The 245,000-nt window shown below is 41.5% G+C and overlaps 4 protein-coding genes, 1 long non-coding RNA gene and 1 other non-coding gene across 18 annotated transcripts in view; 5 read left to right on the top strand and 1 right to left on the bottom strand.

The window, feature by feature from the left end:
- LOC106877387 (tetraspanin-33) overlaps positions 1–29,580 on the top strand; it is a 73,415-nt gene extending 43,835 nt beyond the window's left edge. For 5 of the 11 annotated variants that reach the window (XM_014926281.3, XM_014926279.3, XM_089358622.1 and 2 more), the window contains 5 exons: positions 4,311–4,496; positions 6,843–7,013; positions 14,884–15,048; positions 18,312–18,422; positions 20,774–21,098. In XM_014926281.3, the coding sequence (XP_014781767.1) occupies positions 4,311–4,496; positions 6,843–7,013; positions 14,884–15,048; positions 18,312–18,422; positions 20,774–20,857 (717 nt within the window). In that variant the 3' untranslated portion in view covers positions 20,858–21,098. Of the gene's footprint in view, positions 1–4,310; positions 4,497–6,842; positions 7,014–14,883; positions 15,049–18,311; positions 18,423–20,773; positions 21,099–27,339 lie in introns of those variants that run through there. The other 6 variants (XM_089358625.1, XM_089358623.1, XM_014926283.3 and 3 more) reach the window with 3 other exon arrangements.
- Positions 29,581–116,705: 87,125 nt separating this feature from the next.
- LOC149133710 (uncharacterized) lies at positions 116,706–117,471 on the top strand. The gene is made up of 2 exons (XR_016243409.1): positions 116,706–116,846; positions 117,289–117,471. It is a non-coding gene; the product is annotated as an uncharacterized LOC149133710 (long non-coding RNA).
- Positions 117,472–117,961: 490 nt separating this feature from the next.
- LOC106880147 (uncharacterized) lies at positions 117,962–218,655 on the top strand. Of its 3 annotated transcripts, none has more exons than XM_089358619.1 (9): positions 117,968–118,181; positions 143,429–143,548; positions 147,443–147,592; positions 176,151–176,294; positions 177,752–177,906; positions 181,665–181,818; positions 183,257–183,415; positions 184,336–184,466; positions 217,522–218,655. In XM_089358619.1, exons 1-9 carry the CDS (start codon positions 118,074–118,076, stop codon positions 217,526–217,528), a joined length of 1,128 nt encoding a protein of 375 aa, XP_089214745.1. In that variant the 5' UTR covers positions 117,968–118,073; the 3' UTR covers positions 217,529–218,655. The 3 variants fall into 3 exon arrangements, with proteins under 3 accessions (XP_089214746.1, XP_089214745.1, XP_089214744.1); XM_089358618.1 differs by lacking the exon at positions 217,522–218,655 and adding an exon at positions 199,010–199,445 and having other exon boundaries at positions 117,970–118,181; XM_089358620.1 differs by lacking the exons at positions 147,443–147,592; positions 217,522–218,655 and adding an exon at positions 199,010–199,215 and having other exon boundaries at positions 117,962–118,181.
- LOC149133709 (uncharacterized) lies at positions 217,530–218,048 on the top strand. The gene has a single exon (XM_089358235.1). It carries the CDS (start codon positions 217,530–217,532, stop codon positions 218,046–218,048), a length of 519 nt encoding a protein of 172 aa, XP_089214361.1.
- An 11,370-nt stretch (positions 218,656–230,025) lies between the features above and the next one.
- Positions 230,026–230,132, top strand: LOC128248963 (U6 spliceosomal RNA). The gene has a single exon (XR_008265109.1). It is a non-coding gene; the product is annotated as a U6 spliceosomal RNA (small nuclear RNA).
- A 14,803-nt stretch (positions 230,133–244,935) lies between these two features.
- LOC106880428 (organic cation transporter protein) overlaps positions 244,936–245,000 on the bottom strand; it is an 86,445-nt gene continuing 86,380 nt past the window's right edge. The window contains exon 9 of the mRNA XM_089358617.1: positions 244,936–245,000. This exon is cut by the window's right edge and continues 1,298 nt beyond it. The gene's annotated coding sequence lies outside the window, so the exon portion shown is untranslated.

Raw genomic sequence — 245,000 nt, 5'->3', positions numbered from 1 at the left:
TAACTTGTGTGTAATATGTATTGTTTGAATTTCTTTAAAATAGAAAATATATGTATGTTCACTGGGTTTGTAAAAGAGAGCAAAGCTACAGGAAAGCAAAAGACGAATGATCACGATAATCAGTCAGCTACCGTAGCCTAGTCGTTACTACTCCCCAATGTAGGATTCCTCACCATACAGTTGACAGGTACAGCTTTAAGATGCATTATGGATGTATAGCAATTGGAAGGGCATGACTCAATAGAAACAACAATGTGTGACGTTTGGAGTAAAGGGAAATGAAAGTGTCGCCTCTGGAGTTTGCAAATGACCACTCTACCGATAGGTAACTGGGCAGAAAATATTTACAATCAATAAATGTCTTCGAACAACCAGTCACTCATCTGGGAAGGCCTTGAAATCAATGTTACCAACTGGGGACTATATGTGTCACAGCGGTAATAAAAAGACTCAAAGGAGGTCTGCAACGAAATAATTTTACTCATCACTTTGCAAGTGAATCAGTGGAGGCAAAGATGCATCTCATTTACTTGACAATTTATGCACCACATTGCAAAAATCACAATGTAAGTATATCTGAAAGGATAGTCTTACACTGTTGTACTGTTGAATTACAAATAATGCTCATCTGTTATGTTCGGGTGACCCTATAGTTACCAATGGTACAACTGTATTCGTCTTTGCTTAGGAAAAATGACTAAATTGTGGGTGTGAAGTCCCCATGAAGGGGTCTTTGTAACTTCTAAGAAGAAAATTTTTTAGAAATATTACTTTATTTATGTGTAATCTGTATGGTTAAAATTTCATCAACATCAAAAATATATGAATTTTCATGGGGGTTATGGCCATTATGCATAGAATATAATTTCCAAATTTCTTAAAGATCCATTCAATACTTTTGACGTAGTTTTGGATAAGAAAACAAATGACTAATGTGTGTGTTTGTGTGCATATATATGTGTGTGTGTATGGGTGTATATATGTATAGATATCTGTATGCATTTATATATGTGTACATATTAGATGTACACCTATATATATACATCTACACACATGTATACATATACATGTATGCATATAGATGTATATCTATATATATATATCTATACATATACGTGTACATATACATGTATATGTATACATATACATCTCTCTCTCTTTTTTTTTCTCTCTCTCTCTCTCTCTCTCTCTCTCTCTCTCTATATATATATATATATATATATATACCATTAAAGTGAAAGTATCTGTCATTACAGTATCGAAATGTGATTGTTTCAGTTAGTGGAATAGTTTCATTTTTAAAGTGAAAGTATTTGACATGAGTGTTTTTGTTTCACTTTTGACACGTAATACTTAAATAGTGGAGGAGATATTATGTTGCCGTGGGCTCGAACTCTGCAAGAAGTTAAAAATTTTTTTTGACTAAAACACAACCGGAACCCTAAGTAAGACATGTGTAAAATTTGAATGAAATTGGTTGTGTAGTTCTCAAGTTTTAGGGAAACACACACACACACACACACACACACACACACACAGACAGACAGACAGACACACATTCTCATTTTTATATATATATAGATACATACATATCATCATCATCATCATTGTTTAACGTCTGCTTTCCATGCTGGCATGGGTTGGATGGTTTGACTGAGGACTGGTGAGCCAGATGCCTGCACCAGGCTCCAATCTGATCTGGCAGAGTTTCTACAGCTGGATGCTCTTCCTAATACCAACCACTCCGAGAATGTAGTGGGTGTTTTTACATGCCACCTGCACAGGAGCCAGTCCATCGGCACTGGCAACGACCTCGCTCGAATGTTGTTTTTCACATGCCACCGGCACAAGTGCCAGTAAGGTGACGCTGGTAACAATCACGCTCAAATGGTGCATTTTATGTGCCACCAGCATGGGAGCTAGTCAGTGCCCCTGGCAACGATCACGCTCGGACAGTGCTCTTAGCACTCCACTAGCATGGATGCCAGTCATGCTGTGCTGTCATCGAATTTGATTTCGATTTCACTTGCCTCAATAGGACTTTGCAAGCAGAGTTTAGTGTCCGATGAAGGAAAGGTACGCATAAATGGGCTGGTTACACCACTGGCATAGGCCAGAGGTTATGGTCTCACTTGCCTTGCTGGATCTTCTCAAGCACAGCATATCTCCAAAGGTCTCGGTCACTGGTCATTGCTTCGGTGAAGCCTAATGTTCGAAGGTCGTGCTTCACCACCTCATTCCAGGCCTTCATGAGTCTACCTCTTCCACAAGTTTCCTCAACCACTAGGGTGTGACACTTTTTCACACAGCTATCCTCATCCATTCTCACCACATGACCATACCGGTGCAGTCGTCTCTCTTGTACACCACATCTGATGCTTCTTAGGTCCAACTTTTCTCTCAAGGTACTTACACTCTGTCGAGTATGCACACTGACATTACACATCCATCGGAGCATACTGGCTTCGTTCCTTGCAAGCTTACGCATGTCCTCAGCAGTTTCACTGCCATGTAGCATGGCTGTTTGTACACATGTTTCATACAGTCTACCTTTTACTCTGAGCGAGAGGCCCTTTGTCACCAGCAGAGGTAGGAGCTCTCAGAACTTTGCCTAGGCTATTCTTATTCTAGCAGCTACACTTTCAGAGCACCCATATATATACATATATACATACACATTTAAATATATACATAATATGTGCATGTATATAGATGCATACCATCTTCATCATCATCATTTAACGTCCGTTTTCCATGGTAGCATGGGTTGGATGGTTTACAAGGGCCAACAAGCCAGGGGCTACGTCTGGCACCCGTCTGGTTTGGCATTATTTTTGTGGGTGGATGTCCTTCCTAACGCCACCACTTTACAGCGTGGAGTGAGTGCGTTTACGTGGCACCACACGGAAGCATTGTTTCAACAGCTGAATACCCTTCCTAATGTCACCACTTTACAGCATGGACAGGATGCTTTTATGTGACACCAACTCGGTGCCATATATATATATATATATATATATATATATATATATATATATATACATACACACACATATATATATAAGTGCATATATATATGTATTATATATATATATATATATATATATATATATATATATATATGACCGAGACCTTTGGAAATGTGCTGTGCGTGAGAAGACCCGGCAAGCCAAGTAAGATCGTTGCCAGTGCCCCTGGACTGGTTCTTGTGCGGGTGGCACATGAGATGCACCATTTTGAGCGTGGCCGTTGCCAGTACCGCCTGACTGGCTCCCGTAGGATTTTCGAGCGAGATCGTTGCCAGTGCCCCTGGACTGGCTTGTGCGGGTGGCACATAAAAGACACCATTTCGTGCGTGGCCGTTTTCGTGCGGGTGACACGTAAAAGCACCCACTACACTCTCTGAGTGGTTGGCGTTAGGAAGGGCATCCAGCTGTAGAAACTCTGCCAAATTAGACTGGAGCCTGGTGTTGCCATCCGGTTTCACCAGTCCTCAGTCAAATCGTCCAACCCATGCGAGCATGGAAAGCGGACGTTAAACGATGATGATGATGATATATATACACACACACACATACACATACATACACACATATATACATCATATACACAATCATACAGATACATACATATATATATATACACATACACACACACACCTATACATATATATGCATACATATATATATGCACACACACCCACATACACATTATACTCTGATTTAAATAAACTGAAAGGCAGCCCATCCTTAACATGGCTGTTTAGTTTATTAGAAATTGCAGTTATTAAACATACAAAACAGCCTATATTCTGATCTCCTAATATGCCGCAAAGGGAAAAAAAGTCTTTTGCAATATATTAAGTGGTGAGATTAGTTGATAGCACCTGAAAACAAAACGTGCAAAAAAAAATAACTCCGATGTGGTGGGGAGGAATTTCCGAGGTGCAGATTGACTGGGAACCTGGGGCCCACCAAAACTGTTCCCAGTTGGGCTCTGCACCTCCTAAGGCCGGCCCTGTATTGTGGAATGGAACCTGGAACTACATGGTTGCTTCTTAAACCAACCTGTCATGCCTTTCAGATATTTTTGTTCTTAAACTCTCCTGCACCAATTCATTCAAATTGCCTTTTTTCCCCATTTTTTTGACTGAGAAAGTTGTGCTTGCAAGTCAGGATCTAGAGTGTGTCTGTAAGTGCCTTTATGAGAACAATTTTGTAAAAACATAGAAGGGAAAACAAACAAGTAAAGAAAACTATATTCAGTTATTATCAATCATTTTCATAACTTTTCAAACTGTCTGTTTTTAGGTTCTGGGTTGTGTCATGGTGGCCATGAGTATGGTAACACGTTTGCAGCGTGAAGAAATCAGTCTGTTTGAGTCTATCGATATGGATCCTGTATACTTTGTATTAGGAATGGGTGCTTTTGTTGTATTTATTAGTCTTCTTGGCTGCCTTGGAGCTTTAAGGGAAAGTGTTTGGACTCTTCATTTTGTAAGTATTTAGTTCTACATTATACATTTTATTTTCCTTTTTATGCTTTTCAACTAAGTATTACTCCTGAATTTCACCCTTCAATCATCTGGCATCTTAAATGACCTGATTACAACAGTCAAGGTACCTTGGCTCTGGGGTATCTTAACCATCTAGGAGAGTTGCAATGCAAACAGTAACACAGAATGTAGCAGTAGAGAGATATCCAGGAATCATGACCTGAAAGTGACTCAGGCCGTTAGAGTGTAATTGCTAAAACATTTGCCTAAGTTTGGGGGCTTCTTCTTTGAAGACCTTCAGCTCTTCAGCTCTCCTTAGTGTTTCTTATTACCTACATTTCATTTTAATTCTTTTGCTTTACAACTGAATGCTACCCCTAAACCTCAGAAAATAAAGTCTTATTTTTGCACGATATTTCTCTGTTTCAGTTTATTTAGAAAATAATCAAGAATTTGGACAGATTTAGTGAAATAACTAATCATGACATAATTTAGCTAATGTTTTGAAGATAACAAAAAGTTTCTTTTTTTCTTTTCATTTTCTTTGCTGGATCTAGAGAAAGAGACAATACCCATGGTCTTGTCTGGTTCTTTAGGATTGGTGTGATTAATGCCATCAATGTTTCTCTTGAACCTTTCTTACAAAGGTTCAAAAGAAAAAACATTGACTTGCTCAACACCAGTGGGAAAGATATAAGCTGAGAGGAAGTTCCAGATGGCTGATTTCCTGGGAAGGATAGAATGGACATAGAGATTTGTGTGGAGCTATGGGGTGGACACAACAAGGGTGATGAGAGGAGAAGAGAAAAGTGGGTTGGTATTGTCTGAATAAAGATGGCATGAACCCAACGAGGTCTGGGAAGCAGAGACCATTATAATAGTGATAGGGAAAACAGAGAAATAGGGAGACAGTGTACTTGTGAGTCAGAGCTGGAGCATGTCAACGAGAGACTTCAGGCCAAACAGACAAGTGATCCTTTTCTTATTGCAGTCAAGGATATATTGTGTGTAGCAGCAGTACTGGCTAAGATTTTCTTCATACACCATCAGACAGTGACAAAGTGAAATAAATTGTTGAAGCATACATGAATAGCATTTAAGGCTCTTAGATTCAATGTCCCAAAATATAAGATATTAGGTTTCAGGGTAATTGTTTATCAGTTTGTATTCCATTCCAAAATCAACAAAGAAAACCTTAGTAACATGGATATTTAACTGTTCTCTTTCATAATTGCTAGTGGCAGTAGGGTAAGATTCTGCTCATAGTTGCACTCTAATAGTGCGCACCATTTCATATTTAAAATTATCCCTGTATCTGTGTGCATATGTGTACACATAACACAGACAGACAGAGGCAGTGAATTAGCAGACTTGTTTAAGCGTTGGCTAAAATGACTGATGGTATTTATTTTAGCTTCTTGCATTATGGATTCAAATCCCTCTGAGTCAACTTTACCTTTTATCATTCTGGGAAAAATAAAGCGCCAATCTCAGGTGGCAGATTGATAGATTTGTTTGACTGGATGCTTTGTAATGTTTGTTCCAGTTTTTTGCTTTCTGAGTTCAAGTCATGCCATAGCCTACTTGGGTGGTAAACTTAATCTGTCACCCAGTTTATCACCACCAATTGGCCCTCAGGTGTCTTTAGTAGAATTCATTCTGTTGCAAGCATTTGAGCTAGGTCTCAGATTTGAGGACACTTCTCTCTCTCTTTCTTTCTCCCACCCCATACCCTACCCTCCTACCAACTCCCTACCCCACTTTCCCATCTGTCTCAGATGCTCTGAGAAGGGTCATGGGCACTGCTCTTCCCTCTTGACTAAATGGTAAAAAAAAAAGAAAAGGTATCTAGCATATCTCTCTTTTCCAATTTGAATTCAGTTTCTTTTTCACCATTGGCCTGCATATTTTATACTTTACTTATATAAATATATATATAAAGCATAGTAACAAGTACATTTTCCTAGCTAATTCTTTATAAATTGTTTCAGTTATATTGCTTTTTCCCCATATGTATCTTGTTGTTTTGAAGTTCTACTCAGTTGTTTGTGTAGATCTAGAGAAAAATGTCTTATTGACTATCTGGCAATATCATATCAGTACAATTGACAATATATACTATGATTATCACTGCATGTTCCATATAATTGCAGTATAAAGCTCTAATACTGAGTTTGTATTCAAGAAATTAAAATTTCTAAGTATTCACCTTCTTATATGTATTTTTTTCAATTTTTTTATATGGATTCTCTGGTCATGATTAAAAGTAGTTTTCTCTCTTCATTTGAGTATCTATGTGAATAATCTTTTTTGCTATGATTTCAGTTGTAATATTTATTCTTTACAGTTCTGTATTTGTGTGATGATGATATTCTTGCTAGAAATTGTCACATTTGTCTTTGCCCTCACACTAATGTCAAACATCCAAGGAAATATAACTCACAGTATCAGCAAAGGTATCAAACAATATGGATTGAATCAGAAAAAAGATGCTGTACTTGATGACCTTCAACAAAAGGTAAGCTTAATATTGATTTCTTACAAATATCACAAGGACATGTATAGGGGGAAGGTATAATTGGCAGTTTATTGTAACTGTTGTTGTTGCAGTCCCAAGTTACCGGTTGTTGAACATATCTATGACATACAATACTACAGATAACATCTTCCTCTGATGAACAGATCTGCTTGAAATTGTAGAATTTTCTTCTTCCTCATCGAAAACCAATTTCTTTCACATTTAAATTGATTATACTCACTAACTGGCAATGCAAACCAGAGCTAGTTACCCCTAGATCCTACTGTTTCTCTCATTGCTCTGTTACAGGTGTTTGGGTTGATTGGGTTTGATAGTAGTAACATGCTACTTACTATAGATTACTGGGTAGCGGTTCCTAGTAGGAGAAATGATATTTGGATTAATGAAAGCAACAAATAGGTTAAGTAAGATGGAGATGAAATCAGAGGATTCCTGTGAGCAAAATATTGTAGAGCAATAGTCTGTAAATAAAGTAGATTTTTTTTGTATTTAATGTCATCAAGGTTATTGAAGGGCAGGTATATGACTATACCGGTGGATGACTAATATATTCATATCCATTCTTTGTTTTTGAAGCTGATCAAGACTCACTGCTTAGATACTGAAAGCATTTCTTAAAGAATATTGTCAATAAAGTAAGCAACCATGTAGGTAATCTGAGATTAAGGATGGCTCCTGTCTATATACCTTCCATGTGCTCCCATGAGTTATGTAACTATGGAAATGTTAATATTTCATTGTTGCACATGTCTGTGATACCCCAACAACCACAATGAAAGATCCACTATTTATTTGTGGTTTGAAGAAATTTGATATTTTATTTATGCTGGAAAAGTTTTAACAGGCATTTGATTTGAATTTTAGTGACGGAGGGTTGCACTTAATTAGCCTCCCTTTCTCATCTCTGTCTTCTCAATGCAATGCCAAGGAATGTCAGAGACAACACTGGATATATCAGGGATCTAGTGAGATGGCTAATGTGTCTCACTGTGCTCTGAATTATGTGTGCTACAGTGACATTGCTGGATATTACCTTTCTGACCACTGAATCTTGGCCTGCAATGGTTGAGTCTTTTCGCACAGCACAGTCCATTGGAAAGCCAGTCTTAGTATGCATCTTAAACATGTATTCATACACAGTATTGACTGGCCACTACACTTCTGAATTTATCTGCCCTTTGAAAGGTTTTCATCATCATCATCATCATCATCATTTAACGTCCGCTTTCCATGCTGACATGGGTTGGACAGTTTGACTGAGGACTGGCGAGCCAGATGGCTGCACCAGACTTCAATCTGATCTGGCAGAGTTTCTACAGCTGGATGCCCTTCCTAATGCCAACCACTCCAAGAGTGTTGTGGGTGCTTTTACATGCCACTGGCACGAGGGCCAATCAGGCAGTACTGGCAACGGCCACGCTCAACTGGTGTATTTTACGTGCCACCTGCACAGGTGCCAGTCCAGCAGCACTGGCAATGACCTCGCTCATATTTTTTCACGTGCCACCAGCACAATTGCCAGTAAGGCGATGCTGGTAATGATCAGACTCAAATGGTGCTTTTTATGTGCCATCGGCACGGAAGCCAGTCAGTTGTTCTGGCAACGATCACGCTTGGATGGTGCTCTTAGCGCTCCACTAGCACGGATGCCAGTCATCAAATTTGATTTTAATTTCACTTGCCTCAACAGGTCTTTGCAAGCAGAGTTTAGTGTCCAATGAAGGAAAGGTACGCATAAGTGGGCTGGTTACACCCCTGGCATAGGCCACGGGTTATGGTCTCACTTGGCTTGCCGGGTCTTCTCAAGCACAGCATATTTCCAAAGGTCTTGGTCACAAGTCATTGCCTCGGTGAAGCCTAATGTTCGAAGGTCGTGCTTCACCACCTCATCCCAGGCCTTCCTGGGTCTACCTCTTCCACAGGTTCCCTCAACTGCTAGGGTGTGGCACTTTTTCACACAGCTATCCTCATCCATTCTCGCCACATGACCATACCAGTGCAGTCGTCTCTCTTGCACACCACATCTGATGCTTCTTAGGTCCAACTTTTCTCTCAAGGTACTTACACTCTATTGAGTATGCACACTGACATTACACATCCATCGGAGCATACTGGTTTCATTCCTTGAAAACTTATGCATGTTTCACTGCATTCGTACACATGCATCATACAGTCTACATTTTACTCTGAGCGAGAGGCCCTTTTTCACCAGCAGAGGTAAGAGCTCTCTGAACTTTGCCCAGGCTATTCTTATTCTAGCAGCTACACTTTCAGTACACCCACTCCCGCTACTGACTTGGCACCAAGGTAATGGAAGCTATCAACTACTTCTAGTTTTTCTTCCTGGAATGTGGCAGAAGTTGTTCTCTGGACATTTTCAATGTTTTATTTTTCATATTGCAGTGTATCGAAAACCTTTCTCATGAAGCAGGTTTAAGGGGGTTGCCAGTTCAGTTGCTAATGACCCCAGTCGTGCAAGAGGTTGTACTGGGTATTTATTTGCCTATAACATTCTATTGTTGTGACAACTATTCAGGAAGCAGGGAGGAAACTGTCAACATTGAGCTATTCTTAGTTGTATCAAATTTGTCTCATAAGTAATGAACCAATGGGAAAGCTTGAATATATTATTTTAATGTTATGAAACTTCAATAACATACCATTAATGTAACTCTGGTAGCTATCAGAAAACGAAAAGTCACAAGCTGAGGGAAAAGAATCTCCAAACTGGGATGTGTTTGATAACGTACCTTGAAAGGGAAAATTTCTTTTCAATTTATGTCATAAGTTAATTCATGTTTTATTTGATTTGCTTTTCAAGCTTACGTTTCATGTTTTTAAGTTTAACAGATTTAAAACAAAGTATAATGCTCTGTATAAGCGATATACTTTTCTTTTATCATTATGCAATATATTAACTATTTAAGTGATTATCTGGTTGTTGTGATCAGTAAACTTTGTTATACATCAGTTTTACAATGTGATAAGTCCAATGTTTTATTAGTTAGTTATGAAGAGAGAAGTAAAAAGAGGTTGGTATACTCAATGTTCAATTTAGATTGTTAGGAATTTCTTATTGAAGAGTTTACATGGGGAAAGAGAAATTCTGTGAAAGATTTAGTACCCTGTTTATTATAAGATCCACTGGGAGATACTAATTTTAGACCAATAGCTCATAACTTGAGTGATTGTACACCCTTATGGGTGTTGTGAGCTTACAAATATCAAAGAAATGTAAACAAGGCACTGAGTACTTGGAAGAGCTGTAATGTTTCTTAGAAATAAAATTTTAAAATTAGATATGATACTGATATTTTTAACACAGTTTCAAACATAAACTTTCGGCACAATTAGAATATACTCTTTTACTCTTTTACTTGTTTCAGTCATTTGACTGTGGCTATGCTGGAGCACCGCCTTTAGTCGAGCAAATTGACCCCAGAACTTATTCTTTGCAAGCCTAGTACTTATTCTATCGGTCTCTTTTGCCGAACTGCTAAGTTACGGGGACCTAAGCACACCAGCATCTGTTGTCAAGTGATGTTGGGGGTGGGGGGCACAAACACAGTCACAAAAAACATACACACACACATACATATATATATATATATATATACATATATACGACGGGCTTCTTTCAGTTTCCATCTACCAAATCCACTCACAAGGTTTTGGTCGGCCCAAGACTATAGAAGAAGACACTTGCCCAATGTGCCACGCAGTGGGACTGAACCCAGAACCATGTGGTTGGTAAGCAAGCTACTTACAACACAGCCACTCCTACGCCTGAGAAGGACATTTTGTTATCAGCAAACAGAAATATGACAAATGATATAAGCCCTTGCCATTAGTAATTTTCATAAAAATTTAACATAGCAGGGCATTAGTTCAACCAAATATTTAAACAAATACACATACTGGAGGGTATAGAATATGAAAATATAGATAATAAACCACTAGCTTCTGTTCAAATTAAAATAATTTGGGAAGTGAAATGGTGTTTTATAAATGTGCTGAGCTACACTGGTTTAACCAACAGGAAAATGGGAGGTAAGAGCACTGACTGGGTTTATGGAGAAAATATATAATCAATAACTTTAGAAGAAATGGAACTCCTCAGATCTCATTGACTGTATGAAATCTAAGTAGTGGAGAGAGCAGGTACAAGAAGGTGCTAAAATTACTTGGCTTTGGGTAAGAGAAAATACATGAGGGTCAGTTAATTATGATTTTATTGAACATATTCCCCTTTCAGATTCACACACTTATTGCAGTGGTCCTTCAGTTTTTCTGAGCCTTATAAAAGAACTCAGAAAATTGGGTCTCCAACCAGGCCTTTTGCAATACCAGGAACTTTTCAGCACCCCCTTTTAGTTGCTCTGAAATCCTTGTGTTGATGAATGAGGATTTCTTATCAAGTGTGCAGCCTTTTTTATGCGGACAATATTCTGGAGTATGTATCTGCATAAATGGTTCACTGAACTAGACATATGATCAGTATTGTGTATAATCAGTTTTGTATAGCATATCTGTGCCTCATATAGAGACAGAAACTATTTAGAAGTGAAATATTTCAAGATTCTTGAAAGGAACCTAATCTTTTGTTAAATGATGTGTGATCACTGTGAAAGGTTATCAGATATTCTTTTCTACTCTAGGCACAAGGCCTGAAATTTTTGGGGAGTGGGGGCCAGTTGATTAGATCAACCCCAGTATGCAACTGGTACTTAATCTATTGACACTGAAAGGACGAAAGGCAAAATCGACCTTGGCGGAATTGAAAGGTTATCAGATATTATAATGCAGTGGTTCTTAATTTGGGTGACAGTATTCTCTTGGAGGCATTTTGAGCTCATAAGGAGGCTCTTTTATTGGAGGGGCTGGGTGTTTAGAAGGATCATATTTTTTCTTAGAAATAAAATATTTAGACTAGGTACAATATTTATATTTCAAACACATTAAGAAAATATTTGTTGGGACTGAAATATAAATAGAATATTGTGTTGCCTGTGATCAGAAATGAGATGTTGTACTGAAGTCCAATGTAATTTCATTGTATAAGATGTCACCTTGTTTTAATAATTTCCATGAAAATTTAATATTGGGGGTACTAATCTGTGCAAATATCTAAAAAGTGACATACAGAATGGTATAGTATACAAAAATATGGATAATAAGATCATTGAGTAAAATTAATTTCTGTCTCTCTGTTTGAATAAATCAATTTGCTATTGCTTCTATTATTTTTTATTAACATGGGAAAGTGGTATTTGTAAAACACTATTTGTGAAAGTTGGTGCTGAGTTACAAATGGTTGAGAATCACTGTTTTAAAGTATTATATTTGTGATAATTTTAACTGTATGTCGATTATGATTTTAAAAAGGCGTACATATTGTGGATTTGATTTTCACATTTCAATACTTGCCAGTACCTGCAATAAGGTTTATTTTGTTGAAATTAAAAGCATTAGTATCCGTTAAAAACAAACTATGAGTTAATTACAGTTGTGTGACTTCCTTAGGTTTGCAAATATATATCATAGTTATCATTAATAGTTTTATACCAACAAAAGTAGTAATGGTTAAGTAGATATATTGTTGTAGGTTGCTGCCTTCAGGTTGTAAGTTTGAAACATTTAGAGGGATGCTAACAGTGAAGTTCTTGTCATCTTTGGTGGCTCACCTTACGAAGGTGTCAGGTGAAGCCCATGAGGGTGCTTGGCAGTTCCAATGCCATAGCCTCATCATCACCCCTGGTAATGCTGTGAGCATGTTGGCATGCTTCAATAGGTTCTGTTGAACCTTGTGGTGTGCAACCAATTGAAGCATGTAGTGTTGAATTGATATTTTTTCTTTCTTTTTCAATCTTTTTTCCTCTTTTTCCTTTTTTATTCTTTTTTTTCTTTCTTCATTTATGTTTGTGTTTTCTTCTGTTTTGTATTTGTATTTTAATGTGAGTTTTATATTATATATGTATCATATACATGTATGTTGCATATGTAATTATTAAATTATCTCAATTTTCAACAAAGTGGTCTGAAAATAGAAAAAAGTTCAAAACTTCCAGTCATAAGTTGTATTTTGGGGCATGATATTTAATCCTTATTTATTTAAATTTTGACGCATATTTAAGGGTAATTAAGAAATTGATATATTTATTTTAATTATTTTACATATGTGTAATTTACTTTTACAAAAACATTGTGCAATATTTTTACCTATGTTATTACATCTTGTATTATTACTTCACTATTCTTCGCTATTAATCTATACTTTTACTTAGCTTATGGATTACTACAGATCATCATCATCATCATCATCGTTTAATGTCTGCTTTCTATGCTGGCATGGGTTGGACGATTTGACTGAGGACTGGTGAACCAGATGGTTACACCAGGCTCCAATCTGATCTGGCAGAGTTTCTACAGCTGGATGCCCTTCCTAACACCAACCACTCCGAGAGTGTAGTGGGTGCTTTTACGTGCCACCGGCACGAAGGCCAGTCAGGCAGTACTGGCAACGGCCATGCTCAAAATGGTGTATTTTACGTGCCACCTGCACAGGAGCCAGTCCAGTGGCACTGGCAATGATCTCGCTCGAATGTCTTTACACGTGCCACCAGCACAAGTGCCAAGAAGTCGACACTGGGCACAGGTGCCGTCACGATTTCGTTTTCGCTTGCCCCAACAGGTCTTCACAAGCCGAGTTTCGTGTCCTGCATAGGAGCCAGTCCAGCGGCACTGGCAACGATCTCACTTGAATGTCTTTACACATGCCACTGGAACAAGTGCCAGGAAGGCGACGCTGGGAACAGATGCCATCACGATTTCGCTTTCGCTTGTTCCAACAGGTTTTCACAAGCCAAGTTTCATGTCCAATGGAGGAGACGACGTTGGCATGGGTGCCAGTCCTCGAATTTAGTTCGATTTCAATTCCGATAACTGTCAGTAATTCATATATTGTCACAGGCACAGCATATTATTTATAGCCAAGATCATGTGATTCTTATTGCCTCAGTTTATGTAACTGTAAAGAGATACTATAATGAGTAGGTATATCTCACTTCTCTAAACACTGAAAGCATTTTTAATTAACAAGTGCTTCATCAGCTTGCTGTGCTGAGTTCCAAATGCTCTTATGGACTAGGTTAAGTTGGTTAGAAATCACTCAGGTACTCAGTGTCAAATCAGAATCTACAGCCACTACATTCAGCTTTACTATTGAATCTGAATCCTGGTTTTGGTTATAACTTGCAAATGATGACTGAGGTATAAACGTTTCACTCTACTTTGAACTCACCATGAACAGATTAAGAACAATCATTATGGATTCCTGGAAGATTACAAAGAAGAGATACATTTTACATTATTTATATAACCAAGTGGTTGGAGTGTAGGGCTCATGATCATAAGTTTGTGTGTTCAATTCCTAGACCAAGCAGTGCATTATCTCTTTAAGCAAGCACACTATATCATGTTGTGCTAATTAACATGGTTAAAAATGAGTACCAGCCCAGTGCTTGCACTGCCTTCTCTCTTTCCAGCTTTCACATCCTGAATCTTCTTTTGAGCGAAAGATGGGAGAACAGAGGGTGTACTTATATTTGCTTAAGACTACATAGGTATTTAAAACAGTTGTAAAAAATGTAGAACAAATACTAAGTGTTATTGGTTGTAAGAGATGGCTATGCTTCCATGCTATTTTTTCACTGAAGTGACTATTGTAGTTGCATATTTTTATACTGTTAAAATCATCATATATATATATATATATATATATATATATATATATATATATATATATATATATATATATATATATATATATATATATATTCCTTTAATTCAGTATAGTTGTTGTGGTACTAAGACATATGAAGATTGGAATTTTAATCCATTCTTCAACTGCAGTGCTCATGGACATCTTACATGTAAGGTACCAGATTCTTGCTGCCACCCACCAGTCATTACTCGATGTGGATTACTATGGAATTTGCCACGAACAAGTCACAGTGTAAGTTATATCAGTACCTTAATTTCTTTCATAAAAATTTCTTTTAATTAAATCTGCCTGTAATGAGCTGTTTTTGTTTTCAAGTGTGTATTTACAATATTTAAAAATATCTGTTTTGCTGAGTTTAATCACTAATTGTCTTTTCCTTGATATGTGCATGTTCCCAGACTGGATTCAAACTAGGGACCATTATTTGTAAACTAAATAGTGTCTTTATCTGCTAAGTCAACAACACATGTAAATGTGCCAATAGCTGCATTCAATTCCAAATTGAGACTAGGTATATATCCAGGAATAAGACACTAGATAACAAAGGGAAATCAAACTGATTAACATACAGTGTAGATATAAATATTGTAAATATTCACCCTAAAGATAAGCTTAGCCTGGAAAATTATAATTTTAACTTGGTCTTTATTCAATGTCAATCCTATGTTAGGAACAATTATTTTGTAGTAGTATATCCTTTATTTCATGCTAAAATGAGTGGAATGGTCTTTGCATGCTTGCATATTTTTTACTAAAGTGTTTTATGGTTGGATGTCTCAAGAACTGCTGAGAGTGGAGCCTATTTACAACTAAGTATACTGAGACAAGTAAGCATGCTATATTTTCTCTTTCTCTGAGAACTGCTGAGAGTGGAGCCTATTTACAGTTAAGTATACAGAGGCAAGTAGGCATGCTATCTTTTCTCTTTGTCTTTTCTGTTGTTGCTGTAATGGCCTCTGTTCCTTAAAGTTACCATTCTCATAGCTCCTCCACTCAAGCACCTCCAACCCACTCATCTCTTTACCCCTCATTACCCTTGTTGCATCTACCTCCTGATCCTACACAAACAACCATTACCAGTCTTTATTCCTCAGAACATCTTCTGTGGGAATGATATGAGCAGGAAAGAAATTCCAGAAGTTCAACATTCTGAGAAAGAAAGATTGTGTATAGTGATTTGTGTGAGGCCAGAAACTGAAGAGTGAAACAGAAACATAAGGCGGCGAGCTGGTAGAAACGTTAGCACGCAGGGCGAAATGCTTAGTGGTATTTCGTCTGCTGTTACGTTCTGAGTTCAAATTCCGCCAAGGTCGACTTTGCCTTTCATCCTTTCGGGGTCGATAAATTAAGTACCAGTTATGCACTGGGGTCGATGTAATCGACTTAATACCTTTGTCTGTCCTTGTTTGTCCCCTCAATGTTTAGCCCCTTGTGGGTAATAAAGAAATAAGAAACTGAAGAGTGGATACAAGGGAGAATGGAGGAGGAGAGATGAGTGAGGTGGCATGAACACAGCTAGTTCCATAGAATGGAGGCCAACATAGTTGTGGTGGAAAAGGCATATAAAGAGGAGATGGTATGTCTGTGGGCCAGAGGCTGGTGTGTATCTGTGAGTGACTTTATGTCAATTTGTTTGGTAATATCTTTCTGTTACAATATCATTGTTATTTTAGTTAATAGATTCTAGTCTTTGTGAGGTAATGAATATATAAATACAATTGTCACAGCTTGTTACTATTAGTTGCCACACAGGTGTAAACATCCTAGTATGATATTAATTTCTCAGTTGATAGATACTGTAGCATAAAAAATAAGATTCTATGGAAGTAAATCTCAACTCAAGTTCAGTACCTGGTTTTGCTATTTTCTCTTTACTAATATATTTGGAAAAGGTATATGTGCCACAACATTACCCCAACTACTGTAACTACTCAAGCTAATCAACCCATCATTCGTCATCATTTAACATTCACTTTTCCATGCTAGCATGGGTAAGATGGAATTTGTAGAAGTGGAGTTTTTTTTATATCTGGATGCCCTTCCTGTCACCAACCCTCATCTGTTTCCAAGCAAGGTAATATTTCCCCATGAGCAGACATACTTTCACAGAGTACTGGAAATGAAAGAAACTGCTTGCATGATAGTGATATTGGTTTACAGCTATTACATAAAGTCCAAGCTAGGAGATAGTAACTCACCCACACACATACATATACTTATGTACACACGCATACATATACTTATGTACACACACACACGATGTGCTTCTTTCAATTTCTGTGTACCAAATCCACTCACAGCGCTTTAGTTGGCCTGGAGCTAAGGCACTTATCTGATGTGCCATGCAAATGAACTGAACCTGAGATTATATCGGTGGGAGATTACAAAAGGCTAAAGTTTAAACTTTGTCTCCTTAGAGGATAGGGTAACTAAGCATATATCCTTATGTAAGGAGTCACATAATTAAACACTAGTTGATTCCAGGTCCCAGCTTCAGACTAGAAATTATTTTGCTTTAGAATTCATAGTTTGTGAATTAAATTATTTCCATATGATTCTTTAACTCTTTTGTTAACATATACAAATTAAAAGATATTGCCTTTGTTTCAATTAATTTTGAAGTAATGAAGGATTTAGTGAAATAACTATCATTATTAAGCTGGTGTTTGGAATATATGTGAAAGTGCTGGGAGCAATCTCAGGCAAATTGGTATCAAAAAGGCTAAACTTTGTATTTGATAAGAATAAAGACAATCAAGATTTAAGTTTGCTTTCTGACTTCCACATGGTTCTATAAATAGTACAACAGTTTTTTAATGAATAGATTGGCACATTTTTATCCTATATTGTGTTAAATTTTATTTTCACGGGGATAAGAAGCTTATCTCTGTTTTTGTACATAATTTATATATTTTCATACATTCATAGCTTTATATCAATATATATTTTAGTCAGAAGTGCAATAGTATTAAATATGTTTTCAGATTTTAATGCAAAATAATGAATTCCAAAGTTCAGATTTTAATTACTGATGAATATTAAATGAAGAACATTTGAAAAGACAAAAAGAAAGATTATCTTTCTGATATCTTGTAAATCATTCTAAATATATTAATATTCAGTTTTAATGCTTTATAATTCAATATGCTTTTAATATGTCCTTAATTTAATATGTAAAGGCATGTGGCCCAATGTTTATGGTGTTGGCCTGATGACTATTAGGTTGTGGCTTCAATTCTTGAACTGAGTGGATCATTGTATCCTTGAGTAAGATTTCAATTCACATATGTTCTGTACTCAGCTGAAAATGAGTTCCATTGGCATCTGGAGGTTTGACTCTGTAATGGACTTGTGTCCTCTTTGGGGAGTGTTCTTGTATACTCAGTTTAAACACCTTGAAAATCTGTTTAAGCTCTGGTTTCATGTACCTGTAGGCTGGAGGTAGGCCTTTTTTTAAAATTGAATATTTTTCTTTTTTTTTTTATTCTTGACAGAATCCAAACAAACGCATTTTCATACAAGGTTGTGTTCCCGTTTTGATGAATATCTTCAAAATGAATGCAGTCATAATTGGTTTGTCCATGTTAGTAATAGCACTATTGGAGGTGAGCTTCAATATTTTTGTTGTTCTCTACACGTCAGGAGTCCCCAACCACAGGGCCACAGAGTGGTGAATCATTTTGTACTGGGTCACAGAGAAAGAATAAATTTTAAAATTTCATTTCCATTTTATTTACTATCATAGTCTGCAGGGTATTTTACTTTGAAAAATTACTACATCCATTTGTGTCTCTTTCTCCCATGTTTGTCTTAGTTTTTTTTTTGTGCACTGACAAACTAAGCCCAGAAACTAACTGTAACAATAATAAGAATGCATGATCCTATAATCTGTAGAAAAATTGACTTGCATGAAACCAGTCTGTGGTGCAAAAAAAGATTGGGAACTACTGCTCTGTACCATCCAATATATATTTAAATTGTATATGTTCAGCATTAGAGTCAATGCCAGCAGCAATGTTTTTTTTTTGTTCTGATCAGAAAGTCACCTTGGAGTCATCATAAATGCTTTAAAAAAATAGGTTTACTAGCTGTGATTATATATAGGAAACAAGTTTCACTATTTCCTAGAATGGTTGTTTTGAAAGTCAGAAAACCTGGGTATGGTATTGGTTTTGTAATCAGATGGATTATTCAGCACTAGCACTGATCCAATCTGAATCTCACAACTTTTGGTGTAGCTATTTGGCTCAGACTTCATCACCATTTTATCTGGTGATATCCAATGGTGCCCTCCATTATATGGGGGAAGTAAAAAATTATCTGCACTTTCATTAAAACTTTCTTCAGGCTGGGTGCACTGCCTTCAGTGTTCATGTGTTTGAAGGTGTTTGACCTTGACTCTTTCTGTTTTTTTCTTGTGTTACAGAGTAAACATGGCCACTCCACTGGAAGTGTGCACCAAGGAAGAACAGAGATCATTGATTTAATTTCTGTAGTCTGAAGGTGTGTCAGGGGCTGAAATTCATTGCAAGCTTGCAGTACAATACAGGGACAGTGCTCTACTGCATAGAAATGTGTATGAGTAGATTGAGATGTATGAAGAAGGAGCAGGACACCCACCAACCCCCCACCACGGATATGAAGATTCAAAATGCTTGTGAGATGGTTTTGGTTAACTGACAAGTGATCATTGATGAGGTGGGATGTTCTCTGCAAATTAGTTGTGGTCCCACATACAAAATCATTCACAACAATATTCACTTCTGTAAAGTCTATGTGTGATGGGTGCCAAGAGAGCTTACCGAAGTGCGTAAGCAAAATTGTGTGGAGATCTGTCAGTGCTTACTTGACCACTACAATGATGAAGTTGAAGCCTTTTTGGAGTGAATAGCCATGGGAGATCAGAGCTGGGTCCATCACTTTGAGACAGAATCCAAAAGGCAGAGTATGGAGAAGAAACAGTATTGCTAGGACAAAAGAAATTCAAGCCTCAACCTTCCACAGAAAAAGTGATACTAACCATTTAGGATGCAAAAGGGCCTACGCCTTTAGAAAAAGGGTCACCAGTGTAGGCTACAGTGAAATACTGGCCAACAAACTGAAACCAACAATTCACACCAAATGACGAGGCCTATTGTTAAAGCAAGTGTTATTGTTGCAGGACAATCCATGCTCACATACAGCCACTGACACCATTGAATCCACTGAAAAATTGTATTTTTAGTTGCTGGAACACTTTGCATACAGTCCAGATCTCACCCCTTCCAAATATCACCTCTTTGGACTGCTCAAACATCCTTTATGAGGTTGTCAATTTGCTACAGATGAAGAAGCACAGGAAGTGGTGCATAAATGACTGCATGACTAGTAAAAATACTTCTTCTCTGATGGAATAAGCAAATTTCTGGACCACTGGAAAAAGTGCATTGTAAAATAAGGAGTTTATGCCAACCCCTGCTTTTGTTTTAATAAATTACAAAAGGGTGAAGGTTATCAATTTGTTATGGCCAAAGTGCAGGAAAAGGTGCATAAATAGCAGTGTGACCAGCTGAAAGCCTTCTCCAATAATAATGTAATTGTTAAATTCCTTTTGTTTTAATATATTACAGAAACAAGAGTGGATATACAAGGGATTGCTGAAAAGTTCCTGGCTTTGGGTAAAAGAAAATACAGGAGGATCAGTTAATTATGATTTTATTGAACATATACCCCTCTCAGATTCACACAATTATTGCAGTGGTCCTTCAGTTTTTCTAAGCCCTATAAAAGAACTTGGAAGATTGAGCCTCCAAACAGGCCTGTCATAATACCCTTAAAGCCAGAAACTTTCTAGCACCCTCTTGTAAATTTTGACTTACCTTTGTAAATATGTGTGTGTGTGTGTGTGTGTGTGTGTACTGATTTTCATGTTAATTGTTTAGATCTTCTGACTAAATATTTTGATCTTTATTTACAGATTGTATCAGTTGTACTAGCCTATCTGACCATCAAAGGTATCTACGAGAAGAACTCAGAACAACCATTTCCTTCTTCAATTTGAATTACTGTATTACCTAAATGAAAAGGCCAGATATTAAAGAAAATCTATATTTCCTACATAACACTTCATTTAGAAAATAGACTTCTCATTGAAAACAAAAATTCTTTTGCTATTTTCTTCTTAGATGCATTAAACTATAAATTTCCTTCATTTTCAAGTAGATTTGTTTGGAACTTAATGTGTGTGTGTGTGTGTGTGTGTGAGAGAGAGAGAGAGAGAGAGAGAAAGAGAGAGAGAGAAAGAGAGAGAGAGAAAGAGAGAGAGAGAGAGTGTGTGTATGTGTGTGCGTACATGCACATATTTGAATTTTTATACATATGTATGTATGTGTATATATAAAGGTATATATATGTATACATACATATATACATACATATATGTATATATATATATATATAAACATATATATGTATATATATATGTATACATACATATATATATACATACATACATGTATGTATATACATGTATGTATATCTGTCTATACATACAAACACACACACACACATATATATGATGATGATATATATATATATATTTATATATGTAATATACATCTGTAATATATATATCTGTAATATAATACTTTGATTGCCTCGATAACTGATGAGATGCTGGGGTAGGTTTCTGCCCTGACATCTGAAACTCTTATTATGGCAACCGAATAATTGTTACATATATTACAGATAAATTCTTCTATTTACATAATATTGAGGTCTCTTTCATTCTTTTGTTGTCTTACCATTACTATTAATATATATATATATATATATATATATATATATATATCTGTAGTATAATATGTGACAATTATTTGGTTGCCATAATAAAACTCCGGGTCTCGGATGTCAGGATGGAAAACTTCTCCGGCATCTTGTCAGTTATTAGGACAATCAAAAAATGCTTTTGATTGTTTTAATAACTGACAAGATGCTGGAACAGTTTTCCACCCTAACATCCGAAACTCGGAGTTTTATTATGGCAACCACATAATTATCACATATTATACTACAGATAAATTCCTCTATGTACATAATATCGAGGAGGTCTCATTCATTCTTTTGTTGTCATACCATTACTATTAATATATACACACACACATATATAAGGTGCTGGTGTGGCTGTGTGGTAAGAAGCTTGCTTTCCAACCACATGGTTCCAGGTTCAGTCCCACTGCATGGCACCTTGGGCAAGTGTCTTCTGCTATAGCCTTGGGCCGACCAAAGCCTTGTGAGTGGATCTGGTAGACAGAAATTGAAAGAAGCTTGTCGTGTATATATATATATATATATATATATATATATATATATATATATACACACATATATATATACACCCATATGTATATATTTATGTAGGTGTGTGTTTGTCACCCCCACACACATACCATCGCTTGACAACTGTTGTTGGTGTGTTTGCATCCACATAACTTAGTAGTTCAGAAATAGAGGCCGATAGAATAAGCACTAGGCTTACAAAGAATAAGTCCTGAGATCGAATTGTTCAACTAAAACCCGTTGAGGCAATGCTCCAGCTTGGCCACAGTCAAATGACTGAAATAAGTAAAATAATAAAAGAAAAGAATATATATATGTATGTATATATGTATGTATGTATGTATAAGATGAAGATGATTTATATAAGATGTATTAGTATAAGGAAAGTCTATGAAAGTTACTTTCTTTGTTTATGAAAAAAAATAAGGTTAAAATATGAAGTAATAAGAGAGGTATACAGATAAAGGTTCCAGATTTGTCTCAGTGGTTAAAGAATATTTAAATATTGGGTTGTAAGAAAGATGTATTTTGATAACTTAAAAAATTATTTGACAGATTTGTATAGAAGTGTATATCAAAATAAATTAGCTTACTAAATGCTCCTTTTATGCTTTTAGTGATATTCTTTTGAAAAATATTTTTAAAGGTAATGCAAAAAACAAATGGTATAGGATTTATTTTTGTGGGGCAATGACTTAAAATAATCTGATATATTTCCTTCTAACTATATGTTAAAACAGGATTATGTTAAATATTCCTTTTGTGTTTATAGTGATACTTAAAAAACATATTTTAGTACAATTATAGGAAAAAAAACAAGAACGAATAAGTAGTGTAAGATTTATCTTGATGGGATGTAATGTTATGTAAGATATATTTTTGTACTATATAAATATGTATGTATATGAGTGTATATGTATATGAGTGTATATGTACATGTATGAATGTACTTATGTATGCATGTATATATATGAGTGTGTGTATGAATGAATCTATGTGTGTATATTCTCTTATATATGTTTAAATACATTTACCAAGGTTATTGTAAAATATATTCATTTTTGTGGAATAATAATAATAATAATAATAATAATAATAATAATAATAATAATAATAATAATAATAATAATAATAATAATATGATACAAATTGTTATGGTAAAAATATATAGAGATCATTTTCAAAGATTTAATAGTTATTAATAGCATGAAATAGTTTTCAAGTTTCTCTATACTTGACCTTTTTGTTCCTCTACTTGATAACAAATTCTAAAGTTTCAGAGTTACACTTGTCTAGGAAGTGGCTTGACTTGAGACCTTGTGTTGAAACTGAACCAACTATATCACGGAAGAGCCATCTAAAAACACACACACAAAAATTTTTTTAATTCAATTTAAACTTGTCGTGGGGTGTCAAAATTGCATGAGTGTCCTGGTAACTGAAGCAATTCCAGTGCAATTACACACACACACTCACATATGTGCATACACATGCACACACATGCACACACACACATGTATATACACACACATGCACACCCACATACACACATGCACACACACACACACATGGTGGACTCCTGTCATATATGACTGATAAGAGTTCTGCAATTTCTTGCTGAACAACCAGCATGGATGTTATGTTCAGAGTGATAAAATGTTTGTGCCACACATGAGCTCTCTGGCTCCATGAAATCAATATTGCCTGCACAGTTGCTTGGTGTGCCACATGTCAGGTGTCTAAGTGACTGCAGAGCAACATGAAAGGAAGTGTTTTGCTCAAGAACACTATGTACTGTCCGGTTTGGGAAATGAAATCATGATTACACAATTGTGTATGTGATGCCTTAAGAACCAGACCACACACGTCCACACACACACACACACACACACACACACACACACACACACACACGTATGTGCATGTGTGTGTGTGTGAGTGTGTCTGTGTATATAAATAAGAGATAGCTCTTTTCAAGGTTGTCTTATATCCAAGCATCCCCCAGTTTATCTATATATTGGTGAATTTACTGGAATTTGTTTCTCTGAGTTAGTATTAGTGTTTATTAGATACTAGTACTATACACATTATAGAGTTCTAGTAGTTCATATAGATGTTTTCATCTGATTTGATATATGTGAACATAATTTCAGTAGTATAATGTAAAGAAAATGGAGAGTTTGCATACAGTAAAATCAATTTATTTACATAACTGTTGATCACATAAGGCCTATGATTGTTTCAATATAGACCTTCATTCATTTTACAATTAATAATTGCATTATGAATTTAAAAGGTAGAGATCTTTTCAGGGCTAAAATCAACATGTTTCTTTACACCTTAATAGACTGAGTGTTCATTATAAACTGAGATAGCAGCATGCATTTTTTTGGTGTGTATGAGTGTATGTTAGCAATTTTTCCTTAAAGCTGAATTGCTCTATGTGTCTTTTTTTATGTATGTGTGTGCGTCAGATTGTCTTGGGAATTCTGTCCGAAAAATAGCCAAAATTTAAAGTGGCAGGACAGTGGCTAGTTGTCATCCTGGAGAATTTAGGTCATACTACCATTCCCCCTAAAGGAATTTATATTGGTTTTTAGAATTTGGATGTCGTTTTACTCCCTACCAACTCACCAATGGATTTGAAGACCATACAATATATATATTTTTATATATGTAGTTATTTTTATTAATATAATTTTAATGAGATTATCATTTCAAAATCAAACAGTCTAGATATTAATTTATTCACATCATGTCTCTTAAATTATACCATTATTATTATTAGATGTATATTTGAATAGTGTCTATTTACTTTACAATCATTTTATTTAAAATATACCTATTGAATGTGTATTTAATTCTGTGTGGGCAACAAAATCCTTTTTCTCTCTTTTTGTCGATCAATTTATGCTTGGATGTGATGATCTGGAAAATTTCCTCCTTGCATGTCACACCTCTTGTCCCCAAGTACTAAAATATTTTGTTCTGCTAATACTTTGCACTTCAGTGTATAGTTCTTATTTTTTCTTTTATCTTCCAAATTAATCTACTTAGGTTAATGCTAGCTATTTTCCTCTTGACTTTGAAGGTGTTTTCATGGTTGACTATCCTTCTTTTTATGTAGTTTTCAGCAGCACTTATATAGTAGTAATTTACCCATATATTAGACCTTTTCCTTTACAAAACTTTCTTAATGGATATTGGCTTTTAATTTTGCAACGACAATTTTTATTTCCATTATCTTCTGTTGTTTCCTTATTAATGATGTCATGTCTGTTTTTCCTATTTTCTGGGTTATTTTTGTTACGTTTATTTTTGTATTTTGGGTCTTAAGTAGTGGTTTATCTCCTTGCTCATTCCATTTCTTATTTGTCTTAATGTGTATATTGTTACCTATTTTATGTTCGTTGCTACCATTATACGTATCAACATTATTTCTAATATTATCATTTATATTATTATTGTTACGTTTATTCTTTCTCTTTTTCATAGGTTGTAAGTTTATATTATTTGCTCCTAGATTTTAGCTCTGAAGAGATCTCTACTTTTAAATTCATAATGCAATTATTGATCATAAAATGAATGAAGGTAGATATTGAAACGATCATAGGCCTTATGTAATTGACAGTTATGTAAATATATTGATTTTACTGCATTCCAACTCCCAACTTTCTTTATATTGTGTGCACATTAGTGGTCAACGTTATATATATATATATATATATATATATATATATATATATATATATATGTAGGCACAGGATATGACTATGTAGTAAGAAGTTTGCTTCTCAACTACATGGTTCTGTGTTCAGCCCTACTGTATAACACTCTGGGCAAGTGTCATCTAATATGCTGACCAAAAACCTTACAAGTGGATTTGGTAGATGGAAGCTGAAAGAAACATATTATATATATATATATATATATATATATATGCAATGTTTGTGTGTGTGTGCATGAGACTTTCTGTTTGTCTGCCTTCACTGCTGCTTGACAACTAGCATTGGTTTGTTTATATCTCTGTAACTTAGTGGTTTAGCAAAAAGTAACTGATATAAAATGTACCAGGCATAAAAGAAAACAAAAAAAAAAAGTACTGGGGTCAGTTTGTCTAAACCCTTCAAGGTGATGCCCTACCTTGGTTGCAGTCAAATAAATGAAACAAGTAAAAGATAAAAAGTAATATCAATCTGTCTGTCTGTCTGTCCATATGCATATATGCATGTGTGTTTGTATGTGTGTATGTATATATATATATATATGTGTGTGTGTGTGTGTGTGTGTGTATATATTTATGTATATAAATATGTATGTATATCTATGTATATCTATGTGTGTGTATATATATATATATATATATATATATATATATATATATATATATATATATATATATATATATATACATATATATATGTATGTGTGTATGTATATATATAATGTTAGTATGAAAGACGATTATTTAAATAATGATAATGATATATTTTGTTGGTGTGAAACTGTGTCAATGACCAGGTTACAGTTGTACAACAAAAATTTTAAATATGTTATGAAATATTTATATACATACATAGGCGCATGAGTGGCTGTGTGGTAAGAAGCTTGCTTTCCAACCACATAGTGCTGGGTTTAGTCCCACTGTGTGGCACCTTGGTCAAGTGTCTTCTACTATAGCCTCAGACCAACCAAAGCCTTGTGAGTGGATTTGGTAAATGGAAATTGAAAGAAGCCCGTCATGTATATATATATATATAAGTATGTATGTATTTGTGTATCTGTTTTCCCCCACCATCGCTTGACAACCAATAGTGGTGTTTTTACATCCCTTTAACTTACATGTATATATACATGTATGTATATATATATATATATATATATATATATATATATATATATATATATATATATATATATATATATATATATATATATGCATATATTATATATACACACGCTCACACACAGATATACACATACTACATACATACACATACATACGTATTGATAATTAGTTTGAGAGCTGTTTGACCTGTTATCTAATTGATTTTTTTTCACATAGTTTATGAAAAGAAATTTTCATTTCATATTGATGGGAATATGTATTTCCAAATAACTAAGTTAACCTGCTCTGTCATTTAATATTTATTTGTTGCCTTTTATCCTTGTTATTAAATTTTGGACTCTATGTTTTTGTTGTAGATGTTGAGTCAATATTTCCTCCACAAAATGCGAAATGAATTTGAATCAAATGGAACATTCATTGTTTTGTTATATTTTCGATTTAATCAGCTCTATGATGAATTTCTTTTAAATCTTTGAAATTTTCCTCTTCAAGTCTTTCTTTTTTCTTAAAATTCATTTTTTGACCACATATTTATCAGTTCATAGATATTTAATAAATCCTCTTGCGATGATCCTTAAAAGTATGTCTTTTGTGTGCAATGGGATAAAATTGCCAATGAACAATCATTTTAGCTGGGAATTAGGGCTAATAATAATTTTTGTTATGGCAATAATTCATTTTCTTTACTTCAATTCTCTGCTCATACCACCACTGTTGATAAAACAAAGGGCATTTTTTTTAATTAATTGGTCTTTAATTATGAATTGCTCTCTTTTAATCTACATCTGAAATTTATAAAAAAAGACAGAACAACAACAAATATTTGCAGTGAAACTAATTAGAATTTAGCATAGCTGAGAAGTCTTCACAGAGTTTTAGTAAGCATGTCTATGAAAGGGAATCTTGTGTGTAGTTCCTTTTAATGTAGACAAACTGCTGTCCTGGCAATAATTTTGCAGTTTCTTTTTTGTTTGTAGAGCTGGATAAATCCTCTAGTTTAACTTTATTCTTCATGACTGGTAAAATATAGAGTCCAGAAAACATGAACCCAGCAATCTCAGCTATTGACTATAGCACTCTACCACTCTTCATAAACAGGATCCAGTAAGGATATAAGTCAAAGGTTATGATGCCATTAAATGTTCATATAAAATAATATGTTCATGTGAATGATATAGCTATTTAAATATGAGTTGATGTGGCCTGTAGAAAAGAGTAGGTGAATAGCTATTGCAGTATTAAATAAATGAATAGAAAGCGGCATATGCTTTTGTGTTTGTATATAAGTGTATGCAGACTCTTACTGTTAAGTAGAAACATTCAGTGTGTGTGTGTGTGTGTGTGTGTGTAGGGCAAATATTTTATAAGATATGACAAGAGTTAGCCCCGTTTTAAATGGTGCCTTAAATATAGTGAAAGAAACTGAAGATCTCATGGATTTATTTTTAAATGCTTTTGCTATTTGAATTTGGCAAACTTTAATTAAATAGTATGTACATGTCACTGCAAATATTTGTATGTACTGAACTCCTGGGTTATGAATCAGGAATCCCTGTCTCACTGTCGACATTGTGTAATGTTGCTGGATCAGGTATGATGAGTTCTATTTGCTCTGTAGCCAAGATATTCTCAGATATATTCATGTGTTGTCTTTTGAATAATTGATACCAGCAATAATAAATGGAGAATTATTTACAAAACATACCAAGCTTATGTAATAGAAGTGTATACAATGATTTAAAATGCAAATGAAAGGTATTGTCATTTAAATGAAATATCTCATCTAATGTAACAAAGACAAAATGTCTAGCTATTACTTGTGAACAGTTGTATGTATTACATTAATTCATAACCAAACCAAATCTAGCAACTGTTTTAATGAAAAAACTAGCAATTTAATTGAAGTATAATTGAGTCTTTACTGAACAATGCTTTTGTATTTCTCAGTACTTTCCAAAGTAGTTCTAAATGAAAATTTTCTTTGTCACATGCTGTTCATTGATTAATAAAATAGATCAAATCACATATTTATCCTCTTATGTGCAATGAATTTTGAGGCAATAATGCAGTTCCTTTAAAATCATTTGAAATCGCAGCTAAAATATTTATAGAGAAACACTCCTTAAATACATTGTTTAGAAAATTGGTATGTGGAGAGTTAATTATTTATAATGTAAACATGATGACTTTACTTTTGATCTGAGTTAGTAAACTATTTGGTAAGTTTTATAAAATGATAAAAAGTTTCCCTAAGGTGACTAATCTTTTTTCTTGTGAAATGTGCTTTTTTTTAAGATTTATAAATCTCTTTTCTTTTGTTGGTCTGGGTTGAATAGTTCTGAAAATGCAAAGATTCATATGATTTGTTGTGAATCTGGGTGTTTTATAACAGGATGACTATCCCAATGCAATTCAATAAGCCTTCAAAACAAGGAAAAAAAAAAAGAGAGTGATATCTCTTTCCTTGTGTTCCCATTAAGTAAACTGAAAGTTATCAGTTTGAAGCTGAAAAACGTCCAGATTATTTTTATTCATTTTGAAATATAGTAAAAGTTGATGTAAAAAACACTTCTATAAAAAATAAAATGTAGCATAAACTTTAGGCTTTGTGTCCATCATTGTACTACTATGAGGTCTGTTCAAAAAGAAACCAAACTTTTAAAACAACATTCTAATCAACCAGCTGAGGGTGCTTTTGACTGTACAGCTGTTTATGAGTGCCCTTGTTCTTCAGTCTAATAATAACTGAATGATATCATGTCATTTGGTCAGTGATCTGCATTTGCTAGAGTGAATGTATATTTAGTCTACTTGGTAATTTGTCACAAGTTGAACAATGAAGGAATTGAAAGATAATGTGTTTACCTGAAATTCTATTTCAGATTGAGAAAAGCTTTAATGCAAATTCTTTTAATGTTAGACCAGGCTTACAAGAAAGATTATTTGAGCTGTATGCAATGTCATGAGTGGCACCAATGTTTCAAATTGAAAAGAAGATTTACTGAAGGTGATCCCAAGTCTGGATGATCCCTTCTGTGATGATGACTAATGATCACATTGTGAAAATGTGAGTGGTCATCTATGAAAATCATTGCTTGATTGTTTGTAAAGTTTTCAAAGAAGTAAGCATCTGCAAAATTTTGAGCCACGTGGATTTTTTATCCTTTAGCATTTAAACTGGCCATATCCAGCCAAAATATTCTCAAAATATCTTCAAACCAGCCAAATTTAGCTTCTCACACTTACACTACAATGTCGTTCTAAAAATAAACAATCACATCATCATAATCTTGAAGCTACAAGACAATGCATAATTAATTTAAAACAATGTGAATGAATAAGTCTTACATCTGACAGAAAAATCTGAATACAAAAGGGTTAAAGAAAATTTGAGGATGTATTTAAGCTGCCTCAAAATTTCAGCTGCATCTACTGACAGATGAACAAAATGAGAACTAATTTGCAGTCTGTCAAGAGCTGTTTGGTTATTCAAATGCTGATGAGAACTTTCTGAAAGCTGTCATAACAGGGGATGAAATGTGAGTCTTTGGCTATGATGTTGAAACAAAACGGCAGTCATTGCAGTGATTTGGGTCATCATTACTGGAGCTCCCCAAAAGTAAGTCAGTGTTTTCTATTCGGAGGGTATTATTTGTGATGAGTTTGCTCCGTGTCATCCTACAATCAACAAAACATTCTACTTGGATGAGCTGAGGAAGTTTGAAGGAAGAAATCTCAGGTATGAATGAACAAAACCTTGATACTGCCCCACAAGAACAAACTTGCTCGTGTGTCTCTTTTTAACAGTGACTTTTTCGAAAAGTTTGAGATGACTTTCATTTCACAGCCACTCATTAGATTTTGCCTCAATGGACATTTTTGTTCTCAGAGTTAAAACCCACTCTAAAAGGTCACCAATTCCAAATGCTAAGAGAAATCGAAGAAAATTAACTCTGAGATTGTGTGTTACTCTGAAAAATGCATTTCAGACCTAACCCAAACTGTGTATCAACAATGAGGAAGAACTATTTTGATGGTGACAAATTTGATTAAATTGTTTGTAAAGCAGTAAATTTGTTTTTCAGAAGAAAGTTTGGTTTGGTTTGTTTTTGGACAGAGCATGTAGATTTAAGAATTGATTTAACATTCACCACTCAAAATAAATAAATGAAAAGTATAACATAGAACTAATACGAAAATTTACTTTGATAGTGTATTTGAAAGTATTTCAGTATTTGAAAGTATTTCAAAGACTATTAACAGATTTTTTGCCCCCACCATCTTCTGGTCTTCTGACTGGGAAATTGATCAAGGGAAGAAAGAAAAAACACTTGGTATATTTATAACATTCTCTGACACATATACATACGTGTGTGTGTGAGATTGTGTGCGTGTGCGTGCATGCATGCATGTGTATTTTGTGTCTGCATATGTAGCTAGATAGATGCACATGGTGTATACTGACATCATGCTCCCACAGACTCAATTTTGCCATGATGGGCAGGTCTTCTCGAACACTGCATATTGTCAATGACCCCCTTTGTCACCTCTTCCATGAGATTCAAACTCTTGAGATAATTCTTCACCACTTCATTTCATATCTTCACAACTTACATCCACCTTAAATGATTAGCACTTCTTTATACAGCTGTCCTCATCTAGACACATCACTAGATCATACCTGTGAAATCTCTCTTGTAGACTACATTTAATTCCTCCTATAGGGAGGGTGGTGAACCAGTTCAAAGCCACAGTCATGTACTGCAATCACTGAAAACAAAGATTTGCATGCTGCAGCACTGCCCAGATGAAACAAGACTCCTTTTGTCGGTTTTCCTGGGCATTTGGTCCTGATAGCCTTTCATAACTGCCCCAACAATTTGGCATAGTACTCTCCATTGATGGTGTGGTCCTTTTGAAGATAGTCAATGAATATAATACCTCTTACATCCCAGAAAACTGAGGCCATCACTTTCCCTGCAGACGAAATGACCTTGGCCTTATTTGGAGCAGGTCAGGAGGGGTGTTTCCACTGCATGAATTGTCTCTTTGTCTCTGGCTCAAAGTGATGAAGCCAACACTCATCCTGGGTTTGGAAATGTTTAAGGAAATCAGCTGGATCTGTCAAAGAAATGTTCAAGGAAACCTCAGACAATGTCAGATTTTCCAGTGATGCAATCAGCCTAGTGTACCTTTGATCAGGTGTCAGAATATGTGGCACCTACCAAACAGAAACTTTCATTGTGCAGAATATTCTCAACTCTCTAACATGATACCATGTAGTGAACATGATCAATGTTTTCCTCAGAGGTTGCAGTTGCCAGATGTCCAGCTGTTGGATCACCCTCAAGATTCTTCCTTCCCTTTCTAAATTCAGTTGCTCACTTTTGCATTGTTGATTAAACTGAAGCATCATCCCCTAATTTAACTACCATATCAGCATGAATATTCTTGGGGCTAAAGCTATTTTCTGCAAGTACTTGCTAACACCATGATGCTAAGTTTTGTCCATTTTCAAGAGAAGTCACTACTAGTTAATTCTGAAAACTTCTTTGAACAGTCACATGTCAGTTTACCTGCAAAGAAACAATGCAATTATTAATAAGATTTGAAATTAACATATGCAAGATCTTACAGCTCTAATGTCACTCCTTCATAGTCAGCTTATGAACTTTTCAGCCTATCCTCTTGTGTATGTGTAAGCAGGAGTGGCTGTGTGGTAAGGAATTTGCTTCCCAACCACATGGTCCTGGGTTCAGTCCCACTGCATGTCAACTTGGGCAAGCATCTTCTACTATAACCGTCAGCCACCTAAAGCCTTGTGAGTCGATTTGGTAGGCAGAAACCGAGAGAAGCCCATCATATATATATATATACATGAATAAATGGAGCTTGTACGAAACGTACGTACTACTATAACCTATTGAATTTTTGTTGCTTATCTTCAAATTTTATTCACCAAATCTCTTGATTTTGTTTTTGGTTTTTACCCTACCAAATTCTGGTGCCTCAAACATTTTAAGTACCACATTTAATCTTTTGATTAAATCTCTCTCTCTCTCTCTCTATATATATATATATGTCTGTGTATGTATGTATTTGTGTGTCTGTGTTTGTCCCCCCACCATCACTCGACAACTGATGTTGGTGTGTTTACCTCCCCGTAAGCTAGCGGTTCAGCAAAAGAGATCAATACAATAAGTACTAGGCTTACAAAGAATGTCCTGGGGTCGATTTGCTTGACTAAAGGCAGATTAACAGTAAGGCTACATTCATACATTCAAATGACTGAAACAAGTAAAAGAATACAAGAATATATATATATGTATATATACAGATATTTATATACACATATATAGATGTATATATGTATATATATATATATATATATATATATTTATATACATGTACCTTTTTACACACACACACACATATATGTACATGTATATATGTGTATATGTATGAGTCTTCAGAAATGAATTAATAAGTACACATATAATACCCCAAGGTACATTTTTTTTTCTCTGAAGAAATTATGCTCATGTCACATAAATGCAAATTTTATTTACAAATTTACAATTAAATTATTGAGTATTAATTGAAATGGCTGTAACAAGTGAAGATGAACAATTTGTTAATAATAAATAATTGTTAACTTCTATATCTCAAGAGCAAGCACATAAATGTGAAACAAGGTAGAAAATATAGTACTGGGGGTAGAGTAATATGTTTTCTTAATAAAGCTGCAAAGACATCACAAAAACTGTTACTCAGAGTTTCATGTTCCTGTTCATTGGACAGTTTTGGTTCAGAATAGAACAAAAGTAAGGTTATATTTATAAGTATACAATTACGTTGATAGATACTCATTTGAAATTAGTTTTGTTTCATTGCTCCTTTTTAACTAACGGTCTTTTCAATAGCTAGTCATATGAAATTAAAATCACAATTCAAAATCATATTATTTAACATTAAAGAAAACCTTAATAAAAAATTAGCTTCAGTAGAAGGAAAAATCCTGTATATTCAGGGTAAATTAATTAATGGTAAAGTAAATTTAGATTAAAAAGACATGTCCGTTTAAAGTAAAAATGTTTACAAAGAACTAATATCATAAAAATATATATACATTTAGTAATACATACACATACCAAAAAACCTATATATACATATATACACTAAATATACAAACGTTGGTACATGACTGTAGGCATATACAAACAAATACAGGCAAGACATATATCTACACTATAATGGAGAAAGCTGCTTATTAAGTAGGTATGTAACAATTACTAAAAGTAATAAAAGAAAGCAATTATTAAAGAGTTGACCATCTGGAAATGTTTTTATAAATTCATGTTCTAAGAAATTTCCTATAATTTTGATTTCTCAAGTTTATTGAATTTTTTAACTCTAATATCTCGCAAATTTAAATATTCATTGCATTCACTGCGGAGTATTCCATTTTCATTTGCAAGTCTCTCACTTTCTGTTTCAGTGTTTTTATTTCAAGTTTTAATTTGCTATTTAGAAAATTTTTTTAAATACCCATATAATTTCTGTAAAAAAAATTTAATGCTATAAGCCTTACGATAATAACTATCTGGACCGATTTTGGCCATTTTCTTTTTTAACTTAAAATCCATGGGAGGAGCCTTTACTGTAAATAAATAAATAAATATTATCAGAGGAAAAGGTGAACAATTCAAGGGAGGTTTCCATGTTTCTAGCACAACCCAAACCACCCTCCTTTTTCACTCTGACATGTATTGATGTTTTTTCAATATTTTTCTCTCATTAAACACATTTTATGGAATAATGATGCTGCAGTAACACATGTGTGTTCCATTGGTGGAATATAAGCAACAAAATAAATTGTAATCTAAATTTTTACCCCCACCTCAATCAAACAAAGCTGTGTCTGTGTAAGAAAAAACATTTTCTAACTGAAAAGTATGGTATTAAAATGAATTATCATTTACATAACTCTTTTTTAAAATCACTGTGGATAAATGCCAGCAACGACTTTCTCAGGCTCTCCAATATTGTAATTTCTAAACTGAAACAATCGTGGGCAAGGAGTGGGGTTACAAAAAATTCATAATTTCTCAAATTCTTTTCTTTATAGCATATAAAAATGTATTTTATGGGGGGGGAAATATTACAAAACATGAATACATGTAAGAGTGATAAAGAAACAAAGAGAGTTGTCTTTGGATTGCTAGAAACAACAGCCAAATTGCCCTTAAACCACTTACTTTTCCATCTGAAAATATTAACTTTTTTTTTTCCTTTTACCGAAAATGCTCTTCCTATGATTTTAAAGTGCAAATAAAAAATGGCCAAAATAGGTCCGGAGTGAGATGATGAGGGAGGAAGGGTGTCAAAAAAAAAAAGAGTTTTCAAGACTTTTCATACAAAGATGCATCCCCCGCCCCACAATTTCATCGTTTTGAAGGCTGTGGTTTAAATAAAATGGGAAAAATTCCCGAAAACATTTTCCCCAGAAATTTCTTTATAATTGTAATCTATGCCATTTGAAAGAGATTTGTATAAATTTTCATTAGAAGATACCCATTTTCCTGAAAGTTATGAGGGTAAAAAGTCAGATTGTATGAATTTTCCAAAACTCCTCTCTCTGCTCCCTCAAACAATTCTTACCCATAAATCTCTATATACTCTGAAGCCACTCCTACGTGGTATTTGTAGAAAATTTTTCTGGATGTTATGAGGCAACAAAGTCAAGGCCATATACATCTGTAGTAATGTCCTGTTATTTATAGTTTTTTTTAATTTCAAGTTTATTTCTTTTATTGTTTGCAATGTTCCCCCTCTCCACCCCCTCTCTCCACCCCCTCTCTCCACCCCTCTCTCCACCCCTCTCTCCACCCCTCTCTCCACCCCTGGACTGGCTCATGTGCGGCGACACATGAAATCTTTCGAGCGAGATCGTGGCCAGTGGCCCTAGACTGGCTCATGTGCGGGCGACACATGAAATCTTTCGAGCGAGATCGTTGCCGGTTCCCCTGGGCTAGCTCTTTTGCGGGTGACACATGAAATCTTTCGAACGGGATCGTTGCCGGTGCCCCTGGACTGGCTCATGTGCGGGCGACACATGAAATCTTTCGAGCGGGATCGTTGCCAGTGCCCCTTGACTGGCGCATGTGCGGGCGACACATGATATCCTTCGAGCAAGATCGTTGCCAGTGCCCCTGGACCGGCTCTTGTGCGGGTGACACATGAAATGTTTCGAGCAGGATCGTTGCCGGTGCCCCTGGACTGGCTCATGTGCGGGCGACTCATGAAATCTTTCGAGCGGGATCGTTGCCAGTGCCCCTGGACTGGCTCATGTGCGGGCGACACATGAATCCTTTCGAGCGAGATCGTTGCCGGTGCCCCTGGGCTAACTCTTGTGCGGGTGACACATGAGGTTTTCGTGCGAGATCGTTGCCGGTGCCCCTGGACTGGCTCATGTGCGGGCGACACATGAAATATTTCAAGCGGGATCGTTGCCAGTGCCCCTGGACAGGCTCATGTGCGGGCGACACATGAAATCTTTCGAGCGGGATCGTTGCCAGTGCACCTGGACTGGCTCTTGTGCGGGTGACACATGAAATTATTCGAGTGAGTTCATTGCCAGTGCCCCTGAACTGGCTCTTGTGTGGGACCGACGTACGATTTTCGAGCGAGATCGTTGCCAGTGCCCCTGGACTGGCTCATGTGCGGGCGACACATGAAATCTTTCAAACGGGATCGTTGCCGGTGCCCCTGGACTGGCTCATGTGCGGGCGACACATGAAATCTTTCGAGCGGGATCGTTGCCGATGCCCCTGGATTCGTTCATGTGCGGGCGACACATGAAATCTTCCGAGCGGGATCGTTGCCGGTGCCCCTGGATTGGCTCATGTGCGGGCGACACATGAAATCTTTCGAGCGGGATCGTGGCTAGTGCCCCTGGACTGGCTCATGTGCGGGTGACACATGAAATCTTTCGAGCGGATCGTTGCCAGTGCCCCTGGACTGGCTCATGTGTGGGCGACACATGAAATCTTTCGAGCGGGATCGTTGCCAGTGACCCTGGACTGGCTCATGTGCGGGCGACACATGATATCTTTCGAGCGGGATCGTTGCCGGTGCCCCTGGGACGGCATTTGTGCGGGTGACACATGAAATCTTTCGAGTGAGATCGTTGCCAGTGCCGCTGGACTGGCTCACGTGCGGGCGACACATGATATATTGCGTGCGAGATCGTTGCCAGAGCCCCTGGACTGGCTCTTGTGCAAGTGACACATGAAATTATTCGAGTGAGTTCGTTGCCAGTGCCCCTGAACTGACTCTTGTGTGGGACCGTCGTAGGATTTTCGAGCGAGATCGTTGCCAGTGCGGGCGACACATCAAATCTTTCGAGCGGGATCGTTGCCGGTGCCCCTGGACTGGCTTATGTGCGGGCGACACATGATATCTTTTGAACGAGATCGTTGCCAGTGCCCCTGGACTGGCTCTTGTGCGTGTGACACATGAAATGTTCTGTGCGGGATCGTTGCCAGTGCCACTGGGCTGGCTCATGTGCGGGTGACACATGAAATCTTTCGAGCGAGATCGTTGCCAGTGCCCCTGGACTGGCTCATGTGCGGCGACACATGAAATCTTTCGAGCGGGATCGTTGCCGGTGCCCCTCGACTGGCTCATGTGCGAGCGACACACGATATATTTCGAACGAGATCATTGCCAGTGCCCATGGACTGGCTCTTGTGCGTGTGACACATGAAATGCTCTGTGCGGGATCGTTGCCAGTGCCACTGGGCTGGCTCATGTGCGGGTGACACATGAAATCTTTCGAGCGGGATCGTTGCCAGTGCCCCTGGGCTGGCTCATGTGCAGGCGACACATGAAATCTTTCGAGCGAGATCGTTGCCAGTGCCCCTGGACTGGCTCATGTGCGGGCGACACATGAAATCTTTCAAGCGAGATCGTTGCCAGTGCCCCTGGACTAGCTCACGTACGGGCGACACATGAAATCTTTCGAGCGGGATCGTTGCCGGTGCCCCTGGACTGGCTCATGTGCGGGCGACACATGAAATCTTTCAAGCGAGATCGTAGCCAGTGCCCCTGGACTGGCTCATGTGCGGGCGACACATGAAATCTTTCGAGCGGGATCGTTGCCAGTGCCCCTTGACTGGCTCATGTGCGGGTGACACATGAAATTTCTCGAGTGAGATCGTTGCCGGTGCCCCTGGGTCGGCTCTTGCGCGGGTGACAGATGAGGTTTTTCAAGTGAGATCGTTCCCGGTGCCCCTGGACTGGCTCATGTGCGGGCGACACATGAAATCTTTCGAGCGAGATCGTTGCCAGTGCCCCTCGACTGGCTCATGTGCGGGGGACACATGATATCTTTCGAACAAGATCGTTGCCAGTGCCCCTGGACTGGCTCATGTGCGGGCGACACGTGAAATCTTTCGAGCGGGATCGTTGCCAGTGCCCCTGGACTGGCTCATGTGCGGGCGACACATGAAATCTTTCGGGCGGGATCGTTGCCAGTGGCCCTGGACTGGCTCATGTGCGGGCGACACATGAAATCATTCGGGCGGGATCGTTGCCAGTGGACCTGGACTGGCTCATGTGCGGGTGACACATGAAATCTTTCGAGCGAGATCGTTGCCAGTGGCCCTGGACTGGCTCATGTGCAGGTGACATATGAAATCTTTCGGGCGGAATCTTTGCTAGTGGCCCTGGACTGGCTCATGTGCGGGTGACACATGAAATCTTTCGAGCGGGATCGTTGCCAGTGCCCTTGGACTGGCTCATGTGTGGGCGACACATGAAATCTTTCGAGCGGGAACGTTTTCAGTGGCCCTGGACTGGCTCAGGTGCGGGCGACACATGATATCTTTCGAGCGGGATCGTTGCCGGTGCCCCTGGACTGGCTCATGTGCGGGCGACACATGAATTCTTTCAAGCTGGATCGTTGCTAGTGCCCCTGGACTGGCTCATGTGCAGGCGACACATGAAATCTTTCGAGCGGGATCGTTGCCAGTGCCCCTGGACTGGCTCATGTGCGGTCGACACATGAAATCTTTCGAGCGAGATCGTTGCCGGTGCCTCTGGGACGGCTTTTGTTCGGGTGACACATGAGGTTTTTCGAGCGGGATCGTTGCCAGTGCCCCTGGTCTGGCTCATGCGCAGGCGACACATGAAATCTTTCGAGCGAGATCGTTGCCAGTGCCCCTGGACTGGTTCTTGTGCGGGTGACACATGAAATGTTTTGAGAGGGATCGTTGCCAGTGCCCCTAGACTGGTTCATGTGCGGGCGACTCATGAAATTTTTCGAGCGAGATCGTTGCCGGTGCCCCTGGGCCGGCTCTTGTGCGGGTGACACATGATATCTTTCGAACAAGATCGTTGCCAGTGCCCCTGGACTGGCTCATGTGCGGCGACACATGAAATCTATCGAGCGGGATCGTTGCCGGTGCCCCTCGACTGGCTCATGTGCGAGCGACACACGATATCTTTCGAACGAGATCATTGCCAGTGCCCATGGACTGGCTCTTGTGCGTGTGACACATGAAATGCTCTGTGCGGGATCGTTGCCAGTGCCACTGGGCTGGCTCATGTGCGGGTGACACATGAAATCTTTCGAGCGGGATCGTTGCCAGTGCCCCTGGGCTGGCTCATGTGCAGGCGACACATGAAATCTTTCGAGCGAGATCGTTGCCAGTGCCCCTGGACTGGCTCATGTGCGGGCGACACATGAAATCTTTCAAGCGAGATCGTTGCCAGTGCCCCTGGACTAGCTCACGTGCGAGCGACACATGAAATCTTTCGAGCGGGATCGTTGCCGGTGCCCCTTGACTGGCTCATGTGCGGGTGACACATGAAATTTCTCGAGTGAGATCGTTGCCGGTGCCCCAGGGTCGGCTCTTACGCGGGTGACAGATGAGGTTTTTCAAGTGAGATCGTTCCCGGTGCCCCTGGACTGGCTCATGTGCGAGCGACACATGAAATCTTTCGAGCGGGATCGTTGCCAGTGCCCCTGGACTGGCTCATGTGCGGGCGACACGTGAAATCTTTCGAGCGGGATCGTTGCCAGTGCCCCTGGACTGGCTCATGTGCGGGCGACACATGAAATCTTTCGGGCGGGATCGTTGCCAGTGGCCCTGGACTGGCTCATGTGCGGGCGACACATGAAATCATTCGGGCGAGATCGTTGCCAGTGGACCTGGACTGGCTCATGTGCGGGTGACACATGAAATCTTTCGAGCGAGATCGTTGCCAGTGGCCCTGGACTGGCTCATGTGCAGGTGACATATGAAATCTTTCGGGCGGAATCTTTGCTAGTGGCCCTGGACTGGCTCATGTGCGGGTGACACATGAAATCTTTCGAGCGGGATCGTTGCCAGTGCCCTTGGACTGGCTCATGTGTGGGCGACACATGAAATCTTTCGAGCGGGATCGTTTTCAGTGGCCCTGGACTGGCTCAGGTGCGGGCGACACATGATATCTTTCGAGCGGGATCGTTGCCGGTGCCCCTGGACTGGCTCATGTGCGGGCGACACATGAATTCTTTCAAGCTGGATCGTTGCTAGTGCCCCTGGACTGGCTCATGTGCAGGCGACACATGAAATCTTTCGAGCGGGATCGTTGCCAGTGCCCCTGGACTGGCTCATGTGCGGTCGACACATGAAATCTTTCGAGCGAGATCGTTGCCGGTGCCCCTGGGACGGCTTTTGTTCGGGTGACACATGAGGTTTTTCGAGCGGGATCGTTGCCGGTGCCCCTGGTCTGGCTCATGCGCAGGCGACACATGAAATCTTTCGAGCGAGATCGTTGCCAGTGCCCCTGGACTGGTTCTTGTGCGGGTGACACATGAAATGTTTTGAGAGGGATCGTTGCCAGTGCCCCTAGACTGGTTCATGTGCGGGCGACTCATGAAATTTTTCGAGCGAGATCGTTGCCGGTGCCCCTGGGCCGGCTCTTGTGCGGGTGACACATGATATCTTTCGAACAAGATCGTTGCCAGTGCCCCTGGACTGGCTCATGTGCGGGCGACACATGAAATCTTTCGAGCGGGATCGTTGCCAGTGCCCCTGGACTGGCTCATGTGCGGGCGACACATGATATCTTTTGAACGAGATCGTTGCCAGTGCCCCTGGACTGGCTCTTGTGCGTGTGACACATGAAATGTTCTGTGCGGGATCGTTGCCAGTGCCACTGGGCTGGCTCATGTGCGGGTGACACATGAAATCTTTCGAGCGAGATCGTTGCCAGTGCCCCTGGACTGGCTCATGTGCGGCGACACATGAAATCTTTCGAGCGGGATCGTTGCCGGTGCATCTCGACTGGCTCATGTGCGAGCGACACACGATATCTTTCGAACGAGATCATTGCCAGTGCCCATGGACTGGCTCTTGTGCGGGTGACACATGAAATCTTTCGAGCGGGATCGTTGCCAGTGCCCTTGGGCTGGCTCATGTGCAGGCGACACATGAAATCTTTCGAGCGGGATCTTTGCCAGTGCCCCTGGACTAGCTCATGTGCGGGCGACACATGAAATCTTTCGACCGAGATCGTTGCCGGTGCCCCTGGGCTGGCTCTTGTGCGTGTGACACATGAAATGCACTGTGCGGGATCGTTGCCAGTGCCACTGGGCTGGCTCATGTGCGGGTGACACATGAAATCTGTCGAGCGAGATCGTTGCCAGTGCCCCTGGACTGGCGCATGTGCGGGCGACACATGAAATCTTTCGAGCGGGATCGTGGCCATTGCCCCTGGACTGGCTCATGTGCGGGCGACACATGAAATCTTTCGAGCAGGATCGTGGCCAGTGTCCCTAGACTGGCTCATGTGCGGGCGACACATGAAATCTTTCGAGCGAGATCGTTGCCAGTGCCGCTGGACTGGCTCTTGTGCGGGTGACACATGAAATTATTTGAGTGAGTTCGTTGCCAGTGCCCCTGAACTGGCTCTTGTGTGGGACCGTCGTAGGATTTTCGAGCGAGATCGTTGTCAGTGCCCCTGGACTGGCTCATGTGCGGGCGACACATGAAATCTTTCAAGCGAGATCGTTGCCAGTGCCCCTGGACTGGCTCATGTGCGGGCGACACATGAAATCTTTCGAGCGGAATCGTTGCCAGTGCCCCTTGACTGGCTCATGTGCGGGCGACACATGAAATTTCTCGAGTGAGATCGTTGCCGGTGCCCCTGGGTCGGCTCTTGCGCGGGTGACAGATGAGGTTTTTCAAGTGAGATCGTTCCCGGTGCCCCTGGACTGGCTCATGTGCGGGCGACACATGAAATCTTTCGAGCGGGATCGTTGCCAGTGCCCCTCGACTGGCTCATGTGCGGGGGACACATGATATCTTTGGAACAAGATCGTTGCCAGTGCACCTGGACTGGCTCAAGTGCGGGCGACACATGAAATCTTTCGAGCGGGATCGTTGCCAGTGCCCCTGGACTGGCTCATGTGCGGGCGACACATGATATCTTTTGAACGAGATCGTTGCCAGTGCCCCTGGACTGGCTCTTGTGCGTGTGACACATGAAATGTTCTGTGCGGGATCGTTGCCAGTGCCACTGGGCTGGCTCATGTGCGGGTGACACATGAAATCTTTCGAGCGAGATCGTTGCCAGTGCCCCTGGACTGGCTCATGTGCGGCGACACATGAAATCTTTCGAGCGGGATCGTTGCCGGTGCATCTCGACTGGCTCATGTGCGAGCGACACACGATATCTTTCGAACGAGATCATTGCCAGTGCCCATGGACTGGCTCTTGTGCGGGTGACACATGAAATCTTTCGAGCGGGATCGTTGCCAGTGCCCTTGGGCTGGCTCATGTGCAGGCGACACATGAAATCTTTCGAGCGGGATCTTTGCCAGTGCCCCTGGACTAGCTCATGTGCGGGCGACACATGAAATCTTTCGACCGAGATCGTTGCCGGTGCCCCTGGGCTGGCTCTTGTGCGTGTGACACATGAAATGCACTGTGCGGGATCGTTGCCAGTGCCACTGGGCTGGCTCATGTGCGGGTGACACATGAAATCTGTCGAGCGAGATCGTTGCCAGTGCCCCTGGACTGGCGCATGTGCGGGCGACACATGAAATCTTTCGAGCGGGATCGTGGCCATTGCCCTTGGACTGGCTCATGTGCGGGCGACACATGAAATCTTTCGAGCAGGATCGTGGCCAGTGTCCCTAGACTGGCTCATGTGCGGGCGACACATGAAATCTTTCGAGCGAGATCGTTGCCAGTGCCGCTGGACTGGCTCTTGTGCGGGTGACACATGAAATTATTTGAGTGAGTTCGTTGCCAGTGCCCCTGAACTGGCTCTTGTGTGGGACCGTCGTAGGATTTTCGAGCGAGATCGTTGTCAGTGCCCCTGGACTGGCTCATGTGCGGGCGACACATGAAATCTTTCAAGCGAGATCGTTGCCAGTGCCCCTGGACTGGCTCATGTGCGGGCGACACATGAAATCTTTCGAGCGGAATCGTTGCCAGTGCCCCTTGACTGGCTCATGTGCGGGCGACACATGAAATTTCTCGAGTGAGATCGTTGCCGGTGCCCCTGGGTCGGCTCTTGCGCGGGTGACAGATGAGGTTTTTCAAGTGAGATCGTTCCCGGTGCCCCTGGACTGGCTCATGTGCGGGCGACACATGAAATCTTTCGAGCGGGATCGTTGCCAGTGCCCCTCGACTGGCTCATGTGCGGGGGACACATGATATCTTTGGAACAAGATCGTTGCCAGTGCACCTGGACTGGCTCAAGTGCGGGCGACACATGAAATCTTTCGAGCGGGATCGTTGCCAGTGCCCCTGGACTGGCTCATGTGCGGGCGACACATGAAATCTTTCGGGCGGGATCGTTGCCAGTGGCCCTGGACTGGCTCATGTGCGGGCGACACATGAAATCATTCGGGCGGGATCGTTGCCAGTGGACCTGGACTGGCTCATGTGCGGGTGACACATGAAATCTTTCGAGCGAGATCGTTGCCAGTGGCCCTGGACTGGCTCATGTGCGGGTGACATATGAAATCTTCGGGCGGAATCTTTGCCAGTGGCCCTGGACTGGCTCATGTGCGGGTGACACATGAAATCATTCGGGCGGGATCGTTGCCAGTGGACCTAGACCGGCTCATGTGCGGGTGACACATGAAATCTTTCGAGCGAGATCGTTGCCAGTGGCCCTGGACTGGCTCATGTGCGGGCGACACATGAATTCTTTCAAGCTGGATCGTTGCTAGTGCCCCTGGACTGGTTCATGTGCAGGCGACACATGAAATCTTTCGAGCGGGATCGTTGCCAGTGCCCCTGGACTGGCTCATGTGCGGTCGACACATGAAATCTTTCGAGCGAGATCGTTGCCGGTGCCCCTTGGACGGCTTTTGTTCGAGTGACTCATGAGGTTTTTCGAGCGGGATCGTTGCCAGTGACCCTGGTCTGGATCATGTGCAGGCGACACATGAAATCTTTCGAGCGAGATCGTTGCCAGTGCCTCTGGACTGGTTCTTGTGCGGGTGACACATAAAATGTTTTGAGAGGGATCGTTGCCAGTGGCCCTAGACTGGTTCATGTGCGGGCGACACATGAAATTTTTCAAGCGAGATCGTTGCCGGTGCCCCTGGGCCGGCTCTTGTGCGGGTGACACATGAGGTTTCTCGAGCGAGATCGTTCCCTGTGCCCCCGGACTGGCTCATGTGCGGGCGACACATGAAATCTTTCGAGCGGGATCGTTGCCTGTGCCCCTGGGCTGGCTCTTGTGCGGGCGACACATGAAATCTTTCGAGCGGGATCGTTGCCAGTGCCACTGGACTGGCTCATGTGCGGGCGACACATGAAATTATTTGAGTGAGTTCGTTGCCAGTGCCCCTGAACTGGCTCTTGTGTGGGACCGTCGTAGGATTTTCGAGCGAGATCGTTGCCAGTGCCCCTGGACTGGCTCATGTGCGGGCGACACATGAAATCTTTCAAACGGGATCGTTGCCGGTGCCCCTGGACTGGCTCATGTGCTGGCGACACATGAAATCTTCCGAGCGGGATCGTTGCCGGTGCCCCTGGATTGGCTCATGTGCGGGCGACACATGAAATCTTTCGAGCGGGATCGTTGCCAGTGCCCCTCAACTGGCTGATGTGCGGGCGACACATGATATCTTTCGAACGAGATTGTTGCCAGTGCCCCTGGACTGGCTCTTGTGCGGGCGACACATGAAATCTTTCGAGCGAGATCGTTGCCGGTGCCCCAGGGCTTGCTCTTGTGCGGGTGACACATGAGGTTTTTCGAGCGAGATCGTTGCCAGTGCCCCTGGACTGCTTCAAGTGCGAGCGACACATGATATCCTTCGAGCGGGATCGTTGCCAGTGCCCCTGGACTGGCTCATGTTCGGGCGACACATGAAATATTTCGAGCGGGATCGTTGCCAGTGCCCATGGACCGGCTCATGTGCGGGCGACACATGAAATCTCTCGAGTAAGATCGTTGCCGGTGCCCCTGGGTCGGCTCTTGTGCGGGTTACACATGAGGTTTTTCAAGTGAGATCGTTGCCGGTGCCCCTGGACTGGCTCATGTGCGGGCGACACATGATATTCTTTCGAGCGGGATCATTGCCAATGCCCCTTGACTGGCTGATGTGCGGGCGACACGTGATATCATTCGAGCGGGATCGTTGCCAGTGACCCTGGACTGGCTCATGTGTTGGCGACACATGAAATCTTTCGAGCGGGATCGTTTTCAGTGGCCCTGGACTGGCTCAGGTGCGGGCGACACATGATATCTTTCGAGCGGGATCGTTGTCGGTGCCCCTGGACTGGCTCATGTGCGGGCGACACATGAATTCTTTTAAGCTGGATCGTTGCTAGTGCCCCTGGACGGGCTCATGTGCAGGCGACACATGAAATCTTTCGAGCGGGATCGTTGCCAGTGCGCCTGGACTGGCTCATGTGCGGTCGACACATGAAATCTTTCGAGCGAGATCGTTGCCGGTGCCCCTGGGACGGCTTTTGTTCGGGTGACACATGAGGTTTTTCGAGCGGGTTCGTTGCCAGTGCCCCTGGTCTGGCTCATGTGCAGGCGACACATGAAATCTTTCGAGCGAGATCGTTGCCAGTGCCCCTGGACTGGTTCTTGTGCGGGTGACACATGAAATGTTTTGAGAGGGATCGTTGCCAGTGCCCCTAGACTGGTTCATGTGCGGGCGACTCATGAAATTTTTCGAGCGAGATCGTTGCCGGTGCCCCTGGGCCGGCTCTTGTGTGGGTGACACATGATATCTTTCGAACAAGATCGTTGCCAGTGCCCCTGGACTGGCTCATGTGCGGGCGACACATGAAATCTTTCGAGCGGGATCGTTGCCAGTGCCCCTGGACTGGCTCATGTGCGGCCGACACATGATATCTTTTGAACGAGATCGTTGCCAGTGCCCCTGGACTGGCTCTTGTGCGTGTGACACATGAAATGTTCTGTGCGGGATCGTTGCCAGTGCCACTGGGCTGGCTCATGTGCGGGTGACACATGAAATCTTTCGAGCGAGATCGTTGCCAGTGCCCCTGGACTGGCTCATGTGCGGCGACACATGAAATCTTTCGAGCGGGATCGTTGCCGGTGCCCCTCGACTGGCTCATGTGCGAGCGACACACGATATCTTTCGAACGAGATCATTGCCAGTGCCCATGGACTGGCTCTTGTGCGGGTGACACATGAAATCTTTCGAGCGGGATCGTTGCCAGTGCCCCTGGGCTGGCTCATGTGCAGGCGACACATAAAATATTTCGAGCGCGATCTTTGCCAGTGCCCCTGGACTAGCTCATGTGCGGGCGACACATGAAATCTTTCGACCGAGATCGTTGCCGGTGCCCCTGGGCAGGCTCTTGTGCGTGTGACACATGAAATGCTCTGTGCGGGATCGTTGCCAGTGCCACTGGGCTGGCTCATGTGCGGGTGAGACATGAAATCTGTCGAGCGAGATCGTTGCCAGTGCCCCTGGACTGGCGCATGTGCGGGCGACACATGAAATCTTTCGAGCGGGATCGTGGCCATTGCCCCTGGACTGGCTCATGTGCGGGCGACACATGAAATCTTTCGAGCAGGATCGTGGCCAGTGTCCCTAGACTGGCTCATGTGCGGGCGACACATGAAATCTTTCGAGCGAGATCGTTGCCAGTGCCGCTGGACTGGCTCTTGTGCGGGTGACACATGAAATTATTTGAGTGAGTTCGTTGCCAGTGCCCCTGAACTGGCTCTTGTGTGGGACCGTCGTAGGATTTTCGAGCGAGATCGTTGCCAGTGCCCCTGGACTGGCTCATGTGCGGGCGACACATGAAATCTTTCAAGCGAGATCGTTGCCAGTGCCCCTGGACTGGCTCATGTGCGGGCGACACATGAAATCTTTCGAGCGGGATCGTTGCCAGTGCCCCTTGACTGGCTCATGTGCGGGCGACACATGAAATTTCTCGAGTGAGATCGTTGCCGGTGCCCCTGGGTCGGCTCTTGCGCGGGTGACAGATGAGGTTTTTCAAGTGAGATCGTTCCCGGTGCCCCTGGACTGGCTCATGTGCGGGCGACACATGAAATCTTTCGAGCGGGATCGTTGCCAGTGCCCCTCGACTGGCTCATGTGCGGGGGACACATGATATCTTTCGAACAAGATCGTTGCCAGTGCCCCTGGACTGGCTCATGTGCGGGCGACACATGAAATCTTTCGGGCGGGATCGTTGCCAGTGGCCCTGGACTGGCTCATGTGCGGGCGACACATGAAATCATTCGGGCGGGATCGTTGCCAGTGGACCTGGACTGGCTCATGTGCGGGTGACACATGAAATCTTTCGAGCGAGATCGTTGCCAGTGGCCCTGGACTGGCTCATGTGCGGGTGACATATGAAATCTTCGGGCGGAATCTTTGCCAGTGGCCCTGGACTGGCTCATGTGCGAGTGACACATGAAATCTTTCGAGCGGGATCGTTGCCAGTGCCCCTGGACTGGCTCATGTGTGGGCGACACATGAAATCTTTCGAGCGGGATCGTTTTCAGTGGCCCTGGACTGGCTCAGGTGCGGGCGACACATGATATCTTTCGAGCGGGATCGTTGCCGGTGCCCCTGGACTGGCTCATGTGCGGGCGACACATGAATTCTTTCAAGCTGGATCGTTGCTAGTGCCCCTGGACTGGCTCATGTGCAGGCGACACATGAAATCTTTCGAGCGGGATCGTTGCCAGTGCCCCTGGACTGGTTCTTGTGCGGGTGACACATGAAATGTTTTGAGAGGGATCGTTGCCAGTGCCCCTAGACAAGTTCATGTGCGGGCGACTCATGAAATTTTTCGAGCGAGATCGTTGCCGGTGCCCCTGGGACGGCTTTTGTTCGGGTGACACATGAGGTTTTTCGAGCGGGATCGTTGCCAGTGCCCCTGGTCTGGCTCATGTGCAGGCGACACATGAAATCTTTCGAGCGAGATCGTTGCCAGTGCCCCTGGACTGGTTCTTGTGCGGGTGACACATGAAATGTTTTGAGAGGGATCGTTGCCAGTGCCCCTAGACAAGTTCATGTGCGGGCGACTCATGAAATTTTTCGAGCGAGATCGTTGCCGGTGCCCCTGGGCCGGCTCTTGTGCGGGTGACACATGAGGTTTTTCGAGCGAGATCGTTGCCAGTGCCCCCGGACTGGCTCATGTGCGGGCGACACATGAAATCTTTCGAGCGGGATCGTTGCCTGTGCCCCTGGGCTGGCTCTTGTGCGGGCGACACATGAAATCTTTCGAGCGGGATCGTTGCCAGTGCCCCTGGACTGGCTCATGTGCGGGCGACACATGAAATTATTTGAGTGAGTTCGTTGCCAGTGCCCCTGAACTGGCTCTTGTGTGGGACCGTCGTAGGATTTTCGAGCGAGATCGTTGCCAGTGCCCCTGGACTGGCTCATGTGCGGGCGACACATGAAATCTTTCAAACGGGATCGTTGCCGGTGCCCCTGGACTGGCTCATGTGCGGGCGACACATGAAATCTTTCGAGCGGGATCGTTGCCGATGCCGCTGGATTGGCTCATGTGCGGGCGACACATGAAATCTTCCGAGCGGGATCGTTGCCGGTGCCCCTGGATTGGCTCATGTGTGGGCGACACATGAAATCTTTCGAGCGGGATCGTTGCCAGTGCCCCTCGACTGGCTCATGTGCGGGCGACACATGATATCTTTCGAACGAGATTGTTGCCAGTGCCCCTGGACTGGCTCTTGTGCGGGCGACACATGAAATCTTTCGAGCGAGATCGTTGCCGGTGCCCCAGGGCTTGCTCTTGTGCGGGTGACACATGAGGTTTTTCGAGCGAGATCGTTGCCAGTGCCCCTGGACTGCTTCAAGTGCGAGCGACACATGATATCCTTCGAGCGGGATCGTTGCCAGTGCCCCTGGACTGGCTCATGTTCGGGCGACACATGAAATCTTTCGAGCGGGATCGTTGCCAGTGCCCATGGACCGGCTCATGTGCGGGCGACACATGAAATCTCTCGAGTAAGATCGTTGCCGGTGCCCCTGGGTCGGCTCTTGCGCGGGTTACACATGAGGTTTTCCAAGTGAGATCGTTGCCGGTGCCCCTGGACTGGCTCATGTGCGGGCGACACATGATATTCTTTCGAGCGGGATCATTGCCAATGCCCCTTGACTGGCTGATGTGCGGGCGACACGTGATATCATTCGAGCGGGATCGTTGCCAGTGCCCCTGGACTGGCTCATGTGCGGGCGACACATGAAATGTTTCGAGCGGGATCGTTGCCAGTGCCCATGGACTGGCTCATGTGCGGGCGACACATGAAATCTCTGGAGCGAGATCGTTGCAGGTGGACCTGGGACGGCTCTTGCGCGGGTGACACATGAAATCTTTCGAGCGAGATCGTTGCCAGTGCCCCTGGACTGGCTCATGTGCGGGCGACACATGATATTCTTTCGAGCGGGATCATTGCCAATGCCCCTTGACTGGCTGATGTGCGGGCGACACGTGATATCATTCGAGCGGGATCGTTGCCAGTGCCCCTGGACTGGCTCATGTGCGGGCGACACATGAAATGTTTCGAGCGGGATCGTTGCCAGTGCCCATGGACTGGCTCATGTGCGGGCGACACATGAAATCTCTGGAGCGAGATCGTTGCCGGTGGACCTGGGTCGGCTCTTGCGCGGGTGACACATGAAATCTTTCGAGCGAGATCGTTGCCAGTGGCCCTGGACTGGCTCATGTGCGGGTGACACATGAAATCTTTCGGGCGGAATCTTTGTCAGTGGCCCTGGACTGGCTCATGTGCGGGTGACACATGAAATCTTTCGAGCGGGATCGTTGCCAGTGCCCCTGGACTGGCTCATGTGTGGACGACACATGAAATCTTTCGAGCGGGATCGTTTTCAGTGGCCCTGGACTGGCTCATGTGCGGGCGACACATGATATCTTTCGAGCGGGATCGTTGCCGGTGCCCCTGGACTGGCTCATGTGCGGGCGACACATGAATTCTTTCAAGCTGGATCGTTGCTAGTGCCCCTGGACTGGCTCATGTACAGGCGACACATGAAATCTTTCGAGCGGGATCGTTGCCAGTGCCCATGGACTGGCTCATGTGCGGTCGACACATGAAATCTTTCGAGCGAGATCTTTGCCGGTGCCCCTGGGACGGCTTTTGTTCGGGTGACACATGAGGTTTTTCGAGCGGGACCGTTGCCAGTGCCCCTGGTCTGGCTCATGTGCAGGCGACACATGAAATCTTTCGAGCGGGATCGTTGCCAGTGCCCCTGGACTGGCTCATGTGTGGGCGACACATGAAATCTTTCGAGCGGGATCGTTGCCTGTGCCCCTGGGCTGGCTCTTGTGCGGGCGACACATGAAATCTTTCGAGCGGGATCGTTGCCAGTGCCCCTGAACTGGCTCTTGTGTGGGACCGTCGTAGGATTTTCGAGCGAGATCGTTGCCAGTGCCCCTGGACTGGCTCATGTGCGGGCGACACATGAAATCTTTCGAGCGGGATCGTTGCCGATGCCCCTGGATTGGCTCATGTGCGGGCGACACATGAAATCTTCCGAGCGGGATCGTTGCCGGTGCCCCTGAATTGGCTCATGTGCGTGCGACACATGATATCTTTCGAGCGAGATTGTTGTCAGTGCCCCTGGACTGGCTCTTGTGCGGGCGATACATGAAATCTTACGAGCGAGATCGTTGCCGGTGCCCCAGGGCTTGCTCTTGTGCGGGTGACACATGAGGTTTTTCGAGCGAGATCGTTGCCAGTGCCCCTGGACTGCTTCAAGTGCGAGCGACACATGATATCCTTCGAGCGGGATCGTTGCCAGTGCCCCTGGACTGGCTCATGTTCGGGCGACACATGAGAGCTTTCGAGCGGGATCGTTGCCAGTGCCCATGGACCGGCTCATGTGCGGGCGACACATGAAATCTTTCGAGCGGGATCGTTGCCAGTGCCCCTTGACTGGCTCATGTGCGGGCGACACATGAAATCTCTCGAGTAAGATCGTTGCCGGTGCCCCTGGGTCGGCTCTTGCGCGGGTGACACAAGAGGTTTTTCAAGTGAGATCGTTCCCGGTGCCCCTGGACTGGCTCATGTGCGGGCGACACATGATATTCTTTCGAGCGGGATCATTGCCAATGCCCCTTGACTGGCTGATGTGCGGGCAACACGTGATATCATTCGAGCGGGATCGTTGCCAGTGCCACTGGACTGGCTCATGTGCGGGCGACACATGAAATGTTTCGAGCGGGATCGTTGCCAGTGCCCATGGACTGGCTCATGTGCGGGCGACACATGAAATCTCTCGAGTAAGATCGTTGCCGGTGGACCTGGGTCGGCTCTTGCGCGGGTGGCACATGAGGTTTTTCGAGTGAGATCGTTGCCGGTGCCCCTGGACTGGCTCATGTGCGGGCGACACGTGAAATCTTTCGAACGAGATCGTTGCCGGTGTCCCTGGACCGGCTCTTGTGCGGGTGACACATGAAATCTTTCGAGCGGGATCGTTGCCAGTGCCCCTGGACTGGCTCTTGTGCGAGCGGCACATGAAATTTTGTTAGCGGGATCGTTGCCAGTGCACCTGGACTGGCTCATGTGCGGGCGACACATGAAATCTCTGGAGCGAGATCGTTGCCGGTGCCCCTGAGTCGGCTCTTGCGCGGGTGACACATGAGGTTTGTCGAGTGAGATCGTTGCCGGTGCCCCTGAACTGGCTCCTGTGCGGGTGACACATGAAATCTTTCGAGCGGGATCGTTGCCAGTGCCCCTGGACTGGCTCATGTGCGGGCGACACATGAAATCTGTGGAGCGAGATCGTTGCCGGTGCCCCTGGGTCGGCTCTTGCGCGGGTGACACATGCGGTTTTTCGAGTGAGATCGTTGCCGGTGCCCCTTGACTGGCTCATGTGCGGGCGACACATGAAATCTTTCGAGCGGGATCGTTGCCAGTGCCCCTCGACTGGCTCATGTGCGGGCGACACATGATATCTTTCGAGCGGGATCGTTGCCAGTGCCCCTGGTCTGGCTCTTGTGCGGGCGACACATGAAATCTTTCGAGCGAGATCGTTGCCGGTGCCCCAGGGCTTGCTCTTGTGCGGGTGACACATGAGGTTTTTCGAGCGGGATCGTTGCCAGTGCCCCTGGTCTGGCTCATGTGCAGGCGACACATGAAATCTTTCGAGCGGGATCGTTGCCAGTGCCCCTGGACTGGCTCATGTGTGGGCGACACATGAAATCTTTCGAGCGGGATCGTTGCCTGTGCCCCTGGGCTGGCTCTTGTGCGGGCGACACATGAAATCTTTCGAGCGGGATCGTTGCCAGTGCCCCTGGACTGGCTCATGTGCGGGCGACACATGAAATTATTTGAGTGAGTTCGTTGCCAGTGCCCCTGAACTGGCTCTTGTGTGGGACCGTCGTAGGATTTTCGAGCGAGATCGTTGCCAGTGCCCCTGGACTGGCTCATGTGCGGGCGACACATGAAATCTTTCAAACGGGATCGTTGCCGGTGCCCCTGGACTGGCTCATGTGCGGGCGACACATGAAATCTTTCGAGCGGGATCGTTGCCGATGCCGCTGGATTGGCTCATGTGCGGGCGACACATGAAATCTTCCGAGCGGGATCATTGCCGGTGCCCCTGAATTGGCTCATGTGCGGGCGACACATGAAATCTTTCGAGCGGGATCGTTGCCAGTGCCCCTCGACTGGCTCATGTGCGGGCGACACATGATATCTTTCGAGCGAGATTGTTGTCAGTGCCCCTGGACTGGCTCTTGTGCGGGCGACACATGAAATCTTACGAGCGAGATCGTTGCCGGTGCCCCAGGGCTTGCCCTTGTGCGGGTGACACATGAGGTTTTTCGAGCGAGATCGTTGCCAGTGCCCCTGGACTGCTTCAAGTGCGAGCGACACATGATATCCTTCGAGCGGGATCGTTGCCAGTGCCCCTGGACTGGCTCATGTTCGGGCGACACATGAGATCTTTCGAGCGGGATCGTTGCCAGTGCCCATGGACCGGCTCATGTGCGGGCGACACATGAAATCTTTCGAGCGGGATCGTTGCCAGTGCCTCTTGACTGGCTCATGTGCGGGCGACACATGAAATCTCTCGAGTAAGATCGTTGCCGGTGCCCCTGGGTCGGCTCTTGCGCGGGTGACACAAGAGGTTTTTCAAGTGAGATCGTTCCCGGTGCCCCTGGACTGGCTCATGTGCGGGCGACACATGATATTCTTTCGAGCGGGATCATTGCCAATGCCCCTTGACTGGCTGATGTGCGGGCGACACGTGATATCATTCGAGCGGGATCGTTGCCAGTGCCACTGGACTGGCTCATGTGCGGGCGACACATGAAATGTTTCGAGCGGGATCGTTGCCAGTGCCCATGGACTGGCTCATGTGCGGGCGACACATGAAATCTCTCGAGTCAGATCGTTGCCGGTGGACCTGGGTCGGCTCTTGCGCGGGTGACACATGAGGTTTTTCGAGTGAGATCGTTGCCGGTGCCCCTGGACTGGCTCATGTGCGGGCGACACGTGAAATCTTTCGAGCGAGATCGTTGCCGGTGTCCCTGGACCGGCTCTTGTGCGGGTGACACATGAAATCTTTCGAGCGGGATCGTTGCCAGTGCCCCTCGACTGGCTCTTGTGCGAGCGGCACATGAAATTTTGTTAGCGGGATCGTTGCCAGTTCACCTGGACTGGCTCATGTGCGGGCGACACATGAAATCTCTGGAGCGAGATCGTTGCCGGTGCCCCTGAGTCGGCTCTTGCGCGGGTGACACATGAGGTTTGTCGAGTGAGATCGTTGCCGGTGCCCCTGAACTGGCTCCTGTGCGGGCGACACATGAAATCTTTCGAGCGGGATCGTTGCCAGTGCCCCTGGACTGGCTCATGTGCGGGCGACACATGAAATCTGTGGAGCGAGATCGTTGCCGGTGCCCCTGGGTCGGCTCTTGCGCGGGTGACACATGCGGTTTTTCGAGTGAGATCGTTGCCGGTGCCCCTGGACTGGCTCATGTGCGGGCGACACATGAAATCTTTCGAGCGGGATCGTTGCCAGTGCCCCTCGACTGGCTCATGTGCGGGCGACACATGATATCTTTCGAGCGGGATCGTTGCCAGTGCCCCTGGTCTGGCTCTTGTGCGGGCGACACATGAAATCTTTCGAGCGAGATCGTTGCCGGTGCCCCAGGGCTTGCTCTTGTGCGGGTGACACATGAGGTTTTTCGAGCGGGATCGTTGCCAGTGCCCCTGGTCTGGCTCATGTGCAGGCGACACATGAAATCTTTCGAGCGGGATCGTTGCCAGTGCCCCTGGACTGGCTCATGTGTGGGCGACACATGAAATCTTTCGAGCGGGATCGTTGCCTGTGCCCCTGGGCTGGCTCTTGTGCGGGCGACACATGAAATCTTTCGAGCGGGATCGTTGCCAGTGCCCCTGGACTGGCTCATGTGCGGGCGACACATGAAATTATTTGAGTGAGTTCGTTGCCAGTGCCCCTGAACTGGCTCTTGTGTGGGACCGTCGTAGGATTTTCGAGCGAGATCGTTGCCAGTGCCCCTGGACTGGCTCATGTGCGGGCGACACATGAAATCTTTCAAACGGGATCGTTGCCGGTGCCCCTGGACTGGCTCATGTGCGGGCGACACATGAAATCTTTCGAGCGGGATCGTTGCCGATGCCCCTGGATTGGCTCATGTGCGGGCGACACATGAAATCTTCCGAGCGGGATCGTTGCCGGTGCCCCTGAATTGGTTCATGTGCGGGCGACACATGAAATCTTTCGAGCGGGATCGTTGCCAGTGCCCCTCGACTGGCTCATGTGCGGGCGACACATGATATCTTTCGAGCGAGATTGTTGTCAGTGCCCCTGGACTGGCTCTTGTGCGGGCGACACATGAAATCTTACGAGCGAGATCGTTGCCGGTGCCCCAGGGCTTGCTCTTGTGCGGTTGACACATGAGGTTTTTCGAGCGAGATCGTTGCCAGTGCCCCTGGACTGCTTCAAGTGCGAGCGACACATGATATCCTTCGAGCGGGATCGTTGCCAGTGCTCCTGGACTGGCTCATGTTCGGGCGACACATGAGATCTTTCGAGCGGGATCGTTGCCAGTGCCCATGGACCGGCTCATGTGCGGGCGACACATGAAATCTTTCGAGCGGGATCGTTGCCAGTGCCCCTTGACTGGCTCATGTGCGGGCGACACATGAAATCTCTCGAGTAAGATCGTTGCCGGTGCCCCTGGGTCGGCTCTTGCGCGGGTGACACAAGAGGTTTTTCAAGTGAGATCGTTCCCGGTGCCCCTGGACTGGCTCATGTGCGGGCGACACATGATATTCTTTCGAGCGGGATCATTGCCAATGCCCCTTGACTGACTGATGTGCGGGCGACACGTGATATCATTCGAGCGGGATCGTTGCCAGTGCCACTGGACTGGCTCATGTGCGGGCGTCACATGAAATGTTTCGAGCGGGATCGTTGCCAGTGCCCATGGACTGGCTCATGTGCGGGCGACACATGAAATCTCTCGAGTAAGATCGTTGCCGGTGGACCTGGGTCGGCTCTTGCGCGGGTGACACATGAGGTTTTTCGAGTGAGATCGTTGCCGGTGCCCCTGGACTGGCGACACATGAAATCTTTCGAGCGGGATCATTGCCAATGCCCCTTGAATAGCTGATGTGCGGGCGACACGTGATATCATTCGAGCGGGATCGTTGCCAGTGCCCCTGGACTGGCTCATGTGCGGGCGACACATGAAATATTTCGAGCGGGATCGTTGCCTGTGCCCCTGGACTGGCTCATGTGTGGGCGACACATGAAATCTTTCGAGCGGGATCGTTGCCTGTGCCCTTGGGCTGGCTCATGTGCGGGCGACACATGAAATCTCTGGAGCGAGATCGTTGCCGGCGGACCTGGGTCGGCTCTTGCGCGGGTGACACATGAGGTTTTTCGAGTGAGATCGTTGCCGGTGCCCCTGGACTGGCTCATGTGCGGGCGACACGTGAAATCTTTCGAGCGAGATCGTTGCCGGTGTCCCTGGGCCGGCTCTTGTGCGGGTGACACATGAAATCTTTCGAGCGGGATCGTTGCCAGTGCCCCTGGACTGGCTCTTGTGCGAGCGGCACATGAAATTTTGTTAGCGGGATCGTTGCCAGTGCACCTGGACTGGCTCATGTGCGGGCGACACATGAAATCTCTGGAGCGAGATCGTTGCCGGTGCCCCTGAGTCGGCTCTTGCGCGGGTGACACATGAGGTTTGTCGAGTGAGATCGTTGCCGGTGCCCCTGAACTGGCTCCTGTGCGGGCGACACATGAAATCTTTCGAGCGGGATCGTTGCCAGTGCCCCTGGACTGGCTCATGTGCGGGCGACACATGAAATCTCTGGAGCGAGATCGTTGCCGGTGCCCCTGGGTCGGCTCTTGCGCGGGTGACACATGCGGTTTTTCGAGTGAGATCGTTGCCGGTGCCCCTGGACTGGCTCATGTGCGGGCGACACATGAAATCTTTCGAGCGGAATCGTTGCCGGTGCCCCTCGACTGGCTCATGTGCGGGCGACACATGATATCTTTCGAGCGGGATCGTTGCCAGTGCCCCTGGACTGGCTCTTGTACGGGCGACACATGAAATCTTTCGAGCGGGATCGTTGCCAGTGCCCCTTGACTGGCTCATGTTCGGGCGACACATGATATCTTTCGAGCGAGATCGTTTCCGGTGTCCCTGGGCCGGCTCTTGTGCGGGTGACACACGAAATCTTTCGAGCGGGATCGTTGCCAGTGCCCCTGGACTGGCTCTTGTGCGAGCGACACATGAAATTTTGTTAGCGGGATTGTTGCCAGTGCCCCTGGACAGGCTCATGTGCGGGCGACACATGAAATCTTCCGAGCGGGATCGTTGCCGGTGCCCCTGGACTGGCTCTTGTGCGGGCGACACATGAAATCTTCCGAGCGGGATCGTTGCCGGTGCCCCTGGACTGACTCTTGTGCGGGTGACAGATGAGGTCTTTCGAGCGAGATCGTTGCCAGTGCCCCTTGACTGGCTCATGTGCGGGTGACACATGAAATCTTTCGAGCGAGATCGTTGCCGGTGTCCCTGGGCCGGCTATTGTGCCGGTGACACATGAGGTTTTTCGAGCGAGATCGTTGCCGGTGCCCCTGGACTGTCTCATGTGCGGGCGACACATGAAATCTTTCGAGCGGGATCGTTGCCAGTGCCCCTCGACTGGCTCATGTGCGGGCGAGACATGATATCTTTCGAGCGAGATCGTTGCCAGTGCCCCTGGACTGGCTCTTGTGCGGGCGACACATGAAATCTTTCGAGCGGGATCGTTGCCAGTGCCCCTCGACTGGCTCATGTGCGGGCGACAGATGAGGTCTTTCGAGCGAGATCGTTGCCAGTGCCCCTGGACTGGCTCATGTGCGGGTGACACATGAAATCTTTCGAGCGAGATCGTTGCCGGTGTCCCTGGGCCGGCTCTTGTGCGGGTGACACATGAGGTTTTTCGAGCGAGATCGTTGCCAGTGCCCTGGACTGCTTCAAGTGCGAGCGACACATGATATCCTTCGAGCGGGATCGTTGCCAGTGCCCCTGGACTGGCTCATGTTCGGGCGACACATGAAATCTTTCGAGCGGGATCGTTGCCAGTGCCCCTTGACTGGCTCATGTGCGGGCGACACATGAAATCTCTCGAGTAAGATTGTTGCCGGTGCCCCTCGGTCGGCTCTTGCGCGGGTGACACATGAGGTTTTTCGAGTGAGATCGTTGCCAGTGCCCCTGGACTGGCTCATGTGCGGGCGACACATGAAATCTTTCGAGCGGGATCATTGCCAATGCCCCTTGACTGGCTGATGTGCGGGCGACACGTGATATCATTCGAGCGGGATCGTTGCCAGTGCCCCTGGACTGGCTCATGTGCGGGCGACACATGAAATGTTTCGAGCGGGATCGTTGCCAGTGCCCATGGACTGGCTCATGTGCGGGTGACACATGAAATCTCTGGAGCGAGATCGTTGCCGGTGGACCTGTGTCGGCTCTTGCGCGGGTTACACATGAGGTTTTTCGAGTGAGATCGTTGCCGGTGCCCCTGGACTGGCTCATGTGCGGGCGACACGTGAAATCTTTCGAGCGAGATCGTTGCCGGTGTCCCTGGGCCGGCTCTTGTGCGGGTGACACATGAAATCTTTCGAGCGGGATCGTAGCCAGTGCCCCCGGACTGGCTCTTGTGCGAGCGGCACATGAAATTTTGTTAGCGGGATCGTTGCCGGTGCACCTAGACTGGCTCATGTGCGGGCGACACATGAAATCTCTGGAGCGAGATCGTTGCCGGTGCCCCTGAGTCGGCTCTTGCGCGGGTGACACATGAGGTTTGTCGAGTGAGATCGTGGCCGGTGCCCCTGAACTGGCTCCTGTGCGGGCGACACATGAAATCTTTCGAGCGGGATCGTTGCCAGTGCCCCTGGACTGGCTCATGTGCGGGCGACACATGAAATCTCTGGAGCGAGATCGTTGCCGGTGCCCCTGGGTCGGCTCTTGCGCGGATGACACATGCGGTTTTTCGAGTGAGATCGTTGCCGGTGCCCCTGGACTGTCTCATGTGCGGGCGACACATGAAATGTTTCGAGCGGGATCGTTGCCAGTGCCCCTCGACTGGCTCATGTGCGGGCGAGACATGATATCTTTCGAGCGAGATCGTTGCCAGTGCCCCTGGACTGGCTCTTGTGCGGGCGACACATGAAATCTTTCGAGCGGGATCGTTGCCAGTGCCCCTCGACTGGCTCATGTGCGGGCGACAGATGAGGTCTTTCGAGCGAGATCGTTGCCAGTGCCCCAGGACTAGCTCATGTGCGGGTGACACATGAAATCTTTCGAGCGAGATCGTTGCCGGTGTCCCTGGGCCGGCTCTTGTGCGGGTGACACATGAGGTTTTTCGAGCGAGATCGTTGCCAGTGCCCCTGGACTGCTTCAAGTGCGAGCGACACATGATATCCTTCGAGCGGGATCGTTGCCAGTGCCCCTGGACTGGCTCATGTTCGGGCGACACATGAAATCTTTCGAGCGGGATCGTTGCCAGTGCCCCTTGACTGGCTCATGTGCGGGCGACACATGAAATCTCTCGAGTAAGATCGTCGCCGGTGCCCCTGGGTCGGCTCTTGCGCGGGTGACACATGAGGTTTTTCGAGTGAGATCGTTGCCAGTGCCCCTGGACTGGCTCATGTGCGGGCGACACTTGAAATCTTTCGAGCGGGATCGTTGCCAGTGCCCATGGACCGGCTCATGTGCGGGCGACACATGAAATCTTTCGAGCGGGATCGTTGCCAGTGCCCCTTGACTGGCTCATGTGCGGGCGACACATGAAATCTCTCGAGTAAGATCGTTGCCGGTGCCCCTGGGTCGGCTCTTGCGCGGGTGACACATGAGGTTTTTCAAGTGAGATCGTTCCCGGTGCCCCTGGACTGGCTCATGTGCGGGCGACACATGAAATCTTTCGAGCGGGATCATTGCCAATGCCCCTTGACTGGCTGATGTGCGGGCGACACGTGATATCATTCGAGCGGGATCGTTGCCAGTGCCCCTGGACTGGCTCATGTGCGGGCGACACATGAAATGTTTCGAGCGGGATCGTTGCCAGTGCCCATGGACTGGCTCATGTGCGGGTGACACATGAAATCTCTGGAGCGAGATCGTTGCCGGTGGACCTGTGTCGGCTCTTGCGCGGGTTACACATGAGGTTTTTCGAGTGAGATCGTTGCCGGTGCCCCTGGACTGGCTCATGTGCGGGCGACACGTGAAATCTTTCGAGCGAGATCGTTGCCGGTGTCCCTGGGCCGGCTCTTGTGCGAGCGGCACATGAAATTTTGTTAGCGGGATCGTTGCCAGTGCACCTGGACTGGCTCATGTGCGGGCGACACATGAAATCTCTGGAGCGAGATCGTTGCCGGTGCCCCTGAGTCGGCTCTTGCGCGGGCGACACATGAGGTTTGTCGAGTGAGATCGTGGCCGGTGCCCCTGAACTGGCTCCTGTGCGGGCGACACATGAAATCTTTCGAGCGGGATCGTTGCCAGTGCCCCTGGACTGGCTCATGTGCGGGCGACACATGAAATCTCTGGAGCGAGATCGTTGCCGGTGCCCCTGGGTCGGCTCTTGCGCGGATGACACATGCGGTTTTTCGAGTGAGATCGTTGCCGGTGCCCCTGGACTGGCTCATGTGCGGGCGACACATAAAATCTTTCGAGCGGGATCGTTGCCAGTGCCCCTTGACTGGCTCATGTGCGGGCGACACATGAAATCTTTCGAGCGGGATCGTTGCCTGTGCCCCTTGACTGGCTCATGTGCGGGCGACACATGAAATCTCTCGACTAAGATCGTTGCCGGTGCCCCTGGGTCGGCTCTTGCGCGGGTGACACATGAGGTTTTTCAAGTGAGATCGTTCCCGGTGCCCCTGGACTGGCTCATGTGCGGGCGACACATGAAATCTTTCGAGCGGGATCATTGCCAATGCCCCTTGACTAGCTGATGTGCGGGCGACACGTGATATCATTCGAGCGGGATCGTTGCCAGTGCCCCTGGACTGGCTCATGTGCGGGCGACACATGAAATATTTCGAGCGGGATCGTTGCCTGTGCCCCTGGACTGGCTCATGTGTGGGCGACACATGAAATCTTTCGAGCGGGATCGTTGCCGGTGCCCCTGAGTCGGCTCTTGCGCGGGCGACACATGAGGTTTGTCGAGTGAGATCGTGGCCGGTGCCCCTGAACTGGCTCCTGTGCGGGCGACACATGAAATCTTTCGAGCGGGATCGTTGCCAGTGCCCCTGGACTGGCTCATGTGCGGGCGACACATGAAATCTCTGGAGCGAGATCGTTGCCGGTGCCCCTGGGTCGGCTCTTGCGCGGATGACACATGCGGTTTTTCGAGTGAGATCGTTGCCGGTGCCCCTGGACTGGCTCATGTGCGGGCGACACATAAAATCTTTCGAGCGGGATCGTTGCCAGTGCCCCTTGACTGGCTCATGTGCGGGCGACACATGAAATCTTTCGAGCGGGATCGTTGCCTGTGCCCCTTGACTGGCTCATGTGCGGGCGACACATGAAATCTCTCGACTAAGATCGTTGCCGGTGCCCCTGGGTCGGCTCTTGCGCGGGTGACACATGAGGTTTTTCAAGTGAGATCGTTCCCGGTGCCCCTGGACTGGCTCATGTGCGGGCGACACATGAAATCTTTCGAGCGGGATCATTGCCAATGCCCCTTGACTAGCTGATGTGCGGGCGACACGTGATATCATTCGAGCGGGATCGTTGCCAGTGCCCCTGGACTGGCTCATGTGCGGGCGACACATGAAATCTTTCGAGCGGGATCGTTGCCTGTGCCCCTGGACTGGCTCATGTGTGGGCGACACATGAAATCTTTCGAGCGGGATCGTTGCCTGTGCCCTTGGGCTGGCTCATGTGCGGGCGACACATGAAATCTCTGGAGCGAGATCGTTGCCGGCGGACCTGGGTCGGCTCTTGCGCGGGTGACACATGAGGTTTTTCGAGTGAGATCGTTGCCGGTGCCCCTGGACTGGCTCATGTGCGGGCGACGCGTGAAATCTTTCGAGCGAGATCGTTGCCGGTGTCCCTGGGCCGGCTCTTGTGCGGGTGACACATGAAATCTTTCGAGCGGGATCGTTGCCAGTGCCCCTGGACTGGCTCTTGTGCGAGCGGCACATGAAATTTTGTTAGCGGGATCGTTGCCAGTGCACCTGGACTGGCTCATGTGCGGGCGACACATGAAATCTCTGGAGCGAGATCGTTGCCGGTGCCCCTGGGTCGGCTCTTGCGCGGGTGACACATGCGGTTTTTCGAGTGAGATCGTTGCCGGTGCCCCTGGACTGGCTCATGTGCGGGCGACACATGAAATCTTTCGAGCGGAATCGTTGCTGGTGCCCCTCGACTGGCTCATGTGCGGGCGACACATGATATCTTTCGAGCGGGATCGTTGCCAGTGCCCCTGGACTGGCTCTTGTACGGGCGACACATGAAATCTTTCGAGCGGGATCGTTGCCAGTGCCCCTTGACTGGCTCATGTTCGGGCGACACATGATATCTTTCGAGCGAGATCGTTTCCGGTGTCCCTGGGCCGGCTCTTGTGCGGGTGACACACGAAATCTTTCGAGCGGGATCGTTGCCAGTGCCCCTGGACTGGCTCTTGTGCGAGCGACACATGAAATTTTGTTAGCGGGATTGTTGCCAGTGCCCCTGGACAGGCTCATGTGCGGGCGACACATGAAATCTTCCGAGCGGGATCGTTGCCGGTGCCCCTGGACTGGCTCTTGTGCGGGCGACACATGAAATCTTCCGAGCGGGATCGTTGCCGGTGCCCCTGGACTGACTCTTGTGCGGGTGACAGATGAGGTCTTTCGAGCGAGATCGTTGCCGGTGCCCCTTGACTGGCTCATGTGCGGGTGACACATGAAATCTTTCGAGCGAGATCGTTGCCGGTGTCCCTGGGCCGGCTCTTGTGCCGGTGACACATGATGTTTTTCGAGCGAGATCGTTGCCGGTGCCCCTGGACTGTCTCATGTGCGGGCGACACATGAAATCTTTCGAGCGGGATCGTTGCCAGTGCCCCTCGACTGGCTCATGTGCGGGCGAGACATGATATCTTTCGAGCGAGATCGTTGCCAGTGCCCCTGGACTGGCTCTTGTGCGGGCGACATATGAAATCTTTCGAGCGGGATCGTTGCCAGTGCCCCTCGACTGGCTCATGTGCGGGCGACAGATGAGGTCTTTCGAGCGAGATCGTTGCCAGTGCCCCTGGACTGGCTCATGTGCGGGTGACACATGAAATCTTTCGAGCGAGATCGTTGCCGGTGTCCCTGGGCCGGCTCTTGTGCGGGTGACACATGAGGTTTTTCGAGCGAGATCGTTGCCAGTGCCCTGGACTGCTTCAAGTGCGAGCGACACATGATATCCTTCGAGCGGGATCGTTGCCAGTGCCCCTGGACTGGCTCATGTTCGGGCGACACATGAAATCTTTCGAGCGGGATCGTTGCCAGTGCCCCTTGACTGGCTCATGTGCGGGCGACACATGAAATCTCTCGAGTAAGATTGTTGCCGGTGCCCCTCGGTCGGCTCTTGCGCGGGTGACACATGAGGTTTTTCGAGTGAGATCGTTGCCAGTGCCCCTGGACTGGCTCATGTGCGGGCGACACATGAAATCTTTCGAGCGGGATCGTTGCCAGTGCCCCTTGACTGGCTCATGTGCGGGCGACACATGAAATCTCTCGAGTAAGATCGTTGCCGGTGCCCCTGGGTCGGCTCTTGCGCGGGTGACACATGAGGTTTTTCAAGTGAGATCGTTCCCGGTGCCCCTGGACTGGCTCATGTGCGGGCGACACATGAAATCTTTCGAGCGGGATCATTGCCAATGCCCCTTGACTGGCTGATGTGCGGGCGACACGTGATATCATTCGAGCGGGATCGTTGGCAGTGCCCCTGGACTGGCTCATGTGCGGGCGACACATGAAATGTTTCGAGCGGGATCGTTGCCAGTGCCCATGGACTGGCTCATGTGCGGGTGACACATGAAATCTCTGGAGCGAGATCGTTGCCGGTGGACCTGTGTCGGCTCTTGCGCGGGTTACACATGAGGTTTTTCGAGTGAGATCGTTGCCGGTGCCCCTGGACTGGCTCATGTGCGGGCGACACGTGAAATCTTTCGAGCGAGATCGTTGCCGGTGTCCCTGGGCCGGCTCTTGTGCGGGTGACACATGAAATCTTTCGAGCGGGATCGTAGCCAGTGCCCCTGGACTGGCTCTTGTGCGAGCGGCACATGAAATTTTGTTAGCGGGATCGTTGCCAGTGCACCTAGACTGGCTCATGTGCGGGCGACACATGAAATCTCTGGAGCGAGATCGTTGCCGGTGCCCCTGAGTCGGCTCTTGCGCGGGTGACACATGAGGTTTGTCGAGTGAGATCGTGGCCGGTGCCCCTGAACTGGCTCCTGTGCGGGCGACACATGAAATCTTTCGAGCGGGATCGTTGCCAGTGCCCCTGGACTGGCTCATGTGCGGGCGACACATGAAATCTCTGGAGCGAGATCGTTGCCGGTGCCCCTGGGTCGGCTCTTGCGCGGATGACACATGCGGTTTTTCGAGTGAGATCGTTGCCGGTGCCCCTGGACTGTCTCATGTGCGGGCGACACATGAAGTCTTTCGAGCGGGATCGTTGCCAGTGCCCCTCGACTGGCTCATGTGCGGGCGAGACATGATATCTTTCGAGCGAGATCGTTGCCAGTGCCCCTGGACTGGCTCTTGTGCGGGCGACACATGAAATCTTTCGAGCGGGATCGTTGCCAGTGCCCCTCGACTGGCTCATGTGCGGGCGACAGATGAGGTCTTTCGAGCGAGATCGTTGCCAGTGCCCCTGGACTAGCTCATGTGCGGGTGACACATGAAATCTTTCGAGCGAGATCGTTGCCGGTGTCCCTGGGCCGGCTCTTGTGCGGGTGACACATGAGGTTTTTCGAGCGAGATCGTTGCCAGTGCCCCTGGACTGCTTCAAGTGCGAGCGACACATGATATCCTTCGAGCGGGATCGTTGCCAGTGCCCCTGGACTGGCTCATGTGCGGGCGACACATGAAATCTTTCGAGCGGGATCGTTGCCAGTGCCCATGGACCGGCTCATGTGCGGGCGACACATGAAATATTTCGAGCGGGATCGTTGCCAGTGCCCCTTGACTGGCTCATGTGCGGGCGACACATGAAATCTCTCGAGTAAGATCGTTGCCGGTGCCCCTGGGTCGGCTCTTGCGCGGGTGACACATGAGGTTTTTCAAGTGAGATCGTTCCCGGTGCCCCTGGACTGGCTCATGTGCGGGCGACACATGAAATCTTTCGAGCGGGATCATTGCCAATGCCCCTTGACTGGCTGATGTGCGGGCGACACGTGATATCATTCGAGCGGGATCGTTGCCAGTGCCGCTGGACTGGCTCATGTGCGGGCGACACATGAAATGTTTCGAGCGGGATCGTTGCCAGTGCCCATGGACTGGCTCATGTGCGGGTGACACATGAAATCTCTGGAGCGAGATCGTTGCCGGTGGACCTGTGTCGGCTCTTGCGCGGGTTACACATGAGGTTTTTCGAGTGAGATCGTTGCCGGTGCCCCTGGACTGGCTCATGTGCGGGCGACACGTGAAATCTTTCGAGCGAGATCGTTGCCGGTGTCCCTGGGCCGGCTCTTGTGCGAGCGGCACATGAAATTTTGTTAGCGGGATCGTTGCCAGTGCACCTGGACTGGCTCATGTGCGGGCGACACATGAAATCTCTGGAGCGAGATCGTTGCCGGTGCCCCTGAGTCGGCTCTTGCGCGGGCGACACATGAGGTTTGTCGAGTGAGATCGTGGCCGGTGCCCCTGAACTGGCTCCTGTGCGGGCGACACATGAAATCTTTCGAGCGGGATCGTTGCCAGTGCCCCTGGACTGGCTCATGTGCGGGCGACACATGAAATCTCTGGAGCGAGATCGTTGCCGGTGCCCCTGGGTCGGCTCTTGCGCGGATGACACATGCGATTTTTCGAGTGAGATCGTTGCCGGTGCCCCTGGACTGGCTCATGTGCGGGCGACACATGAAATCTTTCGAGCGAGATCGTTGCCAGTGCCCCTTGACTGGCTCATGTGCGGGCGACACATGAAATCTTTCGAGCGGGATCGTTGCCTGTGCCCCTTGACTGGCTCATGTGCGGGCGACACATGAAATCTCTCGACTAAGATCGTTGCCGGTGCCCCTGGGTCGGCTCTTGCGCGGGTGACACATGAGGTTTTTCAAGTGAGATCGTTCCCGGTGCCCCTGGACTGGCTCATGTGCGGGCGACACATGAAATCTTTCGAGCGGGATCATTGCCAATGCCCCTAGACTAGCTGATGTGCGGGCGACACGTGATATCATTCGAGCGGGATCGTTGCCAGTGCCCCTGGACTGGCTCATGTGCGGGCGACACATGAAATATTTCGAGCGGAATCGTTGCCTGTGCCCCTGGACTGGCTCTTGTGCGGGTGACACATGAAATCTTTCGAGCGGGATCGTTGCCAGTGTCCCTGGACTGGCTCTTGTGCGAGCGGCACATGAAATTTTGTTAGCGGGATCGTTGCCAGTGCACCTGGACTGGCTCATGTGCGGGCGACACATGAAATCTCTGGAGCGAGATCGTTGCCGGTGCCCCTGAGTCGGCTCTTGCGCGGGTGACACATGAGGTTTGTCGAGTGAGATCGTTGCCGGTTCCCCTGAACTGGCTCCTGTGCGGGCGACACATGAAATCTTTCGAGCGGGATCGTTGCCAGTGCCCCTGGACTGGCTCATGTGCGGGCGACACATGAAATCTCTGGAGCGAGATCGTTGCCGGTGCCCCTGGGTCGGCTCTTGCGCGGGTGACACATGCGGTTTTTCGAGTGAGATCGTTGCCGGTGCCCCTGGACTGGCTCATGTGCGGGCGACACATGAAATCTTTCGAGCGGAATCGTTGCCGGTGCTCCTCGACTGGCTCATGTGCGGGCGACACATGATATCTTTCGAGCGGGATCGTTGCCAGTGCCCCTGGACTGGCTCTTGTACGGGCGACACATGAAATCTTTCGAGCGGGATCGTTGCCAGTGCCCCTTGACTGGCTGATGTTCGGGCGACACATGATATCTTTCTAGCGAGATCGTTTCCGGTGTCCCTGGGCCGGCTCTTGTGCGGGTGACACACGAAATCTTTCGAGCGGGATCGTTGCCAGTGCCCCTGGACTGGCTCTTGTGCGAGCGACACATGAAATTTTGTTAGCGGGATTGTTGCCAATGCCCCTGGACAGGCTCATGTGCGGGCGACACATGATAACTTTCGAGCGGGATCGTTGCCGGTGACCCTGGATTGACTCATGTCCGGGCGACACATGAAATCTTCCGAGCGGGATCGTTGCCGGTGCCCCTGGACTGGCTCTTGTGCGGGCGACACATGAAATCTTCCGAGCGGGATCGTTGCCGGTGCCCCTGGACTGACTCTTGTGCGGGTGACAGATGAGGTCTTTCGAGCGAGATCGTTGCCAGTGCCCCTGAACTGGCTCATGTGCGGGTGACACATGAAATCTTTCGAGCGAGATCGTTGCCGGTGTCCCTGGGCCGGCTCTTGTGCGGGTGACACATGAAATCTTTCGAGCGAGATCGTTGCCGGTGTCCCTGGGCCGGCTCTTGTGCGGGTGACACATGAGGTTTTTCGAGCGAGATCGTTGCCGGTGCCCCTGGACTGTCTCATGTGCGGGCGACACATGAAATCTTTCGAGCGGGATCGTTGCCAGTGCCCCTCGACTGGCTCATGTGCGGGCGAGACATGATATCTTTCGAGCGAGATCGTTGCCAGTGCCCCTGGACTGGCTCTTGTGCGGGCGACACATGAAATCTTTCGAGCGGGATCGTTGCCAGTGCCCCTCGACTGGCTCATGTGCGGGCGACAGATGAGGTCTTTCGAGCGAGATCTTTGCCAGTGCCCCTGGACTGGCTCATGTGCGGGCGACACATGAAATCTTTCGAGCGGGATCGTTGCCAGTGCCCATGGACCGGCTCATGTGCGGGCGACACATGAAATCTTTCGAGCGAGATCGTTGCCAGTGCCCCTGAACTGGCTCATGTGCGGGTGACACATGAAATCTTTCGAGCGAGATCGTTGCCGGTGTCCCTGGGCCGGCTCTTGTGCGGGTGACACATGAGGTTTTTCGAGCGAGATCGTTGCCAGTGCCCCTGGACTGCTTCAAGTGCGAGCGACACATGATATCCTTCGAGCGGGATCGTTGCCAGTGCCCCTGGACTGGCTCATGTTCGGGCGACACATGAAATCTTTCGAGCGGGATCGTTGCCAGTGCCCCTTGACTGGCTCATGTGCGGGCGACACATGAAATCTCTCGAGTAAGATCGTTGCCGGTGCCCCTGGGTCGGCTCTTGCGCGGGTGACACATGAGGTTTTTCGAGTGAGATCGTTGCCAGTGCCCCTGGACTGGCTCATGTGCGGGCGACACATGAAGTCTTTCGAGCGGGATCATTGCCAATGCCCCTTGACTGGCTGATGTGCGGGCGACACGTGATATCATTCGAGCGGGATCGTTGCCAGTGCCCCTGGACTGGCTCATGTGCGGGCGACACATGAAATGTTTCGAGCGGGATCGTTGCCAGTGCCCATGGACTGGCTCATGTGCGGGTGACACATGAAATCTCTGGAGCGAGATCGTTGCCGGTGGACCTGTGTCGGCTCTTGCGCGGGTTACACATGAGGTTTTTCGAGTGAGATCGTTGCCGGTGCCCCTGGCCTGGCTCATGTGCGGGCGACACGTGAAATCTTTCGAGCGAGATCGTTGCCGGTGTCCCTGGGCCGGCTCTTGTGCGGGTGACACATGAAATCTTTCGAGCGGGATCGTAGCCAGTGCCCCTGGACTGGCTCTTGTGCGAGCGGCACATGAAATTTTGTTAGCGGGATAGTTGCCAGTACATCTGGACTGGCTCATGTGCGGGCGACACATGAAATCTCTGGAGCGAGATCGTTGCCGGTGCCCCTGAGTCGGCTCTTGCGCGGGTGACACATGAGGTTTGTCGAGTGAGATCGTGGCCGGTGCCCCTGAACTGGCTCCTGTGCGGGCGACACATGAAATCTTTCGAGCGGGATCGTTGCCAGTGCCCCTGGACTGGCTCATGTGCGGGCGACACATGAAATCTCTGGAGCGAGATCGTTGCCGGTGCCCCTGGGTCGGCTCTTGCGCGGATGACACATGCGGTTTTTCGAGTGAGATCGTTGCCGGTGCCCCTGGACTGGCTCATGTGCGGGCGACACATGAAATCTTTCGAGCGGGATCGTTGCCAGTGCCCCTTGACTGGCTCATGTGCGGGCGACACATGAAATCTTTCGAGCGGGATCGTTGCCTGTGCCCCTTGACTGGCTCATGTGCGGGCGACACATGAAATCTCTCGACTAAGATCGTTGCCGGTGCCCCTGGGTCGGCTCTTGCGCGGGTGACACATGAGGTTTTTCAAGTGAGATCGTTCCCGGTGCCCCTGGACTGGCTCATGTGCGGGCGACACATGAAATCTTTCGAGCGGGATCATTGCCAATGCCCCTTGACTAGCTGATGTGCGGGCGACACGTGATATCATTCGAGCGGGATCGTTGCCAGTGCCCCTGGACTGGCTCATGTGCGGGCGACACATGAAATCTTTCGAGCGGGATCGTTGCCAGTGCCCCTCGACTGGCTCATGTGCGGGCGACACATGATATCTTTCGAACAAGATCGTTGCCAGTGCCCCTGGACTGGCTCATGTGCGGGCGACACATGAAATCTTTCGAGCGGGATCGTTGCCGGTGCCCCTGGCCTGGCTCATGTGCGGGCGACACATGAAATCTTTCGGGCGGGATCGTTGCCAGTGGCCCTGGACTGGCTCATGTGCGGGTGACACATGAAATCTTTCGAGCGAGATCGTTGCCAGTGGCCCTGGACTGGCTCATGTGCGGGCAACACATGAAATCTACCGAGCGGGGTCGTTGCCGGTGCCCCTGGACTGGCTCTTGTGCGGGTGACAGAAGAGGTTTTTCTAGCGAGATTGTTGCCAGTGCCGCTGGACTGGCTCTTGTGCGGGTGACACATGAAATTCCTTCGAGCGAGATCGTTGCCGGTGCCCCTAAACTGGCTCTTTTGCGGGTGACACATGAGGTCTCTCGAGCGAGATAAGCGTGGCCGTTGCCAGTACCGCCTGACTGGCCGTTGCCACTACCGCCTGACTGGCCTTCGTGCTGGTGACACGTAAAAACACCCACTACACTCTCTCAGTTGTTGGCGTTAGGAAGGACATCCAGCTGTAGAAACTCTGCCAAATCAGATTGGAGCCTGGTGTAGCCATCTGGTTTCACCAGTCCTCAGTCAAATCGTCCAACCCATGCTAGCATGGAAAGCGGACGTTAAACGACGACGATTTCAAAACAGGAGATTGGAAAACTTTTTGGTATTATTTATTTGCTGTTACATGTGTTTCATTTGGTATTAGGGGTTACAAATATATACATGTAGCAGAAAACATGTAAGATATCTCCTATTAGAAATTCTTGAGATAGAAAATCAAAATGTACATTTGGATGAAGTGTTTATATATAGTTAGTAATCAGGAGTCCTTTAGATAGTTAGAGGGAAGAAAAACATATCTAGTCATAGAGAAAAGAGAGAGAGGGTAATAGAATGAAGTATTAAGTAAACACATATAGACAATTATGCATATGTACACACACACATATATACACACATACATGCACATATATATATTTATATATTCATATATACACATTATATATATATAAGGTGGTACTCCAGCATGGCTGCAGTGAAATGGCAGAAACAAGTAAAAAAAGAAAGAAAGAATATATATATATATATATATATATATATATATATATATATATATATATATATTCTTTCTTTCTTTAGTCGAGCAAATCGACCCCAGGACTTATTCTTTGTAAGCCTAGTACTTATTCTATCACCCTTTTCACTGAACCGCTAAGTTATGGGGACACACACACACACACCAGCATCGGTTGTCCAGTGATGTTGGAGGGATAAGCACAGACAGACAAACATATACACACACATACATATACATATACACATATACAACAGGCTTCTTTCAGTTTCTGTCTACCAAATCCACTTACAAGGCTTTGGTCGGCCTGAGGCTATAGTAGAAGACACTACTTGCCCAAGGTACCGCACATATATACATAGCCACATAGACATGTATACACACATTTACATATTAAATTATATATATGAGAAAGCAGATATATCTATATGTGTATAAATATATATCATATATACATATATCATCATCATTTAACATCTGCTTTCCATGTTGGCATGGGTTGGATGGTTTGACTGAAAACTGGTAAGCCAGTGGGCTGCACCAGGTTCTGATCTGATTTGGCAAGGTTTCTACGGCTGGATGCCCTTCCTAACACCAACAACTCCGAGAGTATAATGGTTGTTTTTCACATGCCACTGGCATGGGTGCCAATGACCTGAAACCGGCATCAACCACAACTACAGTCTCACTTGGCTTGACAGGTCTACACAAGCATGGTATATCGCCAAAGGTCTTGGTCACCTGTCACTGCCTCCATTTGGCCCAACACTTGAATGGTGCTTTTTACATGCCACCAGCACAGGTACCAGTTAGACAGCATTGGCATCAGCCACAACTATGATTTCACTGTTTGACAGGTCATCACAAGCACAGCATATCACTCAACGATTGAAGGATGCTTTTAATGGGCCAGTTATGCAACACTGGCAACTATGATCTCACTTGGCTTGATGTCACTGCCTCCATGAGGCCCAATGCTCGAATGGTGCTTTTTACATACCACCAGATTGGGTGCCAGTCAGATGGCACTGACATGGTTTGATAGGTCTCCACAAGCACACTATATCACCCAACAATTGAAGGGTACTTTTAAAGGGCCAGTTATGCAACACTGACATCAGCCATGAGTATGATCTCACTTGGTTTGTGGTATCAGCTACGACTATGCTTTCACTTGGCTTTGATGGGTCTTCTCAAGCATAATGTCTCGGTCGCTTGTCATTGCCCCTGTGAGGCCCAACATTAAAAGGTCGTGCTTCATCAACTTGTCCTATGTCTTCCTGGTTCTACCTCTTCCACAAGTTCTCTCCACCATTAGAGTGCGATACTTCTTCACACAGCTGTGCATATGCATCACATGACCATACCAGTGTGGTTGTCTCTGTTGCACACCAAATTTGATGCTTCTTATGTTCAACTTTTCTCACAGGATGCTTACACTCTGTCATGCATGCACACTGACATTACACATCCTGTGGAGCACACTAGCTTCATTTCTTACAAGCCTACACATGTCCTCGGCAGTCACAGCTCATGTTTCACTGCTGTGTAGCGTGGCTGTTTGCACACAAGCATCACACAGTCTGCCTTTCACTCTGAGCGAGAGGCCCTTTGTTACCAGCAGAGGTGGGAGCTTTCTGAACTTTGTCCAGTCTATTCTTATTCTAGCAGCTATGCTCTCAGAGCATCCATTCCTGCTACTGACTTGGTTGCCTAATTAACAAAAGCTATCAACTACTTCTAGTTTTTCCTCTTGGCAGTGACGGAATCTATTTGCTGTACATTTTTGGTGTTTATTGTACCCGTGCACCTTCCACACACAAAAAATATCTGACCTGTTAACCTTCCTTTGATATTGTTCTACCTTCTATGTGTCCATAGCTTACACTAGATACATCCTATGGAGTTTCTACCTATGCCTTTTCTACGGATTGAGCAGGGCCATCTACCTGAAGGTACTATCTGCCTTCCTACTTACTAAGACTTTGGTTTTTGCTAGGTTAATTCTGAGGCCATTTGATTCTAGACTTTGTTTCCACTCCTGAAACTTCTCTAGTTCTGGTAGTGATTCAGCTATTAGAACAAGGTCATCAGTACAGAGGAGCACCCAGGGGCAGCTTGTCTTGAATTCCTCTCTTATTGCCTGGAAGACTATGATGAACAAGAGGGGGCTAAAGACTGATCCTTGGTGAAGCCTTACTTGTATCCTAAATTATTCACTATACTTCTTGCCAATCTTCATCTTACTGACAGCATCTCTGTACAAGGCTTCTACAGCTCTCACCAATCACTCATCTATCCGCAGTTTCTGCATTGACCACCAAATAAAGAATTAGGGGACCCTGTCAAAGGCTTTGTCCATGTCAATGAAAGCCAAGTACAGAGGTTTATCTTTGGCTAGGAATTTCTCCTGCAGCTGTCTTACCAGAAATATAGCATCAGTGGTGCTTCTCTCTGGTATGAAACCAAACTGTATCTAAACTAACTCCCTCCCTAATTAGTTGGGCTGTGACCCTCTCTGTGACTTCCATCACCTGATCCAACAATTTGATACCTGTGTAATTATTCCTATCTTGTGCGTTACTTTCACCTTTGTAGCAGCTGATTATGGTGCTGCTACACCAGTCATTAGGTATGACTCCATCATGTATCACCTGGTTAACTATATGGGTGACTAGACTTTAACCTACACCACCAGATATTTTAAGCATGTCAGTAGTGATTCCTGATGGGCCAGGGACTTTTCCTGTCTTCATATCCTTAATTGCATTATTTACCAAGCTACTGTTAATTTGGAGAGCTGGTCCCTCTATTGGGTTGACATTCGGTAGGCTCTCTTTCTCCCATTCAATCTCTTTCTTTGCAGCATCATTAAATGCAAGTGAGCTGTCATCCATGTGGACACATTTCTCTCCTATGACATCGCAATTTTCTCTCACACACTATCTTGCAGTTCAAAACACTTCAAGTCTCTAGTCCTCATGATGCAGAATATTGGCAAATGCCTTCTTTTCTACTTCCCCTCTGGCCAAGTAAACCTATCTCCTTGCTTCCCTTCAGGCAATCTGATACAGTTCCCTGCTACCACTACACTTCAAGTCCTTCCATGCCTGCTTCTTTACCCTAATGGCCGTCAACTACATTGTTCCACCACCATGTTACCTTAGGTTGAGAGGGACTTTGCTCCAGCCACATATTTGGTAAGTGACCCTCAAATGGTTGTCCTGTAGGGACCTCCAGTTGTCTTCCACATTATGCAATGCTATATCCTCTTTTTCATCAAAATCTTCAAGTAATACATCTCTAAATCTCTGTCCATTTGGAGGATTCTTAAGCTTCCGACCCTTCTTTTCTACACTGGTCGTCTTCTGGGCAGCCATTTAGTCTTGAAGTAGCTAACAACTAACCTATGTAGTTGGGTGTATTCTTCACCTGGCAAAGTTGTAGCATTTATAAACAGCCATCTTTCTTGTTTCCTGGCAAGAATGTAGTCAATCTGACTAATGTTGCCCACTGGACTGGTAGGTGAACAGGTGACTGGCAGGTTTCCTGAAGTTAGTATTACAGATCATAAGATCATTTGCATCACAGAACTCCAGCAGCCTGGTTCCCTCCTCATTGCAGGAACCAAATCCATAACCACCATGCACACTATGGAAGCTCCCCAGATGTTGTTTAACATGCCCATTGAAATTGCCTGCTCAAAGAGAAGGTTCCTGTCATTTGTCGACGAGGTAGTCAGCAAGAGGATGTTATAAAATCTTTCTGTTCATCAGGTAGCCCTAGCGGAGGGTCAGAGGCCAAGATAATGGTTGCTATTCCATGTTGCGGCACTAATCTAAACTTAAGTATTCTATCACAGACTCTGACTACCTCAATTACCTTATCAACCCATTTCTCAGCAAGGAGTATACCCATATCCCCAACTCCATCAGTGTTCCCTACCTAGGAAATCTTATACCTATGTTCTTTGCCTGTGAGGTACCTAGCAGAACCTCCTCTCCTCCTTACCTCTTGGATGCAACACAACTCAACATGCCTCCGTTCAAGCATCTCACATACATACATACTTGGTCATATACTTAGATTGACATAAGCCTTTTGTATAGATAGAAAGTGCTACTATGATGAATGCTGAAAAAATGCACTTAAAAAAAGGCAAATTTACTTTCATGCAAAATCAATACATAAACAAGCAGCATTTTTAGTGTCTGTATAGACAGACACACATATATACATATGTGCACATACATATACTGCCTCTTACAACATTGATGCAGACATCCAGGTAGAATTTCTAAAGCCAGATGCTCTTTCTACTAGCAATCGTCACCTTTTTCCAAGCAAGGCAACATTTCACCTTGGAAGACATAAAAACAAACAACATCACTTGTATGACAATTATGCTTATTTACAATCATCATGTGAGGTCAAGACAAAGGGGTTCATGCATGCGCACGCACGCACGCACACACACACACACACACACACACACACACACACACACACACACACACACACACACACATTCAGATGTAACAAGACTATACACATGCATAACATGCTACACATATGAGTAGATGAAACACAACCTGAAATCTAATGAAGTCATAATAGCTATATTAACCATTTAATTAACAGCTGACGTCTGTTTTATACAACTGTATGTAAAAGATGTTGCTCAAGTGACTGTATTACTTTCATTGTATATTGTCACATTTAAAGAATAATTTTACAGGGAGGAGGCAAGTTGATCACGTTGACACCAATACTTGACTGGTACTTTATTTTATTGGCCCTGGACGAATGAAAGGTAAAGTCGACTTTAATAGGATCTGAACTTATGACTTAACAAATTGGAAAAAATACCACCAGACATTTTGTCCAACACTCTAATAATGTTACCACCTTGCTGCTTTTGTGGCATCTTAAAAGCAACAACATTACCCGTTATTAATAGGTAATGGCCAGTTCAACAAGTCAGCATGACACTGATGATGTTGATGATGGTGATGGTGATATACATAAACTCATCAATAGTGTAGCTACTGGGGGATGATTGGGTAGTCTACCTTGGGGCAGCACTTTTGGGTCTTTAGTATAAGCCTGTATAGGGGGTAAGGGTAATGAGTGGTGGAAAACACAAGGGCTGCCCCAGGCAGCACACATGCTAGCTATGCTACTGACACACATACATACATACATACATACATACACACGTACGTATGTATGTGTGTATGTATGTATGTGTGTATGTATGTGTGTATGTATGTACTATGTATGTATGTACTATGTATGTATGTGTGTGTGTGTGTGTGTGTGTGTGTATAGATATATATCATCATCATTGTTTAATGTCTGCTTTCCATGCTGGCATGGATTACAGGGTTTGACTGAAGACTGGTAAGCCAGGAGGCTGCACCAGGCTCCAATCTGATCTGGCAAGGTTTCTGTAGCTGGATGCCCTTCCTAATGCCAACCACTCCGAGTGTGTAGTGGGTGCTTTTTACATGCCACCAGCACAGGGGCCAGTCAGGCAGTATTGGCATCAACCACACTCAAATGGTACTTTTTACATACCACTGGCATGGAAGCCAGTCAGGTGATAGTGTCATCGGCCATGACAATGATTTCACTTGATTCAACAGGTCTTCTCAAGCACAGCATATTGCCTAATGATTAAAGGGACTCTTAATGGGCCTGTTATGCAATGCTGGTATAGGCCACACCATTGATCTCACTTGGCTTGCAAGGTCTTCTCAAGCACAGCATATCTCCAAAGGTCTCAGTCGCTTGTTATTGCCTCTGTGAGGCCCAATGTTTGAAGGTCATGCTTCACCACCTCATCCCAGGTCTTCCTGGGTCTACCTCTTCCATAGATTCCCTCCACCGTTAGGGTATGACACTTCTTCACACAGCTGTCCACATTCATATGTAACACATGACCATACACATGACCATACCAGTGTTTCTCTTACACACCACATCTGATGCTTCTTATGTCCAACTTTTCTCTCAGGGTGCTTACACTCTCTTGTGTATGCACACTGACATTACACATCCAGCCTATGCATTTCCACAGCAGTCACAGCCCATGTTTCACTGCCATGTAGCATGGCTATTCATACAAATGCGTCATACAGTCTACCTTTTACTCTGAGTGAGAGGCCCTTTGTTACCAGCAGAGGTAGGAGCTCTCTGAATTTTGCCCAGGCAATTCTTATTCTAGCAGCTATGCTCTTAGAGTATCCACCCCTGTACTAACTTGGTCACCTCATCAATGGAAGCTATCAACTACTTCTAGTTTTTTCCTCCTGGAATGTGATGGAAGCTGTGCATTTGCCACACAAAAAAACTATCTTCCCTGTTAACCATCCTTTGATATTGCTACACCTCTTATGTGTCCATAGCTTACACTGGGTATATCTTACGAAGTTTCTACCTTCACCTTTTCTACAAATTGAGCAGGGCCATCTACCTGAAGGAATTTGTGATTTGTCTGCCTTCCTACTGTAGCAGCACAAGCAGTCAGCGCAATATTGGATGAGATCTTGTCGGCAGCCATTGGCATCTCCGAGACTGGAACGTCAAATTTTGTGCATGCTAATTTATATTTCTTGCAATTATTTTTCTATTTGACTTGTCGCATTTTTGTACCATGTCATGTTGGCTGCAATCAGTTACCTTCTTTGCTTTTCTTGTGCCTACTCCAATTATTCTGTTTTCGCACTGGCATTCTCAGGGGGGAGACCTTGTAGTGGCACAAGCAGTCAGTGCCATATTGGATGAGATCTCGCCGGCAGCCATTGCCATCTCCGAGACTGGAGCGAGATCTCACCTGCATCCACTCGCCATGCGCAAGATCTCACCTGCATCCACTTGCCATGCGCAAGATCACAACGAGGCTCACAATGGCAAACTGGATATAAGGGCCCAACAAACAGATTCTCTCTCTTTTTCACCGCAAGTGCTTGCTGAACACACATTCACTGGCTGGGTCTCCAGGCTAGTCCTGTCTGCACGTATCTCCAGAGGTAATGGGCCCACGCTAATGGAGATACAATGAAACATACACTGCTTGAGATGGTCTACTGAGAGCGACACACATCATTTATTCTGTGTAACTATGTAAATAAAACTCGTGAATTGCATTTCCACTTGAGACTTCTTTCCTCGCTTGCTGGAGCCTGAAACAACACAACAAACAATTATAATGGGATAAGGCAATATTTATCCAATATCGTTAACCTTTCTTCCCATTATACTACTTACTAAGACTTTGGTTTTTGCTAGATTGATTCTGAGGCCATTTGTTTCTAGAACTTGCTTCCATACCTGAAACTTCTCCTCTAGTTCTGGTAGTGACTCAGCAATTAGAGCAAGGTTATCAGCATAGAGGAGCACCCAGGGGTATACTGGGTGCTTGAATTCCTCTATTATTGCCTGGAGGTCTATAATGAATAAGAGGGGGCTGAGAACTGTACAGGGCTTCTACAGCTCTCACTAACCACTCATCTGCCCCTTGTTTCTGCATTGACCACCAGATAAGGGACTGGGGGACCTCGACAAAGGCTTTGTCCATCTCAACAAATGCCAAATACAGAGGTTTATCTTTGGCTAGGAATTTCTCCTACAGCTGTCTTACCAGAAATATAGCATCAGTGGTGCTTCTCCCTGGTATGAAACCAAACTGCATCTAAACTAACTCCCTCCCTAATTAGTTGGGCTATGACCCTCTCCATGACTTCCATCACCTGATCAACAATTTTATACTTATGTAATTATTCCTATCTTGTGCGTTACTTTCACCTTTGTAGCAGCTGATTATGGTGCTGCTACACCAGTCATTAGGTATGACTCCATCATGTATCACCTGGTTAACTATATGGGTGACTAGATTATAGCCTTCTCCACCAGATATTTTAAACATCTCTGCAGTGCTTCCTGATTGGCTGGGGGCTTTCCCTGTCTTCATATCCTTAATTGCTTTATCTATCAAGGTACTGTCAATTTGGAGAGCTGGTCCCTCTATTGGGTCGACATTCAGCAGACTCTCTTCCTCCCATTCATTCTCTTTATTAAGCAACCTTTCATAGTGGCGTCTCCAAGTCACTCTCATTGCAGCCTCATTAAATGCAAGTGAACCATCATCCATGCAGATACATTTCTCTCCTATGACATCATGATTCTTTCTCACACACTGTCTTGTAATTCAAAACACTTCAAGTCTTTGGTCTTCACAATGCAGAACATCGACAAATTTTTTCTTATCTGCTTCCCCTCTGGCTAAGTAAACCTGTCTCCTAGCTTCTCTTCTGGTGATGTGATATAGTTCCCTGCTACCACCACACTTCCAGTCCGTCCATGCCTGTTTCTTTTTCCCTATTGGCCCTGTCAACTACATTGTTCCACCACCACATTACCTTTAGTTGAGAGGGGACTTTGCACCATCCACAGATCTGGTAGAAGACACTTGCCCAAGGTACCATGCAGTGGGACTGAACCCGGAACCATGTGGTTGGTAAGCAAGCTACTTACCACACAGCCACTCCTGCACCTATTCGTTATTTATCTATGTACACACTCAGTGATGAGTAAGTTATGAGACTCTCTTGCAGACTACTTCATGGTGTACATGGTGACTATGGATTTGGTTCCCGCAATGAGGAGAGAACCAGACTGCCCTCAACAGGTTGTCCTGTAGGAACCTTGAGTTACCTCCCACATTATGCAATGTTATATCCTCCTCTTTTTCATCAAAAGCTTCAAGTAATACGTCTCTAAATCTTTGTCCATTCAGAGGATCCTTAAACTTCCAGATCCTCCTTTTCTATGCTGGCTGTCTTCTGAGGAGCTATTTAGCCCTGATCTTGAAGTCAGTAACTACTAGCCTATGTTGTGGGGTGCATTCTTCACCTGGGAAGTTTTTGGCATTTATAAGTAGCCATCTTCCCCGTTTCCTGGCAAGAATGTAGTCAATCTGACTAGTGTGTCCATCAGACTGGTTGGTGAACAGGTGACTAGCAGGTTTCCTGAAGTTAGTCTTACAGATCATAAGATCATTTGCATCACAGAACTTCAGCAGCCTAATTCCCTCCTCATTGTGGGAACCAAGTCCATAGTCACCATGTACACCATGGAAGTTCTCTGGGTGTTGTCCAACATGCCCATTGAAGTCGCCAGTCACAAAAAGAAGGTTCCTGTCATTTGTTGACGAAGTAGTCTGCAAGAGAGTCTCATAACTTACTCATCCCTGAGTGTGTACATAGATAAATAACGAATAGGTGCAGGAGTGGCTGTGTGGTAAGTAGCTTGCTTACCAACCACATGGTTCCGGGTTCAGTCCCACTGCACGGCACCTTGGGCAAGTGTCTTCTACTATAGCCTCGGGCTGACCAAAGCCTTGTGAATAGATTTGGTAGACGGAAACTGAAAGAAGCCCGTTGTATATATGTACATATATATGTATGTGTATGTATATGTTTGTGTGTCTGTGTTTGTTCCCCCAACATCGCTTGTCGACTGATGCTGGTGTGTTTTCATCCCCGTAACCTAGTGGTTCAGCAAAAGAGATCGATAGAATAAGTACTAGGCTTACAAAGAATAAGTCCCAGGGTCGATTTGCTTGACTAAAGGTGGTGCTCCAGCATAGCTGCAGTCAAATGACTGAAACAAGTAAAAAAGTAAAAGAGTAAGAAAGTAATTATAATTTGCACTGTAAAATGAGGTTTTAAGATGTGTACTAGTTTGGAAACAAAAGGTTGCTTTTTTGAACATCTTTGATATCCATTTCATGAGGCAATATAGTAAGATAACTGAAGTATTTTGGATTGCAAGACAGTGTATGAGAGAAAATCATGATGTCATAGGAGAGAAATGTGTCTTCATGGATGATAGTGCACTTGCATTTAATGATTCTGCTAAAAAAGAGGCTTAGAGATGCCATCATGAAAGACTGCTGAATGTGGAGAAAGAATGGAAGGAGAGTCTGCCAAAGGTTGACCCAGTTGAGGAATCAGCTACCCGAATTTACAGTACCCTGGTAGATAAAGCATTTAAGGATATGAAAACAGGGAAAGCACCTGACCAGTCAGGAATCACTGCTAAGTTGCTTAAAATATCGGGCGGTGTGAGTTATAGTCTAGTCACCCACTTCATAAATTGGGTAGTTCATGACTGATGTAGCAGCACCATAGTCAACTGCTACAAAGGTAAAGGTGATGCTTTAGACAGAAATAACTACAGGGGTATCAAATTATTGGATCAGGTGATGGAAATTATGGAGAGAGTCATAGCCCAACTAATTAGGGAGATGCAGTTTGGTTTTGTGCCAAGTAGAAGCACCACTGATGCTATATTTCTGGTAAGGTAACTGCAGGAGAATTACCTAGCCAAAGATAAACCTCTGTACTTAGCTTTTGTTGACTTGGAGAAAGCCTTTAACAGGGTCCCCTGATCCCTTATCTGGTGGTCGATGTGGAAACTAGGGATTGATGAGTGTTTGGTAAGAGCTGTAGAAGCCCTGTACAGGGGTGCTGGCAGTAAGGTGTGAACACATAAAAGCTATGAACACACAAAAAGTGCAGCAATATCAAAGGGACAATAAATGCTGAAGATGTACAGAAAACAGATTCCATCACATGCTAGGGGGAAAAACCAGAAGTAGTTGATAGCTTCCACTACCTAGGTGACCAAGTTAGTACAGGGGTGAATGCTTTGAGAGTGTAGCTGCTAGAATATGAATAGCCTGGGCAAAGTCCAGAGAGCTCCTACCTCTGTTGGTAACAAAGGACCTCTTGCTCAAGGTGAAAGGTAGACTGTATGTGTGTGAACAGCTATGTGTGCGAACAGCCATGCTACACAGCAGTAAAACATGGGCCGTGACTGCTGACGGCATGCATAGGCTTGAAAGAAATTAAACTAGCATGATCCGCTAAATGTGTAATGTCAGTATGCATATACAACAGTGTAAGCGCCCAGAGAGAAAAGTTGGACATAAGAAGCCTCAAATGTGGTGTGCAAGAGACTATGCTGGTATGGTCATGTATTGCATATGGATGAGGACAGCTGTGTGAAGAAGTGTCCTACCCTAACAGTGGAGGGAACCTGTGAAAGAGGTAGACCTAGGAAGACATGAGATGAGGTGGTGAAGCACAACCTTCAAATGTTGGGTCTCACAGAGGCAATGACAAGAGACCAAGACCTTTGGAGATATGCTGTGGTTGAGAAGACCTTGCAAGTAAAGTGAGATCGCAGCTATGGCTAAAGCCAGTGTTGGATGATCAGCCCATTTAAAAGTACCCTTGATGTGTCAGGTGATATGATATGCTTGAGAAGACCTGTTGAGTCAAGCAAAATTGAAATCTTAGCCATGGCTAGTGCTACCTGACAGGCATCCATGCTGATGGCATGTAAAATGCACCATCCAAATGTGGTTGATGCCAGTGCCCCCTGACTTCTGTGCAGGTGGCACATAAAATGCACCATCCGAATGTGGTCAATGCCAGTGCTCTCTGACTGGCACCTGTGCTGGTGGCACATAAAAAGCACCATTCAAACATGATTGATGCCAATGCCTCTGACTGGCTCCCATGCCAGTTGCACGTAAAAAGTACCCACTATACTCTTGGAGTGGTTGGCATTAGGAAAGGCATCCAGCTGTAGAAACACTGTCAAATCAGATTGGAGCCTGGTGCAGCTCAATGGCTTGCCAGATCTCAGTCAAACCATCCAACCCATGCCAGCATGAAAAGTGAATGTTAAACAATAATGGTGATGATGATGATGATGATGATGTTGATATATATATATATATATATATATATATATATATATATATATATATATATATATATATATTTATATATACGTATAATAAAAGAAAGAAAATGCACACAGTTTACATAATTTTAATATATTTTAAATGCTAGAGTATTGTGGTAGTTGACCGGTTTTGAGTTTTACTATGCATGTCATTGAAATTAATACAATTTCGTATTTTCTTAACGAAGTTTTTAGTCCATGTTTTTGTATGAGAGTTTGTAAATGAATCAGCATGTAAAAAATATAAGGAGAGGTAATTGGTGATTGTTATTCAAGACAGGGTAGGTAATTGTACATTTTTTAGTTGGTTACACTTTATGGGTAGAATGAATTTACAAAAACTCATCAGTTAAAGTAGTGAGATGAAATATCTACAGTTTTGGATACGCAATCATGAATTTAAATAGTTACTGAAACCAAAATTGGTTGTGCATTCATATTCAGGTGTGTTTTGTATTTATTGATAAATATATTTTCTTTATTTAATCGTTCTTGTACAGAAATTGTTACTTTGTACTGACAGATGGAGAAAACCATGAAGTTTGGTTGGAGATTCCCTGCACATTGTGTTCACTCAAAGGTATTTGTCTATACCTTGGGAAACAGATCTGTTCCTCATGTAGTGTAGTTCTCCATTTAAGTGGCATACTTGTCTGGCCTATATAGTTGTGACCACAACCTGAACAAGTTATAACATAAATTAAGTTCTCAGATGCACAAGTGAAAGTGGTCTTTATTGTAAATCTCTCTCCTTGTTTGAAGTTGAATTCTGAAACTTCCAGTAATTTGGGGCATGTTCCACAATTTGGACATCAACATTTTTTAACTATTAGTTTCATTGTTGTTGTATATAGCTTTGCATTTATCAGTAGTCTTTTCATTGATTTGGGTTGTTTCTTTACATTTGATGAATTTGTGTGTTTGTAGAACGAGGTTCATCTTTGGATCCCTAATGAGCATTGGTAGATTTTGAATAATGGTGTTGTATGTCTCATTGTTTCTAGGGTTGTGAGTCAATATATAGTGTTATATTTTTAGATGAGGTGAGGGGTTTTGTTTTGTTTCCCCTTAGTGTTTTAATGCCAATTTTCTTGACATTACAACTCACCATGTGGGGATAATCACCTCAACAAAATTCTTTTTTACTCTGTGTATATATATATATATTATTATTTTATTCTTTTACTTGCTTTAGTCATTTAACTGCGGCCATGCTGGAGCACTGTCTTTAGTCAAACAAATCAACCCCCAGGACTTATTCCTTGTAGGCCTAGTACTAATTCTGTCGGTCTCTTTCTATAGAAACGTAAACACACCAGATGGTAGGAGGACAAACATAGGCACACAAATACATACATACATATACATATACATACATATATATATATATATAGGATGGGCTTCTTTCAGTTTCTATCTACCATATCCACTCACAAGGCTTTGGTTGCCCCAAGGCTATAGTAGAAGACACTTGCCTAAGGTGCCATGTAGTGAGACTGAACCTGGAACCATGTGGCTGGGAAGCAAGCTTCTTACCACATATCCACTCCTATATATATATATATATATATATATATATATATATATATATATATATATATATATATATATATATATATATATATATATATATATATATACCATCACCATCTTCATCGTTATCATTGTCATTTAACGTCCACTTTCTATGTTGGCATGGGTTGGACGGTTTGACTGAGGACTGATAAGCCAGGAGGCTGCACCAGGCTCCAATCTGATTTGGCAAAATTTCTACAGCTGGATTTCCTTCCTAACGCCAACCACTCCGAGAGTGTAGTGGGTGCTTTTTATGTGCCACCAGCACAAGAGCCAGTCATGCAGCATTGGCATTGGTCACACTCAAATGGTGCTTTTTATGTGTCAGTCAGGTGGCACTGGCATCGGTCTCACTCGAATTGTGCTTTTTATGTGCCATCAGCATAGGTGCCAGTCAGGTGACACTGGCATCAGCCATGATTACAATTTCACTTGGTTCAACAGGTATTCATAAGCTTGGCATATTGCCTGATAACTGAAGGGTACTTTTAAATGGGCCAGTTATGTGACTCTGGCACCGGCCACGGCTACGATTTCACTTGGCTTGCCAGGTCTTCTTAAGCACAGCATATCTCCAAAGGTCTCGGTCACTTGTCATTGCTTCTGTGAGGCCCAACATTTGAAGGTTGTGCTTCACCACCTTATCTCATGTCTTCCTGGATCTACCTCTTTCACAGGTTCCCTCCACTGTTAGGGTAGGACACTTCTTCACACAGCTGTCCTCATCCATATGCAATACATGACCATACCAGCATAGTCATCTCTCTTGCACACCACATCTGATGCTTATTATGTCCAATTTTTCTCTCAGGGTGCTTACAATCTGTCGTGTATGCACACTGTCATTACACATCCAGCGGAGAATACTAACTTCATTTCTTTCAAGCTTACACATGTCCTCAGAAGTCACAGCCCATGTTTTACTGCCATGTAGCATGGGTGTTCCCACACAGGCATCATACAGTCTATCTTTCACTCTGAGCAAGAGGCCCTTTGTTACCAGCAGAGGTAACTTTGCCCAGACTATTTTTATTCTCACAGCTATGCTCTCAGAGCATCCACCCTGCTACTGACTTGGTCACCTAGGTAACGGAAGCTATCAATTACTTCTAGTTTTCCCCCCTGGCCATGTGATGGAATCTGTTTTCTGTTCATGTATGTGTATATATATATATATCATTATCATTATCATTTGATATCTGATTTAATATCTGGGTTGAATAGTCTGACATGAGGTGGTAAGCCAGAGGAATGCACCAAGTTCTGCTGTCTGCTTTGACATGGTTTCTAAGGCTGGGTACACTTCCTAATGCCAACCACATTACAAAGTGTACTGGGTGTGTTTGATGTGGCACCAGCATTGGTAGGGTCACCAAGTAACTTGCAAAACAAATACCCCTTTACTGGAGGGTTTGCAGTATTGAGGGAGGTGACTTTGTGCCAGTTGATGAGAAGTTAAAGTATAACAGAGTGATAGAGATAGGTGTCTTGCTGTATTTCAGCCTGTGAATGTGGTCATGCTGAGGCACTCCCTGTAATTGAAAATATTCAAAGAAAACAAAGCAATAGTGTTGTGGTAGGATTCCAACCACCCCCATGTGACTAAAAGTGGACTGATACATTGCTATAAGATAAAGAACTGAGAACAATTGATGGAAGCAGTTTACTGTGAGCCATTGATTGAGAGCATTGAGTCTTGTGTAATAGCAACCATATTGTGTTGTGTAAATACTTTTTTTCCCCCTACCACTTCCTTAAATTACATATCCAACACCGGGATATAAAAGTGGTGATGAGTTGTTCGAAGCTTGTGTTGGATGTTTATAATTTCTTTTTGATGTGACACCAAAGAAAAAATTGTTTTAACATAGAAAACTTATTGGCCTCTTTGGTGCAGATGTAACAGCAACAGCAGCAACAACAGCAACTATAAGAGCAACAACAGCAACTATAAGAGCAACAACAGCAACTACAACAGCAGCAACAGCAACAACAACAAAACCAATAGTTGCTGGAATCAGTGTTGAAGAAGTCTGAAAATACTTCAGGTTCGTACTTGCCAGACAGCCTAGCAAACTCAATTGAAAAATTCAGTTATAATCCAGAAGGGATTACCTTCTCTGCATATTTTGAAAGATATGAAGAAATCTTTAAAGAAGAATGTAAAACTTAGTGAGATGAGAAAAAAGTACAAGTACTTTTAAGAAAGTTATCCCCTGCTGAACAAGAAATATATAGTAATTATATTCTGCTGAAGAAACAAGGTGAGATTTGTTTTGATGAAACAATTTTTCATCAAACATTTTCAGTGAAAGAAGTTCCGTGTTCAATACTCACTGGCAATGTTTAAATTTGGTAAAAAGAAGATGATGAAGATTTCATCACCTATGCCATAGTTGTTAACAGAGAGTGCGAAAAATTCAAATTAAATGAATTAACCCTGGACATGTTCAAATGTCTGATTTTTGTTCAAGGACTTACTGCAAGCAAAGATGCAGATATACACTCCCGGATATTAACAAAATTAGAACAGGACCAAAAATTAACTCTACAGGCAGTAAGCAGAAGACTACCAGAGGATTATAAATCTAAGACATAATGCAGATAAAAATTGAAGAAAAAGATTGTGTATTGACCGGTAGTAGATAAGAAAAAAGAGAAGAAAATGTCAAGACTGAATCTATGTTGTGGGTGTGGTGGTCAACATTTTAACTGGCTGTTTAAAAATATAAAATGTTTCAAGTGTGGTAAGATAGGTCATAAAAAATCACACTGTAAAACAAAACCTAAAAAACGATTCAACATAAAAAAATCATGTAAACAGGTTATTGGTAACAAGAAATACAAACAAGCCTCAAAGGAAATTTGTTTATGTAAAAATTGATAACACAAACATAAAGTTACAATTGGATATGGGCTGTGATATCTCAGTAATTAACACAGATACATGGAAAAAATTAGGAGGCCTAGATTAAAAGTAACTTTGAAAATGGCACATGGTGTTTCAGGGAAATATTTATATTTTAAGAGAAAAATAAATGACATTACATTTCGTGGAAAAACCTTAAAAGCCAAAGTATTTTTTAAAAGCCTATAGACATAGTAAAGCAAGCTGAGAGGATGGTGTAATTATTATATTATATTGGAAGAATGTTATTCCTGATAAAAGAGAAAAATGTCATATCAACCAACTTAAAAAAAAGATTCACAGAAAAAATAGTCACAAGAAATGAATCTCCATGGAAGTATTGTATGACACATTTTAGGTACCAACACCCAAACAATTTGAAACTACATGTTCTAGCACAAGAAAATGGGAAACAATGGAAACACTGGAATTGAACCCTAAGTGTAAGAGATATTAACATTCTGAGTGGAGTTTAATTCTCAAAAGGGGAGATTAATTCTAAAAGGGGAAGTGTTGTGATAGGATTACGACCACCCTCAAGTGGCTAAAAGTGAACAGACACATTGCTATAAGCTAAAGAACTGTGAGAAATTAGGGCAAGCAGTTCACTGTGAGCCATTGATTGAGAGCGTTGAGTCTCATGTAATAGTAATCGTATTGCATCATGTAAATACTTTCTTTTCCCCTGGCTTTGTTAAATTATATATCCAACATCAGGATATAAAATATAGACTTGCTCAACTTTAATTATTAGAAGTTCTGACTTAATTTATTTTCTCTTTGGATATAAAATGACATACTTGCCGGCAGAATTTCTACTGCATCAGACAAAATACTTAATGGCATTTCTTCCAGCCCTTAATATTCTGGATACCTTTTTCTAACAACCATCTCTTTATAGAGTATACTAGGTACATTTTATTGTACCACCAGCAATAGAATATTCTGTACTTTGACAAGACTAAAGATCCCCTTGACTCCTTCTTTGCCTACTTGTCAATTACTTTACTGTGTCCTGAGCGGATTTAGAGTGGCACCAACACCAGTTGAGTTGTTTTGTACCCATAAAAAGAACAAAAGTCGACTTTGCTTTCATCCATTCAAGGCTGATAACCTAAAGTACCAGCCAAGTAGTGGGGTTGATGAAATTGACTAACACCTCCCCTCAAAATTGCAAGCCTTGTGTCTATAGCAGAAAGATATAAAATGACATAAGAAATAATAAAAAGAACTCAAGATATTTTAAAATTTAAGGTAGTGCATGAAGAACAAAAAGCCAATGAGATCATGTGAGTTATTCTTTATCTTTATACTAGCAGAAGTACCTGACGTTGCTCAGGATTCAAATACTACAATATTTTTGATACTTAGTAAATTTCCTATGTCATAAATAATGTTAACACCAAATTGTAACAAAATTGGTCACTTATTGTAACAAAGTTATAACAAGATTGTCGCAAATTGTAACAAAATTGGTTGCCTGATACTGCTGAAGCCAAGTGGTAACAGTTTGATAAGAAGTCCTGAGAAGGGCTTTAATGCATTCTCAGATGGTGTAACAATCACAGGTGAAGTAGCCCTGTAAAGAGCTTTTTTGTCGTTCTCACTACAGTAACAATTCGATAAGAAACCCTGAAAAGGGCTGTATTGCATTCTCAGGTGGTGTAACAATTGTATGTAAAGTGGCCCTGAAAAGGGCATTTTTTTGTTCACACTGAAAGCAACGGAACTGTTGCTGTGAAATGTGAAACTCTGTGAAAACAGATGACAAACCTAGGTTGGACAAAGAAAAAGAAGCATGGTTGAGGAAAGTTAGTAACTTTGAAAGCATAACTACTGTAGCACTCACCACATATCAGGCCTGCAAGATTGCATTGGTGTAGTGGAGGCACCGAGGTTCACAAATTTGAAAGCAGTTGGCGCATGAAGTGCATACAACACCTCTCTGCAGATCACATTTTTTGTTTTGCCATTAGGGGCAAGTATGAATAGATTTTATTTGCTTCCAACTTTGGAGCATCTGACATACAATTAGCCAAGAGAGAAATGTGGCTTGCCCTCCTTCTTTTGGCAGCAGAAGCAGACTCTGTTTTATGACCGAGGTGCATTCTTTTCTTAGGTGGCATGGCGCTAGTATTGGACTATGTTTAAATTGTGAGTTTTAAAAAATGGGCAAAAGGGGACACTGAAAAACAAATTTGGTAGGATGTATAAAAAGTGAGCCTACTAAAAATTTTATTCAAAAAATGTGGAAGCAGGGACAGACAGTTAGCTATGTGGACACAAAGACACTGAATACAATAATTTTTAATGACACATATGCTAAAAACTGGTATGCAGCAACAGTATGAAGGAGTTAGCTTAATTGAGTATGGGGACAACAAAAAATTTCAACAGGAAGTATGAAGTTAAAGCAATAATGTATGTCAAATGGTAGGCCTAACCTGAAAACTGAAGCACATCAAATATGCACAAAAGCGCCTCAATAATTACAATTTGACACTGGCATGATCAGGTGAACAGTGTTCCACCAATGAAATTCAGTCAAAGAATTAAATGGACAGGCTCATTACAGTGGACAATCAATAGTATTAATGCGCATAGGTTAAAGGTCATGTTCACAGTTCACCCCTTATTGGTAGAGCATTGACATAATGTTATTAAGGAAAATGGTGGTGAAAAGAGGGTATTAGGATCATAGGCAATAATGGGGTGAAGGGAAGTGAGTAAACACTGAGGACATGGTAAAAGCAATCATTCATGCCAAATAAGAGGCTGAAGTGGGTGGGAGGCATCATGACCATAGGCAATAATGAGGGTGGTTGAGTAAACACTAATGTACACAGATCAAATCAGCAAGGTAAAACTGCCCCACAGTCCTTGGCTTGTGAGTAAATGGCAGAAGTTGTAAGCAGAAGACTAAGTTTAATACAGTAAATTGCAAATTTGATGTGAATAATCTTGACAAAACTGTAGTTTAAAACAGTCAATTAAGCATGGGTAATATTCTTGCCAAATTTGGAGTGAATCAGTTTTGGAACTGCGGAAGTTAATCGCAAAAAACCGAATTTTACGCAGTTATTTGCAGACTGTTCTCATTCAACATGGATTAACTTGACAGAAACATAAGTTTAAAACAATTTTTAAGGCATGAGTAATGTTTGTGCCAAATTTGGGGTGAATCGGTTGGAAAAAAACTGATTTTTTTTTGCCATTATTTGCGAATTTTTCACAATTAACACAGATGACCTTAACAAAAATTTTAAGCAAAACAATTCATATGTCATAAGTAATGTTTGTGTCAAATTTAGAGGAAATCACTTGAAAAACCAGAGAGTTATGGGCAAAAAACTGGTTTTCTGAACAGTTATTTGTGGTTTTTGGGGCGGGGGTGTGGGTCTTGAAAATATAAAGTAGGTCATGACCACCCTTAGAGCATATGCTATCAGGATGTCAAGTTTGAGCGAAACTGGTTGAAAAATGTGGAAATGCATAACGTACACACACACACACACACACACACACACACACACACACACACACACACACACATCTGTTTTATATATATATATAGATTAGTGAGGAATATTTTATATTAGTATCCTTACAGATATGAAAATGATGTAATTATAAAGACTTTATTTGGGGAGGTGGATGACTGATAATGATTAAATAACCCTCAAACATACAAAAAACTTTGTTTTATTTTTTGTTTGTAGCGAAGCGTCTCTCTCTCAGTTATGTATATGTGAATGCGGATGTAGCAGATAACATCTAGCTCCCACACTGGTTCTCTCAATACTGTTTGTGTGAATTGCCTCACCATGAAGAACAGCGAATTCAACCTGCAAGAACTCCTGTACCAAGTAACCGGCCACAGCATTGAAGCCTCAACTTCTTACATGACATGTATCTTACTACAGCTCTGCCTTCAATGCCACAACCTCTTGGTACAGCATTTCAACCTACTGTGTACCTTAGCTACGAACTGGTATTTCTTATCCTTGTGTCTGGACGTTTAACATCCTTATTATAGACTGTTTTCTATGCTCTGTATCTCTTGCATTCATATACATATTTGTATACACATACTCTTTGTTTACATGACGGCCTGTCTTATATTGTGTTTTATTATGTCAAATTCACACACACACAGACATTCTAGTTGACTACCAATAAAACCTTATTTTTATACATTTGTACCCGGTTGAGTCTCTCTCTTTTCTTGTTGGCACTTAATTCATTTTACCTTGTTCCATCTTTTGTTATATTTGTGCTGACCGTGCGATGCGCTAAAGGAGCCGTTCCTTCGTTACCATCTCCTGGTCGCACGGTCGCTACAAGTTCACAATGCATCAACTTGAGCAAATGTCTTCTACTACAGTCTTGGGACAGCCAAATCCTTGTAAGTGAATTCAGCAGATGGAAAATGAAAGAAGCTTGTCATGTGTATGTGTGTGCATATGCATGCATGTGTGTGTGCATGCTTGTGTGCATGTTTATATGTTTGTGTGTATGTACCCTTGTCTTGACATCATGTCACATGATTGTAAATGAGCTTCACTGTCATACAAGTAGTTTCCAGTCCCTTATGGAAAAACATGTCCGGCCACGGGAAATATTACCTTGCTTGGAAACAAGAGAGGGTTGGTGACAGGAAGGACTTCAGGCTGTAGAATATCTGTGTCATCAAATTCTGTCTGAACAATGCAAGCATGGAAAAGTGAATGTTAAACGATGATGATGATGAATGTATTTAATCAAATTCAATTTCTGATTGTGGCTTTTCTTTAACACTATACAGGGTGGCTACAAAGTCATGCACCACGGGAGCTATCAAGTATACTTTATTAGCAATGAAGTAGGTAATCCATTACAAATGTTCAAAGTGTTGGCCATGTAGCTCTAAACAAGTGTTCATACGGAATTTGAAATTGCAATGAACCCTCTCAAATAGCTCTTCATTGCTATTGACTTGTTCACACACTTCAACAATTTTTTGAAGAAGATGTCCCTAGTTATGAATCTTTTCAGAATACACGAGGGATTTAAAGTAGCCTCAGAATAAAAAGTCCATGGGAGTTAAATCTGGTGACCGTGGTTCCCATTCAATTGGCCCGTGATGCCTGAGCCATCTCCCTGGAAAATGTTCATTCAGAAAATCATGACCCTGTAATGCATTATGGTGTGGAACTCCATCCTGCTGAAACCAGACAGGATTTCCCCTTCCAAGTGAATGCATGTGAGGCATCATCTTGTTGCCAAGCATATGCAGATACAAATCACCTGTCATAGAGCCTTCAAAATAAAATGGTCCAATTACTTGATTGTGCCAAATCTTGCACCACACCATTACCTTGCCCCTGCCTTGTTGATTATCTGCCTCCATCCAGTGACCAGGCTGCAGATAGTGTGATGAAAATTTTGACACTAAATAATAAATAATTAAGTAAAATTAAAAGTTTTGTGCATTTTTGAATGTTTAATATGTGTCTTCTATGTAGTTGCACAGCTTGGGGTGGGGATCCACCCTGGACAAAGCTTTTATGGGAGAAATACTTTTGGATCTGCTATGCAAGCCTGTATAGTCTTGGGAGCCCAGAGAAGTGGGGGTAAACCCAAGGGCTGACCTGGACATGGCACTCACTCTAGTTACATTACTCTTTCCATGCTATAATTGCTTTAGTTTCAGCACACAATCTCAGATGAAATCACTTGTCAGTCAAGTATAATTCCAAAACTTCTTCGAAAACAACTCAGTTCATAACTTTTAAGACAGTAGCCCTTAACTTTAATCTGACATTACTTGTTACTTAGTAACCTCCTTAATCCATCATGTTGGGGATTATCTCTGGTTTTCTTGATATTAAGCATATTAGAGACAAATTTCCTTTGGGTAGAACAATATATTGTATCCATCTCTTCATATCTAAGCACTACACTAACCACTATTCTCAGTTTTACCTCCTCAGAATGCTGGCCTTCAGGAATTCTCTCTCTGCACATGTTTTTTCTACAACTGGTAACTTGCAACTTTACAAAAAGAATGTTAACTGCTGTCCTTATACTGAACATGGGCTTGCAAAGGCCACGAGCATAGCCTTTTCCTCTTGACCAACACAATAAAAAGAAAAATATAATATCGAAATTGAACTCTACACTGCAAACTAAGGTTCATATACACAGCCAGATGGACCTTTTTACCATTTAGTTAGAGAGGGAAAGACAGCATCCATGATCTTTTACTTTTTTTTCAGGGTGTGACTATCTAATAAGATGTTTGCTTCCTAACTAGATGACTCTGAATTCAATCCCACTGTGTAGCACCTTGAGTGAGAAGTATCTTTTATTATAGCCCTGAGCCTACCAAAGCCTTGTGAGTGAAATTGGTAGATGGAAACTGAAGGAAGCCTGTTGTATATAAGTGTGTGTGTGTCTGTATGTGTGTTACTGTCACTGTCAGGCAAGTGGTGTCCTTTGTTCCCAACCTTCCAATGAAAACAAGTTTGGTTATGGGAAAATATTACTTTACTTGGAAACAGGTGAGGGTTGGTGACAGATATGGTATCTGACAGTAGAAAATCTGCCTCATCAAAATTCCATCCACCCTATGTAAACAAGGCAAAGTGGACATGAAAATGACAATGACAATGATGACGACAGTGACTACAGTGATGGTGGTGGTTTCTAAGACTGGTGAGAGAAAGGGAGAAAGTTACCCTCAGAATTGGAGAAATGACCTGATCTGAATGTTTGCAACTGAGTGAAATCTGTTAACAGCTCTCAAGAACCTGGTAGTGGTGTTAAACAAAGCAATGACTACCATTTGAGAATTCAGAATGTAAAATGCAAAATAAAAGATACCACAAGGCATCTCATCCAATGCTTTAGCAATTCCACCAATTCATTAAACTGGACTGAAAGGGTGAAAGTCAAAGTTGACCTCATATGAATTCGAAGTATTGAGGGCTAGAACAAATACTGCAGGTCATTTTGACTATGTCCATTGGTAGAATCATTAGAACATAGACTGTTATGAGAGAATCCTGTACACTGCCACATGACTGAAAGTAGACTAAATGGATTTGAATAAATAAAGAGCTTCGTGAACTGTCAGTTGCAGTTGATAGTGTCAATCAACCATACTGGTTACTGTGTTAGTGCAACATCTGTTGCTTTAATATCATATCTACATTCGAGTAGTATGGAGTGTGTTCTGTATGAACTTAATAATTTTGTGTTAGGTTATTCTAGATAACCACATTCCAAATGTTTATTTGGGTAATACTTTTTTTACACCCAACATTGTACATCCATGTCATAACATTGACCAAAATGAACCCTGATTTAATTTAGAGTAGTGGCTCTGAACCATTTTTTGCCTATGGACCCCTTTGACTCCTATTTTACTAAGGGGGAGGGACCCTCATAGTGGTTTGTTGTCGAAAACCTCCTATTATATTTTTATAGTTAAATATCATTAGGAATTTTATAGAAAAAATGTTTAAATATTTTCTGTATTGTAGAAATATAACCAGTTTATTGCACATAAATTTTAGCAACAAAATCTTATATGGACCCCCAAGGGCTGTGTAGACCCCGGTTGAGAACCACAGATTTAGGGTTTAGTGTTTTTGTCATAGGTATAGCATAGTTCTACTGATAAGATATGAAGCATGACTTGATCACTTAGCCACATTGGTCAGGGCTCCATCTGAAAGAAATTTGGCATGGCAGAACAAAATTATTTCCCAGCTCTGGGAAGGTAGAATCTCTCAAAATTCAATAGGCTATAAAGTTTTAGGGAGGTCTTCAGCTAATAGTTACAGGCCTTTCGTTTGCTCTTTAATGAATAAATAGAATGGACCAATGAACTGTCTGAATCTCAATTTAATAGGCCCTGAATTAGGTCTAATTTAGAGTTTAGTGTTTTCACCAGATGCATAATATAGTACTACTGGTAAGAGATGAACCACTCATCACTTGTCTGATAACACATTAACCCAGAAAGTAACACTTTCAAATGACTGAATGAATAATGAGTTACCTGCTACATAGTTTCATCAACCTGCTAAAAATAACAGCCAAACCTTCTCAAATTATAAACATTCCCGAGAGAGCATTCCTCTTTGAAATTCTCTGTTATCTTGTAATCTTCTGTAGCATTGTGTGACCTACTCTCCAAGATAGCGCTTTCTAGCAGGAGATTACTGTGGATAAGGTATAGGACATGTAAATAGAGATAAGAGGACATTTAACTAAAAATACCTGTATCATTGATCTAAAGGTTAAAATATATGTTTGTGGACCATGATTGCTTTCATAATTTAGATCACATGTTTCCTTTGATCACTGGTAGGCCTATTCTTGATTGCAATGGAAATTAATTAGACAACCCTTGTTTATTGGATATCTTTTATCCTAGTGCTGTATCTTTTCTGTTTATAACGCAAAGTCATGAGAGCATTAAATCTGCAGAGTCATTAGAGCATTACATAGGATGTTTTGAGGTATTTGTTTCAGTTCTCTGTGCCCTGAGTTCAAATCCTACTTAGATCAACTTTGCCTTTCACTTCTTTGAAGTTGATAAATTAAGCACCACTCCATTACTGGGGGAGGGGAGTTATTTCTTCTCTTTACCTCTCTCTGTCTGGAAGAAATTAGGTGTGATTAGACCCAGGGAGGGAGAGGTCCATTGGGAGAGGTCCAATGTACAAAACATACCACATGTCATGACAGTATCCCTATGACTCCACAAGGAGTTGAGGATCCAAAGCAAGGCAAGACTAGATAATGCATCTCACAGTCTCTTCTATTTCTGCTGCTCTTCCAAATCCCTCTGTCTCTTTTGTTTTTTGTAATTCATATGTCTTTATTCTTCCTAACTCTTACAGTCCTTTATTCTGAGGACTATCACAAAAGAGAATTCTCTTTCCTATTAACAATGTAGAATTATACTTCTAATATAATAAATGCGAATGTCAGTGTGTCACACTTTTTCAACTTTATTACTAGATGCCATAGTCCAACATATCACACCATTTGGGAATCAGGCTGATTCTGTGAGTGAATTAAAAACATTCTGAAATTTTAGGTTCCCAAGTTTTCATTACTGCGGTTGTTTTTGGTGATATTTTATGTGATTTTTTGCAACAAATTTTTTTGTACAATAACAATTTTTACTAGCTGGACCCATGAAGACTTCACGGAAAACATAAAAAATATAAGCATCTGTAAATAGTGACTTCATTTAATAACTATCAAATAATTATGGGCATAACTACAGATGTATACTCGCACTGAGTTTATTGCTTCATAAATTCCATAAATAATCACTCAGATCCTGTTGATTGAGTGTATGTTAAGATTTGTTGGAAAAAATTTTTCTGAGAGGCTAGGGAGAGGAGTTTCAGAAAATTCACATGAACTGATATTTTCTGCCTCATAACTTTCAGGAAAATTGGTATTTTTTAATGAAATTTTATACAGATATCTTTCAAACGGCATAGAATAACTGTCACAATGGCTTTATTGTATATTGTCCAAAATGAAAAGTTTTCCAGCTGTTTCTCTCTGAGAATAGCTTCATTCTCTTTCACTATCATTCTCTATCCACTCCTTTTGTTCACTCAATCTCTCTCTCTAAATGTCTTTCTCTCTTCCACCTCCTCCTCTATGTCTCCTTGTCTCTAACCTTTCTCCTGCGTTTAACGCAGTATATTTCTCTTATCTCTCAGCATTATCAATGTCCTCTCTCTCTCTCACTCCATCTTACTCCCTATTCTTTGACACTTTGCCTCTTACTTCAACTATACTTTTTCTGTTTAAGAAGTTGCATTTCTCTCTTTTTAGCTCTTCCTTTCCACTAAGTGTGACACACACCACAGGTACATATGTTCATAACTGCGAAGGTATTAGCATATTAACGTAACAAGTTTTATAACTTGGAAATAAATTTGGGAATAATTTAAATAAATTGTGAAATCTAGCAAAAGTCACCCATGAAATAGAAATAATTATTTGTATGGAAAGTAAGGGCCTACATACATCAAATTGTCTTTAGATTAAGTGGTGGCAGACAAATTATCGTTGAACTTTTAAAAGGTAGGCTTAAATATTAATGTAATACTTAAATGCAGTGATCAGTTCTTCTGTAGTTTATTGTTGCCTATCACATACAGCAGTAGTATGCCTCATAAAAATAAATATCTGCCAACAGAAGACCAGATTGCAATCAAAAGAGCCAAGGCTGCAGCGAGGAAAAGAAAGTCTAGTGCAAATGAAAACCCAGATCAAACGGCAGCCAGGAGAGCTTCCAATGCTGAGAATGTGGGATGACATCAGCAGCTGGGGAGCTGACCGGAAGAGGAAGGGCGCACAGGTGATGTGTGCACAGGTGGGGACAATTGCGCCCTTTATGATTGGGGAAACCGCGAGTGCTTGACGTGTGAGCACTTCGACAAGGTGAGGGATAGCAGCTGCTATTTTTAGTGTTTCAGGATGGGCCACGTGGAAGGGTACGTTATCACCGGAGAGGTCTGCATCAACAAAGAGAAGGTAGGTGTCTTACTTCTAATCTCCCACATTCACCACAAGCTATTTCGGCACTCCACATAAGACATCACCATGGTGGCAGCTAAAATTAGGATCGCCAGCAACATTAGCAGGCCCTTTAATGGTGAGGGCGATGTAGTGGCCTGGATGCGTAAAATTAGGCTTGCGGTGTGATTGTAAGGCAATGGCGATGTGGCGAGCTTTATGGCACTATATTTGGAAGGAAGCGCATTGACTCTCAGCAAGGAGAAGATTGAGTGACGTTTGAGAGAGGCTTACACTAGCGTAGCGTGAGTATACAACCTTTGTTAAGCTGGGAACGATTAGATGGACAGGAGAGCAGGTACATGAATACGCAGCGGAGGTGCGTAGGCTGGCCATGCTGGCTGGGTTTACGGGAGAAGGCCTGGACAGAGCAGTGCGACTGGCGTTCGTAAGTGGGTTCCTTGACGATGTAGGGATTCGACTGCAGCAATTGCCTGGGGGCAAAAAGATGGCACTGAGTGAACTTGTGACTCATGCTCGCATGTTGATGCGAAACGCTGGATGGAAAGAGATAGCGATGGCAGTAACGGAGGTGCATAAAGAGGGACGACAGCTGGAGAAAGACGCGAAGAAGCCTACCATGCAACGATAGCAGCCGTTCTCAGACCAATGTTTTAAATATCAGGGATCGCACATGGCGAGGGAGTGTACGCAATTGGGGCCCATCTGCTATCGATGCAGGCAGACAGGGCACATCACCCATGATTGCGATCTGGGAAACGACTGTGTGGAAGTTGTTGCCTCTCGAACTTTCCCAGCAAATGAGTAGAGGCGCTTTTGGAGACACTGCCTGTAATTGATGTCGAGGCCGAGGGGAAGACGTTCAAGGCCCTCGTGGATACAGGTTGCACAACCACCCCTGTGACTCCAAGGGTGACAAAGAAATGGAATGGGGCAAGTAGCGTCCAGGCGGTCGACGGCAGTGAAATCCGAGGCAAAGGCAGCAGCAATGTAGAGATAGTGGTGTGAGGCGCGACGCTAAGAATGCAGGTAATTGTGATTGAACACATGATAGACGGGGTTGATGTGGTGATAGGGATGGATGCAATCAACCGCCTTGGTGGTGTTAGTATTGGAGGGGATGAGGTCACGTTCAGAAGCGTGGGGGTGTTGTGCGCTGTGAGTCAGGATTGCCAGAGAGAGCAGAGCTCCGCGAAGAACTGCGCCGCTTACACCATTGAGTACAAGGATTTTCAGGCGGTGTTCGATGGTCAGCGGTGGCCGATAGAGTGGCAATGGAAAGACGAGCCCCGATGCTGAAGAACAAGGTGAGCTACTACTAATGTACCCTGAAAGGTCACAAGGGTCGAGTTCAAAGACGAGGTAGAGGGATGGATCAAGGAAGGAGTCCTTGTCCCATGGAAGGAGGAGGTGGTAAGCAGAGTTTTACCTCTGACGGTGGTGGTGCAGCTGACGAAGGGAAAAGTCAGACCGGTGCTGGATTTTAGAGAACTGAACGAGCATATATCATGCCACACGGGAGGCGAGGCAACAGACGTTTGCGGCGAGACATTACATGTGTGTAGACACTCGGCCAAGGCAGCAATGATTGTCGATTTGAAGTCAGCATATTTACAGCTCCATGTGAGTGACAAACTGTGGTGATATCAGCTGGTGCAGTAAGGGCCAGACGTACTGTTTAACCAGGCTAGGTTTTGGACTGAATTCTGCTCCGAAGATCATGGTGATGGTGCTTAAGTTCGTCCTAGGGAAAGCGGACAAGATAAGAAAGGCCACCAGTTCCTACATAGACGACATTTTGGTGGACAAGACTGTAGTACCAGCCAACAAGGTAGTGAGACATCTGGAAAAGTTCGGGCTGATTGTGAAGCTACCGGAGTCGATGGCAATGGGAGCTGCACTGGGGCTGAAGCTATGGAGAGATAGATCGGGTGAGTTGGTGTTCTGGAGAGGAAATGAAATCCCAGAGCTGAGTTCCAGTGTCAGCAGGAGAGAGCTGTTCTCAGTGTGTGGGAAGTTGGTCGGTCACTATCCGATTGCTTGATAGCTGCGCACAGCATGCAGTTACACCAAGAGACAAGTGGAGGAGGAGAGTTGGGGTCACGAGCTGAGAGAGAGGATGGTAGCGATGATGTGGGAAATCCTAGAGAGGACGAGAGCGGAAGACTCAGTCGGGGGGAAGACCCAGTCGGGGGGAACTGGTATGTGCCCAAGACGGAATGCGGGACCGTTTGGTGTGATGCTAGTAGTATAGCGATAGGGGTTGTGTTGGAGATCAAAGGCGCTGAAGTGGAGGACGCAACCTGGCTTCAGAAAGCAAACAACTTTAACCACATCAATGTCTCTGAATTAGATGTGGTGCTGAAGGGGGTGAACTTGGCCCTGAAATGGGGGCTGCACTCAATCAAAATCCAGATGGATTCGGCCACTGTGCTCGGCTGGGTAGGATCGGTGATCACCGGTGAGAGGAGAGTTCGAACGAAAGGTGCCACAGAGATGTTGGTGAAGTGCTGCCTAGGAGTTCTAGGAGAGCTGATTGCAGAGTTCGGACTGAAGTTGAACGTGGTTTTCATGCCTCTGGAGAGAAACAGGGCAGATGCACTGACCAGGGTGAACAGGGCGTGGTTGGAGGAGCCAGAGGAAGCAAAGAAAGGGATAGCTGCGGTGTGTCGGCTGGATGACTCTGAACTGAAGAGACTACATGCTATGCATCACTTGGGGGTGGATAGGACCATGTATCTCGCGAAGGTGATTGATGTTGATGTCACTAGGAGAAGCATCTAGAAAGTGGTCAGGAGCTGTGACAGGTGCCAGTCCATTGACCCTGCTCCATGTGGGCATGAGCAAGGACACCTTTTGGTGGAGAACAACTGAAAGAGACTAGCTGTGGATGTGATGCACTACCATCAGGGAATGTATCTCTCCATGGTCGATCGTAGGCTGGGCTGGATGCCATTTGGAGGGAGTTGAGGATGGGCATTGCTGATGAAATTGCGCAGATTTTGAACCGGATATTTTTAGAGAGAGATCCCGTGGAAGAACTGCTAATGGACAAGGGGGCGGCGTTTCATTCGGAAGCGTTGAGGGATATGCTCGACCGGTGGAAGGTGCGTTGCTTGTTCAGAGCAGCGTATAGACCAAGCGGTAATGGAATAGTAGAGAGGCACCATCGGACAATCAAGGCCATAGCGGAAAGAGGGAACATTTCACTGCTGGAGGCAGTTTTCTAGTACAACATGTCTCCCCGATCCAGACAAGCTGAAGAATCTGTGCCACACAGCAGTATTTAAATACAGTAAAATACCGGAGTGCTATGAGGAAGAGAAGGAACTCGCCTGCATGAAAATAGGGAGGAAGTCTGGGTTAAACCACCGAAGGTACACTGTACATCTCAATGGAGCAGAGGAACAGTGATGGTGATCAATTTCAGAAACGTCTCCGTGGATGGAATGCTGCAACACGTTTTGGACCTTCGCAAGATTGTTACTTCGTCAGATGACGATTGTGGAGAGGAGAACGAGGTGCCTAGCTTGAGGAGATATCGATGCGCAAGGCGCCTGCTTGGTTGGATGGTGGACTTCGACATGGAGTAGTGGGGGGTGGGATCTTTAAGATCAGGGTGGCATGTAGGATGACGTCAGTGGCTGGGGAGCTGACCGGAAAAGAAAGGGCGTGCAGGTGACGCACGCACAGGCGGAGGACAATTGAGCCCTTTTCAATCAAGGAAGCCATGAGTGCGGGATATGTGCTATTTTTAGTGTTTTGGGACGGGCTACGTGGAAGGGTATGTTACCACCGGAAAGGTCTGCGTCAACGAAGAGAAGGTAGGTGTCTTACTTCTAATCTCTCGCATTCACCACAGAGAATATACAAATACTTAGAGACTCTCAAACTCCGGAACAAACTGCATCTAGGAGAGTATCAAATACTCTCACCAAGAGGAGAGAAAAGACATTAGAAACACCTGAACAACCTGAATCTAGGAGAGCTTCCAATGTAGCCAACATGAGAAGAGTAAGGGATTCAGAATCACTAGAGCAATCAGAAACTAGGAGAGCTTCTAATGTTAGCTTAAAAGCTGCCCAATAGGGTGGCTTTTAAGCTAGTAGAGTATATATGTCAACAAATATTTCTTTTTAATTTTCGCACAAGGCCAGCAATTTTGATGGGAGGGTAAGTTGATTATACCAACTCCAGTGCGCAGCTGGTACATATTTGATCAACCTCAAAAGGACGAAAGGTAAAGTTGACCTTGGTGGAATTTTAACTTAGAAAGTATAGACTTGAAAGAAATGCTGTTAGGCATTTTATCTGACACACTAATGAAATTGCCAATTTGCTGCCTTATTTATGCCAACAAATATTGAAATCACAAGAAGATATATATCAGGTCATCCCATAAGTTCTGTCTGAATTTTGAATAAAGAAAACAAGTGATCAAATGTTATATTTAATTGAAATTTAATCATCAATGTACTTTCCCTGATTATCTATGACTTGCTTCCATCTATTTACAAGCTTTTTAATCCCATCAATGTAAAATACTTTGGGTTTCAAAGCAAAGAACTCTGAAATGTCAGTTTCGACCTCCTCCTGAATTGCGAAAGTTATGTCCCCCAAATGATTCTGTAAACTACGAAACAAATGGTAATCTGAAGGAGCAAGGTCGGGAGAATAAGGTGGATGAGGAATACACCATTTCGAGCGCGGCCGTTGCCAGTACCACCTGACTGGCCTTCGTACCGGTGGAACGTAAAAGCACCCACTACACTCTCAGAGTGGTTGGTGTTAGGAAGGGCATCCAGCTGTAGAAACTCTGCCAAATCAGATTGGAGCCTGGCGTAGCCATCTGGTTTGCCAGTCCTCAGTCAAATCGTCCAACCCATGCCAGTATGGAAAGCAGACGTTAAACGATGATGATGATGTATATATATATGTATGTATATATATATATATCAAAAATTTAAATGAGAGTTTTGACGCTAATATCCATTATTATTGAAGTTTATTACCTATGTCAACATTTCTGTATAAGGTTATATTTAACTGTCAATTCAAGTTAAATAAGTAAATTACCTTACACATCCTCAGGGTCAAAAGTAAAAAGGAAACACCAAAAACATAATCTCTAAGTCTGATTCATATTCAAATTCCTCCTTAAATAAAAGTCCGTCTAAAGGAGAAAACCCTCATAATATTATTAATTACTAGCAGTATAACCCGACCTTGTCCGGGTGTGACTTATTATGCCATCTACGATAAGTCTTGTTAGCTGAAAATCAACTAAAAAAGAAAGCCTTACAACGAAAAAACCCTTATGATGTAAATATGTTCATAATTCAAAAGACGATGAAATTAATAGGGAAAGTCTGAAAGCTGTTTTGCGTAAAATTATTACGCATACGTAAATTTCATCCGTGTAATTGGCTATAGAAATGCTTGTGCAAAACAACTTTTTGCGCTGCCCTGATTATACATAGCAGGGTAATCCCTTTTCACAGGAGCTAGGATGGCAATTTGTGATGAAGCAATTGCTGGCGATCTGTTGCTAAACAGTTTTGCCAGAATTCTATCAGATTGGGCAGAAGGTGTTGATGCACCATTTTGCATTATGTTCAAAGTAGCTTCTGGAATGTGGTGAATTGCTGCAATCTGTGGCTGTCATTTTAAACCGGTTGCTGTCTTTCCCCAGCAAACTCTCTTCTTTGGAGGCATAATCTATGTATATATTAAACAGAACAACAAAAGTTATAATAGATGGCAGGGTCGGTACTTTTCACATATCTGTAATTTTTCAGATTAACACCCGCACGATTACCCAACCCTAATCCTAAACCTAATCCTAACACTAACCCTAACACTAACCCTAAACCCTAACCCTAACCCTGACCCTAAAACCCTAACCCTAACACCCTAGTGAAAATCGTGGTAAATTTACAAAACATTGACGAACATGAGTTATATTTTACTGAATGTATGCTTTTGAGAGAGCGAAAGAGGAAGAGGTAGAGAGGGGGAGAGAAAGGAATAGGTGTAGTTAAAAGTTTTCTTATGACTGCTTCGCTTCACTGCCTATTACTTCATTAGAAATCTAAGGATGCACATAAGCACATAATAGAGAAAAATGAAACAAATATGGACGACTTGCTCCGAAACACCACCGAGTGGGGAACACTTCTCAAAAATAACCTGCAGTTGTTTCCTTCTAAATTCCTACATGCTTGAAATGTACATACATCAAGGTATATTTGTACAAAATTTCATGAAAAAATATTCATTTTCTTGGAAGTTAAGAATTTAAGTGGAATTTCCGAATATTGTACCCCACCCCCTTCCAAAACACTTTCACCGAAAATTTTTGTATATTTGGAATCTACATAATAAATAATATATGCATAGAAAATTTCATTAAAAAATATTCATTTTTATGAAAGTTATGACCTTCCAAAGTTGGGGGATACAACTCTGTAGTTATGCCATCAATGTTTTGTAAATATACCACGATGTGAATGATTGTGTTTACTTGCACAGAGAGCGAGAGAGGAAGAGGGGGAGAAATGAATAGAGATTGAGAGCAATGTGTATGTTGTTGTCACGGGTCAAGTATGTGTGGTTGTGTGTGTTTTTACGTATCTATGTTATGAAAAATAGGTAAAGAACACTGAGATGAAAGTTTAATCTATGACGTTGTATGTATCACTTTCTCTCTCTCTCCCTCTTTAACTCTTACTCTCTATATTTTTATGTTGAGCGCGTGTGTAAGAATGGCGTTCCAGGTAGAAGGGATGAAATATAAAAGTTGCTAGAAACAATAGCCAAATCTCCCTTAAATCACACAAAGTAAACGGAATTTTAAAAATCTAATTACTGCACTGGAAAGTTCACATCGAGAAAATTCCATCGATGTAAAAATTTTTACGAAAAAGTGGAAAATGTGGATTTCTATAAACATTCAAAAAGGCTTCACACAAGCACACAACTTCAGATTTATATATTAAGATAAACAATCAAGTATTACAAATTATTGATTCCTGGTAATAAATTCTAAACCAATGGAAATCTATATTATATTATCTCTAGAAATTTTAGTAAATAAAATTTTATTATTATTGGTAAATTACACATTAATACACCCTGCCTTTAAACCTAATATTATACTATAATACCCGATCATACTGAAATTTATAATTTATTTAAACCAGAAAAATGTATGTCTAAGATAATGGCTACATCTGAAAGCATTGTATGTTAGTTTATTTATTAACTTACCCTTAGAGAATAATATAAAATATAATTCTAGATTACACAGTACATGTTTATCTCACCAATACATTGTGGAGATATCATTATATGAACACATGTATATATATATATATAGATATATATATATGTATGTGTGTGTGTGTGTGTGTGTGTGTGTATGTATATATGGATGTATGTGTATGTGTGTATATATATATTTGTATATATATATTTATGAAGACTTATTGGGGCAAGCGAAAGTGAAATCAGGATGGCACCTGTGCCCAGCATGGCCTTTCTGACACTTGTGCCCATGACATGTGTAAGGATTTTTGAGCGAGATCGTTGCCAGTGCCCCTGGACTGGTTCTTGTGCGGGTGGCACATAAAATACACCATTTTGAGCGTGGCCATTGCCAGTACCGCCTGACTGGCCTTCGTGTGGGTGACACGTAAAATCACCCACTACACTCTCTGAGTGGTTGGCGTTAGGAAGGGCATCCAGCTGTAGAAACTCTGCCAAATCAGATTGGAGCCTGGTGTAGCCATCTGGTTTCACCAGTCTTCAGTCAAATTCATGGAAAGCAGACGTTAAACGATGATGATGATGATGATGATTATTATTCTGTAAAATAATCTTTAATTAGTTTAAATGTACACAAATGCATAAAAATAATTTTTAATTCCATTAGACATTCTAAAATACTATCAAATTTCATTCAATTTTAGAAAAGGTAAAATTGGACTGAACTTATAGGATGACCTAATGGAATATAGAAGGATGACAGGCAAATTCATGAAAAATTCAATATTTTTTTATCCAATGAGCAAACTTTGCCCCTGCATTGTTACTCAACCAGCTAGATGTAACCACTAAATCTCTTTCAAATAAAATTTAACTGTCCTTTTCTTTTTCTCTTTTAAATGGATAATGTAGTCTGATGCACTATGCCCCAAAATAAGATGGACTGATCATGGCTGGAGTGCTTTGGTCTACTTGATTAGGATTAAACTAGAGATTAACAAGAACAAGATATATGACGAAAGTATTTAAAATCTTTATCCATTTTTGGTGTAAGAAACTTTTGCCCAATATGATGTTAATTAATTTTAAGCAACTCAGTTTCTTGATTTATCTAATAAAAATATGGTACAGTAGAGTCTCTCTTTCTCTCTCTCACACGCACACACATAGATAACACTAGGCAACAAAATATTTGCTACTATTAGATGAAATGGCGCTCATAGGTAATTTGGGAGCACTGATTCTGAATCTGCAATCATTTTTGCTCTAGCACGTCATGTTTTTGGGCTATCATTATTATACTGCTATCAAAATTATAATACTCTTTTACTTGTTTCAGTCATTTGACTGCGGCCATGCTGGAGCACCACCTTTAGTCGAAGAAATCAACCCCAGGACATTCTTTGTAAGCCTAGTACTTATTCTATCAGTTTCTTATGCCGAACTGCTAAGTTACAGGGGTGTAAACACACCAGCATTGGTTGTCAAGCGATGTTGGGGGACAAACACAGACATACAAACATACACACACACACACACACACACACATATATATATATATATATATATATACACGACGAGCTTCTATCAGTTTCCATCTACCAAATCCACTCACAAGGCGTTGGTTGGCCCAAAACTATAGTAGAAGACACTTGCCCAAGGTGCCATGCAGTAGGACTGAACCCAGAACCATGTGGTTGATAAGTAAGCTACTTACCACACAGCCACTCCTGCGCCTATGTGAAAATTCATGACAAATAAAATGAATGTTATGTTAAGTGTAAATTACCGTTATTTGGTTTAAGAACAATAGCAACCAGGTGAACAAGTAGCTCTAAAACCAATAAAACACAAAGCAATAGTGTTAAGTGAATATTATTAATTTTATGTTTTTCAAAAATACCTTTGGCATCTTCTTTTATGCTTATGTTGCATGTTTGTTTCTCATTTTAAAAACCAGCAGTAGTCCATCAGCATTTTTGGTGTAAGTCTGCCACTGTAGCAGCTTTCTAGCTCTTTGATTTCTTGATGGAATCGTTCACTATGTTCATCGCTTACATCACCCATATTGTGTGGAAAAAAGTCAAGTTGAGAATGGAGAAAATGAATTTTTAGAGACATTCTTGCTTCAAATTGCTTATAAGCTTTCAAAAAATCATTCACAATTGCAACATAGATGATTTTTCATTTTCCCCAAATTTTTTACAAGTGAAACAAACTTTTTCCAAGCAGTTTACTCCATTGGGCTTAATTTTTCTTGAAAAAGCTCATCACAAATTAGTGTGGGAATTTCTGAACCATTAAAAACACTATGCCATATGCCTGTGGGCATATGGCGTAGTGGTTAAGAGCGCGGGCTACTAACCCTAAGATTCCGAGTTCAATTCCAGGCAGTGACCTGCATAATAATAATAACATCAAAATATACCTTAGGAATGAGAACCCAGGTTCGAAATTTCCCCAAGACACCTGATGAAGGCTGGAGGGTATATCAACCGAAACATTGGGTTAAAGCAAGATGAGGATAAATATCCGTCAAATGTAAATAATATAAATAATGTACAAATTTCTTTAGTGTTAACAACTTTATTTCTCTCCCTTTTAAGATTCGATAAAATGAGTACCAGTAAATTAAGAAAAAAATGTCTTCAGTAGGTGCAGGTATGTACTTTTGGCAAGTGTCTGCCATCTTACCTCCATACTGACCAAAGTCTAATGACTAGATTTGGTAGATGGAAACTGAAAAAAGTTTGAGAAGTTTGCCAATATTTGTTCTTATGCAACATGGTGCAGCCTGGTGATATGAGAGGTTCTTTGTTGTGTTTTTTTAGTACCTTATGGGTGTTGCACTTCATGTATGTACCAGCCTGTCCGATCTTACGATGCAATAAAATCTCTTAAAGAAATTATTATAGTGATTTGGTATAATCTATTCATTTGTTTTTTTGTTATCTTACACTATGCTGAAGTTCTCTTCAACTTTGAATACTTTCTGGAGTTGTAGATTACCACTAGACCTCCCTATATCAATACCTCCTTCATAAACTGGACTGTTTACCCTTAATGTTGTGTGTTTCACTTTAATATGCCCTGATCTTAATTGATTATCTTTCAACAGTGTGTGTAACAAAAATAAAACAAAGCAGAAAATACTAAAATAATCTTATCATGAAATACGTTTTGTAATGGTTGGTACTGGTTTCAGTTATTTTGTCACTTGACCATTAAAGTAGATTCTCAGGGACAGCCTCTACCACTCCTCTTCTTCTTCTTCTCCTTCTTCTTCTCCTTCTTCTTCTTCTTCTTCTTCCTACTCCCCTCCTTCTTTTTCAACTTTGCCTTTCTCTGCACCCACAAACACAATTTTTTTTTAGATCTGCTACTTCCTATTAAGCCTTCACAAATGAAAAGAGAGAGAGAGAGAGAGACAGACAGAAAAAAGGAAAATATCCTACCTATTTGAAGACAATGGAAATATCTTTTCTTCAATTTAATTGTTTTTCTTCTTAATTAATATCTACCTTTGTTTTACTCTTAGTTGAAAAGGTCGAAAAGACTGAAACTGGTTCTAACTGTAACAAAATGTATTTCATGATAAAACTATTTTGGCATTTTCCACCTAGTCTTATTTTCCTTATACGCATCGATTCATGTGTTACTTTTCAGCCTTTTAAACACACATACACACATATATATACATCATCATTATCATTTAACGTCCTTTGTCCATGCTGGCATGGGTTGGGTGGTTTAACTGGGCTGGCACACAGGAAGGCTGCAGCAGACTCCAATCTGATTTGGCATGGTTTTCTACGGCTAGATGCCTTTCTTAACATCAACCACTCCGAGAATGTAATGGGTGCTTTTACGTTCCACTGGCACGGGTGCCATTTGCATGACACCGGGCTGCATTTACATGCCACCAGCATGGGTGTCAATTTGCATGACCCTGGTATCTGCCACGACTGTGATTTTGCTCAGCTTGATGGGTTTTCTTCTCAAGCATGACATTATGTCAAAAGCCTCAGTCATTGCCTCTGTGAGACCCAACACTCAAAAAGAACTCAGCCACTTTGCCTCCATGAGGCCCAACACTCAAAAGGAACTCAGCCACTTTGCCTCTGTGAGGCCTAACAGAAGGTAAGATCCAAGGATCAAGGAGTAGGAAGACAGTAAGCTCCAAGCAGTCCACAGAAGGTATAAAAAACAATTTTCAGGAACAATAGTGGATTATTGACAGAAGGTTGTAGGTTTTTCCTGTATTGAAGTTCAATAAGCTGAAAAAATTGTTTTATAGCTTACAGTTAGCAGCAGGGGTTGCTGTGTATGTGAGTATAAATCCAAAGTTAGGGTCTGAAGTAGATAAAATCCAGGTTTCATATGTTTCATAGCTAGTAGAACCTCAGAAGTAGTAATTATCTAAATGAGGTGTAATCCACTAGCTACTCATCAGAGCAAAGATACCTTAATCAAAAGAAGTTAACATTGTCACCAACAGATCCCATGTTGATTCACAGGAGATTCAATTGAAAAACAAATCTCCTGCGAGTCAACATGGGATCCATTAATGACAATGTTAACTTCTTTTGATTAAGGTATCTTTGGCCCAATGAATAGCTAGCAAATTACCCCTTGTTTAGATAATTACTACTCCTGAGGTTCTGCTAGCTATGAAACATGTGTAGCCTTGATTTTATATACTCCATTCCCTAACATTGGATATATATATATATATATATATATATATATATATATATATATATATGCATACATACATATATATCGCTTGGCTGTCTGGGTATTTTGTGTCCTTATCCCATTCTGTATTATTTATATATATATATATATATATATATATATATATATATATATATATGTATATGCTAATAAGCCTCCCAGCCCTCGGCCCACTTGTACAGTGCTCAGATGTATTCATAAGGCACATATTGGCTTGTATCATAATGCCCATTTTCCTTACAATAAAAATTGTTAAATGGTATTTCAATATTGTATAACATCATTTTTTAACATTTATTTACAATATATCAACAAATTTCATTCCACCAATTGAAAATACAATTACTTGTAATCATAATATATGTAAGAGAAGGGATGTTTCAATAGTTGACCAATGTGAAAGTGTTTTACGGATAAGATGAATTTGTAGCAACTGGAAAATGTGTCTTGGTGTAAACTGAATGGGGCATTTGACATAACATTAGAAATTATGGTTGTGTTGTGGAGACCTTTTGGCCTCATAGACATTTGTTTTCTGTGTTTGGGACTATTGTCCATTGGTTTATGTGGATGGAAATTCTTTTAGAGGCTATCAGCAGATGAGGTAATTGTCATAAATACACTGCTATTGGCTGTCCAATGAATTCAACACATGGAAATACAGGAAGAAATGTATGAAAAGAAGAATTTCTTCATGACACCTGGTAGGAGCTTTTCTATAAATTAAAATGGTTGAGATGTGCTTATCTGTAACTGCAAAGGGCCCCTCCCTCCCGGTTTTCTGAAAAAGGAGTATTGTTAGTATTGGTGGTGGTTGCTGTGATGATTGTAATGGAGATAGAAAAGGAAAGATTTGGCTGCTATTTCTAGCATAACCTGATACTGTTTATTTGCACTCACACCGAAATATTTACATCTATTTTTTCCACTTTATGGAAATCAATATTTTCTCTGTTGAGATCCACCTCAGCAAAGTCATGGATCAAGTGGAAACCCATAAAATACTGTTGCCTTTTGACAGGACAAAGAAATTTCCTGCTGACTTTGCAAGCAACAAGCAGGTAGATTTGTTTTCAAATCCAGGCAGGACCAAATGAGGTCCTACAAGTTATTTATAATAATAAGTGATGTTGTATTGGGGTTGAAAGAATGACACATACAATATTAAATATGCCAAGACTATTGAAAACAATAGAAACTTTTAAACGTTTACCAGTTTTTATTAAATTTTTGGGTTAATGGACTTGAGTTAACGGAAGCTAAATGTAATGGAAGTTAATTAGTACAATAATGATTTTCAAAGTTAACTTAAAAGTTAAATCATTAACAAGAATGTTAACTTTGTTAATTAACAATTAATGGACTTAGGCCCAGCTCTGTATATATGTATATAAATAAACAAGTAACAACAGATGGAAATTGGTTCATTCACTACTGCTGCTTCAAATGAGTTTTTTTTATTGATAAATAGAGTTATTACATCATGTGAAAAAACCAATTACATTAGATGAATATACACAAATTAAACATTTTAAAAAGCATTCCAAGAGTTGTCATGTGCCACTTCATGATTCCTGGCTAGCATCAGCCAAAAAATGATTCACTTACCCTAGTTAGTAGTTTATACAGGAAAACCATTAGGGTGACAGGAGCAGGGAGGGAGGTAGGGAAGAAATTGTAGTGGGAGTAAGAATACAAAATAGGGAACAAGAATCAGACATTCTGCTCTAACTTCTAGCATTCAGTTTCATTGACATGGAACCTCATATTGTCAGACATCTCAGTCCATTGTCATTTCATCCTGAGATTGGTCCTCACCACTTCATCCGATGTCTTCCTGGATCTCCCTCTTCCACAGGTCCATCCACATTCAGTGACCAACTCTTCTTTATACAACTGTCTTCACTCACATACATTACATGTCCAAACCAATGCAGTCCCCTCTCCTGCATACCATATTTAATTCCTCTTATACCCAACTTTTCTTTCAACACAGTTGTACTTTGTCATTCATGCACACTGATGTTGCACTTCCAAATACTTTTCTTGTCTCACTAGGAAGAGGACAACTGTGGTACTCCTCCCAGGAACAAAATCAAACTGTATTTCATCTAGTTTAATTCTATTCTCTGTAACTTCCATTACCTGGTCCAGCAGCTTGATATCTCTGTAGTTGTTTCTATCTTAGGCATCACCTTTACTCTTGTAGCAGCTAACTAAAGTACTACTATGCCAGTTATTGGGGATGACACGTTCTTGAATAACGTGATTAATTATGCAAGTGTGTGTGTGTGTGTGTGCATATGCATACATATGTGTGTGTGTCTTAGAGTTTGTCCCACACCACCATTTGGCAACTGGTGTTGGTTTGCTTACATCCCCATAACTTTGCAGTTTGGCATAAAAAATCGATAGAGTAAGTATCAGGTTTTAAAAATAAGTATGGGGGGTGGGGTGGAAATCTATTTGACTAAACCCTTCAAGGCAGTGCCCCAGCATGGCTGCAGTCCAATAACTGAAACAAGAAATAGGTAAAAGATAAAACAAATTAAAATTTATTTAGTATTTTTTATTTTCTTTTACAGAGTAAATGTTGGTTGATAACAAAGTCACAAAGTACAAAAAAACAAAAAACAAAAGTAAAAGAAAAGAAAAATGTTTTTTTATTTAAAAAAAATCAATATTTAGCAATGGTTTTCATCTGCAATGGAATCAGGGATGGCAACAAAGCAAAGTGACAATGTTTAGACCGCATTTAGTAAACCTATAACTAAAAGCATTCAAACAATGACCATGTTGTCTTATTTTTTTTTTTAGTAATAATGTACTCTGGACTACTTGACCCAATGTGTCTTTTTGGTTTCTTTTTGGATGGTAGGGTGTATCTTTTATGTGGCACCAGCACCCATGCTTTTTATGTGGCAGCAGCATCCACACCAATTCTTTTTACATGCCACATTAGTATTAGGATCTCAATTCACTTTGATTTTAGGATCTCTAGATTACAATTGGGCCCCTAGACCTGTGTGGCCCTTAGGCAAGTGCTTAGTGTTCCCATGCCTTAAGACAGCGCTACTGACACTTCCAGAAGGAGACCTTTGGCTACTAATTACAGGAATAATCTTTGTTTTTAAATTCACTATATCAAATATGTGAGATCCACCTCAGTGGGTCTCAAATGGTGCACCATGAATTTTTAAGAATATAATTTAATGCTTCAGAGAATCTATGCCAATGCATAAGCATCTTCAAAAGTGATTAATAAACAATTAATAAAATGAGACATACAATAATTTTCTGTATCAATGCTGATATGTTTAAATTCTAAATATCATGCAAAATGTGCCTGTTATTTATATTTGATCTCCACTGAGTTACAGAATAAAAAATTCTGAAAACCACTGTTCTATTGTATTATCAGTTATTTGTTCAGATAGCCTTATGGTGGGATCAATGTTGTCAAGCAGCAGGCAAATTTTATAGGCCATTGATACTTACTTACAATATACACAAAGAACATAATTGTTTGGCAACTCATGAAAAGGAGAAAAAGTTAAAAGGAATAAATGAAATATTGGTTTCAAATTTTGGCACAAGGCCAGCAATTTTGAGGGAGTGGATAAGTTGATTACATCATCCCCAGTGTTCAACTGGTACTTATTTTATCAACCCTGAAAGGGATGAAAAGCAAAGTTGATCTTGGTGGAATTTGAACTCAGAACATAAGGGAGGATGAAATGCCTTGAAACATTTTGCCCAGCATGTTAACTGCTCTGTCAGCTTACCATCTTGAAGAATAAATGAAATATTGGTTTCAAATTTTGGCACTGGGCCAGCAATTCTGGGGGAGAGGCTAAGTTGATTACATTGACCCCAGCATTCAGTTGGTGCTTATTTTACCAACCCCAAAACAGATGAAGGGCAAAGTTGGCACTAGCAGAATTTGTACTCAGATGATAAAGACAGACAAAATGCCCTGTCAAAGGCTTTCTCCATGTCAATGAATGCCAAGTACAGAGCAGAGGTTTATCTTTGGCTAGGTATTTCTCCTGAAGCTGTCTTACCAGAAATATAGCATCAGTAGTGCTTCTCCCTGGTACAAACCCAAACTGCATCTCATCTAAACTGACTCTCTCCCTAATTAGTTGGGCTATGACCGTCTCTGTGACTTTCACTACCTGATCCAACAACTTGATACCTCTGTAATTATTCGTATCTAATGTGTCACCTTTACCTTTGTAGCAGTTGACTATGGTGCTGCTATACCAGTCATTGGGTATGACTCCTTTGTGTATCACTTGATTGACTATACTAGTGACTAGACTATAGCCTACACCGCCAGATATTTTAAGCATCTCTGTGGTGATTCCTGATGGGTTGGGGGCTTTTCCTGTCTTCATACCCTTAATTGCTTTATCTACCAAGGCATTGTTAATTCAGATAGCTGGTCCCTTTATTGGGTCAACATTTGGAAGACTCTCTTTTTCCCATTCACTCTCTATATTTAATGGCATCTTCAAGTCTTTTTCTTTGCATCTATATTAAATGCAAGTGAGCCATCATCCATGCAGACACATTTCTCTCCTATGACATCACGATTTTCTCACACACACTGTCTTGCAACACGAAACAAGAATAAATGAAATATTGAAACATTTCTTTGTTAGTTACCTAAGGGGATGTGAAGTAAGACAGCATAATGATACCTTATGTAGATGGAAATACTTTCGAGAAAATTTCAATAATTTGAGAAGAATATAATGTAATAAAATAATGATTGAAAAATGAATTTTTTCCCTTTTCTTAACTAGATTTTGAGGCATTTGTTCACTTATTTTAATTAGTCATCTTGGATCTAGTTGAATTTGTTGTGAAAATTTGAAATACTTCAAGTGGTAGGATGAAATTTGGATCTTTTCTGGTTGGTTGCCAGCATCAATTTTCTGTTCGAACTGATTTCATATTCAGTGTAATGAGACACTTTTATAGGCTAATTCACATCATTACGTGAAAGTAATTTTTGCTATAAATCAATAAAGAGTTATTGGTAATTTAAGTTTGAAAATTTTGGTAATTTTAACCAATCGTAAGCTACAGATGCATTTATAGCTGTTTCGATAGTAAGAAGCAGAACATAAGAACTTTTTTGCCTGTTGTAACAGTCTTTGAAAAGTCTTTTATCTGCAAGGAAGCATGTGTTGACAAATTTGACACTAAGTTCTGTGTGATTATGGCAGCAAGCTCCAGTAACTTCGCTTCTATTATGGTTTCTTTTGGTCATTGAGCATTGAGGGGGTTGTGAGATGTGCTAAAAATAACAGCTAAATAAGATTTTTTGGATAAATCTTTTAAATTACTGGAGACATAACACGTGTTGTTTACAAATATTGACAATACGTGCTATTTTCAGCATGTTGACGACAAAAATGTGCAGTCACGCACAAAATGACAGCTTCCAAATTCTGATTCCTGACTGGGTGAAAATGATCAAACTTTAAACCTCTATAACTTTTTAAAAACATTTTTCTGGAAAAATGAAATAACTCTAGCAAGTGTATTATTCTGCTAAATTTTAAAATTTTCGGTAAACTTTAATTTTTGGAGCTGCTGACAACCAAACCAAAAAGATCCAGAAATTTAATAAAATCCATGGTAATTTGTTCAGTTTGGTTAGATTAAAAAAGTAAATAAACATGAAGGGGGAGATTAGTGAAAGAAACAAAGGGACAAATCAGTCTTTGAGGAATCGTGGACTATCATTTAATTAGGAAAGCTGGAGACAACATTCTTCTGTGGTTGGCACAGCGTCAACTAATTATGAACATGGACACCTGTAAAAATTGTAATTCACCATGTGGTCTTGTGGTATGACGTCAGCAACTGGGGAGCTGACCGTTGACCGGAACTGGGAGCTGACCAGAAGAGAAAGAGGGGCAGGGGAAGCCTCGATGGGGATTTTGTGCCCTTTTTGAGCGGGGTTGTTGTGACGAGAGGACGTGCAAAGCGATCGTCCAGGTGTTGGGAGAAGCAGCTGCTATTTGTAGCGTTTTTCGGGTTGGGCCAGGTGCGAGGATAGGATACCGCAGGACAGACTCATGCGACCACAGGAGAGACTTGTGCAAGGGAAGGAAAATGAGGTAAGCCAATTACTTCTACTCACACGCATACACCACAGGCCTTACTACACGTGGTGACGTTACTAATGGAAAATTATGTCACTGTAAGCAAATCTGTTCGTTACTGTTCATTTTTTGAGAGAAGTCATATTTCGGATCTTTTCCCTTTGAACAGCACATCAAGAAATTAATTTTTTGTAACTAAACACTTTCAAACTTCGAACACTGGTAGAATGTGTCATATAAAACATCTTTTACTCTTAGCGTTGTTGAGAAAAGTTTATATTTTTAAAGTTATTTTGTGTTAAAGTTATCGTATTTCGGTAAGTTCAACCAATCAATGACGTGTATTCAGCTGAATAAAATTACTGTCGTTGTTTGTCAACAATAACTATCGGCGGTGTATATTTCGTTTGTCACTGTTATTTATGACATCATTTGTGCGTTTGTACTGGTTTTAGGGTTAGGGTTAGAGTTAGGGTTTTAGGATCAGGGTTTGGGATAGTGTTAGGGTTTTAGGGTTAGGGTTAGGGTTTTAGGATTAGGGTTAGGTGGGGTTTTAGGGTTAGGGTTAAGGTTTTAGGGTAATGGTTACGGTTAGGGTTGGGGGTTAGGGTTAGGGTTGTGATTTTAGGGTTAGAGTTACGGAAAAATGAAGAAATTGGGGGCCGGGGACAAAAATGTCTTTCCGAAAATAGTAGCTGAAAAACAGGGAAAAAAAAACAAACTAAAAGCAGTAGAAATGCAGGAACGATTGATGTGGTGCCATGAAGTAAACATGCTTCAGATACACTCGTTTATTCATACAAATGTAACTGAGATGAAATATGTCATAAATAACTGTGACAAACGAAATATACACTGCCGGAAGTTGTTGTTGACAAACAACAGCAGTAATTTTATTCAGCTGAATACACGTCATTGATTGGTTGAAATTACGGAAATACGACAACTTTAAAACGAAATAACTACGAAAATACGCAATTTTCTCAAAAACGCCAAGAGTAAATGATGTTTTATGTGACACATTCTACCAGTATACGAATTTTTAAAGTGTTTAGTTACAAAAAATTATTTTTTAAATGTGCCGGCCAAAGGGAAAAGATCCCATATTTCTTTGCTCAATATCATTTTAATTGTTTTTTGTTGGTCAACGTCGGTATCCTGAATGATGGTGCCTACACACGCGAGATAATTATACATCAACAAAATTTTGTTGATCCTCATAAAAAATACGTCCACTCATAAGATGTGGAAAACATGTGAATGCGAGTAAAACGGAAGTTACGACGCCGGTTTGGGACATCAGATGAATTATTTGTGTCATATTTACATGAATTTATATAGGGTACTTCCGCGATCGCCAGTGTTAATGTTGTGTAAAAAGTAGTGGGAAAAGTAAGTTGACTTATCTCCCCCTTAATTTTTGTTTACTTTTTTAATCAGCGTGAACTGAACTGAACAATTACCAAATCCATTATCTCTCTTAAAGTATAACCAGCCAGCAAGAAAAGAGATAAAAGGAAAACAGGGAAATGTAAAATGATGTTGGCAAACAGTAAAAAGAAAATGAAAGCATGTACTTGTCTTTTAATTTAGGATATATAAAACCTGTCGCTGACCACAACATTCAAATTCTTTTTCTCCTTATTCTTTCTGTTGAAGAGCGTAGCTCGAAACGTTAAAGACTTTCTCTATTCCCGAACGTTAAACTAATACATCCTTTTGTTGTTTACACCATCTGTCCTCGTCTGTTGTTTTTTTCGTAAATTCTCCCATATATATATATATATATAGTATAGGTTTTACATGAGCCCTTGTTACATAAGATAAAAATATTGAGTCATATGATTACATCAACCTAGAAATTCATTCTGACGAATTAAGTTATTCGTTTTCATAACGCAAGATTACTTTTCCAGTGTTAGGAAGAACATTCGTTTATCTTGGTTAAGTTAAAGTTAAAATAAATTAAAATGTATCATAATTAAATTGAAATAAAATTTAACATTGAGGTTTAATTGTTTTTCTTCCATTAACCAGCCGTTAGTGCTGTTCGTAAACACATCTAAGACGGGAAATACATCATTGATGTGTACATATGTATATTTTTTCTCCAATGCAGGAGTAACAGGTAATTATTAGTACGGAATTAATTTTAAGTTCATCTTCCGTAAAATTGAGGTCATTGAACGCATTCCTGTAGTATAATATAATCTACCTGACGAATCATGGCGTCGGGCGGTAACTTAAAAAGGAAATTAAACATACAGGAACCACTCAGAACCATCAGTCGACAGTCATATATAGCGAAAAGAAGGAAAAATATCAACAATAAGGTCAGGTCTATCTTTAAATTTAATCAATATCTTTTGTAAGGTATTTTGTTTTCGTCTGTGTATATACAGATCTCTAGTTGCTGCTTTATCTCATTTACTTCTTAACATATCATAGGACACGTTGGCGATTTTATTTTGATAATTTTCTCTACTGCTTTATCTATAATTTTCTTTGTTGCTTTTTTTTTATTAAAAAAAAATAACTACAAACGAGCAAAGAAGCTAGTTGTAAAATCTCTCAACGAGATATAAATCGTAACAATACTAGACGGTAACAATTTTTTTGCCACTATAACATGGCTGGCTAAAGTTTTACCAACCCACCCCAACAATATATGTATATATATATATATATAGAGAGAGAAAGTAATAAAGATGTCAATGACAATAACGACTGAGAGTTACAAAAGCGTAAAAATAATTGAAAATGAAACAAAATTGAAGCCAAAACACTAAAAATTTGAAAGTAGGTAGAAATATACACTACGTAGTGTAGTAGTGCTACGCTAGGGTATCTGTAGAAAGTTGAATGTCATTTGAGCATTTAACGAAGGAAAATTCGGATCTTGGGAATTTTCCGAAAGTCCTCTCCCCACCTCAAGATTTTCCCCACAAATTTTTTTTAGAGTCATAATGTATGCCGTTTCAAAAGAATTTATGTAAAATTTCATTGAAAATAACCCCATTTTCCTAAAAGTTACGTGGGAAGAGCTCTGATCTTGTGAATTTTCCGAAGTCCTCTCCACACCCTTCCGTTGCTTTGCGCGCAGTTTTTTTTTTTTCATATTCGTTTCCTATACATTGTTTTACACCAATTCCAGTTTATTTTCCGGATTTTCATTTCCTGGTCAAGATGTAAACATTAACCCGGTGAGCTATGCCACAAAACCCTTTTTTTTTGTCCGGAAAACGGGAGGGATGGGGTGAAACCCTCGGAAATTCTCTTCCCCCACCCAATTTCACAGGGAAAATTTTTTGGCAAATCTTTATTCGAGAGTCAATACTTGTTGGCAAGGGAAACCTTTCCAGTAGCACTTGTCCTTTTAGAAATAACAGCCAAATCTCCTTTGCCACATTGCACTATCTTTGTTGAGCGAAATGTACCCATACGATATTTTTTCGTTATCTTTTTGTGTGTATATGTGCGTGCCTGTGTATATATATGTGTGTGTGTATGTGGCAATAGCAATGCCCTATTTCCGAATCAAAGGAACTACCTTTTGGTTAGATCTTTAATTTTTACAAGTGTACTTTTACCATTTTTTTTTTGCATATTCGTAATCTCCGCTATCTAAATAAAACCTAGGAATCCGAAGAAATTTCAAAAAATGCATTTTTTAAAGGTAAAGTGCGAAACTGCATTAGCCCCATTTCTTTACCCATATTTTTAGATAAAATTTTGCAAAAATATGTTTTCGAGCGTGTGGATTACATAAGTGTTATGCGTGGAAAATGAAAAGAGGTTCATCTACCTTTCTCTCTTGTCTGCACCCGTCTAGTAGTAGTCGCTCCAGCGATCCTGCCCTGCCCTGTCCTGTCACCCAGTATAAGCAGCTGCTATCTCCAACCCGAGAGTGAATTTCCTCATGTCCGTTTGCAATGCCTCAGTTGGCCAAAAGAAGGGACGACCATGTCCTGTCCTCACCGCACTTCCCTTCTCACGCTTCTTCTTCTAGTCAGTCCCTTGACCATTGACGTCATGGCCCCCTTCTTCCAGCTCATCCCCACACGCCCCCCCCCTGATCTCAAAGATCACCTCCTCACTTCACTCCATGTCGAAATCTACCACTCACCTGGGTGGGCACCTTGCACGTTGTGATCTTAAACTGGGAACCTCATTCTCTTCCTCTTCTCCACAATCATCATCCGATGAAGCGACATTCCTACAAACATCCAAGACATGACACAGCATTCCATCCACAGAGATGTTGGTTTTGGAATTGACAACCGTCACTATTCCTCTGTTCCACTGAGTTGTGCAGCGTGACCCAGACTTATCTCCCACCTCCATGAAGTTAGGCCCTCTCTCTTCTACAGAGCATCTCAGTGGTTTACTCAGATGCTGCCATTCATATTTGAATATTGCTCTATGTGGCACGGACTCTTCGGCCTGTTCTGATCGGGGCGATATGTACTAGAACACTGCTTCCGGCGGCGAGATATGTTCCCTCTCCACCATAGCGTTGATCGTTCAATGATGTCTCTTCATGATCCCATTTCCACTTGGTTTGTATGCTGCTATGAAAAAGTGGTGCTCTTTCCTCCTTCAGTACCTCTGAATGAAATGCTGTGCTGTTGTCTATCAGCAATTCGTCCACAGGGCCCTGCTCTAAAAATACCTCATTTAGAATATGTGCCATCTTGTCTGTAGTGCCTGTCCTCAATTCCCTCCAAATGGCCATCTGGCCCAGCCCACAATTGACCAACAAAAGATACGTCCCCTGCTGGTAGTGTGTTACATCCACTGCTAATTGTGTCCAGTTGTGCTCTACCGAAACGATTTCCCTGCTCATGCACACCTGGAGCAGGCTCCATCTGGTAACGTCAGCGTCAATCCTCCCGGTGAGATACAGGGTCCTATCCATACCCATATGATGCAAGGCATGCAGTCTCCTTAGTTCAGAGTCATTTGACTGATGCACCATGGCTACCCCTTGCTTCAATTCTTCTGGCTCCCCTAACCAGGCCTTTTTTTATCCTGGTTAGAGCGTCTGCCTTGTTTCTCTCTGAAGGCACAAAGACCACACTTAACTTCAGGCCAAACTTGTCAATCAGCTCCCCGAGAATCCCTAGGTAGCTTTTCACTAGCATTTCAGTAGCCCCTTTGGTTTGCACCCTCTTCTCATTGGTGATCAATGATCCTACCCAGCCAAGCACAGTAGTTAAATCCGTCCTGATTTCGATGGATCACAGCCCCCATTTCAGGGCCAAATTCACTCCCTTCAGCACTGCATCCAACTCAGCGACGTTGATGTGGTTGTAGTCATCTGCTTTTTGAAGCCAGGTGGCATCCTCCACTTCAGTACCTCCGATTTCCAACACGATGCCTATCGCAATGCTGCTAGCATCACACCATACGATCCCGCTTTCCAATTTGGGCACATGCCAGTTCCCTCTGACTGGGTCTTCCGCTCTTGTCCTCTCCAAGATTTCTCACATCATTGTCACTATCCCCTCTCCCACCTTGTCACTCCAGTTCGCTCCTTCTGTTCATCTCTTGGTGTAACTGCATGCCGTATGCGCCCACCCAGCGATCAGGTAGTGACCTACTAACTTCCCACACATTGAGAACAGTTCTCTTCTGCTGACATTGCTACCCAGCTCCGAGATCTTGTTCCTCCTACAAAACACCAACTTGCCTGTTCTGTCTTTCTGAAGATTAAGCCCCAGTGCAGCTCCTCCAGTCATTGGCTCCGGTGGCTTCGCAATCAACCCGAATTTCTTCAAATGTCTCACAACCTCTGTACTAGGATGTCAACTATGTAGGAATTGATGGCCCTTCTTCTCCTATCCACCTTTCCCAGAATGGATTTGAGCACTGTCGCCATGATCTTTAGTGCAGAATTCAGCCTCAAAACCAGCCTTGTCAGATAATATTTCTTCTCCTTGTTGGTACTGGCACAGTTTGTCACTCACATAGAGCTGCAAATATGCTGACTTCAAGTCGATGATTGTCATCGCCTTAGTTGACTGCCTCCATACATGCAGCGTCTCATCGCAGATGTCGGTCACCTCGCCACCTGTGTGGCACGATACATGGCCGTTCATCACTCAAAAGTCCAGTACTAGTCTAACTTTGCCCTTTGTTAGCTGCACCACTGCCATTAGAGGTAGAACTCCACTCACCACCTCCTCTTTCTATGGGATAAGGACACCTTCCTCATTCCACTTCTCTATCTCTTCTTCAAACTCACCCCAGGCGTACCCTTTCGGGGTATGCTGGTAGCAGCTTACCTTGTTCTTCAGCATCAAGGGTCCCTCTTTCCAAAGCCACTCTATCGTCCATCGCTGACCACCTGAAAATCCTTGTCCTCACTGCAGTGCAGCTCCTTGTGAGGCTCTTCTCCTGCTCACATTCCTGACTCATGGTGCACAACGCCTCCACGACACCAGACGAAACCACATCTTCTCTAACACTGACACCTCCAAGGTGATTGATTGCGCCCATCCCCATTATCATGTCGATCCCATCTACCATGTGGCTGATCACAATTGCCCGAAGCCTTAGCGTTGTGCCTCGCACCGCTATATCCACATCGCTGCTACCCTTGCATTTAATTACGCTGCCGTCCACTGCCTGAATGCTACTCGTTCCCTTCCATTTCTTTGTTACCCTTGGGGTCACAAGAGTCGTTGTGCAGCTCGTACCCATGAGGGCCTTGAACATGTTTCCCCTGACCACAACCTCAGCTATGGGCAATGACTTCACCAACACCTCTACTTGTTCGTGGGGGAAGTTTGAGAAGCAACAACTTCCCCGTGGCCTTTTCCTAGGCAACAATTTCAGGCGATATACCCAGTTTGTTTGCACCGGTAGCAAACCGGTCAAGGCTCGGCACAGTCTCTCGCCATGTGCGGTCTTTGGCAATTAAAACACCTGCCTGTGAATGGCTGCTGTCATTCCACAGCAGGTCTCTTTTCATCTTTCACCGGCCATCGTGCAGGTTCGTGGGTTTCTGCAGCTGCCATCCCTACTGCCTTCTGCCCGGTGTTTTGTGTCAATACATGGGCTTGAATGATGAGCTTGCTCATCACCATTTTCTTGCTGCGTGGCAACTGTTGTAGTCGTACCAACATGTCATTGGGAAAGCCATTCACAAAAGCCAGTCGCGCTACTTTCTCAAGTCCCTCACCAGTAAGACCAGACAACACAACCAGCCTCTATACCTCTGCATCGTATTCGTCGACCTGTTCCCCTCTCCCTCTGATCGTTCCCAGCTTAGCAAAAGTGGTGTACTCTCCATCTGTGTAAGCCTCTTTCAAATGCTGCTCGATCTTCGCTGCGCTCAGCTGTTCTTCATCCATTTTGAGGTATAGAGCCAGTGCACTCCCCTCCAAATACAGGGCCATGAAGCTCACCACATCTTTGATGCCTTGTAGCCTGCCCACAACTTTGACCTTTCGAATCCATAAAAAGGTCTAATAACATCACTGCTAATCCTTATCTTCGCTGCCATCATATATCAAGGGGACAACGTCTGTATAGAATTGCCGAAATAGCTTGTGCATAAGAAATGAAAAGAGTTTCAACTACTTTCCTCTCTCGTCTGTGCCTGTCTAGTAGTAGTCGCTCCGGTGATCCTGCCCTACCCTGTCACCCAGTATAAACAGCTGCTATCTCCAACCCAAGAGCCAATTCCCTCATGTCTGTTTGCAATGCCTCGGCTGGCCAAAAAAAGGATGATCCTTTCCTGTCCCCCCACTTCCCTTCACACTTCCTCTTCTGGTCAGTCTCTTGACCATTGACGTCATGTCCCTCTTCTTCTGGTTCATCCCCACAATTAGATTGAAAATTCAAACAAGTTTGAAAAGAGTAAGTGAAATTGCTAAAGTTTAGTGGTAATGAAGTCTTGGCAGGAAAGATGTGTGTGTGTGAAACAAGTAGAAGTATAATATTAAAGGAAAATATTTTTTACATACCTCTTAAAATCACTGGATATATTAACCCCAGATTGCAGAATAGATTTGATGTGGTATGGTGTCAATTAGAAAAAAAAAAACTTCACTTTCCTGTTGCAAGTTTTTGCACCAGTCAGGTAACTAATGCATTTCATTTTTGTGTGGAGAGCGAAAGAGAGGGTGATGAGAGACTATGGATAAAGCAAGAAAGAAAGAGCATTCTACGAAAGAGAAATTTGAAATATTTTTTACTTGTTTCATTCATTTGACTGTAGCCATGTTGGAGCACTGCCTTTAGTCAAATCAACCCCAGGACTTATTCTTTGTAAGCCTTGGAATTATTCTATCGGTCCTTTGTGCTGAACTGCTAGGTTACTGGGACATAAAAGCACGAACATTGATTGCCAAGTGATGGTGGGAGGACAAACACAGACACACAAATACATACTTTCAATTTCCATCTACTAAATCCACTCCCAAGGATAATCTATATATATAAAAATGAGAATGTGTGTCTGTCTGTCTGTCTGTCTGTCTGTGTGAATCCCTAAAACTCGAGAACTACGCAACCAATTTCATTCAAATTTTACAGATGCCTTACTTAGAGTTCCAGTTGTGTTTTAGTCAAAAATAATTTTTAACTTCTTGCAGAGTTCGAGCCCACGGCAACATAATATCTCCTCCACTATTTAAGTATTACGTGTCAAAAGTGAAACAAAAACACTCATGTCAAATACTTTCACTTTAAAAATGAAACTATTCCACTAACTGAAACAATCACATTTCGATACTGTAATGACAGATACTTTCAGAGAAAGAGAGAGAGAGATGTATATGTATACATATAGATGTATATGTATACATATAGATGTATATGTACACGTTATTCCACTAATTGAAACAATCACATTTCGATACCGTAATGACAGATACTTTTAGAGAGAGAGAGAAAGAGAGAGAGAGAGATGTATATGTATACATATACATGTATATGTACACGTATATGTATAGATATATATATATAGATATTGATCTATATGCATACATGTATGTGTATACATATGTGTAGATGTATATATATAGATGTACATGTAATATGTACACATATATATACATGCATACAGATATCTATACATATATACACCCATCACACACATACACATGCACACAAACACACACATTAGTCATTTGTTTTCTTATCCAAAACTACTGAACGGATCTTTATGAAATTTGGAAATTATATTCTATGCATAACGGCCATAACTCACATGAAAATTCATATATTTTTGATGTTGATGAAATTTTAACCCGAACATAACAGATGAGCATTATTTGTAATTCAACAGTACAACAGTGTAAGACTATCCTTTCAGATATACTTACATTGTGATTTCTGCAATGTGGTGCATAAATTGTCAAGTAAATGAGACGCAACTTTGCCTCCACTGATTCACTTGCAAAGTGATGAGTAAAATTATTTTGTTGCAGACCTCCTTTGAGTCTTTTTATTATCACTGTGACACATATAGTCCCCAGTTGGTAACATTGATTTCAAGGCCTTCCCAGATGAGAGACTGGCATTCCACTTAATGTCTATGTTCCATGCTGGCATGGATTGGAGAGTTATTAATGTAGAAATATGGTATCGTAGCTACTAACAGTTGAGGGTTGCGTAGTCTAGACGGCGTTTTTAGATTTCATTATTCTCTTTAACCCGGGCAACGCCGGGTATTTCTGCTAGTATATATATATATTTATATATAATATATACATAGGCGCAGGAGTGGCTGTGTGGTAAGTAGCTTGCTTACCAACAACATGGTTCCATATTCAGTCCCATTGCGTGGCACCTTGGGCAAGTGACTTCTACTGTATCCTCGGGCTGACCTAAGCCTTGTGAGTAGATTTGGTAGATGGAAACTGAAAGAAGCCCATCATATGTATATATGTATATAGATAAAACTTACTTGGAAAAGGATGTGTGGCGTTCAATCATATAATAATATAAATAATATATAGATATAGGCATATATCTATACATATATGTACATACCTACATCTATATGTATACATACATGCATATATGGGTACAGGACATAAAAAAAAACGTTAAACACAGTGAGAAACGAAAACATAAAAACGAAAACAGAAAACGAACTTTTTTCGCGCAACGAAAAAACAGAGAAACGAGACATGCATCGTTTTTATGTTTTCGTTTCTCATTGTGTTTAAGGTTTTTTTTTTATGTCCTGTACCCATATATGCATGTATGTATACATATAGATGTAGGTATGTACATATATGTATATGCCTATATCTATATATTTATATTATTATATGATTGAACACCACGCATCCTTTTCCAAGTAAGTTTTATCTATATACATATATAACGGTCATTTAACTTAGCTATATTGAGGCAAGTGAAATTGAAATCGAGTTAAATTGGACACTAAACTCCACTTGCGAAGACCTGTTGAGTCAAGTGAAATCGAAATCGAGTTAAATTCGACGACTGGCACCCATGCCAACATCGTCTCCTTCATTGGACACGAAACTCAGCTTGCGAAGACTTATTGGGGCAAGCGAAAGTGAAATTGTGATGGCACCTGTGCCCAGCATCGCCTTTCTGGCACTTGTGCCGCGGCATGTCTAAGGACTTTCGAGCGAGATCATTGCCAGTGCCCCTGGACTGGCTCTTGTGTGGGTGGCACATAAAATACACCATTTTGAGCGTGGCCGTTGCCAGTACTTCCTGACTGGCCTTCGTAGGATTTTCGAGCGAGATTGTTGCCAATGCCCCTGGACTGGCTCTTGCACTGGTGGCACATAAAATACACCATCTTGAGCGTGGCCGTTGCCAGTACTGCCTGACTGGCCTTCATGCGGGTGACACGTAAAAGCACCCACTACACTCTCTGAGTGGTTGGTGTTAGGAAGGGCATCCAGCTGTAGAAACTCTGTCAAATCGGATTGGAGCCTGGTGTAGCCATCTGGTTTCACCAGTCCTCAGTCAAATCGTCCAACCCATGCTAGCATGGAAAGCGGACGTTAAACGACGATGATGATGATGATGATATAGTGTTATTCCTCGTACGTAATCTTAGCATTCAGCACAAGACTTGCATTTTTAAAATGGTTCCCTGATGATAAAATTATATGTATAAACCAGCATCTCTTATTCCTTTGGAGTAGAGTGCATATAATTTTTGAAACGTGTAGGAATTAAAGGAACTTATTGATTACATGTGTTTTGCTCCATTTATTATTATTCTTTATAATATAATATATATATGTGTATATATATATATATATATATATATATATATATATATATTATGATATATATATATGATATATAATATATATATATATATATATATATATATATATATATATATATATATATATCAATATATATATAGTATATAATATGTATATATATTATAATATATATATATTATGATATATATATATTATAGTATATATATATGATATATATATTATAATATATATATATATATATATATATATATATATATATATATATATATATATATATATATATTATAATATATATATCCTCCCTCTCTCTCTCTTTCGGAGAGGCACAAGCACATACACAGACATATACACACACGGCAGTAACTTCCTCCTACCAAATTCAATCACAAAGCTTTGATAATATATGATATATATATATATTATATATGATATATATATATATTATAATATATATATATATATATATATATATATATATATATATATATATATATATAATATATATATTATTATATATATATATATATATATATAATATATATATTATTATATATATATATATATATATAATATATATTATATATATATATAATATATAATATATATATATCTTAATATATAAAGCTGAAGTTGTGTATCTGTGTGAAGCCTTTTTAAAACTTTATAGAAATCCACATTTTCCACTTTTTCGTAAAAAGTTTTACATCAATGGAATTTTCTCGATGTGTACTTTCCAGTGCAGTACTTAGAGTTTTTAAATTCCGTTTACTTTGTGTGATTTAAGGGAGATTTGGCTGTTGTTTCTAGCAACTTTTATATTTCTTCCCTTCTATCTGTACCGGCGTTCTTACACATCGATCACGCTCTCAACATATAATATAGAGAGTAAGAGTAAAAGAGGGAGGGAGAGAGAGAGAGTGATACATACAAAGTCATAGATTAAGACTATTCTTTCCTTCTATCTACCTTTTCATTCTTACTTTGTTCTTCTTCCTCTCTCCCATTTAATAGCTTTCTTCTATCCCTCTACCTCTAACATATTTTTCATAACACGCACAATCTATGACTTTGTATGTATCTCTCTCTCTGTCTCTCTCTGTCTCTCTCTGTCTCTCTCTGTCTGTCTCTCTCTCTGTCTCTCTCTCTGTCTCTCTGTCTCTCTGTCTCTGTCTGTCTCTCTCTCTCGCTCTCTCTCTCTCTCTCTCTCTCTCTCTCTCTCTCTCTCTCTCTCTCTCTCTCTCTTTCTCTCCCTCTTTTTCACGCAGCTATCCTCATCCAAACAGGAAGACAAATCAAACAGGTGATGTTTACATTGGTAAAGAAATAGATAGATAATAAAGAACGGAAGGGAGGTGGGGTAAGGCTTATGATCTATGCAGAGAACGGGAGTATATGAAAGGTTCAAAGAAAAGTTCTTACCTATTTATCTTCTGGACTTCGTATTCTGTCAGCAGAGGAATTTTAACTCGATTAGAAGAAAGTAGAATATTGAACTGGTTTATATAGAGTTAGGGTTAGGTGGTGGTGGTGGTGGGAAAAGATGGCGGACTGGGTGGAAATTGAAGAGAGAGAAGGGAGAGAAAGCAAGAGGCAGAGCGAGAGAGAGAGAAAGAGGGGGTCATGCAGTAAATACATCACGAGGAGAATATTGTTTGGGATTTCGGTAACAAAATTGAATGAGACATATATATATATATATATATATATTATATATATACATATTTATCATCATCATCATCATCATCGTTTAACGTCCGCTTTCCATGCTAGCATGGGTTGGACGATTTGACTGAGGACTGGTGAAACCAGATGGCAACACCAGGCTCCAATCTAATTTGGCAGAGTTTCTACAGCTGGATGCCCTTCCTAACGCCAACCACAGAGAGTGTAGTGGGTGCTTTTACGTGTCACCCGCACGAAGGCCAGTAAGGCGGTACTGGCAACGACCACGCTCGAAATGGTGTCTTTTATGTGCCACACGCACAAAAGCCAGTCCAGGGGCACTGGCAACGATCTCGCTCGAAAACCCTACGAAGGCCAGTCAGGAGGCACTGGCAACGGTCACGCTCAAAATGGTGCATCTTATGTGCCACCCACACAAGAGCCAGTCCATGGGCACTGGCAACGATCTCACTTGGCTTGCCGGGTCTTCTCACGCACAGCACATATATATCGTCGTCGTCGTTTAACGTCCGCTTTCCATGCTAGCATGGGTTGGATGATTTGGCTGAGGACTGGTGAAACCAGATGGCTACACCAGGCTCCAATCTGATTTGGCAGTGTTTCCACAGCTGCATGCCCTTCCTAACGCCAACCACTGAGAGAGTGTAGTGGGTGCTTTTACGTGTCACCTGCACGAAGGCCAGTCAGGCGGTACTGGCAATGGCCACGCTCATCTCGCTCGAGAAACTTCATGTGTCACCCGCACAAGAGCCAGCCCAGGGGCACCAGCAACGATCTCGCTCGAAAATCCTACAACAACCCCACACAAGAGCCAGTTCAGGGGCACCGGCAACGATCTCGCTCATGAAATTTTTCGAGCGAGATCGTTGCCGGTGCCCCTGGGCCGGCTCTTGTGCGGGTGACACATGAGGTTTTTCGAGCGAGATCGTTGCCTGTGCCCCCGGACTGGCTCATGTGCGGGCGACACATGAAATCTTTCGAGCGGGATCGTTGCCAGTGCCCCTTGACTGGCTCATGTGCGGGCAACACATGATATCTTTCGTGCGAGATCGTTGCCGGTGCCCCTGGACTGGCTCATGTGCGGGTGACACATGAGGTTTTTCGAGCGAGATCGTTGCCGGTGCCCCTGGACTGGCTCATGTGCGGGTGACACGTGAAATATTTCGAGCGGGATCGTTGCAGGTGCCCCTGGACTGGCTCATGTGGGGGCGACTCATGAAATCTTTCGAGCGAGATCGTTGCCGGTGCCCCTGGACTGGCTCACGTGCGGGTGACATGTGAAATATTTCGAGCGGGATCGTTGCCAGTGCCCCTGGACTGGCTCTTGTGCGGGTGACACATGAGGTTTTTTTTTTTTTTTTTTTTTTCAAGCGAGATCGTTGCCGGTGCCCCTGGACTGGCTCATGTGCGGGTGACACGTGAAATATTTCGAGCGGGATTGATGCCAGTGCCCCTGGACTGGCTCATGTGTAGGCGACACATGAAATCTTTCCAGCGAGATCGTTGCCAGTGCCCCTGGACTGGCTCTTGTGTGGGTGACACATAAAATGTTTTGAGCGGGATCGTTGCCAGTGCCCCTGGACTGGCTCATGTGCGGGCGACACATGAAATCTTTCGAGCGAGATCGTTGCCGGTGCCCCTGGGCCGGCTCCTGTGCGGGTGACACATGAGGTTTTTCGAGCGAGATCGTTGCCGGTGCCCCTGGACTGGCTCATGTGCGGGCAACACATGAAGTATTTCGAGCGAGGTTGTTGCCGGTGCCCCTGGACTGGCTCTTTTGCGGGTGACACATGAAATGTTTTGAGCGGGACGGGATCGTTGCCAGTGCTCCTGGACTGGCTCATGTGCGGGAGACACATGAAATCTTTCGAGCGGGATTGATGCCAGTGCCCCTGGACTGGCCCATGTGTGGGCGACACATGAAATCTTTCGAGCGAGATCGTTGCCAGTGCCCCTGGACTGGCTCTTGTGCGGGTGACACATGAAATGTTTTGAGCGGGATCGTTGCCGGTGCCCCTGGGCCGGCTCATGTGCGGGCGACACATGAAGTCTTTCGAGCGAGCTTGTTGCCGGTGCCCCTGGACTGGCTCTTGTGCGGGTGACACATGAAATGTTTTGAGCGGGACGCGATCGTTGCCAGTGCTCCTGGACTGGCTCATGTGCGGGCGACACATAAAATCTCTCCGAGCGGGATCGTTGCCGGTGCCCCTGGGCCGGCTCCTGTGCGGGTGACACATGAGGTTTTTCGAGCGAGATCGTTGCCGGTGCCCCTGGACTGGCTCATGTGCGGGCGACACATGAAGTCTTTCGAGCGAGCTTGTTGCCGGTGCCCCTGGACTGGCTCTTGCGCGGGTGGCACATGAAATGTTTTGAGCGGGACGGGATCGTTGCCAGTGCTACTGGACTGGCTCATGTGCGGGCGACACATGATATCTTTCGTGCGAGATCGTTGCCGGTGCCCCTGGACTGGCTCATGTGTGGGGGACACATGAAATCTTTCGAGCGAGATCGTTGCCAGTGCCCCTGGACTGGTTCTTGTGCGGGTGACACATGAAATGTTTTGAGAGGGATCGTTTCCAGTGCCCCTGGACTGGTTCATGTGCAGGCGACTCATGAAATTTTTCGAGCGAGATCGTTGCCGGTGCCCCTGGGCCGGCTCTTGTGCGGGTGACACATGAGGTTTTTCGAGCGAGATCGTTGCCTGTGCCCCCGGACTGGCTCATGTGTGGGCGACACATGAAATCTTTCGAGCGGGATCGTTGCCAGTGCCCTTTGACTGGCTCATGTGCGAGCAACACATGATATCTTTCGTGCGAGATCGTTGCCGGTGCCCCTGGACTGGCTCATGTGCGGGTGACACGTGAAATATTTCGAGCGGGATCGTTGCCAGTGCTCCTGGACTGGCTCATGCGCGGCCCACACATGATATCTTTCAAGCGGGATCGTTGCCAGTGCCCCTGGACTGGCTCATGTGGGGGCGATCTCACTCAAAAAACCTCATGTGTCACCCGCACATGAGCCAGTCCAGGGGCACCGGCAACGATCTCGCACGAAAGATATCATGTGTCGCCCGCACATGAGCCAGTCCAGGAGCACTGGCAACGATCCTGTCCCGCTCAAAACATTTCATGTCTCACCCGCGCAAGAGCCAGTCCAGGGGCACCGGCAACGATCTCGCTCGAAAAACCTCATGTGTCACCCGCACATGATCCAGTCCAGCGGCACCGGCAACGATCTCGCACGAAAGATATCATGTGTCGCCCGCACATGAGCCAGTCATGCGGCACTGGCAACGCTCCCACTCGAAAGATTTCATGTGTCGCCCGCACATGAGCCAGTCCGGGGGCACCGGCAACGATCTCGCTCGAAAAACCTCATGTGTCACCCGCACAAGAGCCGGCCCAGGGGCACCGGCAACGATCTCACTCGAAAAATTTCATCAGTCGCCCGCACATGAGGCAGTCCAGGGGCACTGGCAACGATCTCGCTCGAAAGATTTCATGTGTCGCCCACACATGAGCCAGTCCAGAGGCACTGGCATCAATCCCGCTCGAAAGATTTCATGTGTCTCCCGCACATGAGCCAGTCCAGGGGCACCTTCAACGATCTCGCTCGAAAAAAAAACAAAAACAAAAAAAAACCTCATGTGTCACCCGCACAACAGCCAGTCCAGGGGCACTGGCAACGATCTCGCACGAAAGATATCATGTGTCGCCCGCACATGAGCCAGTCAAGGGGCACTGGCATCGATCCCGCTCGAAAGATTTCATGTGTCGCCCGCGCATGAGCCAGTCCAGGGGCACCGGCAACGATCCCGCCCGAAATATTTCACGTGTCACCCGCACATGAGCCAGTCCAGGGGCACCGGCAACGATCTCGCTCGAAAAACCTCATGTGTCACCCGCACATGAGCCAGTCCAGGGGCACCGGCAACGATCTTGCACGAAAGATATCATGTGTTGCCCGCACATGAGCCAGTCAAGGGGCACTGGCAACGATCCCGCTCGAAAGATTTCATGTGTCACCCGCACAAGAGCCTGCCCAGGGGCACTGGCATCGATCCCGCTCGAAAGATTTCATGTGTCGCCCGCGCATGAGCCAGTCCAGGGGCACCGGCAACGATCTCGCTCGAAAAACCTCATGTGTCACCCGCACAAGAGCCGGCCCAGGGGCACCAGCAACGATCTCGCTCGAAAAACCTCATGTGTCACCCGCACATGAGCCAGTCCAGGGGCACCGGCAACGATCTCGCTTGAAAAAAAAAAAAACAAAAAAAAACCTCATGTGTCACCCGCACAAGAGCCAGTCCAGGGGCACTTGCAACGATCTCGCACGAAAGATATCATGTGTCGTCCGCACATGAGCCAGTCAAGGGGCACCGGCAACGATCTCGCTCGAAAAACCTCATGTGTCACCCGCACATGATCCAGTCCAGCGGCACCGGCAACGATCTCGCACGAAAGATATCATGTGTCGCCCGCACATGAGCCAGTCATGCGGCACTGGCAACGCTCCCGCTCGAAAGATTTCATGTGTCGCCCGCACATGAGCCAGTCCGGGGGCACCGGCAACGATCTCGCTCGAAAAACCTCATGTGTCACCCGCACAAGAGCCGGCCCAGGGGCACCGGCAACGATCTCACTCGAAAAATTTCATGAGTCGCCCGCACATGAGGCAGTCCAGGGGCACTGGCAACGATCTCGCTCGAAAGATTTCATGTGTCGCCCACACATGAGCCAGTCCAGAGGCACTGGCATCAATCCCGCTCGAAAGATTTCATGTGTCTCCCGCACATGAGCCAGTCCAGGGGCACCGGCAACGATCTCGCTCGAAAAACCTCATGTGTCACCCGCGCATGAGCCAGTCCAGGGGCACCGGCAACGATCCCGCTCGAAATATTTCACGTGTCACCCGCACATGAGCCAGTCCAGGGGCACCGGCAACGATCTCGCTCGAAAAACCTCATGTGTCACCAGCACATGAGCCAGTCCAGGGGCACCGGCAACGATCTTGCACGAAAGATATCATGTGTTGCCCGCACATGAGCCAGTCAAGGGGCACTGGCAACGATCCCGCTCGAAAGATTTCATGTGTTGCCCGCACATGAGCCAGTCCGGGGGCACCGGCAACGACCTCGCTCGAAAAACCTCATGTGTCACCCGCACAAGAGCCGGCCCAGGGGCACCGGCAACGATCTCGCTCGAAAGATTTCATGAGTCGCCCGCACATGAGCCAGTCCAGGGGCACTGGCATCGATCCCGCTCGAAAGATTTCATGTGTCGCCCGCACATGAGCCAGTCCAGGGGCACTGGCAATGATCCCGCTTGAAAGATATCATGTGTCGCCCGCGCATGAGCCAGTCCAGGGGCACTGGCAACGATCCCGCTCGAAATATTTCACGTGTCACCCGCACATGAGCCAGTCCAAGGGCACCGGCAATGATCTCGCTCGAAAAACCTCATGTGTCACTCGCACATGAGCCAGTCCAGGGGCACCGGCAACGATCTCTCTTGAAAAAAAGAAAAAAAAAAAAAACCTCATGTGTCACCCGCACAAGAGCCAGTCAAGGGGCACTGGCAACGATCCCGCTCGAAAGATTTCATGTGTCGCCCGCACATGAGCCAGTCCTGGGGCACTGGCAACGATCCCGCTCGAAAGATTTCATGTGTCGCCCGCACATGAGCCAGTCCTGGGGCACCGGCAACGATCTCGCTCGAAAAACCTCATGTGTCACCCGCACAAGAGCCGGCCCAGGGGCACCGGCAACGATCTCGCTCGAAAGATTTCATGAGTCGCCCGCACATGAGCCAGTCCAGGGGCACTGGCATCGATCCTGCTCGAAAGATTTCATGTGTCGCCCGCACATGAGCCAGTCCAGGGGCACCGGCAACGATCTCGCTCGAAAAACCTCATGTGTCACCCGCACAAGAGCCGGCCCAGTGGCACCGGCAACGATCTCGCTCGAAAGATTTCATGAGTCGCCCGCGCATGAGCCAGTCCAGGGGCACTGGCAACGATCCCGCTCGAAATATTTCACGTGTCACCCGCACATGAGCCAGTCCAGTGAAATTGAATGAGAAAGATTAAAAGAGAGAGAGAGAGGGTTATTCAAAGCACGAGGAGTTTTAGGGATTTCTATCGAGGATGTATTCAATTTGTGTCACCCGCACAAGAGCCAGTCCAGGGGCACTGGCAACGATCTCGCACGTAAGATATCATGTGTCGCCCGCACATGAGCCAGTCAAGGGGCACTGGCAACGATCCCGCTCGAAAGATTTCATGTGTCGCCCGCACATGAGCCAGTCCTGGGGCACCGGCAACGATCTCGCTCGAAAAACCTCATGTGTCGCCCGCACATGTATTCAATTTGGCTTGTGTGCCTATGTAAGGTAGAGGTCATATGGTGCATAATACGATAGTATAGTGGATGCTGGCTGAAGAGAATGCTACTGATTGTTATGTTCTCTGCAAAATGCGAGCTTTCTTTTCAGGTACATGACGCCGTTCTCCGTCCCAAGGTTTTACGAGTCCATACCCCCCACACCCTCAGGTCTGGTGAGATTGTTGAGATGCTTGAACAGAGACGTGTTGATATTTGCTGCCTCCAAGAAGTAAGGTGGAGAGGTTATTCCGCTAGGCTCCTCACAGGCAAAGAACACAGGTACAAGATTTTCTGGGCAGGAAACACAGATGGGGGCGGGGGCGTGGGTATACTTCTTGCAGAGAAATGGGTGGATAAGGTAATCGAGGTGGTTAGAGTATGCGATAGAATACTTAAGATTAGATTAGTCCTACACCATGGTTTAGCAACCATTATCTCGGCCTATGCCCCTCAGCCCGGGCTACCCGACGGACAGAAAGACCAATTTTATAACACCCTTCTGCAGACTACCTCATCGACGAATGACAGGGACCTTCTTTTTGTGGCTGGTGACTTCAATGGACATGTTGGACAACATTCAGGGGGCTTCTATGGCGTACATGGAGGCTATGGTTTTGGTTCCCACAATGAGGAGGGAACCAGGCTGCTGGAGTTCTGTGATGCAAATGACCTTATGATCTGCAATACTAACTTCAGGAAACCTGCCAGTCACCTAGTCACCTACCGTTCTGGCAGGCACACAAGCCAAGTTGACTACATCCTCGCCAGGAAAAGGGAATGACGGCTGCTCAGAAATGCCAAAACATTCCCAGGCGAAGAATGTACCCCACAACATAGACTAGTAGTAAGTGACTTTAGGATCAGAGCTAAGTGGCTGCCCAGAAGACGACCAGCTTGGAGGAGAAGGGTATGGAAGCTCAAAGATCCTGCAAATGGACAGAGATTTAGAGACCTATTACTCGAAGCCTTTGACGAAATAGAGGGGGATGTAGCTTCACACAATGTAGAGGACAACTGGACGTTTCTACGGGACAACCTGCTGAGGGCCACCGACAAGATCTGTGGTTGGTGCAAGGTCCCTTCTCGACCCAAAATAACATGGTGGTGGAACAAGGAGGTAGACAGGGCTATTAGACAAAAGAAACAGGCTTGGAAGGACTGGAAGAACGGTGGTAGCAGGGAATTATACCAATCTGCCAGAAGGGAAGCTAGGCGACAGGTTTATTTAGCCAGAGGGGAGGCAGATAAGAAAAGATTTGCCAATGTTCTGCGCTGTGAGGACCAATGACTCGAGGTATTTCGTGTCGCAAGACAGTGTAGAAGAGAGAATAGTGATGTAGTAGGAGAGAAATGTGTTCGCATGGATGATGGTACGCTTGCTCTAAATGAGGCTGCAAAAAAAGAGGTCTGGAGAAGCCACTACGATAGATTGCTTAATAAAGAGAATGAATGGGAGAAAGAGAGTCTGCCGTATGTTGACCCAACAGAGGGACCAGCTATCCAAGTTGACAGTACCATGGTAGATAAAGCAATTAAGAGTATGAAGACAGGGAAAGCCCCTGGCCCATCAGGAATCACTGCAGAGATGCTCAAAATATCTGGCAGTGTAGGCTATAGCCTAGTCACCCGTATTACGAACCAGGTGATACACGAAGGAGTCATACCTAATGACTGGTGTAGCAGCACCATAATCAACTGCTACAAAGGTAAAGGTGACGCTTTAGATACAAATAATTACAGAGGTATCAAGCTTTTAGATCAGGTAATGAAAGTCACGGAGAGGGTCATAGCTCAACTGCTTAGGGAGCGAGTCAGCTTAGATGAGATGAAGTTTGGGTTTGTGCCTGGGAAAAGCACCACTGATGCTATATTTCTGGTAAGATAGCTTCAGGAGAAATACCTAGCCAAGGATAAACCTCTGTTCCTGGCTTTCGTTGATATAGAGAAAGCCTTTGACAGGGTCCCCCGATCTCTCATCTGGTGGTCAATAAGGAAACTAGGGATAGAAGAATGGTTAGTGAGAGCTGTGCGAGCCATGTACAGAAACTCTGTCAGTAAGGTGAGGATTGGCAGAGAGTACAGTGAAGAATTCCGGGTGGAGGTTGCGGTCCACCAAGGTTCTGTCCTCAGCCCCCTTCTATTTATCATAGTTCTCCAGGCTATAACAGAGGAATACAAGACAGGATGCCCCTGGGAGCTCCTCTATGCTGATGACCTTGCACTAATTGCGCAGTCACTATCACAATTAGAGGAGAAGTTTCAGGTATGGAGGCAAGGACTAGAATTGAAGGGCCTTAGAGTCAACCTAGCTAAAACCAAAGTCCTCATAAGTAGGAAGGCAGACAAAACACAAACCCCTTCAGGTAGATGGTCCTGCTCGATCTGTAGAAAAGGAGTGGGAAGTAACTCTATAAGATGCACCCAGTGCAAGCTATGGACACATAAGAGGTGCAGCAATATCAAAGGAAGGTTAACTAGGAAGTTAGTTTTTGTTTGCAGCAGATGTTCTGGAGCTATAAATACTGGAAATGTGCAGAAAACAACTTCTGCCACACTCCAGGGGGAAAAACTAGAAGTGGTTGATAGCTTCCGCTATCTTGGTGACCAAATTAGCAGTGGAGGTGGGTGCGCTGAAAGCGTAGCTGCTTGAATTAGAATAGCCTGGGCAAAGTTTAGAGAGCTCTTACCTCTGCTGGCGACAAAGGGTCTCTCTCTCTCAGAGTAAAAGGCAGATTGTATGACGCATGTGTACGAACAGCCATGCTTCATGGCAGTGAAACATGGGCCGTGACTGCTGAGGACATGCGTAGGCTCGCAAGGAATGAAGCCAGTATGCTCCGATGGATGTGTAATGTCAGTGTGCATACTAGACAGAGTGTCAGTACCTTGAGAGAAAAGTTGAACTTACGAAGCATCAGTTGTAGTGTGCAAGAGAGACGACTGCGCTGGTATGGTCATGTAGCGAGAATGGATGAGGATAGCTGTGTGAAAAAGTGCCACACCTGGAACCTGTGGAAGAGGTAGGCCCAGGAAGACCTGGGATGAGGTGGTAAGGCACGACCTTCAAACATTGGGCCTCACCGAGGCGATGACTTCTGACTGAGACCTTTGGAAATATGCTGTGCGCGAGAAGACCCGGCAAGCCAAGTGAGACCTAAATCTAAGGCCCAGCCACTCCACTTATACGTACCTTCCTTCCTTCATTGGACACTAAATTCCACTTGTGAAGACCTGTTGAGGCAAGTGAAATCGAAATCGAGTTAAATTAAAATTGGACACTAAACCCCACTTGCGAAGACCTGTTGAGGCAAGTGAAATAGAAATAGATTGTTGCTGTGCCCCTGAACTGGCTTTGTACGGGGCCGTCATGGGATTTTCGAGCGAGATCGTTGCCAGTGCTCCTGGACTGGCCCATGTGCAGGCAACACATGAAATATTTCGAGTGGGATCGTTTGCCAGTGCCCCCGGACTGGCTCATATGCGGGCGACACATGAAATCTTTCGAGCGGGATCGTTGCCAGTGCCCTGTGCTGGTGACACATGAGGTTTTTTCAAGCGAGATCGTTGCCGGTGTCCCTGGACTGGCTCATGTGTGGGTGACACATGAAATCTTTCGAGCGGGATCGTTGCCAGTCCCCCTGGACTGGCTCATGTGCGGGCGACACATGATAACTTTCGAGCGAGATCGTTGCCAGTGCCCCTGGACTGGCTCTTGTGCGGGTGACACATGAAATGTTTCGAGCGGGATCGTTGCCAGTGCCCCTGGACTGGCTCATGTGCGGGCGACACATGAAATCTTTCGAGCGGGATCGATGCCAGTGCCCCTCGACTGGCTCGTGCGGGCGACACATGAAATCTTTCGAGCGAGATCGTTGCCAGTGCCCCTGGACTGGCTCTTGTGCGGGTGACACATGAAATGTATCGAGCGGGATCGTTGCCAGTCCGATATATATATATATATAATATATATATATATATATATATATATATATATATATATATATATATAAAACAACGCACAAACCACCACCAATTTCAACCACTTAATCAACAACAACCTCCTCATTACCCTCCATACACCATAAATAGAAATCACTTACAACCACCACTTTTGAACCACCCAAAACTAAACAGGGAACAAGCTTACAGACAACGCATTTATGAAATAGATTGCACCAAACCTAAAGATCACTCATACACCAGGAACAGAACACACCAACAACGTCCCAATACCAGGCATAACCACCTCATAACAACCCAAAACAACACTAGGATAAGAAACACACCACATGCTAGTCACTACTACCCTATGACCCAAAATTACTGGCCCCCACCGAACTCAAGAACAACACAACATAACACCAGATCAAGAAACATCCCACATACTAGAGTTACACACATCACTAACCAAAACACCCATAGACACCCACACACATATAACAATCTAAGGCAACAATACTACCATTCCCCCGGACCAATCCCATATAACCTCACAGACAGCTCATGCAAACAAAATTACAAACAACATTTTTTAGCCCCAGACCAGAGACACCAGGACACAGGCTGGAATCTAGTAATCAGGAAAAACCGAAGATAATCAATCTCTCAACCAAACCTCTTTCAAGCATAAAAATAGACATCCTCTCAAAAGGGCTAAAATTCACCCCAACTTCACGCAGAGCCAACCAAAATGAAGTGAAGGACAGTATAACAGAATTCTGTAGAAAATTAAGACTCACAGAAGCATTTACCAATCACAACACTGAAGATGACTCACTAGTCAAAAACAAAAGTGAGCACATCCCACACAAAGGTAGAAATAAAAATCTAGATGAATTCTGCAACCACATCGAGAACTTCCCTTACCACACCATGCATAAACAGACAGTTAACTCAAACTTTAACACTACACAATGGAAGGAACTAATAGAACTCCAAAATGATGAAGATATTACGATTAAGGAAGCAGATAAAGGAAGTGCAGTTGTAATAATGGACACATTATACTACAGAAACATAGTAATCTCAATGCTTGATGACAATCAACACTATGAAAAAGTCACAAACTACACCCCACAAAAAATAATGAAAACCCTGTCCTCACTAATTAAAACACATGGAAATGAACTGACAACCAAGGAGATTGATTTTCTAACAAACTTCAAATGCAAGCCCAGCCTTTTCTATGGTCTGCCAAAAATACACAAAAGCCAGATCATAAATGAGACCATCAAAAAATCACCAAAGACATACATACATACACCAAGCCCGGGGGATCTAAAACTGCGACCCATCATAGCTGGCCCAGCCTGTGAAACACACAGACTAAGTCTATTTATGGACATCCTCCTAAAACCCTTCCTTAAACACATAAATAGCTATATCAGAGATGACTTGGATATGCTAAATCACCTCCCAAAGAAAGTCAAGGAAGAAACAATCATGGTCTCATTTGACGTGATTAATTTATACACCAGTATACCTCATAATTATGGACTTGAGGCAATTCAATTCTGGCTGGATCAATTTCCGAAAGAAATCCCAAACAGGATCAGTAAAGAATTCATAACTAAATCGGTTGAATTCATCTTACGAAACAACCACTTCATGTTTGACAATACTTTCTACCGACAAAAATCCGGAATTGCTATGGGCACTAGGGCAGCTCCAAGTCATTGCGAACCTAACAATGGGTTACTTGGAAATAATAATATACCAGGAATCTTTATCCACCTTTGGAAACACCCTTTCCCAATACATAAAAGAAAATTGGAAAAGGTTCCTGGACGACTGTTTCATACTCTGGAATGAAAACACAGATGAACTCTTGAAATTCAAAAGTCTATTGAACAGTGTCAACCCAAACATACAGTTCACAATGGAGTACAACCAAAAGGAGCTCCCATTCTTGGATATACTAATTAAAAAAGTAAACCTAAAAATAGAAACGGACATATTTTACAAAACCACTGATGCCAAACAGTATCTACTATTTGATTCATGCCACCCAAGACACACCAAGACAAACATCCCCTTCAACCTTGCAAGAAGGATATGCACAATAGTGTCAGAACAAAATACTAGAGACTACAGACTACAAGAACTTAAAAACACACTAATTGACAGACACTACCCAGTTCAACTCATAGAGGATGGAATCAGACGTGCATCACAAATTAACATAGAAAACTTAAGAAAAGTTAAACACAGCAACACACATTCTCCGAAAATACTGCCGCACATATCCACATACAACCCCAGAAACAAAGAAGCCTTCACCATCATCACCTAAAACATACCAATGCTACATAAGGACCCCAAATTAAAGGAAATTTTACACACACACAAAATCATCAAAAGCCACAAACAACCAAAATCACTGAAAAAGATCCTCACAAAGGCAAAATTATTTTCCGAAACAACAGATGCGAAAGTAAAAAAATGTGGTCGACCAAATTGTGCAACATGCCCAAACATTCTAGAAGGTTCAGAATTCCTCTTCAAAGAGGGACACAAATTCAAAGTTAAATCTAACTTTACTTGTGCCTCAGAAAATCTTATTTATGTAATAAGATGCTCGGGCTGCCACGAGAACTACATAGGATCCACAGGATTATTGCTCAGACGTCGATGCACTCTGCACCGCCAGCAGATTGCATGCCCAGAATACCGAATGATACCTTTTAGTGATCATATTGAGAAATGCGCAAAACAAATGCTACCACAATTTATAATCTTTCCTTTCTATCAATGTGCCATTAGAACACCAACACAGATTAGATTAAATAAGGAAACCTTTTTCATTCAAAAATACAAACCCAAACTTAACCATTGCTAACACATTTAAATAAGGAAATTCATCACCCCACTGAGAAAAAAGGGAAAAAAATATAGAACAAAACCATGGTAAATTAATCAAATTCTACCACCTCCTAGATTTCGATTATCTCCCCTATACCGGAAGAAATCCCTAATTACCTCCCCCTATCTAGAACTCTTCTTTTTCAGACTGGAGCGAACACGTTACAATGAAGTAGAGAAATTTGAAAAGACAACACGAAGCCGGTTATTTCTCAAAATACAATGTTTATATACCAAAAAGATTTTATAACATTTTTCTAACATTTTTCTGACATAATTTAAATATATACTTTAACCATGTAACACAAGACTTCTGTAGTTTTTTCACTCTTATTATCTTTTATACATCCAACCACGTGCTTTCACATACCAACTTTCTCACCTATATATATATATATATATATATATATATATATAGATATAGATATATATGTATTCTTTTATTGTTACATTCTTTTACTTGCTTCAGTCATTTGACTATGGCCATTCTGGAGATGAGCAAGTCAGCCCCAGGATTTATTCTTTGTAAGCTTAATACTTATTCTATCAGTCACTTTCGCTGAACATCTACGTTACGAAGATGTAAATGCACCAGCATTGGTTGTCATGCAATGTTGTGGGGACAAACATATACACACATACGAATACACACACATACACACACATACATACACACACACACACACACACACACACACACACACACACACACACACACATATACATACAGTTGAAATTTATAGAAAAACAGAAGCCGAAGACAGGCGTATAAACAACAAGCTGGTGTATTAGTTTGACAGTTGGGAAGGTGAGAAAGTCTTTTACGTTTCGAACCTATGCTCTTCAACAGAAAGGAACACAAGGAAATAAACAGAGAGAGAATAAAACAAAACTTGTGGAGTTAGCCATCAATATATATATATATATATATATATATATATATATACACACACACACACACACACACACACACACACACACAACAGGCTTCTTTCAGATTCTGTCTACCAAATCCACTTACATGGCTGTGGTTGGCCGGAGGCTATAGTAGAAGACACTTGCTCAAGATGCCATGCCATCGTACCTAGAGATAATTATCTCTGCTGTTAAAACTGTACCTATGTATTGAGCTTATATATTAATTTTAAATTTTGATTTGAAATCTGAATCTGGGTTTTCAGTTTTTGTACACAGCAACTAATTAAAGAAGTGACTAACTAACTAACAAACAATTTATGTATTAATTAATTAAATTACAAACAAGACCAAAATGCATCAGTTTTAGATCACATCTCCCAAAAATATACAAAGGAAAATTAATAGAAATTTAATGAAAGCAAAATATATTCATGTATGGTACTGAAGTTGAAAAAAAAAACTTTTCTCTAATTTAAACTTTCTTATAAAATTATTCCAGCTTCCTCAGAAAGAGATTAACCGAGTGTACAAATGCATTTATGCAACTATTTATGGACATGCTGTTGGTGATGCATTAGGTCTTCTTACTGAATCACTTACCAAAGAAGATGCTAAAAAGGTACATTTGCTTATTATAATGTTTTCTTGTTTTAGACTTTTGAGATATAATTTCCTAATATTTGTTGCTGTGTTTTTCTGAAGGCTATTTAATAGAAAATAGAAACCTTCTTTAGGAATATAATTTTCATCATATTATCTTTACTGACAATGATAATAATGATATTCCAAAGAAAGTTAATATTTTCCTTTCAAAAGGTTTTATATTCAGTGTATTATCTAAACAATACGGTATAAAAGAGTATGTAAAAATTGACACTTCTTAGGAATTTCATCACCACTATCATCATCATCATCATTATGATATTTTTTTAGAAATATTGTTTTTATACCTGTATATTTTTATTACTGTAATGTTTCAACAAGTAGGCAGTATCTTTTGAGTGTGTGTGTATATTCTGTGATATTTGGTTTATTCATGTCTTTAGAAAACTTCTGCATTGATGAACTTCTAGAAATAGCAACCAAATCTACTGTAGCTGTTAACCTATGTGCCATGGGTTTGCTTTATCAGGGCTCACTTAAGGCTATACAATAATAATAACTTCTGCATTGGCTACCATCAGCAAATATCTTTTGACTCCATCATATTACATGCCTAAACTAGAGGTTCTGAATCTTTTTGGATTTCATAGAACCCTTAAGACCAAATAAAAAATTACTGGCACACTGCATGGGAAACAAATTGTTGCGTAAAGAACAAGCTGGATTTAGGAAGAACCGTTCATGTGTAGATCAAATTGCCACTCTTCGCATCATCTTGGAGCAAAGCGCAGAGTGGAATGCACCGCTTTATATTAATTTTATTGATTTCGTAAAAAGCATTCGATAGTGAGATAGGGAAGGCTTATGGAGAATTATGCAGCACTACGGCATACCAGACAAGTATATATCTATAATAAGAGCAACTTACCAAGGAATGTCATGCCGAGTCTTGCATGGAAATGGAGCTACGGATAAATTCGAAGTAAAAACAGGAGTTCGACAGGGCTGTATGCTTTCTCCCTTTTTATTTCTACTAGTTATAGATTGGATTGTGAAGGAAACTACGATTGAAAGCCAAACAGGCATTGAATGGACGGATGCAGAAGCTCTAGAAGATCTCGACTTTGCAGATGATAGAGCGCTACTTTCACAAACATATAGCCAAATTCAAAATAAAACATCAAAATTAGAAGCAATAGCTGCCAAACTAGGCTTGAAAGTCAACTGCGACAAATCAAAAATTATGCGCGTTAATGAAGAAAACAGCGAATGTATTAAACTAGAAACTGGTCAACTAGAGGATGTAGCCGAGTTTACATATTTAGGTAGTAAGATAACGTTCTCAAGCAGCACCAACGAAGATATTAAGACGAGAATAAGTAAGGCAAGGACCGCTTTCCACCTGTTAAAAAACAGTTTGGAGCGCAAGTGTGATTTCAATAAAGAACAAAATAAGAATTTTTAACACTAACGTAAAAGTGGTGTTATTGTATGGGGCTGAGACATGGCGAACAACAGTTAAGTCAAATAAGCAAATACAATCATTCATCAACAGAAGATCAGATGGCCCAAACACATAAGCAATATGGAGCTATGGCAAAGAACAAATCAAGTTTCAATTAGGGAGCAAATATTAAAGAAAAAGTGGAAGTGGATTGGTAGCACAATTAGAAAAGACACACCAAATGTAGCAAAGTGCTTTACAGTGGAATTTGGATGGATATAGAAAGAGGGGTAGGCCTAAGAACTCGTGGCATAGATCAACACAAAAGGAACTAGAGAAAGGAGGACATTCATGGCAGAGTATAAGTACAGAAGTGAAAAATTATGCGACATGGAATTCAATTATAAGTGGCCTATACTCCGCGTTGGAGGGTTAAAGGCAAGAAAGAAAGAAAGACACTGCATGGGAAGTTAAAATGCATTGGTACTTTCAAATTGAAAGTTAAAAGAAAACATATTTTAGAGTTAAAAATCCTCCTTCCCCACTCCGAAAAATAGAAAACTGTTGATCATCTCATTTTATTAACCATCTTTCACAGAGGCTGTAAATGATATCATTTATTCCCCTACATTTCATATTGTATTCCTACTACTACTGTCCCTTATCACTGACTTCCCCTGCCTGACCCATTCCTATTTCCTTCCTTTCTCTCCCCCCCAACTTATATACTTATATTCACAGTATTCACCTCTGTCCATCTCTAATCATGTGTCACACTCTTTTTACACTCCAGCACACTTACACTCTAGCATACTTACACTGTAGCACCCATGCACTTTTTCTGTTCCTCTGTCCCTATTCTCTTTCGCATATTCACCTTGTACCTTGAAGGTATGTCCTCACCATCTCTTTTTCCCCTTCTAGATAGGGAAACCATACATCTCCTCAACAGCAAGATGTCTGTTACTGTCCCTCTAACATACTTTCACCTTCTTCAATACTATACCCTTACTCAGTTGAGGTATTTTGTCTTGCAAGAGTATTTGGCATGTGTATGTGTGCATGCATGCACATGTGTGTGCATGTGTGTGTGTGCATGTGTGTGTGCATGTGTGTGCATGTTACTGTGTTCTTGCATTGAGTTCCTGATAGTTGTAAATGAATGTCACCATCATGCAAATAGCATCCTTTCTTTCCAATCTTCCATGAAAACATGCCTGACCATGGGGAATATTATCTTACTTGGAAACTGGTTAGGATTGGTGATATGAAGCGCATCCAGCTGGTAGCATAAAAAAAAAAAGCATCCTGTAACTATGTAAAGTATTTGGCATTAGGAAGGGTATCCAGCTGTAGAAACCATGCCAAAGCAGACATTGGGGCATGGCTCAGTCCTCTGGTTTTTTGGTTCCTCCTGAAGTGGTCAACTCATACCAATGTGATAAAAAGGGACATTGGATAACACAAGTGGTTGTGTGGTTAAAATGTTTGCTTTTGAACCACAAGGTTTCAGGTTTATTCCCAATGCATGGCACCTTGAGTAAATGCCTTCACTATAGCTCCAAGTCAACCTAAAACTCGTGAAACTGAAAGAAGCTCATCATAATCATCATCGCCCACTTTTCCATGCTTGCATGGGTTGCACAGAACTTGTTGGTGCAGATTTTCTACAACTGGATGCTTTTCATATCACCAACCCTAATCAGTTTCCAAGTAAAGTAATATTCCCCATGATGCAGCATGCTTTCATGGAAGATTGGAAAGAAAGGATGCCATTTGCATGATGGTGACATTCATTTACAACTATCACAGGAAGTTAAGGCTATGACACAGTAACACACACACATGCACACATCCGTACATATGCACACATCCGTACATATGCACACACATACACACAACTATCTTCTTTTAGTTTTCATCTGCCAAATCTACTCACAAAGCTTTCGTTAGCCCAAGGCTTTAGTAGAAAACACTTGCTCAAGGTGCCATGTAAGGAGACTGGAAGCTAACTTTACCACACAGGTACACCTAGCATCCATTTTTCAAGTTGGCATATGGGCAGGATGGTTTGACAGGGAATTGGTGAGCTGCAAGACCATGTGCATATGTGTGTCTGTTTTGTTTACATTCATGCTTCTCTGAAAATTGCAGCCTACAAATGGTGACTTTGTTGTCATTTTTCTTCTCTGTTAATGATTCATCTGCTAGCTTTGTGCTTTCAAAAATATGTGGAATTGTTTATATGAAAAGCATGTGATTGTTTACATGAACAACAACTAAGGGTTAGTGTAAGGAAAGGCATCTGACTATGAAATAATGCTTTAATAATTATATTCATCTCAACCATGCTAAAATGTAAAAATGAAACAGCTAAACAAATGTAGATTTTTACATTATAGATATTTTCATGGTATTTTAAGTTCTAAATTGTACTTTTTTGTGTTTTTATTTTTTATATCCCAGAATTATGGCTGTGTATCAGATGAATTAGAATTGGTGTGCAAACGAATGGTAGTGGACCGGCATCGTGAACAATGGGAAGTTGGTGACTGGACAGATGATACAGACATGCTTATTGTTCTCATTAAATGTTTGGTGGAAAATATGGGTCAGGTAAATTATCATATTAAGTGCTTAATTAACAAGTAATTGTTTGCATGAATTCCATTCTATATAAAAACTAATGTCATACACACACACATAGGCAGAGGAGTGGCTGTGTGGTTAGAAACTTGCTTCCCAACCATATGGTTCCCGGTTCAGTCCCACTGTGTGGCACCTTGGACAAGTGTCTACTACTATAGCCTTGGGCCGACCAAAGCCTTGTGAGTGGATTTGGTAGACGGAAACTGAAAGGAGCCCGTCGTATATATATATATATATATATATATATATATATATAGTAGACTTACTTGCAAAAAAGGACGTGTGCGTTCAATAATGTAATAATACAAAGAATATATATACATGTATACACACATATATGTACATACTTACATCTACATGTGTATATACATGCATATCAGGGTACAGGACGTTAGAACAATAAACTACAGACAACGGAACGAACACATAGGAAAACGGAAAGCCACTTGGAATAGATAACGTGACTATCTTTCTATCTATCTATCTATCTATCTGTCTATCTATCTATCTATCTATCTTTCTATCTATTTATCTATCTGTCTTCCTCCATCTTTCTATCTATACCTCTGTCCTGGCCTCTACTTCACTGCTATACCCTTCTGTCCCTTCCTCCTTGTTCCACTTCCTCCCTCCACCATCCTCTCTATCTATTTATCTATCTGTCTTCCTCTATCTTCCTATCTACCCCTCTGTCCTGGCCTCTACTTCACTGCTTCTGTCCCTTCCTCCTTGTTCCACTTCCTCCCTCCACCATCCTCTCTGCTCTCGTGTGACCTGTGGTCAACTTTCTTTTCACTCCAGCCGCTGTGAAGGCAAGACGAACTACTAGCGTTCTACCTCAGATTTGCGTTTGGCCGTACGGCTTTTGAATGTTGTTTTCACTGTCCATTTTTTCCTGTCTTGGTTTGTGTTTGCCACCTTGGAATCCTCTGTGTAGTGGGTTGATCCACTACTCAGGAAGAGACTATTCTAGAGTACGTTCTGTCTTGTCTTCGAAACGTCTAGATAGAATAGAGACAGCTGATGAAGGGATATTCCAAGTGGCTTTCCGTTTTCCTATGTGTTTGTTCCGTTGTCTGTAGTTTATTGTTCTAACGTCCTGTACCCTGATATGCATGTATATACACATGTAGATGTAAGTATGTACATATATGTGTGTATACATGTATATATATTCTTTGTATTATTATATATATATATATATATATATATATATATATATATATATATATATGTATATATTTGTGTGTTTGTGTTTGTAGCCCCATCGTCATTTGACAACTGATGTTGGTGTGTTTACATCCCTGTAACTGAGCAGTCTGGTAAAAGAGACTGATAGAATAAGTACTAGGCTTACAAAAAATAAGTCTTGGAGTCGATTTGTTCGACTAAAGGTGATGCTCCAGCATGGCCATAGTCAAATGACTGAAACAAGTAAAAGAATAAAAGAATACATGCATGTATTTATCTATATCTATCTATCTATACACACACACACATCGACATGAGGTGGTGTTGCAAAGTTCCTGGCTTTGGGTAAGACAAAATACTGGAGGATCAGTTATGATTTTATTCAATGTATTCCCCTCTCTGATTCACACATTTATTGCAGCAGTCCTTCATTTTCTCACACCCCCTCATATATATATATATATATACATATATATATATTTATGCATGTGTGTGTGTGTGTGTGTGTGTGAGTGTGTGAGTGTGTGTATATATATATATATATATATATATATATATGTGATGGCACTTGTGCCCAGCGACGCCTTTCTGGCACTTGTGTGCGCGGCATGTGTAAGGACTTTCGAGCGAGATCGTTGCCAGTGCCCCTGGACTGGCTCTTGTGCGGGTGGCACATAAAATACACCATTTTGAGTGTGGCCGTTGCCTGTACTGACTGACTGGCCTTCGTGCCAGTGGCACGTAAAAGCACCCACTACACTCTCTCAGTGGTTGGCGTTAGGAAGGGCATCCAGCTGTAGAAACTCTGCCAAATCAGATTGGAGCCTGGTGTAGCCATCTGGTTTCACCAGTCCTCAGTCAAATCGTCCAACCCATGCTAGCATGGAAAGCGGACGTTAAACGACGGACGATATACTCCAAGAAAGTTAGGAGTTGTGAATCCAACCGACTAAGGGATAATATCTATCCAATATACTGCCGGAGTGATACCCAATTACTATTACACTAGTGTTTTTACCAAGTGTAATAAATGGGTGTGGGTAAAAGGAAATTTTACCCTTAATTTATATAGCAATAAGAAAATGGAGCGGAATATGTGGTACTCATCGACTTGCAGACATTATCTGTAAGTCAATGAGTACCACATATTCGCCTCCATTTTCTTATTGCTATATATATATATATATATATATATATATATATATGTATATATATATATATATATATATATATATGTATATATATATATATATATTGGACAGATGGCTGATTCATTTAAGAATCATTATTGTAACCATGACACCAGCTTTAAGACGATCAATGAGACATTCATCATCTTTGGCAGATTTTGTATGGCACCTGAAAGAGGATAAAATGAAGTACTGCATAGCTTGGTTCATAGTAATGTATGTGAAACCATAGAATATAATTTCCAGGAGATGCCGTCTCTGCTCCAGGGAATCCCTATTTATTCTGTGGACTAACAAGAAGATCATTAATAGAACTTCTGAAAGATTCTCAAGATGCCTGCATGCATATAAAGGTACTTTCACACAAGGCAGTGGGACCATTCTTACAAACACAAAGTAGATAGTTAACTTGCATTGTGACCATGAGTGCACCAAACCTCACATGTGCGTATGCTCACATTTTCACTGATGCTTGTATGAGCAAGTGTACTCATGCCATGCAGCTTGTCCAAAGGCATTTATACATCAATATTTCTTAATGGTTATTTTTAATACTTTTCTCGCTATATTGCGTGTTTGTTTCTATTTTTTTACAACTGTAATTTTATTTTTGATTTTCTATATAAATGAAGATATTTCTTCCTTCTGGCTGCTTTTCTTTCTCCAAAATGAGAAGTTACATTGTGGAACTGTTATTCTAATGAGTTGCATCTATTTATCATCTGATGAGATACATCTTAACTGCCGGTTGCTCCTGAACCAGTTGCTGAGTGTCCCACCCATCAGGGATTGATGCTAGATGTTGTGATTAATAAATTCTCATATATTTCATCTTCCGTCTTTCATTTGCCATAACCCATGCTAGCATGGAAAGCAGACGTTAAACGATGATGATGATGATGATGATGATGATGTATATATTTTATTATATATGTGTGTTGTGTATGTGTGTGTGTGTATGTATATATGTGTGTGTGTGTGTATATATATGTGTGTGTGTATGTGCATATATATAATATAAATAATATATATATATATATATGCATATATACATACGTATATGTACATACTTACATCTATACACACACACACACACACACACACACACACACACACACACACACAGACACACACACACACACACACACACACATATATGCATATGTGGGCACAGGACATCACGAAACGTGTACAACAAAAAAATACAAAGTACAAGTACATGGAATATGAACTATTTTTTCGAACAACAAAAGACACAAGACAAACAACATAAAGAATGACCCTTCATCAGTTGTTGGCTGTTTTTCTACTCTCGTATTTCGAGCATTTAACAACAATATATGCTTTCGATAAAACAGTTGTTCCCACAAAGCAAATTAAATAAAATTTGGGATTTTGTGGAGGGTCTTCTTTGTTCCAACTACAACGGAGAGAAAGAAACACAAGTTAGGAGAAGAAAGAAAGATGGCCGATGGTTCTTTGGGAGCCACATGAGCAAGGGAGGAGAAGTTAGGGAGAGAGATTGACAGAATAATAGGATAGAATAGTGGGAGAAGAGGAGGTAAAAGAATAAGAGAGAGAAAGAGAGATAAACGAAAGAGTAAAAAGATCGTATAGAGTGTACATCAGAATTATTAAGAATTATTATGCTTTCAATAAAAAATTGTTCCCGCAAAACAGATGAAATAAAATTTGGGATTTTGTGGAGGGTCAAAATTGGTAATACAAACTGGACAGTGAAAACAAACAGGAAGTGCTAGTAAGCCTAAATAAGGTTGTGGTGGCGAATGCATAAATCAAGTTGGACAGGAGACAGATGTGTGTGTGTGTATATATATATATATATATATATATATATATATATATATATATATATATATATATATATATGGGTGTATCTATCTATCTATCTATCTATCTATCTATCTATCTATATATATATATATATATATATATATATATATATGGGTGTATCTACCTATCTATATATATATGTATGTGTGTGTGTGTGTGTAATTCGTATTGGAATTTCTATGCTGATAGAACCCACGACAAAGCTCTCCAAGACATGAAGAATAGCTAAGTCATTTCTATTTTTATATATTATCCCTTCTGATGCGCTCCCCTTCCACCACCCCACCCCGTTTCTCTAACTATACATTTCTGTCTTAAATTCATGATTACTTATGTATCTCTATTCTCTATCTCACTTGAGCTTTATCGTCTTCGCCTCTACTTTCTTGAAGTTTTGCTCCTTAGCCGAAACCTGACTGAAATTTGTCTCTCCCCCACCTTTAAAAATTACGATTTTAACTCTCATCTCTGTTACCGATTTAAACATTTAATCTCACGGTTAAACATTGCTGTGTTTCTTTAAACTTTTTTCTAAAAACCCAGCGAATTTGACCAGCATGATGTACTGCTGCCTGTTCTCTCTCTCTCTCTCTCTCTCTCTCTCTCTCTCTATTCTATCTCTCTCTCTCTCTCTCTCTCTGAATCACTACTTTCTTCCCTCACTTCCTCCTCTTCGACTCGTACGCGACCCCAAACATATAACCAGTTCACTTTCCAACATCATCCCAATTCGTATTGGAATTTCTATGCTGATAGAACCCATGACAAAGCTCCCTTAGCCCGCGGTACGCCCGCCCTCCCACCCCCTCCACCAGAAGTTTTAGATCATCTTCCGCGAACACTGCCAGTGACCTTATACCCCCCCTCTTATCGACCTTATAGCGCATAAAGATTGGGTAGTATATGAAGGTTGTAGGTATTGTTTTGTTTATGAATTCTGCCAAATGCAAGCTTTCTTTTCAGGTACACGACACTGCTTACCCCCATCCCAGGGTCACACAGGCCCACTCCTCTGACACCCACTCCTCCCACACTGTCAGGATTGGCACTCTCAACGTCGGCACGCTGAAAGGTAGGTCTGGTGAGATTGTTGAGATGCTTGAACGGTGACGCGTAGATCTGTGCTGCATCCAAGAAGTAAGATAAAGAGGAGGTTCTGCGAGGTTCCTCACAGGCAAAGAACACAGGTACAAGATTTTCTGGGCAGGAAACACTGACGGGGTCGGGGGCGTAGGAATACTTCTAGCAGAGAAATGGGTTGATAAGGTAATCGAGGTAGTTAGAGTATGTGACAGAGTACTTAAGATTAGACTAGTGCTTCATCATAGGCTAGCTACTGTCATCTCAGCCTATGCCCCTCAACCGGGGCTACCGGATGGTCTGAAAGACCAATTCTATGACACCCTCTTGCAAACTACCTCGTCGACAAGGGACAGGGACCTTCTCTTTGTGGCTGGTGACTTCAATGGTCATGTCGGACGTCGTGCTGGAGTTCTGTGATGCAACCGATCTTATGGTTTGCAATACCAACTTCAGGAAACCTGCCAGTCACCTAGTCACCTACCGATCCGGAAGACACTCTAGCCAAATCGACTACATCCTCGCCAGAAATAGAGAAAGAGGGAGGCTTATAAATGCCAAAACCCTCCCTGGCGAAGAATGTACACCCCAACACAGATTAGTAGTCAGCGACTTCGAGATCAAGGCAATATGGGTGCCCAGAAGTAGACCGGCTTGGAGAAGAAGGGTATGGAAGCTTAAAGACCCTGTAAATAGATAGAGACTTAAAGACAAGTTACTTGAAGCATTTGACGAAATAGAAGGGGATATAGCATCATACAACGTGGAAGACAATTGGAGATTTCTGCGGGACATGTTGAGAGCCACCGACCAGATCTGTGGCTGGTGTAAAGTCCCCTCTCGACCCAGAGTAACGTGGTGGTGGAACAAGGAGGTAGACGGGGCTATTAGACAAAAGAAACAGGCTTGGAAGGACTGGAAGAACGGTGGTAGCAGGGAATTGTACCAATCTGCCCGATTGGTTTATTTAGCCAGAGGGGAAGCAGATAAGAAAAGATTTGCCAATGTTCTGCACCGTGAGGACCAAAGACTCGAGGTATTTCGTGTTGCAAGACAGTGTAGAAGAGAGAATAGTGATGTCGCAGGAGAGAAATGTGTTCGCATGGATGATGGTACGCTTGCACTAAATGAGGCTGCAAAGAAAGAGGTCTGGAGAAGCCACTACGATAGATTGCTTAATAAAGAGAATGAATGGGAGAAAGAGAGCCTGCCGTATGTCGACCCAACAGAGGGACCAGCTATCCGAGTTGACAGTACTAGGGTAGATAAAGCAATTAAGAGTATGAAGACAGGGAAAGCCTCTGGCCCATCAAGAATCACTGCAGAGATGCTCAAAATATCTGGCAGTGTTGGCTACAGCCTAGTCACCCGTATTACGAACCAGGTGATACACGAAGGAGTCATACCCAATGACTGGTGTAGCAGCACCATAGTCAACTGCTACAAAGGTAAAGGTGACGCTTTAGATACAAATAATTACAGAGGCATCAAGCTGTTAGATCAGGTTATGAAAGTTACGGAGAGGGTCATAGCCCAACTAATTAGGGAGCGAATCAATTTAGATGAGATGCAGTTTGGGTTCGTGCCAGGTAAAAGCACCACTGATGCTATATTTCTAGTAAGACAGCTGCAGGAGAAATACCTAGCCAAGGATAAACCTCTGTACTTGGCTTTCGTTGACATGGAGAAAGCCTTTGACAGAGTCCCCCGAACCCTTATCTGGTGGTCAATGAGGAAACTTGGGATAGAAGAATGGTTAGTGAGAGCTGTGCAAGCCATGTGCAGAGATGCTGCCAGTAAGGTGAGGGTTGGAAATGAGTACAGTAATGAATTCCGGGTAGAGGTAGGGGTCCACCAAGGTTCCGTCCTCAGCCCTCTCCTATTTATCATAGTCCTCCAGGCGATCACAGAGGAATTCAAGACAGGTTTCAACTGGGAGCTCCTCTATGCTGATGACCTTGCACTAATTGCGGAGTCACTATCAAAACTAGAGGAGAAGTTTCAGGTGTGAAAGCAAGGACTAGAATTGAAGGGCCTTAGAGTCAACCTAGAAAAACCAAAATCCTAATAAGTAGGAAGGTAGATACAAATAATTACAGAGGCATCAAGCTGTTAGATCAGGTTATGAAAGTTACGGAGAGGGTCATAGCCCAACTAATTAGGGAGCGAATCAATTTAGATGAGATGCAGTTTGGGTTCGTGCCAGGTAAAAGCACCACTGATGCTATATTTCTAGTAAGACAGCTGCAGGAGAAATACCTAGCCAAGGATAAACCTCTGTACTTGGCTTTCGTTGACATGGAGAAAGCCTTTGACAGGGTCCCCCGAACCCTTATCTGGTGGTCAATGAGGAAACTTGGGATAGAAGAATGGTTAGTGAGAGCTGTGCAAGCCATGTGCAGAGATGCTGCCAGTAAGGTGAGGGTTGGAAATGAGTACAGTAATGAATTCCGGGTAGAGGTAGGGGTCCACCAAGGTTCCGTCCTCAGCCCTCTCCTATTTATCATAGTCCTCCAGGCGATCACAGAGGAATTCAAGACAGGTTTCAACTGGGAGCTCCTCTATGCTGATGACCTTGCACTAATTGCGGAGTCACTATCAAAACTAGAGGAGAAGTTTCAGGTGTGAAAGCAAGGACTAGAATTGAAGGGCCTTAGAGTCAACCTAGAAAAACCAAAATCCTAATAAGTAGGAAGGTAGATAAAACACAAACCCCTTCAGGTAGATGGCCCTGCTCTGTATGTAGAAAAGGAGTATGTAGTAACTCTATAAGATGTACCCGGTGCAAGCTATGGACACATAAGAGGTGCAGCAATATCAAAGGCAGATTAACTACGAAGTTAGTTTTTGTATGTGGCAGATGTTCAGGTGCAATAAACACTGTAAATAAACAGGAAACAACTTCTATCTCATTCCAGGGAGAAAAACTAGAGGTAGTCGATAGCTTCAGTTATCTGGGTGACCAAGTTAGTAGTGGGGGTGGGTGCGCTGAAAGTGTAGCTGCTAGAATAAGAGTAAAAGGCAGACTGTCTGACACATGTGTACGAACAGCCATGCTACATGGAAGTGAAATATGGGCTGTGACTGCTGAGGACATGCGTAGGCTCACAAGGAATGAAGCCAGTATGCTCCGCTGGATGTATAATGTCAGTGTGCATACCCGTCAGAGTGTAAGTATCTTGAGAGAAAAGCTGAACATAAGAAGCATCAGTTGTGGTGTGCAAGAGAGACGATTGCGCTGGTATGGACATGTGGTGAGAATGGATGAGGATAGCTGCGTGAAAAAGTGCCGCACCCTAACAGTTGAGGTAACCCGTGGAAGAGGTAGGCCCAGGAAGACCTGGGCTGAGGTGGTGAGGCAAGACCTTCGAACATTGGGCCTCATCGAGGCGATGACTACTGACCGAGACCTTTGGAAATGTGCTGTGCGTGAGAAGACCTGGCAAGCCAAGTAAGATCGTTGCCAGTGCCCCTGGACTGGTTCTTGTGCGGGTGGCACATAAAAGACACCATTTTGAGCATGGCTGTTGCCAGTACTGCCTGACTGGCCCTCGTGCGGGTGACACGTAAAAGCACCCACTACACTCTCTGAGTGGTTGGCATTAGGAAGGGCGTCCAGCTGTAGAAACTCTGCCAAATTAGATTGGAGCCTGGTGTTGCCATCCGGTTTCACCAGTCCTCAGTCAAATCGTCCAACCCATGCTAGCATGGAAAGTGGATGTTAAACGATGATGATGATGATATAAATATGTGTACATATATATATGTGTGTATATATATATATGTGTATATATATGTGCGTATATATATATATATATATGTGTGTGTGTGTGTGTGTGTGTGTGTGTGTGTATCTATATATATAAAAATGAGAATGTGTGTCTGTCTGTCTGTCTGTCTGTCTGTCTGTCTGTCTGTCTGTCTGTCTGTCTGTCTGTCTGTCTGTCTGTGTGTGTGAATCCCTAAAACTCGAGAACTACGCAACCAATTTCATTCAAATTTTACAGATGCCTTACTTAGGGTTCCAGTTGTGTTTTAGTCAAAAAAAATTTAAATTCTTGCAGAGTTCAAGCCCACAGCAACATAATATCTCCTCCACTATTTAAGTATTACGTGTCAAAAGTGAAACAAAAACACTCATGTCAAATACTTTCACTTTAAAAATGAAACTATTCTACTAACTGAAACAATCACATTTCGATACTGTAATGACAGATACTTTCAGAGAGAGAGAGAGAGAAAGAGAGAAAGAGAGAGAGAGAGAGATGTATATGTATACATATAGATGTATATGTACACGTTATTCCACTAACTGATACAATCACATTTCGATACTGTAATGACAGATACTTTCAGAGAGAGAGAAAGAGAAGTATATGTATACATATACATGTATATGTACACGTATATGCATAGATATATATATATATATATAGATCTATATGCATACATGTATATGTATACACATGTGTAGATGTATATATATATATATATAGATGTACATGTAATATGTACACATATATACATATATATACATGCATACAGATATCTATACACATATACACCCATCACACACAAACACACACATTAGTCATTTGTTTTCTTATCCAAAACTACGTCAAAAGTACTGAACGGATCTTTATGAAATTTGGAAATTATATTCTATGTATAACGGCCATAACTCCAATGAAAATTCATATATTTTTGATGTTGATGAAATTTTAACCCGAACATAACAGATGAGCATTATTTGTAATTCAACGGTACAACAGTGTAAGACTACCCTTTCAGATATACTTACATTGTGATGCATAAATTGTCAAGTAAATGAGACGCATCTTTGCCTCCACTGATTCACTTGCAAAGTGTTGAGTAAAATTATTTCGTTGCAGACCTCCTTTGGGTCTTTTTATTATCACTACGACACACATAGTCCCCAGTTGGTAACATTGATTTCAAGGCCCTCGTAGATGAGAGACTGGCATTCCACTTAATGTCTATGTTCCATGCTGGCATGGATTGGAGAGTTATTAATGTAGAAATATGGTATCATAGCTACTAACAGTTGAGGGTTGCGTAGTCTAGACAGCGTTTTTAGATTTCATTATTCTCTTTAACCCGGGCAAAGCCAGGTATTTCTGCTAGTATATATATATATGTATGTATGTATGTATGTATATATATATATATATATATATATATATATGTATATATAGTAAATCTAAAACAAGATGAACAAAGAAAAAGCAAAAAAACAATGAGGACATAATACATGTAAAGTATTAGCAGACGCTCAGGAAAGGAAAGAAGGATGGTTTAATGTTTCCAGCAATGCTCTTCTTCAGAAACAGAGAAAAGTCCAATAGAAAGGAAGATGGAGGAAGAAAATCGCCAACGAGTCACATGTGGTTACATTTTATATATATACATATAAATAGGACAACAAACGTTAAGGCAAGGCAAACATCTCAAGTCATATTATTATTGTTATTGGGAAAAAAAGTATACACAGAGAACGACCCTTCAACAGTTGTTGCCTGTCTAACTACTCCTCATTTCGAGCTTTAAACGACAATATAAATCTTCAAAGACAGTTGCTCCTTTAAATTCTAAAATAAAATTTAGGATTTATGGAGGGTCAAAGCAGGAAACAAAAAAGGACAGTGGAGACATACAAGGAAATGGAATGAAGACAAATATGGAGTGTCATTCGACCAGAACAAGAGGAAAATATTGAATGCTGGGAGAAATATTTTCTTTGTAAAGAGAAAAGTAGAAGACAGAAAGAAAACGTCCAGTCCTTTGAACATCCATGCAGAAAAAGAAAGATGGTCACGTGTGGGCAATGACAGAGAAAGAGAGAAACAGATAGAAAATGGTGAAGGGGAGAAAAAGGGAATTAGAGAAGGGTGGAGGAACATCATTATCATCATAGTTTAACATCCGCTTTCCATGCTGGCATGGGTTTGACGGTTTGACTGAGGATTGGCAAGCCAAAAGGCTGCACCAGGTTCCAATCTGATCTGGCAAGGTTTCTACAGCTGGATGCCCTTCCTAAAGCCAACCACTCTGAGAGTGTAATGTGTGCTTTTTACATGCCACTGGCATGAGGGCCAGTACTGGCATCGACCATGCTTGAATGTTGCTTTTTATGTGCCACCAGCATGAGTGTCATTCAGCCAGTACTGCCATCGGCCATGACATTGATTTCACTTAACTCAACAGGTCTTAAGCACAGTTTATTACCCAATGATTGAAGGGTACTCTTAAATGGGCTGGTAATGCAACACTGGCATAGGCCATGGTTACAGTCTCACTTGGCCTGCCAAGTGTTCTCAAGCACAGCATTTCTCAAAAGGTCTTGGTTGCTTGTCATTGCCTCTGTGAGGCCCAACATTTAAAGGTCTTACTTCACTATCTCATCCTGGGTCTATCTCTTCCACAGGTAGCCTCTACTGTTAGGGTATGGCACTTATTCACACAGCTGTCCTCATCCAAATGCAACACATGACCATAGCAGTGCACTCATCTCTCTTGCACAACACATTTAATGCTTCTCATGTCAGACTTTTCTCTCAGGGTGCTTACACTCTGTCATGTATGCACACTGACATTACACATCCAGCAGAGCATACTAGCTTCATTTATTGCAAGCTTACACATGTCCACAGCAGTCACAGCCTGTGTTTCACTGCTGTGTAGCATGGCTGTTGACACGCATGCCTCATACAGTCTATCTTTCATTCTTAGTGAGAGGCCCTTTGTCACCAGCAGAGGTATGAGCTCTCTGAATTTTGCCCAGGCTATTCTTATTCTAGCCGCTACACTTAGAGCATCCACCCCCACTACTAACTTGGTCACCTAGGTAACAGAAGCTATCAACTACTTCTAGTTTTTTTCCCCTGGAATGTGACGGAAGCTGTTTTTTGCACATTTTCAGTGCTTATTGCCCGAGAGCATTTGCCATACACAAAAACTATCTTCCCAGGTAGCCTTCCTTTGATATTGCTGCACCTCTTAAGTCTCTATAGCTTACACCGGTTACATCTTACAAAGTTTCTACCCTCACCTTTTCTACAAATTGAGCATGACCATCTACTTGAAGGGATTTGTGATTTGTCGACCTTTCTACTTACTAAGACATTGGTTTTTGCTAGATTCACTCTAAGGCCCTTCAATTCTAGATCTTGCTTCCACACCTGAAACTTCTCTAGTTCTGATAGTGACTCAGTTATTAGAGCAAGGTCATCAGCCTAGAGAAGCTCCGTATATATACGAGTATATAAACAGGATGCCACTAGGTGGACTGGTAATGTGCTAGAAGAAGATCACATGTCATGTGCTAGTTACCTGGTATTAAATTGATATTAATTAATATCCAATTTTTTACCCCATTGTTTAATTTATATGTATATATATATATATATGTGTGTGTGTGTGTATATATAGATATATGTATATATATATGAATATATGTATATATAGATATATGTGTATATATATATGTATATATATATATGTTTATATATATGTATATATATATATGTGTGTGTGTGTGTGTATATATATGTTTATATATATGTATATATATATATGTTTACATATATATATGTTTACATATATATGTATATGTATATATGTATGTATATATATATATATATATATATATATATATATATATATATATATATATATATATATGTATATGTATTTTATATATATATATATATCATATATTAAATGTATATATATATATATATATATATATATATATATATTGTGGAGGCGCAATGGCCCAGTGGTTAGGGCAGCGGACTCGTGGTCGGAGGATTGCAGTTTCAATTCCCAGACCTGGCGTTGTGTGTGTTTATTGAGCAAAAACACCTAAAGTTTCACGAGGCTCTGGAAGGGGGTGGTGGCGACTCCTGTCATACTCTTTCACCCCAACTTTCTCTCACTCTTTCTTTCTGTTTCTTGAGTAACATTGCGATGGATTGGCGTCCCGTCCAGCTGGGGGGAACACATACGCCATAGAAACCGGGAAACTGTGCTCATGAGCCTGGCTAGGCTTTAGTGGTCATTTGCAAACTCCAGAGGTGACACTTACATTTCCCCGTACTCCTCACGTCACACAGTTGTTAATGTTTGAGTTGGGTCACACCCTTCAAATTGCTATACATCCATAATGCATCTTACGGCTGTGCCTGTCACCTGTATGGTGAGGAATTCAACATTGGGGAGTAGTAACGACTAGGGTAGGGTAGCTGATTGCTTATTGTGATCATTCGTTTTTTGGTTTCCTGTAGCTTTGCTCTCTTTTCCAAACCCAGTGAATATACATATATTTCCTATTTCAAAGAAATTCGAACAATAGATATAACACCCAAGTTCAAAAGATTCTCAACAATTCAACTTCTCTAGTTGACATTAAGACACCCACCCCTAATAGGGGCCTTAACTCCCACATTTTAGAGCTCCATGACCTCCATTTTTCAGGAGCAAAATCCTTTTAACAGATTCCATAAGACTGGAATTTTGGGGTCTGTGCATAAAGATCAGTAGTATGGGATACATGTGTCATGACTAGAATCTTTTTACGGTGTGTAAAGATTGAAAGAACCCGCATCTGCAATTTTGATGAAATTCGAATCATAGGTATTCCAGTGCATTAGAGAAAATATAACAGAAAAGTTTAATTTTTCCATTGCATGTAACACGGGCAACGCCAGGTATCTCTGGTACTAAATTATATATATGTATGTATATATGTATGCCTGTATATGTGTGAGATGATAGTTTCACTTTAATAGTTTCACTTTAATAGTTTCAGTATTAAAGTGAAACTATTAAAGTGAAAATATCTGACATTACAATAGACAGATGTTATTGTTTCAATTTTGACACATAATTCTGCAATAGTGGAGGAGATGTGATATTGCACTGGGCTCGCACTAGGCATGAAGCTAAAACAATTTTTGGCCTAAAACAGTACATGGACCCGAAGTAAGGCATGTGTAAAATTTGAATGAAATTTGTTGCGTAGTTGTCAAGTTTTAGGGATTCACACAGACAGACAGACACACATTCTCATCTTTATATATATAGATAAGCATGGCCCAGAAAATGGTACATCAGTTAACGTGGATACAGAGGGTACAGAGTCAACACCACACAAACCATTGTCCAAGACCACCACAGATGATGGATCAGGGATGGCCACTGCTAACACCAGGAACCCCTGCACAGATATCACACCCATATTCCTACTGAATATCCGGGGCCTATTACGAACAGGCGGCAAAGACAAGTTTCTATACCTGAAAGACCTAGTTACATGCAATCAAGCAATATGCATGGTGCTTACCGAAACGCATCTAACACCTAATATAGCAGATGCGGAGATAAACATACCAGAGTATGCCGTACTCCGAACAGACAGAAGGGATAGAAGTCATGGGGGAGTTGCAATGTACATCCGAGAAGATGTCACACCCCTACTACTCCTATCACACTCAAACTCTGTCTGTGATACTTTAATAGTTCACATAAAACAAATTGATGTGTAGTTGTATGCTCAACATACCGTCCACCAAATACCGCAAAGCAGGAGGGTAAATTTGAGGACAGCCTCAGACGCATAGAAGAGGTCTTGACAAATCTGGACCAACACATCAATATACTTTTCCTAGGCAACTTTAACCTCCCAAATGTTAAATAGCCTGAAAGTCACATCCTCTCTGAGATGTCACTGCATGAACAAAGCCAGGCAAAATCATTGCTAGAACTCTCCAACATGCTGTTCATGGAACAAGTGATACTCCAACCAACCAGGGGAAGCAATATTTTAGATCTCTGCTTCACAAACAATGTGAGCCTAATCCATAATGTGAAAATAACACCTACATCTCTCTCAAATCATAACATTATAGAATTAACTATGTATGGTCCTAGACAACCCACTGACACCCACCCCACCAGGACTCAAGCAATATCCAACCTGAATTTCCACAGGGCGGACTGGAAGTCAATTCACAAAGAGATTTGAAATCAAAACTGGCATGACAGCCTTTCTATACAAGACAATGACCTCAAACTAAGTCATTTTATGTCAACCATACAAGACATATGCACCAAATACATGCCATATAGAAAGACCAGCAAACATGCCAATAGAATTCCTAGAGACAGGAAAATCCTTATGAGACACAGAACAAAGGTCTCAAACCAGTTAAATAGAGAACTGGAGGATAGGAAAAGGGCTAAATTAAAACTAACACTGTTAGAAATAGAAAACAAGATTAAACTCTCCCATGAAAAGGAGAGAGCAGAGAAGGAGAAGAGAGCAGTAGAAAGCATAAAAACAAACCCCAAGGCTTTCTATAGATTTGCAAAAGAGACTGCTATGGCACAGTATAAAATAGGACCCCTATTCCTGCCTAATGGCTCACTGACTGCAGATCCCTCATGGATAAGTGAAGTGCTCAGTGCACAATTCAAGAGTGTCTTCGCTTCTCCTCTGAGTCACATGCAGATAAAGAATCCAGCTGATTTCTTTGACAATAGCACTCAGCAGAAAAAGACTGCATCCATTACCTACATTGACATTGAAGAGGAAGATGTAATAGCTGCCATAAACGAAATAAGCTCAAATTCGGCAACTGGCTCCGATGGCTTCCTAGCTGTCCTCTTAAAGTCGTGTAAACAAGAATTAGCGGGACCACTCCGGATACTCTTCCAGAGTTTCCTTGCAAATGGTAAACTTCCCAAAAAGCTGAAGGAAGGCACCATATGTCCTATCCATAAAGGTGGATGCAGAGCAGAGGCTGGGAACTACAGGCCCATCTCTCTGACTTCACATATTAGCAAAGTCATGGAACGAATTGTCAGAAGGAGATTGATTGTGTTCCCAGAAGAAAATGACTTGCTGAATGAGACCCAGCATGGTTTCCGTCCAGGTAGAAGCTGCCTCACACAGCTCCTGCAGCATTATGACTGGGTCCTGAAGCAGCTACTTGACCATTCAAATGTTGATGTGATATTTCTCGACTTTGCAAAAGCCTTTGACAAAGTTGATCATAGCTTGATATGTCACAAGCTGCGAAACCTTGGCAAAGCTGGTAAATTAGGAGAATGGCTGCATGACTTCCTGAATGGTAGAAGTCAGACAGTTGCAGCCAATGGAGAACTATCTAGGGAAACGCAAGTATTGAGCGGTGTTCCGCAAGGAACTGTCCTGGGGCCACTACTGTTCATAGTGGCCCTTCTGGACATGCCCACGGTCACTCGGAGAGCCACTGTCACTAGCTACGCTGATGACACAAAACTATCTCACGCAATAAAGAATCCTGATGATATTGTAAGCCTGCGGGAGAGATATGTAATAATATACATATGGAAAATACTGGAAGGACTGGAGCCAATCTTTGGCATCAAGTACTACAGGAATGCCCGCACGGGTCACCACTGCAAGGTGCCAAAGGTGCCGTCCACTGCATCTCACATAAGAACAAGATACTGCAGCAGCCTCGGTTTCAGAGGACCTCAGCTCTTCAATGCCCAACCAAAACATTTGAGAGACCTGCAAGACATGGATGTGTAGGTCTTCAAGACAAAACTCGATGCTTTCCTCTCCCCGATACCAGACGAACCAATGGCTCGAAATGAGACACAGTTTAGGGCAGCGATGTCAAATTCTCTTATACACCAGATGTGCCATCAAAACTCTTGATTGGACTATATCAGGTGGAGGAGAAGAGCCATGCAAGGAACGTGAAGAGAGCACAGCATAAAGACGGAAAATCACGGTGGTACTCCAGCATGACCACAGCCACTTGGCTGAAACCCATAAAGAAATAAATAGATATATAATATATATATGTTTATATGATATATATACTTTATACTAAAGGTGGTGCTCCAGCATGGCCGCAGTCAAATGACTGAAACAATTAAAAGAGTTAAAAGAGTATAGATTTGTGTGATATATATATATATATACATAGTATATATATATATATATATATATATATATATATATATATATATATATATATATATATATATATGTTAAGGCACATGGATCAGTGGTTAGAGTGTCAAACTTAAGATTATGAAGTTTTGAGTTTGAATCCTGGACTGGGCTGCGTGTTGTGTTCTTGAGCAAGACATTTTATTTCACATTGCTCCAGTTCACTCAGCAGTAGAAATGAGTTGCGGCATCACAGGTGTCCAGGTGTATTGGCCTTTGCCTTTCTCTTGGATAACACTGGTGGCGTGGAGTGGGGAGGCCGGTATGCATGGTCGACTGCTGGTCTTTCATAAACAACCTTGCCCGAACTTGTGCCTGGGAGGGTAACTTTCTAGGTGGAATCCCATGGTCAGTCTTGACCGAAGTGTGTCTCAGCAATATATACTATATATATATTTCTATAATATATATATTTATTTATTTATTTATTTATTTATGGGTTTCAGCCAAGTGGCTGTGGTCATGCTGGAACACCACAGTGACTTTCCATCTTTATGCTGTGCTCTCTTCACGTTCCTTGCATGGCTCTTCTCCTCCACCTGATATAGTCCAATCAAGAGTTTTGATGGCACATCTGGTGTATAAGAGAATTTGACATCGCTGCCCTAAACTGTGTCTCATTTCGAGCCATTGGTTCGTCTGGTATCATGGAGAGGAAAGCGTTGAGTTTTGTCTTGAAGACCTCTATATCCATGTCTTGCAGGTCTCTCAAATGTTTTGGCAGGGCATTAAAAAACTGAGGTTCTCTGAAATCGAGGCTGTTGCAGTACCTCGTTCTTATGTGAGATGCAGTGGATGGCATCTTTGGTACCATGCAGTGGCGACCTGTGCGGCCATTCTTGTAGTACTTGATGCCAAAGTTTGGCACCAGTCCTTCCAGTATTTTCCATATGTATATTATTACATATCTCTCCCACCTGCACTCCTGGGAGTAGAGACCTAGTGCCTTCAGTCGCTCCCTGTAGTTCATCTGTTGGACTGTGGCGATCTTTTCTTATAGTGACGCTGAATTGCCTCGAGTTCTGCTGTCTGCTTGACACTGTGTGGTGACCACAACTGAGAGCAATCGTCTAGGCGGCTCAGAACAAATGTCTTCCATAGAGTCAACATGACTTTTTGATCCCTTGTTCGGAATGTCCTCAGTATCCACCTTGCCAGTTGTCTGCACTTTGCTATCAACTTGACAATGTGCATGTGAAATGATGCATCACTACACATGTTGATGCCCAGGTCTCTTACTGTTTGTGGTTCTGGGATTGCAGTACCTCCAACCATAACTTTTACCAATTTTGAAGTTTGTTGACATGGCGAAGTCAAACTGCACGTACGCGCATGAAGGAAAGAGAGAGAGAGAGAGAGAAATAGTGTGTTTGTGACAGTGGGTGATAAAGAGTGTTTGCTAGCGTCTAACAAAAAAAAGTAAAGAAAAAGTGGGAGAGGGAGACAAAAAGCGTCTAAGGAAAGAAAATTTTTGTAAGCAAGACAGAGTTTGTTTGCCAGCGTCTAACAAAAAGGAAAGTAACGAAAAAGTGGGAGAGGGAGACAGAAAGTGTCTAACGAAAGAAGAAGTGGGAGAGGGCAATTTATTTTAAATCGTTCATCTTTCTCCCCCCCTCTCACTCTCATACACACGCACATATACTACTTTGGCAGCGAAAGAGTTTTGTTTATGTTTCACAACAACTATGAAACAAAGAAGTATGTAACAATTTGTCAGTGAATTACACAATATAAACGGGTAAAATTTCTGAGGCTTCCACTCTACCCCCCCAACCCGTTTTTCGGACCACAAAAAGGGTTTGGTAAGTTTTCAGATTAACACCCGCACGATTTCCACTAGGGTGTTACGGTTAGGATTTTAGGGTTAGGGTTAGAGTTAACCTAGAAGTGACAGGCCCCTTATTTTTTGGTTAATGCTGTTGGTAAGTTTTCCTAAGTTACTCCAATCCAGATCCCCAATGCAAACCTTCAGATCAACCTTCTCCTATGCAGATCTCTAATGCAACTTTAAAAAAAACAGCCAATGAGTGGAAATAACCAATAAACTGATTCCTTATGGGATTTCCCAATCAAATTGCCAGCAAACCATTTTCAGCTAAACCAATTTCAACGGATTTTGCTCAAATCTGATGTCGTTGTTACTTATTTCGGTTTGAAATAAAGCACTTGATCACTTAATAATCCTAGCTTAATCCCAGGCTGCGGCGGGCTATACTGCTAGTGTATATATATATATATATATATATATATACACTTTGTATATATTTATCTAATATATATATATACTATGTATATATTTATATGATATATATATATCGCCCATGCTCGTCGAATCGATCGCACCACCGCCCTTTCTCCTTCACCACACCAACCCCCTAACCGCACCCCCATTCCCCTCGTTTTCCACCCCTCTATCCTACCCCTGCGTCAGAGGATCCTACGGGCCTTGTGTCATCTCCATCTTGATTCCACCACCTGTCCCATTTTCCCCAACCCTTGTCCTCCTTTAAACACACCCAGAACCTACGCTATCTTCTGGTCTGTAGTACCTTCTCCTCTTCTCCCCAGCCCCACCTGGATCCTTCCCATGCTCCTGATCCTGCTGTCACACCTGCCCTTTCATCACCAACACTACTTCTCTCACTGGTTCCAATCAGCACACTCTTTGCATAACAAATTCCTCCTGTTGCACCTTTTCTAGCCTCATTAGATGCAACCTCTGTGGTAAACTATATGTAAGTCAGACAGGCCGCCGACTGGCTGACCGGTTCACTGAACATCTAAGGGATGTTCGGCTACGTTCGAACACCCCTGTTGCCCTTCACCTCTACTTGGCCAACCACTCCCCCTCTAATATCTCTGTCTTTGGCCTCACTCTGCACCACAGATTCACATGCTTGTGACCCCAGGTGGAACAGCGGTATATTTTTAATTTACGAACAACTGTCTCCTTCAGACTAAACACAACCCCGTCCTCCTATTGACTGCCTTTACGCCTCCTGCAACATAGCAACCTTATTTCATTTTCCAGTTTTTGTTTTTTGTTTTTAATTGCGCCATTTTATATTGCATTAACTTCTTTATCCCATGTGAACGTTACTTTTTATAATTTATTATTATTTTTATTACTATATACATGCACACACATATATATCCACACACACGAAAAAACACATGCACCCATGCACACACATGAACACACAATAATCTCCCACACACACCACACACATATACACACACACACACATACTTCCACACACATACACATGCACAGGAATGCACAGATACCTAACCCACACAACGCTATGCACACACAGACACACATACTTATATACACACACACACACACACAAGCGTACTCATGTACATACAACCACATACATACTCAAGCACGCATACATATACGCAACAAAACGCACACATACCTCAACACACATCATGTTCACACACAGGTATATGCATGCACGCACATACACACATGCACACACGCACATACACACGCACACACTTATCCACATGCACATACACGCACACACACAATATACACACATACACATACACACACTCACATATGTACGCACACATACCTCCAAAACACACAAGACACACTCATACAGACATGCACACAATTACACACACATGGGCATAAGCTCACATGCATATACACACACACACGCACGTACGCACATACACACAGGAATGCACATATACCCATTCACAAACCCCACACGCATGCACTAACTCACATACACACGCATACATATACATTCATATACACAATATATATACATACACGCACATGCATATGCATAGGCATACACATAGACGCACATACACATGCATACACGCACGTGCACACATGAATATGAATGCACACATGCCTAACACTGACCACCCCGCACATACACATATACACATCCGCATACACACACGTGCACACACAACTACATACACATACACACGCACACACTCATGAACATGCATACACATGCAAAATGCGCACATATACCTCCCTACACAACCCCTCATTCACACAAAATACGCATGCAAATACACACACGTACACATGCACATACATTCACATGCATACCAATATACACATGCACTCACATACACACACGCACATGTGAGTGAACCCACACATACCTCTCATACACAGCGCACACTCATACATACATGCACACAATTATACATACATGGACACACAGACATGCACATACAAGCACCCACAATCACACACACAGTAACGTACATTTACTCCACAGACAACCTCACACATACACACATACCCACACTGCAAAGAAAACACACACATTTCATATACATACATGCACACACACACATACTTCAAACTACCAGTTAAACACCTTTCTACTGAATATTTTCCTACTAGACACACAACAGACAGCCACTCCTACCAAAATTCTTACTATAAATTCTTCCTATAACCTTAAACGACACTAAGTCCAACCACACACATACATAAACAGCCACAACCACACGCACACACACATGCACTTACAGGTGCTATCATTACACACACACACAGACCTGCGCGCACATACATACCCACACATACACACACACATACCTCCTTCTCTTGCACTCTCCTGTCTTTGAAAGAAATTTTTCTTCACCCATTCCCTTCCAGTCATTTCAATATGTGATCGTGTATGTATTGTTGGCGATTTTCATTGTCTGTCTTCCCTTCTTTGGACTTTTCCTATATTTCTGATGAAGAGCTCTACTTGAAACGTGAAATCCTCTTTCTTTCTTTCCTTTCCTGAGCATCCAATAGCACTGTACTTATTCCACTGTACTTATTTCTGTCTCTTCTATCATGGTAGTTAGTGTTCATAATAATATTTCTATCGTCTTGGCTCAACAGCCCTCACTGTTTGTTTTTACTGTCTTGTTCTCACTGTCCTGTTCTTGTTAACACTTTCACCCTCCGCAAAAAATTCCAAATTTTATTTAATTTGCTTTGTGGGAAGGACTGTTCCAATGAATTTGCATATTGTCCTTGCCTTCGAAACTTGGAGTACATGGAACAGGGACAACTGACGAAGGGATATACTTTTTATGTTGCATGTCTCATTTCTCTGTTTTATCGTTGTTCAAAAAAGTTCATTTTCTGTTTTCGTTTTTATGTTTTCATTTCTCATTGTGTTTAACGTTTTTTTGATGTCCTGTACCCATATATGAGTTTGTGGATGTTGTTGTGTGGCACGTTGAAAGCATATGTCAATTAGTGAAGGTGGGTAGTTCTTGGTAATGAGTGTATCCTTTAGTTCCTGTAGTTGTGTGTCCCTGGTGCTTGCATTAGAAACTATTGTACATATGTATAAATATGTATATATACATATATATATATATATATATATATAAAGAATATATATGCATGTATACACACATATATGTATATACTTACATCTATATGTGTATATAGATGCATATCAGGGTACAGGACGTTAGAAAAATGAACTACAGACAATGGAACGAACACATAGGAAAACAGATAACCACTTAGAATTATTCCTTCATCAGCTGCCTCTATTCTAACTAGGCGTTTCGAAGATAAGGCAGAACGCACTTTAGAATAGTCTCTTCCTGAGTAGTGGATTGACCCACTAAACAGAGAAAAAACAAGACAGGAAAAAATGTACAGTGAAAACAACATTAAAAAGCCGTACTGATATTGAACACTAGTGATATGACGAAGCTGGACAGAGAAAAAACAGCTCGTCTCACCTTCATAGTGGCTGGACTGAAATGAGAGAGTTGACCACAAGTCACATGTGAGCAGAGAGGATGGTAGAGGGAGGAAGTGGAACAAGGAGGAAGAGAGAGATGTGTATAGCAGTGAAGTAGAAGCCAGGACAACAGAAGGAAGCAGAGCAAGAGGGGGAGAGGGGTAAGAAGAAAGATAGATAGGTAGATACTTTATGATGTTGTCTCAGTGCTGAATGAAGAAGCTGGCGTTTTGACACTTAAAAATGACCACTGATAAGGTTATTGGAACAAACGAGAAAGTTCTAGTAAAGAAAAAAATTATTTTAACAATATTTTGTGGCATAGAAACTCATAATTTATTCTGTATGAATACTTTTTTCACTCCTGAATATTTATAATTGTATATAAATTCATTAGTTACTATAATTTATTAGTTTCTTGTTTTTCCTCTGAATAGGTAACCAAGTATCTCCTTTACATCAGCACACTTTCTTGTACCTCTCTCTTACTCTATATCTCTTTCCTCTCTCTCACTGGGTAACCATGTACCTCCTTTATAGCAAGACACCTATTTCTGCCTCTCTATTTCTCTATTACACTCTAACCTTTCATCATTTGATACTGGATCACCCCCTCAAATGATCACCTCCTCTGTTGTGGAAAGACACCTGCTTCTGTGTCTTTGTCACACTCTATTTTTTCATCTTCTGACACAAGTTACTCTCCTCAAATGCCCTGCCCCTCTCTTGTCTTGTAAGTTACTTGGTTACCCTGCCAGTGCTGGTGGCATGTTAAAAGCATCCAGTCCATACTTAACGTGGTTGGCATTTGGAAGGGCAATCCAGCTGTAAAAATCATGCCAAAACTAACTTCGCCTGTACTAGTGCCACGTAAAAAACACTGAGTCCACTCTGTGGAATGATTGGTGTTAGGAAGGGCATCATCATCATCATCATCGTTTAACGTCCGCTTTCCATGCTAGCATGGGTTGGATGATTTGACTGAGGACTGGTGAAACCGGATGGCAACACCAGGCTCCAGTCTGATTTGGCAGAGTTTCTACAGCTGGATGCCCTTCCTAACGCCAACCACTCAGAGAGTGTAGTGGGTGCTTTTACGTGTCACCCGCACGAAAACGGCCACGCTCGAAATGGTGTCTTTTATGTGCCACCCGCACAAGCCAGTCCAGGGGCACTGGCAACGATCTCGCTCGAAAATCCTACAGGAGCCAGTCAGGCGGTACTGGCAACGGCCACGCTCAAAATGGTGCATCTCATGTGCCACCCGCACAAGAACCAGTCCAGGGGCACTGGCAACGATCTTACTTGGCTTGCCGGGTCTTCTCACGCACAGCCCATTTCCAAAGGTCTCGGTCCGTAGTCATCGCCTCGGTGAGGCCCAATGTACGAAGGTCTTGCCTCACCACCTCAGCCCAGGTCTTCCTGGGCCTACCTCTTCCACGGGTTCCCTCAACTGTTAGGGTGTGGCACTTTTTCACGCAGCTATCCTCCTCCATTCTCACCACATGTCCATACCAGCGCAATCGTCTCTCTTGCACGCCACAACTGATGCTTCTAATGTTCAGCTTTTCTCTCAAGATACTTACACTCTGACGGGTATTCACATTGACATTACACATCCAACGGAGCATACTGGCTTCATTCCTTGCGAGCTTACGTATGTCCTCAGCAGTTACAGCCCATGTTTCACTGCCATGTAGCATGGTTGTTCGTACGCATGCGTCCCAACCATAAAATCCCTGCAAAAACAGACACTGTAGCCAAGGGTAGTTTTTCTACCTTGCTGGCTTCTGTCATCTGTCCTACCCATGCATGCATGGAAGATGGATATTAAACAATGATGATGATGATGATGATGATATATATATATATATATATATATATATAATGGAATTGGCAGTTAAAACACTGTTGTGTGTTCCAGCTCTCTGTGCTCTGAGTTAAAACTCCACCAAAGTCAGCTTTGCTTTTCATCTTTTTAGATTACTAATCAAGTACTGATGTAATTTCTCTCTCTCTTCCTCCCCCACTTTCTCTCTTCCCTTGCTCTCTCACACTGTCTGCCTGTCTCTTTGAATCAGCTACATTGCACACACACACACACACACACACACACGCACACACGCACGCACACGCACGCACACAAACACACACACACACACACACAGAAAGCAAATTGGCTGAGTCAGATAGAATACCTTGTAGTATTTGTTCTGCCTCCTTGTTCAAATTCCATTGGAGTCAAACTTGCTTTATCTTCTTTTGGGTGAACAAATTAATTTATTGCCAGTCAAGTGCTGGGGTTGATTCTTTTCTTTTCTCTGTCTGCCTCTCTCCCTCTGAGTTAACTAGGCTACACGTTGAGAAAATGTTGTGAGAGGCCACTCACAGTGTTCCTTTCCAAAGAAAAGGGAAAGGGTTGACCAAGGGTCTTGCAACCACTTCCCATATAAAAAAATTGATATACTACTAGGACCATCCATTAAATGACTAATGTGCACTGTCACTATTTATCTGTTATTTTTATTTTGATATATAGCAAAGTCATCATATCTGAGTTGGTGGTTAATTGGGTAAGTTCTAAGACAATGAAATTATTTAAATTTCATAAATGGTACTAAGCTCTGTCTGCCCATGTTTGACTCCCAAATGAGCCCAGTCAAATCACACCTTATACCCCTTAAAAAGAGTATAAGGTGTAGTTTGACTTGTTCTGTCAAGTGGATACTTCTTTTTAGCGTTGAACAACTTAGTTTTGTAATAATCAGTAGTTGTAAAATAGGTGTCTTTCAACTCTTGATTTTAACTCCTATTGCAGGCATAATCTAGAGAAGCATATGGAGTTATAATTTTTTATAGATTACCACTATGTATAGAAATGATTTTTCAACCTTCTAGGCCTTGTTTTACCATATACTGTAAAAACCCATGTAATTTGTGCACCTGTGTAATTTACGCAGGTGATTTTCAGGATAAAATTTGTTAAAAAAAGTTTCTACTCATGTAAAATTCGCACCCAAAAGTTTTCAGAATTGCCGATATAGCCAAGAGAAAAAAGTTTTCAACTTAGTTGTATTTAGCCTAATTTCACTTATGATAAGATTTTATTAAATTTTCAATAAATAAAAATGATTTCTGTTTAACAGGTATCACATTGAAAGCTATTAAAATACAAAATGTTTGTGTTGTTTATAATAAACTTTATTTTATATTTCTTGCCCAATAGAGATTATGTCCAATCTTTAGCATACTGCTGTATGTCTTCTCAAATCACAATCACAGGAAAAGTTGTTGATAAGAATTACTAACAAAAACAAAGCTGATAAATCTGCACAGGTGTTGCAAATTAAGTTTAATTACCAACCGACAGAGGAGGGTGACGAATCAAACTGATTATGTAAACAGAATTCTTTTCCTCCTATTCTTGTCAGAACCTTTGAGTATCGAATTTTTAATCTCTTTCACACTTATAAAATTTTAAGCAAACTTAAAAATTTGTCATTACCATTACTCTCAGTATGGGCAGAACTTATGAATCATTTACTGCGAAGGAGAAATTAAATATGTTGAATATGCATTTGAAAGTGATAATAGAGCTGCCAGAAGGTATTTTAATGTTAATGAAGCCAGTGTTCAAAATTGGTGTGAGCAGTATGACAAACTTAAAACTGTGCCTAGTGATAAACAGACAAAAATAAAAACATACAATCAAGATTATCCATATCATTACATTTTTTTCAGTTAGAAGTATCCATATCATTATGTATGTCCATGGTGCTCTGTTGCGATAGGTAGAAACTCCAAGCAGTGTAAAATATGGCCCAGACCGTGTTTACCAGTATGAATGCCAGACTTCAAAAAGTAGTTAACCATTTAATGGTTTTAGTAAATTTATACAGAAAAAGTAAGCATTATACAGTCCAGCATAAATAAAAGTTAACTTCATTACATTTAAGCCATTATTTTTTTCTGTAAAAACCTATTCTGACATTAAGTGAGTCAACTTCCAGTATGAATGTTTACGTTTTGTACATCTCTTTTCAACAAAATAAATTTCAAAAGAATTCTGGAAATGATCTACTCACATAATTTATGCACTCCTAAAGTTCATTTTTATTTTTGCGAAAAAGTGCATAAATTACATGGGTTTTTACGGTATGTATTTGATAGGTGTAGGAGTGGCTGTGTGGCGAAGAAGTTTCCTTCTTAGCCACATGACTTTAGTTTCAGTCCTGGTGTGTGACACCTTGGACAGGTGTCTTCTGCTATTGCCTCAGATCAATCAACATCTTATGAGTGGATTTGGTAGACAGAAGCTGAAAGAAGCCTGTCATATATACATATATATTTATGTGTCACTCTCCTTGCCTTGAAATTATGTGTGAGTTGTAAACAAATGCCACCATCATGCAAGTGGTTTTTGTCCATCCTCAGTCCTCTGCGGAAATATATCTGGTCATTACTTGGAAATAGGTGAGGGTTGGTGACAGGAAGGGCATATAGCAATAGAAAAATCCACCTCAACAAATTTCTGTCTAAGCCATGTGAACATGGAAAAGTGAACATAAAAACAGTGATGATGACACACACACACACTATAGGTTGATAGGGTAAAATTCCAGCTGTTTTCTCTTGAAGCACATCTGCTTATTCCATTATTACAATCCAATAAGTTGTTACTGTGTATGTGCAAAGTACATATCAAAGTTAAAAATTATGGAAATATTATTTTCAGATTTATTGTATAACAAAACAGGAAATTGAAAAAATTACTGATATGAATTGACAGTTCTGGCAAGTCAGAAGACTGCACCAAGCTCACCATTACGCATGTTTCATTTGCTAATAAGAATTACAGTTTTACATGTTAGGTAGCCATATAAGGAAATTCCTATTAGAAATTTTTCAGAGAAATTAAATGACACAAATTTTACATTTAGATGAAGTGTTTATATTTAATTAGTAGTCAGGAGCAGTATAGATAGTTGGGGGGAAAGAAGGAAGAGCAGTCTCTATACTGCTCCTGATTACTAACTAAATATACTGCACCCAGTAAACTCTGTAAAGTTGTAGGCATTATGAAGGGCATCCAGCAGTAGAAATCATACCAAAACAGACAGTTGAGCTTGGTGCAGTCTTCTGGCTTGCCAGAACTGTCCAATTCATGCTCGCATGGAAATAATGATGGTAGAAGCTTATTATTTGGTAAACCATACAGCTGTAATCATCCCACAAGTGCTCTGTATGGTGTTTTAGTGATTTTGACTTGTAATATGTAGTTGGAGTGCATAATATGAGGCTTTCTTTGATAAAAAAAATAGTGTTTGGTTTTTATTATAAGCAATGAAATGTTTATGTTCTTCAATTTAGTGGAAAACATGAGGTAGAATTTACATTCACATTTGTTTTTGTTTCTTTACTCCTTTTAGATTCCTTCTGTTAATTTTGCTAAGATGATGATGGAATGGTCAGAATCTGGGTTCCCTGAATTAGGAGACAAAGTGGCAAAAGGTCTTTGTCCTCATTTCAAGTCTGTGATCAATCACCCGCAATTTTCAGAACAACCAGAAAAAGTAAGTTAATGTAATTCAATTTTTGTTCATTAACTCATTTATTTTTTTCCTTTTCTTTTTCTTTCCTTTCATTTAATCATCTGGTCAAGCTTGCTTGGATTCACCCAACTTGAAAACTCCCCCTCCTCTACCACCACCACCACTCTATCACAGTTCTGTTCAGTGTCAGGTAGTCAACAGAGTAACATTCTATGTCCATACAAAGCTAATTGATGAAAGTTTTTGTTGGATAGCTAACTTATGCATATCCATGTTGAGGTGTTCATAGATGTGTATCACAATCAGATTTTTCTTGAATCAATGTCCTACAAAATACATGTGCCTCTCTAATAATATCAGTGATTGCAAGAAGTCCCTGTTTGTATGAATGCTTTCCCTGCTAGTTTTCAGAATAGCCTATAATGTGGAAATATAACCCATTTAATCTTACCTTGAGGTCTTTAGTGAGTGTCCAACCAAGGGATCCATCCAATAGTACTGATTCTACTGGGGCTGAGAAGTAACTTTTCTTTAGATCATCTTGGAAAGATGACTTTCAGATATTGCTAATGCCATCAAGAACAGTCCATGCTTTTCAGAGACAAATTGTTACATCATTTTCTGTTAAAATGTAAGTTAATATGGCTGAGTTCACAGACCACAGGTTTTGGTTTCAAAATTCTCCACTGGCACTAAATTATGTCTTTGGATAAGGCATATTACTGTATATGACTTAGGTTCCTCATCTTGACATCAATTCAGAAATTGATGCAGTTTTAAGATAGGACATAATGTTAAGTATGTACATCCTGCTCTAGAACCTCACTTCCTTTTGACAAACTCATATAGAATCCACAAATTAAAAAATTGTTAAACTTTTCCTGTTGAATAGATTCAACATTAATCAGTATTTTTATTCTCACTGTGCTATGCTGTCAGTGTGACTAAGGGTGGTGGTGGATCTCTCTTCCTCACCATACTATGCTTGTAGAATAATAAGGGATGTCTGGACCTATGCAACAATCTCATTACTCCAACACACAACCCCCTTTTTTTCTAATCTTCATCGTACTATTTGTGTGTCTAGAAAAAAATTTGAAGTAACAACATTTGAAGTAACAATCTATTTTCTTTCCAGTTTTTCAATTTTCTCCTCCACTTTTCTCTTAAAATTTATTTTATTTTCATTAATTACCATATAATAGGACAGTTAACTGGCAGAATTATTAGAGCAGTGAAAGAAATGCTTGACTGTATCTCTTCTAACTCTTTATGTTCTGAGTTCAAATCCCATTTGGGCCAACTCTGCCTTTCATCCCTCTGGAGTCAGTAAAATAAAGTACCAGTCAAATACTGGAGTTGATAATATTGACTAACCCCACTTCCCTCAAAGTTGCTAGCCTTGTGCCTAAATCAGAAACCATTGACTACTTGTATAATTTTTATTAGTTTTATTTTCTTTTCTTTCTTGAATACAGGCAGCAGAAATAGTGTGGCGAATGAAAGGCAATTATGTAGCCAGTAATGCAATTTTAGCATTTTCTCCTATTCTTGGAATTCATTATTACAATATTCTTGGAAAAGTTATCAAGAACACGTTACTTGTATGTGATATTTTAATACCAGATTCAAGGTAAAAATAAATTTTAGACATTTAATTATTAATGTTGCATTATTGTTATTTTCTGATGAGGTTGACTTTGCCTGTCATCCTTTTGGGGTCGATAAAATAAGTACCAGTTGGGTACTGGAGTTGACATAATCAACTTACCCCCACCCCCAAAATTACTGGCCTTGTGACAAAATTTGAAACCAGTATTATTACTAAGGTAGTGAGCTGGCAGAATTATTTGCACATCAAACAAAATGCTTAGCGGCATTTCATCTGTCTTTACATTCTGGATTCAAATTCTGCCAAGGTCAACTTTTCTTTTCATCCCTTCAGGGTTGATAAAATATAGTATCAGTCAAGTGCTGGGGTTGATGTAACTGATTAGCTCCTGCCAAATTTCAAGCCATGTGCCTATCACAGAAAGGATTATTATTGTTATTATTAAGGCAGTGAGCTAGTAGAATTGTTAGCATGCCAAACAAAATGCTTAGCGGCATTTCATCCATTTCTTTATATTCTGAGTTCAAATTCCGCCAAGGTTGGCTTTGCCTTTCATTCTTTCAGGGTCGATAAAATAAGTACCAGTTGAGCTCTGGGGTTGATGTAATTGACTTACCTCTCCCAAAATTGCTGGCTTTGTGTCAAAATTTGAACTTAATACTTCTACTCAGTTGTCTTATTTTTATTGCATGCTTTCCTTGCAATGGTGAGCATAGTTCTGTCTGCTACAGTTTGTTTTGTTATTATTTTTACTGTATTGAAAGTGATCTATGTAGGCTGTGTTTGGTTCCTAGCTGCGCTGTTCTTTGTATGCTATATATATTTGTCATACGTCCTGGGGTTTTGGTTATGTATTTGTCTGCATCAAAGCTAAAAGCTGGTTTGACATAACTTCATCTCAAATATATATAACCTATCTGACTGCTCATTACTTTCATCATCATCATCATCATCGTCGTTTAACGTCCGCTTTCCATGCTAGCATGGGTTGGACGATTTGACTGAGGACTGGTGAAACCAGATGGCTACACCAGGCTCCAATCTGATTTGGCAGAGTTTCTACAGCTGGATGCCCTTCCTAATGCTAACCACTCTGAGAGTGTAGTAGGTGCTTTTATGTGCCACTTTCTAATTTAATATATGTTGTTAAAACAGCTTTGTGTTCATCGCTAATCTGTACTCAAATAGACTGAGATTGTCAAAAATCCAGTGTTGAACACAAACAGGATATGAACTCATAAAACTAAAAGGAAACTCTTCATTCATTTGGCCATTGAGACTCTTCCATTTGAAATTGATAAATGAATAAAAACTTATCATACTGTTTCTCTTTCTTGAGCAATTTTAAAATGATTTATCGCTCGTTTTTGTTATTGTTCTACTTATCATCATATTATTTTCTTACATTTGGCATGCTTTGGAACAGACTTTATCTTCATTTATCTGAGTATATGTACATATATGTATACATGCAAGCACATTGCATGGATGTGTTTATGTTTGGTCTATAAGTATTTGAATGAAATAGACTATAGAATTGGGGAACAAAAAAAAAAAAGAGAGAGAAAAAAGGGTTTGTGAAAATATGATTCTTTTAATAGTTTTAGGTGCTGAATTCAAATAAGTTTGTAACATGTCTCTGTCTAGTCAGGCTATTGTGTGGCAAGCAACTTAATTTTTGAAGATCTGTACAAAACTTAATGTCAAAAACACATACATGTAGTTTAAAAAGTATCTCCATTTGATTTTCTACTGTGTTTTGCTTCAGACATATCTCCTTTTAAAGTCCATCATTTGCCAGCAAACATACTGGGCACTCCAGTTGTCATGGTAACACATTTCAATAGTTGAAATATCCTGATGAAAATTCTTGCCATGTTCATTGCCTGAGTTTTTCCAGAAAAAAAGTTTGACACATTGTTATGACTTATGTGACATAGGTTACATTATTTCTGAATAATTTTTGACTTATGACTTCCTAAAAAGTTCAGACTCTTTTTGAAACTTCACACAGATTTCTCAACTTCATTTAACTTGCATCTCTTAACAATTCATTAATATGAGGGTTTACAAAAATGCCTTCTTAAATCTTTGCATCATTGATCTGAGAACAATTGTTTTTCAAGTTTTTGAAACCAGTTTGTAATTAATCCATTGCTTTAACAAAGTTTTTCATAAGTTGCTTGATGTGTAAAGAAGGGAGGAACCTTTTCTCAGGTCAGCAAGTGAACCTTTCAAAACATTTTTCTTCCTTGGAACAAATGATGTATGCTCAGGCCTGTTCTTCTATTGTGTGATTTTTAGGTTCCTTCCAAATCATTAGAATATCAAATGGCATGTGATGTGAACTGGTTAGTCATCCTGTTAGTAGACTTGTTAACATGAGGAGACCATTCTCATATTGTCCTGGTAGCAGCATGGAAAATGGATGCTAAATGATGATGATGATGATGATGATGATGATTGTTACATTTGACAAATATATGTTTGTGTTGTATTAATTTTTATTGTTTTAAAGTTAGATCATCACATACATAGCAGATAGGAATTATGATAATTCAGACAGTTCCATGGCATGACTAAACATCTCCCTGAACAAAATTCTGGTGTAAAATCAATGAGAGGCAGACACACCTGCTGTTAACACTGGCTTTTACAAAGAGAGTGAGTTGGTGCTGTTATGCACATACATTAGGCTGTGTCTGAATAGGTCTAAATATATTTCAACTTTCTACCCAGGAGTCGCTGTGTGGTAAGAAGACTGTTTCCCAGCCACATAGTCCTGGGTTCAGTCCCACTGTGTGGCACCCTGGGCAAGTGTCTTCTACTATGGCCTCGGGCTGACCTAAGCCTTGTGAATGGATTTGATAAACAGAAACTGAAGGAAGCCATCACATATATATGTGTGTGTACGTCTGTTTGTCTTCCCACAGCTGCTTGACAACCAGTGTTGGTGTGTTTATGTCCCTGTAACTTAGCAGTTTGGCAAAAGACACCAATAGAATAAGTACTAGACTTTAAAATAATGTTCTGGGGTCAATTCATTCAACTAAAATTCTTCAAGGAGTTGCCCCAGCATGGCTGCAGTTTAATGACTGAAACAAGCAAAAAATTAAAGTAATAAATTGTACTAATTGTACATAAAAATTAATATGTCTATATTACTATTAAAAATTTTAATCACATTTATGTTAATATATTGTTTTTTTTATTCAGTCATTCAGCTAAATAATGTAAAACAAACATATTATCACTAGAAATCTAAACCTGATAGAGAAAACTTGATTACTTATTTAGATTCAGCATAGAAAAGTGTATTTATAACATCCATCAAAATACATTTGGCACAACTGTTGTCCCAGTCTTATTTGTTTTGAAGTTCACTTCCAAACCACATAGGTTTAGTCTCACTGTGTGATATCATGGGCAAGTGTCTACTACTATAGACTCCAGGCTGATTAAAGCTTTGTGAGTAGATTTGGTAGACAGACACTGTTTTATGTGTGTGACATCTGTGATGTTTAGACAACATATGATTGTTGTAAATGAAGGTCATTCATTTTCAATTTTCTACAAAAACATGGTGAAGTATTACCTTGCTTGGAAACAGGTAAGCATTGATGACAGGAAGAGCATCCTGCCTAAGAACATCTAACTTGGTAAACTCTATCTGATCTATGTAAGCATCGAAAAGTAGATATTGAAGCAATGATGATGATTTCTCTACTACTGCTATCAGTTTTTAGTAAATATTTACCTGCAGTTTTCTTCTACCCTAGGTGTCAAGCAGGAGGTGTTGCTCTGTCGGTAACATTAGCCATGTTGATTCAGCGAGATCCAAAACATCTGAAAAAGTCTGGAGAATATAATATTAATGCCATCATCTCTGATGTTTTCGATTATGCATCAAAATTACTCTCCCTTGATGCAGAGGTTTGTTAAATTTATTTTCTTTTCTAAACTTTGGATTCTTTCTCATTATGTAACTGCTCCAGTTTTGGGTGTGTGTACTGTTCTATTCAGTTTAGCATGAGTAATAAGCTAAATATTTTGGCCATCACTTGTAGCTCAGGATGACTTAGTAGCATGCTTTTGCTTATTAAGGTGTATACATAGTCATGAACTGACACAGACATGCTCTGGGCCCTCCAACTCTGGACCCTCCAACTCTGGACCCTCCAACTCTGGACCCTCCAACTCTGGACCCTCCAACTCTGGACCCACTAGAGCATCCTGGATGTGACTGCTGGGGAGACAGAGATTTGCACCAGTTATCGGATGGTACTTTATTTATTGATCCTAAAAACATGGAAGACAAAATTGACCTTGTTGGGATTTAAATTCAAAACGCAAATGATCAGAATAAATATCACATTGCATTCTATTTGATACTCCAACAACTTTTCCAATTCACTTCCTCAGCACCAGTAATACAAATATAACTCCTTGGAGCTGATCTAGAAATCCAACTTACAAGAAGTGCCATTGTCTTGTTTGGTTTAAAGTTATATTTCCAGGTTTTGTTGTTGATGTTATTTTTTCATTGTTGGTTTGATGGTTTTTATAGTTTTGGGCTTTAATTAAAAGAGACAGACAAATGGTTCTAATCTCAAGTGTTTCTTCTTTAATCTTTCATGGGTTATAACTGAAGTCACAAAATATTTATTGCAGCCCAATATATATATTGAGTGCTTTTTTTTATGTTTCTAAATGGCTACATAAGATGAAATATACTGATCAAAAGAGTGTGTAAATGGTAATTGTGAACAGATGAGAGAAGCTAACCCCTATCAATGTATTAATGCTACATTTTAGAAACATAGAAATGTAATTTCTATGTAGAATAATAAAATTTACAACTATAAAACGAAAGAAACTAGCAAAGGAACTTTTATATAAATTCTATACAAGCAACTAAATCTTCCTTCAAACAACATTGTGTAGTCTTCATAATAAAACCAATTCAGATGTTGGCATCATATGAAGTTAGAAACTTTGAGAGAAAATATGAAGTAATTCTATTTTGGCAGCCTTTGATTTTTTTTTTCAATCCAAAGGGTATATTTCTACCCAATATATACAATTCATTTGCTTTGAATTTCACTGTTACAATGGCACTCTATCATAAATACATGGGTTTTATGTGATTTAGATACTGGATTATTGATTCGAAAATCATGAATTCATTTCTCTTCATATTTCTTGCTCTTCTCAACATTCATTCTCTCTATCATTGTATGATATTGTCAAAAAACATACTTTTCTATCAGCAAACAAGAATTTATGTGATTAATTCTAACTTGGAAAAATATGTTTTATGTTTAACACTTTATATTCTGCTGTTTAATTTGTGTTTTAATGTTTTCTCTAGGTTCGTGAGTTGCAATCTTACATGTACAACTCATCTTTGAAACAACTACAATTAAATGAACCTGGCAAAACTCGGTATATTTTTAAAACAGTTGGTGTTGCCATGTGGGCACTGAAGCAGAAAGACTTCCGTAAAGCACTACAAGAGATAGTAATGGAAGTAAGCATGCCAACATTTGATTGAATGTTTCAAATCTGTCTACTTTCTCTACCTTGTTCTCCACCTCTCTCTGTTTCTCTCCTTTTGTATGCTGAGTCAGTAAATAAATACTAATTAAGCATGGAAACTGTACCATTGTTTGTGTACATGCTACAGGTACAGTCTATATGTTGGTAAAGAAATCCAATCATTGATTTTTGAATTTTACCTTTTCTTGACCACATATTTAATGATATATATTACCTCTGTTTCAAATGACTTGGAGGAAATAATAATTTGGTGGGATTTAATGAAAAGGTTAGCTTCTTTTCATTAAATTGTTGCTTAGAACATAAATTTAAAAAACTGTTTCACAAAGGTTTCAAGATTTCCCCCACCTTTTTGCTGCATTAATGATTCCAAGCCCAATTAGTGCTCCGTAGAATGATTACCCCACAAACCCCATGCAATCCACTTCAATTGGCTTGCAGTAATCCTACCAGCCTCAGCTCTGCATTGTTCTACTAGCTCTTGGTATTCAACAAGCTTTCTCTCTTGAGCCTCTTCAGTGCTTTTTCCCAACACATAATCCTAGCATGATTACCTGCTTGATAAAATTTCAGAGGAGCACTCATTATTAAATTATGATGAAAGCTCTTCACTCTAATGTGAACAGTTTAAAATGAAAGAATTTTGTGGCAAAACCAGTGGTAGTCTCAGGTGGTTCGGTATTGAAGGAGTTAAAGCCCTAAATGGAATAACAGTCATATACATAAACGTTTGAGATATTTACAAAAAGATATTTATACAGTTTATTCAAAGTTTTTTATCCTCTACTTAATACCAGCTGGTTATAGTTATCCTAAAAAAACTCTGTCCCAAATATTTACAATGGCTGACTTTTGAAATGTATGAGAAATGTTATTCTCTATTGATTTCAGGGAGGAGATGCTGATGCTAATGCTGCTGCAGCTGGAGCTGTTCTTGGATGTAAAATGGGCCTTGATGCCATTCCTAAATCATGGATTGACAGTCTGCTGCACAGAACATGGCTTGATTCAATTTTAGATGAGTTAGTTATCATTATATTTAAAGTTTATGTAATAAATATTTTGTTCTTATGTCTATGTGTGTATATGGCAGCAAACTGGTAGAACCAGCATGTTGGATAAAATGCTTAGTGGCATTTCATCTGGTTCTTTATGTTCTGAGTTCAAATCCTGCCAAAGTCAACTTTGCCTTTCATTTCTTTTGGGAGGGGGTATCTATAAGGTACCATCAAGTACTGGGGTTCAGTGTAGTCAACTTGTCCCCTCCCCTCAAAATTACTGGCTTTGTAGCCTCCGATAAATCAGTGTCTCAAGTGGGAATGTTGTAATTTTGGTTGTTCACTTATACATCATAGTGACTGGGTAACCAGCTTGGTGAGTCTTAGGGCTCAAGAAAAAAAAATGTATCCATATATGTGTGTATCTATACATACATATGTGTATATATGTATCTTTTACTGCTTTCAGTAAAGAAGTGTTTTCAGTTGAACAAATTGACCCCAGTACTTATTTTTTTTAAGCTTGATACTTTATCAGTCTCTTTTGTCAAACTAGTAAGTTACGGGAATGTAAACACACTAACACCAGTTGACAGGTGGTGACGGGGCACAAATGCCGACACACACGCACACACACAATGCTATTTTTTCAGTTTCTGTCTATCAAATTCACTTACAAGGCTTTGATCAATCTGAGGCTATAGCAGAAGATACTTGTCCAAAGTGTCATGCAGTGGGACTCAACCTGGAACCATGTGGTTGGGAAGCAAACTTCTTATCACCACGCCTTGTATATTTGTACATTTATAGATATGCAGTAAAATTACAAGTATGTGCTTTTAGTTAATAAACACTTGTAAAATTTACCTTACATCACCTTTTTTTTATATCTTTTGGGTTGACAGAATAAAGTACTAAACAAGTATTGTGAATTGATATAATCCAGTGTTCTCTTCCTCAAATTTCTGGCTATAAACCTCTATTAAAAAGGGTTACAGCCATACGGTTTTAGGTTCAGTCCTGCTGTACAGCACCCCAGGCTGACCAAATCTATTGAGTGAATTTGGTAGATAGAAACTGAAAGAAAACTGTTTTGTGTCTGTGTGCTTTTGTATCTCCTTGCCTATACATCTTGTGCTGAATGTAGACAATACTAAAACACTGTTTTATTTGTAATCTCTGAAAACATGTGCTGACATTGATTTGTTCTTGTTTGAAAGACTAGGAGAAAATATTACCTTGCTTGGAAACAGTGTCCAGTCAACTTGTCAATGGCAATTTGTCCTCATTTAATTTGTCTCCAGTCAATTTGTTGTTGATCAATTCATCCCCAGGTAAATCCATTGAGATCATAGGGAAAATGGAAGAATGAATATCTGAATTAAAAATTATTTTAAGGTTTGCTGTATTGCATATTTATTTTTTCTTAAAATTTAAGATTGTGTGTAATTCATCATCATCATCATCGTTTAACGCCCATTTTCCATGCTGGCATGAGTTGGACAGTTTGACTGAGGTCTGGAGAGGCAGCAGCTGCACCAGGCTCCAATCTGATCTAGCAATGTTTCTACAGCTGGATACCCTTCCTAACAACAACCACTCCAAGAGTGTAGTGGGTGCTTTTTACGTGCCACTGCCACAGGAGCCAGTCAGGCAGGCCTGGCATCAATCATGTTCAGATGGTGCTTTTTACAAGCGACCGGCACAGGTGCCAGTCAGAGAGCACTAGCATCGACCACGTTTGGATGGTGCTTTTTATGTGCCACTTGCATGGGAGCCAGTCAGGGGGAACTGGCTACAGCTATGAATAATTTTTTGGCTTGGATCATATTTTTCCATGACATTTTTTATATGTAGGTTCATATCTTAGTATTTGCATAAACTTCTGCAATTTGGTACTGGCAAACCTGTCCTCACATTTAATCACATCAATAAGTTTCCAAATACTTGGATGACTAATATTTACTGTGTTTTTCAGCATGCTGTGGTAGGCTTCTAAACTATTTGTAGTATGAGGAATCCCCATCATACATTGATCCCAGGCATTCTATATAGGTGGTGGAAATGGAGACTCAAGGTGTCGCCTCCTCTTCTTCTCGGTGGTCCTATATGAGTATTTTCAAAATAGGATACCATTGACTGTGAATATAATCATCATCTACAAGTTGTTCATATCCATCTACAATATCATCAACCGGCAAGAAAGCAAGGGCAACAAAACACTGCATTTTTAGACTAAAACTGTCATCTTCGTGATATCTGCATTTTAGTCTTTCTTGTAAAACATGCTTGTACACATTTTGTCCTAAATGAAACAAGCAACATGCCAAATATGACCCAGGATTCCAGAAATCCGTTATGGGCTACTTTTTCAAAATCGATAATTATATTATCAGGTCCCTCATTCATTTATTTTGACAAAAAGTCTACTATATGTGTCTTGACTTTTATCAGAGAGCAATGCGAACAATCGTGGGGCATTAAAATTATCAATTTGGATGTGAAGCATGTATAACTGAAAAAGCAGCACTTAAATGTTCCATCTGCTGCTCAGTTCTTGTGCTGTTTTAATATTAGTATTTGTTTTGAATCTTCCATCCCGCTGTCATACTTTATTTTTGCTGCTGTTGTTCAGCAGCTGCTGCCTGAGTGATATCATATGGCATTCAAAGGCCTCTACCACCTTCACTTCTTCTTAGGTAGAGCCTGTCAACATCACTGTTTCTGTGGAAGTTCCCAGTTGTTGTCAGGATTTTGCAGGTTTTGATACCTATGGAGTGGATTTCCTCTACAGACCAATCAAGTATCTCAAATGTTGGGATTAGCACTGGTACTGGAAATGCATTGTGGGATATTGTTTTGTTGTTAGAGGAGAGTTCTGACTGCCATATTTTCCTAAGTCTGGTGTAATATTCTCGGGTCACTCTATCTTTATTCACAGTGCCTTCATATGATACATTTTTGTCTATGCCTAGGTACTTTTAGCATTCTTTGTGTGAAATAGGGAGATAGAGTGACAGTCGATGCATAGGTTTTGGGTTTAAGGGACTGACTTTCCTCGTTCTATAACCAAATATGAACATTTCTTTTGGCCAAATTCCATGCCTATATCAGCTGAAAATGTTGTTATTAATTCCAGTTGTTTTTTTGGCATTGTTAACACTTTTAGCATAAATCTTCAGCTTGTCTATGTATGTGTGTGTGTGTGTGTGTGTGTGTGTGTAGATATGTGTATGTGTGTGATTGTTTTTTATGTGTTTAATTGGTCATATAGATATGCAGCAGGTGGTGGTGGTATCAGTTTCCCCTGTCAACAAATCATCCAGCCACTTATGTCTTTCAAGTCATGTGAAATAAGTGATCCCTTACAAGAAAAACAGGTAAAGGTTAATGTTAAGAAGGGCATCTAGCACTAAAGCAGTGTCACAAATAATATATTTGTCCAAGCCCATGCATGTTTGCCAAAACAAATGTTAAACAAAGGAAGGCATTTGTCAGTTTGGTATTACAGTTAAAGGCTCTTGCCCAAGGTGTTGTACCTTCTTTTTATATCTCTTGCTCTTTCTTCTAATGTTTATTGCTTACCCTTTAGGCTGCAGATTTAATCTGATACAGTGTTTAGCAGCAGCATCTAACTCTTTGGTGGTGTTAATAGAATCTGTTCTGTTGTAGTTATTCTGACCAAGTCCAGGTCTGTTGTGTGAGTATAACTTAGTATCTTGGTGTTCTGTCTTTTATTACTACAGCCAGCTATTTTTACTGTTGTGTTTTTTTTTGGGGGGGGGGGGGGAGTTATTATTTATTTATTTTTTTCCTTGCCCCTCTCCATCAGTTTTGAAAGTGCTGAAAAAAAATGTCAGATGCACCAACTTTCCTCCTCTAAATAAGCCACTGCAATATATAAAATAGAAATAGCAAAAATCCAATTGTTATATCATGTTCTTGCAAATACTCTTGGGCACCTGTGTGTGTGCGCGCACACACACACACATACACAGTGCATCCCCCTCCCTCACACAGTCACACACAAGCTAATTCATGCACAGCTGTATGCCAACATACACAATTAGTTGAGAAGCAAAAGATCATGTGCTATAATTGCAGAGAAGGAGAGATTAGTAGGAACTAACTAAGAGAAGGAGAGAGAGAGAGAGAGATAGAGAGAGAGAGGAGGAGGAGAGATTAGTAGGAACAGTGTGAGCTAGGGAAATCTCTCAACAGAGAAAAGTGTGTAAACCTAAAATGGTGGTGGTGGTGTGTGTTGTGTGGGGGAGGGAGGATTGTGGTAGTTGTGGCAGTGGTGGTTCAACTTGATTGTGGTACACACACACACACACACACATGCACACACACACATACACACATACACACACACACACAGTGTAATTTTTATGTACTTTATTTGAATATATATATATAATCTCAGAAATAAGAATAAACACAAGTTTATCTTATAGTTCCTGTATGCTTTTCTCCTTTATGGTTGTTTGGAGTCCAGCAGTTCTAAGTTCATTTTAATGCTCAACCACAATGGGTTATCAGGAAACATATGTAGGGTATTTGGATAACGTGTGTTGTGTGTACATGTATGTACACACAGACATACATATATATATTTGTGTGTGTGTGTGTGTGTGTGTGTGTATATTTATATATACTCACACACATGTATGTATGTATGTATATATATGTGTGTATGTGTGTGAATATATATATATATATAGTAAAAAAGAAAATGGAGGGATACAAAAATGACATCAGTCGGTAGTCATTCTATTATGTCTATCTATTCTAAAACATAAGGAAGTATTATAAGAATACATACACATGCAAAGACTGTGTGTTACACACATATGTACTAGTAATACATAATAGAGTAAAAGATCAGTTCATTAAAGCCGTTTTTGCCAAGAGGCCATAATATCCTCCATGCTATCTCCATCCCTTCAGTATTCTGTCGGGATGGGTTAATAAAGTTTGGATGTTGAGTGTGCCTCTAGGCTTCTTCAGAGGGTTAGGAGAGCCAATACATACAAGAATCAATTACCAATAGGTACAGTATATTTTTCTTATTGAAGAGGGCATAAGAAGAATAGGAGCAAAATTTAGAGTGTGAGAGGAGTACAACTTAGTAAGATGGATTAGGTATCGGAAAAGGAAGTAAGTCATAGACTTCCAGTGTTGCCTTCCAAGATTCATGTTATTTCGTCTAGTGGTGGATAGGTGGATATAGTCGTTCTTAGGAGGAATTTTTTAGGAAGGGTGAATTTAGGGAGTGGTTCTTATTTTGTTTACATATAAATACACATTATGTTTACTGTGGTGGGTTTGAAAGTATGGTCTGTGTTTCGGAGGTGGAAGTTTATATGTAGGATGGCAGCTGGTACTAAAGAGAGTATGGCACCAGGTGGTGACCAAAGTACAGTGTTCGTGTTTGTTATTGTTTCGATTAACAGGTCCCTGAATCCTTGTGTGCAGTGGGGTGGGGGGTCATGGTCAGTCCTGCAACCTAATTGGTCAGCTATTTTTTTGAAAACCATGACGCGGTTCCAGTTCGTTGATGGTTAACAGATAACACAAAAACAAATCAGATAAATAAATGAGTAAATAAATAAATAAATGAATAAAAAAATCATGGCTGCTATGGGCAAGTAGAAGAGCAAAGTAAAACTAAAACTAGATTAAACTAAATTAAATTAAGACAAGTAAATAAATAAATAAATGAGTGAGTACGATAACTAAAACAATATGACTAAGGGGATATGATCTTAAGGGACAGCATAAGAAAATAAATTATTGTTGCAAACGTATAAAAATAAAAATGTAAAACATGTATCTACCTATCAGGGGAATCAGCTATTTTGTTAAATGTAATATAGGAGTTGGGCAGGGGATTCATTGTTGTCAGAAGGCAGAAGAAGGAGGATTTCATGACAAGGGACAACAGATGGACCGGACCAGATCGATTGCTTGTTTTTCTAAGTTATAGTTATTTATTGCTAAAACCTATACTGGTAAAATATAGAATAATGGATATAAAGTATTAAATGGATGGCACTGTGTTATAGTATTAAATTATTGAATTAAGTGTTTAATTTAAATGGGGTAGTAGTTTGAAGAAAAATGTTTACATGGATATATATATATATATATATATATATATATATATATATACATACAGCTAACGGTAAATCTGTGTATATCTAAAGGGGGTAACTCAAGCATTTCCAACTAATAAATTAAATAATTAATTGATTCTGTATTGGGATAATATTCAATTTAGGTCTGAGGGAAGAGGTAATATCGGTGCCCCTGGGCTGGCTCTTGTGCGGGTGACACATGAGGTTTTTCGAGCGAGATCGTTGCCGGTACCCCCGGACTGGCTCATGTGCGGGCGACACATGAAATCTTTCAAGCGGGATCGTTGCCAGTGCCCCTGGACTGGCTCATGTGCGGGTGACACATGAAATCTTTCGAGCGGAATCGTTGCCAGTGCCCCTGGACTGGCTCATGTGCGGGCAACACATGATATCTTTCGAGCGGGATCGTTGCCAGTGCCCCTGGACTGGCTCGTGCGGGCGATACATGATATCTTTCGTGCGAGATCGTTGCCAGTGCCCATGGACTGGCTCATGTGCGGGTGACACATGAAATCTTTCGAGTGGGATCGTTGCCAGTGCCCCTGGGCTGGCTCATGTGCGGGCAATACATGATATCTTTCGTGCGAGATCGTTGCCAGTGCCCATGGACTGGCTCTTGTGCGAGTGACACATGAGGTTTTTCGAGCGAGTTCGTTGCCAGTGCCCCTGGACTGGCTCATGTGCGGGCGACACATGAAATCTTTCGAGCTAGATCGTTGCCGATGCCCCTGGGCCGGCTCTCGTGCGGGTGACACATGAGGCTTTTCGAGCGAGATCGTTGCCGGTGTCCCCGGACTGGCTCATGTGCGGGCAACACATGAATTCTTTTGAGCGGGATCGTTGCCAGTACCCCTGGACTGGCTCATGTGCGGGCGACACATGATATCTTTCGTGCGAGATCGTGGCCAGTGCCTCTGGACTGGCTCTTGTGCGGGTGACACATGAGGTTTTTTCGAGCGAGATCGTTGCCGGTGCCCCTGGACTGGCTCATGTGCGGGCGACACATGAAATCTTTCGAGCGAGATTGTTGCCAGTGCCCCTGGACTGGCTCATGTGAGGGCGATGCCCCTGGACCGGCTCTTGTGCGGGTGACACAGGAGGTTTTTCGAGCGGGATCATTGCCGGTGCCCCTGGACTGGCTCATGTGCGGGCAACACATGAAATCTTTCGAGCGAGATCGTTGCCAGTGACCCTGGACTGGCTCTTGTGCGGGTGACACATGAAATGTTTTGAGCGGGATTGTTGCCAGTGCCCCTGGACTGGCTCATGTGCGGGCGACACATGAAATCTTTCGAGCGAGATCGTTGCCGGTGCCCCTGGGCTGGCTCTTGTGCGGGTGACACATGAGGTTTTTCGAGCGAGATCGTTGCCGGTGCCCCTGGGCTGGCTCGTGTGTGGGCGACACATGGAATCTTTCGGGCGGGATCGTTGCCGGTGCCCCTGGGCTGGCTCTTGTGCGGGTGACACATGAAATGCCTTGAGCGGGATGGGATCATTGCCAGTGCCCCTGGACTGGCTCATGTGCGGGTGACACATGAAATCTTCCGAGCGGGATCGTTGCCGGTGCCCCTGGGCTGGCTCTTGTGCTGGTGACACATGAAATTTCTTCTAGCGAGATCGTTGCCGGTGCCCCTGAACTGGCTCTTGTGTGGGGTTCTGGGATTTTCGAGTGGGATCGTTGCTGGTGCCCCTGGGCTGGCTCTTGTGTGGGTGACACATGAGGTTTCTCGAGCGAGATGAGCGTGGCCTTTGCCAGTACTGCCTGACTGGCCTTCGTGCGAGTGACACGTAAAAGCACCTGCTACACTCTCTGAGTGGTTGGCTTTTGGGAAGGGCATCCGGCTGTGGAGACACTGCCAAATCGGATTGGAGCCTGGTGTAGCCGTTTGGTTTCACCGGTCCTCGGAAAGTGGACGTTAAACGACGACGACAATACGTACAGACATATATATATATATATATATATATATATACCGCCTGACTAGCCTTGTAGGATTTTCGAGCGAGATCGTTGCCAGTGCCCCTGGACTGGCTCTTGTGCGGGTGGCACATAAAAGACACCATTTCGAGCGTGGCCGTTTTCATGCGGGTGACACGTAAAAGCACCCACTACACTCTCTGAGTGGTTGGCGTTAGGAAGGGCATCCAGCTGTAGAAACTCTGCCAAATTAGATTGGAGCCTGGTGTTGCCATCCGGTTTCACCAGTCCTCAGTCAAATCGTCCAACCCATGCTAGCATGGAAGGCGGACGTTAAACGATGATGATGATGATGATGATGATATAAATAGGAGGTTTTTTGTTCAGGTAAATGTGGGGTGTGGACATCTATGGATTCTTATGTATTAGGCAGTTTAGCTTTAGTAAATTACACTATATTATACTCAATTATCTGATTGTACATAAAGGTTTATATTTATAAATTTATAATTTAATCCATTGGATAGTGTTCTATATTGTTATTAATCTGCTCATTTGTAAGGTGCAATTTAATTGCTAAGTGCTGGTATATATGATGAGCTAGTCATGCGTATATTTTCTGAAGATCCATTAAGGGAGGGGTTTCTATCTTTAGTGTATAAGCTAGGTTTATGTATAGTATTCCTAGTAGGAGTATGGGGTAACATACCATTGTTTGATCAGAACGATGGGGTGTTCTTATCTGTACCTGTCTATACTCATACTCCAGCAATCATACATATAAATATATCTACAGATTTCCATATGCTCCAATACTAATACTAAACAGATATACATTCACATCCTTATCCATGTATGTACACCATTATATCCATGCAAAACCATATTGACCCCTACCCACACCCTTATCTCCCCACCTGTGCATACATGTATGTATTCATTTCCACAACTATGGATACATATGTGTGTAAACATCCAAAAATCTAAAAATCTATGGCTTCTTACATAGTCTATCATATATACCTATATAGGTACGTGCACATATGCATACATACATGTGTCCGAACCTATATTTACATATACATACTCACACACTCACAAACAACTGTGTATATATATATACACACGCACAAACACATACACATCCATCATCATCATCATCATCATCGTTTAACGTTCGCTTTCCATGCTAGCACGAGTTGGACGATTTGACTGAGGACTGGTGAAACCGGATGGCAACACATTTAGCAGAGTTTCTACAGCTGGATGCCCTTCCTAACGCCAACCACTCAGAGAGTGTAGTGGGTGCTTTTACGTGTCACCCGCACGAAGGCCAGTCAGGCGGTACTGGCAACGGCCACGCTCAAAATGGTGTATTTTATGTGCCACCCGCACAAGAGCCAGTCCAGGGGCACTGGCAACGATCTCGCTCGAAAATCCTATGAAGGCCAGTCAGGCGGTACTGGCAACGGCCACGCTCAAAATGGTGCATCTTATGTGCCACCCGCACAAGAGCCAGTCCAAGGGCACACAGACACATATACATGTACACAAACATACTCACACATACTTGTATATATATATATATAAATATATATATATATATATATATATACACACTCACACATATACATTCCTACACCCATACATACACATACATATACATGTATATATAATATAATAATAATACGAATATTGTTATTATGATACAAACAAGGAGGGACACTAGTACCAGTGGGGGTTAAATAACAAGTGCTAGTGGTATGCTTAGTTTTATGAAGGCAGGAAATGTTTCTCTCCTTAAGAGAATTAACAAGAAGAAGGCTGGCTTTAATCATGAAGAAAATTTCATTTACACATAGCATACATTTTCTATTTTTTGTACTATACACTGGTGCTGTGGTTAAAATCTTCCAATGTAGCTTATGATCAATTCCTTTATCCTTAAGTTCCCATATGTAGTTGCTCAATCCCATTGAATTTCTCCTATTTCTGTTTCTAAAGGTGTATCTGTGGTGATTAAGCTTATGTTTCATATTCTGGGTTGCTCCTACATATACCTTATTACCTGATTGTGTACTTACTACTCATTGATACACTACTTCCTTTCTAATGCAATTATTGTTAAATACACAATTCCTGCTAATTCTACAATCACAGGTTCTATATAGCTGTGTGGGGGTTATATCATGGGTATCGTCAGGTATTACATTATTGGTGCTGTGGCTATTGTTGATACTAATAATGATATTGTTGTTACTATTGCAATTACTCATACCACTATGATTATTATTATTATTATTATTGATTTGAATATTGTTATTATTGTTTCTATTATTATTCTTATTCCTATTATTATTATTATTACTATTGTCACCAACACCACTATTACTATTATTATTATTGTGGTTATTGTTATTACTAGTGTGCATATTACTGCTGTTATTTTTCCTACTTAGATAGAAGGTGTCCCGTTTTCTAATGTTTATTGAGGAAATGATGGTAGCCAGGTTATGTGTTAAACTGTATCCTATTCTTATTGTTTTGTTATTGATTATCTCCCAGTATTTGTTTTTTTCTTTTATAAATTGTTTATTAATGAATCTAAATATTGTTTTGACTATGTTATTCTTAATTTGCATAGCGAAAGAGATGATTAACCAGACAGTGTCATTTTTATTATTTCCATTTTTGGGTTTTATTATGTTATGTGTATTGTTTCTGCTTTTATTTTTATTTCTATCATAATAATTATTATTATTGTTTTTATTATGTATGGGTCATTTTTTCATATTTCTAATACTTCTATTGTTATTTCTGTACTCATCCTTGGTAGCATTGCAGTTGTCAAAATTATTGGGGCTGGTGGTGGTTGCCCTATCCGGGCTTCTATAGTTATTGTGCCTCCGTTTACTCCAGTTTCTGCATTTACAGTTAGATTCTATAGATAAGCTATCTATTTTCTTATCCTTATTATTGGCACTATTATTTCTATTATTAATAATATTATTATTATTTGCTTTAAATGCATTATTATAGTTCACGGTATTAGTCCTATCCCTACTACCTTCTATAATATTATTCTTATTACCATTAATGTTTCTGGGGAAGTATTTCATTTTTTCTTTATAGCCTTCATTTTTTAGTGCTATGTTATACCTATCCTTGTGTTTATTAAAGATCTCTTCATTAGAAGAGAGGTATGAAATCCTTTTACTTATATTCTGTAGTAGGGCTCTTTTTATTTGCTGGGGATGGTTACTAGAATTATTTATATATCCTAAGGTAGAGTTTTCTTTCATATAAGGCTCATGGAGTCTGGTGTTTAAGTTGCAATTTATGTCTAAATAATTTATAGAGTAGTTTTCATTTTCTATAGTTATAGATAAGTCAAACCTATTAAAGAATTTATGTAATCGTTTCTTAAGTAGTTCAAGGCATCTATTTGAAAGGTTCCTAACTAAAAATAGTGCATCATCCCTATATAGACCTCCAGTTAGTTCTGGGAACTCTCTACTTATATTATCCAAGATGTATAATCCTATCAGGTCCGTCACTTCCGCTGGGTCTGGCAAGCCCATTGTGATATCAAAGAAGTTTGGTGTATCTTTTCTCGCCCATAGTTTGTTATCAAATTCGATATCAGCCTTTCCGGCAATGAGTATCACGTTTATCTCCCTCATATTTAGGTTAGTGTATCTCCTGGTGAAAATGAGAGCACTGTTAAGAACAATAGTGTTTATAGAGGAGTAGTAGTCCTGTATATCGATTTGTATGAATTTTTGGTTACATCTATTTTCTATCTGTATATTGGAGAACCAATCTAGTGCACCTTGGGTGTTACTCCATAGTTCTAGTTTAACTTTACTTTTTATTGTTGGTTAATATTTATCTAAGATTACTTTACTAAGCTTAACTATGTCAGATTTGTTAGGACATATTAATCTAACCTGCGTTTTATTTAGGAAGTTTTCCTTGTGGTCCTTAATTGTTATGTGGGGTCTAATTGGAGTAAATAGCTCTGTCTTATCTCCTAAATTAAAATCCAACATTATATTTCTGGCTTCTAGGTTTATCTTCTTTAGTGTGCTATTAGGGACTACCTTATACTTTTTTATGATTTCTCTATGGATGAGTTTGTGGTATATGTTGGGGTCGATATTGTAGATGTTTCTAGTTTTGTCTGAATGTGTTAAAATTTCATTTTTGGTATCTAAGATTTGTATCAGGTCTTTCAACTTTGGTACAGGTTGTGTCTGGTGTGGTGGGCGGTTCTTGAACTTGATGTTTTCAGTAGTACTCCATAGTTCTTGTTCAAAGTTATCTAGGTGCTTGTTAGTTGGTGGTGCTTTTCTGGATTTAAATATATGCTTGGTAAGTTCCAATATTTCAGTGTTATCAGTGTTAGAGTTATTGTGATTGTTGCGGGTAATTAAGTCCAACTGGGTTAGTTTCCTTTCATGGTGATATACTTTCCATCGAATTCTATGAAGGAATTCATTTATTCTAAAAATTATTTCTTTGTGATATGAGTCCTTAGATGGGATCAGGATGTCCTTCAGTGATGAGTCCATCTTTATCAGCTCCATTTTTCCAGCAGTATTCATCTTGAGAGTCTGTTATACTATGTCTGTGTGTACTCACATCCACAACCAGTGTTATAAACAGTGTAGAGACAGACAAGTAATAAAAAGCTCTCTATCAAGTATTTATTTATTTCTGTGAGAGTTAGAGGTTGGGAAGCCAACCAACTAAGGGATAGTACCTATACAATATACTGCTGGTAGTGTACCCAATTATTAATATCCAAGTGCTGGTTATTGCATGGTAATTTTGCAATTGAGTGTCATATATGGGCGGGGGTAAACAGTGGTTTACCCTTACAGCTAAAAAGAAAATGGAGGGGAAACAAAAATGACATACATCAGCCGGAATTAATAATTGAGTACACTACCAGCAGTATAATGGATAGGTACTATCCTTTAGTTGGTTGGCTTCCCAACCTCTAACTCTCACGGAAATATATATATATATATATATATATATATATATATATATATATATATATATATATATATATATATATATATATATTTATATACACACATATATATATATACATTTAGGTACAGGCGTGGCTGTGTGGTAAGAAGCTTGGAGAGCTACCTGGACAACAGGCTGGACCGCGATCGGTACTAGTCCGGCTGCATAGGCTATCCAGAGTGGCCTCCACAAGTGAATGTGGAGGCTTTGAGCAACGCAGAGTTGTTCAACGTAATGGCCTCCTTTGGAAGGGAGGGACTTCCAGTTCCTCAAAATAGGCCCAGATTTTTCGAAGCAGGCTTGCCTGCGGGCAGCAAAGAAGGTGCTTGGGGAAGAAATACAAGAGGCCTAATACGCCTATTAAATTATGTGATTAACTGTTAAATTATGTGATTTTGACTGTATGTAATTGAACTTTTAAGTGAATCTTATTGTATTCCAAAAGAACAGTGATTTCGAGGGGTTTTCGGTCAACAGGCGCCGAATACCCCTCTCATATCATTCATATTTCATCATCACTCATTTCATTAATGGATGCGTCCAGCCCGCTTTGCTTCTTGCAATTCTTTGTAAGGCCTTATGGCCAATTTAATGAAATAAAGAAGCTTGCTTCCCAAACACATGGTTCCAGGTTCAATCCCACTGCATAGCACCTTGGGCAAGTGTCTTCTACTATATCCTCAGGCTGACCAAAGCCTTGCGAGTGTGTTTGGTAGACAGAAACTAAAAGTAGACAATTGTATATGTATATATTTATGTGTTTGTGTTTGTCCCCCAGCACCGCTTGACAACCCTGTGTTGGTGCATCCTCATAACTTAGCAGTTTAACAAAAGAGCCTGATAGAATAATTATTAGACTTGTTTGACTAAAACCCTTCAAGGCAATGCACCAGCATGGCTGCAGTCAAATGGTTGAAAAAAACACACACACACACACACACACCCACACACACACACACACACACACACACACACACACACACACACACACACACACACACACACACACACACACACACACACACACACACACACACACACACACACACACACACACACACACACACACACACACACACACACAGATATATTTGTTTCAACAAACACACACATGTATATACATATATTGTATGAATATATATTTATAAATGTATATTATGTGTTACGTATGCACTCGCACATATGTAGATATCACTGTCATCATCAATTTAACTTTCACTTTTCTATGCTTGCATGAGTTGGACAGAGTTTTATTGAGGTACACTTTCTATAGCCGGCTTCCAAGTAAAGGGGATATTTCCCTATGGCCAGATATTTTTCACGGGAGATTTGAAATGAAAAACACTGCTGTACTACAGTGGCACGCACACACATACAAGCATGATCTGTGATATTTGTTTGCTTGTAACACACCTTTATTTTGCATGTACTCATATTACATTGTCAGTCTTTCTCTTCCTTTATAGGTACTTGCATGTTTTAGAAGGCGGTGGTCCCAGAGTTAAGTATGAGAGTGTAGTTTGACAACACTGAAGCACTTGAAAATTGACTGTGACCTACTATTTATTTTACTGAACTCTATCTTTGACAGACTGCTGAGCTCATATGAGATTAAATATATTGCTAGCATTGCTTCATTTTTCATCATAAGAAATTGAAGAATGGCTGCAAATTTTAATACAAGTAACTTAATATTTTCCTACATAAAGAAAAATGAATATGTTTTGAAATTTTTTTATTTTAGAAAAAAAGATTAGAGTAATAATGATAATTGAATTGTTTTGTAAAAGAATAAAAAAATAGCCAAGTGAAAATTATTTTGTATTCAAAAAAATTTAATTTGGTAGAAAACTGTAATATTTGGAGTAAACTTTAATAAATATATATATATTAACTGTTTTAGAACTGTGGTCTAGATATCATCATCATCATCATTTAATATCTGCTTTCTCATTCTTGCATGGGTTGAACAAGTCTTCTCCAACACAGTGTCATGCCGTCATTGTTTCTGACCATATCTTCTTTGCTCATGCTCACTAATATCATCATCCAACAGAGCATGTTTGCTTCATATCTCCCTAGAACTTCTCACATTCTCCTCATTCAGTGCCCTTGTCTCACTATCATGCAAGCATCCTACTATCTACTCTTCATTGGCAGAGAGAATCCCCTTTGATATTCTGAGAGAAAAGACTCGGTGGAGTGGTTTGTGAATTTGAGCAAATCCAATATGGGTATCGAGAAATGGTAAGAGGAGCATCTTGTGGATGTGACATATATACATATATATGTTTATGCTTGCTTTTATGCATATTTTGTTGTTGAGACATGCATTTAAGTGTCTAATCTTGACACAGTTTACTTGTTTCTGTTCTTCCTCTCATTTGACTTTTATCTTGGCACTGTTGATACATATGTACATGTGCACACACTCATATGTATGGCTGTTCACTTGTGGCCAGGAAAGATCATCACTGACCATAAAGAACATTGTGCTCTCAGATAAATTTTTACTTTACACTTGTGACTCTGCTGGTTACTAATGGGCCCTGCTCTTGATAAACATACATGTCTACAGATATTGCAGACCAAGATTCCTCCATTGACTACACTGGCAGTGCAGTTTTTGAGCAGCTCACTTAAATTCAGCATGGAAAATACATGCTTTCTTGAAAATATTCACTTCTTCTTTTACTTGTTTCCTCCATTGGTAGTGATGACAAGCATTGGTTTCCCAGTTGATCTCCTATACTTTACATGCCTGCAGCAAGGACCTAACACAATTCTTAAATTGTAGTCTTGATTTCTGCTGGGAGTGCTTCCCACAGACAAATTCACCATGTAGCATTTGCTTAGGGATCCCCCAATCACTCATCCTAACAAGGTGTCTAACTCAATGTAAATGGTACTCGTGCATCATTGCCTTAATGCTCAGGATGTTGACTGCTCCTCATCATTTTCATTTTAACATCCATTTCCCCATGCTTGCATGGGTTGAATGGGATTTATTGAGTCAGATTTTCCTATATCCTGATATCTTCTTATTGCTAACCCTCACTTGTCCCCAAGCAAGGTAATATTTTGTATGGCCACACACACACACACACACACGCACACACACACACACACACACACACACACATGCACACACACACACACACACTTACACACACTCTCTCTCTCTCTCTCTCTCAAATATGTGAACTCGTGTATACACATTTTACTCAGGCACCCCCCCATATATATGTGTATGTGTCATCATCATTATCGACTAACGTCTGTTTTCCATGCTGGCTTGGGTTGGATGGTTTCATTGAGGTCTGTAGAGCCAGTGACTGCACCAGGCTCCAATCTGATCTGGCAAAGTTTCTACAGTTGGATGCTCTTCCTAACGCCAACCACTCCAAGAGTGTAGTGGATGCTCTTTACGTGCCACCAGCACAGGAGCCAATCAGGGGGTACTGGTATCGGTCATGATCAGTTGGTGCCTTTTATGTGCCACCGGCATGGGAGCCAATCAGGCAGACCTAGTATTGACCACATTCAGAAGATGCTTTTTATGTGCCACTGGCACGGGGGCCAGTCAAGGGACACTGGCCCCAGCTATGGCGTTGGTTTTACTTTGACTCAACAGGTCTTCTCAAGCATATCATATCACCCAATGCATCAGGGGTATTCTTAACAGGGCCGGACATGCGTGGTTGCGATATCACTTTAGTTGCTGGGTCTTCTCAATCACAGCATATCTTCAAAGGTCCCGGCCTCTTGTCATTGCCTCTGTGAGGCCCAATATTCAAAGGTCATGCTTCACCACCTCATCCCATGTCTTCCTGGGTCTACCTCTTCCGCAGGTTCCTTCTACAGTTAGGGAGTGGCACTTCCTCACACAGCTGTTTTCATTCATACATATTACATGGCCATACCTGCACAGTCGCTTCTCTTGCACACCACATTTGATGCTTCTTATGCCCAACTTTTCTCTCAAGATGCTTACACTCTATCATGTACACACTGACATTACACATCCAATGGATCATACTAGCTTCAATTCTTTCAAGCCTATGCATGTCCTCAGCAGTCATAGCCTATGTTTCACTGCCGTGTAGCATGGCAGTTCACACACATGTATCATACAGTCTACTTTTCACTCTGAGCGAGAGGCCCTTAGTTGCCAGCAGAGGTAGGAGCTCAGGCTATTCTTACTCTAGTAGCTACGCTCTCAGAGCAACCGCCCCCACTACAGACTTGGTCGCCTAGGTAGCAGAAGCTATTAACTACTTCTAGTTTTCCCCCCTGGCATGTGATGGAATCTGTTTTCTGTACATCTTCAGTGTTTATTGCCCCTGTGCATCTGCCACACACAAAAACTATTTTCCCGGTTAACCTTCCTTTGATATTGCTGCACTTTTATGTGTCCATAGCTTACATTGGGTACATCCTATGGAGTTTCTACCCACACTTTTTCTACAGATTGAGCAGGGCCTTCTACCTGAAGGAGGTTGTGATTTGACAGCTTTCTTACTTACTAAGGCTTTTGTTTTGGCTAGGTTAAATCTAAAGCCCTTCGATTCTAGACCTTGCTTCCACACTCTAAACTTCATCTCCAGTTTTGGCAGTGACTCGGCTATTAGAGCAAGGTCATCAGCATAGAGGAGCTCTCAGGGGCAGCCTGTCTTGAATTCCTCTGTTATTGCCTGGAGGACTATAATGAATAAGAGGGGGCTGAGGACTGATCCTTAGTGAATGCCTACTTCGACTCAGAATTCTTTACTATATTCATTGCCAACCCTAACCTTATTGATAACATCCCTGTACAGGGCTTGTACAGCTCTTACCAGCCACTCGTCTATCCCTAGTTTCTTCATTGACCACCAGATAACGGATCGGGAGACCCTGTCAAAGGCTTTCTCCAAGTCAACAAAAACCAAGTACAAAAGTTTATCTTTGCCTAGGTATTTCTCCTGAAGTTGCCTTACCAGAAATATAGCATCAATAGTGTTTCTGTCTGGCACAAAACTGAACTACATCTCATCTAGGCTAACTATCTCCCTAATTAGTTGGGTCATGACCCTTTCCATAACTTTCATCACCTGATCCAATAATTTGATACCCCTGTAGTTATTTCTGTCTAAAGCATCATCTTTCCCCTTGTAGCAGTTGACTATGGTGCTGCTACACCAGTCATTGATGACTCCTTCGAACCACCTGATTTACGATGCAGGTGGCATGACTATAACCCACACCACCCGATATTTTAAGCATCCCAGCAATGATTCCTGATGGGCCAGGTGCTTTCCCTGTCTTCATATCCTTAATTCCTTTATCTACCTGGGTACTGTCAATTCGGATAGCTGGTCCCTCAATTGGGTCAACCTTTGACAGACTCTCCCCCTCCCATTCATTCTCCACATTCAGCAGTCTTTCATAATGGCTTCTCCAAGCCTTTTCCTTTGCAGAATCATTAAACGCAAGGGCACCATCATCCACGCGGACACATTTCTCTCCTATGACATCATGGTTTTCTCTCATACACTGTCTTGCAATCCAAAATACTTCAGCTTGCTGAACATTGGCAAACTTTTTCTGTATGTATATATATATATATATATACATATGCTTAGATATACAAGTATATACCCACACACCCATATATGCGTGTGTATATATATATATATATATATATATATATACCCAAACCTATGCATAAATCTCCCACCCAAGGTACCCCATACCGTCCACCCAACAAACACCCACAAGCATACCATTTTTTCTACAGATCTTCATACCCAGGCAACCCACACCAACAGAACCACAATAACTACCTACCCAACTCCAACCTTGCATACAATCCACCCTACAAACACCCAAAAACCCACCGCATTTCTCACAAAACCTTAAACCATCACATCCCATACCAACACAATCACTATACCTACCCATCCACTTCCAGCCTATCCACCCAACAATACCCCTACCCCTACCCCTTCTACCACAATTCTAACAATCACTACACCCCCCACTTCAACAACCATTTTTTAGACAGAGGGGAGAAAAACAGGCACTACCGCTAATACAGACCCATCAAAAGAAAACTAAAAAGAAAACTAAAATAATAAACCTCTCTAATAAAACCCTTACACAAACCCAAATTAACATCCTAGCCAGAGGCTTAAAATTCACACCCACCCCAAGAACACCCAACCCCCCTGAGATCAAGGATGACATTTCAGAATTTTGCAGAAAGCTTCGTTTAACAGAAGCTTTCATAGACTTCAACAATGAGGATGACTCAATTATTAAAAACAAAAGCAACTTCATACCTTCCAAAGGAAGGAATAAAGCACTGGATGATTTTTGCAACCACATCCAGAGTTTCCCTTTTACCCCACCTAAAACCAAGGTCAAATCAAACTTTAATAGCATAGAATGGAAAAATCTAAGAGACTTACAACAGGACAAAAGCCTTACTATCAAAGAAGCTGACAAAGGTAGTACTGTAGTCCTAATGAACACAGATTTTTACAAAGACCTAGCACTCTCCTTACTAAACGATAACTCCTATGAAACTATCACCAACTATAAACAACAAAAAACTCTCAAAAACCTCACCACCCTTATACTCCAGCAAGGTCAAGGACTCACGGACAAAGAAAAAGATTACATCACTAATTTCAAATGCAAGCCCAGCCTCTTCTATGGCCTCCTTAAAATCCATAAGAACAAATCCATCACCGAAGCTTGCAAACTCTCCTCTGAAATCTACATCAACATCAAGGCACCGGAAGATTTAAAACTAAGACCCATTATAGCAGGCACCTCCTGCGAAACACATCGCTTAAGCAATTTCTTGGACATTCTTTTGAAACCTTTCCTAAGCCACATCAAAAGTTACATCAGAGATGATCTTGACATGCTCAATCACCTCCCGAAAACAACAAACGAGGAGTCACTCTTGGTGTCTTTTGACGTGGCCAACCTTTATACAAATATCCCTCATGAATATGCGATTGAGGCAATTAAATTCTGGCTGCACAAACACCCAGAAACATTTCCTAATCGCATCAACCCAACTTTCATCATAGAATCACTTAAGTTCATTCTGACCAACAATTACTTCCTGTTTGCAGACATATACTTTCGCCAAAAATGTGGTATCACGATGGGTACTAAAGCTGCACCAGTCCTTGCGAACCTCATAATGGGTTTTTTTGAATTAACACTATATGAAACCTCACGTCAGAAATTTGGACACCTTTTCCACATCTTTTTAATGGATAACTGGAAAAGATATTTGGATGATTGTTTCATCATATGGAATGAACCCTATGAAAAACTTCTAGAATTCAAATCCATTCTTAATAACATACATCCCAACATTCAATTCACTATGGAATTCAGCAAACATCATCTCCCTTTTCTTGATCTCTTAATCATAAAAACACCTAATAACCAAATCACAACCGACATCTACCACAAACCTACAGACTCACAACAATACCTCCTTTTTAGCTCATGCCACCCAAAACACACCAAGATAAATATCCCCTTTAATTTAGCTAAAAGAATTTGCACCATTGTCTCTGACCCTACCACTCGAGAAATACGCTTACAAGATCTCAAAAAAACACTGTTACAACGCCAATATCCCTCCACACTCATAGATCTTGGAATAAAACGTGCCAAGGAACTTGACAAAAACACACTAAAAACCAACCAACATAATAACACACCCAACCCCAAAATACTTCCATACATCTCCACCCATAACCCCAATAACATCGAAGCATTCACCACAATTAAACAAAACCTCCCCTTACTCACCACAGACCCGAAAATGAACAATATCATTAATACACACAAAGTCCTTAAATGCAAAAGGCAACACAAATCTTTGAAAACATTATTAACCAATTCCAAACTACATACACCACTTCCACCCCCATCAGTTAAAAAATGTGCACGCCCTAATTGTGGCACCTGCCCTTACCTACTTGAAGGCTCTGAATTTACCTTCAAACGAGGAACAAAGTTTAAAATTAAAACCAATTTCTCTTGTTCCTCGAGTAACCTCATTTATGTCCTTACTTGCGCAGGTTGCCAAAACTTCTATATCGGACAGACGAGCCTCCCATTACGTAGAAGAGTAGCTGTCCATAAGGAACAAATAAACCTCCCTCAATACCGCCAAATTCCACTCAGTGGCCACATAGACTCTTGCGCCAGAAACAAAAACCCTAAATTCATTATATTCCCTTTCTATCAATGTAAAGACAGAATCTCCACACAAGAAAGAATCAACGAGGAGAATCTTTTCATAGAGAAATTCCAACCATTTCTTAACACACACACCCCTCAGTGACCTTATTTCTCTATGAACAGACACAAACTTCCTGTTTTGAAAAAAAGAGTTCATAACTCTAACTAAAAACACTTGTCTCCCCTTACACACACTTCCTGTTTTGACACCACATTTCCTGCTTAACACAAACTTTTAACCCTTTTTTTAAACCTAACAAAACTCTCAACTCTCATGCATCCTTATTTTTCCTACCAATTTATACATGAACTACTATTGAACTACAAAAGCCCAAAGACAATATAATGTATGGGTATATTTATTTTTTTTATATATTATTGTTTTATATATTATTTTCTTCATTTTGTACTTTTTTGTACTTCTTTGTAAAAAAACATTTTCATTCTCCTTCTTGATAATTTGCTTCATCGCAATGAAAACCGGTTAGAAAAAATCTTCATTAAATTATGCTCCCAGTTCAGCATTCTGGCTTTTTTACATTTTCCTATATATATATATATATATATATATATATATATATATGTATGTATGTATATATATATATATATATATATATATATATATATACAGGGGTTGGACAAAATAATGGAAACACCTTAAAATTTCAAACAAATTTATTTTAGTATGGGGTAGGACCACCTTTGGCAGTAATTACAGCTTGAATTCCAAAGTTTGAATTGTTTCCAAAGGAATTTTTTTCCATTCTTCAACTAAAACAGTCTCCAGTTCTTGTAGTGATGAGGGTGGAGGATATCGACTCCTTACTTGTTTTTCTAAAATGCACCATAAATGTTCAATAATATTGAGATCTGGGGACTGTGGTGGCCAGATAAGATGTTCAACTTCACCAGAATGTTCCTCGTGCCATTCAGTAACAACTTTAGATGAAAGATTGCGTTTCCCTCTGGAAACAGTTCCACCATCATAGGATGAATGTGATCAGATAAAATGCTTATATGGTCTTGACTATTAATTCTGCCATTAAGGGAAACCATTGGGCCAGCAAGATTTCCAAGATATAGCCCCCTAGATCATCACAGATCCTCCTCTAGGTTTAACAGTTGGAAGAAGGCATTTTGGGTCAAATGCTTCTTTTGGCTGTCTCCACACGTATACTCGGCTGGTCGTCAGAAATAAGGTAGAGGATGATTTGACGGAGAAAATAACATTCTTACACTGCTCTAGAGACCAATTCTGTAGGTTTTTACTCCTCTCTAAATGCTTTGCATTGTTTGTTTTTGAAAGTAGTGGTTTTCTGATTGCAGCCCTCCTGTGAAATCTGGCTTTGTGCAGCTCCCAGTGAACAGTTTTTGCGGAAACTGGGTTCACGAGGTGGTCATTAAGCTCTGCAGTAATTTTGGGAGCTGTAATTTTGTGATCCTTTCTAACAATTTGCGTAAGAGTCTGATGGTCTCTATATGAAAGTTTTGGTTTTCTTCCAGAATTTTGTTTCGATAAGGAGGTTTTTCACTCTTTCTCAAAGGCTGTCATTACTTTCAAGATGGTATGTCTTGATACACCAATCATTTTGGCTGTTTTCCTTGCGCTAGTGCCTGCCATACGAGCACCAACAATTTGACCTCTGTGAAAGTCCGATAGATCTGTCATTTTAATGAATTTTAATTAACTTTTACTGATGGTATCTGAAAAGAAACAGCAACTTTAGCAAAACATATTAAGCAACACTAATAATAAATCAAAAAACAAAAATAAACAAGCTTTTGACGGTTTTATAGATATTTCAAATGTATGATGCTATGATGCTAGATGTTTACATTATTTTGTCCAGCCCCTGTATATAAATATATATTATTAGAGTGTTTGGAAAGTAACTTGTGTTTTACCAGAAAGGATATAAAGACGAATGTGTTTGGAAAGTAATCTATGTTAATCTGAATAGTTTTCATCAAGAATGCAATCAGCATCATTTTTAATGACTACAGACCAATAGGAAAGTAACTTTTTTATGCCACATTCATAGAAATCTATTTATTTTCCTGAAAAAATCTGAAAGGCTGTTTTCAATTTCCTCTCTGTTTCTGAATGTTTTGCCTATTATAAAATGTTCTAGTGAATGGAACAAATGGAAATCCATAGGTGCTAAATCAGGTGAGTATGAAGGATGTGGAAGAACTTCCCATCCTAACGATTTTATTTCTTCTTGGTTTTGTTTTTTCAAGAGTGCATTGTCATGCTGGATAATAACACCTTTTCTGTTCACCAAAACTGGTCACTTTCAGTGTAATTTTTCATTTACACAATCAAGTTGTTGGCAATAGACATCTGCATTTATGGTCCTTCCATTACCAAAATAAGTATGAATGGCACACTACCATATAGAAGATGATAACTATTTCTAGACAGTTCCTGCCCATTCAACCTTGGCTCTGATGTGATTGGTTGATTCACATTTCATAGTGGTGAAGAAAATGCAATTATTTTCTGAACACCCTAATATTTATTGAGAATATCTTGTCATTTTTCAGCATTATTTGTATTTACAGTTACATAGCTTCATTAAAAAAAAATTCAACTGGGAACAAGAGTGTGTTGGTGTGGTATTTATTTTGTTTTGTTTGGTTACACATAGTGAGGGTGAATGTGATTGGCCATCTAAAATCTCTGACAAAACTCCTGCCTAACTGGAGGTCCCTTCTCTGCAAACCAGCCTACTACCTAACCCACAGGGAAGTTCGTGTTCACAGTTTGTCTGTTATCAGTCTTTGGGCAGTGCTTTACATATAGCTTCCCCCATCCCAAAACTATTGACTGTCAGGAAGGTGTTTTAACCACCCTGCCTGCACATGTGGTTACTCGGCTTTTTGGTGACTGTTCGTTGTCAAGGGTTTGTGTGATTTGCCTAGGGCGGCCCTTGTTTGGTGGTTGAGCTACTTGGATGGGGCTGTCAGTCTATCAGTGGAAACTGTGTCTTGTCATCTGCCAATCAGGAATTGAAATGATTTGTCTCCAGGACATATCACTTCATATGGGCCATCATAGGGTGACTGGAGGGAATTTTGTCATGCATCATATTGAATAAACACAAACTTCACCTTGTGGTCATTTGGTACAGATGACCTAGGTGTACCATGTGTTGACATGGTAATAGGATGTAACTAGCCCACACTGTCTCTCAGTTGCACAAGGTATCTTTTGACAATTGGGTCTGACTTTGTATGTGGCACTATAAGTGGGGCACCATACACCATTTCTGTGAAAGAAGTGTTGAGATTTTACTTTGGGGCAGTGCAGACACACCTATGGAAGTTAATTGATCCAGTTGGGCCTGTTAAGTCTGGTTGTAAGGGATTCCTTCAAGCAGCAGTGAAATCTCTCTACTAAGCCATTGGCCTAGGGATGGTAGACTGTTGTGCACTTCATTGTGATTCCAAAAAGGTTACACATGTTATTCGGCAGCTTTGAGGTGAAATGATCAGATGAGATGCTGTCTAGGAGACTGAAACGGGCAACCCAGTTTGTGATGAAAGAACGGCTGATTTCCTGTGTTTCTGTGCTGCAGAGTAACCTTGCGAGGTTGGTAGGAGGTCAATGAGGTCAATATTGATGTGGCTGAAATAGGCCTGTGGTTGTTCATAGCTGTCAAGAGGTGCTTTGGTGTGATGTTGGACTTTGGCTTGTTGACAGGGGATACAAGTCTTGGTCCATTCTCCAATTTGGACCAGACTGTGCCAAATAAATTTCTCTGACAGCAGGCACTATGTGACTCTGGTACCCAAGTAGGACAGTCCATGGATGACATCAAAAACCTTCTGGTGTTAGGCTACTGGAATAATTTGTTGTGGCTTCCCAGTGGATTCATCACAAAGTAGAGTTGTTCTGTTGGACCCAAAGTACACACCTTGCAAGGAAAGTGAGGTGATGGCAGTGCAGTAAGCCCTAATCTCGTCATCTGTCTGTTGGGCTGCAGCCATAGCCTCATAATCCAGGCCTTCTGTTATTGCAGCTATGTATGTGTCAGAGCAGGTAGGGGTTTGAGAGAGTGCATCAGTGACTGGGTTGCTTTTTCTAGTTATATGTTGAATATCCATAGTGTGTTCAGAAATGGCCAGCAACTGTCATTGCTGATGTTCAGATGATAGCTCTGAGAGCTTGTTCAAAGCAAAGGTGAGTGGTTTGTGGTCTATGAAAACTGTGAAAATGTGACCAACCTTCAAGAAAATAGCGAAAGTGGCGGACACCTAGATGGATAGCCAGCAGTTCCCTGTCAAAAGCACTGTATTTCTGTTCAGGTGGTTGTAGTTGTCTACTGAAGGGGGCAAGAGGTCACAACTGACCATTGATGTGTTGTTCCAAAACACCTCCAGTGGCTGTGTTGGAGTCATCAACTGTGAGTATAGTCCATGCTGTCATATGAGGATGGGACAGCATGGTCACTTTAGCAAGGGCTTCTTTAGTGCATTTGAAGGCTAAGGTCATTGCACTATCTCACTCCACCTGTTTTTCTGAACCCACTTTTGACAGTGCCTTGTATAGAGGGTCTCACCACTCTCGCTGCAGAGGGGATGAAATGATGATAAAAGTTTACCATACCCACAAATTGGTGTAGATCCTTGCCTGTGGTGGGATGTGGAAAGGAGAAAACAACTTTCAAACTTTCACTTTTTCTGGCACCTGTTATTTGATGTCCCAGGAAGTTGATTTCCTTAACACCAAAGACACACTTGGCAGGGCTGATTACAAAACCATATTGTTCCAGTCTATCAAAAAGGGTCACTAGGTGTTTCTTGTGTAGCTTTACATTTTGGCTTGTGATAAGGATATCACCTAGGTACACAAAGACAAAATCGAGACCCATGTACATGGTGTCCATCAAGCATTGGAAGGCTTGTGCTGTGTTTTTTAGGCTGAAGAGTGTACATAGAAATTCGCACAGCTTGAAAGAAGTATTCACAGTGGTTCTAGGTACATCATTGTCTCCTACCGGTATTTGGTGGTAACCTTGAATGAGGTTGACCTTCGAGAAAACTGAGCACCCAGCTAGCTAGGCTAAGAAGTCCTGTATGTGAGGAATAAGGTGGAGTTTGAGTGTTGTGCTTGCATTGAGACAGTGCCTCATGTGTTTGCATTGAGACATTGGGTTTTGGTGCCTCATGTAGGAGTGCTGACTAGGGACTGCTTGATTGGTGAACAATGCTCAATGCCTCCATATTGTCAAACTTGGCCTTTGCAATAGTTTGTCTGGTGATAGCCAATGCATGCAGCTGTGCACTGGCGGATTAGTAGTGGGTTTGTGCCAGGTTGTAGGTTTGGAGAATATTGGGGTAGAGAGATTTATGAGGCTTGCAAGGAGGTTTGAGAATTCATTCTCAGACCAAGAGATGGTTGCTATGTGGAGTGGGTGGGGTGTGTGCAGATGTTGCAAGAGAAACAGAAGTGTATGTGTTGCTGTTGATGAGTTGTCTCCTCTGAAGATAACCAGCAGTGAGTGTTCCCAAAGAAAGTCTGCTCTGATAATGAGCTGATGGACATCAGTGATGGTGAATGTCCATGTGTATGTTTATGAGCTGATGTGAAAAGAAAGAATGCGGTAACTGTACACTTTAGTTGTGGAGCTGTTGATGGCCATTAAAAGTTGGCCTCACTTTCTGTAATGGAGGTCCCTTGCCAATGCTGGGGTCACTCTGACTTCTGTTCCTGTGTCAATTAGGAACCTACATCTGGAGCTCTGATCATGGACATACAGGAGCAGTTGATCTTGTTTGCTGGCCACCAGGGTTTTCAATGGTAGCTGACCTTGGATTTCCCCGGGGCTGATGGTAAAAGAGCCTTGAAGCTACATGGTTGCTTACACCTGGTAGCCTTTTTCCCAAACTTTGTATGGTAGAAATATAGGTCATCTTGCTCAACTCTACCATGTCTTGCGGCTGACCTATGGCATTGACCATAATGCCACTGGACACAAAATGTTTGTCAACCAATTTCACTACATACAGGAGTCCTTGATCTCCATCTGGGTTATGAGGGCCTGGCCCTGGGGTGGCGATTTATGGAGGAATATCTCCCTAAACAAAAAGGAAGGTAACTCACCAGGGGGAACTAATGCCAGCATCTTGCCCATGAGCTCGGAAGGCTTGAAATTGCCTAATTCTTCCTCCAGCATCTTGGCTGCCACTTCCCAGTTGCTCAGCTGGAATGTTTCTACGAGTCTCTCTTTTAAAGTGACTTATTTGTTAGTAGCCAGGGGGTTGGATTAGGATGTCTAGCACTCTTGCTGCCTTGTCTTCATCCAGTGCTGCTGCTTCATATGAGTACTTTGTTAGGTCCGGGCTATTTTCCATACATTAACTTGCGCTTCTGCCTGTGTGACCCATATCTCAGCCTGCTTTGGTCAGAATTGTGGGAGCTTCAGTGCTGTGGTGTGATCACTTGCCATGTTTATGTTTTCTACTTTGGTATGTGAAGTGAAGGCAGTTGTTCTTTTGGTTGGGGGTCACCATTTATAGCTTTGTTAAGCTGTACACAAGAAATCAACTGGGAACAGTGTGTTGGTGTAGTATTTATTTCATTTTGTTCAGTTACACACTGTGAGTGCAAATGTGATCAGCCATCTAAAGTCTCTGACAAAAGTTCCACTTAACCAGAAGTCCCTTCTTTGCAGACCAGCCTGCTAGCTAACCCGCAGTTAGGTTCCTGTCTACTGTTCTTCTGTTATCAATCCTTAGGCAATCAGTTACATATCTATTTAGGCAGCTGAATATATGTAACTGTTGGACATTATATTTTAGTGTACACCTTTTCTTCTATGCATGTATATTTGTATATAGATACTCATACACACACACACACATACACCAATATGTGTGTGTATGTATATCTAAATTCTGCATGAACATGCTTGCACAAACAGCTTGTGAATCCAGTTTTTGATTTGCATACTCTCCTGCAAATATGGCAAGTCTGCAATGAGTTTTCAATTAGTTCTGTTGGTTCATTTTTGTGTTTTCTTATGTGTCTCTTCAGGTTCCCTTGTTACAAATTGGACACGTTTTGTTTTGGTCTTGTACAGAGTATTTTCTTATGAGTTTTGATTTTAATCCCTGTCATGTGACTATTCATGGCTAACTAATCCAGCTTTTGATAAGAATTGGTGGTAAAATCACTAGGCAGTTGTTCCTGCTTTTGAATAACTTGTTCTACTTTTGCATGTCGAATTCTGTTCAAATGTTTCACAACCTTTCTTGATTGTATCACATCACTTTGGTTGGTCTGACATAAATGATTCCCTATCTTGATTTTCCATGCTCAAATGTTTAAAATTTGTCTTTATTACATCTTCCTTTGTTTAAGAGTCCATTGAAAATTTGTTGTTTTTAAGAGAATTTACAGGAGAATTATGTTCATCCCTATTAGTGTTTACAGCTTTTGGCAAGTTCTGTAAAACTACTGCTATTGTGCCTGACGTCATCTGTGCCCATAGAATCTTTAGTTTTATTGTTCTGTTGTACAACTAATATAAATCAAGTTGTGTTTGGTGCATTCTGCTGCTTACACCAAATAAGAATCTTACATGTCCTGCCTTCCGTATAAATCATAACATTTCTTTATGATTTCTGATGGAATTGACTTCACTCATGTTGTTGCACAATGAACTGGGTTTACCCCTCTTGCAGCTGTTTTGCAAGGTACAGCATTCAGAAACTCCAATGTTAGTTTTCTTGGAGTCAGAGGTAGAGGTTAATATTTTTTGTATATTTTTATTCCGTCTAAAGGCTACAATTAACAGCTGAGGGAATATTTGTTTGAAGTGAGGATATTTTTCTGCAATATACTGGTAACTTTCATGTAACATTTTTGAAATACCAGCGAAATTTGGTGCCAGTTAATCCCTAAAGGAATTCTATCACATAGTTTACTTTGTTTGCTAAAATTATACATGGCATAGGTGCAGGAGTGGCTGTGTGGTAAGTAGCTTGCATACCAACCACATGGTTCCGGGTTCATTCCTACTGCATGGCACCTTGAGCAAGTGTCTTCTGCTTATAGCCTTGTGCCAACCAAAGCCTTGTGAGTGGATTTGGTAGATGGAAACTGAAAGAAGCCCGTCGTATATATGTATATATATATATATATGTATATGTATGTATATGTTTGTGTGCTTGTGTTTGTCCCCCCAACATTGCTTGACAAATGATGGTGATGTGTTTATGTCCCCGTAACTTAGCGGTTCGGCAAAAGAGACCGCTAAAATAAGTACTAGGCTTCCAAAGAATAAGTCCTAGGGTCGATTTGCTCAACTAAAGGCGGTGCTCCAGCATAGCTGCAGTCAAATGATTGAAACAAGTAAAAGAGAAAAAGAGGAAGTTTGACTTTCCTTGCTAATTTTAGCTATGTCATCTGCGATTTACTTTAATCATGATTCACTGTAACTGTGTTTGACATAATGGTGTACAAAAGCATTTGTATGTTTCCAGTAATCCTTTATATCAGTACAAATCCATTTTATTCTCAAAAAGTGGGATTTTGGATTTGACTGAATTATATGATGTGGATGATCGGAGCAGTGGTGTAGGTAAATGTGCGATGACGTAGGCTTGCAAACTAATTCAATTATATATACATACATATATATATATATATAGGTGTGAAGGCGCATGGCTCAGTGGTTAGAGCATCAAGCTTATGGTTGTGAGTTCAATTCCCGGACTGGGCTGCATGTTGTGTTCTTGAGCAAGACACTTTATTTCACATTGCTCTAGTTAACTCAGTTTTAGAAATGAGTTGCAACATCACTGGTGTCTAGCTGTATCGGCCTTTGCCTTTCCCTTGGATAATATCAATGGTGTGGAGAGGGGAGGCTGGTATGCATGGGCGACTGCTGGCCTTCTACAAACAACCTTGCCTGGACTTGTGCTTCGGAGGGTAACTTTCTAGGTGCAATCCCATGGTCATTCATGACCAAATGGGGTCTCCTCATATATAGGTATATATTGTTTCAGTGACTGGACTGCAGGTGTGCTAGGGGTACTGTCTTGAAAGGTTGTTTTGATCAAATTGACCCTAGTACTTAGTTTAAGTCTGGTACTTATCCTGTTGGATTTCTTTCCCTTAAACCACTAAGTTATAGGGATGTAAACAAACATAGGTTGTCAAGTGGTAACACACACGCACACGCGCGCACACACACGCACACTCCTGGAGTGGTTGGCATTAGGAAGAACATCAAATTTTCAGTCCTCTGCCACCTCTGTCACCATGATGACATTGTCATCAAATCAGCTGACAAAGCTAGAGCTGTTGCAATGTAGAGCATTGACCTTTACATGGAGGAAGCATTCTGACTGCTTTGTAACCTTGCATTCTATCACCTCCTGCCCTTTGATTCAATCTCCTTTGACTAGTAGTGCATGTCCACCATCCATGACTTTGTCTTGTCTTCTGCCCTCCCACCTACTGCCACCAACTTTATTGTTCATGCCCTCCACACTTCCACCATCTTTTCCCTCCCCAAGACCTATAAACCCAACAAACCTGGCTGCTCCATCGTTTCTGCCTGCAACACATTTCAAAATACCTTGACCTCATACTTTATCTCTTAGTCACTTTCCTCCCATTTCACATCCAAGATACCAACCATGCCTTTTGCCTTTGCAATTCCTTTTCCTTCTCTCCTGGCTCCGCTTGCCTCCTCTTTCTCATGGACATTAAATTTTTCTGCACCATTATTCCCCACAATGATGGCCCCTTGGCCCTCCAGTACTTCCTCAACTATTGCACTGTCCTTGAACTCAGCACATCTCCATTTCTCCACCTCACTGTACTCATTCTCACCCTTAACTACTTCATATTCATGAGCGAGGTCTACCAATAGGGATCAGCATGAAACTGAGAATGGGTCCCAACTTTGCCAACTTATTTGTTGGATATGTCAAGGCCCAAATCTTCTCTCAGTTCTCCAGACTGATTCCAGAGCTATGCAGTCAGTACATAGACAACTGTATTGGCACAGCCTCTTCTTTCCATGAACAACTCATTAAGTTTATCTCTTTCGTTTCTACATTTCATCCTTCTCTTGAGTTTACTCCTGTCATCTTTGACACCTCTGTTAATATCTCTCTCTCTCTCTGTTGATCCCCTCAATCACTCTTTCACCACTTCCGCCCTCTTCAAACCTACTGACTCCCATCTCTACCTCGATTTTTTCTCCTCCCACACTAAACCGGTCATTCCCTACTCCAAATTCCTTTGTCTTCACCATCTGTGCAGCCACAACCAGGATTTTGAAACTCAGTCTCAATACTTGACTCGTCTGGTAGTTGCAGATACTGTTCCGACCTTGTCCATGCTGACTTTACCTGTGCCCACCAAGCTGATCACACATCAGCCCTTTCTCCTTCCCCATATCCATCTCCAGCCACATTCTCTTTCCCCTCTTTTCCCACTCCTCCACCCTACACCTTCAGCAGGAAATTCTATGCACTTTCTGACTTATCCTATTTGATCCAACAACTCTTCCTTTTTTCCCCAACCCACCTCACCCCTCCTTCAAACATGCCTGTAACCTATGTGTACTATTGGTCTATAGTTCCCTCCCCTCTCCCCCTCATTCTGAATCCTTCTCTTGCTCCAGATCCTGTTGCCACACCTGTCTGTTCGTTCATCATGAACACCACCTCCAACACACTATTTACATCCAGGACTCTTTCTCTTGTATCTTTTCTAACATCCTCTATTGCCTTGGTTGTCATCTAGCTGACAGATTTACAGAACATTTATGAGATATTTGCCCCACAAAAAATTACCCCAGTTACCCGTCACTTCTGCTCAAATAACCACTTCATTGAACACCTCACTGTCTACAGCCTGGTTTACACCGGGGGAACCACGACTAAATGACTTTGCGAAGAGTAACTGTACATTTTCACACTACAAACTCATACACTGTTTGGACTTAACAACCCCCTCCTTTTGTAACAGCTTCTGACTTTCTTTTCCCTGTCATTCTCCTTTCCTCTGCTGCCCAACTTTTTTTTATGTATCTTCCTCACACATCCATATACATAACTTACATCCCACCCCCACACAACACATATATCTACTGCACACACACGTTTCCATATTTTATCATGTACAAAAAGATCCTCACCCACACCAACACACACACTCATATGCAAGCACACAGGCAAACACATACATGCACATATTCACACACACCCATACACATGCATTCATACACACTCATATGCACACACAAACACCTATGTACACTAGGGCTCGCAAAAAACCAATAATTCCCAAAACCGAGTTTAAGTATAAGTAATTCTCAAAACCGGTTAAAAACCGGTTTTCGCAGATTTAGAGCTGTGTCGCTGTAATGAAGAAGTTTGTCATATATTGTATTTTGTTTATATACATACACAGAGAAAGAGAGAAAGTAACAGGTTGACTGATATCCACAAATATGTTGATGGTGCCTATATCTGTATCTATGTACAAACAATAACAAAAAAATAATGGTATTATACAGGGTCCGGCAAAATGATCTGACACATTTGTAGGTTTAATAAAAGGCAAATAAATTAAAGTTACAAAAAAGTTTTTTTCATTTTCGAAAGGTACATATAATGCCATTTTGTTTTGTTTCATTTCGTTTCATTTTATTTTCATTTCGTTTTCGAATAATGTTATTTTGTTTCATTTCAGTTGCTAACATGAATTGGACTGGTGAGCACCACGCTTTCATTCTGGAAACATTTATTAAGAACGAATCTGTAACTGCAACACAACGAGCGTTCCGTTTGCACTTCAGACTTGGTAGACATGATCCCGTACCTGCTCGAAACACGATCTTGTTATGGGTTAGTAACTTCAGAGCCAGTGGATCAGCATTGAAACGAAAATCAACCAGCCGACCTCGCACCGCCAGAACTCCAGAAAATGTGGCAGTGGTAAGAGCCTCAATTCAACAGTCTCCACGGCATTCAGCATCTAAACGTGCCACGGCTCTTAGGCTTTCCGATAGAAGTTTGCGAAGAATTCTTAACAATGATCTGCAAATGCATCCATACAAAATGATATTGTCACAAGAACTCAGCGAAAGAGATATTGAAACTCGCAGAGCATTGTGTTTGGAAATGCAACAAAATATCCCCAATGCATCTGTTGTGTTGTTCAGTGACGAGGCGCATTTTCATCTGTGTGCCACAGTGAATAAGCAAAACTTCAGATAATGGGCTGAAAACAACCCTTGTGAGTTGCATGAACGCCCTTTGCATTCTCCTCGGGTGACTGTGTGGTGTGCGGTATCAGAATTCGGTATATGGGGTCCGTACTTCTTTGAAGAAGACAACGTTACAGTGACTGTGAACTCTGATCGATATTGTGAGATGCTAGAGAATTTTCTCAGACCTAAATTGAATATGCTCCACGATACGGAAAATGTTTGGTTTCAACAAGATGTGGCAACAGCCCACACTTCTCGACGTGCGGTGGGAATTTTGAGAGAGATGTTTCCTGGTCATTTAATCTCATTACGTGGTGACATCGGTTGGCTCGCCTGATCACCTGATTTAAATCCTTGTGATTTTTTCCTCTGGGGATACCTCAAGTCAAAGGTATACATTAATCGCCCTCGATCTATTGAACAACATTCATCAAGAAATTGCTGCCATTCCTCATGAAATGATCCGCCGAGTTATGGACAACTTTCATGAACGCCTTCGATAGTGTGTGGACAACGACGGCTCCCATTTGACTGATTTAATTTTTAAAACCAAATGAAACAAAATGGCATTATATGTACTTTTCAAAAATAAATAATTTTTTTTTGTTTCTTTACTTTTTTTAATTTTTTTTTAATCCAAAAATGTGTCAGATCATTTTGCCGGACCCTGTATTTATTTAAACAAGAATGCAACGTTTTTCCAAGTCGTATTTTTGAGAATCAATCAAGTTTCTTGACTTGCTTGATGATTCACTTTCCTTCGAAAATAATCTTTTAAAAAACACAATGCATTCAGTGTTTTACCTGATAAACTTGTCCTAATTTTTGTGTTGAAAAGTCCAGTAATTGAAAAAGTGCTTTCCGACTGGACACTAGTTGCTTTAGTTGTAAGCAATGCTCTATAAAGTTTCTCGAGCTTTTCACTTCTGTTTGAAGTTGCTTCAAAATATTCGAATTCTTTAGAGATTTCAAATCCATCTGTTACTATCTTGGGCTCTTCATTCTTTTTCTTCATTGCGTTTGTGTATTCATGAATGAGTTCATTACCTTCGTAAGTAGATGGGACAACAGTAACACTTGTTTTTAGGTTCCCTCCTATTTCATTTTCTTTGTATAATTCTGTTGTGTTCTCAGCATCATGTTCAGGAAATAATCTCCTATATGTTTGTTCAACATACTTCCTTAAATGTTTTTTCTTTAAAAAAATAAAAGGTCCAGAAATTGATTCACCTTTAAACTTCCTTGGGTTATGTAAATACCTCAAGGGAGTCAAGGTTTCGACATTTCTTCTCTTATTATATCTATGCATAAGTCTTTTACGAAGATTTAGAGCCAAAGGGTTGCCGACGATATTAAGTTTATTCAATAAAAATTCTATAGAATATTCCGCTTTCAGTAAATCCATATCATCAGTGCAAATAGCCTTCGAAATAATTTCTACTGGATGCAGAATTTCATATAGTAAATTGAGAGATTTTCATTCTTCGTCAGCTACGGCATCTGTGGAAAGTACTGCTCATAGAGCATTTGGAATGTAGCTTTTCAATTAAAAGAATCTCTCAATCATATGGAATGTGCTATTCCACCTAGTTCTGCAATCCAGTATAAGTTTATATTCTCTGTTATCAAAGTTCGCTCATACAAAATCTTGCAAAATTTCATTTTTTGTAGGAGATTTTTGGAAAAGTTTTGAAATTTTTCTTACCTTATTTAAAACTTTGTTAAATTCAAGTTTTAGCTGGGGAAAACAATCATTTTCATGAGCCAAATCTGTTTGAAAAAGTATGTCTTGTTGGCTTATGTCAGCTTCATCATCACTATCATCTATTTTAGCGATCTCTTCACTTTTTTATCAGTCTCATTGGTTGAGGCAATATTTTCAATATTTTTTTGTTAGAGAATGTCCATCACAGACAGATGTATGCAATGTGTGAGACATTGTTGGTGATCGGGTCTTATTTCTTTTCCGAATTTCACCATCATAGAAGCAGCACCATCCATCGTACAGCCAGCAATGTGTATATCCAAATCCAATCCAAATTCACGAAGATGTCCTCTCACAAATTGCTCTGTTCTGCTATTAAGGGAGCCATGGATCTCAATAAGACCCAACGACCAATGATTGTCTTTCCCATGAACATTTATGTTCATATATCATTTATTTTGAATTGATGTGAATTCATCCAATGTCAATGAGTAGCGAATCCCCAGCGCTACTTCTTTTTCAAAATAATGAATAAGTTCTTCTTTCTTGGTTATGTAATAATTCATTACCATATTCCTGACTCCGTTTGGAGATGTTGGTTGTAATTTATCATATTTGCCTCTCTGACTATGTATAAAATCGCTTTTGGCGGTTGAATTGAAAGAGAATCCATCCATAGCAGCTAACTTTGAAACTTCTTCTTCCATTGATTTCTTTGTTAAAATGTGTTCCATTGTTCTTGTCATTTTCACAGGAGGCTGGTTTTCATCTTGATTTATGTCGATTTGATGAATTTTCTTCAAGTGCAATATCAGAGACACAGTAGATCCTCCAGAAGACTTCATGATCTTATCACACTTATTGCATTGAGCTTCCTCTTTGTTTTTCCAATCGAAAAAAATTCCAAACAGTTGATTTTCTTTTTATCATGCTAGGGCTAATGAAAATAATTAAGAAAAAATTTAGTTAGTGTTACTTCCTTGAAATGAATCTGGAATTGATTATTACATATGCTCAACGGGAAAGATCACCTAGCTGAAGACTAACAGCATCCCCTTGACTTGTTATAAATAAACTCTGTTACCTCCAAATTCAGAGTGTCAGCCAGAGGTTAGCGAAGGAAATGACAAGGTGCTGATCTAAGGTTCAAGGGAAGAGAAGGTGAGAATTGATATGTTGCGATATGTTTCAATGAAAAAGACAGCACTCTCAACTAAAGGTGACCCGACAACAGTTCAGTTAGTTTAGTTTCAATGATATTTCTTCTAAAGAAAAAAAATGGAGAAATGTTTTGCGAAAAAAAAAAAATACAAACAGCAAGCATTAAAATCGCTTTTGGCAAATCCGTTTCGGTTTTACTGATCATAATATAAAACCGGTTTTATAAAACCGGTTTTATAAAACCGGTTTTGAACTCTAATATACACATATAAGCAACACCTACACACTTACTTGTCACCCTGCCTCTCAATCCCATGTCTGTATACTGCTAAATCTTACTACTGCTACTAACCTGTTCGATTCCCTTTCTCATACACACACCACTCACACAAAGACAAATGCATATATACTACCATCCCACACAGTACTCTTTAATATGCAAATACACTCCTCACAACCTACACCTGCACACACACACACACACACACACACACACACACACACACACACACACACACACACACACACACTCACAAAAAAACATTTACACACACATTCCATAAACACACACTTATACACACACTCACACACAATAGTCATTTTTGCCCTCTCCTGCCTTCAAAAACCACATTTTCTATCTCTTTCTAATTTCCTCTCAGTTATTTTTCAGCTATGTAATGGCATGCATGCTTTTCTCAGACTGTCAGCTCCTTCCACCTTTTCCTCCTCTCTGGACTATTTCTACTTTCCAAAGAAGAGCCATGCTCAAAACTTCATTTTCACTCCTATTTTACCATCTAAAACTTTCACTGAACATCAATCTAATTTTTTTACCATACACGTTTAATTAACTTTTGTTGTTTTTTTCTACTTTTTATTTTTCATTTGTCTGGAAGATAACGTTTCAAAGAAAAGTAAGTAATAATAATTTCCATTATATATTTAAGACCTCTATCAGTTGGTGTTGACCATATAACTGCACCTGTATATGTAGGCCTGGACAAGGTTCATTTTGTGTAGCTGTCTATGCATGCAAGTTGCAGTTTTTCATATAACCAATGACTTTCAATGGAAGAGCACGCCAAACAGTATCTTGGATTTGTACGGCAAGATTTGAACTCAGAAAGCAAAGCACCAGAACAAATACTGTGAAGCATTCTCTAACAACTCTGCCAGTTTGTCACTTGACTTTGGAGAAAGCCTTTGACAGGATCCCCCAATCCCTTATCTGGTGGTCAATGCAAAAATTGGGGATAGACAAGTGGTTGGTAAGAGCTGTACAGGGAAGCTGTCATTAAGGTTAGGGTTGGCAACAAGTATAGTGAAGAATTCCAGGTAGAAGTAAGGGGTCACCACAGATCAGTCCTCAACCTCTCTTATTCATTATAGTCTTCCAGGCAATAACAGAGGAATTCAAGACAGGCTGCTCCAGGGAGCTCCTCTATGTTGATGACCTTGCTCTAATAGCTGAGTTGCTGCCAGAACTAGGAATGAAGTTTAGGGTGTGGAAGCAAGGTCTAGAATCGAAGGGCCTTAGAGTTAACCTAGCAAAAACTAAAGTCTTAGTAATTAGGAAGGCTGACAAATCACAAACCCCTTCAGGTAGATGGCCCTGCTCAATCTGTAGAAAAGGCGTGGGTAGAAACTCCATATGATGTACCCAGTGTAAGTTATGGACACATAAAAGGGAAGATAGTTTTTGTGTGTAGCAGATGCACAGGGGCAGTAAACAATGAAGATGTACAGAAAACAGATTCCATCACATGCCAGTGGGGAAAACTAGTAGTTAATAGCTTCTGCTACCTAGGCAACCAAGTCTGTAGTGGGGGTGGTTGCTCTAGTGTGTAGCGGCTAGAGTAAGAATAGCCTGAGCAAAGTTCAGGGAGCTCCTACCTCTGCTGGCAACTAAGGGCCTCTCGCTCAGAGTGAAAAGTAGACTGTATGATACATGTGTGTGAACTGCCATGCTACATGGCAGTGAAACATAGGCTGTGACTGCTAAGGACATGCATAGGCTGTGACTGCTAAGGACATGCATAGGCTTGAAAGAAATGAAGCTAGTCTGATCTGCTAGATGTGTAATGACAGTGTGCATACATGACAGAGTGTAAGCACCCTGAGAGAAAAGTTGGACTTAAGAAGCATCAAATGTGGTGTGTAAGAGAGACAACTGGGTTGCTATGGTCATGTGTTATGTATGGATGAGGACAGCTGTATGAAACTGTGGAAGAGGTAGACCCAGGAAGACATGAGATGAGATGGTGAAGCATGACTTTTGAACATAGGGTCTCACAGAGGCAATGACAGGAGACCGAGACCTTTGGAGATATGCTATGATTGAGAAGACCCAGCAACTAAAGTGAGATTGCAGCCACGGCTGATGCCAGTGTTGCATGTCTGGCCTATTTAAGAGTACCCTTGATACGTTGGGTCATAGGATATGCTTGAGAAGACCTGTTGAGTCAAGTAAAACTAAAATCGCAGCTGTGGGCAGTGCCCCCTGACTGGCTCCCATTCTGGCAGCATGTAAAATGCATCTTCTGAATGTGGTCAATGCCAGTGTCCCCTGACTGGCTCCCATGCCGGTGGCACATAAAAAGCACTATCCAAACATGGCTGATGCCAGTAACTTGGTGGCATGCAAAAAGCACTATCTGGACGTGATTGATGCTAGGCCCGGCTGACTGGCTCCTGTGCTGATAGCACATGAAAAAGCACCCACTACACTCTTAGACTGGTTAGCATAAGGAAGGGCATCCAACTGTAGAAATGTTGCCAGATCAGATTGGAGCCTGGTGCAGCCACAGGCTCTCCAGACTTCGGTCAAACCATCCAACCCATGCTAGCATGGAAAACAGACGTTAAACGATGATGATGATGATGATGATGATATATATATATATATATGTATATATATATATATATATATATATATATATATTTATATATATATATATATATATATATATATATATATATATATATATATAAAAGATAATAAGAGTGAAAAAACTACAGAAGGCTTGTGTTACATGGTTTACAATGTTTATATACCAAAAAGATTTTCTAACATTTTTCTAACATTTTTCTGACATAATTTAAATATATACTTTAACCATGTAACACAAGCCTTCTGTTGCTTTTTCACTCTTATTATCTTTTATACATCCAACCATGTGCTTTCACATACCAACTTTCTCACCTATATATATATATATATATATATATATATATATATAACTTTGAGGAAGTGTTTTGAAAGAATTTCTCATTTCATCACACAATTTTCACTGTGATATCACTTATATGTTTTTACTTAATTTCATTGTTATACAAAAACAGTTTTTTTTCTGATTTTTATTAATAATAAACATTGTTCAGACATTTTCTGTTTAAAATTTTTGTTAATTTTTTTCTTTTTTGAAAGTAATTTTATTATATTGTTACTATCTACTAAAAAGAGCATAAACTATTTTCTTGTAAATCAAAAAAGCATTTGTTAATGTATAAAGATATCGAAATATTTTTCTCCTTTATGTTTATTACTTCATGTTTGTCCAGTTTTGCAGTATTTCATTAATAAGATGTTGCAGTAAAAATAATTATATAAAGTAACACAATTATATAGTGTCACCTGTGCACCATAACAGATTTTCCCATCAACAAGATTACTATACAGACTGTTTAAAGTAATCTTAGTTACAGGTTCAAAAAGGTTAGCATTATTGAGTACACTATATAAGAAAAAAAATATGCCTTTGCAGTAAAAAATTATAACAGTTTGAATCATATTTTTTTGCTTTTTTTTTGTTTGCTTTTGGTTGTTACAAATTTACTTCATCTTTATTTTTAATGATTATAAAGAAGAGTTTAAATAAAACAATTTTTTAAAACATATTGTTTATTATTTTGGGAAGTGTATTACATTTTTTATTCAGTTTCATTTCAGTAAGAGAAAAGAAAAAGTTTGTAAATTGAATAAAGAATTATCTTGTGTCCAGATATAATATCAGATCCCACTTGATTTTTGAAATGTGTGGTAAGGCAGCATTTGTACTGAAGTGTTGTACACTTACAAAAATACTGATAAACTCAATAATTAATTCTTTATGTAACCTTCATTAATGCCAAGTAAAGAAGAAATATATTTCAGGTTAGGTGTGGAGGAATGTGCTATTGTAGTGTGTTATTTGTTGGTATGCTTCCAGGTTCTCCCAGGTGAGCTTTTGAGCTGGGTTCCAGTCAGTCCCCATCTCCATGAGAAACTTCTTCATCTGTCATGACCATGTAGCATGTGGTTGACCAACACAAGCCGTCAGCTTAGCTGGATTCTCAATGAAGTGAACAAGGTAAGTAGGGTCTAACTCAGAAAATTGAGCTACATGGCCAAACAGTCTGAGCTTCCAACTATATTTCTGAATGCCAGATCAGAAATATTGTTGAAACAATAAATTTAACTAATCTACCAAAGAGCTCATTAAGGTTAGTTTTATCCACAAGACACCAGAAACAATGTATTCTATACTATCAGATTTTATATTTTTCTTATCCATTATTAAGTTTCCATGGGCTGTATAAATCTCAAAAGTAAAAAAAAATAAATGTTTGTGCTCCTGGATAAAGTTATTTCTATTTCAAGTTAGCTTAGCTTCAAGCCTTCTGTTGTGAAAGATTACTACTCTGTATGTCATGTGGGTCAAATGGATATAGTCTATGTAATGTGCTTTGCTTGTAGACACTGAGCAAGGCCTGCTGGATAATCTGATATAATTTTTTAAAACTATATCATGTCAGTAATCTGGTACAAAAGTTAAATACCAAGCTGGTAATTTTATATCATGTGTCAATTGTAAAAGTAGCTGATAAACTATTAGCATTTAGAGATGACGAATGATTTCTTTTCTTGGTCAAAATCACTTCACCTCCTGTATGCTATTGACTACATGCACACACTGTTTAGAATATAAAGCAGAAAAGCATAAATTTCACTTATAGTTCATCACTTAATTGTCTTGTACAGCTGCTTTATGGTATAAAGCATCAGTATTTACATAATTATGTAATTAAGTAAAAAGTATTGTGTTACCCTTATCTGCTTTTTATTCTAAATATGCTGCTCTCAACCATTATTAGGTAATTCTCTATAAACATGCAAGGTTGTTTCCAGAGTTACTCTATTGTATGAATGCTTTGTAGTTTAATGATGTGTTATTAATTGTCCTCTTAATAAACTATGAATATGTTTTTAATGTTTATACATTAGTTATATATTTAGCAGAAGCAATAGAATGACTCAAGGGCTGAGAGTTTCATGCATTGGCACTTATCAAACTAGTTACAGGTTGACGAGCTGTGGGTTTATATAGCTGGTGAGAATTCTTACCGGCTATATAAACCCACAGCTCGTATATATACTTATAGTTTGAGTTCTAGTTTTCCTGTTTGCATCAACACACACACACACACACACACACACGCACATGCATAGAAAGCTAAGAATGACCCATCTGTTTTTGCCTGTCTTTCTAATTGTTGTTTAACTTGTCTACCTTTGTATCGTCTATCTGTTTGAACGTTTTAATGCCCTCTATTGCATTTTTGTTCCATTTATATATATATATAGCGGTATATGTACACCCTTATGCTCACCTTATAGAAGGTATGTATCTAAATTCTGTACGACTCTTACTCTATCTTTTATACTCCCTCTCATTTTCCTTCCTTTTCTCGCTCCCCCTCTATCACATTTCTTGGCCCTCTCTTTCTTTAACTTCCACTATTTCCCAACTCATTTATCTCCCCTGTACCTTTCTCTTTGTCTCTGATTTTTTTCTAATCCTTCAATCCCGCTGTCCCCTACCCATCTCTCCTCCTTTCACATGACCAGTGTCTGGCAGGCCATGATCTTTCTTTCTTGTTCCTGCCTTTAGGTTTTCACTTCATGTTCCTGCCTTTAGGTTTTCACTTCATACACGCCAGTTCAATTTGATTCGTTCTTGGTCAAAAGATGCCTGTTGTTATTTCTTGTTTGTATTTGTAATTGTGTACCATGTTCTCCGATTTTTTTTTGTTTTTTTGTTTTTTATCTTTGTTGCTGTACACATTTGCTAGCTTTCTTACAAAGGAGTCTAATGCTCTTACCTTAGACTTTTTTGGGGGCAACCAGATTGAACCATCTCAAGTGTAACTGCTCGAAATGGTCGTGACTTCTGGGATTTGACTGATGAAAGAAAGCCAAGAATGACCTGTCTTTTTTTGCCTGTCCTTCTAATTGTTGTTTAACTTGTCCGCCTTTGTATCGTCTATCTGTCCCAACGTTTGAATGCCCTCTATTGCGTTTTTGTTCCATTTATATATATATATATATATATATATATATCATCATCATCATCATCATCATCATCATCGTTTAACGTCCGCTTTCCATGCTAGCATGGGTTGGACGATTTGACTGAGGACTGGTGAAACCGGATGGCAACACCAGGCTCCAGTCTAATTTGGCAGAGTTTCTACAGCTAGATGCCCTTCCTAACGCCAACCACTCAGAGAGTGTAGTGGGTGCTTTTACGTGTCACCCGCACGAAAACGGCCACGCTCGAAATGGTGTCTTTTATGTGCCACCTGCACAAGCCAGTCCAGGGGCACTGGCAACGATCTCGCTCGAAAATCCTACGGGAGCCAGTCAGGCGGTACTGGCAACGGCCATGCTCAAAATGGTGCATCTCATGTGCCACCCGCACAAGAACCAGTCCAGGGGCACTGGCAACGATCTTACTTGGCTTGCCGGGTCTTCTCACGCACAGCACATTTCCAAAGGTCTCGGTCAGTAGTCATCGCCTCGGTGAGGCCCAATGTACGAAGGTCTTGCCTCACCACCTCAGCTCAGGTCTTCCTGGGCCTACCTCTTCCACGGGTTCCCTCAACTGTTAGGGTGTGGCACTTTTTCACGCAGCTATCCTCATCCATTCTCACCACATGTCCATACCAGCGCAATCGTCTCTCTTGCACGCCACAACTGATGCTTCTAATGTTCAGCTTTTCTCTCAAGATACTTACACTCTGACGGGTATTCACATTGACATTACACATCCAACGGAGAATACTGGCTTCATTCCTTGCGAGCTTACGTATGTCCTCAGCAGTTACAGCCCATGTTTCACTGCCATGTAGCATGGCTGTTCGTACGCATGCGTCATACAGTCTGCCTTTTACTCTGAGTGAGAGTCCCTTTGTCGCCAGCAGGGGTAAGAGCTCTCTAAACTTTGCCCAGGCTATTCTTATTCTAGCAGCTACACTTTCAGTGCACCCACCCCCACTACTAACTTGGTCGCCCAGATAGCGGAAGCTATCGACTACCTCTAGTTTTTCACCCTGGAATGAGATAGAAGTTGTTTCCTGTTTGTTTACAGTCTTTATTGCACCTGAACATCTGCCACAAACAAAAACTAACTTGCTAGTTAACCTGCCTTTGATGTTGCTGCACCTCTTATGTGTCCATAGCTTGCACCGGGTACATCTTATAGAGTTACTACCTACTCCTTTTCTACATACTGAGCAGGGCCATCTACCTGAAGGGATTTGTGTTTTATCTACCTTCCTACTTATTAGGATTTTGGTTTTAGCTAGGTTGACTCTAAGACCCTTCAGTTCTAGACCTTGCTTCCACACCTGAAACTTCTCCTCTAGTTCTGATAGTGACTCCGCAATTAGGGCAAGGTCCTCAGCATAGAGGAGCTCCCAGGGGCAACCTGTCTTGAACTCCTCTGTGATTGCCTGGAGGACTATGATAAATAAGAGGGGACTGAGGACGGAACCTTGGTGCACCCCTACCTCTACCCGGAATTCATTGCTGTACTCATTTCCAACCCTCACCTTACTGGCAGCATCTCTGTACATGGCTCGCACAGCTCTCACTAACCATTCTTCTATCCCAAGTTTCCTCATTGACCACCAGATAAGGGATCTGGGGACCCTGTCAAAGGCTTTCTCCATGTCAACGAAAGCCAGGTACAGAGGTTTATCCTTAGCTAGGTATTTCTCCTGCAACTGTCTCACTAGAAATAAGGCATCAGTAGTGCTTTTACCTGGCACGAACCCAAACTGCATCTCATCTAAATTGATTCGCTCCCTAATTAGTTGGGCTATGACCCTCTCTCTAACTTTCATAACCTGATCTAACAGCTTGATGCCTCTGTGATTATTTGTATCTAAAGCGTCACCTTTACCTTTGTAGCAGTTGACTATGATGCTGCTACACCAGTCATTGGGTATGACTCTTTCGTGTATCACCTGGTTCGTAATACGGGTGACTAGGCTATAGCCAACACTGCCAGATATTTTGAGCATCTCTGCAGTGATTCCTGATGGGCCGGGGGCTTTCCCGGTCTTCATACTCTTAATTGCTTTATATATATATATACACATATATTGCTTTTGTATTTGGTTTGCAAGATTCTTGATGTGAACTAGTGAGCTGAAACAGATTTTGTTGTATCTTGGTAGGGTCATTATGCCAATAATAAACACACACACTGGTTCAATTTCACTTCTTTATTATTCATGAATTGGATAGCTATTTAGTCAACAGACTTATCAATTGTTTCATTCATCATTTGGTTAATCTATCAATCAGTTGTTTGTAAAAGTCCTTTTGTTGCTAATCATCACTTCTTCAGTGACATGCCTCCTGTATTCCAGATCAGCTTCAGTGTGTGTGTGAGAGAGAGAGAGAGAGAGAGAGAGAGAGAGAGAGGGAGAGAGAGCTTCTTTTATGAAAGGAAACATCATTACAATATCTTAATTTGCCATCTCATAGTCTTGAGATTAAATATCAACAGTGAACTCTGTCTTTCTGCTGTCTGAGTATCCTACATTGTACTGATTGTAAAGTTTGGGGTATCAGTGATAATTACCATACTTTTGTGTAGTCAAAAGGTGTCATTTTTACCTTCATGTTATGTTATCTTATTTTATTTGTTGATTGAAAAGAAGAAAAAGAAATAGAATACATAAACAAAAGCCAAAAGAAAAACTGTTTAATTTTATATTGTTTAGGTTAAAATTATTTAGATTTACATTGTCCAAACATTTGATGACATTATATACATTATATATCTATATACTAGCTACGGCGGTACATATTCTCAAATTGGAATGATACAGAGAAGATTAGCATGGCCCCTGCGCAAGGATGACACGCAAATTCGTGAAGCGTTCCATATTTTTTTAAATGGCGGTGCCCCAGCATGGCCACAGATCATGAGCTGAAACTGGATAAAATGAAAAAAAATGAAATATCTATATGTGTGTGTGTGTGTGTATTTGGGAACATCTTGCTCAAGATAGCTCATTGTGACATAGTGCTGAGTACTCTGGAGCACAGTACTCTAAATCAGATATAATCAGAGAAGCTAAAGAGATGAGGGCTGCAAAGAAAGCAAGAGTTCTACTGAGTCCTGACTCTGTTATTACATGCCAAAATGGCTTAATAACTCACCTCAGGACCCACAAAGTGTAAAGCTGATAACCTAGTCAACTTCAGATGCATGAAGTATGACCCTGATATCATCATCATCATGATCATGATATTAGAGTCATCCTTCATGTATCTATCTGTCTGTCTGTCTGTCTGTCTGTCTGTCTGTCTGTCTGTCTGTCTGTCTGTCTTTCCATCCATCCATCCATCCATCCATTTTATATCTATATATATATATTTTTAAAAAATCCTTTTCTCACTGTATTACGTGTTCATTTCTCTTTTTTCCATCTGTGATTTTATTTTTGATCTTCTATGTAAATGAAAATATTTCCTCCGTCTGGCTGCTTTTTGTTCTACTAAATGAGAAGTTACATTGTGGAACTGTTATTTTAATGAGTTCTGTCTATTTATCACCAGATGAGTACATCTGCACCGCCAGATACTCATGAATCAGTTGTTGAGTGTCCCACTCATGAGGGATCAATGCTATATGTATCAAAACAATTGTCATGATTAATAATAAATTCTCGTATATTCTATCTTCTGTCTTTCCTTTGCCATATATATATATATATATATATATATATGTATGTGTAAAGCAACAGTTTTAGGGAAAAAAAACATTGGTTTTTATATCTAGCGTGAACTAGACATATCTTCAGTTTCTCTAAATGATAACTGTTCTCTGCAAAGAATGTTTTTGTAAAACATAACGCCAGTGATAGTTCAAGAAATGTTCCTCTTAAAAAATTATGGCCAGGCAAGTTATCTTCCTTCACTTGATAGCTAGATTTTCTAATTTTGAAGTATAAATTTCCAAAAATGTGGACAACTCCCCATGGCTTCTGTCCTGGAGTGCAGCAATACACTGGTTCCAACATTCCTGTCACTTTTGGAATCCAGCCAAGAATTCATTTTCCATAAGCAAGTCAAAGACTTTCTGCAATTTGTTCTTGATCTCGACAACAGTTTTAAAACGGTGAAGTTTGCATCTTGGGGAAGAGATGAAGGTCCACAGGTGCTAAATTTGGTGAATAGGGTGGGTGCAGAAGTGACACCATGTTGTTTTTGGTGAGAAACTGATGAGTGGGGAGAGCTCAGTGACAGGGTGCATTGTCATCCTGAGAATCCAATTTTTTGCACTTCGCAGATCTGATTGCTTTTGCTGGCTGTCCTCTCTCAAATGCTTCAAAACATCACCGATGAATTCTCAATGCACAATACTGTGGATGTTGAAAAAACAACGAGCATGCTCTTGAGTGAGCTACAGTTTTATCGTGCACCCGTGTCAATTGAAACATTATATATGACCTTTTGCCTCATTGCCATAAGCTTGCCAAAGCATGCTCAAAGTCTCTTTAGTAGGCTTCCCAAATTTAATGCAAAATTCCACATTGGCTTTTTGTTTCAACTTCCTGTCCATGACAAAAATTGCAAACTAGCATACATGATCACAAAGACACAAATTTCACAACTTGCAAGGTAAGCACAGCAATGTCACTTGGCACACTGCTTCATGAAGGTCACTGCTAGCTCTCACTATGCATGCAGCCATCTGCTGCCATCTGTTGGCATGCTACAGAACTAGTCCAGGAACTTTTTAATACTTTTTGAGATGTATATTCAGTTGTTCTATGCCCGTTTTTCTATGCTAGCATGAAGAAGATGAATGCATGTTGTTGAAGCACTGTTTTACTTCTGGATGTCCTACCTGTTATTAACCATGTAGCATACTTCTCTCTCTGTTATATATACATGGATTTGGACGTAGTGGATAACAGCTAGCCTTCGGCCACACTTTTGGACCCTGTTGTGTCCATCACTCTGATTGGTTGGTATTGGCGCATTTTTGCCAAGATGCAACTCAACCAATTGCAACCTTCAGATAAGGTCACGTGGGACAGTCTTTCTGAACCCCAGTTTGAGCCGACAGGATGTTATAAATAGCCAGCTTTCACCGTCCCGTTTGTCAGTCTTCTTGGCTCTAGACTTTCTGAGATCTAGCCACTGACCACAGAACACACAGCTAGTTCTAACGACGACACAGCGGCACATGGAGACTCGTCAACACTTCGTCCAGCATTCAGGACCTCCATCTTCGTCACCTCCAGCTTCTTAGCTTCTACACCAACTTCTCTATGTACACACCACCAACAGCATTCGCACAGGTTCTATCTCAACACTGTGAATTACTTCACTATGGATAACAGCGATTACAACCTGCGACAACCTCCTGTAACAAGTAACCGGCAGCAGCATTGAAGCCTCAACTTCTCACGACATGTGCCTCTTCCCAGCTCTGCATTGCTACTACAACTTCTTGTTACAGCACCTCAACCACTGTGTACCTTGAATACGAACTGGTATTTCCCATCCTTGTGTCTGGACTTTCTCTCAACGTCCTTATAGACTCTTTTCTATGCTCTGTATTTCTCGCACACACATACATCTATGTTTGTACATATACACTTTATTTACATGACAGCCTGTCTATTATTGTGTTTATTATGTCGCACTCACACACACAGACATACATGTTGACATATCAATAAAATCTTCTCTTAAACCTTCTACCGGTTGTGTCTCTCTTTTCCTTCTGGCACTTATACTCATTTATCCTCTTTTCATATTTTTATTTGTTCTGACCGTGCGATGTACTAAAGGAACCATTCCTCGTCACCTCTTTTGGTCACGCAGTCATTACAACCATAACCTGTTTTTCAAGCAAGGGAGTTTCAAAAGTTCAGAGCTATCAGACGATTTGTTGACAAGGAGCAAAGTCAGCAGGTATCACTGTGTGTAGTACAGTTCATGATAGAATGTAAACATTCACAGACAAGCTTTGTACAGTTTCCATCTACCAAATTTACTTACAAGGCATAGGTTGATGTAGAGTTATTGTAGAAGACTTATACCCAATGTGGTGTGTAGAGGGACTGAACTAGAAATCACATGAGATGTGTGTGTGTGTATGTATGTATGTATATATATATATATATATATACACACACGCACATATACACACCTGCACTCTCAATGGGTGTGTTTCCTATAGCAACTCTTGTTCATTTTGGTTATGTCTTCCATTATTTGATGTTGGATTTTAGGTACGGGATCTAATATGTTTGTATGATATGCCTTTTGATGCACTCTTACCCAGTGTATATGCGTGTGCATGCACACGCATATAAAGAGAGAGAGAGAGAGAGAGAGACTATGGTAACAGCATTTTGTAAAATTGAACTAATTGAATTATTACTGCTTTAGATATTTCTGTTAGAAAACTTCAAACTAGAAAATGTGAAAACCAAAATATTTTAAAGGGGATAAAACTGACTTGATAGAAAAAAGATATTTTGATATGTTGCCAGTAATGAAATTGCTTTTAACCATTGTAATACCAATTTGCAGAAGACCACTACTGGATCTATGATACACAACACCTCATTTTAAACTGTTCATTTTTATAAGTAACCTTTCACGTTATGTTATGTTCCAAGTATGAGTTTGATAATGAGAAAAGTTCATTATTTTACTAAGCACTTGAAAATCTTTCCAAATTTTCCCAAGATTAATTTAAAGTCTTATTTCATCAGAAATATAATCACAAAAGGTTAAAATTATATGATAATATGAAATCTTTTTTGTTTTCTTTACTTGAATTATATAAAGTGTGACCCACACACTCATACTTGTTTACATACATTATTTCATGTGTGTGGATATAACATATTTACCTGAAGTTATGTGTATAATTTTCATCGCTGAATCTGTTGAAGAATTAGTGAAGAAATTTGAAATGTGGAAGCAAGATTTGGAACAGAGAGCTCTTAAAGTATGCATAGCAAAGACAAATGTTTTAATTAGCAAGAGAAAGGCAAACAAGCAACAACCAAAAAAGGAAAAGAAAAAATATGAGAAGTGGCTATGCTTGGTATATATAAAAGGAACAGGTAAGAATTTAGTATTATGTATCCAATATAAACTATGAGTGTATCACAAGCAAGCTCAGAAAAGGACTTCAGATGTGCAAGAGTAATTATCAGCAAGAGCATACACAAAGTAAATTCTTTCACACAGCTGAAGACTCCCTGGAAATAGAGGAGGATGTTCTGAAAGTATATATTTGCCAGAATAAGAATGAGTAACAAATAGATTCTCTCTGACTGAAAGACAGGTCATACAATAATGCTTGTGTACAAAGTGCAATGTTGCTTTGTAGTGAAACTGATATGGGTATTGAATATGGAAGCTGTGTAAAAGTGGGGAAGAAATGAGGAGAGTCTTCCCCCTGGATGTGTATGTTAGTGTGTATGAATGACAAAGTACAAAAGAGTTGAAAAGCTGGGTTTAAGCAGAATCAGATATAGTGTGTTTGAAAGAAAATAGCTGGTATGGACATGCAATGTACAAAGAGGACAAAAATTTTGGTAAAGAAATGCCAAGTACTTCAAGTGGAAGTAATGTACAGGAGAAAAAGACTTGGGAAAGTAGTAAAGTTTGCTGACCTTCACAAAGAAGATGACAAAGCACTGCAATGAGTGGCAAGACAATATACAGGAGAGGGCCCCATCCAATATGTGCAAGTATGGAACAATGGATAAAAATTAATGATGATTCTGTTGTCTGTCTGTCTGTCTATGTACGTATGTATGTATGTATGTGCATGCAGGCATGAGTGTACGGTTAAGTTTGCTTCTCAACCATATGGCTTTGGGTCTCATAGCACTGTACAACACCTGAGGTGGGTGTCTTCTACTATAGCAGGAACAACTTGAAATTTTGGGTATTTGAGTATATTTAAGAATTTAAGGAATGGAGAAAACGCATGTTATAATTGCATACTTTATTCCTACATATGTTTCAAAGGATTACAACCTGTGTGATCCATAGGGATCTTTGATATTAAAATTGTAACCTTCTCATCAGGGAAAGCATGGGAATCATCTTAAATGTAAGACATTATGACCGATTATGAAAACAATAGATGGATAAGGTTATGACTTGTTTCATTTGAAAAAAACCGTTAGCGAATTGGACGCTGCCGGATAGTGGTTTGGACAACACATACCTATAAATGTGTGAGAATGTACATGCATACATAAATACATATACACAAACACACACATACATGCATATTGATACACACACACACACATATATATATATATATATATATATATATATACATACACATACATACATATGTGCACCCGCATATATATATATATATATATATATATATATATATATATATATATATACACACACACATATATATACACTCATACGTCCACATTTATACATAAGCACATACGTACCCACGCATATAAAAATATACACATATGTGTGCATGTCCCCATATACACATATGTATCTATTTATATATACACACATGTATAAATAGAAATAGACTCATACACATACACATAGCTATACATCTACGCCTATTACCTAATAAAATAAACAGATACGCATATACATATACATACATGTATACATACGTAAACACACGCATACATATACGTAGATATGTACACATATACACACATATATATACTTATAACATGCGTTTTCTCCATTCCTTAAACTCTTATATATATATATATAAAGAATAATAAATGGAGCAAAACACGTATAATCAATAAGTTCCTTTAATTCCTACATGTTGCAAAATTTAGGTGCACTCTACTCCAAAGAAGTAAGAGGTGCTGGAAAATGCACATAAATTCATCGTCAGGGAACCAACTTACAAAAGCAAGACATGCGCTAAATGCTAAGGTTGCATACAAGTAATAACACTATCATCATCATCATCATCATCATCATCATCATCATCATCATCATCATTTAACGTCCGCTTTCCATGCTAGCATGGGTTGGACGATTTGACTGAGGACTGTTGAAACCGGATGACAACACCAGGCTCCAATCTAATTTGGCAGAGTTTCTACAGCTGGATGCCCTTCCTAACGCCAACCACTCAGAGAGTGTAGTGGGTGCTTTTATGTGTCACCCGCACAAAGGCCAGTCAGGCGGTACTGGCAATGGCCACGCTCAAAATGGTGTATTTTATGTGCCACCCGCACAAGAGCCAGTCCAGGGGCACTGGCAACGATCTCGCTCGAAAATCCTACGAAGGCCAGTCAGGCGGTACTGGCAACGGCCACGCTCAAAATGGTGTATTTTATGTGCCACCCGTACAAAAGCCAGTCCAGGGGCACTGGCAACGATCTCACTTGGTCTCACTTGGCTTGCCGGGTCTTCTCACTCACAGCACATTTCCAAAGGTCTCGGTCAGTAGTCATCGCCTCGGTGAGGCCCAATGTTCGAAGGTCTTGCCTCACCACCTCAGCCCAGGTCTTCCTGGGCCTACCTCTTCCACGAGTTCCCTCAACTGTTAGGGTGTGGCACTTTTTCACACAGCTATCCTCATCCATTCTCACCACATGTCCATACCAGCACAATCGTCTCTCTAGCACACCACAACTGATGCTTCTTATGTTCAACTTTTCTCTCAAGATACTTACACTCTGTCGGGTATGCATACTGACATTACACATCCAACGGAGCATACTGGTTTCATTCCTTGCGAGCTTACGCATGTCCTCTGCAGTCACAGCCCATATTTCACTGCCATGTAGCATGGCTGTTCGTACACATGCGTCATACAGTCTGCCTTTTACTCTGAGTGAGAGTCCCTTTGTCGCCAGCAGAGGTAAGAGCTCTCTAAACTTTGCCCAGGCTATTCTTATTCTAGCAGCTACACTTTCAGCGCACCCACCCCCACTACTAACTTGGTCACCCAGATAATGGAAGCTATCAACTACCTCTAGTTTTTCTCCCTGGAATGAGATAGAAGTTGTTTCCTGTTTGTTTACAATCTTTATTGCATCTGAACATCTGCCACATACAAAAACTAACTTGCTAGTTAACCTGCCTTTGATATTGCTGCACCTCTTATGTGTCCATAGTTTTCACCGGGTACATCTTATAGAGTTGCTACCTACTCCTTTTCTACATACTGAGCAGGGCCATCTACCTGAAGGGGTTTGTGTTTTATCTACCTTCCTACTTATTAGGATTTGGGTTTTAACTAGGTTGACTCTAAGGCCCTTTGATTCTAGTCCTTGCTTCCACACCTGAAACTTCTCCTCTAGTTCTGAAAGTGACTCCACAATTAGTGCAAGGTCCTCAGCATAGAGGAGCTCCCAGGGGAAACCTGTCTTGAATTCCTCTGTGATCGCCTGGAGGACTATGATAAATAGGAGGGGGCTGAGGACGGAACCTTAGTGGACCCCTACCTCTACCCGGAATTCATTACTGTACTCATTTCCAACCATCACCCTACTGGCAACATCTCTGTACATGGCTCGCACAGCTCTCACTAACCATTCTTCTATCCCAAGTTTCCTCATTGACCACCAAATAAGGGATCGGGGGACCCTGTCAAAGGCTTTCTCCACGTTAACGAAAGCCAGGTACAGAGGTTTATCCTTGGCTAGGTATTTCTCCTGCAGCTGTCTTACTAGAAATATGGCATTAGTGGTGCTTTTACCTGTCACGAACCCAAACTGCATCTCATCTAAATTGATTCGCTCCCTAATTAGTTGGGCTATGACCTTCTCTGTAACTTTCATAACCTGATCTAACAGCTTGATGCCTCTGTAATTATTTGTATCTAAAGTGTCACCTTTACCTTTGTAGCAGTTGACTATGGTGCTGCTACACCAGTCATTGGGTATGACTCCTTCGTGTATCACCTGGTTCGTAATACGGGTGACTAGGCTGTAGCCAACACTGCCAGATATTTTGAGCATCTCTGCAGTGATTCCTGATGGGCCGGGGGCTTTCCCTGTCTTAATACTCTTGATTGCTTTATCTACCCTGGTACTGTCAACTCGGATAGCTGGTCCCTCTGTTGGGTCAACATACGGCAGGCTCTCTTTCTCCCATTCATTCTCTTTATTAAGCAATCTATCGTAGTGGCATCTCCAGACCTCTGTCTTTGCAGCCTCATTTAGTGCAAGCGTATCATCATCCATGCGAACACATTTCTCTCCTACGACATCACTATTCTCTCTCCTACTCTGTCTTGCAACACGAAATACCTCGAGTCTTTGGTCCTCACGGCGCAGAACATTGGCAAATCTTTTCTTATCTGTTTCCCCTCTGGCTAAATAAACCTGTCGCCTAGCTTCCCTTCTGGCAGATTGGTACAATTCCCTGCTACCACCGTACTTCCAGTCCTTCCAAGCCTGTTTCTTTTGTCTAATAGCCCTGTCTACCTCCTTGTTCCACCACCACGTTACTCTGGGTCGAGAGGGGACTTTACACCAGCCACAGATCTGGTCGGTGGCTCTCAACAGGTTGTCCCGCAGAAATCTCCAATTGTCTTCCACGTTGTATGATGCTATATCCCCTTCTATTTCGTCAAATTCTTCAAGTAACTTGTCTCTGAGTCTCTGTCCATTTGCAGGGTCTTTAAGCTTCCACACCCTTCTCCCCCAAGCCGTTCTATTTCTGGGCACCCATTTTGCCTTGATCCCGATGTCTCTAACTACTAATCTATGTTGTGGGGTACATTCTTCGCCAGGGAAGGTTTTGGCATTTATAAGCCGCCCTCTTTCCCTATTTCTGGCGAGGATGTAGTCGATTTGGCTAGAGTGTCTGCCAGATCGGTAGGTGACTAGGTAACTGGCAGGTTTCCTGAAGTTGGTATTGCAGACCATAAGATAGGTTGCATCACAGAACTCCAGCAGTCTGGTTCCCTCCTCGTTGCGGGAACCGAAGCCATAGCCTCCATGTATGCCATGGAAGCCTCCAGCATGACGTCCGACATGACCATTGAAGTCTCCAGCCACAAAGAGAAGGTCCCTGTCACTCGTCGACGAGGTAGTTTGCAAGAGGGTGTCATAGAATTGGTCTTTCAGCCCATCCGGGAGCCCCGGTTGAGGGGAATAGGCTGAGATGACAGTAGCTAATCTATGATGAAGCACTAGTCTAATCTTAAGTACTCTGTCACATACTCTAACTACCTCGATTACCTTATCAACCCATTTCTCTGCTAGAAGTATTCCTACGCCCCCCGACCCCGTCAGTGTTCCCTGCCGAAATGACCAATACAAACTGTATAAAAATACATGGAATTACTGAAAAAAGAAATAGAAAAAAATTATAAGACTACCAATAGTAATATTCTCCGGAAAGCTAATCTGGAAGCTAAAGAAATTATGATCAAATTTAACCTGCAAGATAGAACTGAACCTTTGGACCCTAAACAACCTCGCTTTGTTCTTAAGGACCACAAAAAATTTTTTTTGGTCCAACCCTTCTCTACACCTTATTTGTCCCTCTAGATCAGACATAGGCGTTCTTAGCAAATACATTCTGGACAAATACATACCTACAATAGTAGATAAGTTAAAACTAAGACTATGGTCTAATTCTTCTCAGGTAATAGAATGGTTTAATTCAATTAAAGACAAGAGTAATACCAAATTTATACAGTTCGACATCTCTAGTTTCTACTCATCAATTAACCCCATTATCCTTAATAAGGCACTATGGTTCACCCATAATAAGGCAGGTCTTTCTAGGGATGAAATTAATGTAATATTAACGGCTCAAAAATCAATTATAAAATTTAACAATAAGCTATGGATTTGTAGGGATACTCCGGAGGGCTTTTGACATTCCTATGGGAAGTTCGGATTCAATTCAAATAGCTGATGTAGTTTGTTCGTATATATTATATGAAATGGCAGACCAGTTCCCAAACATTAATGTAGGTCTATACAGAGATGATTGTCTGCTATACCTCCATAATGTTACTACTCAGCACATCCAAAAGGTTAAAAATAGATTAGCTAGATTCTTCCGGAGAATGGGTTTTTGGTATCGTTTTTGACGATGAGGTCTCCGTAGCCAACTTTCTAGACGTAACTTTAGACTTACATAGCAACACACACTTTCCTTTCCATAAACAATCAAGTAATCTTAGGTACATAAGCCCTTTTAGTAACCATCCAAGGTCTATCACCAGTAATTTAGTTAAGAGTATTTCAATCAGACTTTCTAAACTTCCCTCTAACTCCCACATTTTCAATAAAGAGGCTGACTTTTATAATTCAGCCTTATTGAAGGCAGGTTACAAAGACAAGGTAAGATACATCAATTCATTTAGTGATATTTCGTCTTTTGTACAGCAGGATATCTCCTCTACTAGCAGGGATAAACCCAATTCTATTTCTTCTCCTTCTTCTCACTTAACTGAGAAAGTGGCACCTACTTATAATCATTCACATAGGCTTAACCAGCTCTAAACACCTTGATAAAAACAAAAAAACTTAATTTATTCAGGTATACTAACACTGTACCTAGATCTGATGAAAATATTTGGTTCATCGTCCGATTTGGGAAACAAGTTAAATCCAATTTGGTCTTGCAGTTCCGTGACGAGGTGAATAGGGGTTCTCACTATTACCCAATCATCAACACACATAAGGTTAGATTTGGGTTTTCTAATACTAAAAATATGTTACAAATAATATCTTCCCATAATTTTAGACTTTTAGATTCATCTCTAGTCAGCCATCTCATTTAACAGAATTGATAAATAAAACTGGATGCGGTTACAAATGCTACGGAAAAACAGTCAGCCACCTTCTATATATGGATGACCTAAAATTATATGCAAAAAACGACAAAGAGCTAGAAACACTACTACAGACAGTACACGGCTTTACCAAGGAAATAGATATGAAATTCGGATTAGAAAAATGTGCCAAAGCAACCCTGAAAAGAGGAAAATTAGTTAAAAGTAGCAATATAACACTAGATAAAGCCAATGAAATAAGAGAACTAGACGAAAGCCAACCATATAAGTATTTAGGAGTCAATGAACTAGATAGGATACAACATACACAAATGAAAGAAAAAATAAAGAAAGAGTACTATAGACGAGTTAGATCAATACTAAAAACAGAGCTCAATGCTAAAAACAAGATAATGGGTATCAACACTTTAGCTGTCCCAGTTATAAGCTACAGCTACAACATCCTTAACTGGACACTAAACGAACTATGTAAAATAGACAGGAAAACAAGAAAAATAATGACAAGATATAGGATGCACCACCCAAAATCTGACATAGAAAGGCTATATATACAACGCACAGAAGGTGGCAGGGGTCTTATACAGCTAGAAAACTATTATAAAATAACCACCATAGGACTGCAAAAATACCTACTCCAGAAGCAAGGGAAACTAATACAAATAGCCACAAAACACGAGCAAAACAAAAAACTGTTTTCAGTATTTAAGGAAGCTGACAAATACAAACAAGAAATCAATCTACCTAACAAATACGAAGAAGAAGAAGAAGAAGAAGAAGAAGAAGAAGAAGAAGAAGAAGAAGAAGAAGAAACAACAAAAGCTATAAAACAAATGAAATCCAAACTAAAACTAGAACAGCAACGGACCATGATAAAACGATGGCAAGAAAAGCCCCTACATGGTAAATACTGGGCTAAACTAAATGCGAAAGAAATAGACAGAGAAAAATCCCAGCAATGGCTGAGAAGCTCAGGACTCAAAGCAGAGACTGAAGGATTTTTAATTGCTGCTCAAGACCAGAGCCTCCCTACCAGAAATTACCAAAAACACATAATGAAAAGAAATATAACAAGTAACTGTAGAATATGTGGAGATGGACAAGAAACAATAAATCATATTATCTCTGGCTGCCCAGTCCTGGCTAAGAAGGAATATATTCACAGACACGACAGAGCTGGGACCTATATACACTGGAAGCTATGCCAACACTATGGAATAACAACAGAAAAAAGATGGTATAAACACACGCCAGAAAATGGAAAAACTTTCAAAATACAAAGACCTGGAAATAGAGATAACTCGAATGTGGAATCTAAAAACAGAAACAATTCCTATCATAGTAGGTGCCTTAGGTATAATAAAAAAAATATTCAGACAAATACATAACAAAAACACCAGGACTTACAAATATATATAACATACAGAAAATTGCACTACTGGGTACTGCACACATTCTACGCAAAACACTTTCAATACAGTAAACATAAGAGCACCGCAGCAAACCACAGTACATACCCAAGGCGCACAGAGCTGTGCTCGGTAGTGAAGTGAAAGCACGTTATAAAAATAAAACTACTGAACAATAATAATAATAATAATTACTCCAGTAATTTAACACACTCATATGGTAGCAATAGTTATTTAGATAAAAATAAAGGTAATAAGTACAACATTAGTAAATATAACAATTACTATCACAACAATAAGATTAGTATCTTGGAATCTAATTGTAATACAATTAAGTTTTTAAGTGCGAATGCCAGGACCAAAAATGTAGTTTATCAATGTAAGGTAATGACTAACAAAGGGGTCTCGCATTATATTGGTAGCTCCTTGACGCAGGTCTCCAAGAGAATTTCCAACCATTGGTGTGCAAGAGTGACGATTGCGCTGGTATGGACATGTGGTGAGAATGGATGAGGATAGCTGCGTGAAAAAGTGCCACACCCTAACAGTTGAGGGAACCCGTGGAAGAGGTAGGCCTAGGAAGACCTGGGCTGAGGTGGTGAGGCAAGACCTTCGTACATTGGGCCTCACCGAGGCGATGACTACTGACCGAGACCTTTCGAAATGTGTTGTGCGTGAGAAGACCCGGCAAGCCAAGTAAGATCTTTGCCAGTGCCCCTGGACTGGCTCTTGTGCGGGTGGCACATAAGATGCACCATTTTGAGCGTGGCCGTTGCCAGTACCGCCTGACTGGCTCCCGTAGGATTTTCGAGCGAGATCGTTGCCAGTGCCCCTGGACTGGCTTGTGCGGGTGGCACATAAAAGACACCATTTCGAGCGTGGCCGTTGCCAGTATCGCCTGACTGGCCTTCGTGCAGGTGACACGTAAAAGCACCTACTACACTCTCTGAGTGGTTGGCGTTAGGAAGGGCATCCAGCTGTAGAAACTCTGCCAAATTTAGATTGGAGCCTGGTGTTGCCATCCGGTTTCACCAGTCCTCAGTCAAGTCGTCCAACCCATGCTAACATGGAAAGCGGACGTTAAACGATGATGATGATGATGATGATGATGATGATGATGATGATGATATTCTTCCTTTAGGGATAGGAATAAAAATAATAGTACCGGTCTAAGTAAGTTAATCTGGAAACTTAAGGACTGCAGTAAACAATTCTCTTTGGAATGGTCAATGCTGGCTATCTCAATACCCTACGACAAGGGTAAAGATTTTTGTCCTCTCTGTAACTTGGAGCTATTCCACATTCTGTTCTCCAAGAATAATTTAGTAAACCAAATAACACAGAGAGCATACAGGTGCCAGCATTGGAGGAAACACACCTTCAGTTCATTTCATTAATTTCATCCTTTTTACTAATTTTAGTTATTATTTTTATTTTTTTCACCTACTAACATTCTCACTAGTGGACAGCTACCTTACAAGTGGTATGTACAATCACCCAACTTAGTATTTACCTTTAACTTTAGACAATAACAATAATAGTAATAATGATAATAATAAATTTATTTTTATATTTATTACAATAATAATAATAACAATAACAAGAATAATAACATTAAAATATTATCTTAATAATAATTATATCTAAATCCAACGCCAGTTGTTTTTACTCTTTCCCCTTCTATAGTTGGTTCAGCAAGTCTTTCCCAGAAAAGCTATATTCGTTGAATTTGAAGCATACTGTATATTTACATACATACTATCAATCTTGTTATCGTAAGCATGTTTATTCTTATTATTTCATCACATTATAGTTTTGTACCTTGTATTACCATTTATTTAGGTTAATTATCGTATCTTAATATGATACAATGCTATGGTCGATTAATTATATTTACAATCTATACTTAATTTTACTTCATTATATAAGTTTGTTTACATAAGGAGTAATATATAAAGAATGCATTGGATTCTCTTCCTTTCTCCTTTACTAAGATTTTTGGTTTACCATTATTATGAACTTTAGATTTTTGAATTTTACTGCGTTTCATTATGTCTTCTTTTAATTTAAACTTTTAGTATAGCGTTCATAGCCTCTCTCCCTGTAAACTAGCATTCTTGTTTCTAACGGTCATTTACTTAGCTATATAGTGTTATTACTTGTAGCGCATGTCTTGCTTTTGTAAGTTGGTTCCCTGACGATGAATTTATGTGCATTTTCCAGCACCTCTTACTTCTTTGGAGTAGAGTGCACATAAATTTTGAAACATATGTAGGAATTAAAGGAATTTATTGCTTATACGCGTTTTACTCCATTTATTATTATTCTTCATATCTACTCAAAATACATCACTTTAACATGGAATTTCTACCCATTAACCGGGTATAATATCCCAGTTTTTGTGTGGTTTTTGCTACCCTGGTAACTATTAACATATTTACATTATTAAAGTTTTTTCAACCAAGATAATATTAATATATACATAAATTAATATATATATTAAATTAAAACAATAGGGTAAAAAAATTGGATATTAATTAATATCAATTTAATATCAGGGAACAAGCACATTGAAAGAATCAAGGAGATTC

The sequence above is a fragment of the Octopus bimaculoides genome, chromosome 10 (genome assembly GCF_046866305.1).
Source record: "Octopus bimaculoides isolate indiv1 chromosome 10, ASM4686630v1, whole genome shotgun sequence".
Classification (NCBI taxonomy): Eukaryota; Metazoa; Mollusca; class Cephalopoda; order Octopoda; family Octopodidae; genus Octopus; species Octopus bimaculoides.
Note: the sequence above shows the minus strand (reverse complement) of the source record. Positions and strands in the feature narration are given on the sequence as shown.

Excerpts from the sequence above, each read along its gene's own strand:
- LOC149133709 (XM_089358235.1), top strand. The coding sequence starts at position 217,530 with ATGAATTGGACTGGTGAGCACCACGCTTTCATTCTGGAAACATTTATT.
- LOC106880147 (XM_089358618.1), top strand. The coding sequence starts at position 118,074 with ATGGCGTCGGGCGGTAACTTAAAAAGGAAATTAAACATACAGGAACCA. Across the intron at positions 147,593-176,150 it reads TGGTGGAAAATATGGGTCAG|ATTCCTTCTGTTAATTTTGC; the intron begins GTAAATTATCAT and ends TACTCCTTTTAG. Across the intron at positions 183,416-184,335 it reads TACAAGAGATAGTAATGGAA|GGAGGAGATGCTGATGCTAA; the intron begins GTAAGCATGCCA and ends TATTGATTTCAG.